The sequence below is a fragment of the Anoplopoma fimbria genome, chromosome 3 (genome assembly GCF_027596085.1).
Source record: "Anoplopoma fimbria isolate UVic2021 breed Golden Eagle Sablefish chromosome 3, Afim_UVic_2022, whole genome shotgun sequence".
NCBI classification, from domain to species: Eukaryota; Metazoa; Chordata; class Actinopteri; order Perciformes; family Anoplopomatidae; genus Anoplopoma; species Anoplopoma fimbria.
In genome coordinates this window covers 10,307,921-10,596,278 of record NC_072451.1, presented here as the reverse complement: position 1 = coordinate 10,596,278, position 288,358 = coordinate 10,307,921, and the positions used below count along the sequence as shown (strand labels likewise).

Here is a 288,358-nt window from a genome sequence, read left to right as displayed (position 1 = left end):
AAATCTGGTCGTGTGTGTGTGTGTGTGTGTGTGTGTGTGTGTGTGTGTGTGTGTGTGTGTGTGTGTGTGTGTGTGTGTGTGTGTGTGTGTGTGTGTGTGTGTGTGTGTGTGTGTGTGTGTGTGTGTGTGTGTGTGTGTGTGTTGGTCGTGTTCTGGCTGCCAGCATGTGTGGGATTTGTGGTGCAGAGAGTGTGCTTTGCAGTGTGTGTGTGTGTGTGTGTGTGTGTGTGTGGGGGGGGTTCTTTTAAGAGACATGCTTTTTTTGAAGGATATCAAAACTCAAAGGTCTCCTTCTTTCTCCCTCTCTCTCTCTCTCTCTCTCTCTCTCTCCCAAGCCCACAACATCACCATGGCAACCGGACCAATCAGCTTCACTGAATATGCCAGATAAGTCTGACTTGAAAGACTAAGAAAATCCCTCCTTACCTCTCCTCTCCTCCCTCCCTCCCTCCGACCCTCATCTATTCCTCGCCCTCTCATCCCCCTCCCTCCCTTTACTCTCTCCACGCAATTTCTTTTTCTTTATCTCTCCCTTTCTCGCCACTCCTTCGCTGCCGTACACATCTCGCTGTTCTCTCTTTGTCTCATCCTTCCCTGCATGACTTTCCCCACCTCCTATCTCATTCCCTCTCATCCTCTTTCTCCTCGTCTGCCTTACTTCCCCCTCCATGAATCTCTCTCCCCTCTTCTTTTATTGCATTAAACATCACTCCCTCTCTCCTTCTGCCCTCCCCATGCATTTTATCTTCCCTCTTCCACTCTCTTCCCCTCCTTCATTGGATTAAAAAGACACACCCAGACATTGTGCAAAAGCATCTCTCTCTCCATGGCAGAGGACCGTAGTGAGATATGAGGACTGGCATGCTGCTGACACTCACCATCTGTCCCTGAGACATAGGGACCCAGAGAGAGAGAGGAAGGGGGGAGGAGGAGGAACAGTGCAGGCTTATAGGAAGCCGCCAAGACAGCCTCTCAATTTGTGCTTCATGCTTCAAGGGCATAGCTGCTGCTCTAGTTACAGTATATGAGGCAAAGCTTTAAATTTGGCAGGGGAAAAAAAAGCCTTACCTTCCACAGATATGGGAATCGATATGAACAAATGGAAAAGCGCGGCAGTAGTGTGCCTGCCAGCAAGCTGTGAGAGCGTTGGCAAATACCGGAATGTGATCCCATCACTGGGCTCAGGTGATAAAACATTTGCTCGTGCGTCCAAAAGTGAGAATTTAATCATCAACCAGATACTAAATCAACTCGCATTATTACCCGTAAAGGACCGGTAGTTTTGTACAACCAGCCTGGTAAATCAAAAGGTGCTTACCACTTATATTACTGAAAACCATTTACCGATCTGTACAAGTGGAGCTCTAATTTCAAATATTTTTCACACATTCCAATGGCCCATTGGTTTCAGTTCACTTTATTATTCAGTTCAATTTGTGTTTTTATTCCTCCATGCCGGCGTCAACAGTGGACAGAGGCATTATGTGTTTGGTTTGTCTCCCCCCCTCCCCCGTCCAGTTCATTAGTGGACACCTGGAGGGAATGCCTTGAGAATTATTATTATTTTATTTGTTTTGGGCTAAAACGTCAAGGATGAACTGTTAAGAATTCAAGTCAAAGGTCACTGTGACCACAAAAAACTAATATTTTGGCCATAACTCAATTAATTTACTAATTACGACAATTTCCCACAAATGTCTGAGAGGAAAAAGTGATGAAGTCATTATATTTTGGACAGACATGCATGTAAACTGCTAAGTCACCTGTTTGTGGATGCCTTCAACTGCGAGGTGCTGATTCTTGTTACGTGGGCTTCATATTGCATACCCATGCAGAAGAGCTTCCCAGGAAACAATGCATGCACATGCTCAAATGTTCACGTTCATATCTTTATCTCATTGGCGCCTTTTTGAGCAAATAGTTCAAGGACTTATGGAGCCAGCACGAGAACTTTACTGAGGAGACTTTTTGCACATTCCTGTTTGCATTTCTACCATATCAGAAGGACATTTACATTTATTCATTTGACAAACGCTTTTATCCAAAATGAGCTATAAATAAGGTAAAATCCAAGCAACAGAGGATCCAGGTGAATAAGTGATGCAACACTCAGACACAAGGCTGCAGGTTCAAGAAGTAACATGCTTTTTGGGAAAGAGGCAGAAAATGTTATGATTAGGTAAATATGTCTATTGACAGAAGAAGAAAAAAACGACAGCAGCATTTGATGTGATGTTTTTAGTTTGACTGTGGCACACTTCCAACGTTTGAGTAAATGTAATGAAGTGAAGCAAAGCAGACGTGCAGAGTGTCTGTCTTCATGGTATACTTAATTAGTTATATTTCTGTTTTACATGTGATCTTTTTATTTTGAAAACAGCAAAATGACTAGCCCCTCCCCCTCTTGCTTGTCACGTCTTGCTCTCAGCTCCAACACAGTTTCTAGCCCACTCTCTCACTTTATGTCGCTCTCACGAACCAGATACACAATTCTATCACGACCCACACACTGATTTAGAGATGCACGTGTGAGCTGCATCTTATGCGTTATCTCTGTAGCAGTCTGTCAGATCACATTTGAATGTATTACTTATATCTTTAGTGCCTGATCAGAACCACCAGTTTCACTATGAGCTGTTCAGTTCCACTGTGGGCATATGAAGCTAACTCATTTAAGGTTACTAATAAATCAAGAAAAAGAGCTAAATCCTTCTCATGGAGAAGTTCTATTGCCTCTGAACAGCTCTCAACATGGCGATGGCTGAGCTGGCGGCTCGCAGCTAACAGTGCCAACAGAGCTAACAGCTGTTAAACAAAGGGCAACCTGAGGGTGGGCGCTACACTTCCTTGTCTACATCAGTGTTATCAGCTGTAACCTGCGTATGAGAGCAGTGCAGAGAGGTGGCGGTGATTCAGTGGGTCATGCACACATGCACAAACGTGCACACCGGCGTGGCTTTGGAAACAAAGCACAGAGAAGCTCAGATTTAAACAAACACAGAAGCAAGTGACTTTCTGCTCAGGTTGACATTACTACCCTATATCTCTACATAGCTAATAGTTGTTTGCTGCTATATTAATGCCCCTATTTATGTATTATGTACTATATTGTTATAAGCTGGGCACTACCACTGTCAGTGCCAACTAGTCGTGTCAACATGCTTTTTCAACACCGTGTAGAACAGCGATGTGGTACTAAAGTGCAACGCAAGATCATGAAGAACAGACCACACCTGGTTGTGGTCAGAGGATCAACAGACATCCCATAGAGGCCGGTGCAGCTGTGTTTGTCCTCTTGTCCACTTGAGGAGTGGAGTAACTCCTCAAGTATTCATGCATAGCAGCGTTAAGAGTCGACTTTGTGGAGACCCTGTTGGGACTGAGACATGACCTACACTTATTTTTGAAGGAAAATGTTAAGCTTACTTCCCTACAGGCCGCTCTCTCGTGGACCTACTACATAAACTAGAATGTATTTTACGTTGGGGCAGAGAGAATGTGCCACGTCTAGGCCATGCCTCCTGTTTTCCCCTATGTTTCCCAGTGTTTTCTTCTTTCCCTCTCTCTCTTGTTTTTCCCTTGTCTGTCTCTCTGTTTGTGTGTGGAGTGGGCGTGGCTCCTACCTGGTCTCCTCTCGGCTCCCTCCTGATTACGGCTCATTCACCTCACCTGTCCAGTCTGCTCAGCTGCCGCCTCAGAAACTGCCATTAAGTTAAATCAACATCCTCTGATACTATCAACATAAAATAGACCAAAATAGCCATAAATGTAGTATTACTGGCTTTGCATTGAACATGTGAATGTATTTACAGGTGTCAATTTTGTTCTGTCCACAATATGTACAGTATATGACTTAGTATTTCAGCATTACCGTCCTGCAGCATATCTTTGATATAAAGTATAAATAAAAATTGTAATCAATAATACTAGTCATACAAACGTGTTTGCAGTGCTCCTCTACGCTACAAAAGAAGAAATTTGGAACATTTAATATTTTATTGCACATGCTGAGAGAGCCCATAGACCTGACATCTCATATAAAGGTCATCAGACGTCGCTCCAACTCACCGTGCATCTCTAAAGAAAGATGTGGCTGGCATGGGTTTGGCAGCAGAGCAGATGGACCAATCAGAGGCGAGGGTGAAGCTGAGGGTGCACCAGTCCTTAAAGTGAACCTGCATGTGTTAAGTTACAGTCAGACAGCATTTTGTTCCCCATTTGTTTAAACAAAACAAAAAACAGGGCAAGACTTATCTGCGTTCTTAACTTTTTGCTGAGGTCAAGCTTATTGACCTTTGATCAGCCTTCGTGAGGGTCTCCAGTGTGACGGCAGTTTGAGAGAGGGGGTGGGATTGACCTCATTCAGAATATATTAATCGTTCATATTCTTGTTTTATAGCCGCATGGCGATATAATACAAACAGCAAAGAAGAAATGAGGCTGCTTTACTTTCCCGGGCACATACAAACTCTGACATTTCCAATCCAGCCACTCCCTCCTGCACCTTCCCCACCTTTCCATCACCTTATCAAACCTCATCAATGCATCTCCAGGTAAACATGCAAACAGACAAACCAACTATCTCGGCAACGTCTCAAGGTAAACCAGCCTGACAGAGACTTGTCCAGTTTAATTCCAATCGCTATCTACATCTGCCACAGCCTTCACCTAGCAACCATCCCTTAGTTAACTTAGGCCTATGTGGCTTGAGCTGTCCTACAAGTTCGGTGTTTCCTTATCAGTTTCTGTGGAAAAGTATGCACCCAAGCTGAGTTACTGTGAAACATTTTGTAAAATGTCAATAAAACACCAGGCAGCTGTTCACTTCCCATTTCCTACCAAGTAAACATTGGGTTTCAACCTCGACCAGCAGCTCTATTGCGCACTCTGTTGAAAAAAAAATCTCCTTTTTCATGAACTTTGTCATGGATGTGAAGTCTGTGGGTGTGAAGGTGTGTCAGTGAGAGTGGCCTGTAACAAAATGGCACAAAACATCTAAACAGATGAATGTAGCATGGCCAAAAAACTCGCCATAGATCATATATAAGAGATGGATGTAGTCACCATGACACCACCCATTGATTTGTGGAATACGGTTATGAAGCCTACAGTGAGGCATTTTGGTCGTAGCCATCTTGATGAAGCTCAGTACAACTGGAAGCTGAACCAAACCCTTATAATTAGCTGTCATTAAGTGAACACACTGTGAAAGAGTTGACAACACTGACAACTCCCAGACCGGACAATGCTTTAGTAGCAACCTGTCAATCACAAGTTAGACCCGCCCTAAAGCATACCCTGCTTTATGTTCTATTTGACTCTAAATGGACCATAATTTACTAAATGAACATCATGCTGTATTGAAGAAGACTTGAAACTAGAGATTGAGACCATAAACTCATATTTACAATGTTTACTGAGGGAATAAATCATTTTCTCATAGACTTTATACAACCAGAGGAGTCGCCCCCTGATGGTCAGTAGAGAGAATGCAGCTGTAAAGCCCCATTGTGTTGGCTTCACTTTTCAGACCCTGAGTTTGCAGCCTGCTCTCAGTCGAGAGTTATTTTTTTGCATATTTCGCTCTTGTTTTTAAGCATGACCAGGATTGTTCTAGAACCAAGTAGCTATTAATATAACAATTATAACCATGACGATGAAGGTTATCTAACATTGACAAAGTACTTATTTTAACCCTCACTATGATGTTTCCAAAAATAATATTAGTTATATTTGTTGTTAAGTAAACGTAACCAAACCTTAACCATAGCCTTCTTTATTAAACAGATTTTTTTTTTCCAACTGTTAGGTGGCCACTTTTGGAAGACAGAAGCGTCGGATCAGACTACGCTTCAATTGTTGTTCTAAATGGCAGTTGTGTTCTAAAAGTATGTTATTTAAGTTAAATTTGGAGGACTGGTTGATATGGACACAAGCCAGGTTGCCTCAAAGTGAGCTAATCATAGTACCCAAAGGATGAACCCTATTTATTTTTGGTGGCCTATAAATTTGTAAAATACATTTATATTCCCTAGAAGATGCAACCTTCCTATTGTAGACGCTCCATGAGCGCTATCAGTCAGACGTCAGCTTACCCAAAAGATGTCACATTATCTAAGAGGTTGATACATTTTCTAAATACATTCAGTCTTCTAATATAGACTGTGGATATTGTTTGCCTATTCTCTTATTATTGTGATATGTGACGCTCTCTGGGTGATGGCTGCTAAGGCTGGCAGCTCTTTTGACGTCAAAGAAACTCTTCCTTATTGTACTTGTATCAATATGAACGACATGAAACGCAGCAATAGTAAAGATGTTATCCTCAGTCTGGATTTTTGCAAATCTTTAAATATGGAAATCTTATTGATTTCTATGATCTAGACATGTTTGAGTTTGTGATGCCACTGCTCAGACTGCTCAGTAGAATAAGTCGCCTAGGTGCTCTCATTCTACCCACTCACAGTCCTCACTCACACACTATTTGTGTCTGCGTCTTTGTGTCTGCGGAGCGATTTGGCCTGTAACCTCTCCCGGCGCTGAGCTCTAATTACTGACATTTCTCCTGAGAGCTGCCACTGCATTGTGGGTGTTTCAGCACCTTTCATTCCATCAGTGGGAGCACTTGGAAAGGTCACACTCCACATAACACACTGTCTGGTGAATCAATGAGCCAACCTTCGCCTGATGTGTGTGCATGTGTAAATCTGTGTGTGTGTGAAAGACAGCAGATGTATTCCAGTGTGTTTTTCTCTTTTGGGGGCTTCAGAACTTACCAGCTATGAAACATCCGGACCTTACTTTGGAATGAAAATGAAAGTGTGATTCCTCATGCAGCAAACAGCATTAATATCTTACAGAACAACAAATTTGTTTTCCAATTAACTGAATCCATTTTGCCACGGGGGAGGTTTATGCCCTCCCCCACCTTTCTGTCTCTACATCCCTCTCGCTGCTGATCTGTTTTTATCCCCAGTGGGATTTAAAAATGATCCCACTCAGATTTATGCTCAGACTGAACCTTGGCCTAAAACTTTGGTTGAACTCAACCGAATGTGAACAAAACCACAAGAAAGCCAGGAGTGCAAACCCTATGTCATTCCCAGGGCGTCAAAAACCGATGCTATGTCGGCACACTTTAGAGTATGAATGGACGCACTGGATTCTCAAGTAACTACAATGTAAACAAATTTGCATCATTATTAGACACTCCAAACTCCACAATGCTCCAGGGTTGTGATGACATAGTATAATCAAATATTTTAGTATATATTTTGAAGTTACGTTTCCGTACCTGTAACGTTCTTCATGTTTCACTTAATTTACATACTTATTTTACGTCCAACCATGAAGTTAACATGAATTTAACAAAACCGAGCTACTCTTCCTCCCGGGGAAGGGTTGCCCGCACCGAGACCTGTCCATCACCATTGATGATGCCGTGGTGACGCCAACTCGGACTGTGAGGAATCTGGGTGTGACCCTGGACGACCAACTGTCGTTCTCAGCAAACATTGCATCGGTCACACGCTCCTGCAGATTCCTCCTCTACAACATCAGGATGATTCACCCCTTCCTCACTGAGGAGACGGCGCAGGTGCTCATCCAGGCTCTGGTCATCTCCCACCTGGACTACTGCAACTCACTACTTGCTGGAGCCCTGGCGTCGGCCATCAGACCCCTGGAGCTTGTCCAGAAAGCTGCAGCACGTCTGGTGTTCAATCGCCCCAAGTTCTCTCACACAACTTCCCTTCTCCGTTCTCTACACTGGCTCCCTGTAAGAGCTCGCATCCAGTTTAAGACTCTGGTGCTAGCCTACAGGGCAGTGAAAGGAACAGCTCCTTCCTATCTCCAGGCCTTGGTCAAGCCCTACACCCCTGCCCGACCACTTCGCTCTGCTGCCTCGGGCGATTGGTTTCCCCGTCGCTCAGAGGTCCCTGCGGCCGATCCACCCGGTCACAGCTTTTTCTGTCCTGGCCCCTCAGTGGTGGAATGAACTCCCCACCGACGTCAGGACAGCAGAGTCGCTGCCCATCTTTAGGCGCAGGCTGAAAACTCACCTCTTCAAGAAGTACTACCCTGAGCCTTCCTCGTAGCACTTATTGCACTCATATTAGTTGTTGCACTTACTGTATTCGCATCAGTTCGCTGCACTTATTGAATTTGTATTTGTTTACTGCACTTATCCTATTCGTAGTAGTTTGTAGCACTTACTATATTCGGATTAGTCTGTTGCAATTATTGTTTTCGTAGTAACTGCCTCTGCACTATACTTTTGCTCTGGCTTATGCTTTGAGATGCTTGTTTAAGAAAGGAGATGCACTTATGACTTCTGGTGACTAGTAGTTCTCTTGAATACCTATGTTGAATACACTTCCTGTAAGTCGCTTTGGATAAAAGCGTCTGCTAAATGACTGTAATGTAATGTAATGTAATTCACAACGTTAACCACGTGTTGACTGCGACCGTAGTGAAGAGTCATTGTTTGACCAGCTGGGCTACCAAGTGCATTAGAAAGTGATGCCAAGGGTCCTGACGAGTTGGCATGAAAACATGTTGGATACTGATACATTAAGAAATCTATTTGACTTTCAGTTTGAAAGTATAGTTTCAAAAGTTGAGGTCTCACGTTTTAAAACATTTAGAAATATATCAGCTGGGTATTTGTTCTGTTTATGCCCCAATTACACCATGCCAATAGGACTTCAAAGTCACAGATTAGTAGCAGCTTAAAACAATTCCTGTTTTCTCTTAGCAGCCCTGTGGATCTGCATATTTGGCAGATAAATGCTTACATCAAAGTAACAGAGCTGTCTTTGGGACTAGACTGATATAATTGATTGAGTTTCATTCCAGAATGAGATACACACCTCTTAAAGAACAGTATAACCACTCCCGTGTTGACAACTGGGATGAGATTGCTATTGAAACTTGGAGTCTAGATTTGTAAGGATGAACTGATCAGAATTAGATGTGTAGAATAGTTACATATGTGTACTAACTATTTTGTTGTAGTGACCCAGGGGCTCCCAAATCCAGACTCTGGGGGGGCCTACTGGGTCCTGATTCAAAATTAAGGAGTTTGGTTTAAAGGAACAGTGTAGCATTTGCGTTTTTGAGTGTATAATCGACTAAGAATCGTTGCATTTCCGTTACCTTGCAATAAGCCCTTCATATCTACTTACAGAGCAGGTGCTCTCCACAAAGCAGGCCACATGCTTCTACAGTAGCCTAGAACAGACAAACCAAACAATGGTTCTAGAGCAGGGGTCTCAAACCCGCGGCCCGCGGGCCAATTGCGGCCCGCTAGACGATATTTTGTGGCCCCCACCTTAATATGAAAGTTTAATGTTAGTGCGGCCCGCAAGTTTTATATGAATGGCACTTTACAGTGTTGTGTGCGGAGCTGAACGAACCTACCAATCACGGTGGGGTATATGGCTCTCGGGGGCGGGACATCGACCGGGCTTGATGCAAGCAGAGAAACATTTCTCAATGAGTGACAGTTACAGCAGCATTGCCATGGAGAGTTTTCTTCCGTGCCTGGCTGGCTGCCTCGTTTCTATGAGGCAAACGCGGACATTCGTCCAACACCTCCAAAAAAATGTTTTTTAAGTTGCTGCCCAGCGGGACATTATACGTATATATGTCTCTCTCTGACAAAATAAATCAAAGTGATGCGTACGCGGCGAGATAAAAGAAAAGTAAGAAAATAATGTAGCCTAATGTGGTCTGCAGTCACATACCGACACCTGTCCATCGGCAATAACAGTCCCCGATAAAGCAGAAGAGCTGCTGAGTTTGTGTCCAATGCACGGCCACACCACAGCCAAGGATATATTTCAGGAGCTGTGCGAACAGACTGGTGGGCATTACCACGGATGGAGCCCCGTCTATGACCGACTGGTAGCACTGGTTCAAAGAAAGTTAGAGGAAAATGCAGATCCAGCAGTCGTTCTGCACTGCATCGTACACCAACAGGCACTGTGCAGCATGTCATGTCTGTTGTCCTGAGATGTATCAGTTACATCAGGTCCAGGAGTTTACAGCACCGCCAGTTCAGGGCCTTTTTACAACATATGGTGATGTACTTTACTTTAGTAAAAGTACATCATTTAGTAGTGTCCTGAAGAGATTTTTTGACTTAAGAGCAGAAGTGAAGAAATTCATGGAAGATGACAGAATGGATGTTCCTGAACCTGATGATCCAGGGTGGGTTATGGACCTTGCATTCCTAGTGGACTTAACACAGGAGCTGAACATCCTTAACCTGAAGCTCCAGGGCCCTGGTCAGCTTATCACTGCAGCTTATGAAAATGTGAAAGCCTTCTCCGCTAAACTGAAACTGTGGAAAACTCAGCTTTCTGTAAAATATCTCAGCCATTTCACAACATGCAGGTCTCTTGTGGAGGAGGGCACAGCCTTCAGTGGTGGTGAATATGCCTGTGCTAGTGAAAACCTTCTGCAGGAGTTTGATCAGCGTTTTGCTGACTTCAAGGCACGCTGTGACACTTTCCAGCTGTTTGCTGACCCCTTCTCAGCTGATGTGGAGAGTGTCCCAAGTATGTTGCAAATGGAACTTATTGACTTGCAGTGCAACAGTGATCTAAAAGCTAAATTCAGAGAGGCACAGGGAAAAGCAGACATGACTGGACAAAATGTGTCAAAAATGTTCAGTCGGGTAATGTGCCTTTTTGGAAGCACGTATCTGTGTGAAAAACTTTTCTTGACTATGAACTTTAATAAATGCAAGTACTTAGTGATGCCCATGTTGAAGCTGTACTCAGTGTTTCTACTGTAACCTTGATCAGGGCAAATGTTGCTCAGCTGTGTGAGCAGAAGCGCTGCCAGGTCTCTGGCAAGAAATAGAATAAAGCACAAATGTATTCAGGGATTGTATGTGTTGGTTCAGTGCAATGTTTCAATAAGTTATTAAAAACATGGAAATAAAAAAGTAAATTTTCAAAAATATTGCGCTTTCTTGTAGTGCTTGAACGTTGAAGTGGCCCTCCTATGAGACGACAATACCAGCAGTGGCCCCAAGCCAAATTGAGTTTGAGACCCCTGTTCTAGAGAGTGCCATGCGCGTCTTAACGTTTTTGTGTCGGCCAATATAGTTCTCCTACACACTTGACTCACAGGAGTTTCAGTTGGTTGTAATCTGCAACCTCACAGCTATATGCCACAAAATCCTACACACAGCACACATAATGGAAAACTTCCAATAAAGCATCCCTATGTAAAATTATTGGGGGCGGCTGAATCAAAGGAAGCTTTTAATTGGTCAACACCAGAGACAGATAAATAGAACTCTATTTGGACAAATAGAAATAAACATTTGCATACCTTTTTCTGCTTTTAAGTGCAAACACGTAGTTCTGTTTAAACCCGACGAGTCTACTGGAATGTTAGCGGCTTTGTGAGGTTGTACTTAGTCACTGCGATGCTTTAAGCTAATTGCTCCCAAAGTCACGGTGATGTTCTGCAGATGTAATTTTTACCAAGCGTGATCTTAGTAAAGCTTGTTAGCATTATATAATTTAGAGTATGCTTTTATGCGTGTGCATGCATGTGTCCTGACCGACAGTGTTGTCGTGGAAGAGTAGCACCCACTCTCCAATTTCACTCCGGCTCAGCTGTTGCCATGTTGAGAGCTGTGTGGAGGCAATAGAAATACTCCCAATCTCCTTTAAAGCACTTTTAAAATGATGATCTGATGATGGTGCGTGGTTTAAGTCGGAGGATCGCCAAAGCCATTGGTCACGAGCTTAAGTAACAGGTTTAGATTTAATATTGAAAGTAACTAGGAGCTGGAAGACCATAAACAGGCAGGTAACGGATGACAATCCAAAAACGTAGAATGATAAACACTGTGGAAAACCAAACACAAGGAACAAGGTAGGAACATAGACACCAGCAACTAAAGCAGATTACCTGGGGCAGGTAAACACACAGATTATTAACAAAATCTTAATTAACAAAATAAAACACAGGTGGTAGGATTCAGGTGGGAAAAAGACAAAGGCAGGAAATAAAACCAAACATGACACATGATACAAACAGAAAGTTAAACTAAACAAAAAACCCTTGGACCATGATATTTAAAATTTTGAATCCCGAATTGGTGATAATCCATTTAATACTTCTTGAGATATATATATGGAAATGTTTTACCTGCTGGTGATGTAATTTAAGAGGATAACCAAAGTTAGACATATTCAGCCTCTGGGTAAAATGAATGTCTGCAGACAATGTCATAGTAATCAACCAACAAACAATGACATCCCTAGACCCATCCTGCTAGCATAGCTAAAACTCTAACACATATAAATGCACCTGAATAACAAGGTTATTAGGCTTGAGAACCAACTATTTACTCCTAGAGGAAGACCTTTGTTTGGCCATGAATCCGCTAATTATCTTTTAACATGTATGCAAATGCATGGAGACGCCCCATTGGTAAGGGCCCATCTTGTCAGAGGAAGTTGTCATGGGTGGATACAGAAGCAGCTGCAGCAATCACCACCTGTCTGATACTTTCCCACCTTGTCAGTCACCTGAGCCGTTTCTCAATATGTGAACTTCTCTGTACTTGTGTCCTCGTGAACTTGTGAAACGTCATCTAGCACACCCAAGTACTGTTCCAATACACAAGTTCGCATCAAGCCAAGTACGGTCCAGTCCGCCCATTATACCGAGGATGCATCGGAGTAGACTTGTGTGGACTTTGGACAGCCAAGTATCCCAGAATGCATTTCACCAGCCAAGTATCCCAGAATGCATTCACCCAAAGCAAAAGAGCCGACAGCAGCGGAGACGGCTCACATCTGTCAGTTATAACTGTCTAAATACTGCTGCTGTTGTGTAACGGAATTTAGTTTTAACATTTTTTTAAGCGAGAATGTAGTTGTTAAGACTTAAAATATGCGGTCGATTTATCAAGATAGAGCCTGTTTGAAAAAAGCGCGATTTTTTATTTTATTCTATTTTTATTTTATTGTATAATATGTGTATTTATTATCTGTTTCTATGTAGTTGAGCTGCTGCAACACCCGAATTTCCCCCATGGGGATCAATAAAGGAATATAATAATAATAATAATATATATGACTGAAGATAACCGGAGTAGGCGGGACCGACGAGCTGAGTTGGTGACGTCGTGACGTTGGTGACGTCATCAAGTTCGCTGCTGTTCCAATTGCAAAATGACCGTACTGCGTCCTCCCATCCTCGGGAGTTTGTACTCCCGAGTCGAACTATCCAAGTATGAACTTGCAAGTTTGCAAGTCCATACTTGACCGTACTTGGTATTGAGAAACGGCACTGATCTCACACCCACCTATGCATAAGCACAGGTGTAAAAACTTAAACTTAATTTCAATTGTCACATACATATCATTTAACCCATCCTAAGGAGCACTTGATTATTGTGAAGCACCAAGGGGGCTACTTTGGGTTCAGTGTCTTGCTCGAAGACACTTCTAAACTTCTGACAGGAGGAGACTGTGATTAACCACACTCTACCCCCTACCACGCTAACACTGGCTCTTCTAGTTGCACTGACCATGAACCGCAACATCCCTTGTTTGTGACTGGCTCAGCTCATCCTCCATCTCTTGTTCCACATTTACTGACAGCAGTTGACTCTGACGTCGACCTGGATACGACTTCAACCCAGCAACACTTTTCGTTGATGGACATGTGGACTCCTCATGGTTAGTTTTGTTGTGCAACTTTAGAGCTACCTCTCAATTTTGTCATTGAGAGTGGTAATCAAATGTAGCATGTGTGTGCGAGTCTGATTTTCTGCCCCCACAGTTAACCTTAAATTCATGTACGTGCTGCAATGGATCCACAAAGACCTCCAATAGTTAGTGCATTCTGGTCGCCCTGCTGTGTCACATGTGCCTACATACCATTCAACAGTGACATCTCAATTATTATCAAGGTAAACAGTCATTATTTTTCAACACTGTAAATAGTAGTTTGACAAAAAAAACTACTTTAGTAGATTTGCTCAGAAATTGATTTGACTCTATTGTATGCAAACCTCATATTCAAATTGCTTTACAATCAAGGACAATATAGAATCATCACACACTAGGAAAGTAATACCCAAATAGGTAAATTGGTACAAAACTTCTATCTACCAAAAATGGTTCAGTGGATTATCCAGAGTAACAAAGACACTGTTTTAGGAAAAGCACATGCATTTTTTTTTTTTTTTGCTCCAAGCCATCGTCAGCCTTATTATGTTTTCAGGGTTGTCCATTCTAGTGAACGCGGTATCTCATAAAACGCCTTGAGGGAATTTCTTCAAATTTGGAGAAAATGTCCATCTGGACCTTAAGGATGGACTGATTAGAATTTGGATCTCAAAGCTTAAGGTCACTTTGACCTCATGTTGGTCCCATTCACGCGATATCTCAGGAACGCCTTGAGCGGATTTTTTCAAATTTGGCAAAAAAACTTCCTCCTGGAGATTACTGATTAAAGTGAAGATCACTGTGATCTTACATTTTCCAATTCTTTTGAAAGCATTTTCTTTCAGGAACGCGTGGGGGGTATTGAATTACATCTGGCACAAACATCAACTTGGACTCAAGGATGAACTTATCAGAATTTTTGGGTCAAAGGTCACTGTGACATAAAATAATTTTTTTTGGCCATAACTCAAGAATTCCGATGATAATTATGATAATTTAACACAAAAAGTGATGCCAATTTGGAAAGATATGGATGTAAAGTGCAAAAACTGACTGGAAGTAAACTGATAGAGGTATCATCATCATCTTTTTTCCCGTGATGTCTTTAGTTGTGTTGCTTGTATGTGTACATAATGCATTTTTTTTGTCATTATGGGAATCAAAAACTGTATGAGTTCTCAATGCAGATAGCACATGTGAACTTTCTGAGCTCAGTGAGTAGAAACCCCATTCTCGTCTCCTCAGTATACGCTCCCTTTCTCCTGCAGATGATGCTTGACTGTTAAGTGTATGCTAATGATCTGCAAGTCTTGCGGTGATTTTGCAGGAGCACACCTCACTTTAATTGCACAAGGGAAATTAATTGGGTTACACAGTAATTACACTACGAAAGACATGCAAAGGAAGATTGTCCTCAAAAGTGAAACTGTCTCATTTGGTTTAGGTGTGCTTGCGGTGTTTAAGAGCATGTGGTGAGGGATTGGTGAGGCCCCAGGGGGTTCATGGGTTCACTCAGAATCCCAGGGTCCCATGGGACTCTGGGTAAAAGTCTGATGCTTATTACAGAGGGAGAGATGGCAGTTACTGTAAGAATTGTCTCTTCCTGTTGCTGTTTGCCTCTGTAGCCATCACTGCCACTCAGTCGCCACGGGAATAGAGAAGTAAATGTGAGAGGGAGACTGCTGTCCTCGTTTCTCAGGATTTGTAGTGGTGGGAGTTCTCAAATCCCAGAAGAAAAGAAACACTGATGCAGGCTCCTTTTTTCCTCCAGATTCCACAGTGCTGCTGGTAAAGTTTTTTATCTTTATACAGAAGCTTATGTTTGTCCGTGTATCTGTATTACACCACACAAACAGTGAGTAACAGGCTGAAGATGAACACTGACCAAAGAGAAGAAAGCCATGGCCCTAGTTTCCAAACTATGATGCTCCAGGTTCCCCGCTAGCATCAGTGTTGGACGTGTCAGTGTCCGCTCGTTACATGCATTGTGTCTTTCCAAATAGACTTCCAACATAGGTTTACTTGGTTTAAGGGTTCACTTGGGTAGGTTTTAGCAACAGAAGTACTTATGTTTAGGTAAAGATCATGGTTTGAGTTTAAATAAGTTTGTTAAATAGATCAGTCAGTTTGTGACCTAGCTGGTGTTGGGTAACAGAAGTTAGGTAAATAAGTCCACGTTGACTTAGTTTCACACGGGATACAAAGACCAACTTCATCAACCACCAACCACCCACCTACCCTACGAGGACTTTAATAATGACTTGGATGGTTTTTCATTAGAGTTAATTGAAAGCCTGGTGTGTCTCAATAAATCGGCAAAATGTTGCCTTTGTATATCACGAGTTGGGAATGAGCACGAGTTGGCCATTACCACTCGGCCACTGGGTTGCCTCATGAATCGATATTTTCATGTGAACAATAGATCAAATGACTACATGTTATGTGAAATGTGATGTTCATAGGGATGAACCCACGGAGAGTCAGTTCCTCTATTTTTAGGATCTTTTAGCCGGTGTTTTTGTTTTGCAGGCAGCGACTTTACTGTTCTCGTTCAGTCTCGCGGCTCTCATTGAACTGGTTTCCAGCAGCCGCAGGCAGCTGTTTTGAGCAAAAAATCTCTGATAAAGCCACTGTAGAGTACCTGCTCAGGAGCAAACAGCAGACATTCTGATGATGAACATAGCGGAGCATTAGGCAGCTTAGGAGACAGGTATTCAACTCAGGAGTAGGTGGAGACCAAAAACAGAGCAAAAAGGAGTGAATATTGTACTTCAGGTGAACACAAACACCATTCTAAATCAATCCTTATGTTGTTTCGTAACCGTTGGATTTAAATTATTGTGCTTCTTTCCCAGAGTGGCACAATAATGAATCATTGCACGTTTTAGAGAGTGAAGAAAGTAAGACCCACTGATGACAGTGAGGTAAGACTATTTGTTCTATTGATTAAGCATGACTAAGCATTCTTAATGCTTCCAGGCAACACACAACTGACCAGCAACTCAGACAAAGGGAGCAGGTGGACAGCGCTGTAGCTACTATTTAGGTCCCTGAGGTTTGAGGACACAAGCTACTTCTTTATGTTTGTCCTTGACCTTCGTACTGAAACACATATAAAGATAATACTGATCTTCTCACCTGACTCTGGGAAAAACAACATACAAGAATATCTCTAAACATTTTAGTCGTTCCTTAAATCATCATCATCAATCAGAGTGACTGTGCAACATCCCCAGAGACTTCACCAATACTCTGATTGATGATGATCACAGAACTCCCAGGGGATATAGAGGGACATATTTTTACTTGTAAAAATAGGAACCCAACACCATGGATTAAATCCAATGTCTCAATTAGTGAGAACCGGACAGATGCACTCTGTCTTTCAGCTTGGTAAGCAATTGAATTTAAACTCAACCTTTGACCAGGTCTTTCCATCATCTCCACTCTTTACTCCTCGCTCTCTGCAGCTCCTACCACGTCACACAATCGGATATTCTCACGGGGGAAGCATCCATATTTATTTATCTTTAAATAACCTGTTTATTCTCCCAGAATGCTCTTGTTTTTTCGAGGATGCAGGGAGGGTGTCAACGTGCAGGGGGCAACCCGCGGTCCCTTTCATCTCTGCCTTTCATTTATTATTCAATCCCACCAGCCAGGATGAGGCTCGCCTCATCCTTATCAGGCCTGCTTCCAATAATTACAGGCGTTGTTATTACTGCTACGCTTTCTTTACTCAACACACACCTACACACAAGTGATCCACACAACAGAGTTTTCAAAAATAAATCTGGGGGTTGTTTATAGAATGTTTGTTTGCTGATATTCTTTATTAAAAGTAAGATGTAGTTATGATAGACGTGCAGAGTCATTGATTGTATATTTATTTATCATTGGTGCATGGAAGAGGCAAAGGACCCTAATGCAGACAGGAGCAGTTCAATGATTTTGATGGTGATATGATGACCCAAAATCTTCAACTAAGGCAGCAAGTCCATCAGAAGTAGCAGAGAATCCACGGGTTAACAGGAACGGGGCAGGTCGGTTAAAGGTGCAGGCTCAGGTACCAGATGTGGTTTCAGGTAGAAGAGGTTTTAAACCAAATCAGAAAGCAACATCGATAATCTGGCAACTGCCTGGGGGGTCTGGTATACTGACTGATACCAGAAAATGAGAGACAGGTGAGAAACAAGCAGATGTGGGAGCCAGGTGCACATGATGGTCACTCAGGTGTCATCCACTTTTTGGTAATTTAATGAAACGCAACTTTATTTAGCAAACTGCACCATGGGTGGAACATTTAAACTAAAGTCAATCACAGGGCCGGATTAGATCATAATGCTGGGCCAAGTTGATAATAAACTGTAAATTCCCCAAAATACATTTGACACACAGTGAACCTGGGGCACATTTTGTGCGTGTATTCTTTACTACGCAAGAAAGCCACCTTGATGGTGTTTACCTTTTTATAGAAACAAAAACGGTCAAAGATTTACCTTTTCCTAATGGTAAAGCCAGATCTGGAAAAATTATTTTGCTGTTTAACACATGATGGCTCATGTTTTAGTACAACAGGAGGGTTGAGGCATAGCCCTGGTTTAATAACAGCTTGGCTTATCTTACTTTTTCTTGTAATAACATAGTACTAAACACAGTGAATATGGACATCCAGGAACACATTGACGTTAATATAATAAAGATGGGGAGGAGAAGAAACACTTCATTTGGAAGTCTAATTTAGAGTGAGCACACCTGGAATGTCTCAAACAGTCCTTCAGTGTACAGGAACTGATGTGCACCCAACCACAGTGAGCAGAGCAGGTCAAAGTCGAAGCAGGAAGTAGCTCTGTAAACTGTGACAGATGTCTATCACAGGCAGCTTGGGTCATCATTTTACCATTTGTATATAGATAGATAGATAGATATTATTTATTTTTTCGTGTCATGCACAAAACGTGCCCAGCCCTCATGGGTTTACAAGACACCAACAATACAGCTGCAGTGGATCCACATCTCATCAAGTCACATTTGATTACAAAACAACCGGTTGCTTCACCGCTCAATCTTAAACAAAACATTCTGCCTTCTCTCCCAGGCCTGGCAAATAAAATCTGCTACAAAGAAGGTTCCTTTCCTAAAACACAACTCAAGTTTTTCATAGTCATCCAGCCAAAACAAATCAACATAAATGGAAGTCATTTTACTGAAGAGGACATCCCTTATGTCCTCGTAGACAGGACAGTAAAACAAAAAGTGCACCTCATTTTCAATTTCACCGAGCTCACACAACAAACAGATTCTGTCCTCCTCTGGAGTGGAATGAAACCTACCGGTCTCTAAGGCTAATGGTAATGTTCCTGAGCGTAACTGTGCACATAGGGATCTTTGTCTTTTGTTTAAGTTGTACTTAACATAAAGTTCTGAATTATAGTTGTTCTTTATGAGACAATAAGTTCGTAACTTTGGTTTACACCATATGTCAACTGACCATTTTTCTTTATGCATAAGAAACAGTTTGTTCCTATTATCCTGAATATTACAAAGTAACCTGTTCTGAAAAATGAAAGACAGGTCGGTCATATTAAACAGAGATTTCAAACCCTTAGCCCATGGATGGCCATGCAAAATGTCCCAATGCAATATCTTTTTTGTAAGTCTCTGATCAGACATATTCACAAGTCTATTCCAAAGTCGAAGCATTTGACATTAATGTCGGATCTTTGGTGATTCCCAACCCATATCCCCAGTAATGGCCAAAACTGATGTTGATTTTTTAACTCCCAAGAATGATCTAATCGCTCTGTGGTGCAGTGTTGCAACTTGTGTGCTCACCAAAACCCCAAACACCAGAAACATAGTCAGACACAGGACATACACATGAGTTATATAGTTGTGTATATGTATGAAATCCTAAATTACCACAATGTTTAACTTTGTTCAGTTCAGATCCTAGTGTCCTTCCGGCTGACTGAGCTAGAACATTGACAGCTTCTTTAAATGTCATGTGCTCATCGAGAGTAATGACAAGGTATTTATACTGTTCAGAGTAAGATAGTACTGTTGAACCAAAGTTAAAAACAACTGAACTTCTCTGTAATGATTTGTGTCTAAAATGTACTATTCGTGTTTTGTCTTGGTTTACCACTAGCCTCCATTTCCAGCACCACTCCACGACAATGTTCAGCATAATCTGCAGATCTTTTTCCTTTCAGCAAGTAAAACTACTTTTGTACCTTTGTTTTCGCAAACAAATTTGTTTTTTCCAACAATGTTATAACAACCGAAAGATAGAATGTCTAACCCTACAAATTAAGATCCAGACGTAATAAACCAGAGTTATGCTTCCTTGTTTTAAATTGAATTAAATGAGTTGGCGTGGGAGTATAACGATGTGCTAAATCACTATGTGCAGGTTAATGAAGGAACAAAAAAGGAGTGAAGTAATGTTCAGACATAAACTATAAAGCTGAGAGTTCTCTGTTTGGTGCAGATACACATTGATACACACAGTTTTTTTTCTAAATGTAGAAACATAAATGTGGAGTTGATATACTTGCATGATTCTTGCAAAGTGTCAGCATAATGAATGTAATGTTACAGAGGTTAATCAATGTAATCAGAGTAACTGTTCATGTTTTTGCTATCCACTCACTGTGAGACAGCTCAAATATATTACCGGTCCAGTCAGTATGTTTTTGAAGTTGCATTAAGAGCTGAATGGATTAGCTCCATATTAGTACATCTTTATTGGTAAAATGTGCAGCTCATGATTTACCTCGCAAGCCCTATTTTGGAGCTTATGACTCTTTCACCCAAAAATGTTGAACTTTTCCATTTAACCATACCTTATACTTCATTTGTCATAACTGCACTCTTTCCATTAGTTTTCATGTGCAGATATTTTTTTTAAATAAATAAATAAAATCATTTTCAAACATTGCCTTTGACATAAATGGGTTTTGAAAGTAACTTGGAGTTCTGCAGACTCAAAACATCAACACTTTAAAACAGATCCACCTTAACGTGGTGGAGGGGCCTGTGTGCCCTCACAGGTATAGATATCGGGGTTGGGAGCAATGAGAGCCGGGCGGCAGGCAAAAGTATAGACCTAGGCGGCCGACCCCTGGCTTTGCAGACTGGCTTCTGGTCTAGAGAGGCCAAACTGAAACTTTTGAACCCCATACAGAAAAAAAGAAAGGGGAGCAGAGCGGAGTAATAAAGAGCCAAAACCAGAGAACCAGCTTTCTCTCAGTGCAGCTTTTAAATGAGATGAATTAACCATTGCTGATCAAAGGAAGGGGCCAGAGTGAAGAAATGTGCCTTAACCATCAGTGTGTGCATGTGTGTGTTTGTGAGAGGCAGAGAGAGACTGTGCACCTGACTACTACCAACAGTGCAGGAACCCCACAGAAATAGCAACACAGACAATTTACTCTCAGTGGGAGCTGCTGACGCAGCCTGCAGCAAGTGATTCTCGGCTGATTGCGAGTCACCGAGCTCTCTTTTCCCACATTGGCCTTTTGTTGTCGAGGAACTGTAGTGTACCTGTGTACCTGCCCTGTCTCCGTAGCGGCCATCGATTTTCCTCTTTTCCCGTCCGCCAGCCCTTTCCCTCAAATCAATGCTGCCCGAATTGCTTTTTTACCACCGAAAATGTCAAGTGGTAACCAGCGGAGCGCGAAGGGCAGAGAATGTTTCAGAGAATGTTTCCAGGTTGGGCTGTGCTTTCTGAGGAGAACTCTGAGGTGTCGGGGCGCTGACAGGATAGACGGCAGCGAAGCCAAACAGCTAGCTGTCAGGGCCTCTCAGACCGCACTGTCAGCGCATGCATAGGCAGGAATATGTAGACATGCATACAGTCACAAATTTTCTATACACTTACACAGACTGGTTATCACCAACACACCCCCACCCCAGAACAAACAAAATATTTGATTTACCTAATTTATGCGCACTGGTTTTTCTTTCAGCTCAGTCTTTACCCCGTTTTGCTGTCATTTACGGTCGCACTCGTTTCTCTCCTCCTTTGATCTCTGTGTTTCATTAAGAGCGAGGGGGCTTTGCACATACACATATCGTGCAGAGCACAGAGACAGGTGCAGTGACAACTTATTAACTCGTAAATTTGCAATAAAAGTGCATCTTCTTTATCCGCATTTTTTTAAAAGCAATTAACCTAATTTTCGCAACAGTGGCGAGCCAACATGTTACCACTCCCAGCTCTTCAAATACCACCACTTTGCATCAGAGATCGTGGTAAAAAGCCCCCTTTAGTGATTGTATATACTATATATTGGTGGACAGTAAGAGCACATGGCGTAGTATAAAGTACGTTAGAGTCTGATTAGAGTCTGAATAGAGTCTGATTAGAGCGGACCATAGGTGACGGTGGATGGGATGGAACATCGGCCACGATCGTTTCCTGAACCTAACTAAGTGGTTTTATTGCCTAAACCTAACTTCCTACGAAGACGGAAGTTTATTTTGAAAGGACACCACGCACCTAATGAGCGTATATTGACACGCACTGCTGCTTCCACTTTATGTTCTGTGTGCTGGTTTCCACTTCTGTCGATCTCCGATAGGAACTGCAAAATGGCCTCATAACTGTCAATAAATGGTACAGTAGCTAGGTCACCCGTCCAGCTTTGGTAGCCTTTTCAGACATGCATCTGTGTACACTGCAGCCACAGATGGCTTTTTCATGCATTAAAGGGTTTGCTTGACAGTACTAACCACTACACCATCATGCCGCCCAGTGTATTTCATCATAGAGAAAAACATTTCCATTTTCCCTCTCCTCTCTTGACTCCAAAGCTTCCAGTGTCCCCATGATTGCATATAAGTGATTCCTTGCCGGTTGTAAATGTCCTTGCTGATGTATGTCTGGCAAAACCTTTTGGTACTTTCTACTGCAGATTGCCAGTTAGAGAAGCGGGTTTCGGATTAGAGCGGACCATAGGTCGGCTTTGTCGGCGTTAGTGCCAGAACCAGTACCTAACTTCTGACATGGGAAACAAAAGGCAACATCAGCGACTACTGTATATTCCAGACACTCCCTTCCATTAAGCCAGCCTCTTCTCAATGACTGTTTTGGGGTATTGTTAAATATCTGACTAGGGTAGGATTGTGGGTGCCCCTGGGCTGGCTTCTCTGTCCCAAGATCGACAGGAGCTGTGGGCCCATTCTGAACTTGCTTGGTGATAGTGTAAAATCCTCTTCGGCTGGTGTAGCAGATTATGTTCAGGCTGCTGATGGGGCTACTGGCCTCTAGTGGCTACCCTACTGCATTAAGTTTTTTCTTATAAAGCCACATTCTGATATCCATCCTTATGTCTGAAAGTTAAACTAACTATTTAGCAAGCTAACTTTTTTATCACATTGAATTCAGTGTCCATTGCGATTCAAATCAGCTGATTGCAGCGTAGTGCAGAGGGGAGCAACGGTGTCTAACACTCATGAACTATGTAATCATTCCTGAATTTTTTATAAACTGACCATGACCATCTTCCTCTAGCTCTAACCAAGTGGTTTTAGATACCTAGACGTTAATTTACTTTTATTTAATTTATGCTAAGATGTAAAGCATGTTTTATGTGCCAGTCTCTTTTAGGTCTTTTTTTGAATCTATGGAATATTCATTAATCCATTCTTCTCCCCTTACCCAGGGCCAGGTCAGGTGAGCAGCAGGCTTAGCAGGGTAAATACATACACCCCTCTACCCAGCAACACTTTTCCAGCTCTCCCTTGGGGACCTCGAGGCATTCCTAGGGCCAGACAATATATTTAATACCTCCAGCATGTTCTTGGTCTTCCCCAGGGCCTCTGACCAGTTGGACATGGACCGGAAAACCTCTTAAGGGAGGCGTCCAGGAGAGGACCTGACCAGATGCCCCAACCCTCTCAACTGGCCCCGGTGACGTGAAGGACATGAAGCTCTCAGCTTCTCACCCTTTCTGACCTTTTCAACCGAAGCAAAACTGGTTCTCACTCTAAAAAAAAATGCATTTTGAAAAAAAGAGAACATAACAATAAATAAAGTTTAATGAATGTACAAAAAAAAATGTTAAAATGTGAGAAGAATATATAAAATCAAAACAAATGAAGTGACCGGGAAATATTTGGCCTGTGGTCTCATTGTGTGCACCTTTAAGAGAGGTTGAACATTGAAAACCGCTGAACTGCTTGTATATGTCACACTGATAATATTGAAAAAAATATATATTTTTTATTTTCATCAAAAGGATATTGGACTTATGAAAAGTGTATGTATTATATTTAATTTGTGGTTGTATTTTTTATGTAATAGCCAAACAAGGGTTGAAATAAATTTATTCAAGTTTCCCGAAATTGTTTTACAAATAACCCAAACTTGAGATAAACACACAACATTTTGCCTTCTCTGTAGCAGAAAAAAGAGTTTGTAGATAACTTCCATTGACTGGTTCACTTCTATCATTACAGCAGGTTTCTCTTGAGACAGTGGCAGAGTTTTTAGGATTCTCTGTGGTAGTGATAAACACAAAGTGTGAATAAATCTCTATAGAAGGTTCTGCAGTTATATTCACAAGGACCAGAGTACTCATGCTGGCAGTCTCTGGATCACAATGTATCATTCTAAAGTAAAAAAGCATGAAGTCACATTCAAATCAGTGATTAGTTACATTTGTATTGCCAGGATCTCTCTCAGGCCCTCTCAGTTTCTGTTTAGTTTCTCCAAATTGTCAGACCTGTGACACACTGGCAGCGCAATGGAATTAAAATTTGCATTTGGTCAGTTCAAGGTGTCCAGTCAACAGTTTTACAGATATCTCTATAGTAGGATAAGAGATGGCGGAAATATGCTTTTAAGACCACAGGGGATTTCTCTTGTTGCAGTTTTGCTGAAGGCAACTGACACAAATTGGCAGCTAACTCGCTTCACCATATAAGCTCTTATTACTTCTGTGGTCTACAACAGTATGATAAATAAAAATAAAAAAGTAGTGTCATTATTTAAAAACTGCAAAAGAAAAACACACCATCGTTTCCTGTCAGCACCAGTTGTGAAACTGGAAAAGGAAAGGCTTTGTAGCACACAAACACACAAAGAAAAGCATTTTCTACCCATATTTAGATAACTATACATCCCGACAAACACCCACACATGCCTGCAAACATACACATGCTGTATAGTGTATTTGATAATGCATCCACACAATCATGAACAAATATATACCCTCTAACAACCTCACTCAGTCTTCATCCACATAGAAAAACACAAAGACAGAAACAGCATTAATTCAATTCAATTCAATTCAGTTTTGTAAAGCCCAAAATCGCAAATTACAAATTTGCCTCAGAGGGCTTTACAATCTATACACATGCGACATCCTTTGTCCTGGAACCCTCACATTGGCACAGGAAAAACTCTAAAAAAAACCTTTAACAGGGAGAAAAAAGGAAGAAACCTATGGGAGAGCGACAGAGGAGGGATCCTTCTCCCAGGATGGACAGAAAGCAATAGATGTCATGTGTACAGAATGAACAACATAACAGAGATACAACACATTCAATGTATATGACATAAATTATTCATATAATCACAGTAGTAAGCAGAGTAGAGAAGGAAAAAATTAAGACTACTTATAAAAGCATAAATGACTATAGTAGAATTAAAATAATGATATAGGGAATAGTATTAGTAATGTGGGTGTCAGCCGGGTCACAGCAGGAGGCACGACCACGGTCCAGGGACCATAATGATTCGTGGAAACCTGCGAGACGAGAGAGCAAAAAGGGCTTCAGGGTGGGAGCAAAGCTAATATGCGTAATGGTACAGGAAATAGTAATAGTAATGTGACTAATAATAATAATGGTAGTAGCAGTTGGTGTCAACAAGGCCACAGCAGGTGGCACGATGACAGTCCAGATATAACCCCGATTCATGGGAACCTGCGAGGCGAGAAAGCACAAGAACTCCGGGGAAGAAGCAAAATCAGTAATGTGCATAAATAGGAGATTAATGCATAAGATGGAGGGAGAGAAGAGGAGAGAGGAGCTCAGTGTATCCTAGGTAGTCCCGGCTGTCTAGGCATATAGCAGCATATCTAGGGGCTGGACCAAGGCGAACCTGAACCAGCCCTAACTATAAGCTCTATCAAAAAGGAAGGTCTTAAGCCTACTCTTAAAAGTGGTGAGTATGTCTGCCTCCCGGACTGAAACTGGAACCTCGTTCCACAGAAGAGGAGCCTGATAACTGAAGGCTCTGGCTCCCATCCTACTTTTATATACTCTAGACACATAAACACATCAATAGAATCAGAATCACGTATGGCGATAACTTTAATTGAATTGCAAGACAGCACACACACACGCACAGAGTTGTGTTTTATCACTTTAGAGGGGCATTGTGTTAATTTATATTCATTCTCTAGGGAGTTATCTTCACCACTACTTGCCTAACCCTTACCCTAACCTTAACCTATAAAAAAATAACCTTTGCTTAAACTTAACCTAAAGCTAACCTTAAACTGAATCTTAAACTGAATTTTTTTATTATTTACTTTAGGAGAACAAATTTTGTCCACAAAAGGAAGGCAATTCACCACAATGTGCTTGTGTTAACAGATTTATATCTCTAGAACATGAGTAATACATGCCCACACGCACACACATACACACACACTGTCTTTCTGCTGCTGATGTGTTAATGGAGGTCACCATCCACATCGATCTGTTTGTCTCCTACACTTCGTCTTGTCAAGTTGTTGGGGATGGGACAGAGAAGGAGGTTGTATTTGTGGGCTTTGTTCCATACATGCTTTGTGTCAATGTGTTGTAGTGTATTTATTGGTTGATGCACATGTTAATAAAAAAACTGAGAAAACCTGCTAAACAGCTTGATCAGACTGAAAGTCTAAAGGCGTCGCCATGGCCCCAAGAGGCTGCAGCTTTCATTAAACCCAAAATGGATATGGGTCAGATGGTTGCATATTGTGTGTATGGTATTATGGTAATATGCTAATCATCTAGACCAGAAGTAAGATTAAAATGTTGAGTTTGACAATGAATAAAAGTGTAAGCAATTATAAAAAAAAAAACGTAAGGATTCATCTGCTGAGGAGCATGCATGTGCGCAGTCATTTTCTTAACACATTTTGTGATGATGGTAATTTATTTTTAAGATACCTTGCAATAGTGTTGGTGAAGGGGAGAGGTCCATTAAGAATAAATATCATAATGCAGTGCATTAACAAGACAGCATTTTGCTAGATAATTGAAGTAATTGCAGCCAGCAATAAATAATGCCTTTGTACTAAGTTGAAAATCATTTGAAGAGGTAAAGGTCTAAAGTTTAAGCTTGACCTGCATCTTGTTCCAGGACCAAGGACTGTAGTGGAAAAGCCTTGTTTTTCTAGCCGCTTAGCTGATAGAGGGCACTTTAAACTGAAGCCATTTGTACAAGATGAGATTTTGACTGCTTTACAAAAGTAAAATCTTACGCTTAAGAAAGTAGTACATTTGCCTAAGAAGATATACTTGACATGCACCAGTGGTGTAACCCTAAATTGAGGGATGTCCATTATTCCATGCTGAACAATGTACAGTGATGGGTCATCAAGCTAGCATTAGTGACATACTTCAGGGATGAGTGATACGGGGGTCAATTTTTGACAAGGTGGATAAATTTAGCCCATTCATAAAACCCAGTATGAATTATATTACTTATAGAGATGCCATAAAGAGTAGTTCTGGAAAAGGTTGGAATCTTTTAGTAGTTAGCGCAGGTTAGAAAATCAATGTCTTCATTTCGATAGAGTTTAAAAGCAATTTCAGACACAATAGGGGTTGGATTAGATACGCAGGGTGTAGATTAGAAAAGGCTATCTCTGCGGTGGGGTCAGAGGAATACATGACTGTGTCATCTGCATACAAATAGTACTTGCAGAATCTAAACTTATCATTACTTATCACATGCGAATTACGTCTGCGTATCGTATCTGGACAAGGAACAATATATGTTAACACAGGTGGAAATATGCGCAGAACATTTTGCATACATTAGGTAGCCCACATCTCGAGGTGGTTTGGATAGGGTTTAATTTGGTAACGATCTGGTACAAATGCTTTTCTTATGTAACTACAAGCCCTAGTGCTAACCACCGTGAAATAACAATCCCAAGGCCTCTCATTCTGCTGACATTGGGTGAATGCAGCAACAGACTGAACACAACCAGAGAGAGGCTCCCAAGACAGACTCCCTGCTTGTACTAGTGCCTCACTTTACATGAGCCAGTGCTGGCTGCCAAGGAAGGCCTCAAACTGAGACCCCCAAACTGGCCAGTACTGTCTTTAAGACGCAACCGACTTATTCCACAAAACTGAGACCCAAAACCAAACCCAAAAACCTGGTGCTGTATTTTGAATCTATCTATATGCAGCAGCAGCATGATCTCACAAAAATATGTGAAATGACCACAATCTCTTAACATTGCATTATGTGGTCTCAGAAACAATTTAACATTGGGTTTAAGGAATAAAACTACTTTGTTAGGTTATGAAGAACATCGTCGTCGGGCTTTAAAAAGTACGTAAACTTAAGTTTAGGCAACAAACCAGTTGAAAGACCCTTCTCTCCTGGTTGAAAGACTTGTTTTACCCATCCACCTCCCAACCCGCGCACCATAAGTAGTCTTTCTCACTGTTTATGATACGTTACTAGCTCTGAGTCTTGCATATTCACGTGAATGCGTTTAAGTTGTGGGTATTTTAAGTTTGTGGTCATTTAACATATTTCTGTGTGATCAGGCTGTGCAGCACATAACACAAGTGGACGCAATGATTTGCAGAGTCTGAGAGAGGAACAGAGGTTCCATTTGGATATACCTGAACCTGGCCGAAGTCGAGATTCTTTGCCAGGACCCGACGGGATTTGGTTGAGTGCAAAGGCTCCAAGAGACTTTTTCTTAGCTTGAAGCAGTAACTTCCTGGATTCTCCTTTGGTTGCCTAGCAACGACATAGAGCCATGAAATAGTAACATACACCCTCTTAAAACAGCATAGTTGGTTTTTCGCCTCTGTTTCAAACTGATTGAACAAACTGTGTGTGTTAATTAGAGAGCTTGACAGGTGTTGGTAGGTGATTTCTGGGCTGCAGCTAGCTCTAGCTCAGCAAGTAGAGGCAGGTCGTCCTTTTTTTCAGGGAGGGGCTTCGATGCCCAGCTGTTTCGTAATTTTGATGTTTCCTGCCTCTTGTGTCCCGTGTTTCTTTGACTTCCTGTCTTTTTGGTCTTCCCCCTCCTTTTTTTCTGTGCAGCACCTGTGTTTGTCATGTTCCCTAGTTAAGTTTCTTTATTTTTTATTTCAGTATTTCCTGTTTTATTTTGTGTTACTATCTCCTCCCATTTCAGATCACTTTACTTCCTGCCTTTGTGTGTTTTCCCGCCACTGTGATTGTCTGCCCCGCCCCTTATTGATCCCACTTGTGTCTATTAACCCACACTTCCCAGTGAATTTAAACCATGTGTTCCCCTGTCTCTGTGCAAGTTCGTCTGCTATGTTTTCTTAGTATACCTCCAGCTGTGTTCTGATCACCTGATCCTGTTTCACATGTCATTTTGCCTCTTTCTGGTTCTCGCTTTTGGACTATTCTTTATTAAAATCAATTTTAATATCGTTCTGCTTCCCGAGTCTGTCCATTCCCATTTGGGTCCATCCCCTGTTGTCTTCTTGCTAAACCATGACAAATGCACTTTAATTCATATTTATCCCACAAAATCTATTCTTATGTAATCCACGTAAGTGTGACCCAGGAAGTGTAAAGAGCAACAAATTCCATATAGGGAGGAGATCTAAGTGAATGGGTGGGTCCAAAAAACACCAGACTTTTACCAAGAAGTACGCTGTTCATGTCCCATCTGAAACCAGAAGTAATTGTCAACCAATCTGTCATGTCACTTCCATTGTTAAATAACACCTCTTCACTAGTTATTTTGACCCACGCAACAATCTTTTCCTAATCCTAACAAATTCGTTTTGCTGCCTAAACCTAACCAGGAGTTTTCATTTTTGCAACAAGCAGGAATTACAATGTGTTGCCGGACCTTTATAAGAGAACGGAACAAAAAATGAGAAATAACTATTTGCAAGATATCATTCCATTGTATGAGGATTCGTTGGACTGGGCTCTAAGGAGTGTTACATGGATGAAAAGACTGACCAACATCAAAGATCACACAATCTTGGGACCAGCTGCCCTCAGAGAGCTTATAACCTGAGCCATTCTTTATTACATCATGTTCTACTTTAATATCAAAGTGTACCATCTTGATTCCTGAATCCTATCCTCGGTCTCTTTTGGGAGATTGTCTTTTTGCCCGTCTCACAGCCTCTTGATCTACCTTCTGCCGATGAGTGTGTAAATTAATTATATATGACTTGATAGATTGAGCAGTACTCGCCCTCAAGGAAATAACGTAGGTGAAGCTCAGCCTCTTGCTGCTAACTTCTAAGCGGTTTAATTAAAACATTGGAAATATCAGCCCAGTTTCCCTCCGCAGAGTTGCCCGGCGGGGAATCAAAAGCTGCCAGCCAATCACACACATCCTGCTCAGACATTGGATCAATTACATTATGCTAAAGTACTAATTACCACCGGCATGGGAATAATCAGCCAATTAATTCAACACAGTGTCAGAACCCCATGATGCCTTCAAGCTGAGATGGAAACCATTCATCGATGGCCTCCGGAGCCGAGGCGTTTACCTATACACAGCGGGTCACATGATAAAGGCTGAGCAGCTGGTGCCCAAACTTCACAGAGACCCTGCCATACCGAGCTTAAGAAGGGAAATAAATTGTGCAAATGGATGCTATAAATATATAATGACTCAGTTGTAATAGAAAAATAAATAAATGGGGAAAAGTCTCACAAACAATATGGTGGAAATATACACCTCTGAAGAGTGGTGTCTGAATCCAGATCTGGAACAAATGTCTAGGGGGCAAGTAGAAATAAATATGTTTCAGCTTGTGATATTTTCACTTTTCCACTCTTCCACTATGTCTCTTCGTCTGATATGTAAGAGAATAAGATATCAGGAATGATGGGGGGTTTTTGCACACTTGCTAAAAAAATTCTCATTTTAGAAGCAACTTCCAAATCCACATTTCAAGACAGAATATGTCACAGGGGCCTCACATGGCTGTCCTTTGACTCCCAGTATACCACAGTCCATTTAGCACCTTTCAGTTTAGTCAGAGACAGTCATGTCGGGGCATTGACCATTCATAGCACATGGTTATATAAATAGATTTGAATAAAAGGAGTGAGGATTGGTCGCTGGAAAAGTGCCAGTCCGCCTCCTGGACACTGCTGAGGCTCCCTTGAGCAGGGCACCGAAACCCACTACTGCTCTGGCCCCATGGCCACGAGCAGCCCCATCGTTCTGACGTTCCTCCATAACTGCATGTGCACGTTCTGTATTTACTGCCTGTGTGAGTGTGAAGTGTAAAAACAACAACAGAGCTTTAAAAAGTAGAGTTTCCCCTGGTGGATCAATAAAGTATGTCTTCTTGACTGAGCAGCAACAACCATTCTGCTGGCAAAAACAATTCCCCTGATGAACACACCATAACACAGATTCAAAGAAAACAGACAAGTTGTATGAACATTAAGGTGTCAACCCATGCTGGATCACCAACTGAACAAGGGGTGCCAACGTCCTGGTAACAAAGGAGCCTGATAGAACCAAGACTCTCTGGGGTGATCGAGCCATGAATTGCGCATCACTTACTATCTGCCACATCTGAGGGTCTGCTTTACAAACAATATTGTGCAAATGATTTAAAACTGAAGCTCATAAGGTTTAAAATTAGATAAAATAGGATTATCCTTTATTAGTCCCCCAGCGGGAAAATGTGCAGTGGTACAGCAGCAAAGGGGATAGTGCATTTTGCAACTGAGTGCAATTTGCCCCTTTTTTTGCAGAGTGAAAAGGAAGAAATAATTTGTTAATTTTTTTTTTAAAAACCCTATATTTCATTCCTTATTTCTTTCAGTTATCTTCAGCTACCACCAACTCTCTGTAGATGCAAATAATCTCAATGTAATAGTGTGTGGCTCTCATGGCTAAACTTTGTGAGTTAGACTGTTTTTGCAATGAGGCTCATTTGCACCAAATGTCTGCATATTTCAGGAGCACTGAGACGCCAAATGTTTGCTTGGCGGCACAGTAAGAGGTGCATTTCAGCCTTTGTAGGTGCTCTTATAATTAAATGTAATTACAAGGATGCAGAAGTCACGCAATCTTTTTGTGCATTTGCCTGTGACTGTGGCTGTCATGTTGAGATGATTGCATTGATTGCATTTTTTTGATCTGAGTTGCACCTTGCTCAGCCCTCTTTTTTCATTCTCCTGTCACGCAGCAGAGAGCAGCACCATGAATGTCTGCAAGGAGACACTGGCTGAAAGTGTGCAACGTTACCCCCAATGTGTGCGATTCATCGTGTCTCACCTCTATGTATGAGTGCAGGCTTTACGGCGAGTGTGGCAATCGCACAAGCTACTTCATTTTTAGCAATTATTAGTTTCCTCAATCATCAAGAGCTAGACGATTAGACGTTTAAGCAGTGTCAGCATTAAATGACACATGTTCAAGGTGTACTATTCTGAAAAGATTGCCCCCCCAGGTGCTCCTGCATCTGTTATTTACAAGCTGGATATCAGGGTACGACTCTGGAGAGTCCAGTGTGGTGACATTAGTGAAGCATCACCGCTGCTGGCAGATGATGTTGTCTTCATCAGACTGTGAAGACTGATGTGCACTGAAGTGTGTCCCCTGAAGTGAAGATGTACATCACACAGAGTTGTTACCAGGAATGCACCAGTGCTTCTTGATTATTTCAACATTACTTACGTATCATCATTGTTGGGCGGTGATGCATTACTGAGCAACGTGTTAGAGTAACGTGATTTTGCTTTTCCTTAACGGATGGTGCTCCTCCGGGATGGGTTAAAAGAGACTTACTTAATTATTAATTAATTATTAATTATTATTATTATTATTATTAATTAATTATTAATTATTAATTATTATAATTATTATTATTAATTCTCTACCTGTTGTACAGTAAGTCTGACCTTGTCTTGCTGAGACTGGATATGATAGGACTAATAATAACTGTGATGGTGTGATGGTGAAAAATTTGAAAAAGCACTTGGAATGGAAAAGCAGAAAAGACTAGGCAGAGAAAGTTGCAATGTTTTAATGTTGCATTCAGGATATAGATTAAACATACGTATAATCAAATCTGTTTTACGAATGAGAATGGCTAATGTCACAACCACCCTTCAATCTGTTTCCACAGGTTTCCCCAGGCAGCAACCTCTGGGTCTGAAAGTGAAGCTAAAACAAGATGGCGACGGTGAAATAACTAAACTCGAGGCTTCAAAACGGCAGTCAATGGATGAGGTCACAATGACTGTGTCCACTTAGAGTCTATGGAACTCCAGTAGAAAACTTCTGCATAGGATACACCTCTGTTTTTTTGCTCAATGCTCCTCAGGAAGCCACCTCTCTCCTCTGATATGCATTCAGGTGATTGAAACATCCTAGATGATGGTCAACCTCTGCCAATTTCCAGGTCACAGGGCGAAGGACGGGGAAGGAAGAAGGGAGGAAGCATAATTATGTGAATGGATAGGAGCCAATGGATACAGGAACTAGAGGCAGGAACAAAATCTAGTCTGAAGAGAGGCATGTGTCTCCATTTAAACACAGCCACCTTTGATGAGTGTGTGCTGTGTAATGGAAAGTCATGATGCATTCCTTTGAATAATCAGTAAAGAAGGTTGCTTATATTTTAGATGAGTAATAAGTTAAGAGTGCAAATTTTTTTAAGTAAGATAAATTGTGTTTTTTACTATCCATCTATGTGGACTGGTCCAGATGAGGCTCAGCAGCTCTTAATATGAAAAAAAACGGTGAGTTGTTGTTTCCAGTTAAACTGTTTTTAGCTTCTCCAGGCATCTCAGTGGGAAGTGAACTGACTGAAGATGGGAGAATTGTGAGATTGAATGCCGTGAGGCCGACTGCAGTAATGAAGTCACTGGGTTAGACTGTGATAGTGAAGACATAGAGGTGAACTTCTGATCAAAGCTCTCAATTTACCGGTCAATCCTTATTTCAACCCTCATGAACAGTCACAGGCTTTAGACAGAGACCAAAAGACGAGTCGCTCCTCTGCATGCATCATCACTCAGAGTCAGCACACATGTTCATGCACAGAGGCAAACAAGCTTCAGTTCTGTGGCTTGGAAAATACGTATTGTATGCAGCGTGCATCAAAGGCTCGATTCCTTTGGGATTTTCCTCCAAGGCAATCAAAACCAGTCCTGCGTTCTGGGAATTGGTGGCTTCTCCCAGTCACATCATCACAGTGAGACATCAAGAGTGGGAGAGGAGTCTTATCCCCACAGGCCTGCAGCAGTCACTCCGCTCTCTTTAACTGAGGATCTCAGTAATAGAAGAGCCAGCACTGTGATTGAATTGACCAACAATCCATCTTGTGCTTACAATATAGTCATCTGGTGTAACCAGGAAACTTTCTTCAAGTGAATGAGGATTTAAAGGTTACTCATTCATTGTTTTTTACAAAACAGACATGAAAAAGTCTTCATATCCTCCACCAGAGGCCTGTGCCACAAAGCCAGATCAGTGACTTATGTAGCTATCCTGGGTTGCACGTTGAAAGTTACTGCAAGGAACTTTTATTTTGTGATGATTTTGGTGGACCCGTTGGACTTAAGCAGTGGTTTTTCCATGAGCACCACTGCGTCGTGTCTTTGAGATCTGCAGCTGCCAGAGTGCCTTTAGTAGAAACGCTTGTTTTACTGCAGCAGGGTCTGATTGTCTGTCCCGCTCAGTCCGGGTTTTGGTTCTGCTGTGCCTTCCTTCACTCCAGTGTGTCCATCAATACGGCCTGGGCCTCCAGCAGCACATTGTCTGTGTTGGTTTCCCAGGAAGTAGGCAGTCAGCTCCAGGTCCTGCAGCCTTCCCCGTCCATCAGCTGCTGACACATACGGTGGAACTTACGTCCTAGACCACGTGACAGATCCTCCTAACCACTACCTTGTCTTTAGCCGGTTCCATGGGGATTAGCAGGGAGTGCTGGAGCAGCGAGGCAAAGTTCTGTTCCAGGCCGGAGGAGGAGCCGCTGCTGCTGGGTGCAGGCTTCAAGACATAGGCAGAGAATGGGACCCTATGAAAGGCATTAAGAATAACAATATAGAAACAACCAGTCTTCTCCCCGATGATCTTGTTTGGTAATATAGCTTATATAGAGACATCATGGAAAATTCAACTCAGGTTGTTTTAAGGACCACAAAGCCGGTTCACTTTCAACCTTGGTACATCGCCATGGCAGCCAATGCTGTGGATCAGTTCACTGAAAAAACAACATCATTTCTACGGGATCCTGACATGGACAAAAACTCTGAGTTAACAATAAAGTGGCAAGTAAAGAGCAATCTTCTAACACATGAAATAAAATAAACTATAGTGTATGTGATGAGTAAAGATAACGCTCAAATGTACTGATCATGAATTAATGAACTGTTCCTAAGCAGATGTTTGTCATTGCCATGAATGCTTTGTACAGGGATGGCAGCTATGAATGAGATGTGAACTTTCCTTTTCTCCAGTGGTGGGCGTGGTTCTCCTCTGGAGCTCCGTGTGCAACGCTGCCTTCTTGATGTTATTCATCCATTCACTCCTCTTTTGCATATCACAGGAGTACATCACTGCCTTTGGTTTTGTGCAAAGAGCACGGTGACATTTCTATCAGAGGAACAACAAAGTGAGTGTACAAAGACAGCAGGAGAAGGTGAGAAGGTCACGCAGAATAAACGTATACTTGCATATACATCCACACAGAGTAACATGCACAAAATCACAGGCAGGGCCTGTGAGAACAGACGTCATTCACAAGAATACTTCTTTATCTCAGTATAGAGCCTTGGGGATGCATTTGTAATTCTCCAAATCCTTTTTTCCATCAGTCTTTCTGACCTCTTTATGATGACGACTGCGCTTGGAGAACTGAAATGCTGCAGTTTTTAGAAGATGGATGGCATTAAATGTTCATATGAAGGTCTACTTCAGCCCCAGGCCACAGCCTGCAGGGCTCACTAATTTCATAAACAGCTCCTTGATGAGTTGAGGGGAATATTACAGATTTGAGGTATGCTTAGGAATCATGAGAAAGTGCTCCAAAACAACACTGACTATTATCCATCAGCCATAGAAGGATGGATAGATAGCGGGCTGAATGTGAACATGTAGACTGTGGACGAAAAATGTTTGATACATACAACCTATATTTACCTCTTAGTTCTTGGTTTTGCTGACGATGTAAAGAGCAATTGTGGGTTGTTGTCTAAGAACCACTTAGCAAGATTGTCACAGACATGGAAAGTATGAATTGGCTCCAGCTTTCTCTCAGGGCTAATAAATAGCCACCAATAATATATATTTTGAAAATACATGCCAGGGCTCCAACTTTTTTTATGTGTAAATGCACTGGATGTAACAAAAATTGTCGATTGTCGAACCTCAGATTCAGGAGGAGCAATGCGGATTCCGTCCTGGCCGTGGAACAGCGGACCAGCTCTTTACCCTTGCAGGTCTGTTGGAGGGTGCATGGGAGTTTGCTCATCCAGTCTACATGTGTTTTGTGGACTTGGAGAAGGCCTTCGACCGTGTCCCTCGGGGAGTCCTGTGGGGGGTACTGCGGGAATATGGGGTACCTGGTTCGTTACTACGAGCCATTCGGTCCTTGTATGACCAAAGTGAGAGCTGTGACCGGATACTCGGCACAAAGTCAAGCTTGTTCCCAGTGCGTGTTGGCCTCCGCCAGGGCTGCCATTGTCACCAATCCTGTTTGTGATTTTCATGGACAGGATTTCAAGGTGCAGCCAGTTTCCGGTTTGGGGACCTCAGAATCACATCCCTGCTTTTTGCAGATGATGTGGTTCTGTTGGCTTCTTCAGAACGGGACCTTCAGCACGCACTGGGGCGGTTTACAGCCGAGTGTGAAGCGGTCGGGATGAGAGTCAGTACCTCCAAGTCTGAGGCCATGGTTCTCTTCCGGAAAAAACGGTGGATTGCACCCTCTGGGTTGGGAGTGAGTCACTGCCCCAAGCAGGGGAGTTCAAGTATCTCGGGATCTTATTCACGAGTGAGGGTAAAATGGAACGGGAGATGGACAGGCGGTTCGGTGCAGCGACCGCAGTGATGCGGGCGTTGTACCAGACCGTTTTGGTGAAGTAGGAGTTGAGCCGTAAGGCAAAGCTCTCGATTTACCAGTCCATCTACGTTCCAACCCTCACCTATGGTCATGAGCTTTGGGTAGTGACCGAAAGAATGAGATCGCGAATACAAGCGGCCGAAATAATCTTCCTTCGTAGGCTGGTAAGAGGCCCCGGGGTAGACCCAGAACACGCTGGCCTGGGAATGCCTCTGGGTTCCCCAGGAGGAGCTGGAACGTGTTGCTGGGGAGAAGGACGTCTGGAGGACCCTCCTTAGCTTGCTGACCCCACGACCCGGCCCCGGATAAGCGGAAGGAAATGGATGGAAGGATGGATGGATGGATGGATAATGTGGAGCTATGTTTGTATGTGTGTGTGTTGTATGTGTTTAAAATGTGACCATGAGGGTTAGTGTGGGGTTGATTTGAGGTTAATTTAAGGTACATTAAAAAAATTATTTGAGTCCAATCGCCAAAATAATATTATCAATAGAGAGAAAATACTTTTTTGTTTGTGGTGTTTGAAATGTGACCATGAGATCACTTGAGAATGAAGAGCTATCACTCCTCTCATGTCGTTTTTTGAGATTCATAGGTAACACGCACACACACACACACACACACACACTGCGTGCGTGCGCTCATGCTTCTGTGCGTGAACAAAACTAGCTGTCAAACTCCTACCTACAATCGTAAAACCATAATTCCAATGGACAATATATTGATATCTTCTGAAAGATAAGACTCTGACGAGCGCAGAGATGTACTTTTTATGTTTGTTGTTTTAATATATATAAAATATGAGCTTCAGAGCAGATTAGAAAACTGGTACTATCTGCTTTCTTTGAGAAATTGTCGTCAGAATTTTTCTAATGGAGCAGTTGGTTGGAGTTCATGTTGCTTTCAGGCACATGGAGTCAAATGTGTAAGACTGTTGGATTCCATAGTGTTATGGCTGCGACTAGGACAAGTGTATCTACAGTTTGACCAGAAACATTATGCCTGAAGAGTGAAAATTGGGGGAATTCTGGCAACTTAAAAAAAAAAAAATCACAAGATTCTGAAGCTCCTCTCACTCTAGCGATGACATCACATGCTCTAAGTCTGAACATTCGATCCAATACACACCCATTGTAAAATCAAAAAGAGGCTTAAATTTTCCTGAAACTTAAACTCTGATGTCATGAAATCTGTGCTAGCTATCAAAATGCCCATTTGGCCCAATATAGTCCAGAGTTTTGTTCACGTTTTAAATCTCGAATAAGATTTTTTACGTTAAAGTATGACGAGTCAGTCTGGGCCCAAAGTTGATTGTTTTTAAGCTCTCTCCACGCCAAAAACGCATTCATTTCTATGGGGAATTTTTTCACCGTTTTCCCGGTTCCCGTGGAAACCGCTGGCCGAATCTCGAAGAACAGTCATAGCACACGATTCCCGACCAGGCCACACGTTTTGATGCATTTTTGACGCATGTGCTTGCAACGCTGCGGCACGAGTTACAGCCTTGTTGCTACACAGCCACACAGAACAAGTCCCTCAGGTTTGACTGTTGACCAATACAATGACAGCAATTGAATATTTAGCTTTCAAAGTTAATAGTTTGTTTTACACAGCAGTGACCATGTCTTTCTATTGTAGAGGCCAAATAATTCAAACTACCCTCTAGATATTATAATCATATAATACAAATTGTTTTTTCCATTTTTCTGTTTTGAGGAGAACATAATTGCTGCATGGATTATGTTCTCTGTCTGGTCTAGAACCACAGACAGCAGAGGTGAACAGAAATAAACCTTTTAACCAAAGATTGCAGGGAAGCACTGATTTTCAGCCTGGTGTTAAGTTACTTTTTCAGTCTGACTCAAGTCTAAAGTCCACATCCTCATCGCTCCTCTGCGCATCAGTGCAATAATAGCAGAATGCCACATTCATCCATTCCAATAACACTGCTGTGTGGGTTTAGCAGGGAGTTGATGCAGAGCTCGTCCAGCAAAAAAAAAGTGAACTCTGCTCAACTTTTGATAGACAGCAAAGCAATAACATTTGGCAATATGATTGTCACAAGGCATCTCAGGAGACGGGTGGCAGCGAAGTGCAGCCTCGTTTGTGTTTCGCTGCTTGATCTTGACATTCTATGGAGACCCTATGTCAAACAGTTTTGTGAGTGCCTTGGTTTCAGTGTTTATTATTCTCAGTTTTTTGAGAGCCTTGTCTCTGTTTTCTTTCTACCTTTGAGTGTATTTTCATTTCTCAAGTAAGGCCTCAGTTTAAACACTTTTTGCCTTGTCGTCTCTTCAAGTGGGTCCAGCAATCACAGTGAAACGTTACAGCAAGATCAAGCCATTAATATGGACCCAGAAGAGACTGAGCGATTCCGAGCAGCTGTTTCTAATCAGGGAGCTATGAACGCTCGACACCAGCAGCTACTGGAACAGCTTTCACAGTCCATGGAACAGGTGCTTACTTCCCAACAGCTCCATACTCACCCGCAACCTGATTCAGCTCATTCGCCTGCTCCAGACCAGCCACCTCTTCCCCCAGCCCGAGAGCCTCACATGCCAGCGCCACTCAGGTATGACGGAGACCCAGGTCTCTGCAGAAGCTTTCTCACACAATGTTCTCAAATGTTCAAACTACAACCATCCTCCTTCAGCACTGACCATGCAAAGGTGGCTTATGTGATCTCCCTTCTATCAGGCAAAGCACTTTCATGGGCCACTGCTCGGTGGGAGTTAAAGACACCTGACTGCGCACAGTTTGCATTGTTCAGCCAAGAGATGAGACGAGTGTTTGACCATCCAGTCACCGGCCATTCAGCCGCCAGACAACTGTTTGATTTACGTCAGGGGGCTCGCCCTGTTTCTGAGTATGCCCTCGAATTCCAGACTTTGGCTATGGAGAGCCGGTGGAACTCAGAGGCTCTGATTGCTGCCTTCCACCATGGGCTATCTGAGAGGGTCAAAGATGAACTGGTTTGTAGGGAGTGGGGGAATGACCTAGAATCACTCATCTCTCTTACGATTCAAATTGACAACCTCATCAGGGACAGAAACAGGCCATTTCGAGAGAAAAAGCAGCTCCTGCTGCTGCCTCAAGCTTCACTCCTGAGCCTTTCTCAGTTCACGTCGAGGAGCCCATGCAGCTGGGACGCACAAGACTCTCGTGAGGAGAGAGACCGAAGAATGCAGGAAGGGAGGTGCCTCTACTGTGGGAAGTCTGGTCACTTCCGCTCACCTTGCCGGGAACTTTCGGGAAAAGAAAAAAGTCGCCAGGGGAAGGGAAGACCTTGACGACTGGAGCACTCTTCCCACCACACCAGCATTCTCGTCTTCTGTTACCAGTAACTCTGTCCTGGGGGATCAATTGCCACCACCTGGAGGGGCTTGTAGATTCTGGTGCAGCAGGTCATTTGGGGGATTTTTCCCTAGCTAAACGTTTATCCATACCCCTCCGGAACCAGTGAACATCCAGGGACAGGACATTGAGATTGTGCAATCTTATAAGTACCTGGGTGTTCACTTGAACAATAAACTGGACTGGACTAATCATTCAAATGCACTTTATAAAAAGGGTCAGAGCAGACTGTATCTGCTGAGGAGACTGAGGTCTTTTGGAGTGCAGGGAGCACTCCTGAAGACCTTTTTCGACTCTGTGGTGGCATCAGCCATCTCTTATGCAGTGGTCTGCTGGAGCAGCAGCATCTCAGCAGCAGACAAGAAGAGACTCAACAAGCTTGTCAGGAAGGCCAGCAGTGTGCTGGGGTGTCCACTGGATACGGTGGAGGTGGTGGGAGACAGGAGGGTGATGGCCAAGCTATCATCCCTGATGAACAACACCTCTCACCCCATGCAGGACGCCCTGGCAGCTCTGTGCAGCTCCTTCAGCCACTGGCTGCTTCACCCCGGTGTGTGAAGGAGAGGTACCGCAGGTCCTTCCTTCCTGCTGCTGTCAGGTTGCACAACCAACTCTGCTCCCAGCAGACCACATGACACATGACAATAATAACATGACAATAAAAACCTGTGCAATACATTACACATTACACTGTGCAATAATAGTTAAAAAAGTTAAAAATAGTTAAAATAGTTGTTGTTTTTTTCTCTGTCTGTAAATATAATATTTCAGTTATTGTTGTTTTTTCTACTGTTTTTTTTTATTGCTTATTTATAATACTTGTTTTATTTTATTTTTATTTTTCATTTTTAATTTTTTATTTTTAGCTTGTCTTCTTCTACTATGTCTCTTGTGTGCACTTTACTCTACGCTGTTGTAAGTCTGCAAATTTCCCCGCTGCGGGACCAATAAAGGATTATCTTATCTTATCTTATCTTATCTAGTCAGCTGCCAGTCCAAGTTTAGAGTCCAAGCTATTGATGGGAAACCAATTGGCTCTGGAGTAGTCAGGCTCCAAACTATTCCCTTGCTCTTAGCTGCAGAACAAAACCACAAGGAGTACATTACGTTTTATGTTCTCGACTCCTTCTCAACCCCCTCATCTTGGGTTACCCATGGTTAGATCGGCATAACCCCCAGTTCTCCTGGTCACCAGCCTCTCTCCTTGCATGGAGTCCCTCTTGTCTCGAGTTCTGTTGTGCTGAAGATCTGACCGTCTCCCTGGCCACCACTGCCACTCTTGGCACCCCAGTCAGCTTTCAAAGACCACCGGAATTGCTCTCCAAATTGCCCTCAGAGTATCACGGTCTGGCTGAGGTTTTCGATAAACAATGTGCCACAGTTCTACCCCGTCACCGTCCTTCGGACTGTGCTATTGATCTCCTCCCAGGGACCATGCCCCCAAGAGGAAGACTGTTCTCCCTTTCTGTTCCAGAGTCTGCAGCCATGGAAGAGTACATCCAGGACGCATTAAAGAACGGTTTCATCCGAGGGTGATGAATGGAAGACCGCTTTTAACACCCCTACTGGTCATTATGAGTACTTCGTCATGCCATTTGGCCTTGCAAATGCCCCAGCAGTGTTTCAGAGCTTTGTTAATGATGTGTTAAGGGACATGCTTAACTGCTTTGTCTTTGTGTATCTGGATGATATCCTTATCTTCTCTAAGAGCCCAGAAGAACATGTGCATCATGTCAGGAAAGTCCTCCAGAGACTCAATGAACACCACCTAGCGGTAAAGTTGGAGAAATGCGAATTCCACACCTCCAGCATTGCATTCCTGGGTTATGTCATCACCACATCAGGAATTGAGATGGACCAGAAGAAGGTCAAAGCAGTTCAGGAATGGCCCCAGCCCACCACTCTCAAGCAAGTACAACGTTTCTTGGGCTTTGCAAACTTCTATTGTAGGTTCATTAAAAACTTTAGCTCCATTGCAGCCCCTCTCACTGTTCTCACTCGAGGTTCCCCCAAGCACATAGAATGGACTGCCAAGGCACAGCAGGCCTTTGATGAACTCAGAGGACGGTTCTCTTCTGCTCCCATTCTAATCCACCCAGACACTGAACGCTCCTTTGTGGTGGAAGTGGATGCATCAGATGTGGGGGTGGGGGCCATCTTGTCTCAGGTCTCTCAGAAGGATGGGCGGCTGCATCCCTGTGCCTTTTTCTCTAGGAAACTCTCCCCTGCTGAAACAAATTATGATGTGGCCAATCGGGAGCTTCTCGCTATTAAGTTAGCACTAGAAGAATGGAGGCACTGGCTGGAAGGGGCAGTCAATCCATTTGTCATCTGGACTGATCACAAGAATCTGCTCTTCATCCGAGAGGCTAAGCGACTAAATGCTCGTCAAGCCAGGTGGGCCCTGTTTTTTTACTTGCTTCAATTTCACTCTGTCATATAGACCTGGTTCAAAGAATCAGAAGCCTGATGCTCTCTCTCGCCAGTGTGATTCCTCTCTGACAGACAGATCCCCTGAATTCTCCCCATTCTCCCCAGCTCATGCATTGTGGCCCCATGGCAGTGGAACATCGAGACCATCGTGCAGGAGGCACAGAGGCATGAGCCAGACCCAGGAGGAAGACCTTCAGGACGTCTGTACGCTCCCCGCTCCGCACGTTCCCAGGTACTGGAGTGGGGTCACTCCTCTAAACTCTCGGGGCATCCAGGTGTGAGTCGCACCCTAGAGTTTCTGAGAAGGAGGTTTTGGTGGCCGCACATGTACAAAGATGTGAAATCCTTCGTCCTCGCCTGCCAGACACGTGCCCGGAACAAATCCTCACGTCAGCGCCCCGCAGGCCTTCTTCACCCCCTACCTATTCCCTCTCGCCCATGGTCACACATCTCTGTTGATTTCATTACGGGCCTCCCAGCATCCCAAGGTAACACAGCTATACGTATTAGTTTGTTGCACTTATTGTATTCGTATTAGTTTGTTGCACTTATTGTATTCGTATTAGTTTGTTGCACTTATTGTATCCGTAGTAATTTGCTTCTGCACTATACTTTTGCTCTGGTTTATGCTTTTAGATGCCTGTTTAAGAAAGGATATGCACTTATGACTTCTGGTGACTAGTAGTTCTCTTGAATACCTATGTTGAATACACTTATTGTAAGTCGCTTTGGATAAAAGCGTCTGCTAAATGACTGTAATGTAATGTAATGTCTATACTAGTAGTGGTTGACAGGTTTTCTAAATCAGCACATTTTATTGCACTGCCGAAGTTACCATCTGCTAAACAGATGGCTGAGGTTATGTTAAGGGAGGTGTTTAGAATTCATGGATTCCCCTCAGATATTGTGTCAGACCGTGGGCCACAATTTATCTCTCAGTTTTGGAAAGCCTTTTGTCGGTTGCTTGGTGTCTCTGTCAGCCTCTCCTCAGGATTCTACCCTCAAACCAATGGCCAGACGGAGAGGGTCAATCAAGAGCTGGGAAAATTCCTCAGATGCTTTGTGTCCAGTCACTCGGGAGATTGGAGTAACTGGCTCACCTGGGCAGAACTGGCTCACAACACATTGCAAAATTCCTCTACTGGGATGTCGCCTTTCCAGTGCCAATTCGGGTTTGAGCCTCCACTCTTTCCCGATCAGGAACCAGAGGTGGGGGTCCCATCTGCACAGCACCTGGTGAGACGCTGCCGAAGAGTCTGGAAAACGGCACGGGCCACTCTAATACAGAGTTCCAGACGACAGCAGCGAGCTGCTAACAGGCGCCGCCGGCCTATCAGGTTGTACCACCCAGGCCAGAGTGTGTGGCTCTCCACTAAGGACCTTCCTCTACGTGTTGACTCACGGAAGCTGGCTCCCAGGTTCATCGGCCCTTTCAAGGTGGCCCGACGCATCAACCCGGTAACATACAGACTCACATTGCCTAAGTCAATGCGAGTCTTTCCTACCTTCCATGTCTTATTGTTGAAGCCATTTTACACTTGTCCGCTGTCTCACCCCTCTTGCCCCCCTCCCCCACCCAGGCTGATTGATGGGCAGCTTACCTACACTGTGCAACGACTCCTGGACTGTCGTAGAGTGAGAGGTGGCCTCAAATACCTTGCAGACTGGGAGGGTTATGGTCCAGAGGAGCGTTCCTGGATTAGGGCCCGTGACATCCTAGACCCAGAGCTCATCAAAGACTTTCACAGACAGTATCCAGATCGGCCAGCAGGGGCGTCTGGAGCCGACCGCAGAGAGGGGGGTAATGTTACAAGACATCCCAGGAGACGGGTGGAAGCAGAGTGCAGCTCATCCTAGGGAGTGCACCAGCAAAGAAGCCTGTGCCACACCTGTTTCTCGTTACCTTCATTCAGTAGAGTATTTAAACCCAGCCTTGTTTGTGTTTCGCTGCTTGATCTTGACATTCTATGGAGACCCTATGTCAAACAGTTTTGCGAGTGCCTTGGTTTCAGTGTTTATTATTCTCAGTTTTTTAAGAGCCTTGTCTCTGTTTTCTTTCTACCTTTGAGTGTATTTTCATTTCTCAAGTAAAGCCTCAGTTTAAACACTTTTTGCCTTGTCGTCTCTTCAAGTGGGTCCAGCAATCTCAGTGACACTAATTCCATTGGTCAATAAACATAGTTCACAAACCTAGCTGACTTATTGTTAACATGAACTCGTTCCAATGTTTACTTTGTGATAAGGAAGACAGGGGATTAAAGGATTGATGCCACAATAACTTTTGAAAGAAACCTTTTTCATAGTATGACAGTATGATAGTTTCAAATGAGCCTTCAATCTCATGGATAATATTACCTCCAGTGTTGTATGGTAACTTTGCAACCTTGGTTCTTTGAGTGAAGAGACTATCTTTCAGGTCTGTTACATAATGATCCCCCTGCTGTCAGGGGTGGACACTTCTATAAGAGACACAAGCTTGCCCGTCACCCTCAATGTTTTTATCTTTAAAGCAGCCGTGCTGGCGTGGAATCACCGATCACTGGTCCCTCAAAGAACCAACGTTACAATGTAACCATTCATTGTATCTCATATAACACTATTCCTCTACTCCGTTTTATTTTCCTTTAAGGACATCAGTGAGGGGATGGTGCTGCTCACAAACCCAATTTGCGAAAGCAAAGTTGTCCGAGTCCAAGGTGTCCTGTACAGTCTTCAGAGAGTCCTACAGCTAATACGGCACACAGCGGCAATCAGGTTGGTTGCTTAGAATCCTTAGCTGTAAAACACTGGCAACATCAATGTGTAAAGCAAATATATAGAGGAAGTAACAGCTCTTCTTACAATACAGTGAAAAGTGCAACAGTCAGCATGGAATATACTTTTCTTATATATACATACTTACTTATTGAAGGTATTGTCAGGAAGACCAGCAGTGTGCTGGGGTGTCCACTGGATACAGTGGAGGTGGTGGGAGACAGGAGGATGATGCCTGATGGACAACACCTCCCACACCATGCAGGACACCCTGGCAGCACTGTACAGCTCCTTCAGCCGTCGGAAAACAGCAACCTTAGCGTGAAACTTTCCTCCATTGATCGCTTATGAAGCTCATGGATCCTCCAGACACCTTCAGTAATCGTTCTTAAAAGTTTGTCAGCACCGATGAGCTGAGCATTAATGAGCTCAGCCTTATAAATTAGGACACAGCTCTGTCATGAAGTAAGTAAAAGTTGAACAAGAGTCCCACCGAAGCTGAAAACCAGAGGGCATAGAATGTGTTTCTTACTTTTAAAGTCTAGCCCTTGTCCCTGTCCAGGACTTTGAGTTCCCTGACATGTTAGAGGATTTGTGTGCACTACAGAACATTAAGTCATCTGGGAGGTTTTGTCTGAATCCAAACTGCACCCAATGTTACTTGACTGCGCCAGTAATTGAGGATCTGGGTCTTCTTATGTCTGCTGACAAGTAGATAAAGTAAATAGAAAGAAGATAAAGTGCAATGAGTACATGAATCTATTAAGAAACAATATGCTTTTTTGTGAAAAGCCACACCCACCACAAGCACAATTTCCAAATAAATGTTTTTCTGCAGATTCATTTATGGTAATTTATTAAATCGACATACAATGAGATAAATTGCTGTGAATGTCAGAGAAGACGATACAGTATGATTAGACATGTAGCATACTTTATAAGAAACGCAGTCAGAATCCCATATATAGAGATTATAAAGGGGTCTGTGCACTCCCGACTGAAGAGAAAGGGAAAAGGAAGTTCAGCACCATGGACAGCGTTAATCCCAGCAGGTCATATTCTAAACCACTTCTTCCGTGATTGGCCTTCTTATTTCTACTAACCGATTAAGCCAGCTGTAATGACGATTACCAACTTTTTCCCTGCTAGCTAGCTGAAAAATTCACTTTTACTTTTGGTATTGGTTGAAAACCCTCTAGCATCAGCTAAACCTGCAAAAGGACCCTTTAACATCTGTAGTTGGCTCACTTGGTCCAGAACAAAGATGGATAAAGATCTATTGTTCAATCCAAGAGGGGTGAAGATGAAGTCATGTGGACGAACAGGTGCCTCCCTGATTGGACAGTTTTGTTGACGTCATCCTGCATCATCAGCTCCACATGGACCCACATGACGGCCAGTCTGCAGTTTACTGAACCTGACAATAGGCTGTTGTTTATCACAAAAGCTGATTAGGATCATTATGAGGCTGAGACTCCAACTGGACCTCATTTCCAAGTTATCTTGCATAAGTATATAATCACAATATGCAAATCACTATTTTGACGGTGTGCCATTAGCAGATTGAATAAAAGTAGTTAAGATAAACAAACATCGGCTATGACAAACTCCAATCAAGCCTAGTGCTTATAATCTGTTATGTCTTGCCGATGTGAATGTTAACTTAGTGAAAACCACTGCATCTCTCCAACTCTCTGTTTCTTTGTTCCACTGGAACTCTTCTCTCCCTCTCTCCCCCTAGTTCATGCTCATGTCCTCTCTTTTCACTCTAGGCTTCACTGTTGTGGACCATAGGGCCGTCCTAGGACCTCTCTCTCTCTCTCTCTCTCCTGGCTCCTGGTGCCTCATTCCAGATGTTTGGATCTGGATCTTTGTCCTCCAGGACATTCAGCCTCTCCTTCTTGTCTCTCTAAATCTAAACATCCAGTGGCGAGGCCCTGCTGGGACCCAGACTCTTGTCAGACCTGACCTCCAGAGCTACAGCTCTTACTTTCTGTGATGTACATCTTCACACACAACATCTGTTTCCGGTCTGTCCGTCCAGGCAGAGGGTTTCTTCCTCCGTTGCTCTTCTTGAGGTTTCTTCCATTTTTCCCTGTTGAAGGGTCTTTGGGGAGTGTTTTCCTTTTCTGAGATTATCGAAGAACAAATCAAATTGTCACTCCAACAGCATGTGGCTTGTGTTTCTAAGGGAGAATTATGACAGTTATATCATGCTCTTACTTAATAAATCTGACTGACTGCTATCTGTGTCTCTATGTGTTCTCCCGCTAGCAACCAGAGACAGACACAGACAACAGCAGATAGGTCCATCATGCATCTGTTACCAGGACTGACTCAGCAGGTGGGATCTCACCTTAGACACACAGTTGATATTTCAGCTGTACTGTAATAAACAGATGGTGAGACGCACATTTATTTTTGTACAAGCTGTCTGGATTGTGTGCATTTGTTTGTATTTTCAATGGTGTATGAAACTTCCAATTCACACACCCATGTAAGGTAAACACACAGACACACACACGCATACACACACGCAGGCATACACGTATGCATTCACACCTAGTTTTACAAACACACACCCACATGTGAGTGCCACACAATGAAAAATACTCCAATTCCCAAGGAGACATTTGCACAGATTCATATTCAGGAGAGGAGGAAATGATCGGGCTGTGGAAATGTCAGAATCAATCAGCCAATCCTGGACAAGAACATAAACCCCCGTGTGAGGCTGACAGATGTGAGAGTGTGTGTGTGTGTGTGTGTGTGTGTGTGTGTGTGTGTGTGTGTGTGTGTGTGTGTGTGTGTGTGTGTGTGTGTGTGTGTGTGTGTGTGTGTGTGTGTGTGTTAAAGAGAGAGAGAGGGAGGGAAAGGAGAGGACACAGAAATAATTGCCTCAGCATTAGTTGAAAATATTTTTTTCAGAAAATCACAGATAAAAAAAGAGATTGTAATTACCTTCGCTGAGTTTGAAAGTAAGAGAGGGAGACAACCCCTGAGAGAGCGAGAGAATATAATAACCAAGGCCTCATATACTGTATCTCTGGGTCTCTGCTTTGTAGTACTCTACTGCCCTCCACTGGACTGAACCAGTCCAGACAGTCCATGAAACCCAAATCAAGCTGGAACAGAATAAAAAATAAAACATCACACAGTGTGTTGGTAAGTTATTGTTTCACCACAGATGAATTGATAGAGTCTTTATTTTATTTATCTCACCGTAAACTCCATGTATATATACACACATATATATATATATACACACACACACACACACACACACACACACACACACACACACACATACATATATATATATACACAGATATATATATATATATAGAATGATTTTATATTTTTACATGAAAAAGACTTTTATTAGCAATGTGTTAATATTAACTATTTCCATGTTTTTTAGTTGACTATATTGCTATAGGGGGGGGGGTGATGCAGGCTGAGGTCTCACAAGCGTAACAGGTATCCTGAAGCAAAGGAAACATATCAGAATTAGTTCAGGTACAGGTACACAAAGAAAACTTACTTATTAAGCTTGGCCTGAGAGTACCTGACACAGTAGGTGAGATAATTATCTCTGTTGACAAGCTGGCATGCTGATGAGAAGCAGGTGTTGATTGGCTGATTGCAGACAGGTGTGTATAATGAGCAAGGAGAGCCAGGAGGACCAGGTCAACTAACACACACACAGACAGGGAGAGACACACAGGGAAGAAACTCGAGGAAATAAGCTGGAGCACAGCCATGACCGTGACACTTTAGTCATCAGTGGAATCATCTCATTATTTTCTGATCCACCTAAACTATAGCTTACTTGTGCCGAGATCAGGAAAAAAAGGATTATTAATTAACCAGAGCTTGTCTGTGCTCTAATGGGACACTGCCATGCTTTGTTCCTGGACCAAATGCTCCTCTGACAAGCCTTTGGGGTTAACCCAAGGGCTTCTCTGATGTGAGTTTAGGGCAAAATTGAGCCTTTATCCAAAGAGTGCTCATGGAAGAGATACCACGTTTCCTTTTCACCGTTGTCTCTGTCAAAGTTTCTGCACGCTATCATTAAGCCGTTCCCATATCATGGGCACACACAGTACATTTCATGTCTCCATCAACCACTACGACACGCATGATCCAGATGTTGGGGGGGTAACGTGCAGCTTTACATTTTGGCCAGACAGTAGGAAGTAAAAGCAGGAAGTCTGGGCAACAAAAATGTTAATAAAGAAGAAAGCCCTGAGACTTTAAAAAAAAAAAAACTTGAAAGGTGCCCCTGCTCTCTGCAGACCTCCCCAGTTCATTTATCTTTCACTAAAGCAATACTTAAAGTGTTAATGGTTTTATTTAGGCACTGGCATAATTTTGTAAGGTTAAAGACCAAGTTAACCTGAAATCTAAGGAAACCTAGGTTGGAAGTTTATTTTGAAAGACATTGTATGCATTTAAAGGCCTTTACACACCCGTATTTTCAAAAGTTTGATTCATTTGCAGGTCAACATATTTTTTCAAACTGTTCTATTTGTCATGAGTTTTCTCACACAGAACGTGAATATTACGGAAACTCAATAAAATAGTTTACAGTAGTTTAGGCTATACAACAATTTAGCTCAGAAAGATTGCCAGGCACTGCTCTGGGTCAACAGGATCCTGGTAGTTGGTCCTCTGCCTGTACAAATCTATGCAGTCCTTTATTTTGAAAAATGTTGCAACTGTCCCCAACTCGCATCGCTGCAGATAAATAGATTTGATGCTAAATATTCGCAAATCTATTCATATTTTTTATACAAGGATTCAAGGATCATTATTTGAAACTATTCAGCACAAGCATGCACAAAAAACAACAAAAAAACAACAACATTAGAACATTCCTGTACTGCATTTTTGGGACTTTGCATCAGAATTAATGTAAACAGAAGCAAAAAACATCATTCTCTGGGCAAATAATTAACTTAACATTTAAATGTAACATCCAACCATAGTGCTGGGTTCGCCTGAGTTTTCCTGCGATTGGACATCAGCAATAGGTCCCAGCTAGGTTAGCTTAGCTTCCTTCTCATCTCTCCTCCCTCTCAACTACGCTTTCAGTGTCGTTTGGTCCTGTCTGGCTGGGCTGGCTGGGTGGTTGGCCGTGGGTCATGAACGTCTCAAGGACCACAGACGTACACCAATATTCCACCGAAGAAGAAAAGCATACTTTTGGCAACTGTAATTGCCCAAAAAAAAAACTGTGAAACGAATGAAGCAGCTTCATGATCTCTTGCTAGGAAGCACTGTTTCAGAAAACAGAAGTATATGAATCTTACTTGTTTTTGTTTTTTTACAGATATTCTCTGATTCTTCTAAGGATCCGGTCAATTCAAATGTTTTACTCAAATGTAACCCTTTTTAACCTGTACTACTTATTGTCACTGCTATATATATAATTTTATTCCTATATCTTATTTTATCTCTTAGATTCTCATTTTAACTCTCATTTTTCTTGTTATAAATACTTGTAGTATGGCATTAATGGAGGAAGCCTGAGAACAAGGAATGCAAAGTTATTGTGACATGACCAATAAAGAACATTGAACCTTGGTTCCAAACATATTTGTGTTTGCTGCTGTCAGGAGACACCATCCACTGCTGTTTACATTAAACAAGTCCTCGTGTTGTGAGGACACCTCACAAACAATTTGAAATGCAAATGAGGTGCAGTCTCGTTCCAAGTCACCCAAAGTCATTAATGGAACAAGTAGAAGTGTGCGCTTAGATCTGCTCCAGGTGTGTCTGCAACGCCCACTGTATTGTCTGATTGAATGAATACGACCCACAGTTGGCTGAAGCCCTCAGTCTATACTCCAATGTGCTGTAAGGGGTCCTAACACATGCCTTATTCTAACTCAGGAACAAGTGGCAATCGATGAGGCAATTGGCTCAAAGTTGTTGTGTAAGAGCTGTCTTCACTCCAACTTTAATTTAACTATCCCACTGCATCCTCTCCACTTGTCCAAAGCATTTCAAAGCTACCAGGAGTCCTTACAGGAATCTTTACAGGAGTCTTTACAGGAATCCTTACAGGAGTCCTTACAGGAGTCCTTACAGGAATTCTTACAGGAGACCTTACAGGAGTCCTTACAGGAGTCCTTACAGTAGACCTTACAGGAGTCTTTACAGAGTCCTTACAGTAGTCCTTACAGGAGTCCTTACAGGAAACCTTACAGGAAACCTTACAGGAGTCCTTACAGGAGTCCTTACAGGAATTCTTACAGTAGACCTTACAGGAGTCTTTACAGGAGTCCTTACAGTAGACCTTACAGAGTCCTTACAGTAGACCTTACAGTAGACCTTACAGTAGTCCTTACAGTAGACCTTACAGTAGTCCTTACAGGAGTCCTTACATGAGTCCTTACAGGAGTCCTTACAATGCCCTTCCACCACAAACAGCCACTGTGTTGCCACTGCTCATGGTCTGACCTGTATCTTATCAACACGCATGACTTCTCACATCATCTTTGCTGCAAATACAAACAGCAGAATTACCACAAGACACAAGCTATACAACAGGCCGTTGACCTTGCCTGCTCCTGCACCAGCCCAAGGGCTGGGATGGGTTGGCCCAAAATACAGATAGCCATCTCTGAGGAGTCGAAGGGGAAAATATGGGACGGTACTTGTTTTATCCGCCCTCAGTGCCCAGTGGTCCATTTTAATTCACAGCGATAAGGATGAATAAATAAAATATTCCATATTTTTACTGGAATTCTGATAATTCTGATAATGCAAAAAAGCCTCATAGTAAGGACTCATCATGTAAGGATTTATAGAGAGAACTTTTAATATATTAATGTACATGAAGCGTATTCCATTCTTGAAATAATAAATTAAACATGACAAAAATATCTAAATCTATTATTTTTAAGTTTAATAGTCTTTATTGGTCTTGAATAACCTGCATCCAACCAATGTTTTGGCCAAGAGAACTGCTTTCTCACTGGAAAAGAGCTGAGCTGCTGTTTTCTGATAGATATTAAAATATAATACAGCTTTGCGTGTCTCTGGACAGTTTACATAAGTCTCTGCTTAGGACAGTGATCCCATTGTCCAAAGTTCTTTTGATTTATTTATACGTTTTTGTTCTCATCAAACTAACTCACACATTTCTGATATTGTGTAATACTTATATAAGAGATGATGTGTGTGTGTTTGTGTGTGTGTGTGTGTTGTGGGCTGGCTGTATAATGTGACGGGGGGCTCTGTCAGCTTGCATGAGGAAGCATAAACACTGGCAGCCTTGTGTTTAAGCAGCGCGTCAGTATCTATTTATCCGGTAGGATTGGGAGTGATGTCGGGGCGAGTGTGTGTGTATGTGTGTGTGTTGGGGGGGGGGGGTCTTATCATAACTGCATAACCATGCTGTTCTGACTGGATGCTCTCTGCTGTTATAAGAGCGGCGCTGCGTTCACACTCCATAATGTGAACTCTCACTGGCTCCCTATGTAAGTAAGTGAGTAAGGATTAATTGCAATGGCACCTTTCAAAACAAAAGTTCACAGGATTTCCACAATAAAAGCATTAAATGTGAAACAAGCAAGATGGTACATTTTATCCAAATATATCGCCATGTATTTTTTTCATCCTAAATAAGGCTGTGAAGGACTGTTTGCTCTCACAACTTGTAGAAGTATGCCCTGAAGAACAGAAAAGAGCTGCTCCCTCTGACTGGAACAGGCTTCAGTCGTCATAGAGCTTCAGAAATCAGGATTCTGTCAATTTTTTTAAACAACATCTTTGGTTGGAATTTAAGAATACATTGTCTTTTTAACACATTTAACTGCAACAAGCATCCAAAACCACTTGAATTTATTCTAGTGCAATAACAAAATGTATTCTACTTCATCAAATATATTTAAACCAGTGCATTTATTACATTGTTATGATACAATAACTACATTTGTTCGAGTGCAAAAACTACATTTATTCTAGTGCAATAACTACATTAATTCTAGTACAATAACAAAATGTATTCTAGTGAAATAACAAAAAAAATTGTGCAATAACTACAATGACTGCATGTACTCTAGTGTAATAGTTACATTTATTGTAGTGTAATAACTATATCTATTCTACTATAATATCTGCCAAAAGACACAGAGGCCAGAGGCATTCTCTAAGTCACACAAAAACTGACATTAAAGGCAGGCATACACCTTTTACATTCACTCGTTTCTTTATTGAATGTTTATTTCTATAGAGAAAAGCTCCAGTGCCACACACCACAGCATTTATGACCTCAGCTGCTTTGCAACACATAAAATGAGAACATACACACACAGCTCACGAAACCCATTCAAAACAGCACAAAGGTCAAACAATGATACTGAAAACTGAGAAGGATTTTTTTTTATTTAATCGGGGGGAAAAAACACATTATTCTTCATAATTTTGTTCTTTGTGGTGCTGCAAATAATCATTTTATGAAAGTTCTCTATGGCCAAAGTAACACTGAAACGTATGGTGCCTAAAGCATTCTTGTTTTATTTAATGTCCAAAATGACTAGATATAAATTATTAATTTTTTTAAACACATCATATATTTGAATTATTGTTCAATATAGAACTACCACAGAATTTGGACTCCATCCCTTATTATATTTGTCCACGTTTTAAAATCGACAGATATGCAGTGACTTAACATTTCCTTGCACTGATCTGGGAGAAGATCAGGGCCTTAGACTCCCTCACCGCTTTTAAATCAAGTCTTAAAACTCACCTGTTCCTCTCTGCCTTCCCCTAGGGTCTTGATCATTTGGATTGCTTGTGTTTGGGTGGTTGTTCGGTTTTAATAGATATTCTTAGATTTCATTATGATTAAATTAATTAATTAATTTAAATTTTTATTTTATTTTTTTTGTTTGTTTTTAGTGTTTTATTATTATATTTGATTATTGTGATTGTTCTACCCTGTGCAGCACCTTGAGATTTCTTTGTATTTTAAAGTGTGCTATATAAATAAAATCCATTATTATTATTACTGCTAACTTTTTTTTGGAAAGCATTCAACAATTGTGATCGTATCACTATAATCCATGAACTGAACTTAATGGTCAATCAAGTTGCCTGATGGTTGTCTGTCCTCCGGTTCCATTCAGGTCTGACCGCCGGGGTGAACCCCCTACGGGCACAAAACCCGCGCTATAAAGCACAGAGTCCGGCAGCAGGCTGGCGGAGTCATGACGGAAAACGACGGGGCTCCGGAGCGCCTGAGGTGAGTACACGCGTAAAGACTCAATGGCGCTTGGAAAGTACGTTTGCAGCAAGACAGAACGAGAAGCTGTGGTTCGGATTGCATTTAGTTGTTTTGAACATTAATCTTATACAATTCAGAGGAAATTTCTTTGCTAAAAAAAAGAAACTTTCTTTCCTATTTAGGCTTAAACTTCTAAATTATCAACACAATTATATTGTGTTTATTTGTGTTGACACGTTTGTCTTCATGGTTTGGATTCGTGACTTTCTGGATGCAACGGTTGTATCGAGTCGATTGTTTCTATTGAATAGGAATGGTAGCAGTGCTGTGGCTCACATTCATTCATTCACTGTTTCCCTCTGGACAAAAAAAAGCAGCATCGGTGTTGGAGTTTACGCACAGCCAGGGAAATCCAACACATAGGCATACTGATCGTCTCCATTGAGTAATTGGTAAACTAGTCACTAGTCACTGCTACTATCACACCACTGCTGATGTTATCACAGCTACTAGTGATGAACAGCCTGCGACAACTCAGGAAGAAGGAGAATAAGGTTTAAAAAGAAAGAATAATCTCATCCGAACAAATAGATTTCTGCGGTTTGCAGATTAGAAACAGCAGCATAAAAGGAACAGACAGGTCTATTCTCATGTTGATGCCATTCATTTGTGGACGACTCAGATGTATTTATTTATAATATTTGACCATGAGTTGATGTAGATTAAAGCCCAAGCTGCCATGAGGAATACTTGATCAAATTGATACTTACTGTGTTTACTACTGCTGTTATTACTCTTGCTACCACTACTACCATTTCTGTTATTAGTACCTCTGCTGCTACAATTACAAGTGCTAGAAGTATCATAATAATCAGAAATATTTTGTGAGTCTTATTTATATAGAGAATAAAGTACATTGATTACTAAATGATTCTGGAAGATAAACTTGATACACATACAGCAACTGCAAAAAAAATGTTTTGTAATAAACTAAAAGTTTGAGCTGCTCTCATGCATACACTACAGAAGTGACAAAAGGGGCCCACACAGTTATTGTATTGACGTTCTTCGTCTTGTGATGGTATAACAATGTTCCCAGGACAAATAAACCTTTATAATCTACAGTAAAACCAGGCTGACGCTCTAAATGAAAGCCATTTCAAAATGGATGCAATCCTCATGCTCAAGTTTGCACTAAATATGGATAACTGTTGTGATATTACTGTGTGGCAAAACTGTCTTTTGAATAAATCAGAATGTAGGTTAACAACCAATCAGCTTCATGATAATTAATGGGGCATTTACCTTAAAGGCTGGCATTTTAAGATGTTTTTACCTGCTCGATTTTGAAATCTGGCCTCTGCTATCACATAATCATGCTCATGTAATTTTGGGGTCTAGCATTCCACCATTTTTTACTTTGTGTTTCTTTATGTATCTTATTATGGCTCTTTCTCAATTCAGGGGGTAAAACCCGTCTCATGCCTTCTTGTATCTTATATTGACTGTTGTCCCTCCTGTCATCTCTTCCAGGAGGTGTTGCTTCCCCTGCCGTATACCACACTGTCACTCCAGGCCTCCATCTTGCTGCTCTCCAGACAAAGCCATGTCTGCCTTCAAGGACATCTGGACTCAGGCGTTCTGGCGCTGCATCGGGGCCGAGTTCCTCGCCATGCTGCTCTTCGTCATGCTAAGCCTCGGCTCCACCATCAACTGGGGGGCCGCCGAGGAGGATCCCCGCCCCGCCGACCTGGTGCTCATCTCTCTATGCTTCGGCCTGACCACTGCCACCATGGTGCAGTGCTTCGGCCACATCAGCGGCGCTCACATCAACCCTGCGGTCACGGCAGCTATGGTGATGACCAGGAAGCTCAGTCTGGCTAAAGGCATCTTCTACCTGCTGGCCCAGTGTGTAGGAGCCATAGTAGGGGCCGGCATTCTGTACGGCATCACCCCGGCCTCTGTTAGGGGCGGAATGGGGGTCACCACGGTTCGTCTTCTTTTTATTTTCAAGCCTTTACTAGCGGTTAACTTTTATTTCACGGTAATATTGTCACTGCATTCATTCCTCTCTGAAGGCAGATATTTACTATCCTACTTATAATGATACTTTACTTTCTCTAAAGTTAAAGGGGACATATCAGCTCATATTCAGGTGCATACTTGTATGTAGTGTTTCTGCTAGAACATGTTTACATGCTTTCATTTTCAAAAAACTATTTTCATCATACCATCTGTCTGAATATGTAAACATTTAGCCTCTGTCTGACATGCTCCGTTTTAGCGTCTCTTTAATTCCCCCTCCCAAAAAAACCCCAGCCTGCTCAATTTATGTGGTTTTCCCAAATTAATTTATAAGTACTATTAATTAAATTCCAAGCAAACACCTGCTGTGCAAAACGCCAGGAAAGTCTAATAACTTGACCTCAATGTTAAATAAATACAATACAGGAATATAATACAATATAATAACGAGTTATATAAATAGATGAACTATAGACTCTAAAAAGTTACTGAACTAATAAAATGCATCAGGTAGATATAACTCTACAAATTACTATACAACACATTTTATGTTTATTACAACATCAACTTCAACCCTTTGCATCTATTGTATACAGATCTTTAAAGGGGGATGTTTATATCTGATGATGTATTGATCTGCATGTGATGTGTTTACAGATAAATAGCAGCATCTCCGTGGGAAAGGCGCTGGTTGTAGAATCTTTCATCACCTTTCAGCTGGTCTTCACTGTGTTCGCTACCTGTGACCACAACCGTAATGACCTGAAGGGTTCGTCCGCTCTGGCTATCGGCCTGTCCGTGTGTGTCGGCCACCTGTTTGCTGTAAGTACCCAACACTATGACAGATGAACAAAAAGAGATAATAACCTGAACGGACAAAGGGGCTCAGTGTCAGATCTATTGATCACTGACACAACTGGCTCAAAACGTTGCTCACACTCACAAATCAGATTTATGACAGCTCCTGCCTCGTGCATTAGGAATGTTCTGTATTCTTAATGCTATCATTTTGTGAATTATTTAAGAAATTTGCACTGAAATACCAGAAAAATAGAACAACCTAAAACACTGGACTAATTTGGTGGTAGAAAATGAAAATAATTCAATATTTTCTACAAAGCTTGTAAAACTGTGTTTTAACAGCGTTTTAATTAATACAGTCAGCCACAGTTTGTAATGATGATTTTAAATGTCTGTAAAGCGTCTTTGAGAACTTTGAAAAGCACTCTATAAATAAAATGTATTATTATTATTATTATTATTATTATTATTATTATTATTAATGTTTGTGTTTTATGAACATTACTTTTTTTTTCAAAATAACTAATTACTGAATTAAGTGACATTGAGATAAAGAACTCCAAATAAATGCATAAGCCCCAACCAAAAAATTACAGCACCAATGTTAGATTGTTACAATATTGTTTTTCTTTAGTCTCTGTGAATAATGTATGGTTAGAAAACATATGACACATTTGAAGGATATCTCTTTGACTTTTTAATTCAAGAAAAAAAAAATTCTCCAATCAAACTGGACCATATGATTAATCAGATGATGTATTATAATGTTGTGCTGAAAAGTTGATTACATTATTGTTTTTTTCTTCAGTTTATGTGAATAATTAATGGTGGGAAAACATATGACACATTTAATTCTCTTTGACTATTTAATTCAACAAATAAGGTTTTTTTATTTTGTGTGGAGAGCATGTTGCAACCATCTATATTTATTAAAAGTCTCAGTGTCCTGCTTCTTCCTGCTTCTTGTGATCTTGAAGACGGTATAATGTGGCTCGTGATTTCTCCCTCAGATTCCCTACACTGGAGCCAGCATGAACCCTGCACGGACGTTTGGCCCAGCCATGATCACATGGTGCTGGGAAAGCCACTGGGTAACTATACGCTTCTTCAGATCTCATTATCGATCAGTGGCTTTAAATATATATTCGCATCAATAGCTATGCAAAGATTGTTATAAATCTTTAAATGTTTTTTCAGTTTTTTAATAAAAAATAAATAAAAATAGCCTCAAGCTGTCCTTTAACAAATAACCAATAGTTATTTTTTGCAATAGACTCTTATTATGAAAAATATGGAACCAAATCTTGGAATGTGTGCAGTATCAGGATGCTCAATGATCTGTTTCTCTCTTGTGTGTATGTGTGTATGTGTGCGTGTGCATGTGCGTGTACGTGTGTGTGTGTGTGTGTGTGTTAGGTGTACTGGCTAGGTCCAACTCTAGGCGGGACTCTGGCCGCAGCCCTGTATCATTACCTGTTTTGTCCGGAACCAGACCTGAAGAGACGTTACTCTGAGGCCTTCATCAAGAACACTTTCTCTGCGACCAAATACCGGAATGACTCAGTCACGGCCCAGGAGCCCCTCTTCACCATCATGGAGCTGGAGAGGGCTGAGCGGAAGGAGAGGGAGAGGGCCATGGAGGTGCCGGATGATCCTCTGTGTGCCTAGAGAGGAGACACGGCACTGGTGTTCTGTTTAAGAGTGTTCCTATTTAGGGGATGGGATATTAACATATATAAATAGCTACTGCACCTACAGTTATTTGTCATCGACAATGGGACCATTCCTGCAGCAGAGATTGCACCTAAAATTAACCGTCTGGGGAAAGCATTGGGAGTGAGAGAGAAACGTCAGGGAAGAGATAACTTTGCATGGTCTGCAGTGAAAGTTCAGACAACAGAAAGACTTCAGAGGCAGCATTAAAGAAATAATGGACAAATTAAAAGATGCCTGTAATGCCCAGTTGTGCTTGGAATCCCTCGTGTTGTGTTGTGTTAGGTGCAACTTTCCTAAATCAAGAGGTTCCTTTAATATCCCAATCATAAGCTATGACAGCCCATGTTTTATCTGTGTTCTAATGAAGTGAATGAATCTAGATTCTAAGATGATCAGCTGTTCACTGCCGTAACAGAAGCTGAGGTATGGACCTCAAACAGCTACTGGTTTTTATCGCCCTCTAACAGTGACAACACAACATGCACTGCTGTATTTTGGTATAGTTTATCATACGTAGCCTATGAATTTGAGCTGGACATAAATGTGAACATAACTTAATAATCGCTAAATTAAGGTTATAATTCTGCATCACAAATTAGTATTATAAAAATTCTAACAGTACAATATGAACAGATGTTACCTATTAACCATTCATTTTGGAAACAGCTGTATATTAATGAAGCTGTATATTCTACGCATTTGATAAAGATATTTATGGAGTAACTGTAAATACCGACTATGTAGTTAATTGGACAGTTAAGCAAACTACGGCACTTTGGCTAGTGTAATGTGTTTGAGTACACCATGAAATATATACCCATATATACGTAATTTGGATGATAATACAGTATGAATTATTATAAACATGATAGGAACTGAGACGAGCAGACATCCTCTAAAGCTGGGGTAGGTAACTTTAGAGAAACTGTTTTTTTTTTGGTCATTTATAAAGAAAGCTATTTTAATTCACACAAATAAAAAACACAAAGTAATGCAATCAAAGCATAATTTATGTGAAGTTTGAAAACCAGTTTCAGAAATGAAAAAGTGATGTGGGAGTCAGTAAAAGCTCCAAAGCTTGTGGTAAGGAAATATGACACTGAATACATTAAATGTGGATTCATAATATAAGGCAGTTATGTGTGGGGGGGAAGCAGAATATTTAATGGTTGCTACAATTGTTACAGTGTCATACAGCGCAGCTAATTTTTTCTTTTTATGTGTTTTTGTTTCTAATTTATTTGAGAAGGTGGATTTAAACAATCAGATTTGAGCCTTAAGTTACAGAAGAGTGAGAACCCCTACATAACAATGCTATTCTTTTTTTTACCATTGGTTTGTGATTTTATTGTCTTTAACTTTATGTTTGTGAGTTTACAGTAACATATTGTATTGCTTACTGTACTGTAATTGTACTCTTCTTCTTTGTTTTTGTTTTTTGTTGTTGTAAAAACCTTGAATGGACAAATGTCGTTTCTATTTTCATGTTCATTGAAATGTGAGTAGATCTAGATGTACTGTACTGGAACAATGTCTCACAGAAGTCTGTATGAGAGAATACAAAGAATCAAAGACACAGTGCTTGGTATAAAGTACTTTAACTGGTGAATGGAACAGAGCCATCTTATGGTTGTATGTTTTTCTCTCAACCTGCAGATGTCACTAAGAGCCTGACTAAATAATCTATACCTAGCTAAAACAAGCATGTGTGTGTGTGTGTGTGTGTGTGTGTGTGTGTGTGTGTGTGTGTGTGTGTGTGTGTGTGTGTGTGTGTGTGTGTGTGTGTGTATTTATTTGTGTGCTGACTGTGCCTTCTCCACACTCCCTTGGCCATTCATTAAAATTTAAATCCTAATCGCTCCATTTAAATTAATTGGAAGAGATGAATAAAACCATCTCATTAAAACTGCACCACAATCAGTGTTGAGTCACTTTCACACATAAAGCAAAGAGCAGTGGAATCAACATCACGCGCTTCTTTGCCTTTTTTCTCATTTGTCTTTGTCACTGTAACAATGACTGAATAAAAGGACATAAAATAATTATTAACACCTTTGCTGGTGCAAACATTTCCCAGTCCCTCTGCAAAAAACGGCAGTTATTTATAATAACACACCCTCTCTCCCCTAAAAAATATGTAAATATACGAGTAACTTGCAACAGCAGAAATTATCTGAATGCTGACCAGATTACGTTTCTTCATGAGGAAAGGTTGTAAATGTATCTGACAATTTAAAAGTGTTGATACTGGACGTATCAATAAACTTCACTGACAATGAATTTAATTTGTTTTCCGCCAGCATCTGACAACAAAACATCTGCTAATGACTTGTTTGTGACTTGTTCACAGCAGTGACATGATGCACGAAACACACCGTGTGTTAACATCTAACTGAGACCACAATCCTTTTCTAAACTTAAAGGTGCCATGCAAAACAAACAAATTTCACCTCTACCAATTTAAATTTACAGTCATCAAATGTAGAAAAAAGGCAGCTTCTAACGAACAGCAGGGCAAGAAAATGCAAAATCAACCAAAACTGAGCCGGACAAAAAAAATCGAGAACGAAGCTAAAAAAACAGTTGTTTTCTTGTTTCTGCCATGAGGATTTAATCCAATAAAGAAACTATCAGAACATTCACAGACCCGGTACCTTCAGCGTGATCGACAAGCCCTCAGGGCGGCTCTACTTCTTTGTCCTCTCATGTTGGACTGACAGGACACTGCAGTGACTCACTATTGCCTCTCGAGGTACAAGTGGTATTAACGCTTTTTTGAAAAGTTCAGAGATTTTCAACTTGAAGCTCTCGGACGAGCCATACAAAAAAGGGGGAATACTCAGAAAAAAGACGCTGTGTGCAGCAACTTTTCTATAGGCGGCAACATAAACTCTGTCCTCATTGGGAAATGTTTAAATAAAGAAGCTGGCCCTCAGAAAAAGCCACTATGTGGACACAGGCCCTGACCTCTTCACATTCTGTACATAAATGTAACGCTTCTTCCCAAATTAACATAACCCCATGCGACAATTACATTTGTCATCACAACGCAATTGCGCAAACAAATTGTCAATATATAAATGTCATTTCTAGAAGACAGAGTTGTATATTACAGAATACTGAATGAGGTTTGAGAAGAGAATGTTTAATGACTTGCAGAACTTTCTTTCCTTACAGTTTTTTTGTTCAGCCAAATGTGATACGTTTCTCTTGTTGCTAGATGACATATTAAAGGGAAAAAACCTGGAGGAATCAGTATAGACACATAATTGAATGCATTAGCTTCTACACAGGCCACTGAATGGGTTTGACAAAAACTGTGTGAATCAAATGCTATCACAGGACCTTAACCTGAAATGAACCTTTGTGGGAGATTGTGGAGAAACTGTATTACTGGTTCATTTTTTGTTGTAGGCCGATATTTTATTTATCCATACATAACTGTTTATCCATTATAGGGTAGCAGGGGGGCTGCATCCAGGACAAAACAGGGCGAAGGCAGGGTTCACCCTGGACAGGTCTCTGATCAATCACAGGGCTGACATATAGAGACAGACAACCATTAACACCACATTCACACCTATGGGCAATTGAGAGTTACTAATCAAACTGATTAACAAAACCTGCATGTCTTTGGACTGTGGGAGGAAGCCAGAAAACCCAGGCTGACATGAGGAGAACGAGAGTTACGAATGTAACTACGGTTCTATGAATTCTGGATGGCCGCCAGATGGCGGTGCTTTAGCACTGGATATCTCGCATTTGAGAAGGTCGAGGAAATTATACCAACAAAGTCCCCTGTGACCATGCAATGACGTAGGGCGCACGCCGCAGTACAAAACCCTCACGTCATCATGCCATCTCTTCCTTCAGAATCTTCTCACCCAGATTCCGAGTGACAAACAAACTCTGGCGGTCATCCAGAATTCATAGAATATTTAATTATTTCTGACCGCCAGTAGGCGGTGCTTTAGCACTGGATGACTTATACCCTCAAGGTCACGAGGAATGCTTACCTCATTTAGGAAGGGAAGCTGTTGACAGGACTGCCGCTGTCATGGCATGAGGAGCAGCCACATTGACATGGTAATAGCGAGCAAAGGTACATGAAGACTCCCAGGTTGCAGATGCACAGATCAGAGACCCCATTCAAGGCTGCGCAGGATGTGGAAATACTCATAGTGGCACTTCACATTACTAGGAGCAGGTAGGCCCTGTGACCTATAAGCGTGGAGAATCACATCCACAATCCAATTGGAAAGCCTTTGTTTTGACAGGGGTTCACCCCGTTTACAACCCCCATAGCAAACAAAAAGGTTGTCAGTCTTACGTTAACTGGCAGTGACTTCCACATATGTCTTGAGTACCCGCACCGAGCACAGTAGCTCTGACGGGGCAGAAGAGCCATCAGAGCTACTGTGACCGATGAAGCCGGTGGACTGAATGCAGCTAAGTTGATGGCTTGGTTTACATGTGAGGGAGGCCCTCTCTTTGGCAGGAAGGATGGATTCGGTAGGAGAGTAACCCCTGAACCCTCCGGTTACCAACGCATGCACATCTGGCTCACTGATAGTGCGTGGAGTTCACCCACTCTCTTTGCTGATGTGACAGCCAGCAGAAATGCTGTCTTCACAGACAACCATCTTAATTCTGTCTGACCTAATGGTTCAACTCTTGATGGTCTAAGCCTCTGTGCACCCTTAAGAACTGACTAACCAGATAGTGTGACCCCACTGTCTGGTTATCTACTCTAATATGCCCTGCACATCTACCATCATCCAACAATGATGGAAGGAAACGCAGAATGATGGCCACCGAGCAGCTTGCTGGTACCTCACCATGCGTCATGCACCACTGGGAAAAAAGCTTCCACCAATTAGCGTATCTCTTAGAAATAAACTAAGAGAAAATTACATGAAGGTAAATATGAATGTATATGTGCTCTGAATATGGTGATTATAGTATGTTTTAAAGAATCCTGCTGTCTCTGGTTTGATATCGAAGAGCTAATTGTGAATTTAATCAATGTGAGATTTACAGTTATTTTACAATCGCTAAGGGGATTCGTTAGACGTTGAGCAGATCCTATGTTTGCCTGTGGCTAATTGCTTGTTTTTAAATACACCTGACAAGGTTTCGTTAATAAACGTTGTACGCAAAACAGGTCACACACATCACTACTGTTACTTCAAAATAGCTCTTTGGTACACCAACATCTGTCTAATACACCCGTCTCCTGGTTGAAAGTTGTGTTTGTTTGAGCCATCTGCCTCCTCTTATACCTTCTTATACCTCATCGCACTCCAGGAGCATTTTCTTCTGAGGGTCTAATATTAACAGATGGATATACATTGTAGGTATACTCAAAAGCCCAGTTTGTCTCATACAGACACTAAAGGGTGCATAGTGCGTCGGTATCAGACACAGAAAGGCCTAGCAAGGCCTCGGTATTTGACACCCTGGGAGTGAGAAAGGCTGATTGTAATGCGATCGCTGCTGTGTGTTCTCAGCCAATCATTATTCAGCATCGGAACTTATTGGCATCACCACAATCATGAGTTAATGAGGGACTAATGTATAACTGCTCTGTATCATTTTGCTTGAGGGGGAGAGTAACAAATTATCAGGGGATTCATACTGTAACGGACTGAGTAGATGTAATGTTGACCTGTTATGTTATGAGTGTTATTGTGTTCACCGAGTTGTTCAAGATAAGTGTAGTATTTGCATAGTTATTGCATTTACGGAGTTTGGGGGGTCAGTGAAGGTCTCATGACCTATCTGGCTGTAAATAGTCTGTCATACCGGGGGAGGCTGTCTGGTAATAAATTGGTTTAAGGAAGATAACGTTTCGTAGCTTTCCTTAAAACTTACCAGTTTTTTGCTGCTCAGTGGCTGATTCCGGAATGACTAATGAAGTGGTCAGTGGGTTCATTCACAGATATCTATATGACCTAATCTTCACCTAATGATTCATGAATATATTATCTCATAATGTGTTCTCTAGTATCTCGTCATTATCTACTTTATAGTCTTGTAAACAGATTGGTCAGTAAACAGGTCGATTTGTTCCTCACTCAGTCCATAGTAATGGTACTCACTACTGTGTGGACTGCATTCATACATCCATGGTTCAGTGTATTTTGGATATGATTCTGATTCAGCAGACTTGAATTGCTCCAGTGCTTTACCTTATCTAGTTTGTTGTCTCCAAATGGGAGATGAGTCGATAAAATGTTACAGTGTGAACACTTTTGTCTCCACACTGGGGAATAATATTCAATCCCAAACACACCTCCAACCCTCTTTGTGTGTTTTGTGTTTGGCTAAGCCCAGGTTTTGATGTGTTGCTTGAGGCCAACCAGGAGTTTGTCAGGTTATTAATAATATATCATAGATCCATATCAGACAAAGTGACAGCTTGCACTGTGCACAGATGGATGCTTATAGATGCATATTTGAGGGGCCATGGGGCAAACGACTGTTCTGACCTCAGCATGGAGAACATGGATGCATAATATAATATCTCTCCATCTTCTGACCTCTTTGCACATAAGTGTAACTTAAGTGGAGCTTTATTGTGCCATAGGACTCAGTTGATTCATTAATGTCTTTTATAGAAGAAATATGAGTCTAACAAAATAAAATAACTGTCGCACCAACGGGAGGAAACTAGCTGACTTTAATGGACCTTAAAATCCACAACAAAAACATGGAAGAACCTAGCCTGTTTTTGTTGTGAATTTTATTTTTGGCCTGGTATCTACAGATTGCGTCTCAGGGGGCGCCCTGGAGACTTTGGGTTAATGCTTTGTGTCATCTAGAATCTCTCCCTCCACTCGTTTCCTGTCATCTCTTAATAAATCTGCTAAAGAAATGAGTGTTATCCAAAAACGTGATATAACATCATACCTCATTACCCCTGGTCTCTTAGAAATTTTCTTTGCTAACAGTCGATACTGCGTTGTCAATTACGTTTCGAGAGAAACGTAATCCCAGATTAGGTTTGTTTTAGAAGCAAACCTAAGGAGGAAGTCGGGGTGGATAGGCCAAACGAACACAGAACTTTCTCCCAGGAGACGCTGTCCTGTGTGGGGAAAAAAATCATCCATCCATCCATCCATCCATCCATCCATCCATCCATCCATCTCCTTCCGCTTATCCGGGGCCGGGTCGCGGGGGCAGCAAGCTAAGGAGGGTCCTCCAGACGTCCTTCTCCCCAGCAACACTTTCCAGCTCCTCCTGGGGAACCCCGAGGCGTTCCCAGGCCAGACGAGATATATAATCTCTCCAGCGTGTTCTGGGTCTACCCCGGGGCCTCTTACCAGTTGGACGTGCCTGGAAAACCTCTAAAGGGAGGCGTCCAGGAGGCATCCTGATCAGATGCCCGAGCCACCTCAGCTGGCCCCTTTCGATGCGAAGGAGCAGCGGCTCTACTCCGAGCTCCCTCCGGATGTCTGAACTCCTCACCCTATCTCTAAGGCTGAGCCCAGCCACCCTACGAAGGAAGCTCATTTCGGCCGCTTGTATTCGCGATCTCATTCTTTCGGTCACTACCCAAAGCTCATGACCATAGGTGAGGGTTGGAACGTAGATGGACTGGTAAATCGAGAGCTTTGCCTTTCGGCTCAGCTCCTTCTTCACCAAAACGGTCCGGTACAACGCCCGCATCACTGCTGATGCTGCACCGAACCGCCTGTCCATCTCCCGCTCCATTTTACCCTCACTCGTGAATAAGATCCCGAGATACTTGAACTCCCTCGCTTGGGGCAGTGACTCACTCCCAACCCAGAGGGTGCAATCCACCGTTTTCTGGAAGAGAACCATGGCCTCAGACTTGGAGGTACTGACTCTCATCCCGACCGCTTCACACTCGGCTGTGAACCGCCCCAGTGCGTGCTGAAGGTCACGTTCTGAAGAAGCCAACAGAACCACATCATCTGCAAAAAGCAGGGATGCGATTCTGAGGTCCCCAAACCGGAAACTCTCCTCCCCCGGCTGCGCCTTGAAATCCTGTCCATGAAAATCACAAACAGGATTGGTGACAATCAGAGGCCAACACGCACTGGGAACAAGCTCGACTTTGGAATCCGGACACAGCTCTCACTTTGGTCATTGGTGAACCTCAGTAGGGGTTGCGAATGCAACCCCATCCAAGCTCCTCCCCTGCACCCAGGTGCAGATAAAAGGGCCAAGATGGCTGAATTCAGCCTCTGTTGGTTGCCTCCTAGGGTGGTGAGAGGGTCCGCTTTCTAATAGTTGTGAGTTCCCAGGATCCCCTGCTGCTGTTTTGTATGGTTTTAATTGTTCTGGTTAGCTGTTTTGTTTTGTTTTGGTTCCGTTTGCTATTTTGTTTTGGTTGCTGTGGTTCAGTTTGCTTTTGTGTTAGCCTGTTTCATTGTTTGACCTTTGGTCTGTTTTGCTGTTTGGTTTGCTTTGGTTTTGTTCCTTTTTTTCTTTTATACAAGGACCATTGACACTGAGGGTACAAGGACCGAACCATGCGTCTTTTATTTAGTTATTGTAATAAAATAAATGGTTAATATAGTTATTGTCTCTGCCTCTTTAGTTCTTGAACCTGTGTCCTTATTATTTCTGTAATATCATAGTTTAACTTTCTTTGTTCTATATTTCCTGGGGTGTAATTCCCCAGGTGGCGTTGTTGGTCCCTCTTTAGTTATTTCCCCCTCGTTAATATTGACTGTGACACTGAGCTCCGCCACACATACAAGGACCGAAGGACAGGTACCCCCCCGAGTACCCCCCACAGGACTCCCCGAGGGACAGAAGGCCTTCTCCAAGTCCACAAAACACATGTAGACTGGATGAGCAAACTCCCATGCACCCTCCAACAGACCTGCAAGGGTAAAGAGTTGGTCCGCTGTTTGAATCCGTGCTCCTCCTGAATCTGAGGTTCGACAATCGGACGGAGCCTCCTTTCCAGCACCCTGGAGTAAACTTTCCCGGGAGGCTGAGCAGTGTGATACCCCTATAATTGGAGCACACTCTCCGGTCCCCCTTTTTGAAAATGGGAACCACCACCCCGGTCTGCCACTCCACAGGCACTGTACCCGACTTCCACGCGACAGTGAAGAGACGTGTCAACCAAGACAGCCCAACAATGTCCAGAGCCTTTAGCATCTCCGGTCGAATCTCATCCACTCCTGGCGCTTTGCCGCTGAAGAGCTTTTTAACTACCTCAACGACCTCCGCCAGGCATATGGACGAGACTTCCCTGAGTCTTCAGACTCTGCCTCTTCCACAGAGGACGTGTTGGTCGGGTTCAGGAGTTCCTCAAAGTGTTCTTTCCACCGCTCGACAATATCCCCAGTCCGGGTCTGCAGTTCTCCCCCCCTGCTGAGCACAGCCTGAGAAAAGCCCTGTTTCCCCTTTCTGAGTCGTCTCACGGTTTGCCAGAACTTCCTTGAGGCCATTCGAAAGTCCTTCTCCATGGCCTCGCCAAACTCCTCCCACACCCGGGTTTTGCCTCAGCAACCGCCGCAGCTGCAGCCCTTCTGGCCATCGGTACCTGCCTGCTGATTCAGGAGACCCCTCGGCCAACCAAGCCCGAAAGGCCTCCTTCTTCAGCTTGACGGCCTCCTTCACCGCTGGTGTCCACCAGCGGGTTCTTGGATTGCCGCCACGACAGGCACCGATCGCCTTCCGACCACAACTCCTAGCAGCAGCTTCCACAATGGAGGATTTGAACATGGCCCACTCGGATTCCATGTCCCCAGCCTCCCCGGGATGCACGAGAAATTGTTCCGGAGGTGGGAGTTGAAGACCTTGCGGACAGGATCCTCAGCCAGACGTTCCCAGTTCACCCTCACTACACGTTTGGGTTTACCGGGTCTGTCCGGCAGCCTCCCCCGCCACCTGATCCAACTCACCACCAGGTGGTGATCAGTTGACAGCTCTGCTCCTCTCTTCACCCGAGTGTCCAAGACATACGGCCGCAGGTCTGATGACACAACTACAAAGTCGATCATAGACCTTTGGCCTAGGGTGTTCTGGTACCAAGTACACTTATGAACCTCCCTATGCTCAAACATGGTGTTTGTTATGGACAGTCCATGACTAGCACAGAAGTCCAACAACAAAGCACCACTCGGGTTCAGATCGGGCAGGCCGTTCCTCCCAATCACACCCCTCCAGGTTTCTCCGTCGTTACCCACGTGAGCGTTGAAGTCTCCCAGAAGAACTATGGAGTCCCCAGTCGGCGCCCTTTCCAGAACACCACCCAAGGACTCCAAGAAGGCCGCGTACTCCGAACTGCCGTTTGGTGCATAGGCACAAACAACAGTCAGAGACTTTCCTCCTGCGATTCCCAGTCGCAGAGAGGCGACCCTCTCGTTCTCCGGGGAGAACTCCAGAACAGCGGCGCTCAGCCGGGGGCTTGTGAGTATCCCCACACCCGCCCGGCGCCTCTCACCCTGGGCAACTCCGGAAAAGGAAAAAGTCCAGCCCCTCTCCAGGAGTTTGGTTCCAGAACCGGTGCTATGCGTGGAGGTGAGCCCAACTATATCTAGCTGGTAGCGTTCCACCTCCCGCACCAGCTCCGGTTCCTTCCCCGCCAGAGAGGTGACATTCCACGTCCCTAGAGCTAGTCTGTGATGCCGGGGGTCAGCACGCCCAGGTTTCCGCCCCAGCCTGCCGCCCAGCTCACATTGCACCCGACCCCAATGCCTATCCCTGCGGGTGGTGGGCCCACAGGGTGGCGGCACGATGTAGCTTTTTCGGGCTGGGCCCGGCCGGGCCCCATGTGCCAAGGCCCGGCCACCAGACGCTCGCCGGCGAGCTCCCCTACCAGGTCTGGCTCCAGGAGGGTGCCCCGGTTTCCCTATTCCGGGCGAGGTGCCACAACCTTGCATCGTCCGATTCATTGAGGTTTGGTGAATCGCTCTTAGTCTGACCCCTCCCCCGAGACCACTTTGCCTTGGGAGACCCTACCAGGAGCTATTGCCCCCGACAACACAGCTCTCAGGATCACTGGGGCACACAAACCCCTCCACCACGATAAGGTGGCGATTCATTGGAGGAGAAAAAAATCAACATTTACTTATTTCAATGTACGTCCTTACGTACTCCGACGACCAAACGCCAAGAAGTTACTTCACCTGGCCAAGATGTAGTCCCAGCGAACAAACCAAAACCACAGCTTGTAATCTTTGCACTTTGTTTTACGTGCAAATGGTCTGAAATTTACTCCATGTCATGTGACGAACCCATCTCAAATTGAATAATAAAATGACTTTGCACGGGCTACTTGTGCTTTGTAGGGAAAAATATAACAACATCTAGATATCACCACAAAGTTTAGATTGATGGAACCTATATATTCCCTTTGTTTCCCTACCATATAACTAAAGGATTATTGATGTCTTTATGGTTGTGTTAAGGCAGCTCAAAGCACTTATTAAAGATAAGAGACGGATCGGGGTCTCGGTTAAAAGCTATGTTAGTAGAACTAGATGACCTATTTGAAGGTTTGACCATCGCTATAAGGGGAGGTGAACTCTCTGAGAATATGTTTGCAGAACTTAAACACACATTGCGTGAGAAAATCTAAATTGCTGGTCGTTATAATTTGGCTGCTAATAACAGCAAGCACTTCAGTTTTTACCTCATCCAACCTCCACCTCCTCTCCTCATTGGATACACGCAAACACGCTTTCACATGTTTCTTATCGTATAATGGCTTGCTTTTCATGAACTCACAAGCAAACGTGAACAAACACCTCCTCTTCTCTACTCCGAGCTTCATGCAGATCGTCGTGTGTTCCAGCCATTACACATTGGTGTTCATTTCTTCAGGTTTTCTGACAAGCCTCCGAGCTAAAGCGTGTTCTTTGTGTAAGTGCTTTTTCTGAACTTATCCCTATCTCTGCAGATTAGTCAGGGAGCAAATTACCTACCTGCACACAAAAAAAGCTCAGTCCTACACATTTTTGCTGTGCTGGGTGTACAGATCTCCTTTTGAAGACAGGCCACGTTATTTCTTCTAGCCCTGCAGCAATCCTGGCATGCAAATCATCATTTTATTTTTTTTAAACTGCACATGCACTGCGGGTGCTCTTATCAGCGTCTGCACAAACTGCATACAAATCAGGCCAGGATCGCACAGCACAGCAAAGGTCTCCACGTAAAAAAAATAAAAAGGCTGGCTAATTGCTAATTGGGTCGCGAGGTCTGAAGCAGGCTTGCAAATGAGAATTAGAAAGCGGGGGCGTCCGTGCTTGTGAAGTGTCTCCGGCTTCCTGGTGACATGCCCCAGAGCGGAGAAACACTGACAAAAAGCCACTGCCTAAGTGGGACTTAGAGAGATGGCTGCCTGCTCAGCTCTGTCTGCACAGCTGCTTCATTACATCACATAACGGCTGGAACATGTCAAAGGATTTTTTGGCTTTTTCAGTGACACTGACCTGCAGTCATTAAGCCTAACAGTGATGTGTTTGGGGGAAAGCCTTCTGCCTCCATCTTCAGCTCCATTTACAAATTTTCATAGTTGGGTAGACATCTATTCTATACTTTCTGGGATATTTTGCAGGTTACCTTTAAGGTGGAACTGAAGGAAAAAAAATGTATTGCAGAGAAATTTTTATTTTATATATTCCTTGTGTGTGCTTAAAATTTTCTAGCCTACTTATTTGGTCAGAAATTGTAATTACGAAAACAAATACATTAGAGGTTTGATGTATTTTCATGGCGTGACAGGGCTCCGTGCATTAGTGTTCTCCTGGGGAGGTGATATTTCTGGCACCTGCTGAAAATATCGGTATTGAAATTTGGTTGGTGGATTATGTGTGCGGGTGGGCACTAAAAATAGTTTGCATTATCAACTCAATTCCAACAGCAACACAGGCAGTTAACCAGCTGGACACCAACACCGTTAGCAGTTGTCTACCGATGCTTCATACAATGTGCTGAGGTTAAGTTTATTTTTCAGACACTTTTGGATCAAACTATGTTACTGGCTCATATTTTGGGCTGGATCGACGGTGGAAATTTCACCTTACAGACTAGGTGATGCAGTTCTCTGCAGGTATTGACATTTACCTCCTGATAAATAACACCTCTGCACTGTAACACTCAGTCATTGTGTAATGAGGACTGACATTTTTTTTTAAAACTCATATTACACATTTTAGTGTACTGTCTGATGTGATTGAAAACACATCAACAAAGAACACCAAAGAGTTCTTGAGAGAGATTAATCAATGAAACCTGGCAAATTTCAAACCAATAAAATCAAAGAAATTATACTTCTTCTGAGTCAAATAAAACACTGATGACATTCATAAAATACAGACTCAGGATTACTCATCATCACTGGGGAACTCACCAAAGAAGATTGTACCATCTATAAACAGTGATTTGTAATAAAAAATATCATCTGTACATCCTTGTCTGTCCAAAATGTCTTCAATTCATCATTTTATCCTTTTAACATTCAGGTAAAATTCATAATTAGCATATGAACTCTTGAGTTATGGCCAAAAAAGGTGTTTTTGAGTTCACAATGACGTTGAAGATTGACACTTGACCACCAAAATCTTATCAGTTCATCCTTGAGTCAGAGTTGACATTTGAACCAAATATGAGGAGATTCCCTCCAAGCGTTCCTGAGATATTGCGGTCACGAGAATGGGAATGATGGACAACCCAAAAACATGATTCCATAACAACGTTGTCATAGAGTGCTGCAGGAATGACGGATTTTTCTTAACCAACCCCAGAAGTAAGAATAACACTGGTTCCCTCAACAAAAAGCTAATGGGATTTTTCCATTGGGTTTTTCTGGATATCACAAGCATTATTTCTCTCAAATTTTATTCATACATTTGTTTAAATTCGTGTTATTGGGTACCTTTCCTTATGCCTCTGGGGAATTTTGAAGCTTTAACGTGTCTTTAAAAGGTTGGTTGCGTCGACTAGTTTGGTTGCGTCGACTAGTTCGCCTTTAGCCTAGTGTTGGTAAAGTCATGTGAAAGTGTTAACACTTTAATTTCTGACGATTGCATTCAGTCTTCAAAAATTCTCCTATGCTCAGTCCCAGGTGCAGCTTTGGGACTCTCTAATCATTGTCTGGTTCATCTTCTCCCGACCTACAGGCAGAAATTAAATCCGCAAAGCCTGTGGTAAGGACTGTGAGGAGATGGACCAACGAGGCAAAGCTGGAGTTACAGTCCTGCTTTGTCTGCACTGATTGGAGTGTCTTTGAGGCTGCTGCTACAGACCTGGATGAGCTCACTGACACTGTGACACTGTGAAGACATGTCTAAGCAGACAAAAACCTTTTGCACGTACAAAAACAATAAACCCTGGTTTACTGCAAAACTCAGGCAGCTTTGTCAGATCAAGGAGGAGGCCTACAGAAGTGTGGACCGGATCCTGCACAATGATGCCAGAAACACACTGACAAAGGAGATCAGAGTAGCAAAGTGGTGCTACACTGAAAAGTTGGAAAACAGGTTTTCAGCCAACGACCCTGCTCTCACATCAAACACCCACCTACACACCTCTCCCAACCGACCCACCACCTGCACTGAGGCTCTGCCAAGAGGATGTAAGTCTGCTCCTTTACAGACAGAAGATCAGGGAAGCACCAGAACCAGACGGCGTGTCACCCTCCAGCCTGCTTCAAACGCTCCACCATCATCCTGGTCCCCAAGAAATCCTCCATCACAGGATTGAATGACTACAAGCCCGTCGCCCTGACGTCGATGGTCATGAAATTGTTTGAGAAACTGCTGTTGACCGAGTTAGGGACATCACAGGCCCCCTGCTGGACCCCCTGCAGTTTGCCTCCCGGCCAAACAGGTCGGTGGAGGATGCAGTCAACTTGGGACTGCACTGCATGCTGCAATACCTCAACTCCCCAGAGACATACGCAAGGATTCTGTTTGTGGACTTTAGCTCGGTGTTCAACACCAATTTCCCGGTAATACTTCCAAACCAAACTCTGCCAGCTCACTGTGCCAGCCTCCATCTGTCAGTAGATCATAAACTTCCTGACAGACAGGACGCAGAAGGTGAGGCGGAAAAAAGTGACATCACCCATCCGGACTATCAGCACCGGTGCCCCCCAGGGATGTGTGCTCTCCCCAATGCTCTTCTCCCTCTACACCAACGACTGCACCTCACCTCTGTTAAACTTGCAGAGGACACAACTGACATCTGGCTCATCAAAAATGGTGATGAGTTTGCGTACAGACGGGAGGTTAATCAGCTGGCCCTCTGGTGTGGTCAGAACAACCTGGAGCTGAACAAGCTTAAAACTGTGAAGATGACAGTGGACTTTAGGAGAAGCCCCCCAACACTGCCCCCCCTCAGCATACTCAACAGCACTGTGTCCGCTGTGGAGACCTTCAGGTTTCTGGGATCCACTATCTCCCAGGATCTTAAGTGGGCCTCCAACGTCAACACCATCAGGAAAAAGGCCCAGCAGAGGATGTACTTCCTGCGCCAGCTCAGGAAGTACATCCTGCCTCAGGAGCTGCTGACTCAGTTCTACTCGGCTATCATCCAGTCTGTTCTCTGCTGTTCATTGGTGCCAGCCTATCTTCCATCCAGGACTTGCACATCTCCAGAGTCAGGAAACGTGCAGGAAACATCTCTGCAGACCCATCACACCCTGGACACAACCAGTTCCAACTCTCCCCTCTGGTTGGCACTACAGCGCACTGTATGCCAGAACAACCAGACAAAGAACAGCTTCTTTCCACTGGCCGTCACTCTGATGAACAATTCATCATTCATCCTGTGTCAAAAACAATTCCATGTGCAATAACCCTTTACCTATAAATTCTAAATTATATACATATCCCACTTTCCTCATGCACATAAAGTTGCCTGTGACAACCTTTCCATATTTATTCAAGCATCCTTGCACACTGCATAATTGCACTTTTATCTCATTTTCATTGTTTTTGTGTTTTATGTTCATATATATATAAATAAATACTTTAAAATGTCTTTGTGTTTACGTAGTAGTTAAATGTTTATCCTCACCTTTATCCTTCTTTGATTTCCCTTTTTTAGGGGTTTATTTGTCTATTTTTGTGTATGTATGTTAGTCATCATTTACATATACCACATCTCTCAGGTGGAGGTTGAGAGATTATCGTGGCAAAGATGAAAAATTCTCCCTTACACAGATTTAAACAAATATGAGAACAACATTTTAGTAAAATTAGCCTTTTGTGTGCACAGAAACAGTGTTCGATCTTGTATTTCAACTCGTGAAAAATGGGAGCGACAACAAAAGTGTTGCGATGATATTTGTAGTTCTGCATCATTTAATTTTGTTTTTGAATATCTCCTGTTTATTCCTTTTTATTAACCACAATGTTATAAAGATGATGTGCTGATCATCACCACTGTGAATACCAGTAGCTGCAGACACGATACAAGATAATAAGTTGATGTAGTCCGTACGGCAATGAGAGCAGTACACGGGATGCAGACTGTATATCAAGGTCATGTTCGCCCAGGGGAGGTGCCAGTGCTCTTAGCTTTGAGCAGATACAGAGCATGATGGGATACTATATTAAGAAGCTGCTAAAATAACTGCCAACATAACTGCACATCATAAAAGGATGTCTTAGATACAAATTATCAATTTGACTTTGTTCCAGCACTAGAGCCTAGACAACAGTTCAAATGCATGCATGAACAACAATAGCACTGCATCAGTATACTGTAGTACTGTGAGGGGTATATTACCAACATGTCTTTCAACTTCTTAATAATGGTGCATGGATGTTGACTGTAAAAATAAGATCAAGTGGAGTGGAAGTGGAACAGAAGGAGTGTTAGAGGGCTACTTCAACAATTTAGTATCACACTTTCAATAACTAATGGAACTTGTGAGTGTCAAGCTCCCCTGGTGATATCGGCTGTCGTGGTTTGGAGTGTAGGAGAAAGACCCAAATACAGATATAAAACAGCAGACCGACTGGTGCAGTATAATGATTTAAAAAAAAAAATATATATATATATATATATTAAAAAAAAGCTTACAGGCTGGGATTCCAAAAAAGCAGGCAGGAACAGCAGTCAGGTAAACAGAACTAAATATAACAATGAAGACGACAAAGACGACTGACAAAATACAATGAGAGCACAGAGAGTAAATACACAAGGAAAGGGGAGTCCGGTGACAGCAGCTGACAAGGAACAGGTGAATCAAATCAGGCAGAAAGTAAAACAAGAATGAGAGGACTTTAAATTAAAAACAAGAAACAAACTCCTTGGACCATGACATTAGGAAAGAAACTAGCGTGAAACTAGCACAACATTAAATTACATCCAAACGCAATAAATGGGGTTACTGCTATTTGTTCTCCGTGTGAAACAAGAGGTCAACTTTGATCTATTGGTCAGGCATCTTGTGTAAATTCTGTACTTATTTCAACCCAAACAAGGACCTTCCCTAAACCTAACTAAGTAGTTTTGTTGCCTAAACCTAACTAAGTAGTTTTTTTTGCCTTAACCTAACTAGAAAGTTTTTTTCCCTAAACCTCACTTACAATGCCTATAAAAAGTATTCACCCCCCTTGGATGTTTTCCCCTTTTATACATGAAATCATGGTCAATATAATTTGGCTTTTTTGACAAGAATTTGCAAAAAATAACTCTTTAATATCAAAGTGAAAACAGATTTTTACAAACTAATGTCAATTAATTAAAAATATATAAGGTAAAGTAAATGATTGCATAAATATTCACCCCCTTCAGGTCAGTATTTAGTCGATGCACCTTTGGCTGCAATCACAGCACTGAGTCTGTGTGGATATGTCTCAATCAGGCTGGCACATCTGGACACTGCAATTTTTCTCCATTCTTCCTTGCAAAACAGCTCAAGCTCTGTCAGGTTGCTGGGGGATCGGGCGTGAACAGCTCTTTAAGTCCAGCCACAAATTCTCGATTAGATTGAGATCTTGGTTTTGACTTGGCCACTCCAGAACATTCACCTTGTTGTCTTTGAACCATTTCTGTGTAGCTTTTGCTGTATGCTTGGGGTCGTTGTCTTGCTGGAAAATAAATCTTCTCCCAAGTCGTAGTTCTCTTGCAGACTGAGTCAGATTATCCTCCAGGATTTGGCGATATTTTTCTGCATTCATGTTCCCCTCTACCTTTACAAGCCTTCCAGGGCCTGCTGCTGAGAAGCATCCCCAGAGCATGATGCTGCCACCACCATGCTTCACGGTGGAGATGGTGTGTTTGTGGTGATGTGCAGTGTTTGGTGTTCGCCAAACATAGCGTCTAGTCTGATGGCCAAAAAGCTACATTTTTGTCTCATCAGACCAAAGAACCTTCTTCCAATTGACCTTGGAGTCTCCCACATGCCGTTGGGCAAATTCCAGGCGAGATTTCATATGAGCTTTTTTCAACAGTGGCTTTCTCTTTGCCACTCTCCTATACAGCTTCGACTGGTGAAGAACCCAGGCAACAGTTGTTGTATGTACAGTCTCTCCCATCTGAGCCACTGAAGCTTTTAACTCCTTCAGAGTGGTCGTAGGTGTCTTGGTGGCCTCCCTCACCAGTCTTCTTCTTGCCCGGTCACTCAGTTTGTGAGGACGGCCAGCTCTAGGCAGATTTAAACAAGTGCCATACTCCTTCCATTTCTTAATGATGGATTTAACTGAACTCTGTGGGATGTCTAATGAGTTGGAAATCTTTTCCAATCTCCTGACTTGTACTTTTCAATGATCTTTTCTCTGAGTTGCTTGGAGTGTTCTTTTGTCTTCATGTTGCAATTGTAGCAGGAATACTGATGAACCAGAGACTGGACCTCCCAGACACAGGTGTTTTTATACTACAATCACTTGACACACATCAACTGCACTCAGGTGATCTCCATTTCAATAAATGTGACACTGCTGGCATCAACTACCTGGACCTCTGTTGAATTAGGTCAGTCACTTTAAAGGGGGTGAATATTTATGCAAACACTTATTTTACACCATATATTTTTAATTAATTGACATTAGTTTGTAAAAATCTGTTTTCACTTTGACATGAAAGAAGCTTTTTGGCAAATTCTAGTCAAAAAAGCCAAACTATATTGACCATGATTTCATGTATAAAAGCAACAAAAGGGGAAAACATCCAAGGGGGGGTGAATACTTTTTATAGGCATAAGATAAGATAAGATAAGATAAGATAATCCTTTATTAGTCCCGCAGCGGGGAAATTTGCAGGCTTACAACAGCGTAGAGTAAAGTGCACACAAGAGTACATTGTAGTTGTTTTGTTGCCTAAACCTTACAAGGTTGTTTCCTGTGAAGGTTATTTTGAAAAGACAGCATGCATGTAACCAGCGGAAATATTGCTGTCTTTTGTAGGAAAACGCACAAAAAACGAGGAGTAACTTTACGTAAGATATCACACCCACCATTGTATGAGGACACGTTGATCAAGTCTAAATGCCGTACATGTCACTTGAGTTATTTTCTCTCATTCCTCAGAACTGATTTCTCAACTGTTTTAACCAACTGGGTGGCTCTCCCCATGACTCAGACAGTGGAAACTTCTCCTTTGTGCCGAGCGTGTCGGAGAACTAGGCGGGCCAGACGACAACCCCATGTGATGTCCCAAATCTGACCTTGCATGTGATTGATATGTGTTGGTGACCTATCCTGTTGATTCCTTTATTTATTTATATCTAATTAAATCTTAATCAATCTTATTTGCTTGTTGTGATGTTTATAAAAAGTTATTTTATGTGTCTTAGTTCCATTTATATTTATTACAGCCGTTAGATTGCACCACAAGTCCCAAGCTGAATACATAAACTCCCACAGACAAACACAAGCCAGCATCATGCATATTTAACTTATGCAAAGCAGACAAATTAGTAAAACGTATGCAGCATAACTACTTAAAAGAAGAACATTTGTCTTATTGAAAGTAAAACAGTATGTGCATGTGTGATGAGGTTTGATTATATATTCTCAGTGCAACAATGACTGCATGTGCTATTCTGTCCTCTAAATCCTTGTGTCTTTTTTCAGAATACAGTAAGAGTTGAGGTACTATGACAAATCTTCCCCAAAGTCAGTTTCCTAGTTTATTTTCTGAATGTATTTATATTCTTTATTATAATCATCATATTGTGTATCAAACTGGTTTAAAAGCGTAACTAAAGGTGTCTCGTGATGATGCTGGAGGTCACACTCCTGCAGTCCTGTTATCCACCACATCACATCAACGTGCTCGTGCTGCTGGTCCAATATGCGGTCCAATACTGCAGCCTTTTCTGACGAGGAGCGCGCTTCCAAATTTACCCTCCCGCTGCGCTCGCTCCCAGTGCCTTAAAAAACCTCGTGCACAGCTGAAGGTCACTTAAACACAAAAGGCTTTCAGCGCTGCGGTCCAATATAGCGCATGCGCGCTGCCGGAGGACCGCTTCACAGACCGCAATATGGCGAGAATGCCTGCCAGCGGAGACACGGAGCAGGAACGGATGAGCTGCCCCGAGAGGCGCAGGGAGCAGGAGGATAACGAGGAGGAGGAGGAGGAGGAGGAGGAGGAGGATGAAGATGAGATCCAGGAGGTCCAGATCACCGGGGAGGAAGAGGACGAGGAGTCCGACAGGGATGGCGTGGAGCTGGAGTGGGAGTCAGGGGGCACGGTGCTGGGCTCCAGCTGTTCCGCCGCGGAGATGCGGGCGGTCGTTATGCAGAGTATGGACCGAGAAGAGGGGGGGGAGGCGGAGCCCTTCAGCGGCAGCGTCCCCGCTGAGCTGGAGTCTCACCTGGAGGGACACCTTCAGCGGTCCGAGCGGAACAGGCTGAGCGAGAACACCCGCCTGGCCACCCGGTACGCGGTGAGGATCTTCAGGGAGTACCTTAGCGAGAAAGCCCAAAGTCCGGACTTTGAAACTCTGGACAAGGAGGCGCTTTGCGCGGTGCTGCGCTCCTTTTACGCGGAGGCGCGCTCCAAAAGTGGACAGCTGTACAGCAAGTCGTCCCTCATCAGCATCCGGAGCTCCCTGAATCGGTATCTGAACGAGCCGCCCTACTGCCGCACCTTGGACCTCACCAAGGACCCGGAGCTGCGCAGCGCCAACCTGACCCTGGCTGCGGTCATACGGAGGCTGGAGGAGCAGGGCGCCGGTCCCGTGGTGCAGAAACAAGCCATCACGCGCTCGGACCTGCGGAAACTGTACGAGTCCTCCGTGTTCAACACCGACACGCCGTTCGGGCTGCTCAACAAAGTGTGGTTCGAGACCTGTATGTATTTCTGCACCAGGGGCCGGGAAAACCAGCGGGAGCTTGAGGAGGACTCGTTCGGTCTGGCGGTGGACGAGGACGGGAGAAAGTTTGTCTATTTTAAAGCGCTCGGACCGTACCACAAGTCCCGCTCCGCCGCCTGGACCAAGAAGCGTCCGGACGCGGACGAGGATACCTTGCCGCGGATGTACGAGACGGGCTCGGAGCAGTGTCCGTACGCCAGCTTCGTCCGCTACGTGTCGAAGCGGAACCCGCTCTGCAGGGCGTTCTTCCAGCGGCCGCGGGACCACTGCTGCGCGAGCGACGTGACGTGGTACGAGAACAAAGCTATCGGCAAGAACCTGTTGGGCACGAGGATGCAGATGTTGTCGCGCGCTGCCAAGCTCTCCAAGACCTACACCAACCACTGCATCGGCGCCGTCTCCATAGCGACGCTCAACAGCATCGTGGGCGCCGCGGGCTCCAGGACGACGACGACGACGACGACGCTTTACGTTGCCTCGGAAACGGTCAACGGCCACGCGCAGTCCCACCTCCAGCTCGTGATCCCGTACCTCCGCCGGGTAACCGACGCTGCGGATGTGAACCCGGCAGCAACGACAATAAACTCATCAACATCAACAACGACAACGACAAAAAAAAGAGTCAGCGCCGAGGAGGACCCGGGGGCTCCTCGCGCCAAGAGACTGTGCGCGGGCCCGGGGACACGCGCGGATTCGCCCGTAGAGCGGAAGGAGAACGAGCCGGTCCCCGCTAGAGCCGCGGAGTCCTGTATACACACCCAGCCCGAGGGGCGGTCCCCGGTCGCTGTGCCCGCAAAGGTAACAAAGGACATGTGGTCGTTTGTCATCTACAGGAAGCCGGTGTGTTAACAGCTCGTATGTAAAATCCGCAGCAGGCAAGGCAAAAGATAGTATAGTGTGTGTGTGTGTGTGTGTGTGTGTGTGTGTGTGTGTGTGTGTGTGTGTGTGTGTGTGTGTGTGTGTGTGTGTGTGTGTTACAAAAGTTATGGGAATGTCCACTTTATGCAGGCTTCACCCATCTTTTGAGGACATATTTGTGCATATTGATGCAGGTTGTCATGTAATACGTGACAGTGTAGGCCTATATTCAAAGAATTTATGAAAAAATGAAACAGATTTAAAAAAGGTTCTCCATAATTGATTGAATTTGTGAGTGAGTTTACCAATGTGAAGAAGTAAACTACAGTGGCATAGTCGATATGTCCTGACAGAGCTCCACAAACACAACTCCAAATGAATGATCATGTTCCTGGATGCGTAACCAACCCCCAAAATCTGTTTAAAGGGATATTATATATATATATATATATATATATATATATATATATATACACAGCGGGTATAATAAGTATTGAACACGTCACCATTTTTCTCAGTAAATATATTTCTAAAGGTGCTATTGACATTACATTTTCACCAGATGTCGGTAACAACCCAAGTAATCAATACATACAAAGAAAACAAAACAAATAAGTTCAGAAATGAAGTTATGTGTAATAAAATGGAATGACACTGGGAAAAAGTATTGAACACGCTGACTGAAATTTATTTAATACTTCGTACAAAAGCCTTTGTTTGTAATGACAGCTTCAAGACGCCTCCTGTATGGAGAAACTAGTCACATGCATTGCTCAGGTGTGATTTTGGCCCATTCCTCCACACAAACAGTCTTCAAATCTTGAAGGTTCCGTGGGCCTCTTCTATGAACTCTGATCTTCAGTTCTTTCTCTGAAACCAATTGAGAGTTTCCTTGGCTGTGTGTTTGGGATCATTGTCTTGCTGAAATGTCCACCCTCGTTTCATCTTCATCATCCTGGTAGTTGGGGCCATAATCCGAAAGTGGAAAGAACATCATTTCAGCATAAACCAGCCACGACCAGGTGCCCCTCGCAAGATTTCTGACAGAGGAGTGAAAAGAATTATCAGAAGAGTTGTCCAAGAGCCAAGGACCACTTGTGGAGAGCTTCAGAAAGACCTGGAATTAGCAGGTACAATTGTTTCAAAGAAAACAATAAGTAATGCACTCAACCGCCGTGGCCTCACCACGCAAGACTCCATTGCTGAAGAAAAAGCATGTTGAAGCTCGTTTAAAGTTTGCTGCACAACATTTAGACAAGCCTGTGAAATACTGGGAGAAAATAGTCTGGTCAGATGAGACCAAAATTGAACTCTTTGGATGCCATAATACACACCATGTTTGGAGGTCAAATGGCACTGCACATCACCCAAAAAACACCATACCAACAGTGAAGTTTGGAGGTGGGAACATCATGGTGTGGGGCTGTTTTTCAGCATACGGCACTGGCAAACTTCATATAACTGAAGGAAGGATGAATGGAAAAATGTACCGAGATATTCTTGGTAAAAATCTGCTGCCATCTACCAGGATGATGAAGATGAAACGAGGGTGGACATTTCAGCAAGACAATGATCCAAACACACAGCCAAGGAAACTCTCAATTGGTTTCAGAGAAAGAAAATAAAGCTGCTAGAATGGCCCAGCCAATCACCTGACTTGAATCCAATAGAAAATCTATGGAAAGAACTAAAGATCAGAGTTCATAGAAGAGGCCCACACAACCTTCAAGGTTTGAAGACTGTTTGTGCGGAAGAATGGGCCAAAATCACACCTGAGCAATGCATGCGACTAGTTTCTCCATACAGGAGGCGTCTTGAAGCTGTCATTACCAACAAAGGCTTTTGTACGAAGTATTAAATAAATTTCAGTAAGCGTGTTCAATACTTTCCCCCTGTGTCATTCCATTTTATTACACATAACTTCATTTCTGAACTTATTTGTTTTGTTTTCTTTGTATGTATTGATTACTTGGGTTGTTACCGACATCTGGTGAAAATGTAATGTCAATAGCACCTTTAGAAATATATTTACTGAGAAAAATGGTGACGTGTTCAATACTTATTATACCCGCTGTATATATATAGTCAGTTTTATACTTACAGTTTGTTCAAGTATGCGTAAAAGGGAAGGAAAATAAATAGTTAATGCAGAGTAAAGGATGTTATTCATATTTTAGATCTATTTTACAATGAAACAAAGAGTGAGAAATTTAAAGGGGTCTGAATACTTTCCGTACCCGCTGTATATATATAGTCAGTTTTATACTTACAGTTTGTTCAAGTATAAAGGATGTTATTCATATTTTAGATCTATTTTATTTGACATTAACACGTTTTCAAGAAACACACACACACACACACACACACACACACACACACACACACACACACACACACACACACACACACACACACACACACACACACACACACACACACACACACACACACACACACACACACACACACACACACACACACACAGAGAGAGAGAGAAGAGCAGTTAAGTCTCTGACCTTGCAACAGGTACAAGTGAAGGGGTTGGAAGAGGTTTGAAGAGAGCCGTTTGGAACAGAATGAGAGAAACCAGCACGGCAGCAGCAGACCTTTGTTCCCAGCCTGTCGGGCACCGGGACTCCTGCTGGCTGCCAATTGCTTCTCTCTGAGCTTAACGCTTTGCTTCTTGCCAGGCACCTGGCAATGTAAAAGTAGCCCACGGGGCTATCTGGAATAGCTGGTGCTCCGACAGAGCAAAGTCATATCTATGTGCCTGACAGACTGTCCTTGTGTTTCCTTTGCTTCCTGTCAGACCTCTGGCATTATCTTGCAGTGCTGAGGCTGACTGGGAGCTACGACTCTTAGCTCATCAGGACTTCTCTTAAACTCAGTGGGTCAGACCTGCCAGCCAGCCCACATGGATGTCACAGGGTACAGTGTGATTGGCTCATTGCCGGGGCAAAGGTAGCCATGGAGACACTTTCCTGGTGGACTGTATTGGTGGAAGTAATTCCACCAGTATAGTCCCATAGTTAAGTCCCATTGTAAATTTCCCCGCTGCGGGACTAATAAAGGATTATCTTATTTTATCTCATGTTATAGGCCTGGATAAATAAATAATCTAGAATATAATTCTATATCAACAGGGCATATTTAGCCCTCTGCAGTTTTTACTTATGTAGGGTTGCGTTGAATAATATTCTGCCACTAGGGGGCAGCAGAACAGGGAGGCTCACAGGGGTAGCGTGCTCGTCCCGCAACCAGAAGGTTGGTGGTTCGAACCCTGGCCTCTACAGTCAACATGTCAAGTGTCCTTGGGCGAGACATCTGACCCCAAATTGCTCCCCAGGCGCTTCTTAGCAGCCCAGATTAAATGCAGAAGAGACATTTTGTGTATATGTATCTATGTATGTACATGACCAATAAAGCTATAATTATCATCTTTTTTTAAAGATGTTCTTTTGCAAAGGCAGCTAATGTAGCTTCACATCCAGCAGATATGAAACTACATTAGCATTCATCTGGGGTAGTGTCTCTGGTCACCTGATGAATGTTAGCCAAATATTCACTTTTGTTTTTGCTCTGTTTTTGGTCACCACCAACTCCTGAGATAAATATCTGTCTCTTTAGATGCTAAATGCTCCACTATGTTCACCAGCTGGTATCTAACTGGGTCGCTGTCTCCTGTTTGCTTCTGAGCAGTGTAGTGAACACCGACTTTTTCAGAGATTTTTACTGAAAACAGCTATCTGTTGTTGCTAGAAATGAGTGATGTTGATGAGAGCTAAGAGACTGAACCAGGTTGCAACCTACCAACCAACCTTGTCTGTGGTTTTCTTTGTCATACAATTTGAACCTCTTAACAGTGTTCATTGTAAATCGTTGGTCACCTAATAAATGTCTTATTCAGTGTTCAGTCGTAGCTAGCTTCACCCTCTTGTGTCACCATCTTGATTGCTTAAAACAAAGATGGCGACAGCCAATATGCAAATCAAGGCTTCTAAACTCTAGTCCTTTAACCAATGGGGTGATGTGCACTTCCATACAGTCCATGGACTGAACCAAATCCGCAAAGTCGACGGGTATAAATCAAAGGAGGGGGCTTCTTTGAGTGGAAATTCTCTGTGTGTTTGTCGCTATACAAGTGACACAGTGACGTCAAAACCTGCGCCATAAGTCTGATGCTTTCTTCAAATTATTTTGTGTATCCTTCACGTTGCTTTAATAATAATAATACAGCCTATATTAAAACTTTGCACTTATACTAACCAATGTTGTCATGTTGGAGATCAAAAATAAGAATAGTTTACAACATGGTTTTTATTGGACATTTAAATGTCTGACTGGCCTCTGTTGACATCACACTAGTGCTATTGTTAGGGCGGCCACTGATACTACAGCACTATATTTGCTTTTATACTGGTAATACCAATACTATGTGTGTGTGTGTGTGTGTGTGTGTGTGTGTGTGTGTGTGTGTGTGTGTGTGTGTGTGTGTGTGTGTGTCTGTTTTGTGTCCCAGGACAGCTGTGGCAGCAGCAGCAGTATGTCCAGTCAGCAGCAGGTCTCTGGGTCTCCTGTGTCTCCCCTGAGCTCTGCCGGCATTCCCACGCCAGCCCAGCTCACTAAAACCAACGCACCCGTCCACATCGATGTCGGAGGACACATGTACACCAGCAGCCTGGCCACCCTTACAAAGTATCCTGAGTCACGGTGAGGGACACGCATCCACTATGAAAAAAAACTCCTTTACATACCTTAAACTCCTGAAACACATCTGATGCCTTACATTAAATCCAGGTGTTTGGTATGGTAGACGTCATCACAGTAGTCATCCCTTAATTGTCCATTAATTTGAAAAGAAAAAAACTAAATCCCTTAAACCCTGAAAACTAAACACCTTCATTTCACAATTCGAGATTTTGAGGGTTGTATGACTTTTCTCTTAATTAATATTTTATATAATAGTTACATATATTATTCATTTTAAATATTTTAAAGTTTATTAATTATCAAATCACATTTGTATTATGGTTTGTAATTGGCTTTACTGAATATTTTCAGACCTTTATTTTGTGAACTCATGACGTTTAATCTGAATCAGTATTCAGGCGTATAAAAGGTAAAATAACTGATAAACTTAATAATAAACTAATTTTCCACAATATATAAGGCTTTTAATGGGTTCTCTGGATAGGTTAAGGAGTTGGAAAGAGGTCAACACTACCCCTTAATTTTCACTGCAAAGGGAGATACATTTTTTCAGTAAAAATGCAAATTCAGTGTTTTTTTTAAAGGAGCAGTGTGCAGGACTTAGTGGCGTCTAATGGTGAGACCTGCACCTTCTCTCCACCTGCAGCTGTTGCCAACCGACAAGTACACTGCCACACTACTGTCACTGGATTTGGCTAGGAAAGCACTTTGATTGGCTAGGAAGTGGGGAGGAATGATTACAGTGGCCAATAACGCTTTCAACGGTATTAAGGTAGACATAGCATTTTGAACTGATTTGAAATGCTTGTTCTCGTCAGATATCGCCACTTGGTCAGTATCTCAAAGTACCCCATTAGCATCAGTTTTTGGACGTGTCACGGACCGCGTGTCAGTTTCCCCTTGTTAAATGCAATGTCTTTTAAATTAAACTTCAGTGTTCACAGGAAACATACAGTTTCTGTCTTTTCAAAGAAAACATACAACAAAGGTTTACTTATTTTTTAGGTTTACTTATTCAACACAAGTACTTGGTTAGGTTAATGCATCCAAAGTACTTGGTTAGGTTTAGGTAACAAAAGTACTTGGTTAGGTTTAGGCAACAAAAGTACTTGCTTAGCCGTTTAGTATGCTATGTAAGTTACTTAACAATAGTAAGGTAAAATAAGTCAAGGTCAACTTGATTGCATACTGGACATAAACAGGTTTGTTTGACCTATCCATCCTTCCCTCCATTCCACCCAATGGCAGTTGCTCTGACCATATAATAATGATGAGGATGAGTTTACATTGGAGTTGTCTAAAGCCTGGTGCGTCTAATCAAGACGCTAAAGGTGCCTCGATGCATTGGTATCAGATGCAGAGGGGTACTCACCAAGCGTCGGTATTTAAAGAGAACAGGATGAACGCAGCAGTTGATGATGGGAAGTAAAGCTGCTGCAGGTACGACAGCTTCCCCACCATTTGGTTAGTAATTGATCTGTTTTCATCTTCTTTGTTTTTGGCAGGATTGGTCGTCTGTTCGAGGGAACGGAGCCCATAGTGTTGGACAGTCTTAAGCAGCACTACTTCATTGATCGGGATGGCCCCATGTTCCGCTACATACTTAACTTCCTCCGGACCTCAAAACTCCTCATCCCCGATGACTTCAAAGTGAGTGTCTAGAGCTGTGATCAGGTACTACCACAGTTTATCTGAACAGTCCCAAATCACAAGGAGAACCAAGAATCAAATGAACTGTCCCGACGGTCAGAGGAGGGATTTTAACTGTTGTCGTACTTGAGCAGATAGACCACTTACAGAAACTATCCTGAGAACTGCTTTCTGACTTACGGTATTTGCAGTAATTGTGGCTATAATTGCAGCTAGAAAAATAGGTAGGCAAATATTCTGGTTTTGACCTCAGAACCAGCAAGCTAATCTATCTGGGCTGAATTATTCACAGTCAGAGAAACTTTAATTCTCCAACTTTCTTTTTCCTAATTAATTAACATTAGTATTGTACACACAGAGTAAACCACCTAAAGACAGTATATTTAGATTTTTTTAAATGTGCATATAGGATCCTTTAAAATAAATCTGAAGGCAGATGTTTTTGTTTCTAGAAAAATGAAAATCAGAGTATTCATATGACTTTGTTTTAGGCCCAAACAGAGTTATAATTCTCTGCCTTGAATCATAGTAAGTTCTTTGTGCACTCAATACAGTTGACGTGACAACAGTGCCGAAATCAAGTGATCTCAGACGTTCTCAGCACTTCACATTCCAATTAGAGGGATCACTGACTGGAGCAAATAATCACTACTATACAAGATATATATATATATATATATATATATATATATACTAATGTTAAACTAGAAAAGATCAGGTGGGTCTCCATCTCCCCTCACAAAAATAGAAGAGTTGAATGCCACACTACTCCGTCCCGGCACCCTTACAGTCAAGATGGCGGCAAAGATAACAAAAGACATTCATCTGGCATCGTGCAGAACTTTAGTGGATCCTAATATTTGGTGTATGGAATTAATCTGCAGATGTTGTAGTTCAAACTGAGGCTAAGCTTAGACTAAAACATTTAGTTTTTTGCCTCTGAAGCATTTGTTGATCACTTGCAGCCCTACCGACCAATTTAGATGAGTGAAGAAGTTTTTCAAAAATTGTGAATCACCGCCAACCACAAGAGGTCTTGATGCATATAGTCATAAATGAGCACCAACAAACAATGGTGATTATTTTAAGCAAAATATGATAGATGAGGACTTCTCACATTTATTATTTATTTATCTATGTTGATCAATGCCCTGCTCATGTGTGTGTGTTTCTGTGCTTGTGTTTGCATGTGTTTGTATTTTCATGAGCTTGTGTTTTTTTGTCTTTGTTTTCTTCTGTCTGTGTGTGTCTCTGGGCTTGTTTTAATGTATAGTGTGTGTGTGTGTGTGTGTGTGTGTGTGTGTGTGTGTGTGTGTGTGTGTGTGTGTGTGTGTGTGTGTGTGTGTGTGTGTGTGTGTGTGTGTGTGTGTGTGTGTGTGTTTGCAGGAATACTCCCTGCTCTACGAAGAGGCCAGTTTCTTTCAGCTGACGTCTCTGCAGGCTGAGCTGGAACTCTGGAGGACCGAGCAGGAATGCGTGGGATTGTCTCTGGAGTGCGAGTGTGTCGTCATTCATGTGGCTCCGGAGCTTGGTGAGAGGATCAGCGTGAGCGCCCACCGGGCCGTGATCCAGGAGGTTTTTCCTGAGGTCAGAGATGTCATATCCAATACCCTGAACACCAGCTTGGACCAGGAATCCACGCACATCATTCGCTTTCCACTCAACGGCTACTGCCACCTCAACTCTGTCCAGGTAGAAAACACACTCTGGGTCCAATTTTCAAACCCTTCAATACCAATGTTTGTCTGGGATCAGACAGTAGTGACTGAATTCTTTTCTCAGGATCAGGTTTTCTGTCTTCAGCATTTTTTGGCACTTTTTTAAATGTTCATCTTCTTTGAGCTATTCAATTACATACAAGAAACAAAACCTCAAGTCAGACAGTGTAGACAAATACTTAGCATAAAGGGGACTAAGGTTTGGACATGGTTAAAAGTGGGCGCATGTTGTTGGATGTGTCTATTGTAATACACAAAACACATCACACGGTGAATGACCTACATAGGGGAAAGAGTAAAGATGTGTAGAAACAGGCACATTAAACCCCATTGTCACTTCTGTATCGCGCTTAAAATGTAGCGTGATACAGAGCTACCTCCCTTGTCACTGAAAGTTGCAGATTGATTGATGGAAGGAAAGTCATGATGTCATTGGTTAAGCACACATCATTTTTTGTGTACGGAAAGAAAAGTATCATTTTGATTAGAAATTACAAAGAAATAGTTTTGCATTTGTCAAGCTGAAGAAGGAGGCCTGCTGTGCTTGGCTGTGGGTCTTTGGAAACAGCAGAGAGGTACCAGTTGGCTTGAAGAGCTGCGGCAGTTGCCAAAGCAAAAACCCAGATGTAGGAGGGATTTGGGGAGACAATGGAGAAGGACTTTCTGTTGGCCTAAAAAACTGTTAGACGGCTCAGGAAGGGAAAGCAGGGCCTGGTACAGGCAAAGTTTATCTGGAGAGGAGAACTGTGGACCGGGAGTGGAAAGACCACTTTGACTCGACTCCTATACCAAACCAACAAGTCCTCCGTGGTTAAATGGAGTGGGAGATGGACAGGTGGTTCGTTGCCCAACATCTGGGATGCGGGCAATGTATCACATTTGGGCTCTACAGGGAAGAACTGGAAAACGTTGCCGGGAGCAGGATGTGCCCTGCTGGGCCCCCGCGACCCAGCCCCGGATAAGCGGAGAAGATAATGGATGGATGGATGAATGGATGGATTGATATTAAATTATTTTTACCCTTAAAAATACTGTACATTCTTTCTCTCATACTAGCACGCCAGCCTCCACAGGTCCCATCTTAAAGCGGGCAAGATCAGTCCCCTGTCCAATTACCTGCAACACATAAGATCAAAACACAGCACCACACTCAGGCAGGGAGGTAAACAGCATACACATATATATTTACTCATACAATCATACATTACATCATACATACTGTCATATACAGTGCATTGAGAAAGTATTTAGTTCCCTTCACTTTTACATAATATTGCAGTGGTATGCTAAAATTATTAAAGCTAAAATATAAGTTTTCAGACCCTTAAAACAGTACTTAGTTGAAGCACCTTTGGCAGGGATTACAGCCTTGAGTCTTCTTGAGTATGACGGGAAAAGCTTTGAACACCTGGATTTTTTCACCCGGAAACACCTGGAGTCTATATATCTTTCTCTGCAGATCCTCTAAAGCTGTGTCTCTAAAGATCACATCCTGTATGTCACCATCCATCAAAGTATGATTCAGTCACTAAGCCCTTTATTATACTGAAAGTGTTGAGAATCAGCCAATAACTTCCTTGTGTGGAGATAAATTGATGGCTGACACATTTCATTACTGTATGTCTGTCTATCTTTGTCTCAGGGGAAATATCAATCAGACAGAGATGCAGTCAGAGGAACAGAGGACTCCTGAGGGCAAACTGAGATAATGTCACCATGTTTTTCACTTTGAAAGGAAGGGGAGGGAGAGAGAAACCAATGGACTATTTCTGAAGTAGTGGATGTTTCAGGCCAGAGTGTGAGATGGATTTTACCTAGAGAAAATGAAGAGTGATCCTAAGCCCTGGGGCCTCTTCCTCAGCTATTGTTAGCAACACATGTATACACTCGCAAAAGAACCGCAGACTACATGAGCTAAATTAGAGAGATACACAACTGATCAATGATCAATTCTTCTTTCACATTCACACTGATCACACGTAACTATGAGTTTTATTATTATGGGGCACACACTTTCGCACCTCTTCTTTTGGAGAAAAAATGAAGTGATTTAACTGTTCACCATAAGAAGACGAGATTTGCACAGCTTATAGTAAAAAAGTGATAAAACACAACAAAAACACAAGCCTTTTCCTGTGTTTCTGTATTTGACTGTTTTCTTTAGTTGCCTTTATTTTCTGTATTTGGTTGTGTTTCCTATATTGGCTTATGTTTTCTGTATTCGGTTGTTGTCTCTTTATTTGTTTGTATTTTCTGTATTTTGGGCATATTGTTGCATCAGACATGAATTTATCTCTTCTTAGACCATATTTTTTCTCCTTTATGGGAGAAGAAGATCGGCAAATGTTTTTTGTGTAGCCTTAGGAATGGTGACATGCTGACATTATTTATCCTAATGTACTCAGATCCTTTGCACATTTTAAATAAAAATATAGAGAAGAAGTTGAATTTGCAAAACATTGCCCCTAGCTTGACTGAATACAAACTGAATTGTAGTGCTTTAATGTAAAAAAAAAAAAAAACTATTTGAGAGCAGAAGCACTTCATTAGCTACTTTATCCATCTGTGCCATTCTGATGCTTGGAAATGCAGCAAACCAAGAAACAAGCTTTGGCCACAGAGCTGACATCAGAGACCAAACCACTACTTTTGGCTCCTCTGTTTTGGTTTGTGTTTTATAGCTAAGTTTGGGAACAAAGACCAAGCACAAAACACATCTAATTTCCTCCGCACAAAGTATTTAAGCACGACTGATCAGTTAACCTCTCCTTTCACCACACATGACCTGTGACAGACGAGCAAAAAATATAAACCTTTTACCTCATACAGTCGTCCAGGAGTTTTTTCTCAACCCTTCTGATAACGACTTGTTTGAAAAACACCAGCTAGCTCCTGAAGTCCCACAGCTCCCTCCCTCTCCCACCATCTGACGCTCTCAGGATTTATCCTCCGATAACCCAGAGGTCGTCGGTCACTTGCCTCCAGCAGCTCCAGGGGAAGAACACGACTTCAGAGTCCATGGGGTATCGTCCCTTCTCGATGCCTCTCTCCCACCTGCTCAAGATCTAAGTGCTGAAATGACGGGCGAAACCACTGCCACCCTAATTCATCCACAGCATTGCTTCCACAGTCCCTACATATCCGAGGGGACAGTCTCTCGCCTCAAGCACAAACTCATCCAGTGCAATTTCCCTTTCCTTCAGTCTGATAAAAAAGCAACATTTTTTGAACTGTTAACAGACTCACAGCAACACACCAGTTTCACTCTAAAAGCCTCAACAGCACTACCGGTTTCCCAGCGTCAAGTCAGCCACAACGCTGTTGACCATCCCATCCAGCCACCACATGCACCCTTGCAAAGGCTCACTCTGGTTTCGGCTCAGCCCCAGTTCAACATCCAAGCCTCCCACATCCTGGGTGCCAAAAACTTGATCGCTGACTCACTTTCACGTTTTTCGTTCGAGAAATTCAGAAGACTGGCACCAGAATCCGACCCTCTGCTGACTCTGTCCCCACCATTTTATGCCACCATTTTCATCTGACTCCACAACTGGAACACTAAGTCCATATGAACCCATCAGCAACTGAATAATCTTAAGAATAGCCAGCCAATTCCTTTGCAAGACCCCCTGTTAATCACAGAGACTGGCAAGGGGCCACACGTTCTGGTTTCACCACCGCTTTCGCCATATCTTATCTGAATCCGGAATATCCCCCCAGTTTTACTCGGGCAATTCATTCCACAATAGAGCAGCCTCTACCGCTTCAAGTCAATTAATTCGCTACCCAAGAACGGGGACATAATTAATATCTGTGAATACTTTGGTTAATGTCTTGCTTTTGTTTGTGTTTGATTGCAGGTGTTGGAGCGGTTACAGCAGAAGGGTTTCTGGATCACAGGTTCATGTGGTGGTGGAATTGATTCTTCCCAATTTAGTGAATACATTCTACGAAGGGAAAGCCGAGGCAGCCGACACCCCCCGACCCTCATCCGAATAAAACAGGAATTCAAGGACTGAGCAAACAGAAGTCCCCCTTTTTGCACACATATCAGTGACTGTTTCTCCCACTGACAGCAGATTCACTTCAGCAAAGACTACATACTGAGCAGACATGAATACACAGAATCTCTTACGCCAGTAAATATACTCTAAAGGTAAATGAGATGCTTCTTTGATACAGTGCCACATAGATTTCACACAGTAGTATCATTACAGTAAAAACATGGATCTATTGGTGCAGGGATTTACAGGGGATCATATGAATTGGATCCTAAATTTGAGGTACACTAGCATTAACATTCTATTGATTCGAAATGGAGGCTGGTACTTTGGGATGTGCAATATTGATCGTCTTTTATCACAGTACTTGTCATTTTATATTCTGATATAGTCCTTGGAATTCAATTGAGAAACCATTGATAGATACATAAATAGATGCTAATGTCTGTTTTTGGCTAATCCATTGAATTGAATACCTGAAAAATCAAGGTACTGCATCACATTGATGCAAAAATTCTGTAAATAGATACTGTCATAGAACAGTCCTGCTCTGTAATTTCCAACATTGACCACATTGTCATAATATCAAAAGGGAGAGCTATCAAATATTTCTTCATCATCAAAGTGCCCAACCCAACCATTATTCATTTCTACCATGGTCTCAGACCAACTTTCACATCATGCGGATATTTACCGAATGGTTCAAAAGCACAGATGGACTCCTGAAGCCAATATTTGGATCTGGCTGGTGGCTACAGCTCATAATCTCACTGCATGATTCATATAAAAAAAAAAAAGTTATTAAGGTACAGTATTTTAAAATTACAACTGGAAATTCATTCATTTTGATATACATGTGCAAGAATGTCTCAAGATACCACTATGTGATTTAAACTCTAGTGGCCATGTGAATCATGAATCATCTGATGGGACTAAAGAAGGAAGCAGCATAACGTAATTGTCCCACTCATAGGGACACTTAGTTTTGAAAGACAATGAATCAGCTTGCAGGACTTGTTGACTTTTCAACTGCAAATGTACATTTTACGTGAGATGGTTCCACAGTAGTGTTCCCAGAGAGCAAATGCTCAAATCTCCTTAAACTTGCATCAGCAGAATTGAATCAGAGGTATACCATATTCAAAATAATCTTTTTTCTCCCGTCAAGGCAACTGGTTAGTATGTACTGTATATGTTGTATAAGCACTGTGTATGTTGAATAAATAAACATTGTTTCCTTATATATTGTGTTTTCTCTGTTTTGCATAATCACTGAGATAATTTAAGGATAAATAAACAAGAACTCTTGGGTAAAGATTTTCAAAAACGAGGCAAATCTGCAAAGCTGTGATGGCACTGGGCGGTCTAGACAGATGAAACCTTTAAGGATTAGTTCATTGTTTTCGGAAATATGAAGATTTTTTAAAAGAGTATGGAACAAGTTAATTAATACAATCTAGAAGAGCTGGTGGGAAACCATTTCAATGTTTAGAATTATAGTGTTTACAAGACTGTCTCCCTCACCTGCTGTAGTACTCCTACACTCCTAATCAAGGCTTACCTTTGATTAATGTGATCTTTGTGGTATGCCAAATTATTGGTGTGAATTTTGGAATCATTCATCGGTGTGAAATGTTAAAGCATTCACAACCTATGTTCTTCTACATATTTAATATTCCGCTTGATATATTTCAAGTCATTCAACTCCTTCCAAATTTCGGCTTAGCAGCTTCATTCAAAAAATATGTTCAGTTTCATGTTCAGTTCATCGCTTATCTCATTCATAACTTTTATACCTTTCAAATTTTCATACACACAAGTGAAGGACACTTGTGTCTTACACTCCTGCGCTTCCTGTCTCCATCGAATTGTGCAGCCCATTCACATTCCCAGTGCGTAAAAAAACAACACTTTGTCACTCCCCTTGGCATCTGGTACTAACGCACAAGGCATCCTTTATCGTCTATATGAGAAAGACCGTACCCTACACCCCTGAATCGACAACCTAACAGTTACAAAGAAATATCCCCTTCCTCAAATCAACTCAGCTTTTGAACCATTACAGAGAGCCACCATCTTCTCTGAACTCGATCTCTGTAATGCTTACCACCTGGTTCGAATCAAGGAAGGGGATAAGTACCTTGTCATGCCTTTTGGACTGACCACTGCTTCTGTCTTCCAGGCTCTTGTCAACGATGTCCGTCGTTTTTTCCTACGACATACTCATCTTCTCTCCTAACATGGAGGAACACTATCAGCATGTGAGGGAAGTTCTCCAAAGACTTTTCGAGAACAACCTCTCTGTGGATTTCCTTGGTTATATCATCGAGAGCGGCCAGGGGAGGTCGGACCCCGGAAAGTGGCAGAGTGGCCCATGCCCACTTCCCTCAAACAACTCCAGCAGGGTGTTTAACAGCATAGAATCCCTCCTCCTGGTGTGATCATCTTCCCTGGATTGAAAATGCCCATTACTCCTTGTCCTTGCTTCCACAGGAATGTCGCCCTTTGATAGCTCCTTGGGTTATCAGCTGCCTATGTTCCCAGTCCAGGAGGACTGCTAGACCCTCAGTCCTGTCGCTAGGTGCTAGGTGTGCTAGGAGGATTTCTCCAACATGCTGCTCAATTAATTGTTATTATTAACTGTGAAGGCAACATGACAATTGATCAATCATTGTGACCTGAATCAGATCCTGACACATCCCATCTATGTCCAATATGTTCTTTGTTTTATGTGATGCATCAATCCTGCACTCTTCTCTGAAGGTTTATATGCTACATCCAAAGGTTGTGTGACCACTTTTGTGTTTATATTCATTAAATTAGCATCTAATAGACATCTTTCCAACATTCTTCAGGGTATAAAATCTTCTGACTAAATATGGTTAGTAAGAACATTTTCTTTTTTCATATTAATTTTGAAGAGAAATGGTAAGTGGAAGCAGCACCCATTCGTGGGGCACTTGCAACCTGAGTTGTCTCGAGGGAAACATCCAGCCATTAGCAAGTTGGAAGACATACCAAGAGTTTTGTGTCTTTACTGATGCTGTATTTTTTCAGGTTAGTACTTGGTGAAAATGTTTCTCAAACCTTAGATTTATTTGTGCCTGTGTTATTACAGTATTTCAACATTATTTTGAGTATTGAACTTAAAAAGTTTGAAAATTCATCACAGCTTTAGATTGACACTGCAGCCACCTAGGAGTAGGTTCCTTTTAGTGTAAACATACAGGCAGGTCACTAAGTTTACTTAATGCACAATGGCATTATAGATGCCTTAAATGACTAACAAGTTTAAAGGGGTTACAGAGCTGCATTTGTTAATTATGTAATGTATTATAGTTTAAATGTGTATTTGTTACATTTTCAAGAGGTGTGTTATACTGTAGATTTTGATCTGCTCCCAACCAGCAAGGTCAAGCCCCTACTTTCTTGTAATACCACTTGTTCCTCAGGAAGTGATAGTGAGTACCTAGAGCGTACAGTCTTCCCTCAGTCAGGAAGTGGAGCTGAACCATAGACTGTAAAAATATGGGAGTATCCTGCCTGACACCACCCATAGGTTTCTGAAGAACTGTTGTGAAGCTCAAATTGACAATTCAGTATAATTTATGTATTGATGGGAGATCCTACTTTGACTTACTATTCCTAATGACTCTTTGTTACTCCATCAACTGCAACGCTTCTGTCCAAAGCTGGGACTCAGACGCAGAAGGAAGCAATGGAGACAAAATATAATTCAAAATAAAACTTTACTAGTCAGAGAATGCGACAAAGTCCATTCAGGGAAAAAGCACAAAATCCAAAATCCGTAATCCAGGCAGAGTCAAAAACCAGGAAGCAAACACAAGGAAATTACGACAGGAAAGCATGTGCACGCTAAGGAGAAGAAGACAATCTGGCAGAGGGTGAGTGGAAACACAGGGTCTAAATAGGGCAAGTTTAATTACAAACAAGGTACAGGTGTGTGGGGAAACTTACAGGAAGTGAACACAAAAGAAACAGACCGAACAGATCATCACATCCACAGCCAGATGGTTCAGTATGGTATGGTACTGTATGGTAGTAAACTGCTTTTGTCAATCACAAGACAAGTATCAGTCATTGTGCCACAACATCACAAATACATGATCAATGTGTCAAGTTTTCATGAACGAATGAGGGAGAAGGAAGATGATAGAATTACATTTATTTATTAGACATATATATATATATATATATATATATATATATATATATATAAAAAAATATATATATATAAAATGGTAAATGGACTGTACTTGTATAGCACTTTTCTCGTCCTACGACCACTCAAAGTGCTTTTACACTGCATGTCATCATTCACCCATTCACACCCATTCGTATACTGATGACAGGGGCTACCATGCAAGGTCCCACCTGCCAATCAGGACACTAATTAACATTCATACATTCACATTCATACAGCCTGCGGGAGCAATTTGGGGTTAGGGTCTTGCCCAAGGACACATCGACATGGACTGCCGGAGCTGGGCCACTGAGCCACAGGTGCATCCTGGGTCCATCTGTGGGGTCCATCCGTGGTCCTGAGGGGTCCATCGGGGTCCTGAGAGGTGCATCCGTGGTTCTGAGAGGTCCTGGGGGGTCCATCTGTTGTCCTGGGGGGTCCATCCGTGGTCCTGGGGGGGCCATCTGGGGGGTCCATCTGTTGTCCTTGGGGTCCATCCATGGTCCTGGGCTGTCTGTCCGTGGTCCTGGTTGGTCCATCCATGGTCCTGGGGGCACCCTCTATGTTCCAGTCCTGGGGGCACCCTCTATGGCACCCTCTATGGTCCAGTCACATCAGCCAGGGGTGGTGCTTCAGTTTCATCAGGGTGGGTCTGGCCTCTGGTTTCTTTACCAGACAGCTCAATAGAAAATTTTGGCAGTCTGGACAAACAAACAAGAATCACGTTTTAATACAAATACTAAACTCTACGTGTGTGCTTGAGTCTACTGACTGTGTGTGTGTCTATGACTTACCTAAGGAAAGACTGGCAGTGACGTTAGGGTCTAAAGAGGTCATCTCATAACTGCTATTGAAGGGGAGACGTCCATGCAGCATCCCAAACAGAACTACACCAATCTGCCACACAGTAGTGGGTTCCGCCGTGTACCACCCACGCAGGAACCACTCAGGGGAGGTGAAGTCATAGGTTCCTACAGTAGAAATAGTCACAGAGACAAAAAGGTTAACGTTGAGGGACAGGGCCAGCACAGATGATGAGCTGTTTCAGAGAACAGGACCAGAACAAAGACTACCTACCTTGGTTGTCAGTGTATCTCCTATTCGACAGAAATTTGCCACAGCCAAAGTCAATGAGCCGGACACGTGGGACATTAGAGCAGGTCTCAATGAGAATGTTGTCCGGCTTGATGTCCCTGTGGAAGACACCTCTGGAGTGGACCTCAATGATAACATCCACCAGCTGTTTAGTTATGGTCTAAGGGAGACAGAAAGAGACGTGAAGACTGTGAGATATGCTGGACGTGGACACACAAACAAAGACACGTAAAAAACCCCAAAAACATGTCATCAGCTTCTTACTTTAGCATCATGCTCAGGCAAGGAGTTCGCTTTAGAGCTGATGAATTCTACCAGGTCCATGCAGGGGACTGGTCTCTCTAGGACAAGAATCAGCTCATCGTCCAGATTGTACCAGTCCAGCAGGGTCACCACTGCACTGGTCCTTCCTGCTGCTGGTTTGAGTTTCAGCAGCAGAGCAACCTCCAAAGGGACCTTCCTCATTTTCCCTCCCAGACACTTCAGACAAAGAGATATAGAGAAGGCAAATAATTATATAATAATAAACCTTCATGTCAACATATACACAAAGTAAACAGTATTATAACTGTTAGATTGTATGAAGAACAATATATGATGTGATTATGTCCCCTGTACTCAGCATACAAAGAGAAATGTCGAAAAAAAAATCTCAAATGATTTAAATAATGTAGATACCTGTGGCATTAGGACAAAGAACAAATCACTTACCATATATTTGTACTCAATACCCAACTTGGGGATGCGTTTTACAGCCACCTACGAGACAGAAACACAGACATTTGGTTAGTTTATACAAAATAAGACCCTATTGGACTGCAGGACAAGGGTCTTAACTAAGGTCTGGGGACATTTTACCCTCCAAAAAAGTCTCTGGTTGGAGGTAATACTTTCTGAAAGCACAGGAACTTACCGGGCGGTGTTTGCAGGTATGACCATTGCTGAATGGTCAAACATACACAGCACAGCTGCTTGAACTTGTGTACCGCTTTATTCATAAAACAAGTAAGTACTCTGGTATCGATATTGGTCCGTTTTAGGACGAGAGGAGAGCATTTATATATTTTTGATAACATTAAAGTAAAGTAAGCTTCCTGACTCATTTTAAAAAAGATGAGAGAAAATGAGAGTGAGAGAGAGAGCGAGCTGAGAGCGCCAGCGGTAGAATAGATTCTTTAGACCGTAATGGAAACGCAGACAACAATTGGCTGAAAGAATACCCAGGGGCGGCTGTGGCACATGAGCGCTTGACCTGCAACCACAAGGTCGGTGGTTCGAACCCCTCCACAGGCAACATGCCGAGGTGTCCTTGAGCGAGACACCTAACCCCAAAATTGCTCCCCGGGCGCTTCATTGCAGCCCACTGCTCCTCCGGGATGGGTCAAATGCAGAGAACTGAATTTCCCCATTGTGGGACTAATAAAGGATTGATTATTATTATAGTTCCTTGTAGAGGACTAAAATTACCAGAAATTCTTGTTGGAAACACAGATACACAGAGTCGCTACATGGATTCTGTGTGTGTGTGTGTGTGTGTGTGTGTGTGTGTGTGTGTGTGTGTGTGTGTGTGTGTCTTACAGGCAGATTGTCGTCTCTGCGGTAGCCAGTAAAGACTGACCCGTAGCCTCCTTCAGCCAGCAGTGCCACCTCCTCATACTTGCTCTCAAAGGCAGCTGCAGAAACAAAACACTTTGATTATTCTTGTTCAGAACTTTCATTACACTTATAAACTTATCCCTAATACCACAGTTACTTGTATTGATTTGAAATGTAATCCTATTCCTAATAAACCCATATACAAAGGCTGAACCTTGGAGGAATAGTTTGACCTTTGAGCCAGCAGATGATTAGCTTAGCATAAAGACTGTAAACAGTCTGATTCTGTCCAAAGGCAAAAAAATCCACGTGATGAGTAAACTCAACTATATGTACTGAAGGAACACAGACTTAATCAACGTTTCATGTATTTTTATCTCCTCTAACCTCTGCTGTTAGTGGGGCCGATGTTTACTGACGAGGAGGAGCCAGGATTGTCACTGGAGGAGGCCTCAGTGGTGTCCTGGTGGCTGGGGCCCTCAGAGGGACTGGGGGTCTTTCTGCTCCTCTTCCTGGGTCCTTCTGTCTCATCAGACTCTCTCTTTCCGCTCTTCCTCTCTTCAGCACCGGTGCTGATGCTGGTGGCAGCGAGTGTATATGTCCCAGAATCCACGGTGCTGTTGCTGATGCTGCCGAGTGTGGTTGTCCATGAATCATCAGTGCTGATGCTGATGCTGCCAAGTGTGGTTGTCCATGAATCCTGGCTGCTGATGCTGGCAGGTGCCCCAGCATCCTCAGTGGAGGAAGAGGATCCCCTTAAGGTCTGGGTGCGGTCCTCAGCAGGACTGGGGGTCCCTCTGCTTCTCTTCCTCGGCCCCTCGTTGCTTTCAGCAGAAGTGGACTTCCTCTTACTGGGTCCAGAGAGGCTCTGGGTTTCTCCTGAGTCAGTGTGACAATCAACAAAAGTAGAAAAAGACCAGAAACCTGAGCCTGTTAGCTTCACTTGTAGCTGGATTCAGAGTTGAGCAGTTAATAACAGACTGTGCACACTGGTGTTCAGACACATTTATCTTTGGACCACTAAGACCTCGGAAACTTTTCAATAATCTGAATACTTCATCCATACATTAAGTCCATCACAAGATGATTTCAGATAACTGCTACAGATGTTCTGACTAAACTGACTAAGCTCGTCTTACCTGTGCTGTCAGGTGGGCCAGTGAACGCTGAGGCAGAACTGGCAGCGATGACACTTGATGAAGGCCCACTAAAGGTTTGGCTGCAGCCCTCAGAGGGACTTTGACTGGTCCTGCTCCTCTTGCTGGTTCTTTCAAGACTCTCCTTAGAGTTTCTCTTGGAGGTCCTCCTTCTTCCATCTGATCTGCAGTCCTCCACTACAGAGATGATGGGGTCAGTGTGACGCCCTGCAAGTACAGAAAAAGATCATTTTGTGCGCTGATTGTGCTGATATAATCTACTATAGTATCTACTGTCTGTGTGATTTAAGGGAGAACCAGCATCAGTGATAATTAGCCTACCAGCTAAATCATATGGATCGTCAGCCCGTTTCACATCATTTCAAATGATGTAATGACAGGATTTTTAATTCATTTTAGCCCATGTAGTCTGTAGTGAATGCAACTTAAACTCATATGTGTGTGAGTGTCATATTATAAAAAGTATGAAAGACTATTTATGGAGAGTGGATATAAAATACACAGGACTTTCAACCAGGAGACCGGTGTTCGTGTGCCAAGGTGTAGTTGAATTATTTTAAGTAACATTAGTGATGTTTGCGTGTTTTCCTTACTTATGTCACATTGTTTACAGTTTACTTCATTTATGTACTTATTTTAAATCTAACCAAGTTATTCAGTTCCACAGTAACAACGGGACGTAAAATGACACGTGAAAAGTCTAAAATTCGTTATCATTACTTACAGAATGTCCTTAAAATGTCCCCACTGCGGGACTAATAAAGGATTATCTTATCTTATCTTATCTTAAATATCGTACTATCTAAACACGTTCCCACAAGGTCAGGTTGGGATTTTCAGGTTACAGATTGCAGTTTTTAAACAGGATTCTTTCCTCACTACTCACCCAGTTGTCTACTGGAGGACGGACACTGAACAGTGCTTGTAGTTGTCCACGATTTAGAAGTCATGACTCTCATACTGTCCTGGTTCACCGTTGAAACAATAATGGTCTGGATGAGTCCTGCTGTCTTGTATTGTGTCTTCTATAGAACTGATGCCTGCTGTGTTGTGACATCATGGATGCTCTCTCAACATTCTAAAGTTCTACATTCTATTCCTTAGAATGCAGAATGTCAAGTCAAATCTAAACTAATGAACACATTTAAATAATGATAAAGATATTATATGGTGTTGTAATACTGAAACATCTCCTGCCAGCGAGCTGCCACAACATTTTATAGCCCCACTGACGTGTGTTGTCACCGTAACAACTAACAGCCAGCACCATTTTGTTTTGTATCAGTCCAATGGCCACGGACACACAGTTCAATGTCTTTTTTAGTCCTATTTCATTTCCTTGGACAGAAACGCCTTTTTTGGGAGTCAACTGATTGATGATTTATGATTAATGATAACTGATTTTTGCCATTGTAACTTCTAACTATACTGCCTGTAGAATACCTCCTCTCATTAAATCCATGCTACTTTATAACCGCGGTTGGTTATGCCAAGGCACATGCCTATTTGGAAATGAACCTCAGCTAAGTGTATTTCACCTATGATGCAGCCAGTATTTAGTACTGTATGTTTAGTATGTTGTTCCTCTGTGAGTAAATTTCCCAGCTGTAAGGCTTGATACTAACTTATAATACTAATAACTTTACCATTAGCAAGATACCTCTGTTAATTAAATCCATGCAACTTATATGCCTATTTGGAAATCACCTACATTTTTTCAACAATGTGTTTGACCACGACTAACCCAGACATGGGTGTGATTTCCAGGACCAGATTTTGATAATGGGGAGCCCCTGGCAAAAGCTGTGTAGGTTGTCTAGAGTGAAAGAGAGGCATTATCAGCACAATGTACTTAATGTCTGTTCACGGTGGAGCTTTCAGTTCTAACCAGTAACATTTCTATTGGTAGGTAAATGTAGTGCACATTATATACATTATATATTGGATATTCTTTTTAAATCTAAACATCATATTAAATCTATAGTTGTTTGGGGCCATTTTAGTTGGGGACCACAGGCAGTTGCCTGCCAGCCCAATGGTAATATCTCTCCCCAGGACCAGAGTGTGTTTCACTGGTGATTCTGACTGTGAGTAGCCACTACTCGGGTGTGTGACGCAACTATGTCATGGAAGGTGTATTGCTGAGGATTCAAGGAAGCAGTTTTGTTTCTTTGAGCTGTTCTCCAGAAAGATGCAAGCCACACCACCACAGGCCAAACGTTCGGCACGTTCTGAGGTATTTAGTCTTTAGTGGGCACTATAGTATAATGAACTATGATAAGTTCATTTTTCATTTCAACTTTTCTTGTAACAGTTAAGAAATTTGCTCTGGTATTGCTTAATGGTTCTTCAGCTTCTTTTCATGTCAAATTGATGTTTCTTTGGTGAATACTGATGACACCCCTTAGACCCATAGACCCCCGGGTATACAGAAATGAGTCCAAGGTGAGACTTTGAATACCATTTCAATCATTTGTTATGCAAGATGAACTCTGAACTAAAAAAGGTGAAGGCTTGGGTGGAGGAGGCAAAGCTTTGCCAGCAGCAAAGCATTTCTCAAAGAAGTTAAGGAAGATTTTGATAAAAAACTTCTTCACAGCTGAACATGAAACTGTGCCACATATTATCTGGCATTGTACGTTACTTATATATTATCGACGTCTAGTCGACGTCCAGTAAATTAGATTCTTCTTTCCGACCTGTTCAAATGCCAAGTGCTGGACGTGAAACGCTGCATTTACGTAAACTGCTTGCTATGTTTCACTTTACAAGTCAAAGCCTACTACAAGTGGCGTAACATCAAACTATATTGTACATTATAATATATAATTACATATATACACTTCACTTTCATTCTGCCACCAAACTCCAACTCATCATTAATCTTTTAATTAGCCGTAGCACATCTTGGTGCGCCAATCTTTCCCGTGTGTCCACAAATGCAGCACTGCTTTAGGCTGAGGTCGGGCACAATGCTGCATGAAAACAGCCAAAACAGGTGAGCTAGTGACTTGTTTCTCAGAAAACTCGATGAATAAGATTTATGATAGAGGTGTAACTTTATCCATTTTGACGAACGCAGCCCTCCGGACTATTTCGCGAGGAACGTTTGTTCCTTTGGATGAAATAACGACAAACTCCAGCAAAAAATACGTTAATGCTCCGTTAAACTAAGCTAGTTTATGTAAAAACTTGACCTTGTCTAAAGCTGAAACAATAAGCTGTTCACGTTAGTTACCAAGTCTGTAAACATAACGTGAATGTACTAAACAAACAGAATTCAAATGATAAAAATACTATGTTAAATCAGTAGGTTTCTTACCTTGGCTAACGTTAGCTGTAACGCTAATGTGTTTTACGTTAACCTATAGCTAATAATGTTAACTAAATATTAACTAGCGTTATTTAGTCTTCTTCAACACATTAAGGTGAAGATGGCAGTGATTTTGAAAGTTTAAAGTACGCTCTTAAAGTTAAATGTCTGATTTAACACTTTCCGTATTTAACGAAAGTGGGACAGCAGAACTGAGGTCTGCATCAATAACAAAGCATGTTTGTGTTTACTGTTAATAGGGTTTTAATAGGGCAATGTTTTTTTCACTGGGGTAACTTTGCAGCTTGGTTCAATATAGCATTACATAACGTCATAGCACTTGAAAAACAAATTTACTCTTGCTCTCATTTTGTTCATGTTTTTGGATTATGTATCAAATCACATTGTTTTTTTCTCCATTCAGAAATAATTATGGCCACAAATAAAGTGGTTATTGAAGCCCAAAAACTGGAGTCCTGCGGGGCAGCAGGGAAGGGAGACAACTCTATTCAAGTGAAGATATTACAGGTCCCAGCCAAATCTGGACCCATCACTGCTGTGCAGGCTCCCCCTGCTGCTGCAGGTGTCTCAAAGTGTGTCTCTGTCTCTGCCCCACCTAAAGTCATCCCAGTTGGCCATGTCCACCAACATACCTCCTCAACAGTAACAGCCCCAGGGCGTCACACTTCTTCTCCTTCTGTCATGGTGGTAGCAAAGGTGGCCACTCCAGGAGGAGTGGGCGCTAACGGCCAACCACAGGTAACAAATCCAGCCTTGAGCCAGGCGGCCTCCGTAAACCCGGCCACAACCCCAGGAAGGACAGTGGTGATAACTGTACCAAGGGCAGCGGGTCCACAGCCGGTCACTGTGGCCCCTCGGCTGCCACAGACTGTCTCCCCACAGCTCCCAGCCAACATCCAGATACCACCAGGTGAGCCGCCACTGTTGTGATCTAGATTCTAGTCTTCATTGATGATGTTCTCATTTGTGTTTACAGATTTGGCCTCTGTTACATCTTGAATTCAGTTTTTTATCTTCAGTAGATTGTATGTTTTGTCTGTAAATGGTGTTTAAATGTCCACCTCCAGCTGTGTCTGTATTGTATCTGGTGCACGATCTGGTCAGCGCTATCTCTTTTTAAGACAGATCATGAATGAGTTACAGTAGGTGATTTTGGACTATTCATTCTGACAGGTATGATGTTGATCTGCAGTGACGGTGGTCAGCTGATGCTCGTATCCCAGCAGGCTTTGGCACAGGCTCAGCAGGCACCAAGAGGTGTTACTGGTCAAACACCTAGAATACTGGTCCCACAGGTATGTGTGTGCTGCTGCTTTGAATTCTTGTGAAATATGCAAATTAAGTGGCATCCTCACTCCCGTGTACTTAACTAGCTGATATGTCTGGGATTCAGGTATCTGGAGCAGCTGGAAATAAAAGTAATGAGAAGGTGACCGTGATCAGGATGGCAGCCACTCCCAGTTTCCACCCAGCACCAGTCCAGAAGACAGCTGTGGTAAAGGTACACAAACTGGTTTTATCTTAAACTTAGTGTATACTTGCCATTGTGAATTTGAGTAAATATTTTGCAGCCAAATCAAATTGTTTACAGGATATTCCTTCGTATGTTTAGGATGCATGTAATACTTGACTCGTTTCTTTTCAGGGCTTGTACAAAGGAAATACAGTAGTTGTAGTACAGTGTTTGGATATGATGAGCCTTTGTTTTACTGCAAAGCAACGCCATTAATAATAATTATAATAATATTTGACCTGTTGTAAATTATAATTCTTTATTTGTCATAAATAATGATAATATTTTACCGGTCATTAATAATTCTACTTTACCTCATGAAGGATGTTAATACTTTACACCTTGAGGTTTTTCTCATTTTTAATGAGCTATCCAGTTCTTCACTGCACATGTTCATCTTGCCAGACCTCTTGAACAGTTGAGCATTCTTTGTGTAGACTGCAAATTAATTTTCGGTCGTCATAAATTATGAGAATTTGAATCTACATATCCTTCTCACCATAAATGACCGGTACCAGAGTTCACTTGGAACTGGACTTGCACTGTCCTATTTAGGGGATCAGGGCGCAGTTTTTAAACCCGTACCAGAATGGACATTGCTTGATTCACCGGTGGCTGTCACCAGTATGTGCATGCTTGTTACTTTACCGTTAGTCAGTTATATCTGTTGCCATTTTTAGTTTTGGAGTTATATATTTTATTGTGTTGTTCAGGTGATTGGTGTGACTCCCAAACCAGCTGTAGTCCAGACCCTTAGCGCTGTGTCTGAACGGGGGAGCCAGCCTCGCATTCAGACGGTCGTCACAGAAACAAAAAAGGAGACACCAGCCCCCGTTAGTCAGGTGAGTTGGACCAGTCCCAGCTCTGACCTGCATCCTCGGTCTGGAAAAAACTATTTCAGTCTGAAACTGCATTGTGCTATCATTACGGCATAAACAACACAAAAAAACCATAAAGATAGCAAGTCTTTCTTTGTAATTACTGGTACTGTTTCCCTTGCCTCTAAAATATTCATCAAAACATGAGTCTATTGTATGATTTCATGATTTATTTTATATTAGAGATACAGATTGTGAATGGGCTAAAATAATATAACAAACTCCCTAAGCAGTTCATCAATGTTGAGGAAGGAGATGGCATTACCATGCTTCCAGTTTGATAGTATTTGTAGTCCAACATACCCATCATGCCTAGTTGTTGTGCATGTCTCACAGTGAGGTCCAATAGTTTTCTTGGGTCGAGGTACACTTGTTTTTCTTTGATGTACATTTTACCACTCAATATGTAAATTATTTGAGGATCTACTTGTGATTCTACCTTTTTTACTGTGGAGAAAAGTTTTATTTCAGTTAATTTTCTATGTTTGATATGTAGTCATGATTTGTGTTTCTTCATGGCACCATTACATACTTTTGCTACGGAGGAACAAGACGAGAGTGTCACAAATTGACCCAAGTTGACCTTCATTATGATTGGTTGTTGCCTGACATTTCATCAACAGGCCACCCTGGAAAGTGTGAAGAAGTGCAAGAACTTCCTGGTGACTCTGATCAAGCTGGCCTCCAGTGACTCCAGGTCTGCCAACATGGCTAACAATGTCAGAGGACTGGTCAGGAGTCTGCTGGTACGCTTCTACTCTTCATCATCACAGCAGCTGGTTTCACCTAGTGGGGTAGTAGATTAATGAAATCTTCTAAGGCTTGAAAACAGAGAGTAGTTTTATAATTTAAATGGTTTATACGAAGTGAATGTAGTCACCATGGCGTCAACCATTGGTTTGTTGACTACTGTTTTAAAGCCATAAACTCATGTTTACAATGTTTACTGAGGTAGTAAATCAAGTGAGAAGTAGAGTCATTTTCTCATAGACTTCTATACAACCAGACTTATTTTTACAACCAGAGGAGTTGCCCCCTGCTGGTCAGTAGAGAGAATGCACGTTTTAAGACACTTCGCCATTGGCTTCACTCCTTAAAAGTACTAGTGTCTTAAATATTTTAGTAGTCTCATTGTTTTTAATCTGCATTACAAAGTTATGTACTGCTTGTCTATCTTTTGATTAGAGAACTGCTACATGTATCAGATCAACTTTTTTTAATAGAATTTGTTCAGACTTAAAGGAACTACTTACTCTAAAGCTAGTATGTAGACCTTGAGTTAAGATTATTATGTCTAATCCCTGTTCTTCTTCTCACACTGCCTATTAATAGTTGCATAAAAGTTATCGAGTATTAGCAGTATTCACTTAACAGCTTATTTTCTTCTGTTATGAAGTTAATATTCAAGGTACCATGAAATGTATCAAAAGTGAGGTCTTTGTCCTTTTTCCTATCCTGCAGGAAGGGAAGCTAGAAGCAGAGGAGTTTACAGAACAGCTTTACCATGAGCTGAAGTCCACTCCACAGCCCTGCTTGGTGCCTTTCCTCAAGGTGACCAGAGATTCAACAACACATTATCATTCTTTCCTTGGGTGTCTGAAGGTCCTGTACAATTTCAATTCTATGATTCAACCTCCAGACTGTAGACTTTTAACTAACGGTGATCCAGTTATTTTGATGGGTCAGTATTGGCTAAAATGTAGCAGTTTAAAATCTGATCCTTTTTAACTGAATTGTCCTTTGTTGAGTCATCCTCAGCCTGCTTGTGTTGCAGCGCTCTGCCCAATCTCCATGATTTTGTTCCTAAAACTGGAAAACCATTGTAGAGTAGAGAAAAAAATGATAAGATAGTTCCAACAGATCGGTGACCTCTCTAGCTTCAAGTCAGTTTCAGTCAACTTCCAGTTCCATTCATATGTTAATGATAATTTGAGCTGATCATCTTAGTTTTGGATCAAGACCTTCAGTATTTGGATCAAGTAGTTTGTGCAGAATAAGTTGGGCTGGATTTAGAAGGCCACACCTGGTATAGGTCAGATATTAAATCATTGTTCAGGTAAATGTAGATACCACGTATTAAAGGACTCTGATCAGATATTTAGCTACTGCATTTATGTGGTGTATTATTTTACCAAAGCAAACTCATCACACACTGACCAGAGTTGCTTCTAGTTGGACTGTGCTCAGCTTTCTTTTTTTGTCATTGCTACCAGAAAAGTCTTCCTGCAGTGCGTCGCCTCACTGCAGACCCCCAGTTATTTATCCAACAGGCTTCTACTTCAACTGGCAACCTCGTGAAGCAGCCCAGCACTGTCACAGGACAAGTACTCAGTACCAGCCAGCAGGTAAAGAAATGTGAAGGACATAAAAGTAATAAGCATATGCATGTAGAGGACAAAGACTTAAGACAGGGAAAGTAGCTGTGGAGCAGCCGATGAAAGGAAAGATTGCAGTATATCCATGGTTAGGAGTGTGTATCATATCACGAGATAAACAAAACATGGACCCCCTCTTAGCTAAAGAGCTCTGTAGTGCCACTAGAGGTCAAAACTCCACAGGGAACCTTTGAGTGCATGTAAATGCACTAAGTGATGCAATGTGGAGTAAGACCTTAAAAACACTGTGAAGCATCTTAATTAGCTCTGCAAAATATAATAGTCATTATATTCATTTTCATGTCCTTGTGGCAAACCATAGATATTTGTCATTTCAACATTATTACTTAATGTCTTTTCTTCAATACCCCTTAGCTACAAATGTATATTTCGCTCCTCTGCCCAGTTCGTTACAGTTCAGCTGCCTAACACTAAACTCCTACACCAACCTACATCAGTCTCATGTTTTACCTCTGAGACTCACCTTTCAATACCTTTCTTCATCATCTGTGATGTGAAAACATCATTCCCACACAGAGAAAGTAAAAGTGTGCATCCTGGTCTTGTTTCAGTTCTAAAATCCTATCACGAAATGGAGCTGAAAGCTACGACAGCGAATTAGGGCCAGGAGGCGGGGAATATTCCAAAACAGAATTTCCAAGATTAAAGCCGTAAATTTACAAGAAAAAAATGAACAAATTTACGAGAATATAATTTATACAATTATACCACTATGCAAGGTTTAATTAAACGGTCCCTTAAAAGCGTTGTTATGTTACTATGGTAACGCAGTGTGTTTGGAGGAACGTCTATTCAGTGGTTGTTTTATTTGTAAACTGTGCTGAAATAAAAGACACGCCTTTGTGTAGTCAAAGATAAAGTTGTTGGTCCCGTATTTCCTGTAACTTCTACAATACTAGTTCATGTTTATAAAAGAACATCATAGAAAACGTTGATGTATCTTTCAGGATCTTTTCCTCACTCAGAGGCCACCTTACACAACTTTAGGAGCAACAAAATTCAGAAGGCTGGTGCCACTATCTTGAAAACAAGATAGTGTCAAACACACCCCACATCGGATTTAGCAGGAGTTATGTCTTTTCTGACAAACTGTCTCATTGCCACTGTTTTGAGTTTGGGTGGATGAAATTATACATGTGTACTGTCCGTATAGATGATATGTGTACATCTTTATGTTTCTGTGTTGTACTGGCTGTGAAAACCAATCTGCCCTGGGTCAGTAAATCTAAATGTAATCCTAATGATTGCCCTTGAACTGCAGGTTATCCAGCAGCCTCGGGCAGTGACTCTGAGACCGGGTATGACGACAGTAGTCCAGTCTAAAAATTACATATCGAAGAGCAGCAGACCCATCCCCAAACACACAGTGGTCCAGTCAGGAAAACCCTTTGCAGGTAACAGTAAGGGCAGGGCAACGTTGGGATTTCACCAATTCATTGTAATTCTTGGTGTCAATTTTTGCCATTTGTGTATCTAATCCGTCTCATGGAACATAAAAGTCTAATGGGATCTTGTGTAACTGTTTTTTTTCCCCAGCCCAAATGAAAATCACTGTCTAGGTCCTATGATAAAATTATATATAGAATGTGAACATTTTTGAAAAAGATGGATCCATGTCCCAAATGGAAAATGTAAGCCTATTAAAGATAAATAGGATCAATAAGGATTTGGACTATTAATATACTTAATTAAATTACAAAACGTACAACTAACAGGTAACACACACACACACACACACACACACACACACACACACACACACACACACACACACACACACACACACACACACACACACACACACATTCATACCCACATACCGGGGCCTCAAAAAGTTACATTTTTGTCAAACTCCTCCAACCCGTGACAAAAGGCACAGAGGTTGAACCCTGGCAGACACTGTCTTTGGCCGGAGCTCCACCACCTAAGCCCTGCAGCTTCGGTGTTAAACTCCTCCAGTTGGAGGCCCTCTACTGAGAGAAACTTTAGCCTCTGCAGCTGAAGGGAGGAGAGACTTGACCTCCAGTCAGTTCTCACTCTCTTCATTGTTGAAAGTCCTTGCTCACACACTGCTGTGCTGACTGAAAGGATTAGATACTCCTCCATTTAAACCACCATGTTCTCAAATGATTCTCTCCTTTCCTCTGAAAAAATAGACATTAAAATTAAATATTAATTTAAAAATGGAAATAACTTTTGAACAACTCAGCAGATTTTTCTAACACCAAGTAAGAATCAAGTCTTTATCTTAAACCAACAACTTAATTATGTAAACATGTGGATTGCACTTAAATCACTGAATCATTGCAGGAGTTTCACATAATTTCTGCTAGAACGTGTTTACAAGCTTTAATATTTAAAAAAGTCACCAAACTCCTAGAGTCTGATCCACATGACCTCCTCTCCACCCTGTTACCTGGAAAGAGGACAGGCTGCACGAACACAAGACTGTAGAAGGATTGTGACGGTCCACAGAAGTCAGTGTAGTTTATACTCTGGTTTAGGAGTCACTGTTCAGTGCATGTTTGGTACATCGGGTAAAAAAACTCCAAATGCACAAGGATCTGTTTGATTGTTTTTTTTTTTACAAAAACAGTAGTGCAAATGTCAAAGACATACAACATCCTCCTGCCTGGGACTGTGGTAATATTTTGCCCACTGGTAAATTTGGTATTTTGGTACAACTATTTCCACTTTAAAACTAATGAACATTTCTGTATTAAACTTTACAAACACTTTTCCAGTGGAAAACAGGTCAGAATAGGCTATAGAAATGAAAAGCATCTCTTATGCCATGAAATTGAAAATACCAAAATAAAACTTGTGCATTCTGGGGGAGTATTTCAATTAGTTCCATTTCCACCTTGGCTATATTTAAACATTCAAAGCACCCAAACATTTCTCCTCCCGATCATCAACCAATCTTGGTAATACTCTTGAATGTGCGTCAGCATGTTGGATGTGTTTCCATTCACAACCCCTACAACGTTGGAGCAACGCCATCACACCGTCCTCGTCTTGTACACAAATTTGTCTCTGTTGCTGTTGAAGCTGACCAGGGACCTGCAGGTGGGTCTTCCAGCTCCAACGTTTCTTTTGCTTTTGCCAAAGTGTGACTGACTCACACGCCAATCCACTCGTTGCTAACGGCTAAACGTTTTCAGCCAGAACTTGTGCATGGGAACTTTGAGTCCAGTTTACATATGTGGTACATGTATTCTCCGTGCAACGGGCTATGACCCCTCGACGGGACGGTTCTGTACAAAGCCGGTAGCAGCCCTAGCATCTAGAAATCTTATCTAGCACGTATCAGTACTGGTGTAACAGCACAAAGATCACATTGCAATTGAAATGTAATCCAAAAGACCACACTCCATCAAGTCCACCAGCTCTGCCTATCTCATTTGCATATTGAGATTAGATTACAATGCAGGCAGAATTGCAATGACAAGATTATGTATTAAGATCAGGTGGAGATGCAAATAAGTCTAAAATAGCTCTTCACTGTGGCCTTGTAGTCACACAATTTCAGCAAACTTCAATTTTGCCAACCCAATTTCATCCACAGGCTAAATTCAACTCTACTTTCCAAATAACTTTGTATGTTTTTCTGTTTTCTAGGAGTGTTTTCATTTAAACAGCCTTTCACTCAGGAGCCACCTCGATCTACCACATTTGCATTCAAGGACAGTTCAGGATCATACAAGTAATACATCCAGTTGATATCTTTAGACCCAGACTTAAATGTGAGGGGTTTCAAGTTGAACAATTCAATTGTTTCTGTCAAATGGCAAAGCTGGCTGGCCTGAACAAAGCAAAGTTCTCTGTGTGTGTGTGTGTGTGTGTGTGTGTGCGTGTGCGTGCGTGCTTCCCAGAGAGGATGATGACATTAATGATGTAGCCTCCATGGCTGGAGTCAACCTGAGAGAGGAGAATGCACAGATCTTGACCACGGTGGTGGGCTCTGTGGTGCAGTCGTGCCAGGATCAGCCCTTCCTCTCACCAAACCCAGTGCTCAGCCGAATCCTTCGTACAGGTACAGAAGCCAGACTGAGGCTTCCTAATGGCATTCATTACACCAGTATTACTGCAGACTATTCTCTAGTTTAACAGCCAATACCGATATAATGACAACACCAAATTGTCTCTTAAAATAGGCCTAATATATTAACAGAATATGTCATATAAGGGATTAAGTTCATGGAAACAGTGCCAGGCTACAATTAAAATAGTAACAGAACTATGTCTGTGGCCACTGCATTAAATGTATTCATTGAAGTCACAACAAAACAATTGAATGTGAATAAAGACATTTATTTTACTGTACAAACTTAGCTGTAATGTTTCTATGACTCTTCTCGTGATACTTCTACCAGATGTGTTGTGTTTCCTGTGTTAGGACAGGCATTGGGAGTAACAGATGTTGGTCCAGAGGTGGTGGCTCTGGTGTCTCATGCCACTCAGGAGTGTCTCCGTGGGCTGGTGGAAAAACTCACTGTGATGGCAGAACACCGCAAGGCAGCCCTGAAGGTACAGCAGTGTGACCCCAACCCAAAGCAGCCGCATTGAGAAACTTGCATGTTATTGGCATTCAAAATTTGTGCATAAGAAGTTGTGGAAAACATATTTTTACAGGTTACAGAAAAGTCATGCAATGTCATGCCCTCAGCGCATATGTCTGCTCATTAATCACATCTGTTGTTTTGGTTCATGAATGTGCAACAGTGAAAAGTACAAAAGGGCTGAGTGAAGTGGAATACAGATCAGAGGGTGTGGTGATTAATGAATACACTGTCAACCAATCACATCACTCTGAAATAGCTAAGCCAATCACAGTGAAGCATGTCAACAACATCTCAACAAATAGGTGTGTGTGTGTGTGTGTGTGTGTGTGTGTGTGTGTGTGTGTGTGTGTGTGTGTGTGTGTGTGTGTGTGTGTGTGTGTGTGTGTGTGTGTGTGTGTGTGTGTGTGTGTGAGAATAGGAGGACTCGTGGCATGGCAAAGTGAGTGATGTACGCTCCCAGCTTCGCTTCCTGGAGGAAGTGGAGAGTTTGAAGAAGAAGAGGAGAGATGAAGAGGAAAGAGAGACACTGTTGCGTTTGGCCAGAGTAAGCTAAAGTTTGACTGAAACCATTTCTCAATTATTATTTTTAGGTCGCACCAGCATTTGATCTGAAACCACTGTGACTATTTCTACCTATATTGAGATAAATTCTGCTCACTAACTTAACATCTGTCTGTCTGTGATCAGAGTCGCTCACACGCTGAGGATCCACAGCATCAGCAGCTCAAGCAAAGAGCCAAAGAGGTGTGTATGTGTTTTATCAAGGAGAATGCCAGGAGACTCAACCATACAGTCAAAAACGGTCTAGAGAGAGACCTGTGATATTATGTGTATTAAGCACAAACTGCAGGTAGGATTTATTAACCGTTTAATTAAATTGCTTTAGTTACTGCAAGGTGTACCTACTCAACCGTTTGGTAAATTGTGGGCTTTCATGTTCAAACTACTAAGTCTAACTTTTAAGCTTGGACTATTTGATTTAGTTTTTGTTTCCAAAATGAAAACATCATGGTAAGAACCTACAAAATAACAGTAAATGGATATGTGCTCCGGAGAAGGAAGCCTAGTGGTATCACACTGACAGCATGCTGCTGACAAAGTTAACTACACTTCCTGTTGCTGCTTTGAATAGAACTATAACGTCTATTGTTTGTATTATTATTATTATTATTATTATTATTATTATTATTATTATTATTATAACAAAATGTATTAAAATAACAGTGTTTGAGATTTAGTGGCATCTAGTGGTGACCCTCTGCTCACCCCTCCCTTTCCAAGAGTGTTTATTACTTCTAGGAGCTGCCCTTATCAATACTCAGTTCTTCTTCATGACTAAATGATTGCTTTTTAAATATAAAGAATTTTAAAAACAAATAAATTCAACAGGATTAAGAGTAAAATATAATTTAGATATAACTAAATATCGTTTCTAGTGCAGCAACAGTTATATTTATATCAAGTCATTAATATCTCTGGAAACAAATCTAAAATGTGAATTGAATAAATAACACTCCTGAGTGAAGTTTATAAATGATAATAATTAATATTTGAGATAACAGTTATCAGAAAGTATCAGTCATTCCTTCTGTCTGCTCTGTCTCAGCCAGCAAAGACAAAGCAGAGAACAAGAACAATCTAAGCTAAGCAGTAAGACTACAGACAGACAGCCTTTCATTCAGCCTTGTAAAAAAATGCTTTTGGTCAATCTTTTGGGCTGTGCTTGTGTAAACACAGCGACAGTGAATGAGACACTGAGGACAGAGGCAACTGAATTAGGTTTTACTTTCGTTTACATGTTCATGCTTGTTCAATTCAATTCAATTCAGTTTATTTTGTATAGCCCAGAATCACAAATTACAAATTTGCCTCAGAGGGCTTTACAATCTGTGCACATGCGACATCCTCTGTCCTTCCCTCACATCGGCACAGGAAAACTCCCCTAAAAAACCCCTTTAACAGGGAGAAAAAAGGAAGAAACCTATGGGAGAACGACAGAGGAGGGATCCTTCTCCCAGGATGGACAGAATGCAATAGATGTCATGTGTACAGAATGAACAGCATAACAGAGATACAACACATTCAATGTATATGACATAAATGATTCATATAATAAGACTACTTATAATAACAGCAGCAATTATTACAGTAGAATTATAGCCATGAAAATAGGGATAGTAATGTGATTAATAATAATAATCGAAGTAGCAGTGGGTGTCAGTCGGCTCACAGCAGGAGGCACGACTACGGTCCAGGTACCACAACGATTCATGGAAACCTGCAGAGCGAGAAAGCAAAAGGGCTTCAGGGTGGAAGTAAAGCTAAAATGCTTAATGGTACAGGTAATAGTAATAGTAATGTGACTAGATAGTAATCAGATGTATTGATAAAGCTTTGGCCTTCTACTTGTGAATGTTTTTTTTTGCACAGGAACAAGCATAGTTGTTGTCCACTTGAGATATCTTCACTTCACCTGGGTGTGTGTGTGTGTAGGTGGAGGAGCTCAGCCCGACAGAGAGAGCAGTGGAAACGCTCACTTCAGCTTGATATAAAAATACACCAAAACATAAGAAAACTACAAAAAATGCACAAGTAACATCAAAGCTTATCAACACTCGATCTTAAATAATTTAGCACCGTGGCCCGTTTAGTATGGAAATTTGGTAGCCATCCGTACCTTAAGGTAATGTAAAAACACAAAGAGATCTCTCTAGAGCTGTTCTTGGCTGCTGTAGAAACACGATGGAGCGACATGTTAGGCAGCTCCCTTAGTATTAAATAAAACGTATGGATTCTTAGTTTCAGGTTATTTTACACAAATGAAAACACAGTTTTGCATATTATATTCCATTTCTGCCAATTAATCCCTCCTCCATTTTACACACATCTACATTTGGACATGTTTGGCATTTTTTTGTCTGCATGGGTCTTGCCACAGACACTCATAATCTTTATTTTCTATGGTAGTAAAAGGCTGTTGTCTGGGAATGATTGAAATCCCTGCTATTTTTCTTGCTAATCGTTCATCTAGTAAGGCAGTTATGTGTGTTGGGAGATGAAAGGCACCGGTAGCAGTGTGGCTATTTAAGTTAGCAGGAAAACCTTCTCAGGCTGCTGTGTAGCTCCCAGACATCACACTCCCAGAGGTCTCTGTGTTCATTTACATGATGCCACCCCCACACACACTCAACCACTGCACCATACACGCACTACACTTTGCCAATTCTCTCTACACACACACACACACACACACACACACACACACACACACACACACACACACACACACACACACACACACACACACACACACACACAGTCTCAAAGCTTGAAAGGTGTGCTAAGTAAAGTCATCTATCACTGCAGCAAGGTTATTTATTGGATTTTTAAAAAAAAATCTAATTTCAGGAAACCTGTCATAGTATAATGAACAAGCCTCCAACTTTGCCTGCTGGCCATTTGTGTCTTTATTCACCACATTTTCTCTGATCCTTTGTCTTTCTTCTCTTTTCAGTTACAACAAATAGAAGAAGCTCAGTTGCAGCAAAGAGAGGCCAACCTCACCGCTCTGGCTGCCATCGGGCCTCGCAAGAAGAGACCTCTGGAGCAGACTGAAAGCCAGGTTGGTCTGCGTTGAAAGCCAGAGGCATCTGTTACAACGTGTAATACCTAGTCACCTGTTCCAAGAAACAGGGGGCGGCATTTCACAAACTAAAAATCATTAGTTATAGAAAACAGCTGATTACTAACTAACAGCAGAGCAAAATAAGTAAAAAATATTCCACCAAACTGCTGAAACTCTGAGATACGCTCATAATAACACTGCTATCTAATATTCTTCAGATGTGTTGTCGGCCTAAAGTTTATGTTTGTCATCTGTGTGTTTACAGCCACATTAACAAGGGCTGTACGTTGTGTGTAGCTTTCATAGTGTGCTGATCGTCTTGGGTCCGGGGTGACAGAGACGAGGGAATGACTCGGGTTTCTGTTTCGTCCACCCCCCTGACGGGGAGTGTATGAATGGATGGTAAACAACACAAAAAGTGCTGATCAGGCAGGGAGTCGGGGAAGCAGGCCCCCAGGATCATACCCCGTTTCTTGGGTGCGAGATGATCACTGGTTTCTGCCAATTTGGATTTAAGCCAGTAAACAAACCATCCTAACATACATTCAATACTTCTTAAAGGACTGCCATGAAACTCACACTTCCAGCAGATATCTCCCATTACAAGCATGACAAGTTGTATTACTAAACTGATCAAGACAACAGATGAACATGGAAGAAGTGTTCAGTTTACATCATCGGCAAATTAAAAGGGAGCAGAAAAAAGGGAGGCTTCTAACTAATGTAAGAGAAGATGTACTTAAGACAGGGGGAAGATGTGAATACAGGCCTGTCTCTAACAGAAGCCTGTTCCAAATGAATGCCATAGAAGTACCTGTTTTGAGTAACTGACCAATGTTTTAATATAACAATATTCCTATCTACTCATACTAGAACCAGACCTCTTGAATGAAAGACAAAAGCAATGAAGTTGCTCTATTTGCTTTGAACATTTAACATCCCAAAGTAAGACTAAACTATAACATCCCCTCCGTAAAACTCCTCTGATGTTATGTGCCACCAATACTCATGTAGCTTGTTAGTTAAGATGTTGAGGATTTCTTATAAATGAAGAGCCACAGAAGAAAACACGCAAACATTCATGAGCATTTTGAATCTTGAATAAAGACAAAAAGATAGAGAAGGTGCACAGTAAAAAACATTAAGCACCAAACAGGGAAACAAAGTGTGGAGAAGCATGGTGTTGGTTATAGCAGCTAGCCTCCTTGGCTAACGCAGACACCCAGGCAGCCCACAGCTTACCACAGTTAGCATGTGTGAGACTGTTGGTTTAGCTCATTGAGTCTTTAACTCTGTGTGTTTTGAGTCGCAGCCCTGCAGGCTGTAGGTTTAAAGACGAGGACGCTCCGTTAACTGCACATTCTCCCCACTGCCTTTGAACTCCATTACCCAGCGGAGCCGGCTGCCTGCCGCCTACCGCCTGTCTCACTCTTTCCTCTCCACCGCCACAGGGCTTCCTTTACCTCTACACAGGCTTTACCTCAGCTGGCTCTGCACACACTGATGACAGCTTCTATGGAGGGGTGATGGGCAAAATGTGTTGAAGATGAGGCTCTTTAGCATGTGTTAATAAACATACTCAGACAGGAAGTAGTGAAACAGCTCATTTTTGTTTAGGCATAATCTCTATATTAATTCAAGAACATGGTTGGCTTTGGATTTTAGCGTGAAAGCACTAGGGCTGTACTGATGTTTCAGTCACTGTCTGTTGTCATATTTTACGACGTTATCCTAAAAAAACAAAAACAAATTCTTGAACAAATCGATTAGATTCATTTTAAATGTTTTTATTAAATCAGCTTTTTTTTTAATGAATAGAACTCGTCAGTTTGTCACTATATAAATAGCGGACTGACCTCAGTATGATACTAATAATATTAGTGTAGCATGATCTTTATCTTCAACTTTGCAGAAATACTTCCCATGCATTGCATCTGGATTCTCATAATGTCACAAGATCACGCCAGGAACAAATATTAATTTTGTCAGGCTTCAAGTCATGTTTTTTATTTTTTGTCCGGTAAGTCAGAGCCCTGCCAATCAGAATCTTGTGAGGAGCTACTGGCAACTAGGGGCGGGGCTTAGGTGTGTGGGAGACACGGGGAGAGGCTCCTGAAGAGGTTACTGTAGGTGCTGCAACAGCATCAGTTTTATCAGAACTGGAGAGTATTTGTTAATTGAAAGAAAAGTAATCAATGACACTGAAGGCTTTTTAAGATGTAAAACATGTTTTTGCTGTGTTCCTGACTGAGCAACAGCTTGATATATAGATGGTTCATCCAAACTCCTGCCATATTTTTTTTTTGAAAGTGCAGTGAAAACTGAACTGACTAAGCAAACTCCATTCACTGATGAAGACCATGAGATACAGTTGAAAGCCCAGGTAAAAGATAATAAATGGAGATTACAAAATATTAAGTTGACTTATATTTTGTGTGTGTGTGTATTGTGTGTGTCAGGTGACCCTGCTGCCCAGACAGGGTGTTCAGAGAGTGACGCGGGTCATGCTGAGGGATCTGCTGGTGTGTATGGAGCAGGACCACTTCCTGTGCCACTCTCTCACTCTGTACAAAGCCATGGTCTGACAGCCTTAACTGTTAATGACTGGATCGGCCTAATAATAATCTGCAGCAGATCTTTGTTTTTTGTTCTTAGTTTCAGTTGTATCAAATATCTTTCTGTTTATTTAATATTCATTTTGAGTGTGATGATCGTTGGTGGTTATCAGCTGCTCTCTAGAGCACTCCTTGTTTTGGTTTTGATTGAAAAGATGAGAGTAGAAGATGAAACAGCGCTGTTTACTGAAAAGTGTTGAAAAAGTTCTAAGTTGAATGTTTTGTGAATGCTTTATTATTATTTTGCTTGTTTATTATTTGTCCATTAAAAGAAGTGGACTGTGTCACATCCTGACTGTTACTGTCTTTGGTTGTTTAATCTACAGCAGGACCTCATCTTTGTTAGAGGATGATAGAACAAGAACTCCTACTTACAGTATAAAGCTTATCATAAACTGGTCTTTATGAAATCAAACCCACTTCAAACATTCCACACATCACTCCTTTAAACAGACTTCAGAGCCATCAGCCAGTCCTTATGAATAAGGTTACCGCTGGGAAGACAAGAAAGAATTTTGCCTAATTATTAAACTATATGAAAAGCATGAGATGTTTACATTTACATGTACAACTGTCACAATATGCAAATGTGCTTTTCTTCAATGACATGATGTAGAACATGGCATGTGTCCAAATAAAAATAGGCCAAACAAAACAAACTCAGGACTATAGGAAATAAAATAATGAGGTTAGTGAGTATGACACCATGAAACATTTCCTTTTGTCAGTACTTTAGACTCATTATTCAGTTTGCATAACTGCTGTAGATGGAGGAACTTTTGAGCATGGAAGTATCAGACTGAGGAGGAGGAGGAGGAGGAGGAGGAAAGCCAACCGGGCCTATGTAGTCCCTCTACTACCACCTGCAGGGAACACTATGTCATACACATTTACATCTCTGAAAGGTATATTACTAGTTTTCTAACTGAACCAGTGTTTTAAACCTGGGGAACAGAATAGATCATCAAATCACACATCAAAACTTCAAGAGAACCATTCATGAAGACAGAAATAATTAAGAGATGGGAGTACAAAGACCTCATTTCATTTCCTTTCTACATATTTTATCCCAAATATACTTATAAATACTCATTATCATTAGTTGTGCTGGTTTGTGTGTCTTTATCTGTTGCTCAGTTGTTTATTATCTGCTCTGCTGTCAAATAGCTTTATGTACAGTTTATATTGGATGTGTTAAATATGGTCAGAAATATCAGTGTTTATTTTTAGTGAGGAGCAAAGGATGATGGGTGCTGTTTTTGTTTTGGAACTCCAAAGGCTGCACATCAATAATTTAAAACATGTATGAATGAAAGGGTAGTATGACAGTTTATGTGAACTGATAAAGAAATGTTTATTCATGTTAAATAATGTAAACTACTTCCTTTGGGTTTGCCTGATCAGCGTTTGTTTTATGGTAACCGTGTCCGATTCCACATTTCTGACAGCAGATTCAATTTTCATTTACCATTTTATTTAATTTTTGGCTTTCATGTACATTTTAATCTTTAGTATGATTGCTAGTTTGTGTTTGATTTCAGTTTTTCAGAAAGGTTCACTGTTTCTATATTTAATTTGTTTTTGTCAGGGCCAGGTATAATGTAACTACATAAACAGTTATTACCTTGCTGGAGAACTGTGGAGGAATGGCCATAATGTTTAAATCTCTTACTTTGGTAATCTACTTGAGGCCTTTCATGACCGAGCCCAGCTAAACATCACACCTGAGCTCAAAGCCTGGTGAAATGGCATTTCATCCAAAACAACATTGAAATCTTGTCCTCGTTATTTCATCTTACAATACTAGAATACATGAGAAAAACAAAAGGGATTAATGGTGAGGCTTTTGCAGCATAGCGCCATTTCCTGGAACGTCAAGTCTGGTCAGTTTCTTTGGTTCAATGTGAGGAGAGTTGACAGAAACTCATGCGGTCTCCTCTTTTTCAGTAGTGATTTTGCTGAAAGGTTCATTTTGACATTATTCATTTTTAACCAATATTATTATTTATTTCGTTTCAACCATATTTACACAGCTTTTTTGGTTTTGTTTTACGTTAACCACCCTGACAACCAGGCCGCTTTCAGCAGTGATTGGTCAGGTGAGTGGGGGTGTGAAAGGAGGCGGGGTTTGAACCTCATTGACTGAACCCTTTACTCATGACATAAGTTAACTAGATAACTTCTTATCCTACAAATCTCAAAACACATGACTGCAGCTCTCATGAATGTGCTCAAATTCTATAACAAACCATTAAACTGAACACGTAAGTGAGCAATACAAATTCTTTAATAGTATAACTCAATATCCATATTGATCCCAAAATGGTGATGGCGTTCTCTGCGATACTTTTACATAAGACAAGATAAAACATGTTTAATATTCAATATATGCTATCGATTACATTGTGTGGGAAAATAATTTATTTAAGCTTGGTTTTTGACAATATAACAAAATTGATGGGTTGTTTGGTTGTCAATTAAATCTGTTCAAACCTGTGCGACACAGTCCTGATGAAGCAGATTTGCAGAGTGAAACTCAATAATAGTTACAGGTCCTTAATATATGAGATCAGGAGCATTTCTGTTGCCTCTAAACAGCTTTCAACATGACCAGGTGGCTAGCAGCTAACAATGCTAACACTGCTAACAGTAATGTTGTTATTTAGTCAACTATATTTGATTTTACAGCCAAGTTTGCAAGGGGCTTTAATGAAAATATGGTATTTGTTGCATTGTGGGAGTTGTAGGATCTTGACCCATGCTATGGACTAAAGTCAGCCTTGATGCTTCACTTTACCACTTTCCTTAATGTCTCTTAAGGAGTCCTCCAACGTTATGGATGTGCATCACTAAAACACTGGAGTACCTTCAACTTTGTCACTCTTCTCATGTGAACACAATTCAAAGACTTCTGTTCTTCTCTGTTTTCTCATTTGAATTTGTTAGAACTTTATTAAACTGACCAGTTTGTACTGTTTTTAAATCCCAGACTCCTCTCTGTCTCCTCTAGCTCTGTCCTCCTAGCAGATGCAGAACCAACTGCTCGTCCTCGGCCAGAGAGAGACCGGTGTCCAGGGCTTTGTGCTCTTCGTTCTGTCGCCTGGCTTTCTTCCTCTTTCCCGCTGTAAGCTCCTCCTCTTCCTCGTCGCTGCTTTCGCCACTGTGCTGTCGTTTGGCTGCCGTCATCTCATCCTCCTCTTCAGGGCGTAGTTTGTCAGGGTCCGGCAGGGTGCTGGGGTCGAACTCGTCTTCGCTGTGGTTGGCCAGGTACGCCACCACCTCGTCCTCCTCGTCTTCGTCGTCAGATTTGCGTCCGTGCTGCTTGCTGGCCTCCCTCCTGGCCGCCTTGGCCTTCAGCCTCTGCTCCCTGTGTTTGGCTTTCACCTTGCGGCTGTACTCGTGCTTGTCGAACGCCTGGTCCTCACGCTTCAGCCTCTCCCTGGCCTTCTCCACGTTGATACCCGATACCTCTTCCTCCTCCTCCTCTTCGGTCACTGCCCGTTGGACCGGAGGCCACACCTGCACGGCCTCTCCCTCCTCGCTGAACGCCACTTTGGTGTTGACCTGGAAGTTTCTCTTGAGGGCTTTTTTGGCTTCTGTGAACTTTGTCTCTTTTTCCGTTTTCTTTATGGAGAAATCCTCGGGTTCCTCTGAACTCTCCTCGTCCCCCATCAGGTTGAAGACATCCTTTCGTTTGACTGTCAGCAGGTCCACATCTCTAAGATCGTCGTCACTTTCGTCGTCATCATCTGCACCCAGATGCAGTACCTCTCCTTCATTACCACTTTCCTCCTCATCATCACCTGAATCTTCTGACTCTGAGCTCTGACCTTCCTCCTGAGGAACGTCTCCTTTCAGCTGGGCCTTGAAGCTCCTCAGCTCTTCCTCTCCCTCAGACTGCTCCTCCTCTCTCCGCCCCTCTCTCTCGGTTTTCTGTGCCTGAGCTTTGCTCAGAAAGCGCACCCTCGGAGCCACGGCGAGGCCCAGAGACGCAGCGTACTCCTGGAGCTGGAGCTTGAAGACATCAAACACCCCCTTGTTCTTCATCAGGTAGACTGAGCGCAGGTAGGAGACGAAGCACCTCTGGGCCCTCTCCTTCTGCTCCTTCTCCTGGGCCAGGAAGGCCTCCAGCTTCTGTTGGACATTCTGCAGCTTGTCTGGGTTTACCTGGCACCAAATCAGAGAACAAAATTAGGAAATACAGATGTTGTTTACTGCCCTCTTGTTGTTGTGTCACACTAAATTGTATATAATTATTAGGGAATTAAAGGCATCCTGAGATTCTTGATCCACTATGTGTCCTATGGATCAATATTCTGATGAGCAGAAACCTATTTTGTGAGTATCTCATGCTGCTTTTTCCTCTAACACAAAAACTCACAGGGTACCTTTAGGTCAACATTCTTTTCTCTTTGGTACCCAACTTCATTCAGTTATCTAACAGCTAAAATGTGCTATATTATCTATCAATGCTGTAAACAGACAATCAGCGTCACCCATTAAACAGCCCTTACGTCAGTGTAGTAGTGTATACTCAATCACCTACAAAAGAGATTTAGTTGAAATAATTTGCTCTATGAAGTACATGCATGATGATTTACTACTTTTCACCAGTTTTATTACAAAAGATTATAACAAAAAATTGTAGATGGCCGATATGATTTTAGGACCTGTACTTCAAGTTCATTTTCAACACCAATAGTTAGATAGCCTTCACCATCCCTAGAATAAAGGATACATAGGCTTATTATGAATGTGTTTGTTATAATGGGTTTGTTTTTTTTTATATGTAGACTACTAATGTCAGAATTGATTGCCTTATGACAAACATGTATCTGCTACAAAAAACACTAGAAAACCTTAAGATACTGAACTAATGCATTGTTGCATGTAACTATCGGCTGAAAGTCCATCATTGGGACAACAGCAGTAATTCAATTCTCAATTCGCAAATATAGCATGATGCAACCCTTAAAACCCAAGACTAACCTATCATTTTTAAATATGATTGTTCATTGAAAAAGACTCAACAGCAACAATCTCTTTATTATCTATATGTCTATTTTCTATGCATGGTGTGATTTATTTGTCTGTCATGTTGTTTATTGTATTTGGCATTAAACTGAGAGAGTTGAGCTGTACATACTGTCAAGATGATGTCATTCACATACAACACGACAGGAAAGAGACTGGGACACATTTGGAATAAGTATAACAGTGAATGAAGCCATACAATGAATACAACACAATACCCAACCTGATAATGGCTTTCTATTTTTCTGCTCACTGTGTGTGTGTGTGTGTGTGTGTGTGTGTGTGTGTGTGTGTGTGTGTGTGTGTGTGTGTGTGTGTGCAGGGGCGCCGAAAAGGGGGGGGGTAAAGGAGACGGATTCTAGGGGCCCATGATGGAGGGGGCCCAGAGAGGCCCCTAATGATGATGAAATTATAATACAGAAAAAATAATGACACTAAGTTATTAACTAACATATAATCACACATGTTTTATTTTCCATGTCCTGGTAACAATTCCTTTATTTGTTTTGGAAGCATCAACCCCTGCAGGGCCCCCCTTCCCCCCTCTATTTACGTAAAATGACATAATTGTATGTAAAATAGCATCAAAATTTTTTGCCGCTGTGTTGGGGGCCCTGTAAAGATTCTTTTCATGGGGCCCAAAATCCCTAGCGGCGCCCCCCTGTGTGTGTGTGTGTGTGTGTGTGTGTGTGTGTGTGTGTGTGTGTGTTGTGATGCATTAAGTCTCACCTGGATCTTAGTGATGGGGACCCTCTTCTCTCCCAGCTGGCCCACCATGCCCTTCTCCTCTGAGGGGAGCAGCAGCAGCAGCGCCTCCCCGCCCTCCTTGTACCGGGCGGTGCGGCCCACCCGGTGGATGTAGGTGTCCGCGTCCTCCGGACAGTCGAACTGCAGCACCCAGTTGACCGCGGGGAAGTCCAGGCCTCTGGCGGCTATGTCGGTGGCGAAGAGCACGGCGCTCTGCTTCCGGAGGAAGTCGTTGTAGACCTCCACCCTCTTCATCTGCTGCTGCTTGCCGTGCAGAGCCAGGATTGGCATGCCGGGTCTGAGGCGGCAGAGCACCCGGAACAGGTACTGCACCTCCTTGCAGCAGGCGAAGAAGACGATGATCTTCTTCCTCAGGTGGCTCTTGATGAAGGAGTAGAGCATGTTGACCTTCTGGTGGAGCTCGCACACCACGTAGCTCTGCTCCAGGGTGGCCGGCGTGCTGAACTTGGCCTTCTCGTGGACCCACACGTACTCCGGATCTTTGAGGCTGAGCCGCGCCAGGTCTTTGACCGACTTGGTCTGCGTGGCGGAGAACAGCAGCGTCTGCCGGGACCTGGGCAGGTTCTCCACGATGGCGTTGAGCGTGTCCGCGAAACCCATGTCCAGGATGCGGTCCGCCTCGTCCAGGACCAGCATGTGGAGGTCGGAGGCATGGAAGGTGGCCGTCTCGTCCATGTGCTGGAGCAGCCGGCCCGGCGTGCAGATGACGATGTTGGTGCGGTGGATCTGCTCCGACTCGCTCCTCAGGTCCTTCCCGCCGATGATGAGCCCCGCGGAGAACTCGTGGTTCTTGCCCACCTTGCGGAGCACCTCGAAGGTCTGGTAGGCGAGCTCTCTGGTGGGGGATATGATGAGAGCACCGAGGCCGTCCGTGGAGGTCCACTGGTGGCGGTACAGACACTCCAGCACCGGTATGAGGAAGGCTAAAGTCTTGCCGGAGCCGGTCTTGGCAGCGCCGAGGACGTCTTTACCGAGCAGAGCGAAGCCGATGGTCTGTCTCTGGATCTCCGTGGGCTGTCGGTACTGAACCCCCTGTAAGCCTAGCAATGTCTTCTTAGAGATGGGGAAGTCTGAAAACTTGACCGCCTCCTTGGCGTTTATCTCGCCGTACCGGCTGACGAGCCGGTCGATGTACTCCCGTTCGACCTGCCACTCGGGCTTCTTCTGCTGCGCTCGGTCTCGCTTCACCCGATCTTTCGTCTTGTTGTATTTTTTCTTCCATTTCTCGAAGTTTCTGACGGGGTCGGTGCCGTCTTTCATCTTCGCGGGTTTAGGTTTCTTCCCGACGGACTTCCCACCCTTTTTCTCCATGTTTTAAGATAAACGGAGCAAAAAGAAGAGCGTTAAAAACACCGAGGTTGAAAACCTTCTGCTTAACAGCGTGGAGAAGACAGGTCCGCGTCGCATGTAGCACAACGTCATCAACGCGCGCAATTCATGGACTTTTGCCCTCAGTTTTACCTGTCAGGCAGGACTTGGGGCTTCCTGAACCAGAACTACTACAACATTGAGCACATGGAGCAATTATCTTACCATCTGTCTGTCTTATTTTTATATTATCGGTTATCATATTTGTTTTGTTTTTTATTCGGGACCCTACTCCGCATTCCTCTGACTGGACTTTTAAACTGGACAAGAGCTGCAGCAATTTTATTTATAGTTTTAAGTTTGTTTTCTGAAAAAAATGTCAATTCTGATCTTGCTTCTCAAATGAAAATATTTTCTGGTTTCATAAGGAAATATGTCCCCTTGGGCTCTGGATTGATTATAAATGGGCATTATTCGTTATTTTCTGACATTTTATTGACCAAATGACTCATCGCTTAACCCATCAGAATAATTGACAGCCGATTTGACATTAAAATATCACCTTTTAATTGGAGCCCTATGCTGGACATTTGTTAAAGTTATGTCAAAGACTGACTGGTGTAATGACCAACTATTTGCATATGTACTATTTATACAGGCAATAGGTTGATTTTCTTTTGTCAAGGATTTAATTTACTTTTTGTTTAAAATTCTGATAACAAATATTACTACCTGTTACAATAATTAGTGCATTAAAAAAATGCAAAATGGACATTATTAGACTTCATTGAATATCTATTGCTACTTGTACCCAGAATTTATGCAATGCCTAAAGTGTATTCCCCTCCTTATGGGTCCTCTACAAGAAGTGAATCATTTAGAGAGGATCTGACGCTACCTGTGAAGCCTAACTCAGGGCAAAGACATCCCTAGTCCACCAAGAGTGGCTAACCACGTTAAAAGAAAAAATAGCCAGTAAAAAGTAAAATTGCTAATGAGGGGTAGAATCTCGAGTGTTCAAGGCCAATGGCCAACTGTAAAGAATAAGTAAACAACTTGGGCAACATTCAGCTTGTTTATTTGTTTATTGTTATCATCAGTCTGGCTGTTGTATAAATCGGTTCTTCTAACAGTTTTCAACTTTAAGAAGTATTTCCATAGACTATTTTTGATGTTTCACTAGTTAGTTGGTTAGTTGTCTAGTCAGCCGTTCTGCTCCTGGAGAAAAAAAAGAGAAGCGGCGACGCTTCCGGATCACATGCCGCTTAAAAACAAGATCCACGGAAGTTTAATGAATACCATTTCAAAACAAAAGCTTATAGTCTGACGAATGGTTAGATACAAAGATACCCTCAAGACGAAACATGATTAATAAGCAGTAATAACATTCTTAACAATATTATTAGAAAGTTCAAAAGGCATGATACAAAAACCCTCTTTTAAAGAAAAAGATATAAAATAAATTTGACTTTGCAGGAGCCAGTATGTGATAAAAATCTACTTCTACTATGACAACATTTTTGTTGGTAGCTCAATTAAGTCATTTTGGTTGCTTTAAAGAATGTTTAAACCTATGAAATATATGAGTATATAACTAGATTCTTGACAGAAAGTGAAGGTTAGACATTCTTTTTTAATCTAAAGGCCCCTTTCCCAGCAGACATTTCAAATAGTAGAAAAAGCACAGGTGTTACTGGTAACATGAACAGTGTTTCTACTCGTATGTCCTAGTAAACCACCATGACAGTGTGACTGAGCCAGTCTACATAATGCCAGGACCCTGAAACTGAAGCAACTATGGAATTCGGCCTTTGTCAATTTCATTACTCGCAACTGTCAGTTTTCTGTTGATGACATGACAAAATCTCCTCTGTACAAACAGCCTGTACAAACGGCCTAAGAAGAGGTATAACGTGTACATGCTCATAAAGTATAGCATCTTGGATTATATTAGTGATTGCTTGGAACTAAATGATTGGAATCATTTCTTGCATTTACCAGGTAGTAAAGTATGTATGTATGTGTGAATATATGTGTGTATGTAATACATACAAATGTAGGAGTGCATTACCTGAACACACTCTATCTTTTGTCTCCATGCTAGTGTAGCACGTTTTATTTTGAAAGATTTGACCGGAAAATGTATGCCCTGTCACCCTATCCAATCTGACACTACTCCACGAACACCCTTGCGAACATCTGACGAGACAGATGATAAACAAGTATTGGGACGGATTGTTTTTCACTGACCAAAGTGAATATTCGTCAGCGGGGGCTCGCTAACGTCCCCGCTGTCCCTATGCTACACCCGGCATGGCAGAGAGACAGGACAACGAGGTACCATCACCTTTATTCTGGTCTAGAAAGCTCAGGGGTTGCATTTGGTTAAGAAAAGAAGATCACATTGGTCATTTAATTGTTCTTCCTAACAGTCAGTCAGATCTCGACAAAGTCCTGTTTTAAGTGAAGCACCAAGATAACAATAGTCTCCAGCAATTAAAGCTTCGCTAACCCCTCCGGACGGACAGAGACCTGTGTTAGCTGTAAGTTAGCTATGAAGCTAGCAATAATAACAGCCCAGGCTCAAGTTAACACGAGCCACGTTCGGTCTCTCGTTCCATTAAAGTTGAGCTGTTTCCCCTGTGCTTCTTTAGCACAGTGCTTAGCACACGCAGTGCTTTGGTAAATACGGTTTTCACCCAGCACCAAATTAGCTGAAGCAGTTAGGGTGTTTAGTGTGGCTATGTGCATAGGTAAAAATGTATTAGAATTATTACATTCAATTTAAGGTTTTTCCGATTTAGCTGGATCTGTTGGTTAACTCTGCTTACAATGAACCTGTTAAAAAGCATCATATTTGAGTAAAAGCTTTACTTTAAATGCTACACACTTCATGCTAGTGTCCTAATTTGACCTTTTTATAGGGTTAACGTCTATAACAGGAAGACTGTAAGAAAAGTAGACATTTGATTTAAGAAGATGCTAGACGTGGGTTGGGGGGGGGAACTATACAGTGAACACCAACATCATTTAAATGACTTAAATCAGAATTTTGCAAGCGTGATGGACTTTAAACTGACAGCTTTTTAAATTGAATTTGGTGTTAAAAACATGTGGAGTCTTATGCAACCACAATCAAGACACTTGCCAATTCAGATCAGTGAGCAAAAAAAGTACAGTAGTGGTCAAGACTCTGAACATGTGCTGTATGTCTCTGATGGGAAGGTGGAGGACGCTGACCGGATCTACCTGCTGATGAAGGAGGAGTATCGCATCTCTAGGAATGTGCGTCTGGCTTGGTTCCTGGGTAAACTTAACCAAGTCATCTGTCCAGCTTCAAAGCCTGAACTGGTGAGTTAACCCTGTCCCTTACTACCTCTCCCTGTCCTCATGAAGGCCCAGAGGCATTAAGATTGAAAAGGTTGGTTGATGGTTGGCCACTCTTGTTGGAAGCGGTAAATGGAACCATTAGCATGCTGCTGCTTTTATATTGCACCGCTGATGAGAGAATAGAATGTGGTTTGATTAACCAAACGCACCATTCAGGAGACAGGAGGCCTCATGTTGACCCACGTTTGATGCCCACCACTCCTAAAGACACATACATCTTCTCCAAAAAGAAACGCAACAGTATCGTTCTCTGATCATCAGAAGGCTGACAAACAAGGTTATCCCCAATTTCGATACTTTTGGTCCAAAAAACATAAATAAGTAAATTAGGTAATTTTTTGGAGGCATAAGCCTGATTCGATTTCGGAGGTCAAGGGTTAAGGTACGTCCTTTTCTCACGTTCTTGTGATATCTCGTGAACTACTCGAGCAAATTTCTTCAAACTTGGCACAAACGTCCACTCGGACTCAAGGGGTCCTTCTTATTTCTCGATTTTGTGCCTCCTCGTCTTATCGGTCCTATGGCTTGTGACCCGAAAAGTGCAATCTCAGAGCGCCATCTTTAATTGACGTCCTAAGTTCTAAAATGTTCAAAAATTCTAAAATGGTGAGCAAGGAGGCTTGGGGAATGAGATACAAGCGCAGACGCACCAGTGTCTCCTTTGACGACGTTTTTTCGTCACCTGTAAGAGATCAAAATGTTGTGACACACCACTGGAATTAGCTCAAACCATGGTGGGACTCTACAAATGTAACGGTTCCTTTAGAATTCATGAGTTGTTGTTATTTAAGATGATCAAACATTCTTTCCTTCACAGTTTATCTTATAATCATGACATTATGTTTCCAAGAGTAAACAGCTGCTTTAGTCAAATTACTAAATCAACGACAGCATTTTCTTGCATTCAGCACTAATTTGCTGTACATTAATTTGTCATATATGTATGACAAGATCACAAAAAATGTCCTAATATGATCAAATGAGACATGAATGCAAACTGAAACGTGATGGGTAGTTGTAGTTGGTCCTTAAATCTGAATTTGTAAGAAACATCTCCTTAAGTTTTCATGTTGTGCTCGCTATTCGTTGAGAACAGCAGACTTCTGGGTATTATGGTGGGTAAATCAGTCTAACACATGACTATATTATTTTTCTTTCACCTCAAATATTAACTGACTTATCCCATTTGTTTGTCATCACATGACTGAAAAACAGGAAATTTAAATGAAAGGACGTAATAAGGAAACCCTAGTCAGCAAAAATGTGTAGTGTACACAGAAGTTTTTAACACTTTTCTTTTTCATTATTTTGTTACGTTTCTTATTTTGATTTGTTTGCTGAAGATTCTTTGCTCATCATATCTGTCATATCTGCTGCTGTGTATGGCTCCACTGGTGTGAGCACATCGCCCAAATTTGCAGGACTGCAACATACAAATGCAGAGCCAATATTATATAGAACTGAAAAGCCTCCCAGAACTGATGCCTTCACTTGGAAGACTTTGGTGTAGACGGCAAGTGAAACTTCATGTTTATTGCGTTAGGGGGAAAATAAACGTCCGTCAAAGTGAGCTAGTTTACAACGGCCCACTTCAGGACCAAACATAGACTCAATATCCCCGCTGTCATAGTGCAATACTTCACAATCCAATATCCCAATGGCTTTCTGATATCAAATTTCTGAAATTGCGTTTCAGTCAGGCAAGAACTCAACTAGGCGCTCAGCATCTTCATTAATCTTAATGAATCCAAAACAAGGGTCATGACCCTATGCAACTACTTTAACAATCTCTGTAAACAGATTCATAAAAGTCGTGATGTCATGTTTGACTCTCACTTCATTTACAGCTGAACTCGGAGAACGAATTGGACTTGCTGAGCATCCTACCTAAAGGATGGCAGACGGATTTCTCCCCCACCATGTACCCCTACATGCTGGTGCCATCCACCCGAGCCACCTTCCTGGCCCGGAGGTACCGCTTCATCATCGAGCTGGACCTCAGCCCCTCCACAGGGATTGTGGTAAGACTTCCACACAGTTTAATGACAGTGATGTTAGTCTTAATGCTTATGTATACAAAGTGCAGTAAAATCTAAGAGGACACCAGATGCTGATCAGTAAGTGGCATCCTGTGCCTGAGTTATAATGGTACAGTTCTAGTTTGTATAGTATGGTAAAGATCATTTAAGGCTTTGGTCTTCAATTTGCAGCGTTTTGATTCAGACTATCTCAAGAACAATTGGATGGATTGCCATCAAATATTGTGCAGACTTTCGTGGTCCCAACAGTATAGGATGTAAGGCCATGGTGATCCCCAGAGATTGACCCTAAATCCCGCCCCTTTTCCCTCTGTGCTCCAATAACATTTGAGCAAGCCCGGAATGCAGCAGAACTTCGACCAATTTTCCCCTTTCCTGTTACGTCTGTTCAGAGGTAACATTACTATGTGAGTCGAATGACATTGGTGTCACAGTCGTCATTGACACATTTTCATTAAGTGTGGATTTGGCACCCTTTGTGGACAAAAGTGGTAGTGTTTCCGAGTCCCCTGCAGTTCACTGCTGCAGGGTCTGACGATCTGCCTCGCTCAGTCCTGGATCTGGTAGTCCTGTTTATTTTTGTAAAGATTGTCCAATTTAGCAAAAGTAACTAAGGGGAATGGGACTTTGGATTAGTCGATTGTATCTAGTTCCATCATCAGGACAGAAGTCAAGCGTTGACTCTGCAGTGTTCGTTATTGTGCTGATGAGGATGAGTCATGATATGCATAGTTGAATACAGGAGGCGCGTTTTAATCAAAGAGCTGCTGTCACTGCACTTCAGAGTGACTCAGGATGGTGTGTCACCCTCAAAACTCCCCAGCATTGAATATACAAGGCCACATGGTGTTGAGGACAGAAGTGGTGTATTTAAGCCTCTGGTGTCATCTGGTGGTCTGTACAGACAGATGTCTGGAAGGAAATGTCTTCAAATTTGGCACAAGCGTCATGAGCTGGGTCTGCTGAATGTGCATTATGTTTGACCCATTTATATGAAACTACAGTGCTGATATAGATCAATCTCTGGTTGTCGGCACCCGTCAACTCTAGTTCCAAATTCATCACTGTTAAACCACAGAATGATGAAGAATCACATAACGCAAGTACCAGAAAAAGTGAAGCTTCACTCTCACTTCTCTCTGCACTTTTCCATTCCCATGAAGCTGTTCACAGAGAGAGACTGAGAGAGCAGTGGTATAAATAGGAGGAAGAAGACACTAAAACTTATTTTAAAATTGAAGCTTTAATTATTGACCATCATGAGAATGAGTGATGCTCACTGATACAATTCTACATCAGTTTAACTAGAGAGCTATTTCTGCTGCCTGTTTCATTTTATCTGACAGTGCACAAACATGGAAAGACAAGCCATATTGGGTCTCTCACATTGGAATGTAAATGGTTTTGCTGGATATTCATGTATTCATCGAATGAGAGTCTTGGTCAGATTATTACCGTATTTGTACACAGATTTTTTTTAACCTTTTCTGCTCCGGTCGCGACGCATATTTTAACAGTTTAATTTTCTTTTCGTACAAGAGATGTTGGTTTAGAGAATACATCTCATGCTGCTGCAGCTGCTCTTTAGGTTAATCTGACAGCATTCAGGTCAGACTTTTGTCCCGTTGAGAGTGATACAGAAATGTTACCGGGTCAGATCTAGAGACACTGTTGCCATGACTTTCCCGTTATTATGGTGCTAATTCAGACAGTTGGAGCCCATGCAGACATCAGCTTCATCGCATATGTCGACTGGGAAGTAGTATAAAGTCTACCAGCAATAATATTTCAAACATGGCCGTGATGTCCAGCCCTCAAGGGATAAAAAAAAAAAAAGTGAGGCACTAAAGGCAGCTGACAAAAAACAGAACTAACGAACCATTTTCAAAAATGTTATGTTATGTGTCTTTGTAGAAAGCATTATAGACTGATATCATTTTATACTGCCTCAGTAATGCAGGATTGGTCAGGGTACAATGTAGACAGTGTGACATTGGTAAATGGAGCCTTTAACTGTGTGTCAGCCTATAGTTTGCATCCTGTAAACATCATGAGTGTCAGCTCTAAAGTCGTGTGGGGTTCTCTGTTAATGCTCTAGCTTCACAGCTGTTTGTGTATTTCAGTCTGTTTAATGCAAATAAAGTTACTGATTGCAGAAATGAGTTGTGTACTTGAGGTGTGTTTTGTGTTCTGTAGGATGACAGCACAGGAGAAATGATCTTCGACGAGGTGTTCCATGCCCTGTCCAGATGTCTGGCTGGTCTTGCTCAACCGTTCAAAGTCCCAGGAACTGATCAGCCGTTCAAGCCCAAGATCTTCGTCACCATCTTGGCGTATTCTTCAATCATTGGCCTCACCTCCCATCAGGTCATTACAGGAGCTCACATGTCCTCCCGTTTTTGTTTACTGATGTTTTATGTACACATTTTTGTATCCAGACGTTCATGAGCCTTGGAATGAGTGATCTAAGATGGAGCAACTTAACAACAAGTTGGTTCTCTGTCCTCGCTGGTTGAAGGTTTTAGGTGTGAATCACCTCTGACCTCAGCCAGCATCACTGTAGGGTGTGGTCAGAGGTGTGCTCTGTTGAACCTGTACAGGTACTGGAAGAGGTACTCAAATCCTTAACTTGAGTAAAAGTAGAAATACCATAGTCCAAAAATACTCCATTACAAGTAAAAGTCATGAATTCAAAATGTTACTTAAGTAAAAGTACTATTAGCAACATGTACTAAAAGTAGCAAAAGTAAAAGTCTTCATTATGCAGAATGGCACCTTTTAAAGGTTTTGTGTTAATATTTTTCTGTTTTCATCATTAACAAATCTATGTAATAATATTTTAAAAGGATATCTTAGATTATTTGAAGTGGCGTTGTATGAGGTACTTATCCATAGTCAGTGTATTACCTACTGGTTCCTGTACCTCATGCAACCTCACGTCAAAACACCCAAACTATCCCTTTAATGTTGTAGTTCATAAATGTGAAGTCAATTTGACATACTTTGTACACCTCTGATAATTCAGTAGCCCAGTATTGCATCATATAGTATAAGTAGCCTAACTAGTGTCAACGTTAGGCTACTTTTTCATTCAGTTTCATTCAAAGTGGAATGCTGAACCTAAATGGGTTCAGTAAGGGATGTAAAGCAATAGTAAGCAGCCTCTATGCTGTTTGAAAAGGGATGCATTAATGAAGCACAATGTGCTGCTGACCCAGATGTTGTTGCAGTCCTTTTAACAGCCTTGTTCCCCCTGCAGGTTCTGGTCCAGGGCTGTCAGCTTGATAGAACGGACCTGGTTGAGTTCCTGCATCACATCTACCAGCAGCTCAGGGCAGTGGAGAGCAACATCGCAGAAGTCCTCCATCAGCAGCACGAGCAGGCAAGTGCTCACAAACAGTATTTACATGGTTTAAAATGTTGAAGAGGAAACAACAGATCTCTTTTAAACAAAGCTGATCACTTTCCTCATTAGCAATGCAAACACCGTCATATTCATCCTTTCTTCTTATCAATATTAATATTGTGATGCCAGCATCACTAAACTCATATTGCACAGGGCTGGCGGTATTTATATGTTTCTCATTGTGTAGTTTATTGTGACTCAATCTTTCAAACACGTCCTGCTGCTACAAATACTCACTAGAGAAATGTGGAGTAATGCGCCGCTGAAAATAGTCCCCAACAAATGCACTATATCCTTCCGTTTGAGTCATTTTTGATAACAAAAACTACAGTAAGCAGGAGTTTTAGGATACATTATGCCTTTTTGGTGTTTGTGATGTGTTTTTAAAGATTTGCGTCCTTAGTAGGAACCAGTGGGAGCCGAGAGCACAGACAGAGTAAGGAAGTCAGAAAGCATTAAGATACTGACTCTTACTGAGCACATTGTTGTTTTCTGTTTGGAGATTTGTTAACATAAAAAAAAACAAAAGAAAAACTGAATCATGCCATCTTATTGTTTAATGTTTTGTCCTTTTTATAGAGATTTTAGAAATAACTAGGTACCTTTTACGTAGAAGGAATGCGTCTAAGGGATAAAACTACTGGATCTTTTGGTCTTTAGGTTTGAGTCTTCTAGAGGTGTTGTGGGTCTAATTCATACTGACATACTGTTCTGTACACTGTGATAGGAGGAGACCCCAGAGGCAAACCTATAGTTATTCAATAAACTCTGATTATCTGGCTGGCGAATGGTGCTGCCTTCCAATATCCCGATGTATTAACACATCGAAGCTCGAGAAACACTTGAAACAACTTTGTTATGAAATCTAGAGCCATACCATCATCTAGAGCCATACCATCGCGTGTGCGTGCGCGCGTTCGTGTGTGGGTAGAGAATTGGCAAAGTGTAGTGCGTGTATGGTGCAGTGGTTGAGTGTGTGTGGGGGTGGCATCATGTAAATGAACACAGAGACCTCTGGGAGTGTGATGTCTGGGAGCTACACAGCAGCCTAACTTAAATAGCCACACTGCTACCGGTGCCTTTCATCTCCCAACACACATAACTGCCTTACTAGATGAACGATTAGCAAGAAAAATAGGTGTGTGTGTGTGTGTGTGTGTGTGTGTGTGTGTGTGTGTGTGTGTGTGTGTGTGTGTGTGTGTGTGTGTGTGTGTGTGTGGAATGATGGAGGCCACAGCTCTGGGGGAAGAAGCTGTTCCTCTGTTTGTGTGAGTTTTTATTGTTCTGTACCTCGGGGGACAAACAGACTGTGACCTGGGTGGGTTGGGTCCTTGCTGATGTTGCTAGCCTTCTTGTGTAGACGACTAGCATAAACTGTGTCCAGAGTCGGGAGCTTGGTTCCTATGATCCTCTGCACTGTTTTGACTACCCGGGCCAAGTCTCTCCGGTTCTCTGCTGTGCAGCTGTTGTACCACACAGTGGCAAAAGATTGTCTCTATGGTGCTCCTGTAGAAGTTGACTAGGAGCTTAAAGATGCCGGGATACTTTTCCTTTCAAGACTCAACAATTATTTTGTTCGTCTTCATCTGGTTCTTTGTCAGTTGAATCAATTTGCACCTTTGTTTGTGATGTTGACGAGCTAGTGGAACTTTTCAACCCAGAGTCAAACAACTTAAATTGCTTCACCACTTCCTCAAAAAAAGATGCCTGTGTGCTCGCGAGTAAACACACTTATGCACTTTCAGCTGTGTCTGGTTCTTGTATGTTAAAATATGGATGCCACTGATGGCAACCAAAAGCCAAGAATTGGTTGGTTTCTCAAAATGGTTTCAGTGGTAACCTGTCTACCCTTACTGTCGAGCCCTGATTTATGTGACTTTGTGTCTTTGTTTTTGTTTTTATTGGTACCTTTGGCATAGGGACATAGAAAAGAGGGACCCCCACAACTACAGTCTTGATTTTTTTCCACAGCTGTCTCAGACCAAACTTCCTGTCCACCACTGCATCACTTTTTTTTGGCAAAGGACTGTGGAGCCAGTCTGAGTTTTGCTCTCATTTGCAGAGAGTTCCCTCACTGGGTTTGCATCGCTAATCAATCCCACAATCCCTTGCGAAGTGATTCGCCTGCATTCCATATAAAATGAATATGGGCAAACTTAATGTTGCGCCACTTTCAGTGGAACTCTAAGACTAGGCTTTAGTGGGAGGGTAAGTTTCCCCAACTGGCTCCCTTCTTCATGTGCATGTAAGTAGTTTTACTTGTTGGTGTAAGGATTGTAACATTAAATCTTGTGTATTTGTTGGTTTTCAGTGTTGATTAAGATATACATCAATGTATTTATTTTTTCCTGTGCCTTTTTAGTCTGTGGAGCCATCCCAGAGCTCCAGTCTCCATAGCAACATCCTGGATGACCAGCCCCACAGGAAGCAAGGCATTTCCATGGTGTCAGCTGATATGGGTCTGGTCAGCATGGTGCGCCAGGGCATCCTGGCCCTCCAGCTGCTGCCCCCAAACTCCAGCGCAGGTATGTTCGTCTCCAGTACCCAAAGTTATAATTTTGTTTCTCAATCAAGGGATGGTCTTCAGAGTTTAGAGATCCTCCCAGGCTGAATTGCTGAAATGTTTCCTAGAAGCTCTTTGAAGGAGTCTAAACCCTGGGATGAAAAACATGCCGTCATTTTCTCAGTCCATCTGCAACCCAAGAATTGCGCCTTTTGCGTGTTCTTGTAGTATTGACCTGATGAACGGCGCTGTTGCGCTTGGCCGTTCACAGAAGATATGACAGAAGTAGTTGTATGAGGAATGATGCTAGAGAGCTGAGAGAAGTTAACACCCCCACACACCTGACCAATCACTGTGTATAGTGTGAAAACATTATATCATACTTGAAGCAATTGATCTTTTACACATTTGGAGCACCTCCTGTGACTTCATCAATCTTCACAATAAGAAGGTTATGAGAATTAGTATTTGTGTGTGTTCCAGGTATCATTATAATCACAGATGGAGTGACGAGTGTTCCTGATGTGGCCGTGTGTGAAACCTTGCTGAACCAGCTCAGGAGTGGAACCATTGCCTGCTCCTTTGTGCAGGTAAAGACCATAACATCTCCATGTTTGTCATCTCATAACATCTCCATGTCTGACTTTGTTGTTTGTAACTTGTCTAGCTTCTTTTATCAAATGGAATTCACAAAATACTGGTGATCTTTTTATCAATACTCTGAGAAAATTTTGGAATTGTTTAAAAGGATTACTGGCAAACCAATATTCCAGGTTTGATTGTGGCAGTGGGTTTATCGTCACCTACTTTTGTATCTTGGATGGTACAGAAATGACAGAGTGGCTGAGATTTTTAGAGGATGAATAACCAGGTGGCTCTATGTTCTGTGTTACATGAATGTCATATCTAGAAAACGATAAACCGGAATACTTGTGTTCATGTTGACATAGTCAATAACTCCAGCTCAAAGAACTGTTACGCAAAAGGGATCCTATGGCTAAAATGACTCCACAGTCTTGATCCAGGAGGGAGGAGACCTTGTTCTGAAGCCTCTGACTGCTCTCCTTTGAAATGTGTTTGTCCCTCTCCAGGTTGGCGGTGCGTACTCCTACGACTGCAGCTTTGGTTACATCCCCAACGTAGAGCTGATGAAGTTCATATCGTTAGCCACCTTTGGCTCATACCTGCCCAGTTGTCCTGATGTGGACCTGAATAGCCAGGATATGAACACCTACCACAAGGCCTTCCTAACCTACTCCTTCCTCAACACCCCTGAGTCCATGAACTCCGAGTACTTCTGTGGTGAGACAGCTATGCATACTATGAAGTGTGTGTGTATGTGTTACTCCCTTGTTGAGTTGTAGCAGGGCGCAACATAAGAGATGTTGAGTCCCTTCCCCGGTCCCCAAACCATAATCTGTATCTAAGAAGTGGATGTAGTCACCGTGATGTTCTGTTTTGAAGCCTTGAGTTTAGGCAATTTCGCCATCTCATATTGGTGTTAGACTGTCTCCATTTTGTCTTATACTAATGTCTATACGCTGTATAGGACAACCAAAAATGTTAAAATTAACTTCATGAACTAAAAACACACTTTGAAAGAGTAAAAGTTTGAAGACGAAAAACACGGACCATTTCCAAGGTACACATTAATTATAATATTCATTAACGGTAAGTGAGTCAAGAATTCATGCCTATTATGACAATTTCACACAAATGTCTACTAGGATAAAATTATTAAGTGGTGAGATTTTGGACAGACATAGATGTAAACTGCAACTTGACTGGTTGATGTGATTCTAGTGTGTTTTTTTTTTATTTCAGATGCGACCTTTCTAGATTAATTGAACTGAAGGAAGAGTGTAGAACTTTACGGCCACTATCCCACCCATGGAGTCTATTTAAATGAACTGTCTTGTGTGCTCCGCTGACATTATTTTCTAGATAAAATGTAACACAACATAGTTGTTTTGTTATTGATTATGATTATGCTGGCTATGATGATGAAAATATACAGGCCTACATACCAACTACTTCACTGTTTTGTAGTCTCCCAGCACAAACTGTTCAATGAGCACCTGGTGTCAGCCAGCGGTAACCCAGCCCTGGTCATGAGGAGGAAGAAGCACACAGAGAAGGAAGTCCATGCTCATTTAATCAGCGTGGTGTCTGTGCGACTGAGAGAGGGCTACACCATCAGAGAGATCAGCCTCACCAAAGGTAAAACCTCTCTCCACAATAGTCTCCTATCTAAAAAGTCAGAGAGCATGCAGCTTATCGAGATAGATCCGTGTTAGACCCTTGTCCTGGTTTCTTTAGGGGGGACTCAGCTGGAGGTGAAGCTGGTGCTGTTGTGGAAACACAACATGCACATTGAGTACCTGGCAGCCGCATCCTGGCCGCTTGACCCCGCCAAGAGAACCACCAGGGTGGAGGTGACGATGGAGGGGAGCTACGACATCCTGCATGACATCAGCTGCACCCAGAGGAAACCCATCACCAGCCCGTACCGCACATCCGTCATCCGGCGCTTCTGGAACACCCTGCAGAGGTACACCTGTCTGAAGGAGGACCGTGATGTCCTGCAAATAATAACCCTGTGCAGCTCCTCCATCATGTCAAACATAATGTAAGATTGGTGGCAATTATTTTATTTATATAGATAATGTGCTCTTGTGTTTTTCCAGCATCAACCAGACTGATCAGATGTTGGTGCACCTTCAATCATTCAATTCAATACCTGAGAACTACATGATTCCTGAGAGCACCAAAAACGGAGTTCCTCTGTTCTACATCCCCCCAGGCTCTACTACTCCGGTACTGTTCAGAACTTCTCTAATTATACTTAACAAGTATGTTGAGAACACTTAGACAGTCTGGTCTAAGAAAACTCCCACAGCCGGATTAACTAAATCGATAGCTAGCTTTTGTGAGCTTTTTCATGAATACATTTCTTTTGTATTGCAGTAGTCAAAGGTATTTAATGGCTCAAACTGTGATCGGTAGTGATGGAAATGTTAAACCGTGGTGGATATGTACATTTTCGCCCCTTTTCCAGTGCAGTGCTATGTGTCTCATTGAAGTTAATATATAATAAATACTAGAAAGGTGCACTCAATAGATTGCAGATCTCCGCCAGGTGTTACAGCAGCGACCACTGTTGTTTGGTGATTGAATGAATACAACCCACAAATGGCTTATCCCCCGTCTAAACACCAATGCTCTGTAAGGGATCATTCATCGTTTAAGACATTTCATACCGTCTTTTTCCAAAGCTCACCAAGCTGTCTGCCAGAGTAACAGCAGCTGAGTAGCGGTGATGTACTCAGCAGTGTATTTGGACTGGTAGTTTCGTTAGCGTTTAGCCAAACACACCGCCCAAAACAATCAAAGCGTGCAAATGGTTCTCCCATGCATGCAGCCATAACTGGCCACCCAAAATATTATGCAGTTTGCTGCAGCAGAATGCGAGATTTGATGTGGAAAGACACAGGTGGGTACACTCACGGGGATTTGGACAGTTATTATAATTAATTGACATACAAAACATAAAATTACTATGCTCTCCTCAAAGGGCACAAGACTCCAGTCAGACAACAGTCATTTTACCACGCTGATCATTGAAACACACTCGACAGAAACCAAATAAAACTATTTCAAACTGTTTTTGTTGGTCTTTCCACTGTTCCATCAATCCTCAACTCTTCTGGTTTGACAGTTTGAAGAGAGACTGAAAACCTAACAGATACGTTGAATGTGACACACCTGGAAAAATAACAGAAAGGCATACTTGTCTAATGCAATGGGAAAAGAACCGATCGGCCCAAAACGTGCATATATGCGCTGATTTTGGTGGAAAAAGGCAATTGGTATTGAATAATAGCAATGTAAAATGCTTTTCCTTTTTTTGGTAATGCCACCACGGTGTGCCCAAGAGTGGAATACTACACACTGTAGCTTTAAGCTGCAGTGGAAAACAGTTCAGAATTGACCTCTGACTTCTGTTTGCGTGCCTCTTTTGACTCCATGATCTCTTTGTCCAGGTCCTGTCCCTGCAGCACAGTGGATCCAAAGACTCCTCTCAGTCCCAGTTTGCTTCCTATTGGAAGCCCATCCTCTCCATGGATGCCAATTTCTGGCAGAGATGGCTACACATGCATCGCATCGCCATCCTCCTTGAACATGACATGTGAGAAAACTTTGTGTTTAACCTTAATATCTGCCATATTGTTTGGCTCTCTTCATCCTTTTCAGTCCCTCATTACGTTCTTCATTTTGTCCCTCCAGGCCTGTCCCCAAACACCTGCACACAGCTGGAAACAATGGACGTTACAGCACCATTCAGTGTCGTATCTCCCACTCTGCCCTCACATCCCTGCTAAGGGACTGGAGCAGCTTCGTGCTGGTGGAGGGATACTCCTATGTTAAACTCATATACAGGTGAGACAGCAGTTGGAAATACCACACAATGTCAAGAGCTGAAGGAAACCTTCTTTGTTTTAAAGGCTAGATACTGACAATAAACTTGTTTGGATTGGAGCTGGTAGTAGCCATTATTTAAGCCAGTTTAGCATCTTCAGTTTTCTGCCCTAACTGGAAAGGCATATGGGTAAATGAGACTTGGGTTATACTGCAACAGCTTTGTGAGATTCTGTAAACAGATGTTTTCATGTACTTTTCTGTTTCTGTTCTGTTAAACGTGACTCCCATTTACTTCAGTTAATCAGGAATTTTTTGATTTCTGTGTTGAGTCATAAGAGAAAAACAAGTTTCCTTCAAATTTTCAAGGTAACACTGGGTGAATACTTGATATATAAATGGTTATTTTGTGGGTGAAGTATTCCTGTGGTTCACAGCCTAGATGTCAGAACCCCTCAAGGGATCCAAAGACAAATCTGAAGGCGCCAACAAAATGATTAAATAAGTAAGACAGAAAAAGACATATTTTTTTTTTTGTTATATTTTTTCAAACCATACTTTAAAATGTTTTCTTTTTCTGTGAAATACAAGGTACTTCCATGTCTTTAAGCTTTAATAAAAAGTCCTTTTAAATCCACTTCAAGTCCCAAGTACAGCTATGGCCAAGATGTTACAAAAAGGTTTGTTAATTCTGCTTAAGGTCAAATTACTTTTTGCTCTTTCAAAAAAAGTAAATGTTACTCTAACTCAGTTTGAAATAATTCAGTTGAAATGACTTGTCTTTCCACAGTTCGTCGGACCAGCCCCCCACCTCCTTCTACCTGGTCCGCCTCATCTCCAAGACGCCCTGCATGGTTCTGCGTCTTGGCTTCCCTATCGGAACACCAGCTCATGTCAGAAACAAGGTGCATACAGAGGGTTAAAACAGTACCTGGGACACACCCGAACCAATGACTCTGCCTTTGTGAAGATGATATTATCATGGAGGTGGAGGTTCCAGCCTGTTGTTGTGTGGTTATGTTGTATCTGTGTTGGATTGCATGTTGATTTTTTGTTTGTATTTAGCAGAATATTGTCATATTTAGTGGATCTTATTTAGAAATAGAGCTTTAAACATCATAGCAGAAAACAATACATCTGTAGGCATCCATATATTGATAATTAAAGTAACAACAGTGAGATTTACCAGCTTTATCATGGTCTTCAGCAGATGAGGACCGTTGGTTAGAGGAGATGCAGTTGACATCTCTGGTAACAGTTAATCAATGCAACTTGAGTTCTGATTATTTTGTCTAATGTTTCTAAGAGTGAACCCTGATTCTGCATCCGGTACAATTGCCTGTATATAAATCTGTATAAAAATTTGAGAAAATAATAGAATTATTACTGAAGTTGAATGCACAATATGTCATTTCTGTCTCTTAATCTAACCAATAACAAAATATTGAGCTTGGTGACGTTGTGAAGTAAGCGTGGGATCATGGGAGTTACTTAATTAGGCAGCCAATCAATGAAAACACGGTGAGGTGGCGCTGGCCACATCTGTACAGGGTGGAAAAAACATATTGCTATACGTTTTCTGCGCTGACCCGTCCTGACATTTGTGCTCTCCGTCAGATTGTAGACGAGCTGCGAGATCAGATCCTCAAACTTCGCTTCCCTCATCGCGTTCAGAACAAAGAGGCCACCCCCAAGACCAAGAGGAAGGTTGTGGGTCATCCGTCGCCGTCCAAGTCTCCCTCCATCCCTGCTCCCAAACCGGCGCTGTCAGACAGGCCGTGTGTGGTGGTCCTCAACAAGCCTCTGGAGAAGCTGCTCATAAGGTCAGTGAACGTGACAGCAGGGCATTCTCTTGCAGTGTCAGAATTCCTAAATTAAAAGTGCAGGTTCGGCTGCCTGTCAGACACATTTTAACCAAATGAAACATGGATGCTTTGCAGGTATGAGAAGCTGCCGCTGGACTTCAGGACTCCTTTCATTTTCAACATGGAGAACTTCCCTCAGCCCTCCAACAGCTCCGTCCCCCTCAGCATGGCAGCCAACCGGACTGCCTCCTCCACCCTGGCCTCTCTGTCCCGGTACTTCCTGCACCAGCGCTGGGTGTGGGCCGTGCAGAGCAGCCAAGGACCGACCGTGGCCATGCAGGCCGTCGCTCACATCCTGTCCATGCTGTCCGAGTGAGTTTACTTCTTTTGTGTTTTTTCTTTGTAGTATTTGTTCGATAAAACGTACAAATTTGCTAATCGCTATCGGAGCATTTTACTTTTTGTGTAATTTCCTTAAATCTTTTTAAATAATTATTTGATTTATTTGCTTAAACAGATGACAAACATTCTAATATAAGATTAGAGATATAAGGTGTTGTATATTTCGGGTGCACCTAAATGATGTGCTTGTGCTTGTGCACCTTCATGTAAAAGTTATTCTGGATCCCTGCATTCAATGACGCATTGCTACAGACTTTGATAACAGTCATACAGTAAGTTCTGAGCAAAACAATTCAAGGAAGCAAGGTTTGTTTGGTGGCAAACGTGACCTGAGGTTTCTGATTTCATCACTGCAGCTAATCATAATGAGTCGTTTGGCTTCTAAATGCTTAGAGACATAGCAGCTGGGCTGGTTTAGTGTGAGATAAGTAGCTTTGTGGAGCGCGTCGCCTGAGAATGTCTCTTTGTATCTTTGAAGGATCCGCACATCAGAAGGCTTTCACTTTGCCGCCAGCGGAGAGGGCATCGTTAACATGGTGATCGAGCTGCCAATGAAGGTGAGGTGGCACCAAAAGCACCTTCTTCTTCAGTGCAGTAGTGTTTATCTACATTTACTTTTGATATTTCTATTATTCCTGATTTGTTTCTTTTTTCAGGGCGTGTCAGGGGAGACGGACAGAGAGAATCACTCTTGTATCATTCAGTACATCCTGTTTCCACCTCACTCTACATCTACTAAGGACAGGTAACACAGGCAGCAATTGGTCTTGATTTGGTCTCAACCCCTCAAAGTCTTGGTCTTGTCTTGATACACTCTGGTCCTGGTCATGACTTTGGGTTAGGTGGTCTTGGCTACAACACTGCTACACATTGTGGTTTTAACTCGGACACGGTCTGAATACTTGACCCTCTTTCATGAATGCTAGCACCAAGTACATTTGTCAGCCTGCTGTCTGTTGTCTTTCATGGGCCTCTAGCTTCTCCACTGATGACGACAACGACACCGAGGTGGAGGCCGTGGACGTGGACACGGAGCTCAACCTTGTGACGGAGTGCTGGGTGGAGCCTCAGAGCGGCATCGTGAATAACTGCATGGACCAGCATCGCCACTTCCAGGGCCTCAAGTACCAGGAGATCCCTCAAGCAGTGCGTATTCATCCAAACAGTCATTCACTGCGAAGAAATGCTGAGGGGGTGGAAATGGAGGGGGGGTATTCTAAATCAAAGCTCACTGACCGCTATTTGTATGTATGATTATTTAAAAACCCATTTGGTTGTGTTTGATTGCGAACCTGCTGTTTTGTTATAGATCTTCCCAAGGGACCTGGCCTGTATGTCCACCATGATGACCTTCGAGCATTTAAGCCAACTGTGTCAGAACAAGGACCAGGTCTGCTCCCTGCCAGCTGGACTCAAGGATGTGAGAGGTAATGAAACGCCAGTAAAACATTTGGTACATTTGTTACTTGACACTGGAGTTTCTAAAACAGTGTCGAGCAGTGGTGTCCAACAGTGGTGCAGAATTTATTCAGGTCCTTTGGTTCAGTAAAAGTGACTGTACCACACCGTGGAACACGCAATCCTGTGTTGAAAATATAATTATATAAGTAACATTAGCTTAATGTATCTGAGGTATGAAAGTAAACTGGTTATACTATTCTATGTTAGAATTTTGATTATCATTATTGATTCATTAATGAGTAAGGAACATTTAACTGTTGGGGTTAATTGCTGCTGGGTAATATAATAAACAAGAAAACATGATTTATAAGCTCATCATATGTTGTGTCTGTCAAAAATCTTATTTTAGGGTGGATTATGGCCTTTAAGGCTTTTAATGTAAAGGATCTGTGCAGGAATGTCCATTAAAGGCAGCATAGCCGTAGTTAAAGGGGCTCAATGGAAATTTAGAGCATATCAACATGGCTCTCAGCAAAGAGATATCTGAGCCGCTGGCTAGAAGCTAACGGTACAAACAACGGCAACAGCGCTGACGGAGCTAATAGTGTATAACATTTAAAGAAAACTCAAAATGAAAGTTACGTTTCTGCCAATGTACCAATATATTTGTGTTGTAGTTATACCTCTCCCCTGCAGCTACTGGCTCCTTCTAATTGTCTATTCCGTGTCAGGTTAAGTCGGTGTATTGCTCTAGTCTGTAGACTGAAGGATGTGTTTCTTGTGTGTGTGTGCAGGAGAAGCTCTGGCCTCAGAGGACAGCATCCACATGGTTCCCTTCCAGTTTGACCTCGTCCAGCTGCTCCCAAAGTGCCAGCAGGTTGAGATCTTCTTCCTCACATTCAGCACAGGTACTCATACTGTCCAGTTAGCAAGTTAACGATGAAATAAAGAAACAAAGTCAAGGAATACTTTACCATTTCATCTTTTTAGAAACAGTGAGTTGTCATGTGTGTCTCCACCTTTTCCCTGTAGCAGTGGAGAACGAGGAGCAGATGCACAGCTCCCCCTGTCTGCCCAACGAGCTCCTGCTGAGTCTCTTCCACAGCAGCCTGGAGCACGAGCTCAGTGACAGAGAGGTCCCGTTAGCTGACGCCGACCACGTCGCCTTCATGCACCACATCTTAGAGCGGGAACGAGACGGCCACATTGCTCCTTTCTCCTTACCCGTTATCAAAGGTCAGCACGTCATCTCTTCTCAGCTGGAGTTCTAAGCGTGTGTGTGCGTGTGTGTGTGCGTGTGTGTGCGTGTGTGTGTGTGTGTGTGTGTGTGTGTGTCTTCTGTTTTGTCCATTCGAATCAGATACAGGAGGGGTTTCCTCTTCTGACATACAACCTTTGCCTCTTGTGTTTTGTCAGAGGAGTGTGTGAAGGCCCCAGACAGACAGGACACCATGACGTCATTCCACACCACCGGCAGCAGCAAAGAGGTGATGGGATCTACCAGCACTTTACAGGTAATCCCATCCATCGAAGAAACAAAACAAGTGTTAACCCAGGATAGTAGTAAGATAGTAATGGACATTACAGTGTTTCCCTTTAGGAAGATGGGCCACCTGCCACCAGACCAAATTCCATTCTCAAATTCAGCACTTAAAAAGTTTATTTTAATGTTTTATTACAACACCTACTTTTCAAAATCCACGTGAACCGGCATATCGGCAAGAATTCGATCAACCGCACTATTCATTAGTCATTCTTTTTATTTAAAAAGAAAATCTGTCACTTTTTAAGCTGGCTTGCCTGTTACTCCCGTTATTTCCTTCTATCTTAACGTTGGTGAAGAAGTTTTCATTAAAACAAAGTTATGACTGGTTGTTTTAACCGTGTTAAAATGAATCGGAGCATAAGGCCAAATATCAATCAATCTATATAGCTTGTAAGAGTTATTTTTTTCAAACGAAGTGTGTGGTGTAGTGCTCACTACTAATTTATCAAAACAACAGGTGAACATGGAACGCGTGTTGAGTCTGCATCAACAGTAAATTAAAATAAGAGCACATCAGATAACAGGGAGTTTTTCAAACTAAAATATGATCAAATGTTTCCAATGGGAATCTGCATTGGGAGACGCCACAGGAGCTACATGTAAGCTGGCTGTGGAGTAATGGAATATATGGAACGGCGTTAAGAAAAAGGACACTGTAATCTGTTACAGAAAAAAGACATTCCATTTAAATGAGCAGAGACACAGGCGCTTTTTACGTAGTTTCATTTGAAGCGGTAAAACTGAATCGTCAGAGGAAGAATACTTCTTCCTCTCCAACTCCCAAATCTATGCAGCGCATTCCTAAACACCGATGTTTAATAAAAACATATTGACATAAGTCCTTAAGTTGAAATGAAAGTCAACTCTTTTCTCTTGTCCTTATTTGCATATTTGATATTAGGTTTTCCAAAAATAACAGAAGTTACCAAGTCATGTTACTTTAATATTGTGATACTTGGATTGGTGTTTCTGACTTCATTTTTATTTGTATTGGATAACATAATAAAAGTAACTTTACTTTACTCTGTGTGTTAATTTAGTACTAATAAAGGGCCAGTGTGTAGCATTTCAGGGCATCTAAATGGAATATAATATTCCAAATCCTACACCTTATTACACCTCCAAGTGCTGTAATGTTGTGAACATGTTCTTCCTCAGAGCTTCAGTAATGCAGACCTTGTGGATGAGGACCCCATGCTGGGGGAGAGGAGCTGCTCCACGCCACAGTGGAGGTGCTACGCCAAGTACATCAGCTCCCAGCAGATCATCCTCACCTTCCTCCCTGCTTCCTTCACAGGTACACCTTCACTTGTCCTCTTAGGATTTGAACACATGCTGAGCAGTGCAATGTTTAAATATGGGTATTCTGCGCAGACGTTCTGATGCTGATGGCGTTGGGGCTGGAGGTGGAGCCTCGGAGCAATGTCACCATGCAGGAGGACGACACTCTGACCCCCAGCAACAAATCCCAGGCTGACTCCCTGTCTGGCTCAAAAGGTGGCCTGGAAAGGTCCGAGTCCGGCTTCAGTCTGGCCGGCAAGCTGAGGAGCAGCTCCAGCAGCGGACACTTCACCGCCAGGTCCCCCGTGCTCTCACCGCAGTCCGAGGGCCAGACTGGGCCTACAGACTCCCTGATCCCAGACCAGGACAGCTGGGACAGCAGAGTGTCAGAGACTGAGACCCCAGGCTCAGGTCGGTCTAAAACCAAATTGGTGTAGTCCAGTTAAAAAATGATTTAATGGCTAAAGTCAAGCATGGCCACACACTTAACTGTAAGCACATTTCAACTCTGCTAACTTTCCAGATCTGGGAGGAGTCCAGTTCTCTGAGCCACAGAAGGCCGATTTCCACATCAGCTTCAGCAGGCAGGGGTCCCAGCAGAGCACCAGTGACGGCAGCCAATTAAAGTGTCCCGTCTACGTCTACAACTGCTCCCTGGAGCACCTGAAGGAGCAGCTGGTTCACCCCAACTCCAGCCGGCAGCCCAAGGACGTCTTCTTCAGGTACCGTGCTCTCCTATATGAAGGGAGACAGACGCAGAAATAAGTCTAACTGGCGCCCATGTGAAAAGGTTATCAAGGAAGGACAGCTGTGATCTGGGTATTATATTTAGATCAATCTGATCATATGTGAGGTTATTTGCTTTGCCGACATCACGTGCCTGTTCTGGAGCAGAACCAGACTCTATGATCAGCTCCACTGTTTAGATATTTTCTTGTCAATCAGCCAAATCCTAAATCATAAGAAAGATAGTGAACGGAAATGATCTTTGCAGTGAGAAATTCTTATTATTACAAACTTACTGTGTCATCATTTAAAAGGTAGGTAGGTAGTTTAGGCACCACTTTCATCAGTAATGATGATATTGTACTCACCAAGGTCGGTCTTGTGATCTGGGACCACAGTGACATCACTGAAAATAAGTCAGCCAGCACACGTGGAGAAGTGGATATGTTAATGTACATACAGTGGAGTGACTTAAACTTCTCATTGTATTGTTGTGTTTCCACAAAGTGCAAGTTGAAGCCTACGCTCAAAATTAACCACAACTTGAAAACAAATGCACCTTGAGAGTAGAAGTTTACGTATCTACCTACAGTTTTGATGTCTAGTTGTTACAGTGGTGGTGTCTTTCTGAGCATCCAAACATTTAAGAAAAGCTGAATATGTTAGCTGGAGTACTCCGGTAGATACTACAGCACGTAAACACCTAATCAAAGTTTCTGATCCTTCTCTGTCAGGAGTACAGGTGTGTCAACAACTAAAGTTAAGCTGTAGATTAGTGCATTCTATTGTCACTGTTTTCCATTACCAGGGGAATCACTGTGTTTAATGCTGGAGAGTTTAGTCATTGGGAGGTCATTCTCACTGAAGTAACTGAGTCGGTACAGAAAAGAGTGGCTGAGCTGAGAAACCCCTTTAGGAAGACAATCGGACACCTAAATACTGTTATGACGTACAGATTTTCTTTTCTTGTTCCATGTAACTATCATGTCCCAAATATGTTCAAAACAAAACTAGAATCCTTGTGCATGTTAACTGCCTGGATAAACCATTGGTTTGTCTACAACCTTTAGCATCACTTTGGTGAGTACAATATTATCATAACCGCTAAAAGTGACAGCAGAGCTACATCATTTGTAATAACCATGGATGATCCCATCACTCCCCCACCATTGAATGACATAAGTGACCCATGAATGTTGCCGGGCGTGCGTTGCGGTCCCGTTGTTAACATGTGTGTCTCTGTGAGAATAGAGCTCAAGATGCTGAGTCCTGGGAGATGTGTCAGCAGATGAAGTTCAGGTAGCTTGACACCACGGCTCCGCTCTGCTTCCCTCTCTGTGTGCGCTGAGGCGCTGCTCAGCCCGTTTCCTGTAGAGCGGGGAAGTGTTGCTTCTCTTACCGCTGTAGGCTCTCTGCCCAGGCCTGTCTGTGCTTCCTCCTCAGGCTGTCGCTACACACACACACACACACACACACACACACACACACACACACACACACACACACACACACACACACACACACACACACACACACACACACACACACACACACACACACACACAGCAGGTGCAGGGCTTCCACACACTGAACACAGCACACATTTAAAGGGACAGTGTGTGGGATTTGGTGGCAGCTAGTGGTGTGGTTGCAAAAAATTGCAACCGACAGAATACCCCTCTGCTCACTAGCATGTAGAGAACTGCGGTGGCCTTCAGGTAAAAAGTCTCTCCCCAGAACCAGTGTTTTGTTTGTCCATTCTGGGCTCCTGTAAAATTATGGCGGTGCAACATGGAGGACTCTGTGAAGAGGAACAGCTCCCTATGTAGATAGGAATGACTTACTCTAAGCTAACGAAAACACAACCATTCTTAGTTTCAGGTGATTATACACTCATGAAAACATAGTTCCCTCTTCAAATTTGTCAGTGATAGATAGTGCTGGATAATATGGCCAAAATCTTTCACAATATAGGTCACTTGATTTCTCGATATATCACCATATAGCATGTTTGCTGGTAATTCAATCAATAAATCGTCGATATGAAACAACCACACGGTAAAGCCTATTGTTGAAAACTCCTGACAATTGAAAAGTACAGAATTATTTCTCATTTTATTAAGGACTTCTGTGCAAAACGAACAAAACCGTTTGAAGTAGAGAAAGAAATGAAGACATATTGAAATTTTCTAAAAAAAAGCCCAATTTAAAGGACATAATTCTGTATCACAATATCTCGATAAATAATTTCATCATGATTTTTTCCAATGAAAGACAACAAATTATCATATTGAAGTATTGCCCAAATAACTGCATACTTTGACATTGTTTGATTTAATCAGATTAATAAAACAATCAAGAGGCCTTTTAAATTTAACTTTTTGTTTTTCATTTTTCTTTAATTAAAGTTACGTGGTAGGTGAAAAGAAGACAAATTCTGTCTTCTTCTTAAATTGTGTGTAGAACTTTAATAGGCTGACATGCACATAGTAAATAGAGTAGCAAAAATTCAAATCGTTCAAATTTTTATTGTGGCATAGATGTCACCATACATAAAACACAGTCAAACATCAAGTCAATCACAGTGAAAAACCAGCTAAATTCCCGACTAGTCCAACAGCATGAAGGCCAGCTCACCATCGGTCCTGCAGCCTTTTATTTTGCCTTAGCGACTAGAAGCCAGTCTGATATTTACTCTGGTCGTTGTTTAGGGGCGTGGAGCGCCATTCTCTCCGTAATTTGAAGCTGTTATTTTAATGAAAGAAAAAGTTGTTCTAATTTATGTCAATTCATCTTTTAACAGAACAAATAAGCAGAGTTTTATTTGGCAAAATGAATGATTCTTATAGTGTGTGTGTATATATATATATATTTTTTTTTTCTATTTTTCTTTTAACGAAGCAAATCCAATACATTTAAACTATGAAAAGTGTGTGTGTGTAGTATTATTAGTTAACTGCTATCACTGTGTATTACACTACAGTTGGTATAACTGCAGCTTTGCAGGTGAGTGTGTCTGTTGCAGCATTACAGTCATTTAGCAGACGCTTTTATCCAAAGCGACTTACAATCAGTAGTATATTACATACAGTGGGTACGGAAAGTATTCAGACCCCTTTACATTTTTCACCCTTTGTTTCATTGCAGCCATTTGCTAAAATCGAAAAAGTTCATTTTTTTTCGCATTAATGTACACTCAGCAACCCATCTTGACAGAAAAAACCAGAAATGTAGAATTTTTTGCAAATTTATTAAAAAAGAAAAACTGAAATATCACATGGTCATAAGTATTCAGACCCTTTGCTCAGTATTGAGTAGAAGCACCCTTTTGAGCTAGTACAGCCATGAGTCTTCTTGGGAATGATGCAACAAGTTTCTCACACCTGGATTTGGGGATCCTCTGCCATTCTTCCTTGCAGATCCTCTCCAGTTCTGTCAGGTTGGATGGTGAACGTTGGTGGACAGCCATTTTCAGGTCTCTCCAGAGATGCTCAATTGGGTTTAGGTCAGGGCTCTGGCTGGGCCAGTCAAGAATGGTCACAGACTTGTTCCAAAGCCACTCCTTTGTTATTTTAGCTGTGTGCTTCGGGTCATTGTCTTGTTGGAAGGTGAACCTTCGGCCCAGTCTGAGGTCCTGAGCACTCTGGAGGAGGTTTTCTTCCAGGATATCTCTGTACTTGGCCGCATTCATCTTTCCTTCAATTGCAACCAGTCGTCCTGTCCCTGCAGCTGAAAAACACCCCCATAGCATGATGCTGCCACCACCATGTTTCACTGTTGGGATTGTATTGGGCAGGTGATGAGCAGTGCCTGGTTTTCTCCACACATACCGCTTAGAATTAACGCCAAAAAGTTCAATCTTGGTCTCATCAGACCAGAGAATCTTATTTCTCATAGTTTGGGAGTCCTCCATGTGTTTTTTGGCAAACTCTATGCGGGCTTTCATATGTCTTGCACTGAGGAGAGGCTTCCGTCGGGCCACTCTGCCATAAAGCCCCGACTGGTGGAGGGCTGCAGTGATAGTTGACTTTGTGGAACTTTCTCCCATCTCCCTACTGCATCTCTGGAGCTCAGCCACAGTGATCTTTGGGTTCTTCTTTACCTCTCTCACCAAGGCTCTTCTCCCACGATTGCTCAGTTTGGCTGGACGGCCAGGTCTAGGAAGAGTTCTGGTCATCCCATACTTCTTCCATTTAAGGATTATGGAGGCCACTGTGCTCTTAGGAACCTTGAGTGCTGCAGAAATTCTTTTGTAACCTTGGCCAGATCTGTGCCTTGCCACAATTCTGTCTCTGAGCTCCTTGGGCAGTTCCTTCGACCTCATGATTCTCATTTGTTCTGACATGCACTGTGAGCTGTAAGGTCTTATATAGACAGGTGTGTGCCTTTCCTAATCAAGTCCAATCAGTTTAATTAAACACAGCTGGACTCCAATGAAGGAGTAGAACCATCTCAAGGAGGATCAGAAGAAATGGACAGCATGTGAGTTAAATATGAGTGTCACAGCAAAGGGTCTGAATACTTATGACCATGTGATATTTCAGTTTTTCTTTTTTAATAAATTTGCAAAAAGTTCTACATTTCTGTTTTTTTCTGTCAAGATGGGTTGCTGAGTGTACATTAATGCAAAAAAAAAAAAAAATGAACTTTTTCGATTTTAGCAAATGGCTGCAATGAAACAAAGAGTGAAAAATTTAAAGGGGTCTGAATACTTTCCGTACCCACTGTATCATTCACCCATTCACACACTGATGACAGGCTACCATGCAAGGTGCCACCATCAGACTCTAACTAACATTCATCATCCAGTCCACACCGATGGCAAGCCTTCGGGAGCAACTTGGGGTTAAGTGCCCAAGGACACATCGACTGCCGAAGCCGGGTATCGAACCACCGACCCTCTGATTGGAGAACTACCTTGCTCTCCACTACGCCACAGCCGCCCCTGTCTTCATACCTTGCTGTTCCCGGGATGAAAACACTTTGATTATGGAGATCTTTTTTCACATGTTTCATGTTTTTTCCTCCCTTTGTCCTGATCTTTTGTTTATCAAACGCATGCTGTGAAGATTCAGCTGTCCCTCACCGGCTTATGGCTCCTCGGACTTTGCTTCCTGTAGTTGGAGATCTGGGCTAAAGCTATCCAAAATGCTTATGCAACAATCACATGAAACTATCTGACATTGTCTCTTTACACACACGTTTTATGCACATAAATCTATTGGAAAACTATCAGTCTTTCTTACTGAGGATGTGTACGTCCCGTCTCCACATGTCTCTGGCAGGTCTCTGTCCCAGGACCGCAGCAGTCCGTCCCCTTGGACCGACCTCCTGGCTCAGCCTCACAAACACAAGGAGCTAGCCAACTACTGCAGCCTGCTGCAGGAGCATTACCACCAGAGCTACGTCAGAGGTGAGGAGGTTATGGAACTATTAGTGACACATAATATTTTCTTCTGGTACAGTGTGGTATTTACACTGTGACTCCTTCATTAAACCCTGTAAGTACAACTAGCTCTATGAGGCATTACAGGGAAAGTGAATCGCTGGAACAGGGAGGTAAATGGACAAATTCTAATATTTAAAATTTATACCGCTGAATTGTTCACTAGAGGGAACTCATATTCACTCAGAGAATTTTTCTAAAAGAAACTGAATACAATAGTTTACATTAGTTTAGGTTATACAACAGTTTATCTCAGACGCTGCTCTGGGTCAATAGGATCCTGGTAGTTGGTCCTCTCCCTGTGCTAATGTATTTAGACCTTTTATTGAAAATTAGTTGCAACCGTCACAAATTGACATTGGTATGAATAGTTTTGAATTGAAATATTTGCAGGCGAGTTTTGAATAGTTTGTACATTAATCATTGAAATGAAATACAAATGAAATGTTAACCCAGGAGAACTAAAAGAAAACAACTTGATTGCAGTTTATTACAAGTTTTATTTTAACTTCCTATGATCTTAATTATTACGTAACCCACTTCTTACCCTCGCTTAATATCTATATGGATTGTCTTCACATGTCTGAATAAAGGCATTTCTGCAGATATTTTCACCAGAAAACCATTGCAAACCATAGTCAAAGAGACACTGGTTTGCTTCAGGCTGATCGCTAAGTTGCAGCGCTGCAAACATCGGACAGTTCTACTTTAAGGCAAAGCTGTGAGCAAAGTCTGCTCTGTTCAAATGTAAATGAAATGTTTCGGAGGATATCAGGGCTTCACGATGCGATTATTTAGGCTGAGAGAAGTCACAGTGTTATTGCAATATCTATAGAACATTTGAAAAGAAAAAAATGATTATTTTATGTTTTGTCTAAAATAAATTACTCAAGCTATGAGTGTAGGGAGAGGAAGAGGATCTGTAACCATAACTGTATATATAAAATTGATTATTTACACAATAACATGATATCAATATTTCACTTTTAAACATCATGGTTAGTCATTGGGTCAGTCACTCGTCTCCTCGCTGTGTCTCAGGTGTGTACCGCAGCCTGCAGCAGTCCTACAGCATCAGCTCCCAGGACGTCCTGATGGCCATGGACTACTGCGAGGAATCCCTGCAGGAGATCGACGTCACCTCCTTCCTGCAGACCCTCTGTGGACACATCAGGGTTTTCAGGGAGCACGCCGGGACGCCAGGATGGGGAGGCAATCCAAAACCTTCGAGGAGCCCTGCCACCTTCAACATCGGAGAGACGGAGGAGGAGCAACCAGATGACAGGGCCGCCATGGCCTCCTCGTCCAGGTAATGTGAACTGAACATTGCTCATTACGTGGACCCAGAAGACTATAAAGTGAGAGAAGTTAACGGTACATAATACACAGGGTTTGAGAGTATAACCTTCCAACGTTCAGGTTGGCATTTCATTTCATTCTCATTATTATTTGCCAGAGGAAGACCTCTTTTTGCTCTGGTCATGTGCATATGATCACTCTAATTTATTCAGATCTGCATATGCTCATCAAGATACAAGCAGAGCACACAATTAACTAGTGCTTTATTGGTTGATCATCATTCACTGTCACATCGTTTAAGTTTTCAGATAAGATTACGTGTAAAGTTCTGCGTGAAGTGAATCTCATCACGTGCACACGTTTCAGACGTCGTTCTGAAATGCATCTGCCTCAGTGTAAAGATTATTTTCCTGTTCAGCCTGAAGCTTTAAAGCTGCAGTTACCAATAAATGAAGGTTGTACAATGAATCAAACGACTGTGTGTAATGGGAAAGGGTTCACATGATTATATGAATAATTTATGTCATATATATTGAATGTGTTGTAACTCTGTTATGTTGTTCATTCTGGTCACATGACATCTATTGCATTCTGTCCATCCTGGGAGAAGGATCCCTCCTCTGTCGTTCTCCCATAGGTTTCTTCATTTTTTCTCCCTGTTAAATGTTTTTTAGGGGAGTTTTTCCTGTGCCGATGTGAGGGTTCCGGGACAGAGGATGTTGCAAAAAAAGCCCTCTGAGTCAAAATGTAATTTAGGATTTTAGGCCATACAAAATAAACTGAATGTGGAGAGGGGGGAAAGGGAGAGAGAATGATCTCTAAACAACTGTTTTCTACCCGCCTCCCTCTGCTGATTTATACGAAGAATCTTTCATAAATTCTAAATATATTTACCGTTCTGATAGTGCTCCGTTCTTATGTCAGTGCTCTGATTAATATATGTATTGTTTGGTTTTGAAACAGCAGCCTTTTGTTATTGTCATTTAGTCTTTGTGAAACTCTGATAGACCGCAAGTTTGGATAGTGCAACTTTGTCTACACAATGATTTATTATAGCCGACTAAGGAGAATGATTGAAAGCAAAGTTATGAGTTATTTTCACATTTTTATTAAAAGTTTTATAATAAGGCTGATATTTATAGCAAAATATATCATGATTTATTTGGTTCCATGTAAAATCTGACGTTCATAAACCTCCATATAGCCAGAATGGAAGGATCCTTTGTTCCATAACCACATTTTTCTGCCGCCGTCTGGCTTCTTCGAGCCAACAGTCCAATAGTGGAATGTTCAGGATCACCCTAACTCTACACTACCTGACCAGTGACAGCTCGAACTGATAATGTCTGCTGAGAATGTCATTAGGCAACTGTTTGCTAACACGTTCCCTCTGGTTTAACAGCCCCCACGTGGTCCAAAAAAGATCAGTTAACGCTCTTTAAAATAGTGACATTGAATGGATGACAGCTTCGGTTAGATGGCAACATTTCTTTGCATACAACAATTAAAATCACAATCAATGCTCTTAAATCAGGTCTTGTTTTTTACATTTCTGCCAGCTTCCTATGAGCTAACACAGTTGTTAATGTTTAATGTTAATGCTCGTGGCTATAGCATCGACATGGAGGATGCCGGTGAGGCTGAATCCAGAAGGAAGTCCTCGGCTCCCACATCTCCACTGATCAAGGATGAGTCCCAGACGGACAAGGTCCAAGAGTTCCCCCTGCTGCTGCTTCAAACACAGCCCAAGTGTGAAGTGTATCCAGATCTGCACGGCATCATACAGGTACTGTCTGAGGCCTTCATTCCATGTTTTGAAAGTAGACCTGTAGTTAATCATACGTCTGACCTAATTTAATAAGCTAACAAGGGGAAACTGAATTTGAAACCAATCATTCCACAGGATAAATTCATGGGGATCGTGTCCCAGTGTTTCAAAACAGTGCCCTCCAACCCACACTACTTCTTCTACTGCCCGCCTTCATGCAAGAGAGAGGTGAGTGGACAGAGTTGTGTTTTTGACATTCTATGTCATGAAATGATTCTGGATTTACATAAACTAGGAATGTGTATTTATCATGTGTATTTGTTGGACCAAAGAAAAATGAAATCCAAGAGGTACTGTAAAATGATTGAAGTTCTGGCTTAGAAAGAGAAAGGCTCCCACACGTTTAGACTGGATGAACCTGTGCACTGTGGCTTGTCTCCTCAGGAGGACTCAGAGGACGGGGACAGAGAGAGGAGGCCCAGTGAGGAGCTGGTGTCAGAGGCTGAGCCCGCTACTGAGGACGGTCAGGACCATTCACAATGTTTAACTTTTAATGAAGTATTTGGAATGTTAATGCATATGCAGATTATTCAGCAAAGCAACAACAAACCTAAAACAGACGCAAGCGTAATATTAAGCTTACATCCGTTGCAGAATTACTTCTAAACAGGATTTTAAACTGATTATAAATAATAATAATAATAATTGATTGTACTTGTATAGCGCTTTTCTAGTCTTCCGACCACTCAAAGCGCTTTGACATTACCAATCAATCACCCATTCACACCCATTCATACACTGATGACAGGAGCCACCATGCAAGGTGCCACCTGCCCATCAGAACCCTAACTAACATTCATACACATACATACACACACCACAGGAACAGCCTGCGGGAGCAATTTGGGGTTAAGTGTCTTGCCCAAGGACACACCGGCATGGACTGCCGGAGCCAGGGATCGAACCGCCGATCCTCTGATTTCCACTCGAAATCTGAATTCTGAAATTATGTATTTCAGAAGTCCGCATCAGAGATTTCTGCATTGCTTTTGCTTGAGGTCTCAGAGACTCCATCTGTAGAACATGTTTACATTTTCATATGCTCTATAACTGTAATATGCACAGCAGCACTACACCTCCCAAAACCCAGGTCAGTCTCTTAGGATAAAAACATGAACAACTGGCCTAATGGTCACTTTCATTTTCGATCCGGTAACATATGATAACGACAAGTCGATCGTTCTGCGTGTAGAAAACTTGTCCGGCTGCTGCATCATGACTGAGAGCGACACCGACCTGGTGGTGGAGTACGAGGAGAATGCGGGCGGCGGTTATCCCGGTGAGGGCGACGACCGGTCCCTGTCGGACTCCAACACGGTCAACCAGGACCAGGACTCCTTCAGCATCCTGGAGGGGGACTCCCTGCTGGAGCCCGAGGGCCCGCAGCTGGACATGCCGCCGCTGTTTGTTCACGTCACCTGCTCCGTCAACATGAAGAGCTGCCACGGCTCCATGCCCATACAAACGCTGCCTACCTGCCTCGGTGAGTACAGAATCCGTGGTCTGGTCCCAGGATGGACACATTAAGGTCTTTTTTCGATATTTAGAAGTTCAAATTTTTAAAACAAGCTGTTTTCTCAGCTCTTGTCCTTCCATCCTCCCTCTGTAAAATATTTAGTTGAAGAGTTGAGACTGTTTTGTCTCGGCGCTTATTTCAGCTCTGTGATTGCAGGTGAGATCATTTCCTGCCTGGAGAATGCCGAGGCCTTGCAGTCTGTGGATCTGAATGAGCTCTTGGTCACCTTAGATATTTTTGTCCTGACTCTACCTCTGGAGATCGAAGTCATGGCTGATTTCCATCATAATCGGTGAGTCAAAGTGGGAGAAACGAGTCACAGCTCGGCAGCTTTGCAAGAAAAGAGAACTATTCAAGGTTTTTTTGGACATGAGATGTTTGTTTTCAGTTATTATGTTCCATCCGGTCTATTCTCGTCAATGCGATATCTGACGAGCAGTATTATAGATCCTCTTTGGAGTTTTCTTGTAAACAAACAAAATGTCTTTACATGCACCAAAATACATTCTGTAGAACACTGAGGCCTAACACACATGTTGAATGCATTTGCTGTCTCATAAAATCGTTGCAATTATGATTTTTTTTAATATATATTTTGGAAACTATTGTTTACATCCATGTTTAAGGGTAATTTTTTTTTTTTTAACATTAAAGCATACCCCAAAACACAAGTATGAACCTAAAAATGAGCATAATGTGTACCCTTAAAATTGGCTTCTGTTTGTTAGCACATTGCTTCATTCCTTAGTGTATTACAGCCGCCAACTGTAAACCAATATAACAGATATAATGAAAATGATTAGAATGAAAATAAATAGAATGAAAATGTTAAAATGATTAATGGAATTGTTATCCCAGAAAATGTATTGGAAACTATTTTGTAACTTTATAAAAGTTGTTTTAAAGCAGTCATGAATTTGTTCACTCATTGGACCGTTATGTGGCTCACCACTGTAAACGTTAACCTGAGAACATGTGTGACTGATTAAACCTCCCCTTTGTGTACAGGTACACCTCAGAGAGCAGTGTGTCCCTGAATCGTTCACCTGGACAGCCCTCCTCCTATCGCTCTGATGAGGAGCTGATGGCGGTGTACGACAGTCTGAGGGGAGCCGGTGCTGACGGGTGAGTTTGTTCATCACATGTGCTTGTTGTCCAGGATGATAATGAGCTGGACTTTCTCCTATTCTCTCTGTTCTTTTATGATACGTGTGTCTGGTCTTCCATCAGGGTCTCCAGTGATCCATTATCCAAACTTCCACTTCCTCACAAGTTAGCCATTCTGGCCACAATGGACGAGGTGAGTCTTATACTTCTGAATTTAAGCTATCACAGCGGACACACAGCAATAAAAAACAACAAATGATAAAGGCAGGTTTATTTATATGGCACATTTTAGCAACAAAGCAATTCAAAGCGCTTTACATGAAAAAACATCAAAAGACCAAGTGCAAAAGAAATTCATTATAAGAGGACAATTACATTAAATTAACATCAGTCATTAAAGAGTCAGGAGAAAACAAAAAAGTCTTCAGCCTTGATGTCAAAGAATGAGTTTTCTGTCAGTTTGTACCGATATGTAGTGCATAAAAACTGAATGCTCATCCATGTAAGCTTTGACTCTGGGCACACAAAACAATCCTGTCCCAGGCGACCATGTAATGAATCCAAAGCTCAGAAGAGAGAAGCTACACTTATTAGCTTAACCCAAATATGCAGTACGCTTTTAGGAAGTTTACAAGTAACCTATCAGATAAAAATACTTCATATTGAATTCAAGTTTTAATTCTTTGAACAGGATTAGCGGTTTAGAAAATTAAGTTACAAGGCAGTAAGATTTTTCATCTTTTAATCAAATCACAAAGGTGAAATTTGGAAGCTTTAGGTAAATACCAGACCTGTGCTCTAGATGTCCACCGTTACTAAAGAGATAACTAACTGTGAGGTTATCATGGCATTTACAGAGCACATGCATGCTCCCCACAGGGCACACCCTTTTACATTTCATATTTCTGAAGCTCTCCTTTAGCTATATGCTCAGGCAAACGCAAGACATATCATAATATACTGTAACACATGGAGTTTATTGATTACGTTCATGGGCACAAGTGGAACTCTTTGGTTTGTTTACTGACCGTAGCACAAACGTTGCATGTTTAGTCTCACTGTTGGCAACATACTAAGGATATCAAAGTAGGGTGGCACATTTTATTGAATTTATTAAAGGAACATGATTGACTGTGATATTGACGTTTTAAATTGAGTGCTCCGCTCATGCAAAACTCGGCTGCACATCAAATCAAGCGCTTGCTTCACTAACAGCAGGCCACCAGAGGGCCAACCAGATGTTTTGGCATCATGCTGCTGTGCACGCACCTTGTAACAGCAGCCTGTAGGAACATTTTGTGCATGTTGCGGCTGCAGTCCAGAGTAGAAGAGTAATAAACTGAAAACTACTGGTTTGGCAATTGGAAAATGCACAAGTCTTAAGTCTTATTTTGATGCAAAGATTTGTTAATCAGCAAGAATGTTGCAGTGTGTCAAATTCAAATATACATATGCGTCATCTGACATGTAGAGCTAATAATCAATCTAAATGGTCGATCTACATGAAAGTGCTCACAACCAGTTACCGGGTCTGGTAAGAGACATTGCTGCTGAGTTTTAGATTTTTTTTTTTTAGAGATTGCCACACACTTCAATTATATTGAAGAAAAGGCAGATATTTCCAGCACCACACAATCTGGATTGATAAATAGCACTACAGGCAAGAGGACAAATATGTATTTGTGATTATGGGGGGAACAGTCCCTTTTTAATGTGCTACAAAATATTATGTCCCTAAAATTCTGATAAATAATCATGGTCTCAATATTGCTCAAAATTCTCTTGATTATCTTAATAGCCATAATGGTGCAGCCCTTACTCTACATCATCAGTCCTCATGGTTTTGGTTCATTCTAATACTTTGTAGAACATGGTCAATTTAAATGCATCTATGTAGTGAGCTTTACAGCTTAGAAGACTGCTAGCAAGCTTTAGTCTTATTGATATCAGAATGGGTGTGTTTATTCTTCTTCTTCACTGAAAACAATAAGGTCCACATTAGACTAAGAAGAAGGTGAATTCGGTAGCTTGGAATCCAAAACAATTAAGGTCCAGAACTACATTCAAGGCGGTAGATAAAAAATTCAGAGAACTCAGTTAAAAAAATGGGATTAAACCTGGGTGGTCTATAAATGAGTCTGTTTTTACTGCTGTTTTTACTGTACAGGGAAATTGATTAGAGAAGATAAGATAGAGATTGCACACACACACACACACACACACACACACACACACACACACACACACACACACACACACACACACACACACCCCAGTGATGAGCCCGTCTGGGTTCTGCTCTCTTTATGCTTCAGATCCGCTGGCTGCTGGAGGACGAGATCGTCTCCGCTCTGCGTCACTCTCGGGTCATCAGCTCCGCCACGCTGCAGAAAGTGGCCGAGCACGTTTGTCGCTCCAGCGGTCGACCGCACTGTCACTGTGAGGACGTCCCACTTCAGTTTGTCTTCGGGCCAGAGCAGTCTCTCGAGAGATTCAGAGAGGCAAGGACGCACACACACACACACACACACACACACACACACACACACACACACACACACACACACACACACACACACACACACGCTCACACACACACACACACACGCTCACACACACACACACACACACACACACAAACACACACACACACACACACACACACACACACGGCTCAAGGAATATTGACACACAGGGTTTACCACTGTTTTGGTTTGCTTATCATGCTGAGGTTCTTTAAATATATTCAATACCAATATAGTCATTTTCAGTGTTTTTTTCATTTGTTTTTATTAATATCCTGCTGTGAATAATCAAAAATGAACCAGTTTAATACGTATATTTGATCATATTTTATGGTTAAAGATATACTATTTTTACTCATAAATAAATACCAGAAGGTTCTACTTTGCCTTTTTAGGCTTATTTCAGTACTTATTGCACAGATGTTTCACAACAAAAGCCTTCCAGCACCTTTAAGGAAATATTTCCTCCCTCTGTAGGGTTGTAACACTACACAAAATCTACAGTTGGGTAGGAACTGTGGTTTCGGGGTCATGGTTTGGAAGGTTTTTGGTACAGGAGGTAGTTAAAATTGCACATATAAATATTTTAGTCATTTATTTTGAAATTATTAAATGCTGGCTCATTAGCCGCAATTCTTACTGCAAAATGTATGATGTTCAAAAATAAATGATATATTTTCTCATGGGACAGTAAGTGATCAGTGTTTGGACTCAAACTTAGGATCTCTGATGTGTTAACGTGTGATCCCACAGGAGTTCCGCAGAATGTCTTTCTCTGGCTACGTGCTGAACGGAGAACAGGGCAGCTTTTACTTCATGTCCCAGAGCAGACTGCACCCCCACAGGATCCACGCTGCCAAGAGGCTGTCCGAGAGCACCGCTGTGACCCCGCAGCACGACCCCCCCGGCAGCTCCACTGCACAGGTGGAGGACGCGGTGCTGGAGAGTGAAGCAGAGGCTCAGGGGGACAGCGAGGTCAGACACGTCGTTCCACACCGATGTGCAACAATGACTGGACACTCGATGTCTGCATTTATATTATCATTCTTAGTGTTGAGTTTTATTCTCACTGAGATGTCTAGTGATGCTCCATGGTAGTTAGACAACAACTAAGCTTTCTTTTTTCCTGCTTAACTAATGTGTTTTTCTGATCTTCCACTGTGCTGTGGAGAAAAGGAGCCTGATAACCTTAATGCCATTTAAACTTCAGCAAGATCCAGCAGGTTCTCTGTTAACTAACTACAAATACCTGCTGTAAATCATAACTAAACTGTATGATCTGTCCATCAAATGCTACTATGAAATTATGAACGACGGGCTTTATGCACCAAACAGTAGGATGTAAGTGTCATGTCTATTTTTCTGGGTAACTTATTAAGGAAACTTGTGTAATAACAGGCCTATTAATAACTATAGGCTAGCATTACAGAATAAAAATAAATAACAAAAAACAGAAGAAAACAACAATAATAAAACTAGTAGTGGTAATCATTTATTTCAGTCTTTATTAACTATGTTCTAAAAGGAATGCAGATAATAAAGAAAATGTAATAATGAGGCATTCCATTTCATTGAGAAAAACAAGAACAAGATGTCCTTTGTTGAATTCTTTGTTGATGTTTGAGTTCCAGTAGATGAAACATTAAAATTACACTTGATTCTTCCGTCCAACTGCAGAGTGAAGACAAGCAGTCTCTCAGTGCTGCTACTGACACTCCCAGGGACCCTGCTGCAGAAGGCATGAAGCCCGAGTCGGAGGACGCGGTTTCTCAGAGCTCGGCGAGCATGTCTGGGGACCGAGGTCAGCCCTGTGCCCCCCAGCCCCACACCGAACGCTGCACAGAGACCACCTCGCCCTCGAAGACGCCGTCCAGTGTCAGCCTGGCTGAGTCCATGCAGTTGGCCTCTCACAGTGAGTCCAGCAGACACACTGCAACACCTCCTCACCTCAGACCTATGCACACATACCTATTAAAGCATGGCCCTGGTTATACCTGTCTTGTCGATGAGTCTTTCCTCATCTGATCAAGACCACATGCTGAGGTGTCCTTGCTCTAGTTGAGGACGGCATGTGAGTACAATCTGGACATATTATTCAAACGTAGGTCTCCATCATCTACCCACTAGTTCTTCCCCCACAAGAGAGGAAAGGAAAGAGTCCCATTAAGTTAGTGCTGATGAAAATGTCAGCGGCGTTTGACACGGTGAACCACCAGATCCTCCTCTCCACCCTCGAGGGGATGGGCGTCTCAGGCTCTGCACTCTCCCTGTTTGCATCCTACCTGACAGGCCGATCCTACCAGGTGACATGGAGGGGGGCCGTGTCGGAACCACGCATGCTGACTACGGGGGTTCCACAAGGTTCAGTTCTGGGCCCCCTTCTCTTCTCGCTCTACACAACATCTCTGGGTTCTGTTATTCGCTCGCATGACTTCTCTTACCATTGTTATGCCGATGACACCCAGCTGGTCTTGTCATTTCCTCCCGGTGACACCCAAGTGGAGGCACGCATTGCTGCGTGCTTGGCTGACATCTCGAAGTGGATGTATTCGTATCAGTTCGCTGCACTTATTGAATTCGTATTCGTTTACTGCACTTATCCTATTCGTAGTAGTTTGTAGCACTTATTATATTCGTATTAGTCTGTTGCAATTATTGTTTTCGTAGTAATTTGCCTCTGCACTATACTTTTGCTCTGGTTTATGCTTTAAGATGCTTGTTTAAGAAAGGAGATGCACTTATGACTTCTGGTGACTAGTAGTTCTCTTGAATACCTATGTTGAATACACTTCCTGTAAGTCGCTTTGGATAAAAGCGTCTGCTAAATGACTGTAATGTAATGTAATGTAATGAAAAGCCAGCTTTTCTTTATTTGGATGCTTTAAAATAGAAGCTATTCAATTTCAAAATAACATGGGACTTTTATTGTCAAGAATTAATAGTAAATTAAATGTGTTTATCAAACGTAGTTTTCCATCATCTTTCCCCTACAGTTCTTCTCCTGAGGAGAGCAACCTGAGTTAGTTAGTGCTGATGAAAAGCAAGCTTTTCCAGATTTGGATGCTTCAAAATAAAAGCTTTTAGATTACACAATAACGGGGGACATATTGTGAAGAATATATAGAAAATTAAATGTGTTTATCACCGAATAAGCTTTCTTAGCGGCGATTGTTCAATAAAACAACTCTACTTATACTGCAGGGATGAATAGTAAGCAGACAAAATAGCAAAGAATGTAAGTGAAATGATATGTGTTTATCCAGCGTTCTACAGCTGCTCCTTTGATCACGAAATATATCAGATCACCATCCGTTCAGGCAGGTCACATTGAAGTGTAAACACACTTATGTGGACACAGCTGAGTTCTGATCTGGTGCATTCAATCACAAAAGTGACATTAACAATTGTTACCACGGCCAAAGTTGCTTTAAGCCCTCCAATGAATTATATCTGTCTAACAGACAATCTGTCATTATTAGGCATTACCTGTATGAACACTTTACGAACGTCTGGTATCTGTGTAGCCATGTCTTGCTGTAATTACTCATACAAGGTTTAAAGTGTCTGCCTCCACTCTGTATAATATGAGGATCTGTTCTACGTTTCATATCACTGTGAACTGAATCATTGTTTGTCTGACAGAGTGAGGAACTCCTGGCGTGTACTAGTTACCAACCATTCTCCTATATGCTGACAAACATGTATGTGTCAGGGTGCTGGCAGCCCGTCTACATAGTGAATGCCATCAGACACTGACTTTATTGATTCTGTCTGGAGCTTTTTAGTATTTCTCTGCTGTGTTTTCAGTCATTGTTACCAAAGCTTTGGAGCGCATGGGGTGGAGATGTTAGTGGTCAGTAAGAGAGGATCTGTCTGTGTTTCTTATTGACTGGGAACAGACTGCTGGCTGATAATCTGTTCCCAGTTTTATTTAATAAGACATCATCCATTCATCATTACAGAGGCTAATGTGACATTTGATTGTATCGCTCAGTTCTATCATGTTACTCTTCACAAAAAACAGGAAGGAGACAGGGCCCTGTGATGCGGTGTGATCTAACAGAGCTCCTCTCTGTGCTGTGATTTGTGACTATCTGCTCTCTCCTCAGGCTGTGGCAAACTCAGGCCGAGCCGAGTCCAGAGTGTGGTCTCCAGTCAGGGCAGCCTGGACTCAGACATGCAGGGTAAGTGCTGCACCAAGACAGATGATGTCTGTCGGCACCATTAGTGTAGAGAGGACTGAAGAATGAGGAGGTCATTTCTCACCGGCTTGTTAGATTAACATTACCAAAAAATTACAAAATACAGAGCCACAGTATAAAAAAACTACCTATACCTTCCACATTCAAAGATGAAAATGAATTCCCCAGCAAAAGAGCATGTAACCAGAAGGCTGCCATGTAGTCAAGCTTTACTGATGTAATTTCTATTTCTACTATTTCAATAATTTCAGCTGGTCCAGCTTTAAATCTAAAAAGTTTGTTTTAAGAATACATTTTACTGAATTGCATCACTTTTCTGCATCTTGAACTCATCAGCTCGACTGGAACACGGTCCCTTTTATATTGTAAATTTCACCTGGATGAACAGCTCCATCTTGAGGACAATTTGCATCATTACATTTTCTGCATTGGAGGCTGATATGGAGCCTTGTAAAGTGACTTCAGCCGTAATAGATCCAAAAGTGGACCTTGTGAAGCACTACTGATTTTACTGCTTGATACTCAAACAAAAAAAACATTTTGAAAGAGTTAACCTTCATTCATAAAACATGCTGTTTTACACTTGTGCTGCTACCAAGGCTTCCAGACCCGGCATGACTTAACTGATGAATAAATGATGACACCATAAAATTGCCTTTCATCACTCTGCCTCTGCCTCTGTGTGTTTGAAGGGTATGATGGCGGCAGCAGTGACTCTGAGTGTGAGAGCCCCATCCTGGATGAACAGGAGTGTCAGCCGCCTCTGATGCCCGACTTCTGGCTGATTGTTAAGATCCACCAGGACAGAGTGAAGGTCTACTCCCATTCCAGGTCAGTCCATCCTCGGTCTAGAATGAATAATGAAAACTGATTACATTTTAATATGAAAGGCCACTCAGAGCTTTGGTGGGTCCCGTATAAATTAGTTGACCCTTCACTGGTTGTGATTCATACCTTTTATGACGAGAATGTATCATGTTATTGGGTAAAAAAATACATCTACTTTTTTGGGAGTATTTGATAACTACTAGAATGCAGCAGTTATGAATGCTCTAGCTGATTCCTGCTGTATTTCTTCAACATCCAAACTAGCCTGTAATGAGCCCATATTTACAAAGAATTTCAGAGATTTTCTATCTGGTCCAAAATCTCAAAATAATACACTTTTGCTTTTGCTTTTAATCTTCAAAGTAGACGTTAAAAAAACAGCACAGTTCAATGGGCAGATTGTGTTCTAACACGGCTGGTCTCTGGATCCCATTCATGTCTGTTGCAGGTGCTTCACAGAAGGCAAAGAGGTCAGTGCTGATGAGCTGGAGAAGAAGGAGGAGGAGGAGCAGGAACTGCCTGAATACTTACACCTGCATCAGATGGTGGTCAGGAGGATCGGCGAAATCTGCAGAATAGTCAACCAGGTAGCTACTGCAGCACTCGACACACTACAACACCAACTGTTTGGCATGCAAATGAAGTATTTTGTGACAGTCATTGTCAGGAGCATATGGATTAAAGCGACACAATGTGCATGTGATGCAATTTTTTTTTTACATGATGTGTGTTTTGTTTGTGTAGCGCATGCTGCTGCAGGATTTACACGACAGCCATGTGTGTAACTCTCTGCTGGTGGCCGAGAGTGAGGAAGACATCTGGAAGAACGAGTCTCTCTACAGGCAGAAGCTCAACACCTCTGATGGTGAGTCAGAACATACAGGTACTTTAAGTAATTTGGGCGAACAGACCCTTTTATTGAATATATTTCTTAATAACTTACCCTGACCACACAGACTACAACACAGAGGAGAGCTACCCGGCCAGAGACTACCTGGCAGCCACCATGCATTTCATCCCTGGACATTTTGCCTGTGACGTGATGTGGAGCACAATCATCCACATTCACCCGCGCCTCAAGATGGGACCCAACATGGGGGTGGCCAGGGGTGAGTGACAGATCTGAACATGTAAAAAAAAAACAAAAAAAACAACATGTTCCCATATATGGTCTGAGTCCCGCATTTACTCAGCAAATCTGTTTTAGTATTGGAAAACCCCAGTCCTTGGTATTAGTGATATAGCTGAAGATTACCAATTATAATTCACAAGTTGAATTACAAATACTTATTTCTTGCCCTGCTCTGGTAATTATATATAATCATGGGAAATGAACAAACAAGTTAATACATTTAGAAAGAAAAAGGGAGAAAACAAGACTAGGTGGAAACCTAGCAGCATTTATTCAGAGATGTTTATAGTGCTGACCCATTCATTTGAAGAACAGGATCCTGGATCCCAAGATTAGTCAAAAAGAGAATAGCTCACCTGGAACCATAAAACCCCCAAAAGTTCTCTGGGTTTTCTTCCAGGGTATACTATGTCAGCAGATATAAAAACCATCATGGATCAAAAATCCATAATAGGAAGAATCATGATTGATTACATTTACAGTTTGAGATGTCCTGTCAACAGTTTTACAGACGTTCCTTTTACGATGGTGATCAAGGGGGACAATGCTTTTTGGGCCAGAATGGTATTTGTATGCTGCAATACCACAGATGGCCACAAAATGATATGTTGCCATGTCCAGTTCTTGTCATACATCCATGGGGTCACTTTGCCAAATAAAAAACTATACTGTCACATGGAATCCATCCAAAGTCATTAGCACTGTGGCACTTGTTCAATATTGGCCTACCCTGTCAAATGAAGATTAAAAAAACAACTGAAAGAGATTCATTTAAACCATTTATTTTTATCCTCCTTGTTAGCCTGCTCTGTTGACGTTTTTTGAGTGTTCAGCTGGACTTATATGTGAGAAACAAATAGTCATTTAGTAACTAAAAAGTGCTCCAATTGAACACTGTCTCTGGTTTCTCCCATGATTAGAACCAAATGACATAGTCCTTCACGCGGTCATTTCTTAGTTATTTAGGAAGCTGCACTACCTGTAGAATAGAGTGTATAGGAAATGTGAAGTAAGAGGCCTTTGAGTAGGACAGTTGCCACAACTGCCATGCCTTTGTGCAAGGCACTTGACTCGTACGTGTGCAGTGTGGCTGGTTAGTGGACAGCAGATAGTGGTGTGGTTGCACTGAGCAGGTTAGTGTGTAATAGTGTTTATCTTACAAAGTCTTTTAATGTGATCGTGTGCCGTAAGTTATTTCCAAGCAGCTTTCAGCCACAAAGCTCTTGTTCTCACATTATTAAACCACTCCTCAGTGTTTTGTTTTAATATAGTGATGATCCTCTTCTCAAACTGAATAGATCTAATTAACAAACATTCTAAATCTGTCCATCTGTGTTGTTGATGTCTCCCTGCTGCAGCGATCCAGGCCCTGCGCTCTGTGCTCAACTCTTTCTGCGTGGTCAACAGGAAGAACATGTTTGTCTACCAGGAGCGTACAACCAAATCAGTCTACTACCTCAGGTTAGACCTTCTCATCACTATTTACTATTCACTTTATCACTTCATCACTGCATTTCAGTCTTTCTCTACTCTGGCTCACATTTGCTGCAACGGAGTTCTTGCGGGAACATTTCCCATCAGTCTGCTAGAAGGAAAAAATAACCTCCACAGATGTTCCTAAAGCAGCAATATGGTAGAGAGGAAATTGAACCGCTGTCAAACACGGCCCTGCGAGTAAATATAATTTCTGGAAGCCCAAGAGCCAGACGAAGAAGCTTCCACATCACATTGTTAGCCATGAGGTTGGAGGGAACGCTCTGCTCACACAGTTCACAAATCATTTCACAACTCCAACAAGACCGGAATGAAAAGTGATTTATCACGGCAGTGAGCAGAGGAGAGGGTGAAGATAGGAGCTGTACTAAGAACATGCAGCTGTGAAGATGTAACACAACTGATCATGTGGCCTTGGTGACCACTTTGTGTATGTATAACTTATATATGATGGGCTGCAATTATTGGTTCTAATAGTAGGACTTAGACTTTTGTCATTTATTCTATAGTATTTTAGTACACACTTCTGCTTCCAAATGCTTCCATTTTTCTTTTTCTTTAGGGTACTTTGTCAACTTTAATTAAATTAGATATAAAATAAGATTAGAGATCAAATAGAACTTTATTAATCCCGAAGGGAATTCTTCTGCCATTACAGGAGAAGAATAAGAAAAATCAATACAATAAAAATATAAACATATGTGAACAACAGAGTAATAATTACTAAGTATAAAATAAGTAATACAGACACTGGTGCTAAATAGAATAGCAATAAGAGTGAGGTTAATAAAGTTAAAAAAAAAAGTTAAAAAAAAGTAAATCACAAAGAGAAGATTAAAAACAAAACTAAAGTGTTTAAGAAGTAACTAACACCAGAAACTGAAATAAAAAAGTCATGGTATTGAGAGTTATATTGTCAATGATATTGAAGAGTGATACACAGAATTTGATGATATGGATATTGTTCTCAGTGTACGTGAGTTCTTAAGGTGAAAATACTGTTTATGTGACCTTCAGATTGGCTGTCTGCCTCTCTGTGGCCTTGAGGTCAAACATTGAAGCTGTTAGTTGTTAGTTAATCCATTAGAGCCAGGATTTCACAATTAACCCTGCTTCCTTATAAAAAACCATGCCGTATATTACAGCTCTAGGTGTATTTGTTGAGCTGGCCAAGCTTGTAAACAGCAGCAATGAAAGCCCATATGAACCTGGTCTTTGTCACAATTTGACCATTTCACTTCAGCAAGCATGACGCATTCTTTTAATTGTGCCATGCTGTCTTTGGCTTGTCAGATATCATTAGTCTTTAGTCTGCTGTAATAGACATTTCTTTGGCGTACCGACTCCCCAACACTTTCTGGGAACATTAGTTTGTTATTTGAGAGTGGCTTGCTGATAGATAATGATGATGGAGGCCACAGCTCTGGGGGAAGAAGCTGTTCCTCAGTCTGTTTGTGTGAGTTTTTATTGTTCTGTACCGCCTCCCCAATGGCAGGGGGACAAACAGACTGTGACCTGGGTGGGTTGGATCCTTGCTGATGTTGCTAGCCTTCCTGATCCTCTGCGCTGTTTTGACTACCAAGTCTTTCCGGTTCTCTGCTGTGCAGCTGGTGTACCAGAGGATTGACTCTATGGTGCTCCTGTAGAAGTTGACCAGGAGCTGAGAGGGGAGTTTGGCTTTTTTTTGTTTCCTCAAGAAGAAGAGCCTCTGTTGGGCTTTCTTCACCAGGTGGGAGGTGTTAAGGGCCCATGTTTGATCCTTTGTGATGTGGATTCCCAGGAATTTGATGTCACTTACACTCTCCACCTCCTCACCGTTTATTTGGAGAGGGGGAGGTGTGGTCTTCCTGGTTCTCCTGAAATCCATGATGATCTCTTTGGTTTTTATAGTGTTAAGGACCAGGTTATTGTCAGTACACCACTGACACCACCAGATGTTGTACCTCTTCTCTGTAGTGCGCCTCCTCGTTGTCTGATATCAGTCCTACTATAGTGGTGTCATCAGCAAACTTCATTATAGTATTTGAGGAGTGGATGGGTGTGCAGTCATGGATGTAAAGGGTGAAAAGGGCAGGACTGAGCACACAGCCCTGCGGTGCTCCTGTGTTCAGGATGAGGGTGGAGGGTGTGCGGTTGCCCATTCTGACGGTTTGTGGTCTGTTTGTGAGGAAGTCCATAATCCATGAGCAGAGTGTAGTGGGTAATCCAAGGTTATTGAGTTTGTTTACCAGTTTTGGGGGGACTATTGTGTTGAAAGCGGAGCTGAAATCCACAAATAGCATCCTGGCGTAAGTGTTTGAATGCTCCAGATGGGACAGGGATGTATGAAGTGCTATTGAGACAGCATCCTCAGTAGATCTGTTTCCCCGGTAGGCAAACTGGTGGCTGTCCAGATCAGTGGGGATGTTGGCCTTGATGTGTGATAGCACAAGTTTCTCAAAGCACTTCATCGCAATTGGTGTCAGGGCTATTGGGCGATAGTCATTGAGACCTCTGACTGTTTGTTTTTTGGGCACGGGGGTAATGGTAGTGGATTTGAGGCATGTGGGGACCACAGACTGTTGCAGTGAGAGGTTGAAGATGTTGGTAAACATCCCTGCTAGTTGGTCGGCACATGACTTCAGTGTGCGGCCTGATACCCTTTCTGGTCCTGCTGCTTTGGTGATGTCAATCTTCATCAGAGTGGATCTCACTTGGTGGCGCTGTAGGATGAGTACAGGCTCCTCCCTTGGTGGTGTTGTTTTGGTTCTCACTCTGCTGGTGTGGTTGTCAAAGCGAGCAAAGAACTGGTTCAGGACATCAGGAAGTGTGGCGTCATGGCTGGTCTGTGAGGTGCTGTTTTTGTAGTCTGTTAAGACTTTAATGCCTCTCCACATGCTGCGGGGGTCGTTGTTTTCAAAATGCCCCTCGATACGCTGCTGGTATCTTCTATTCGTTTTTCTAATGCCCTTCTTTAGTTCTCTGCGGGCATTACTGTAAGCCAGGCTGTCTCCTGATCTGTAGGCAGTATCTCGTGCTCTGAGCATGTCTATTACCAGCGTATTGTCACAGATATATTTATACAGACATACCTGTGGCTTGTGTTTATTTTCCAGGCTTTGTGAAACGTCGCTAACAGGGAAATACTCCGACGTGGATGGGAACCTCCACCTGACTCGCTCCATTGGGCTCGCTAGGAGTCAAGAGCCCTTGTTGTCAGAGGAACCAGGGGTAAGTGAACAGATGCAATTCACACAGTGACAGTCCTGACCTGACTTTGACTTGTCCTCGTAAGACTCGAGACCTGACTTTGACTTGTCCTCGTAAGACTCGAGACCTGACTTTGACTTGTCCTCGTAAGACTCAAGACCTGACTTTGACTTGTCCTTGTAGGGCTTAAGACTTGACTTTTACTTGTCCACTTGAGACTTGACTTTTACTTGTTTTTGAAAGACTCGAGACTTGACTTTGACTTGTCCTAGTAAGACTTGAGAATTGATTTTGACTTGTCCTTGAAATTCTTGTGTCTTGACTTTGACTTGTCTTCAGAGACTTGAGACTTGACTTTGAATTGTCCTTGAAAGACTCAAGACTTGAATTTGACTTGTCCTCAAAAGTCTAGAGACTGAACTTTCACTTGACCTTGAAAGACTTGAGACTTGACTTTGACCGGTCTTTAATGACTTGAGACTTGACTTGGACTTGTCCTCAAAAGACTTGACTTTGACTGTTTTTTATTTTATGACCTGAGACTTGACTTGGACAACAACACTTTGTGTTGTGGGTAGCTATAGCAACACACAAACATCCACAGCCTAAAGCCATCAGAGGAATCACAGCCATAGAATGTACAGTACATTAGACTGGGATGTCCCCCCAACAACCAGAAGAGAAAACACTACAGTACAATTCATTAGTACAATGTATTAGTTAATAACAAAGAGTAGGGCTGGATTGGTTAAAATGTATGAACACATTTGGGGGTGACATTAGGATGCCAAGTCCCTGCACAGAGATTAAGCTACACTGAGAGGTACTATCTGAAAGCTGTTTGTCAAAGGTCAGTCCCTGTAATCATTCTCTATCCGGATTAGTGCTGTTGTCATCGGTGTCTCTTTCCCCAGGGCTCCAGGTCTTCTCTGGACGGCTCGCGGCCAGTTGGACAAGTAGACAAGCACATCCTGCTGCTGGTGCATGGAGTGGGAAACGCAGGTAAGAGCTGGGAAATATCAACAGCTGATAATGATTTATATTTCTAATATTAGCAAAAGTCATTCATGATGCAGTGGTGCAGTGGAGAAAAATATTAGTTCGGCATCAGAAGAAAATAGATGATTATGGTGAAGTATTTCATGTAGCAAGAGGTCTCTGCAACTTTTTGCTCTGCATCGTGGTTTTTATACACATTTGTCTGTGCTTACAAAAAGGTGGGAAGATTAACATCAGCTAATACACATCTGGTTCACAAGGCCAATGGGCGAACTGAGTCTAGCGGGTCCGTGGATAAAACAGCTTACACATAAGTGTTACTTAAAATGCTGTAATGACAAAATATCAAAGGGGGGAGTGGCTGACATTTTGGAACCAACTGAGTGCCTGTGTTACTCAATGACAAGTTTAAAAAAAAAAAAAAAAAAAAAAAGCAAGATCAAAGGACATGTTTTATGTAATGCAGCAGAGCAGGCACAGAATACACAAAGAAAATATCATGGTAAAATGAAACAAAAACTATTTAATATTACATTTACGTCTGCAGGGGAAAGCCATGAATAGATTTATGGGCATGTACAGGGATCTTCAAATATATCCCAAGACTAACTGGAGGCCAGTGAGTTGACTTAAGAACAGTAGTAATATAATTATTTTCTTTGCCCCACTTAAAACTCTGGCAGAAGCATTCTGCACGAAACGTAATTGGTTTGCGGACTTTTTGGGGAGACCTAACAGCAGTACATTGCAGTTGTTAAGCTAAGCATTAATACAAGTGTACAGAAGCTTCTCTGTATCAGGAGAAGGAAAAAGACTGTTTGTTAGAGCAGACTCATATTGTAGTGCAGTTAATGACCAATAAATAAGGCCTCAGGGTTCTATACATTGATGCATTGTTCAAGGCTTTTAAAGGTTGGTTCAGATAATCAAGACCATTATATATATAGAGTTAAGTGTCATCGACATAACAGCCAAACTCCTGCTTTGGGATGATAACTCTTTGTCCAAACCATGGCAGGAACTTATACCCCGGTATTGATGCTGCTCTGAAAATCTTGATGCCCCACCCCACTGTCCCATCTGATTTTGTGGTTTTCTCCTCTGCCTCTTTCTTGTCAATATGGTGTTTGGACACCAGTGTCTTTTGTTAAGATTTGTAATTCTTATTGAGCAACATCAAGTGAAATTGTGCGCCCTTAACATGTCGTGGGTTTGCTTTTTCAGCTTGGTACAACCCCAAGAAAACCAGACTATTTATGACTGTAGTTTGACACAAATGTTACCCCAGAATTCAGCAGCCGGAGCTGATCGCAGCCACTGTAGATAATGATTGGTATTCCACCAGAGGAGCCGCAAAGCATCCCAAAAGCTGATCTCAGCTCTGCTCCACTAAAAATATGCACCTAGTCCCCTTTGACAGAGCCACATCTAGAGTTTGAAAAATGTATTATGTAGATATGAAACAATGATGTGGACGAATGTGTGAACCGTATTCATTTTATCTGTAAACTACAGCACAACAAAGACCCATGACTTAGTCATTGTTTCATTTGATGGACTTGCTGCCCTGACATTTGGCATTTGTGCCCTAAAAAATTGACCTCGCCCCTGAAATGATGAAACCCTCAGTCTGGTGATAACGGAGACTGGAAAAAAAATGTAGTGGACCCACAATTGAGCCATGTGGCGCTCAAGGTCCAACCTATCAGTTTTTGTTTGTATAACTGCAATTTTGGATGTGTGTGGTACACACTCAGTCTGCAAGGAATTATTTAAACGCACTTAGATAATCAGCCAACAGGCAGAGAAAAACCTCTTTAAGATATTGAGATATCCACATAACATGATGACAAGTGCACTCAATACTTTGCTTAACTGGGTATTGTCAGTCTGAAATACAAAATAATTGTAATAATATATTTGACAAATACATTATGAGTTGCTTTACCAAAGTTCAGTTTAGAGAATATTGTACTTATTTCTAAAAGAAGTGGTGAACATGGTTAAACATCACCATAAACATTAGCGAGTAACAATGTCATTTCTATTGCCCCTATTAATTCCAAATCCCCTGATCTGATCTACATCCTTATTGTTCCCACTTGTATCTTAGTTTGTCTCATTAACGTGCAAGGAGGACCATGATGATCCATCATACAGTTTGGTTTTCTTTGCGATAAGCATTACAGTCTCACAGTCTCATGGCTGAAAATCACAATGTGTTTATAAATCACTGAGGCAGAAATTGGGGTGTTGGCAGTAGCTAACTGTAGATAAAATACAGCTTTATGAAGATGGAATACTTCCCTACTTAGCGTAGCTCCGCATGTGATTAATTCACAAATTTACATTTCACAGTGGTATTTATACGGTCACCGTCCATCTGTGGATAATTTGTGAACAAACATTGCTCTCTAAGGCCGTGGAGGAGGGAGAAAGAAGAGCGAGGGCGGATCAAGCATGAATGGCAAAGCAGTTCTCAATAACTCTCTAAGTGCCTTGGGCTAATCGTGGTGCTATGGGACGAGGCATTTTGGAGCTGGATGGCAGTCAAACGCAAATGAATGCCCGAAGCAGCGCTCAGTGCTCCTCAGTGGATCGAGAGGGGGACTGATGCTGCTCCACTTCACCGACGGCATGATGACAGGGGGGAGGCAGAGTTGGAGACAGTTTTGCTAACATTCTCTGCTGCTCTTGGTTTCTCAGTGAGTGTAGCATTTGTCACTGCTACTCTAGACATCTTTTTGTGGAAAAAAGTAGAGGTGTACAGAATTAGATGCAAGTACACAGTTTGTCCTAGTCATTATATAATTAATTATACACCATGGCTGGAATTCTTAATATTGCCAGCAAGTTGTCAGGCCATTAAGCCAACAACACAATGAAGGCCGCACAACAAACAGGTTTCAAAGGTAAATAGGATCAGCTTTAGCTTTTATTAATCAAAAGATATCTTCTTAAGGCCAACCAAGAGGAGACAACATGACTTAGCTTCAGAGGTGTAGGTTTATTTTGTAACTCCGTACAGAGTCCGCCTAGCTAACTAGTTGATCAAGTACTGTTGATTATTTTCCTCTATCAATTGATAAATTGTTTGGTCTATAAAATGGTGAACGTTTTTCCAAAAGCCTGAGATGTTGGCCTGAAATGTGAAGTTTTATCAACAACTTAAAGATATTCAAATATTCAATTTACTGTCTCAGAAGAGAAAATACATTGGAAAATATTCACATCTGAGAAGCTGGAATCACAGATCGGCATGTAATCCGTGGTATTTCCATTTTTGCGATTGTCAACCTGCATCATTAGGAGCCACATGATGAAATGAAATTCCATTCAAATGTGTAGCAAAGCTCAGAAATCAAAATAACTGATTATAATAATTATGAGTATTATTAGACTTCAAATCAGCCGCATGTTACAAATATCAAAGGTAAAGACATGACTGTTCAAAAGCCACTTCAAGGAGCGCATGGACTTGGCGGGAGCTGATTACTGATCGCTATCTCACACTTTTAATGGCGTTATTGAACTGACAAATTACATGGACTGCCTGTTTCTGACTCTGTCAGTTTTAACAGCTTTTTACCTATAAATCGGGGAAGAAAATACTCGTCCTATGTGTTGATTCATATGATAGATCAATTCGAATACTTCCTGAACAGATTTCATGATCATAAGATTCAATTTTCTATTAAATTTATTTTATATAGCCCCAAATCACAAATTTGCTTCACAGGGCTTTACAATCAGTAGAACATACAACCCAGGACAAAACTCCCCCCCCAAAAAAACCTTTTAACAGGGAGAAAAACAGGAAGTAACCTCAGGGAGAGCGACAAAGGAGGGATCCTTCTCCAGGATGGACAGAAATGCAATAGATGTCATGTGTACAGAATGAACAACATAACAGAGTTACAACACTTTCAATGCATATGACATAAATTATTCATATAATGAGAGTAGTAAGCAGAGTAATTATGTAAATGGATTTATCAAACAGACTGGAGTATGTTTAAACCGAACTAAACAGGTTAGAAATGAAAGCACCCTGAGTCCAGCCCCTCTGATGCCTTATGAATATGTGTAGTTTTAGTTAAGTGATATGATTGGACAATATATTGCCTTATGTTGCTAGGCTCCTTATGTAAAATACAAACAAAGTTGAGTTTTCCTTTTGTACAGAGTAGCTGGAGCAGGCTGCTGTTCCTCCCGCTGATGCCTTGATGGCACTGTTGTACTAAGAACATCTCCCTGTTTCAGATAGTCTGGGATTACATCAGCAGTTTCTCAAAATCACAACTCATTAAAATCCCCGTCTGCTTCCTCCACTCATTGTACTTTGAACTCTTCATTTTGCAACATCACTGCATAGCTGTATTGACTCCCTCCTTGACGCGTGAATGTCTGTGTGTTTTTGTAAAATACACCATCAGGATCTCTTCTGTCAGCAGAAGAAAATATTGAAGTTGAATACGGAGCACTTGATATTTCACCCCTCTGAAGAATTGATCAATCAAATACTTATTAACATCGAGTTTTTCATAATTGAGCATGAACGTTCATTCTTGTCCTTGAGTGTTAAATGAAGGTCTGGGCTTTTTCCAGAGCTTTCTCAGCGGATGGAGTTTGCTCTGTTAAAAAAAACAATCAATGAATCAAATGCTCTGTGGCTGTCAGGACTGAATTAACCCCGACCAATCATTTGATTCGGCCTGAAGGTAATACAGGTAGGTAGCTAGCTAACCCATTGCTTGACACATGAGTCTTCCACAAGCTGTTAGTTCAACTGCTGTGAGTACTACCAATAGTCATGATTGCTGTTTATGTTCATAATGATCATTTTGTTGGAGTGGCTTTGGAGGGAAGCCTGAAGGGACGGACTGTCAATGTTGCAGACTTGTCGACTTTTGCTAGATCTAACAACTTTTAGATCTACAGTTGCTAGCTACTTTCATCTGAAAAGAGTTGGCAACACTGGGCTGGGTTTTTAGGTTGGATAATATTTTTAAATGTAGCGTACTGTTGCTGATGTCTCAACATTACCAACCCTAGCTTTAAGTCAACTGAGCTATTCTCCATTACAACTGGGCAATCTCTGCTGAGTAAGACTCCAAACGATAATAGGGAATGGACGCTGGGATAGGGTTTTTCATGAATTAGTTATTTTTGACCAATCTTTATGTATGAACGTATCTTTGTCCCGATGGAATAACACCTTTTGGTGCGCACTTCTTCTTTCTACATCTGTTGTGATGCAGCAAAGGGAAGCTTTTTTTCCTTAGCTTTTCAAACCACACCATCCTTGAATAAAGACCACTTGTTATATTGTGATCAGATTCCATATCATCTACCTTTTCACTCCTTTGCACACCTGGCCAGTCGCTTTAAGTTAAGTTATTCTGATTGTGCCCCTGGGGAAAGGTGCGTTAGATGCTCTTAGATGATCAAACAACTTGGTTTGAAACATGTCAATCGCTGCAATGCAATCCCATTTGTAACGCACTGGCCGTAATGTTTGTATATTTAAGTGTGACAGTGTTATAGAGATGTTTGTCCTCTTTTTGTTCAGGTCCAGAGATCACAGACGAGCTGGTCAAGGTGCTGCGTAAGCGCCTGGATGAGACCACCTTGGACATCATCACCGTCATGCTCGTCAGGAACTGCAAGCTGACGCCGGCCGACGTGGAGGTAAATTGCTCATTGACTCGTTTTACGGAAGAAATAAAAAACAACTTAAGAGTTTTTATTCCCACTGGGGCATCCAGAGAGCTCGATGAAAGCCTTCACACCGTGTTGTCTGCCCCAGTTCATCCAGCCATCAGGATCTCCAGCCACTGAGGTGATGACCTTCAGCCTCCCCCGGTTCTGCATCCCCTGGTTGGCCGCTGTGGCCCACTACCTCAAGCAGAACCTCCTCATCTTCCTGCACATACCCAAGTACACGGACAGCAACACGGCACACCACTTCAAGGTACGATCCAGGCTGACTTGAAAATAACAACAATGCTGGATACCAAACCTTTCTTTGAGTCAGAGACAAAGGTCAGAATCTGATGGTCGACCTTAGAGGAAAGTTCTGCTTCATTACAACTCTGGTAATATGTTGTAGTTTTTGACATCATTTCTATCGGCTCTGAGAGGCTTTCTAATGCAAAAGCAAGGTAATTGCTGAGATCCGGGAACATTTTCAGCAACATCGCTACAACAAAGTCTGACGGGGCGAGAAATGCAAGCAGTCAGATAATTGGAAGGAAAAAAACAGAACAACAATAACAGCCAAATTGTCTTAATTACTTTGTTTTAAGGTCAAATAGAGAGCAGACTTACGCAATTTGATGCAATTAAGCCCTCACTGTACAGGAGAGCTGTGCATGCATAACTACAGCATGTACAGCAGGTCAAAAGCGAAGCAGGAAGTGTCTCTGTAAACTGTGATAGATGTAAATGGTGTGGGTAATAACATTTCTATGTACCCTTTTCCACTGATCAGTATTATCCCTTAAAGACTTTTTCTTACCAGAAATAATGAAAAAGGAAATGTGTGAAGTAGGTCATAAATTGTTGTTTAATCTGTGTAGAGACCTGTTCACAGCAGGAAGTCACAGTGAGGGAAGATTATTCATACAGTGTCTCAAGATACCTGACGCTAAAAACTTGGTGACTTAGTCACTGCTAGTAGGGCTAGTTATTGAACTACCGAGGGTGAAGAGCTCATTATTAACACATTAGCCAGCCAACGGGCTAACGCTAGTAGAGCTGCAACAAAAATTGGCAACTATTTTGTGTTATTTTTAAGAAAAAGAAAAGTCAGAATTATCTGATTCCAGCTTCTTAAATGTGAATATTTTCCAATGTATTTTCTCTTCTGAGACAGTAAATTGAATATCTTTAAGTTGTTGACAAAACTTCACATTTCAGGCCAACATCTCGGGCTTTTGGAAAACGTTCACCATTTTATAGACCAAACAATTTATCAATTAATAGAGGAAAATAATCAACAGTAGTTGATCAACTAGTTAGCTAGGCGGACTCTGTACGGAGTTACAAAATAAACCTACACCTCTGAAGCTAATTATTATGAAATACATGTTTGTTTAATCCATACACAAACAAAAATGTTGTGGGTTTACTATGCTAAGCTATAACCTAATGCTTTCACTGTCTGTAACAAACCACCCAAGGTTAACGACCCTACCTAGACATTAGCCATACACCATTTTGTAACTTGTAACTTCCCAGATTTTGGTTAAGGAAAAGAAAGACCACTGTTCAGCAGCTATCTGATCTGCTCAAGAGGATTTGTGATATAGAAAAGGATGCTGCTCTCTAAATGTCTTGGCAGCAGTGGAGAGGTCTGTGTAATAAAAAACCAAAGTAAACAACCCGACTTTTTTAAAGTCCCCCAACTCCTTTTGAATGATTTGTTGACTTGTAAAAATAAGTAATTGCTGCTTGCAAATCAAAACTGCCTCCCTGCACTGATAGATGACGGTTTGACATATGCAAGGGCACAACAAACAGCTCTGTTCCAAGTGATCTGGATTAAGAATGAATAAATCCTAGATATGGGAGGCTCCGGGCTCTGCAAAACTGTGGCAGATACTAAAATCATTTTTGACAAGTCTCATTGTGATGTATGAAATAAATGCTGACTTGTGTGGTTTGAGCTTCCAGGGGCTGATTGCTCTCCTGTTCTGTCTGCAGCACTACTTTCATTTGAGCAGTGATTTGACTGACGGTGATATCTACCTCTACAATAAACCTGGAGGCCAGGGGACGGGAGGCAAAGGTAATCACATTCCCCAACTCAATGTGAGTGTGTCTGTGTGTTTGTGTGTGTGTGTGTGTGTCTGTGTGTGCATTTGATAAGACCAGGCAGCGTCCTTCCGGTTCTGAAAAGTGAAACTTGCATTCTCTCTACTGTCCATCAGGGGGCGACTTCTCTGGTTGTATAGAAGTCTATGAGAAAGTTTCTCTACTTCTCTCTTGATTTATTCCCTCAGTAAACATTGTAAACATGAGTTAAATCTCTAGTTTCAAGTCTTCTTCAATACAGCATGATGTTCATTTAGTAAACTATCGTCCATTTAGAGCCAAATAGACCATACCGCGGTGCATGTTTTAGGGCAAGCTTACTGTGATTGACAGGTATCTGCCGCTACCAGAGCTATATACGTTGCTACGTCACTCCTCCGCATTTCAAATATGATAACTTCCGTTAATCTGTAGCAAAAAAAAAAGCATGGCAACGTCCATATTACAAGATAGCTTCATAGGGTTCATAATTGCAATCCACAAACCAATGGGTGACGTAACCATGACTACATCCACTTATATATAGTGTATGATTGCATGTTATCTGTGAAATTGCTAACTGTAGCCTCAAGTACTAGCCTCAACAATGTGGGCAGCACCAAAGGACATACTATGTGGGAAAAAAGGACCGACACAACCTGTGCAAAGCCACACTTTGTAATTTTATTTTGGGTTTGGTACACCTCAATGTTTCTATATTTGTTTCTCACCTGTTTTATTTTTTCCTGCACTGTTTTGTGACGCTATTTTTTTCTACTGCCTCTGAATGGCCCCTTCTTTCCAAGCAAGTGTGCTCCACTGTTTTGACTTTGTTTAAGTATTGGTTGTCCTTGTTAATGAACACAAGCTGTATGTATTAATACTGAAACCATGTTCTTCTTATCTTACCTGGCACATTCTCTTTCTTTTCTTTTGTCTTTTAACCACAACATTTCTCTAGACTGAATAATTTTCCACATCTACCGCAAAACATTTCAGACCAAACAGTTCTGTATAGGGTTGTGAACTGCCCATTGAGGAGCTCCCCCATTAAGATCAACATGCCTTTGAGGGCTGAAGTGAAGTAAGCAGGCTAGTGTCACTCGCACAATTTTTTTTGCTACATTCTACAAGCTTTTTTAGCTTTTTCGTTATTTAAAAATAAACAAACAACTCTGTTACATGCCAAAATCATGTTAACACAAGCAAAACAGCACATGGTACAAAAGGTACATGTTGCAGTATTATTTCAAATTGGCTCAGTGGGTGTGTTCTGTGCTATTATTTTAGCCGTTTTGTCACAGGTTAGCTTTTGTGCTAATGTTGCTGGGTTAGGCTTTTTGAGCCACAGAGTTAGCTTTTGTGATAAAATTGCTGGGTTACCCTTTGTGCTTTGAGCTTAGCCTTTATCCTACTTGCTAGCCTTTGTGCTAGTGGTAAGCCTTTGTCCTATGGGTTAGCCTTTGTGCCACAGGGTTAGCTATTGTAATAACTATGCTGGGTTACCTTTTGTGCTTCAGGTTTAGCCTTTCAACTACGGGTTATCCTTTGTGCCATAGGGTTGGCTTTTTTGCTAAAGTTGCTGTGTTGGCCTTTGTGTCACAGGGTTAGCATTTGGGATAACGTTGCTTGGTTAGCTTTTGTGATAACGTTGCTGGGTTAGCTTTTGTGATAACGTTGCTGGGTTAGTTTTTGTGCTATGGACTTAGACTTTAACCTACCTGGCTAGGCTTTGAGCTATATATGTAGCGTCTGTGCTACTGTGTTAGCCTTTGTGCCACATGTTTAGCCGTTGTGTCCTTACGCTATTGGGTTAGCTTGCTAAGCAGCGTCTCTCACTCATTCTTTGTCTCAATGGATGTGTGCTCATGAACGATATAACTTCCGGACTTCACTGACAGTCCATTTGCCCATGTTTTTCTTCCATTTTTTGTGTTTCATTCTGTTTGCTGTTTACAAGGCTATCAGGTTTTTTAAACAATGGCAGTTGCTAGTGCTGCATTGGCTCATGTGTTCAACCAATCGCCGCTCACTTACATCACTCACAGTTCCTCTGGGGCTGGGAGAGTACCTAATCTGAAATAGGAGCTTAAAAAGTCCCTCAAAATGGCGTTCCAAGAACTACAATCGTTCCTAGTTCTTGCGGTTCAGACACAAAAAAAGGTGTTTCTTAGAACAAATAAAAAGTTCCTCTGGTCCCAAATGCCTATAGCTATTAGAAAAGTTCTCCTTGTTTACTGTGTCTTCTCTCTCCTATAGTTAGGCTGCCGGTTTGGAGGCAGTATGATATCATACGATATGCTGACTGTCTGCTTTCTTATGTGTAACACTGTTACCCCATATTTATTTCGGCGCAAATTCTCCTCTGCTTGTCTGGCTTAAGAGAAACTACTTCTTCTTCTCAGTGCTAGTTTATTTGATAAGTATCATTTTATTTCCTGAAAGTGTATTTCTCTTTCTCTGCTTACTGAACCTCATGCGTAGGCTTTAACCAGACACTTAACGCGTCTCTCTATAGGTGTTATTGGCCAGTGCAGTATATATTCATCCTTGTGTGGATTACTTCCTGTCAACAGCACCACATCTAATGGTTTGCTTTTATGCAAATCAAGAGGAAGAGTTTAGCTGGGCTCTCTGTTTTGTCACATTCCCTCACCATATATTTCCATCACTAAAAAGGAGGGTGCTGCTGCTGGAACTGGTTTCCCTGTTCAGTATGAAAACGTGGCTGTCGAGAGTGAATACACTGCTCTGCCATCCTTCAACAGCTCTCACCAAAGGGCAACTAATTAATGATGTAAATGACGAGTTTACCGAATTAAAACCCTCGTTTATAATTACTAATCTGCCACTGCTCATTGCCATTTCAACTTAACATTTGGCTCATAATCACAGCGCTTAATTTTTCATTTGCGGAACACACCATCCTCGGTGGGCCGGCTGAAGTAGCTCTGTTCCATTAGGCACAGACAAAGAAGCTGTATACAATCACACTGTTGTTTACTCTCAGTGCAGTTAATACACATTAGGCAGAGGTGTGGAGTCATCTAGTCCAGTCATGAGTCTGACTTTGTCCCAGCTCTGCTTACAAGTTCCTAATGGAAATAATACTGTTACGGAACCATCTATTTCCTCAGTAAACGTTTCCTGGATGAAAAAAAAAAAGACTGATTAAAGCAACATCTTGATTTTCTATCATACACTCTTCTCCAAATGGAAACAAATAAAACACACATTCAAACGCATATTTAAATGTTATACAGGATTTCTGTGTATAACTTGCTTTCAATTAAATTCACAGCTAAACATCTTAGCTGACAACCTAACCCTCTGAACCTCAAAACCAACCGGGCGGGATTGAAAAGCTGTAAACAACGCCATCATCGTCAAATGAACACCTTGTCGACGGCCCTTGAACACACCATGAGCGATTAACACTTTGTGCTACATCATCAAAAACATTTTATTCTACATGTCTCATTTAAAATCTTGCCCGCAAAAAACTGTTTAAAGTAACCAGATCCTGTAAAAAAATATTAAATTCTGAGCTTTCCAGGGCAACTGGGAAGCCATGATTGACCCGCTGAGAAAATCTGTGAAAATTTGACTGAACTGCAGGCTCTGACAGAGCAGAGAGGATAGGGCATTATAGTTTGTAAAAATATAAATAGTTCAATATATATATGTCAAGCCTCACATTTTTTTCCAACATTGGTAACACTAAGATTCCAGTGTTTACAATTTCTGTAAAATAAATTACCCAAGAAATTCATGGTAACTGTGTTACACAGCACAAAATACTTTTTGAGTTCTCTTTACTTCGAGCCATGATTATGCTGTTTCCATAGAGGTGATGGACTTCTATATTGCAGTGAAAATCAAGGCCACAGAAGGTCAAATATAACAGGAGCAAAAAATGCCCTAAAACTGCTTAGTGTTCAGAGGTTTAAAATACAGTTTTGTTTCTGACTGCATAGTACTGGGAGCTCGCTGGGGATCTTCACCTTTAGTGTCTCTTTAAAATGACCCCTCTGTGCCTGTCAACTCCTAAACACAGAGGGCTCCTGCACTCATCCCACTTAGCTGTCTAACTACTTTTTAATTGCTGTGCGGAGGAGTTCCGACTCCGTCTCGTTTGTTTTAGCAGATGCAGAACAAAGTGCTCAAGTCATATGATGTTACCTGATCCCTGTCCAGTGTGTGTGAAATAACTATTACATCTTCCTGTCAGCTAATTACCAGCCGTGACGGCTAGCTGGTGTTGTTTTCACCTTGTGAGTCTTTGTGTGAGTCATTGTGATAAAATGTGGTGCTGGAGACACCAAACTGTAACAGGAAGGTTTAAAGAGGGCCTATTATGCTTTTCCAATTTTTCCCTCTTCTTTAGTGTGTTATATATATTTTTGTACATGTAAAAGATCCGTAAAGTGTAAAAGCAGAAGTCCACGCCTAAAAGGAGTTACCCTCCCCCTCAGAAGCTCCTGAGCTGCCTGAAAAGGCTCGATTTAATTATCTCCTTCACTTCCGTAACTTTATGAGGTCACAATGTTACAGAAGTCACGTAAAACTCCTTCCGGCTAGTTTGGCCCTCAAACAACAAAAGAGAGAGACGGAGCTGAAGCTCCGAGGATAAGAGTTTTTTGAAATGTGAAACGTTGACCTATCACAACAGAGCGGGCTAGCTGACCAATCAGGGCAGACTTTGCTTTCTGGAGGGAGGAGCAAGCGATACAACGGAGCATTTCAGAGAGAGGGTGAGAAGAGGTGCTGCAGGACAGCCAGGATGAGAAACACAAGGCGGATTATGAGCATTAACGCATGTAAACATGTTGTAACTGTAACTTGAGATAAAAATAGCATAATAGGGCCTGTTTAAGTACTTTGAAGGGTGTTTATAAATCCGGCTGTCCTCCTGATAGTGTCACAACCGCCCAAGAAGCAGTCACCAAACTTTACAGCTGAGGAGTAGATTGGTTTGAAGATGGGTTTGGTCCCGAGCAAAGGGGCTTCAAGTAGAGGGGGTAGGAAGTGGGTAAGGGGCCATAGGCTCTAGTTAATAAAGGGTTTTCTGATGACTCTCAGCTGCACTGTACAGATAAATATGCATTCTGAATTCCAATGGAATGTTATTGCAGACCTTGAAAGTAACAGGACAGGAGACATTTATTATATAATGACCATGTGTTTGTGTGTGATAACATTGTGTTTTCATCCGCCTCCCACATGATACGGGTGCAATAAGATCAAATAAATGAATTAATTTCTGCTCTGAGAAGCAGAACGTGGTTGTAACCTACAGTGTAGTGGTGGTAAGGTTAATGAACATAAGACCTACTTTTCTCAGTTATTGCACCATATGCAAGCTTCAACTGCAGCTTACACTAGAGACCCTCCTTCTTCCAGACCCCTGTCTCGGGCGGAACATATCTACAATCTTAGCCTTCATTTCAAACTCAACTTTAACACTGCACCCTGCACGGTTGTGATGTTATCCTGAGAACAGACAAACAGACTTCCTGCTACAGTGGGTGTCTCCAGGATCACATTCACAAACAATACAAGTGTCTCTGTTGTGGCTGTTGATCACTGTCTTCAGTTAAAAATCATGTCAGCATGTTTTTTTTTTAACATTAGTGCACATTTTTTGTTTGTTAATATTGATAGGAAGAGTGTCTTTGGGAACTAATCAGAAATGTTCTCACAATCTCTGAACCTCTGAGTGGGCGTGTTTGATTGACAATGTGCTCACACATGCACTGCTAACCAGTGTTGTAGTCAAGACCGTCAAACCGAGACAGCATGATGTTTACATATGAATCACACAATGCAGAGGGAACTTAGTGAGATCCCTGCACTGCAGGTTTGGTATGGAAATTAAAATCCTCAGATCTATTTTTTTCTTAGATAATGACCAGGACAAAATGTGGTCGATTCCTAGACGAGACCAAATCCTTTGACTGTTCTTGGTTCTCCAGACCACTTTTTAGAGTACAACAACACTGTTGCTAACTGTAGTCTACAAACTCTAAACGGACAGGGTTATGTTAGTCGTAACGTACCTCTGTCCTTCTTTAGTTTAGTGCACTTCAAAGACCACACGTACAGTGATTGGTGTATATTTCTTTGGCTTTTAGATAATACATTTGAAAAGCTTCACCAGACAGCTTGATAATTACATTGTTTCTGCAGCCTGTATTCATGTTCATGTGTTTAATAGGTCAACATGTCACAGGGCTCTGCGTACTGATTGGCTGAGGGTACTTTCTGGGGGCACTTAACTGCTAAAAGGGATCGGACATCTTCCCTCTCATTGTATATGGATATATGATGCAGTGATTTTGCTGTTATAGTAACCCTCATTTTGGTGAAAAAATATGATAATGGTAAAACTATTGTCTCCTTTGTGGCACGTTTAGTTGGTAATAACAAAAACTTCTGTCATGCATCTGTGTCAGACAAGTAACGGCTCCATGCCTGGTGCTTCTGACTCATTGTATGCTATAATACCAAGCACCATGTCAACACATCCAGCAATACTGACTTACAGGAGCAGAGTTACAGGGCAACGTCACCTTAAGTGATGAGGAAATGAAGCATCAAAAGAAAATGGTTATAAAGATTCCAATTCCACTGTTACGTGCTAATTTTTAATATATGCTGCTGTGACAAAACAAAAGGATAAGGTGACCGACACCATGGCAATTAAAACCAAATATTATATTTTCCATTTATACAGATGACCCAGAGGCTAAATGAAAATTGCTTCCCTGTCGAGGCTCTTTGGATAACCGTGAACAAAAGCAAATCATTTTTGACTCTGCAGGTGGTAGGAGCTGACTAGGTGTCAGTCTTTAAGGCTTTATTTATTTTTCTTTTTTTTATTTCAGGAATCGCCTGCATCGCCCTCTCATTTGTGGACGTCCAGGGTCGTCCCCTTCAGGTTCCGGCTCAGGACTGTGCTTCCCTGCAGAGGTCAGAGAACTGCACCATCCCCCTTCATCCAGACCATTTTGATGAGCTTACCACTGTGGGTAAAGTGGACTCCATCGACATCGGCTCAGGTACAGGTTCTGAGCAGTTCTGGCAACTTTGATATTTTTTAACCTGGACCCTATTTTGTCATGTTTTTTTGTCGAACTGACTAATGGTGACAATTTTTAGTATTGAAGGAGAGCGCTGTAACTGGTAGATGCAAAGCAAGCTCTGAGGGAAACTGAGCGGCGTCAATGTAACATAATGTCCACTAAAAGTGCTCGTATTTTCCTCTGACAGGCTCAGATTGTTATTATCAGTGGCTAACATTATGCAGAGGGGACCCTACAGAGTAATAAAAAAAAATGATTTAATCTTTTGCTCGATCCAGGGAGAAGTCTCGTTCTGAAATGTGAATACCAGGTAGCTACAGGTCCAGCTCCTTACAGCATTCTTCCTCTGTGGACCTCAACAGGATAAAAACTCTGCCTCACCCTTCTACCTCGTCCCTCCGGCAACACATCATCTCGCGAGACTTCAGAATGAGACTTCTCCTTGAACAAGACACTTTCCATATTGTGTCAGAAACTTATGATAACAATCAGAGTCTGTCAGTAGCAAAAAACAAGCACTTCCACATGGCTGAGGTTCTCTCTGTTAAAGTCCCAGAGAACAACAAGCAGGAAGTCTGGATTTTGGCGCTTTATGTTTGTGATCTGGTCAGCCATGTGCTATAGCTCCTTGCTAACACAGGACTGAGTAGGGATGATAACACCCACCAGAGTAAGGGAGGAAAAGTCCGGCAGTGAACAGTTTAGTAGTTCAGCTAATGGTCTCTAACTCAGGGCTGCATGTTTTCCTTAACAGTGTGACATTGGCACATTGGCCTTTTGAATATGAAGAAGCAAATGCCACTTCCCCTCCTTTTCCCAGATAGTGCAGTCACACAGGGTCAGGTAGTCTCTGTGATGGGCAAAGCACAGGGCAGCAGATCTGCTGAAGTCTGTGTTTGATCTGTTGAGAGTCAGTTTGTCAATCCTGTTGTCCAGAAAGGAGACGTTGGCCCAGATGTATTGACAGGAGAGCAGTTTAAAACCCCCGCTGTCGCACTTCAACCAGCGCTCCCACGGAGAGACGTTCTGTGAAAAGCAGTGACACAGTTTAACGTGGTAATTGTTGAATGTTGGGTCGTTCCTCCCTGGTGAATGTGATCAGAGAGGGAGAACGGTCATAATGAAAAGTGCAACATAACTGTTTGGTGGAGGCGTAAAAGTGCGAGGCGGTAATTCTAGTTGTGTCGTTTTTTGTTTTGTTTTATTTTATTTGGCCATTTTGCCTTTATTTGAGAGCTGGCAATTTAGAGAGACAGGAAGCAGTTCAAAGCAATCCTAGCACATAGGTCCGAATGAACTGGTTCCCGAAATGTGCATGAAACTCCAAATGAACCATGGGGGGGAGGAAATATTGTTGTTTGGCCCGTGCAGTTTTGGAAAAACACAACTTGCATTGATCTAGTCCTGGGCAGGAACATGGTCTTTCAACAGTTTTTTGTGTGTGTGGTCAGACTTTACCAATATCATTTATACCTGGCTGCCGTTGTATCCATCTTTGCTCTCGCTAAAGCCACCAGACTCCACTGAAAATTGGTTTTAATCGCCAAAACCCGGTTCAGAGCAATTTCTTTAAATGTGGCACAAACAGCTACTTGCACTTAGGGGTGAACTGATTATAATTTGGTGGTCAAAGGTCACTTCGACCTCACAAAAACACCCTTTACCCCATAACTCAAGCATTTCAGTGTTTCTTATGACACAAAATTGTCGAGCATCTCCTGCAGGAAATTACATAAGTACCTCATACAACCCCACTTCAAAACATTCAAACTATCCCTTAAGACCAGGTGGCATCTTAAAATGTAGAAACTTGAACTGGTTATTCACATCCTCAGGCTTATATTCTCAGACTTGGCTGAACTCTCACAAATCCACGCCACTGTTTTCATACATTGAGCAGTGCTAGCCATGACTACTGAGATGAATGTGATGTGTGTAATCAGTGCAGTTTCCCCTTTAGAATTACAGTTTGATTATCTTACAAGGTTACGGCGAGTCCCAGGAGTCAATTTATTGTATAAACTGCACTAATTTGAAAATGGATTAATTGCAGTCATAAACGTCAAGCTACGTTATGGGTAACAGTCCGGCTATTAAATTTAAAGTCTGAATATTAAATGCCTCCTAAAATTGAACGAGTAAATCTTCCTGGTAAATGAATATCGCTCTGTGATATGAAGAGATTTTTGTTCCCGGAGGCTAGATTTGTCACTGTGACAACGCATCGCAGGGCCATGAATAAGATTTTAAATCATGGTTTGGGGGCTTATTAATATGATTGTGTTTCTAAAGTGTTAGCCCTTCTCTGTTGTTGGTGTTGCAACAAGAGAGAAGTGACAAATAAGACTCCAGTCGTTTTGGTTTTGGCCATTACAAATAGAGACACACTTAAAAGGTTGGTTTGATTAATTAAAACTTCCTGCCGCAGCGAGTGACAATCATAGTTCATGTCCCCATTTGTGCTTTTGTATACTTCAATTAAAGGTTATTAAAAGGTTATTAAATGTTTGCATGATGTGGAATTTTGCTGAAAGAAGGAAGGAAGCAACAGAGGACAGAAAGCAGGAAGACAGCGTTTTTCATTGGTGCCAGATCGCAAAACGGGCGTTCACTCATAATGTCCAGGGTCTCAGATATGTCCTTATGATGAAACCCCCCCACCCTCTGGAGAAAGGGTAGAGACGGGTAAAAACAGGGGCTGGAGGCCAGGTGAGACCTGTTGTCTGAGTCCCGTTCAGTGCGGATGAAAACACATCTCAACTTTTCCTGATTCGGATGCATCAAATTTTTTCTTAACTTCTATTGTGAAGAATTTATCACAGTTTATCACTAAATTAGTGAAGCTTCATTAGTGGCTACTCTTCATTAAAATAAATGCTAATACTACAGGGAGGAGGGAAAAAACAGCAAAATCACAGGGGACTTTTATTGTGACAAATTTATAGAAAAACGTATTCATCAGCAAATTAGCGGAGCACCGTTAGCGGCTACTCTTCATCAAAATCGTCTGCTAATACTGCAGGGAGGATGAGTAAGAAGCAAAATAACAGGGGACTTTTATTGTGAAGGATTTATAGGAACTGAAATCTGTTTGTCTGCTGTTTGACAGCCGCTCCTTTGTCCACGAAAAATATACGATCACTATCTGACCAGACATGTCGTAATCTTAAGTATCAGCTTTCCGATATGGCAAATCCAATCACAAATGTCATAATACACGAGTTTGACCAAGGATTCAATACCATGGTTGAGATGATTAATTGCCTCAGTGCTGCTGAGCCAATATTAAGACGTCTTACCCATAAAACCTGCTGCTTCCTTATTCAAATTGAAAGTTGCTTCTTGCCTCATCCCCCCCAGAATGCTAACCATAACCCCTAAGCCTTCTACATGTTCTCCTCTGTCTTTACGAGTATATAAAGACTCCTCTGTATTAATAATGTCCTGGTAAAGCAATTTGGTCAATGTTTGATATTTTTAAATATGCTCCGTGATAAACACGACTTGAATTTATCTATTTTAAAACGACCCTTTCCAGATGCTGTCGATCCCCCTTTATGAATGTGCTGAGTCAACAGGATTATGTTTGCTTGTATTCTCACAGAGCCACAGCTGTATGTGCGGTTTGACATCTGGGAGCAGGGCAACGTCAGCCCCTTGCAGCTGAGCGACAAATTGCAGGGGGCGCTGCGCAACGCTCTCTGTGACGTCGTCATGGAGCTGAGAGTCCTGCCCAACCCTCTCTGCCAAGCAAGCAAAGCTCAGAGAGAAGAGGCTAAAGGTGAGGACATATGTTTGTGTGCTCTACTGGAATCAAACTACAGGGGGTGGACACTATTACTCTGCAATGTAATGGGAATCAGTACACAACTATTTGATTTCTTCAAATGTTCCAGGAGGAATCAGGTGTGAACAGATTAGAATATGGTTGTGTCACTGTGACTTCACCAAACACGCTATCAGTCAGGAATTCGTACGCTAATTAAGATAATTTCACACAAATTTCTATTGATGAAGACAGACATAGATGTTAACAGCAACTTCACTGGTTGGAGGAGGCATACAACCGTTAGGCGGTATTCTAGTTTGAAGTGTTATCTGAGTATTTTTGCCGTATGTCAGTTGTCAATATCATGGAAAATATATACTTCTATTGCTACAAATGCATCAGTCCAAACAAAGAGTTCTATGCAGGTTCTGAAACTAAGACCCGAATCTGGCCATACTTACGTCCTTAAGACGTTCTTCAACTGACTGGTGCTGAGACCTAAACCGGTGCTACAGTATGTTTCCTCTTTTCTGTTTTGTGTGGCACAGTTCGAGAAAGAAAGAGAGTAATGTATTTGAAATAATACAAACCAAAAGTTTACTCATCAAAGTGACCCAAGCCTGAACTGAAACTCTTAAACTTTGCGGGTGAACTCTCAGGTTTAGTTGTGGAACACTTCTTTCTTAAAATTGTGTTTGTTCTTGTTTTTTGTCAAGTGTAATTTTTGCAGGCAAATCACACATATCTCCGTCTGTTTTTACTGTTTTAAAACGGTAAAGGCCCTTGGTTTCACAGTGAGAAATAAAAAGGAAGATTATTATATAGAGCTATTTGCCAAACACAGTCTTTAGCTGCTTGATTATGATATTTGTTCTACGTTGGTAAAAAGCATGCAATATCTCTTAGATATAGATGTTTCTTGTTTGTGTCTAAATATTGTGTCTTCAGGACTGGCTACTCCTCTGGTCGAGGTTAAAGAAGTGAAGGACAGCCCCAGACAGCGCAGTGGCTCGCGGGTCTTTAAGACCAGCCCCTCTCCCATCACCTTAACCCAAGCTGTGGGGAGCGCCCCTGTGACGGGGACCAGCACACCCGAGTCCACCACGCCCACCAGCAAGAGCACCCGCCGCAGCTTCTGGGACATACTGGTCAGTTCCCCCAGTGGTTGGAGGCTTTCATCTGTGTGTAGCCTAATTACTGGCTACATGATCGTTTATCACAATACTCATGGACTTATTATCGCTAGTGGGATGTATAAATATTATATAATTGTGAGTGAGTGAGCACCTCTGTGTCTGTCCACGCTAAATATCCCATTCTGCTGCATGCAAACCGCATAATATTTTTGATGGCCAGTTATGGTTGCATATTCAAGGACCTCTTGTTGTGAGTTGACTCGCACTTTCTCAAAACACTTTTTGTAGCCTTTTTTATACCGCCACTGACTGTCTGCTGACTCCTGACTCACTACTCTTAAAGTACATCTCCGCCCCCCCTCCCTTGATGCTGCTCTGCGCCCAGACACACAGTGGGGTGAAAAGAGTTAGCTAACTTTTATTGTTTTAGAAGATGTGTTTGGCTAAAAGCTAATGGAACTAATTAAAAGACGTGGAAACAGAGGGACACCTGATAATTACATGGTGTCCAAACTTCAGAGCAGCAATCAATTAGTGTATTAATTTGCTTGAATTAAAAAAACAGGGACGTCTGTGCAACACAGCAGATATAGCTCAGAGGCTTCTCATGGGTCATAGAAATCCAGATTTTTTTAAATAGGCCACCTGAATCATCAGCCTTTAATTTTTATTACTCCATACAAGCCAGCACACCATCGGAGGTCCTCAGACGGAGCTTTTTAGGTTTGCTATATTGGCTTATTTGTACCTTGAATGTGTTCCTTTGATCCTCTCAGAGTAAGCCAGATTCCTCTGAGCTTGGGAGCCCAAAGACAACCGACGACATAGTGCAGGAAAAGGGAGAGGAGGGCCGAGCAGCACGGCGGAGACACAAGACCGAGAACGTGAAGCAGCAGTGGAGCCAGGAGAAAGCCATGGCTGTAGATCTGGAGCAGGCCCAGAGGTGGGGTTAACATGGCTGCATTTATTATTACCAATGAGTGCTAAAACTGCAAAGATTCTACCACAAAAAGATCACCTCTTCACGCAGTTAAAAGTCATGAATACATTTTTATTTTATTTTAGGTATTGCAAAAATTTCACATGAAGCAAAGGGCAGATTGGTCTTTCGTCCTTTAACCTCCAAGTCTAAGAGTGGGCGTGGCAGTGTACATGTTTAATGATTAGTAAAAAAGCCCTTAAAAAGTCACTGTACACTACGTCGCCAGCAACCAGAGAGCAGACAGACACATTTAGAGACTAGTTGGTGAATATGTTGGAGCATTTAGCAGCTAAAAAGACAGATATTTCCCCCAGGAGGTGGTGGAGACCAAAAACAGAGCTAAAGGAGAGTAAATATTGAGATTCCACTCATTACTTGGACACAATATAGATGTGTATGGTTAAAAAAAGTGCCACAGCTAATTAGCTAATTGCTATATTGGTTTTGTTCTATACATAAAGTTTATAAGAGCTTTATTGTACGTCTTTTAAACATCTGGTCAGGGACAACAGGCATAAGTAAGCCAATCCAGGATAATTCCGGCTCAAACTGTAATTTTTTTTTCTATTGATCATTCAGCATTGCCCCTTTAGAAAAAACTGAAAATTAAAAAAAGAAAACAAAAGCTAGAAAGCTAATGTGGTAGTTAAAAGTCCAAGGCTCTGTTTGTATTGCATCACAGATTATGTGCAGACAGGGGGCGCAGTCATGAAACAGAATGAAATTCTTTTCAAAAGGTAGAGCAGGAGATGTCATTTATAAAACAGACCTGAAAGCTGTAGCACAACACATGGGTAAGTGAGTTTCAGCATGATTTCCTCTGGAGCACTATCCTTAAAATTGATTTGTGGAAACCAAAAATCTCAGCACCTGTCATTGCGAGCGATCAACAAGCCTTTAAACCCATGTATCTGTGTTTGTGGCTGTGTAGGAGGCAGGTGTCTCAGCTTGAGGAGGGAGACGCAGGCACTCTGCACCCCGTCTACCAGCACACCTGCCAGCCGTGGATCACTTTCATGGCTAAACTTGGTAAGTGTTATTTAAGTTTAGTCGGGGGTAAAAAAAATATTTGAGCAAGAACAGCATCTTCTGACGAGGAGAGGTTTCATAGTCAGCGGGCTGAAGTGTCTCTCTCTGCCTGTTTCTCTCTTAACAGGCTGCCCCTCCATTCAGCAGTGCACGGCTGAAATGGCATCACACTTCCTGCTTCCGTCCATCTTGGCAGAGATTGTCAGTTTGGTCAGTTCTCTGGCCAGCGACACAACAGTAAAGGCCTTTGAAAAGACGTGGTGAGTCGTTTTTGCTGGTTATGTAATGAGTTGTAAGTGCCTTGCAAAATGCTTGCTAATAACATTTCATTTAATAATTAACACTTGAAATGATGAAGGCACTTGCAAATGAAAATGTAGTGCAAAATGGAACAAAAGACTGACAATGAGAAAGATCTTGAGTAGATTATAATGAGAATAAATGTAATTCATACCCTTTAAACTAAAAATAAATGTGATTTAAATTTAAATCAAACACTATAACTAGGATTGTTTAAAGATATTGACTCAATGGTCATCTAAATAGGACAACATAAAGTGTGTCTTTGGATGGATGGGAAAAACGACACTGAATCGTAATGCTAAGGAATCTTCCAGTCCATAAAAAAAAATCATAAACAGCTACTGATTAGTTTAGACAAATTGCTCCTATATTTGAACTGTTGTCTAAAACATATAGAACACAAAGCAAAATAAAATGACACAAACTTGTGTTGTGTTGGGTATCGCTGTGCTCAATTGATCTTCACCGTTACACTTCAACTGAACGTCCAGCTGCTTTCCATGCTTACTTGTCAAATGGCATTACAACTGCTTTGTCGCCATCTTGGAATACGGCCTTCGCCATGTTGTTTTCTTTTGCAACCTATAAACGGAAGTTTCCATTTTAGGAATGTGAAGGAGCGACGTAGATTTCCCGTTTCTCTAGTAGTGACAGCGACCTGTCAATCACCGTAAGCCTGCCCTAAAGCATACGCCACTTTTTGGTCTATTTGACGCTAAATGGACCATAATTTACTAAATGAACATCATGCTGTATTGAAGAAGACTTGAAACTAGAGATTGAGACCATAAACTCATGTTTACAATGTTTACTGAGGGAATAAATCAAGAGAGACTTCTATACAACCAGAGGAGTTGCCCCCTGATGGTCAGTAGAGAGAATGCAAGTTTTAAGACACTTCCGGATCGGCTTAAGCTGGCAGAACTGGAGGTTGCCACCTGGTTTGAATGCAAACAATTCAGCTATCTTCAGGGCTTAAACTGTAAAATAACATTTCAAAAACTTTCAGCCAGTTAAGGAATTTTTTTTTGTCAAAAAATTTGTGGTGTCTTGTTGCATAAAATGCCATAAGGAAATATTTGTGTTTGTCTTCCAATAAATAAGCTGAGCAAATTGTCACCTAAAGTCATATCTGTAGAAGATATCCATAAAATACAGAGCCTTAATTGCATTTCAAGACTTAAAGGTTACTTTCTGTAAACGTAGAGTAGTACTGTACCTTCACAGGTGACTCATCTCAAATAATCACATGGTCACTGTTTCGCATCATTACCACAGACTGGATGATAACTTCCGATCACATATTTACTATGACATTGACAATACGAGTTCAATGTGTCTCCATTTCGCTGACAGAAACACAAAGACAACAAAAAGTTTGGATTGCATCAAGATTTGTTGATGAGCACACACCCCCTACTGGTTTACTGTCCTCCACAGTGCAAAGCAGAGGGGGGGACAAAAAGGATACCAAGTGTAGTCACCTGACGTCTCTTCTTTCTTACACGTACAGTGTCCTTTATATCTCAGACCCTGTATTATGTTGCAGATTTCTCATATATATCTTAATAACTGTTGTCTCTGTTTCTTTTAGCTGCCCCTCATCTGGAGACATATTTGTCCCATTCCCTCTCGCCCACAACCTCAGCAAGCCTCCAGATGCCACGAGGAGCTTCATTCTCATTGGCCGCAACTTCCATCAGTGGCACTGCAGCACAGAGCAAGGTAACTGAATTTCTGAACAGGTTTTACGTGAAACTTCATGGACTAAACTGAAACCAACCAAACAGAGAGTAGTGTTGCTACCGACCATGCAGGTCCCGGGCACTTGAACGGTAACAACAGGATTGGTTATCTCAACACAGAAACAGTCGGACGATGTCATAGTAGCAGAAGATTCTGTTCTGGCTGGGGATAATAACATTTAAATATGTTTAAACTCCTCAGAGTTTGTTGAGGGATGTTTGTGACCGCTCCGCTCCAAATCAAACTAAAATCATATTCTGGGTATTTGACAGGCTGGCACCTACTCCTCTCTGCTTAAAGGGATAGTTTGGAGTTTTTGAAGTGGTGTTGAATAAAGGTACTTATCCATACTGAGTGTGTTACCTACAGTTGATGGCGGTCGGCACAGCCCCCAGTTTGGAGAAACAGACAGGAGAACCACCATGGAAGCTAAAGCAATCTACTGCTGTGGACGGGGGCAGCAGCAAAACCTATTTTAGACTCCTTAAAAAACAATATATACCAGTCTATATTTTAAAAAAGAAGCCATTATCTATGCCCTTACAAAGTGGCAAGACGCCAGTGACACAACCAGTAATTTTTACCTGGCAGAACAGATGAGTTTCTGGTTTACCACTACCTCAGTCGGGTAGCTTGTTCGTCTTATTGTGTGAATTTGTCGTTTCAAACGGTCAGTTTGGGGAGACCAACCAACCAACCAAGGGAGTGGTAGAACGGCATCTCATCTGTTCTGTGAGGTAAAATGACTGTTTTTGTAAATGGAGTATGTTTTTGGTGAAGAGCGCAAAGATGGATATAATGGCTTCAGATGTAAAATTCAATGGAATTACTCTGATAGTAAAGAAAAGAAAAGAAAAATAATGTGCTATTGACCATCCAGAGGAGCTGGTTTTGATGAATGTTTATGAAGGCCTATATCGGTGTGTGAAGACTTGAATAAACTACCAGCAGCATGTCGCTAACACCCGTTCTAACCTCATCTGTAGCGTAGAGGAATGAGTGTTCCGTGTCCAAGCTTTCCACATGCTCTCCACGCTGCTGCTCTTTGTTTTCTCTGTCTCCACGTCCATGCCAGGAGCTGTCTAACACCACTGTGTTATTTTTACAAGTGTCCGCTTCCACCGCTTTGTGTTGATCTCTGTGTTTCACTGTCCATGCCGCCTTGCTGTTTGTGCCATCTCTGTTTGCCTACAGAAGACAGTTCAGAGGAGGAAAACCCCCCAGGGCTTAATAGGTTCACACGTAAGTTTGCCCTCCCAGCTTGACACATTGATGCTGATGGGATGTTTTAAAATTGCTGTTCTTTTGATTGAAATGTAGTGTTTAATGTATGTAGTTTTTGATTATCTTTGTTAAATATATGTGTTCTTTATCAAACAATACAGCTTTGAAAGTGGACCAAAGGGCTTAAGTAGCTCAAGTTATGTAAAGGCACTTCTATTTGCTTTACATCTTTAGATAAACCAAGACTATGGAGGCTGTGAATCAAGGCACAGTCAAGTGAATAAAGGGAGCTAGATTTTGGAGAGGTTTATGTGGGTACAACTATCCCAGGTAAAGACCGGCTTGTCGCCACAATTCAATTGAATTTGTACAGCCCAAAATCACAGATCACAAATTTGCGTCAGAGGGCTTTACAATTAGTACAACATACGACAACCTCTGTTCCTTGACCCTCGCATCAGAACAGGAAAAATAACCTTTTATGGGGGAATAAAAATAATGACATAATAATACAAATAACAGCATCAGTAGATATATAGTAGAATAATAATATAAATTATTATTATATTATATTATATATTATAAAAGCATTAATGGTTTCAGTAATAATAATAGATAAAGTAATAGACTCATTACATCAACTGTTGCCAATTAACATTCATTTCATAAGTAACTTGATGACCGGCCAAAATAATCTTTGGTTGTTGGTGGACATCCAAATTTGGACCAAAAAACACGATCTGGCAAAGTCAGTGAGCTGCAGATGTTATTTCAGTGTGTCAGATACATTTAATTACCATTTCACATCTTATGGTAATGTGTATAAATGTTTTTACATGTTCTGTACCGTAAAATTATATCTTACCTCATTCAGAGGTTGTAGTAACAGCTCAAGTACTAAGATTTTAACTACATTTTTATTAAAGAAAAGAATAATAAAAAAGTCACTTATAAAAGTGAAATAGTAAACCCTCTAAAATATACCCTGAGCAGGCTGACGTCAGTGTGCTTTGTGCTGCCCTGCTGCGCGGCAATAGAGAGTTTCTTTAAACCACAACAAAAGTAAATGAGAATCACATTACCTCATCGGTTTCCTTCCAACTAAGATATAATAATACCAAAACCCTAAAAAATATCCATAACATGTAATTGTGTAATTTAAAGAATAAACACTGATCTAATTTAACTTCAGTTGAGCTCATTTGTTTTCTCTTACAAATGGCTTTTTGTTCCAATATGTAAAGCTTTCATTCATTTGTCAGCCTAACCTTGTCGACTGTAGTGCGTTTGGCTTCCTGGCTGATAAAGACCTGCTGAGCAGTTCTGCATCAAATGTGCAAATGAAAACGAATTACGTGTAAAAAAAGAAAAGTAAATCTCAAAGTCACGCTACGATACCGTTTAAGATCAGATGAAAGAATTTCCCAACAGTCAGCAGGGATTCTGCGTTAAAGGACCTGCCACGGCATCGTACTCTGATTCCTACTGCTTTCACTCAGTATCTCTCTCTCTCTCCTCTGCCCAGCTCATAAGGGCTTCCAGCGCTTCGAGGCCCTGGAGCAGAGCGACTGGTTCAGTCCGAGCCAGGCCGTGGCGGGACTGGCTCCACGCCAGAGGTTCCTCCTCATCAGCATCCTGGACAAAAAGGTGACTTGGCACATGTGAATGTCCCTCAGGCCAACAGAACAAGACAGAGTTGTTATAAATACAAAAGGTCCTGTTAGTTTAAGCTGTGAATACTTTCTCTGACCGCTGAATTACACTTGAATTAAATGTCCCTCCCCTGCTCCCCTTGTTCATTCAACAGCTGCTCCGTCAAAATAAAAGCTATAATAGTACACCGTATAAGATACGGACAGATTTCAGTTTAAACATAAAAAAAAAAAAGATCTTTATCAACAGAATGTGTTGTGTTATAATCGTGATGGTGAGTCACTGTCGAGATAAACTATGTCCTCAGTCCAACATGAGAGTACGAAGACGTAGAGCTGCCCCAAGGGTACAGGGTCCATGTTCGTTTTGGTAGTTTCTTTATTGGAATAAAAAAAATGGTATTAACGATTCGTCCTGACAACCGGCCTCCCCCACCTTCCCAACGACTCTTAGAATTCATTTAGCAGCTAGCTATAACAACTAGCCAGAGCATAGCCCCAGCGCCAGGGTTCACAGCGGACCATTGGAGCGCTGGGTCTAACCAGTGCAACGGCAGAAAGATACATTTTCAGCAGGGAGTCAGGGGAGCCCCGCAGGATCAGACCCCCTACCCTGTGAAGCCAATACTTAAGTGTCTTAAACTTGGTTTCTCTCTACTGTCCATCAGGGGGCGACTCCTCTGACTGTATAGAAGTCTATGAGAAAATGACTCTACTTCTCTCTTGATTTATTGCCTCAGTAAACATTGTAAACATGAGTTTATGGTCTCAATCTCTAGTTTCAAGTCTTCTTCAATACAGCATGATGTTCATTAAGTAAATGATGGTCCATTTAGAGTCAAATAGACCATAAAGCAGAGTATGCTTTAGGGCGGGGCTAACTTGTCATTGACAGTTGCTACCAGAGCCGCATATGATGTCTCTATGTCACTCCTCCTTCACTGGTTGCAAAAAAACGATTTGGCGATGGCCAAATCACCAAACTCAAGGCTGCATAACGGCAGTCCACAAACCAATGGGAGACGTCACAACAACTACGTCCACTTCTTATATACAGTCTATGGTTACACGGTGCACCTTTGAGAGCTAGAGAGGTGCAGTTGTAAGGTAAGGGAAATACATGTGTGTGATGCCTATAGTGCACTGGTATTTACATGCAACAGCTTGTGTAAGCACAAGTGTTTTTTGGTGGTGTGTTTGACCTGACATACTATAACCATCATTGCTCTAGGTGACTCTGTACAGCTACAACTGGTCTGTGGACCTGGGCGCCTCTCTGAATCGCGAGCTGGACCGCCTCGTGAAGTGGCAGAACGCGAGGGCTCACGTCGTCCACTGCCTGCTCAACCAGAAGATGGGGCTCTTCCATCACTACTGCTTCTCTGACGCGCCCATCCAGGAAATGGACTCCAAGCAGGTAAAGACACCATACACGGTTCCTTAATGTGGAGCACTGCCAGCAGCAGAAAGTTGGCCAAGCTGTCGTAACATCAGCTACAATTTACAAAAGCTCTCTCTAAACCAATCCAGTGGTCGACCGTTGATTTGAAATGATGTATACTGGAATTTGCTCCAGTGTTTTTTTGTTTTTTGTTTTTAAATGGAAGAATTTAAAAAAATAATGATGAGAAGTAAAGCTTAAAGTTCCAGTCCCTGGCAGCCAATCACTTATTCAGAAATTAGTACGACTTTAGGAGGACTTTTAGGATGTAATAAAGATTTCCTCCATCAGAAGTGGCTGCCTCACAGACTTCTACATACATGCTGAGACTCTTTAGATGTGTCATTAAAAAGCAGCTGTAACGCATCCTGTTTCAAACTGCCAGTCAGCACACCTGCATAGGATGGGGGCTGGGAGCTGCTGAGGAGAGTCTGCTGCTAGTTCAGGTGGAATCGGCCTGCCAGGGCGGCATCTGGATTCACACTGTTGCAGAAGGTAGCGGGTCCTGTGGCGCATTTCACACAGCTGTTGTATCCTGGGGACGAATCCCTGTGACAAGTGGTGATGTCACTACCTGTTCATTAGCAGCCTGTTTGATGTGTGCTTCTCATGGTATTCATGACCTAGTTATATCTACTTGTACCTTGAGACAGCGTTTCTCAGATCGTGATCAGATATATTTGGTGGTCAAAGGACTTATTAAGACTTGTTTTATTGAAGAATAGCCGCTAACAAAGCTCTGCTAATTGGGAGGTAAACTAAGTTTTAGATACATTTTTACAATACAAGTCCTCTGTCATTTTGATTGTATAGTGACATCCAGCACACAGAGTACATTATTCATTAGCAGGCTATGTGTTCACCTGATAAATGTGAGTCTAATATTCGCTCTCTTTTATCTCTGTTTTTGGTCTCCACCAGCTCCTGAGAAACACATCTGTCTGTTAAGCTGCTGGTCTCTAAGTGTGTCTATCTACCTGTATTCAGATAGTGTAAAGTGGGTTCAGCTGATGGATGTTAAGATGCTCTTTAGAGCTGCGGGGAACTACAGAGTCGAATGATAGCTCCATTGGTGACCTATTTCACAACTTCTGGTTTCACCTGGCTTCCAATGGTGCATCAGTTTATCTACAAAATGGGATTAGTCTGTGGCCACACAAGATGAAAAGACAAGCAGCCTTGTTATTTAGATTGAAGTATATTTTGGCTAGAACTGAAACTATAAACTTACAGAGTTTTTAGTAAATTTAAGTAAATTATTTTAGTTGAAACCAGTGTCCCAGGTGATATTCAGTATAATAAATGCTAGACTCCCTCCCATGTTCCTGTCACTTGCAGTTTGTTGCTGTGTGTTTTCTGTTATAAGCATCTCAGCAAAACTGCCTGGAACCTCCTGTATTAAACATGGAGCCTCAGATCAATGTGCAACTGATGGACTCAAGATTTCCCAACCACACGACTAAGCATTTTATTGTTCTCTTTCCTCACCCCCTCCGCATTTCCTGTTGATCACATCCTGGAAATACAACCCCTGTCGCGTCGACGGCCTTGTTTTTTTCCAAATGAAACACTTAACTACCTCAATGCAATTTAGTCCCCGTCAGTTTCCATTTATCCTCTTGCATTATTTACGACCGGCTCTGGCGCAGAGAGGTCTGAGCGGGGAGTTTTCACAGTCTCTAGTTTTTTAAAAAGTGTTCTTCCAGTGGCAGAACTTGTTCGCTAAGCATATTTAACAACCAAGCTCCCTTCACACTCCTCCTACCTGCTCTCCTCTCCGCCCTCGCATCAGGAGTCAGCTGTATTCAGCCTCACTGTTCCCACTGGTGAGTAAGAGGATGGTGGTGCAGAGAGACTCTGGTCAGAAGCTGGAGAGCCTGACGCAGTAAAAAAAAAAACAGCGGAGCACTGGAGATTTTTGCAATAAGGGCAGTTTCCCTCTGCATAGAGACAATTGGAATCTGACAGTTGGTGAGAAATGTACTGAGAATCCAGTGACTAAAGGGAACCGGCTGGGAAAATGTGGGTAGTGAAAGCACATGAGTAACAGTCTTCCCTCACTCAACTGTTGTTGAGGTAAAATAACAATGTCTTTTTTTCACTAATAACTTCCATGAAGTACAAGGCCATCGGGCTGCAGGTTTTCCTGCAGTAAGTAAAAGGCTTTCATTGTTTTCTAAAAAAATCCATTCAAACCAAGCAGAGAAACATAGCTGCCTTACCAGGATATTATATTTATAACACATTGATATATATATATATTTGTACTGTCACTTTCATTGCTAAAGTTGTTTTGTTCTGCCTAAATTGGATGAGGAGATTTATTTCCGCACATTTTTACGTTTATAGGCCTCCGCGCCGCCAACAGCAGTGGAGGCATTATGTGTTCTGTTCTGTCCGTCCGCCCATCTGGTCTGTTCTGATGAACGCAATGTCTCATGAACGCCTGGAGGGAAATCCTTCAAATTTGGTGGTCAAAGGTCACTGTGACCTCTCAAAATACATTCTTTTGGCCATAACTCGTGTTCATATGCTTATTATGACAATTTCACACTAATGTCTGATAGGCTTAATGATGAATTTGTCAGCGTATCAAAGTAAACTGTTACCAGACTGAATGCAGGATGCATCCAACGAGGAGACAGTTGTTCTAGTTTGACTTTTTGAGCTGTGATGGAAAAACTGCACTTTGTCCCATTAAATGTAACAATTAAATGTAATAACCACCTCATTAGGAAAAGCAAGGCTTAAGCCCCAAACTGCTGCAAGAAGGCTGCAATGATTGTGGTTCCAGTGCAACAACAGCCCACGTATCATGATGAATGTGGGCAAGTTATGAGGGTTATACAAGGCTGAATGAACAACCAGGTAATAATTGGATTTAGTGATGTGCACCTCTAATAAGCACAATATCAACTGATGTGATAATGACCAAGTGGTAGGTGTAGGAGCTCAGACTGTCTCTGCATTTCCAAGGGCTCCAGCTGTTGTGGTTCATGGGTGTGCAGCAAAGTACATTAATTTGTGTTTAATCAAATCACCGCTCAGAAAACCGTTGGCCAGCGAGTTTCCACTTATAGGAATGACAGAATGTGGGAGGAAGGGAGCAGGCCGGATGGGTTAATACGGCCCCGCAGCTCATTTTGGCCCCCCCCCCTCAATCTGGCCATCGTCACATTGACACAAAACATGCAAGGCAGTTGAGTTTAAATAAAGAAAAGGTTAAAGAATACAGAAAAATGTCACGTTCCGTGTCGCCCCTGCGTTGTTGTGTGGAGCGGGCTGCAGCAGAGATTTATTAGAGCAGTGTTTCACAGCAAAGAAGACACCAAATGCCCTTTTAGCCTCTCCCCCTACGGCCAATTACAAAACAAGCTGAAAGAATGGAAAGAACCAAACTTTTTCTCCTTTTCCCTCCGACGGCCTCGCTCTCTTCATCGCTGCGTCACTAATGAGTGCAGACAGAAGGCAGAGTCAGAGCGGCAGAAAATTTGCCTGAACAGATCTTCATCTGTCATGGTCCTGATGAGAAGCAGAGGGAGCACCAGCGCACACTTAGAGCCCTCCAGCCCGTGAGGCCCACTGCAGCCAGCTCTGCCACACTGGGGCATCTGGGCCCTGAGCTGCTCCGCTGAGCAAACTTGCCCAAAAGTTTCCTTTTCAACAGCAACCAAGGCACGCGAAGAACGCTCTGGACATGTATGTAGCTACTATTCATAACAACCAGTGCAAGGAATATGTTCTATATGATGCCACAGCGACAACATTCGTACATTCACTCACACTGCTACACCAAAGGGAGAGGCTGACGGAAGATTTTTTTATTGGGGGGGGGGTCAGTTTCGTGCCCAAGACACTTTAACATGCGTATTGGAGGAGGCAGGGGGATCAAAGATGCCCCAAACTTTAGCAATACTCAGACATTAATTTGTCATGTCAAAGTCTACCGTACTGCTTCTGAGAGCTGAGTCTCCTCCTAACCTACTATTGATTTCGTACAGTCCAGTGTGGGGCAAAGCTGTGGGGTGCCACTTGTGTTTGTAATTGAATCCAGATTGTGTGTAAGGGGGTGGGGGTTTGGGGAGAGGAAAGCAGGTTCCTCCAGGTAGGCTAAGGACTTCCTGAGTGTTTGCAGTCTCAGCTTCTTTCCAGTTTTCTGAAGTTTTAAAATGGTTTATTTCCCCCTCTAGAAGGAAAACACATATCTGTGATGTAGAAAGGGGTAGATATCTTGATCATCATTTATTACATCTTTGTTGATTCTTTTGCAAAAATCTGGGATTCCACTCAATCGGCTGGGTTAGTTCCAATCTACTCCATAAAATCATGTCCCCTGGGTCCCCACCTTGGTTTGGAGTTTAATTGATGGGTAAATAAAACTAGTGTAGCCACGAGGAAAACCGGGGGAGCTGTCTCCTCTGTGCCTTGTCTGTTGTAAGACGGCGTTATCAGAGTCTCTTATCTCTCAAATGGGATCAGTATTTCGGCTTTTTAACCCAAATGCACATGAGAAGTTATTGGAAAAAGATTTCATCTTTAAATGTGTTCTGTTATAAAAATAACATGAATAGCAATTACAAGAAATAAGAGACTAAGTTAGATTAAATATTTAAAGAAGTGAGGCATTCCTGAATGTATGAGGGGGTTTTGGCTATCCATCCATCCATCCATCTTCCTTAACCGCTTATCCAGTTAAGGGTCGCGGGGGTGCTGGAGCCGATCCCAGCTGTCAATGGGCGAAGGCAGGGTACACCCTGGACAGGTCGCCAGCCTATCACAGGGCTGACATATAGAGACAAACAACCACTCACGCTCACATCCACACCTACGGGCAATTTAGAGTCTTCAATGAACCTAAGCTGCATGTCTTTGGACTGTGGGAGGAAGCCGGAGAACCCGGAGAGAACCCACGCTGACACTGGGAGAACATGCAAACTCCACACAGAAGGTTGTCTGGCCCGGGAATTGAACCCGGGCCCCTCTTGCTGTGAGGCGACAGTGCTAACCACTACACCACCGTGCAGCCCGGTTTTGGCTATCATAGGGGATTTTTTATTAGCATTTTATTTTTATTTTAGAAATTCTTACGCTCTCCTGCTGTACAGCTATGAGGTCAGATCAGAGCTGGTGTAAGATGCGTTGCATCTCTCTGAAGAAACTAGTGGGGTTGTTAAGGGGGTGCTGCTCCTCTCACTACCTCAGCATAGCTCCACAAGGAATTTAAGCTCATCCCTAAAGTCTTCAGGGAAAAGAAGAAGATGATGGTCATTGCTAGAATTTAACTAGAATATTCCTAAAACTGTTTGGATGATGTTTTCACTCTAACAGGAAGCGTTATTATTTAAAATACCAACCCTCGCTGCTTCCATTGCTTCTCTTGTCTGTCTTTGCAGTTAAGCATTTATTGTGCAACCACCCAAATGTTGTCTCTGCCCTTCTTTTTCTCTCTCTTCAGGACCCCAACCCGTTCCTGAGCCCCTCCATGGAGCCTGATGCGTTGCTGCGTAGCGCTGTGCCTCCTCTGCCCAGTAAAGAGCAGGGCAGGCTGGGTAGCTCAGGCCGAAGTCTGGCTCCTCTCCACTTCCCCTCTGAGCTGCTGCCCTTTGACGAGGCTCTGAGGGATGTGTGCACCATCCGGCCCTTGACGGAGGGGGACGTGGTGGCCCGACATGGCGGCCAGCTCTTGGAGATCAAAGTTGCTGAGCGGAGAGGTTAATAATACTACTACATCTAATAATAATAATGTTGATAATGATGTGATTTTTATCCAATGAGCCCATTAGACCCCACACTGAATGAAAGGTAATCCTTTTGTCTTTGTGCTGACAGAACTGGAGAAACAGATGAAGATAGAGAACCTGTTTGTGACGTGGCAGCAGAGGTCAGCACAGTCCAACATGCCCATTTCAGTAAGTAGCCCGAGTCATGAAGCACAAGACACGGCACCTACACGGCTCCTAGCATGGCTAACAGCGCTAATTGTACGAGTCCACGCGGTATTTCCACGTGTCCCCTTCCTTGTCTACGTTAGCAGCCGTGCAACGCATTCTGTTAGCACAGCTATGAGTTTCGAGAGATGGACCGTCTCCTTGGCCGCTCTGCAGTTGCATAAAATTGAGGTATTGGCTACTTTACGCAAATCAGGGGCCTCCAAGGGGACTCGCGACCACTGGAAACTCCAGCAAAACTATCCATTGTCAATTTAAAATGAAGACCGATTCAACAACTGCAGGGATTTTATCTCACCTCAGATGTTTTCAGAAACACATTTCGATGAACTTACTTCGGAATATGAGAAGACAAGTTTCCAAACGAGCCGCCATGTTGGGAGACTGAAAGCATTAGTCCAATCAGGTGCAATCAGGTGCCTTCACGTCCAAAAACGCACCTGTGGACATGCGCCATTACTGTGCCAACAACGATAACAGCACTGACAGAGCTAGCAGTGTTTACCTTGAGAGGGACCGTAGGATGGGTGTGACACCTCCACGATGACACTGTGTCAGCTGTATCTGCCATTATGAACGCAGTGCAGAGCCCATGGAAACAAAGCAAGCAGACACTGGGATTACTAAACGCACTCCTCCATGTCTTTACATTAATAAGATAATTGTTTGCTGCTACAATAATGCTCTGAATGTCGTACGAACAACCTTTAAATACAGTTCTATAACACATGAAGGATATGTTCACTGCAGAGGAAAGTGGATATCTGCTATTTAGTGCCCTCCTATACGCAGTAAATGTTACTTTTTTTTTATAGCAGATCAAACAGACAGATCAACTCATATCTGATATCTTTCTGATTTTTCAACAAAGATACAAGTTTCATTTGAGGTTGTTTGGTGAACACAGCAGTTCTGAAAGTATTCAGCAGAGGGACAGTTCTAAATAAATAATTTTTAATGGTTCCCCATTGCGAGAAAACCATAAAGTTTTGTAGTTGTTTGCATATTTGAATACACACAAAAACATACCAGATAAAAGACCCAGAAGAACGTGGCTGTAATACCAACACAGCTCAGCTTGTACTCATCCTGTTCTTGCTCTTTTTTTGATTAAAGACATGACACTTAACTCTTTGGAGCTCACTATCAATACTTCAGATTCTGTGTACTAGTTAACATAGAATCCCAAGGCTTTGTGTATGCTATCAAACAACGCATGGTTTGTAAAGGTTGAGAGAGGATATAACCAGTTGCCATCCCAAATTAGGACCAACCCCCTCTGTCCCAGTCTGCCTTCAGACCACTTTAAAGGGTCTATTTGAAAGCCAAACACTAAAATAACAACACTCTTTACTTACTGCACATGATGGCACCATACCTTCAGGCTCAGTTAAAAAAAAGTTAAAATGGTTAAAAGAAATCTGGTGTGATATTGTACTTTTGCTGGTGGGTTGGTTCAGAAAGGTCAAATTGGTGTTAGATATTGGACACAATAAAAAAGCATAATGTGAGCAATCTCAAAGTAAATTGGATCTAACCAGTAAGTCAGAATAGAGTATTAAATTCCTGTATGGTGAAAAGTTGCTTAATATCAAATAAAGCTAATTGGACTAGACAAAACCTGGGGGGAGCAGTGCCTCTCACCACAGTTCCGGTTCATTCCTCGGGGGAAATCATTTAGTACCGCCTCGTCTCAAAGTGGGGAATATCGGGGGTAAATTAAAAAGGTTTCTGTCTTCCACAAGGACATCTCAAGAGAGGTTACATGGTGGCATTAAATTCACGAATTTGGTATTTCAACAGAGCACTTGAACTCAAGCACGTCCAAGAGGAGATCAGCAGCCTGACCCGGTCCGACAGGGCCCACAGCCATTTCCACTGGCAATTGGTTTTAGGTTAGGATTCTCATGCCACTGGATGAACTCAACAAACTATTAGATGTGATGTGACTATCAAGCCCCATGTACTTAAAAACATTTAGTATCCATCTTCTAAAATCTATGATGTCACCATCTTATCCTTACATGGTTGTCTCAACAGGGGACAGATTTGGAGACCCTGAAGCAGTCGTCCAGGCTGGTCCACTACTGTGCAACCCCTCTCCTCTTCGACCCCATCTTCCGCAAGCAGATCCAAGAGGAGCAGATCGTTCAGCCACCGGTGAAGGTATTTCTGCCGTCTGACCCAAAGGGAAGGGACAGGAAGAGCAACTAGGTCTTGTGTTTAGATTTGATATTTCATTCCCTGCATGAACACGACTAATCACTAGGGTCACAAAGTATATTAGGCATTTAGACTGTTCTGAGTTGCAGCAGCCCTTTTAAGATTTTTGTTATAAATGAAACAGTGCAAACAGAAACAACGACAGAGAGCTGAAAGAGTTGCAGGCGACAGGCTCTTACTGTGGTTTGAGACCGGTACACCTCCACACCATCACTTTGAGCCCAACGTATATCAGCGCCATGGGGCGCATGCTGCAGATGGACCTGTGCCAGAGAGAATGGTTGGTCCTCCTACTCGTCCTCCAGCTCTGCCTCCTCCATGGAGGACATGTTGTTCAGGTTCAGGACTTCCTCAGTTTTGTTTCCACTGCCTGTGGATGTAGAAAATGATAAAGTAATGACATTTTGGACAGACTTGGATGCAAACTGCAGTCATCCAGGCCTCCCTCTTTAGCTTGAATGTGTCATCCAGCAAGACTACGCACCAGTGACCTCAGTAATGAAGACTTTGAACACAGTGCATGTGTATTCCAGGATGTTACCCAGAGACTCTAAGAAACCCGGGTACTCCAAGACAACCGGCGACCATATCACTCTGTGGGGAATACTCAGCGCGGTCAATTTAGGCCAACTTAGGCCAATTTATTTTGAGAGGACTTTGGCGTCATGAGGACATACAATGGATTCATGAATACTAGGGAAGACTAATGTATTTTAAGTCAAACAAGCTATTGTAACATAGTGGCTGTAAATTATAAATTAAGACTATTTATAGATTAAGAATTTTGTTTGCTTGAAGCTTCTACCAGGAATTTTCAGTTTTGTATTGATTTTGGCGGCCCCTGTGGACAAAAACGGTGGTGTTTAAGAACCCCTGAGTCCCTTTACAAAACCTCTCATTTTACTGCAGCAGGGTCTAACTGCTCAGCGCAGTTCGGGGTTCTGGTTCTCCCCACGCCGCCCTGCCCTTCGGCAAGCCCACAGAAGTTCTGCTCCTGGCTGGAGGAGTAGCTGCTGCTGCCTGGCGTGGAGCTCTCCTCCTCCCGTTGCAGCTCAGATGAAGGAGTTTCTGGTGAACCTGAGAGAACTGGACCCATTGGCACCAACGACAACTATGAAGAATAACTATATGGAAATAGCCAATCTTCTTGTCGATGGTGTTGTTTACTTTTGAAGGTCATTTAGCAGCGTCCGTATTACATTGAGACTGGTTCATGACCAGGTAAAAGCTCCTGGTAATAACTTGAATCTACGCAATGGCACAGAAATGAATGAGTCTTGTATGTTTAAGCGAGGATTTTGTTCTGTGTGCCAGAAACGCCATCGCTCCAGTGACTCCACGGCGTCTGGTCGGGACCGGAGCTACAGCACCGACTCAGCCGACATGCTGCCCAGCCGCCTGAAAGAAGAACCCTGGCTGTTGGAGATTTCCAGCAACTTCCTCCAGCAGTACGTCCAGTACCTGCAGAGTATGGGCTTCATTCTCGTCCAGGTCCGGCCTCAGTCTCCAGCTCGCAGGTCTGTCTCTGCAGAAAAAGGTTTTTTTTTCTGTGTTTGGCCTGATATTTGAGGCTCCTCCCTTGATCAAAGTAGGCTCAAATGTATGTGAAACTCTCCTGCAATAGAACGTAACGCACTGCACATCAAATTAGTAGAGAGAATTTAATACATTTCTAGGAGTACGCTGGTTTTAAACAGGTTGCAAGCTTTTTGTTTGCAGTTCAACATATATGAACTGCCGACCGTTCCATTAGTGATTGGGTGCTAAGTGTTACGCACCATCACAAAGCGTTTGTCCTCATGGATCTGCTCATTCTTTTCATGCAAAAACGTTAAAAAAATGCATGGCTCCATTTCTGCCTCTCTTAGTCTACTCTCTTCCGCCATTGCGAGCAGCAATCCTCCGTTAGTCATCGCATTGTGTTTTGATCCTCGTCTGACCTCTGACCTTGCGGCGCTGCTGCCCCGTGGCTGATGTAACCAGAGCAGATGCGGGGCAGATGCCTGTCACTTTCGAGGCTCAGACCGTGGGACTCTCTCTGAATTATGTCTCACGGCTCGGCTGCCCGCTGCCGGCCGTCCCTTAGGTCCAGACCTCTCTGGTTTAACCCGAGCCTAACTGCCCCCTGTCCTCCACCCCACCACCCTCAACCCCATCTCTTACAGCACTGCCCGGGCTCGTGCTGCCATGCTGAGCTCCATGTCATCGGAAGGGAGGATGTCTTTTTCTTATGTAAAGCAGAAGAGCGAGGACAGCCCTAAGGTCAGCATTCACCTCAGAGATGCACAAATCTTATTTTCCAAACACACACACACACACACACACACACACACACACACACACACACACACACACACACACACACACACACACACACACACTTGAAAACGAAACACACGAGCCAGGCTGCTATTGTAACAGTGGCCCCTCTACATTAAGAATGTCTAATTAAAAATGAGTCCATGAATCCCAAAACAGTTCTTGTTGCTATATCTCATTTCAGTTTCTGAATATATATGTTTTAGAAGCTAGAATTAGTAGTAGTAGTAGTAGTAGCAGCACTTAAGTTAAACACTGTAACTTACTACATACACCATCTAAAGCAGAGATCAAGACAGTTAAGGCTCTTATAGGTATAGCATTAGAAACATTGGTTGTTTTTCCGTATTTTTCCCAGTAAACTGCATTCATGATAGCGTTAGAATATGTCTGGGTTGGCAGTAATGAAAAAAGAATGTGCAGTGCAGCGCTCAACTAGCTGCTGGGTGTTCAGGAAGCGTGGTGCATTGTTCTGTCAGGTAGCGCTAACCTTTTCATTGCTGCTAACATCAGTAAGAGGTGGCTCGGATTAGAGTTTCCTTGTACTTGGTGGCACACTACTTCAACAACTCACAAATAGGGAATGGCCCCCCACGAAAACTTAGTTCTGAATGGGAACTGATTTGTAAAGAGCTGGAGATATTTTATGGTTTAGATCTTTTAAAAGGTACTTGACGAAGAGCAGAAAATATGGTTTTGCTCTAATTTGCGGTCGCATGAATAAATCTTCTCAGCTCTGTGTTGGTGTTTGGGCAAGACACACACACATATACACTGTCACACACACACACACACACACACACACACACACACACACACACACACACACACACACACACACACACACACACACACACAGTGCAGACAGCTGAGCAGAGAGGCCACATAGTTGTATATACTATACAACGATGCTGAGTACTATAAGTGCAATAAAATCTTAGATGCAATAAATTAGCATAAGTGATATTTTCCACTGCTTTGCCCAGTATCCCATCCACTGCCGGTGTTGTGATAAGTTTGTTTGGCCCTTCAAATAGTGTTTCCTTTCCTGATGCCCTCCAGGGATTGTGTTTGGTCGATAGAGGGTCGGACATCCTCCAAAGGATGTATGGGCACAAGTAAAATAGAATCTTAAAACTCCCCCTTATGACATCTATAATATAACAATTAATAAACACTAGAGAGATTTTGGCATTGCTGTTGTAAACATTGCAACTAGAAGCAATATTTAGTTTCTGCTCTAACCTTTCTATATGTATTCTTTTAACAGTACCAGTCCCTTTTCATAAAATTGGTTGAGGGTTTTATTTCCCTTCAAAGAAAGTAAATAATGGAACAAAATATGAGCCACATGTCTTAGGAACAAGCTGTATCTACCTTCAATCACCTTTATTAGACAAACTGTGATTGTATGACTGTTTTGTAAATTAACTTTGCAGATTGCAGCATCGGCCACCACCGCGTATCACCTCCAGAGGGCGCTGCCAGGGGGCATTGTGTTAATGGAACTGGCTTTTCAGGTAAGATAAGGATCATGAAGGGCACTCAGGATCATCAGTTCACTGACATGTTTGCTAACATCACAAAGGTATACATCTCTTATTGCATTTTGAGCACATTTGGGACAATTCATGTATGTTTTTTTATGATAATGCCAACAGTTTTCTGGAGCATACCACAGATTTTTGTCTTCTCCCAGACGATTGTTGGTATCGGTTTACGACAATGTGGTATCAAATTGACTTTCACACACTTAATAAATATTTTTAAAATAGTCAGGAGTTTTAAAAAATATATATTGCAGCATGTTACAGTAACATATATAAAAAGAAGTCTCCCTTGGTTGATTTTCATACACTACAGTTAATGTAAACCAGTGGTTTAGTCTAAGAATGTTTAACAGGATTAATGCTATCTCCACAAACCTTACTCTTGTGTATGCTAAAGGAAGATTTAGTTGGTCCCAAATCATAGTATGTCAAATGCAGTATGCGAAAAATAAAATGATGTCCTTTTACATCCGGTCGCATTTTGCCGTATGCAACCCAGCTGGCTTTTTTGCCTGTTCTGACCCACAATCCTTTTTTCACAGCAAGATATATAAGTTGCATTGACTGAGCTGCAGAGAAAGAACAGACAGATTATAGCTCATTGACAGATATCACATATATAGGATATATGAGTGAGGGGGTCAAAGTTCAAATTTGAATGTTATGACAAAGTAGTATCCCCACCTGTATGCATACTGCATGCAACAGAGAGTACTTTTTTAAGGGAGCTGCAGTACGTACCAAAAGGTATAATTATGGGATGTAAACGCAGTCTAATATTAATACAAGCGGGCTAGCAACTACCCGAGTCAGTACTTAGGCACAGTGGTGCTTTGAGCTAAATGCTAACGTCAGCGTGCCAAAAATGCTCACAATGACAATGAAAACATGTCAATGATTGGCAGTTATAACGTCCACCTTGTTCACTATCCTAGCTCAGCATGTTAGCATTCTAACAATACTGACCTGATAATGGCGCTAGATGGAAAGTCAGAATCCCCAAATTTATTAGTATTCATCATCTGGGGACCACAACTGTCCATAACATTTCATGGCGTTCCATCCAACGTTTTATTTTTCACTCTGGACTAAAGCGGTGAAGTGCCTGACTGACGTTGTCGTTCTTAGAGCTGCACTGCTTGTAAAGATTAGAGATGAAACATCAGAGGCAGCAGAGGTCAGGATGTCCTCACTTTAAGCATTGGTCAAGCTCTAAAAACACTATATCCTACACTTCCCACACTGCAACTTGGTACCATCTTTTATTAGACCTCCCTGCCTGGTAAACACACGCACCTTTCAAGCTCCTCACCCCCAGTTTATTGGGCAGACTTTCTGCTAACAATTTGTATTTTCCCAGTCCGAGCCAAAATAATCACTAATTCAATTTTCCCAACTTGATTAAGCTCCTGCAGAGCATAGAAGACATAATACAACTGTTTTTTTCTCCAGCTGTGAGGAGACAAATGAAACAAAGCAAAAAGTTGACTTTGACCCAAAGATAGTAACGGCACTAGGACTCGTGTCATTACATTTCCCTGTCGTCTCAGTACAGTGAGTTTGACCCGCGTGTGCATTGTCTGCTTTTCCAGACATATTATTTCCAAGCAAACATCACAATTAGTTTTCTGGTGTCTGGGTTTTTGTTTTGTTCTTAGTTACAGCTTTAAATAGCTACTGTAGGTTCAGAAGGAGATAAACCCACAGGGACTTAATGTTGTGCTTGTGTGGATGGACTTGTGTGGCTCAATTACTCTGAGTTTCCATGGAAGGCCATTTGAAAGGTCTTAAATTATCATTCTGTCTGTAAAGTAGAGTTAACAGTAAAGTTAACTTCAGTGTGCCATTCTCCCCATGGATGTTTTTTGTTTTTTATGAAATAATCCTGTGTTCTCTATATGCCTTCTCCTTCCTCCAGGGGTGTTACTTCTGTGTGAAGCAGTATGCACTGGAGTGTTCCCGCATTCCCATGGGCCAGACCGTCAACTCCCAGGTAAATGATTGTCAGAAAACCTGCACACTGAGCTGTGACTTTCTTCTGTGGTCTTGTAGGATTGAAAGTATGAAAGGGATGATGCAGGTGTACTGATCTCCTTGTATGTCAGTGGTATTACAGGAGAATCCACAGCCTTCTGGGGGAAGTTTCCGGGCCCTGAATTGGGTTCCAGGGGCTCTTAAGAAGGTTCCAGTGCTACTGGCCCGGGGTCTTGGAGGTCCCAGGATTCAGACAAATTGAATGTTTGGATGTTTGAGATGTGTTTTTAGGGATTTGCATTTCTTATGGCCACTGGGTGGCGACTCCTCTGTTTACAAAAAGAAGTCAGATTGTATAGAAGTCTATGAGAAAATGACTCTACTTCTCACTTGATTTATTCCCTCAGTAAACATGAGTTTATGGTCTCAATTGTTGCGTTCAGGTCTTCTTCAATACAGAATGATGTTCCTTTAGTAAATTTTGATCCCATTATGAGTAAAATAGACCAGTATTCTTTATGATTGACACGTTGCAAAAAAAAGCCAAGACACGTAACTCAAGGGTTTAAAATGGTGGTCCACAAACAATGGGTGACGCCAGACAACTACATCTGTTTCTTTTATGCTCTTTATGTTAATTTCTCTGTATTTATTTGATAGAAGTTATTGCAATTAAAACTGACTGCTCTTATTACATTCTCCCCTTATGTATCTCACTATGATTATATCATTTAAAGTGTAGATATTCCTACAGCCTGGCTCTAAAAGACACTTAAACTCTTCCCATAGAGAGATAACTGAATAAACAGTTCAGAAAAATTGCTTTCCAGCAATTTTCAGTCATCGAAAAACTCATTGGAAGTAAGAGAATAAGTATGATGTTCTGGAAAATCTTATGTTGTCCTGAAAAATTATTTCAACATTCTCCTGTTTACTTTATCTCAAAATGAACTACTAGGCTATCTATCAGAGCTCGCCAAAACTGATCACATTGCCATCTCAAAGGGAATGATTAGCCTTGTTAAAGACTCCACTTGAATTTTGAGTAAAGGGACTTAACTATTGTGTGAGTCAGTCGGAAAACTCAACTCTTACTTTCAATCCTGCATTCAGGTATTTATCAATTCTGTCTAGATTTGTCACTCTGCAAAGTTTTGGGCTACTATTTGTGTAATAGCGTGGTGCAGTAATAAGTCCTCAAACGGAGGAAATGAGTCAGCATTTTTTAACTTATAGTGCTCCTTTGTTTCTCAAAGTCACTCAGTTAAATAATTGTGATTTCTGTTAGATGCTTGAATTAAGGTCTGTTTTGACACAAGCTTGTGGGAGTTTCACATTTTGTTCTACGATATAAAATACGTTAGTAATTACCCAGCTTGTGAATTTTGAATCTTTTACTTGTCTTAATAATGAAGCGGTTGATGTCTATATGTGTCTAAATAAGACTACTAAACGTCATCACGCCCTTTACAGCATTGTTTTGAATACTCACGCCACCATGTTGAAGTTCCTTTATAGCCTAACGTTAACTTTTTACGCTCCAAAAATCATAAAAGTGTGTTAATTTGTGAAGATTATCTTGCTGAACTAAGTATCATAAAAGTTTGTTTGCCACACAGCCTCCTGCAATGATCCAATATCCAATGGAAAAATCCCACTGTCTTTTTGTGGAGGGAACCAGTGTGATGCTACTTTCTGGGTTGGCATATAACAATACGTCATCACTGCAGACCTAATTGCTGTTTCATCCTTTTCCTGGGAAACTGAAAAACTAATAATGGTCAGTCTTGGGCGTAATGTCTTTTACTCGGGGGACCGTGATGCAAGGATGTTTGAGAAGACTTTTGCTGCTGTGTGGTCTTTGCTGTAGTTCTATTTTATTTTGCTGCTGTGGGTTTTTCTTTCTGGCTACATCTTCGGTGCCAGATGGTCTTCGCTGAGATTACAGGTCAGGGAAAAAGTTTGGTTAATAGTCTGTGTGATGTCCCATTTCTGGGGGTTATGTGTTGATGAAGTTTGTGCAGCTGGTGCTTTTTGATTTATCTGGTCATCTATACTGGAGGTTTTTGCTTATAGAACCTACAGTTATCAAGGGATTAGGCTGAATATATTTTTGTTATTGTCAATAATGTATTTGTTAGGGACCATTTGCACCACATTTAGGACCCTATTTTAAATGCCGAAGATATGACCAAAATCGTATAAATTAAAAGATTTTAGTTAGAGAGCAAACAAACCAGACAACAGCCAAGCCTAATTTTGGCCTGCCACCTAGTTATTCACTGAATTCATGTCAATTAGCGACAGCTGACCTACAGCCAGTGACGTTTGTCATTTGAACTGGTGACAGCGACGGTTAGCGACCACTAAAAGAGAACATAAACATATGTACTTTATGGGTATTTGAAAAGACTGATGGAGTCTATAAATGGCAGCCGAGTTGTTAGAATCCTGGCAGCACCCACTGGCCTTTGCATTGCATTTAATTCGGTGTTACACCATATTCAGTTTGGCAGTTGCTCTTTAAACTCACAGCACCGGAGCATTTGTTTATGCCATAGAGATGTTACTAATGTTACCATTATTTTGATTATGATAGATTTTTTTTTTTTAAGTAGAATGACAATAAATCCAGGTCAAGGAATTGTGAGTTGACAACAACATGCGTTCATTTGGGAGTGCATCTTTATATATTTTTGTATTTCCTTGACCTCCAAACATTTATTTTTGGACTTTGGTTTCTATCCATTGTTGACACTGGATATATATTTTTTTCGGTTCAGACCCTTTTTAAAGGTAAACCGCCTGTGAAGACGAAATCCTGATGCTCTCCGAGAGCAATTCTTCATCTGGAAAGAAAATAGCTTTGCTTCAGTACCTTCACTTACAGGGTGTTACTCACACTATGTCACCTTCTCCAATCCATGAGTTTCATGCCGTGCAGTATTACTGCAAGAAAGAAAAGTTTTTTGTCCAACAGGCAAACATGCAAAGCTGCCTTAGAAGCTAAAGTATGTTTTAGGATATTGAAAGCTCAGCATTGTGTATTTGTGACTGAATAGGTGTTAAATACGGGTTAATTATATTTGTGTTCTTTCCATTAGCTCTTACACATGACATGAATTGATATTAATTTGCTTGTACGTTCTTTCTTTCCTTAAATTATATTATCTTTACTTCCTCTCTTTGGATGCTGGGTCTTAAAGCAGTTTCGTCACAGGGAGGAATACTGCTCTCATCTGGGCGTCTCTTCTTAGCGACAGACATTAGGCTATTTTTAACTTTTACAGGAGAAACATGTATATTTGGTCACATCAGCTTTTTAAACTACAATATCTGTAGCTAAATCAATTAATTTCTATGGAATTCCCATGTAGTTGTAAAGTAAAATCGGCATATCCTTCACTTGGAGTTCAACATTGGGGAACTTTTCCACGACAGTTGTCGAACGCCACTAGAACATTGCCTAACCTTTGAGGGAATCGAGAGCTGGAAAGTTGTTGTAGCTCACTAGCTGAATTGCACCGTCCAGTTTTGCTAAACTCTCCTCTGCTGGAGTCTAACTGCTCCACAGTAGAGACATGGTTTTAAGACAGTTATGAGACGGCACTTGATTCGACAAATATGTTTCTTTGCAAAAGTTTGTTAAAGGTGCTATATACAAGATTGGAAGCATTTCTGTTGCCTCTCAGCGACTCTAAACATGGTGAATGGCTGAGCAGCGGCTCATCGCTAACAATGCTAACAGTGTACAAAAGTACTCTGGGATTACAACACCCACAGAGGGAGAGTGTCTTCATTCTCTGCTCGGGTAGACATTAGTCCTCTATATCTTTACACAATAAATAGTTGTTGAATATTGAATTTAGCGACTTTAACATATTGTCCCGTTAGCAACTGATCTGACCAGCTAGCTTGGATTGTAAAGTTCTTGACTGGCTAACGTTTTAACAGTTAGCTCACCAGCGACAGTAGTGCTTTATTTTACAGAACATACATACACTATGACAATATAACAGCCAGTATTTACAGACAAAAGTTATTACTTTATAAATGTCTTCAGTAGTTCACCAATTAGCTGTGCCTGAGGTCACAGCATCACCAGGCTTATTTTTCAGAATAACTTTGCTGTGCCACTTTCTGGTGTGACTGGACCGGGAAACTTTTAAGGAGCTCGTTCCGAGTGAGGAATTTAGTGAGCAACTTGAGTTTGAGCCACAAGTGAATACAAAACAAGCTGGGTTTGTTAGTTCCACCATCTTCCCCATTTGATCTGCATCTATTAGAGATATTTGTACCATCCTGGGCTCTGGACTTCCATGAGAAAATACAAAATAGGTTTGTACCTTCAAATCCTTTGCCTGTATATAGAATTGGAAGAAATGTGATTCTAAATCTAGTAACTGAGTTTGAAGATGGCTCAGGAAATGCAGCTCAGCTGTGTGGTCTACACATGATCAAAGGTGCGATTTGTCATATCTGCCATTTAAGATTTTTTTTTAAAGATTTCAGGCTTTTCAGATGTAACTCTTATCCCATCTGCCAACAACCCACGGCTTAATTTCCTGCTTAAGCTCTGGTTCTGTGTTAGGGGAACATCACATGCCGTTTCCATTCTCTCCCGCTTGTGACTGATCCGTTTTCAGATTTTTGACTTGGTTCACTTTGATGTGACAAAGTCAGAGACGCAGTTGTTTTTACAGTACACATGTTGCTGTAGAAAATGAACAGGCATGCATGGCAAAATGATTGATGGTTGAATTCTATTCAGCTGCTTTAGTTTCAGGGTCTTGGTGTCACATTGTCATGTCTTACTGGGAAATGAATAGAACAGACATCTCAAGAGACAACACAACATCTGTGCCTTTTGCTACTTTGACAAGCCAGAATGTCTGCAGAAAAAAGGGTTATTCTGGGATAACGTATGCTAATTACATAGTAGGACAATTATAGAGGAGTCATAAAGTTAGTACACACTTACGCAGCATTATTTTACTAACATTAGCTAATATTAACCAAAATAAGCTACCGGTTGTACAATGCCAAGAAAGGCTGTCGTTTTTTGTTTTTTTTTATTGCCCATGGATCTATGTTTTCATTAATAAGAGGGAGATCATGTTTTACAAAAGTCACACATTGTAGTGACGTAAAATCTGAGGAACACCTTTAGGGATTTGTTTCAGATTTGGCACAAATGTCCACCTAGATTCAAGGAGGAACTTATTTTTTGTCGGTCAAGGTCACTGTGATCTCACAAAACACATTTTTGGCCATAACTCAATCATTGGTATGTTAATTATTACAATTTCATACACATTTCTATCAGGATCTAAAAATGATAAAGTGATGTTGTTTTTGACAGGAATGGATGTAAATTGCATCTTGGCTGGCTAGGGGAGGCATACAACTGCTATGGTGGGAACTATAATCACAATAAAAGCCTACTGTACGACTGCTTTCACATTAAAAGCATTTATAATAAAACACACACAGGAAGTGTTGTTTGTGTCAACAGTAGATGTGTCTTCAGTTTACTGCAGCACAGAAGAAAACAGTTGGGCTCTTGCTGTGACAATGCACCAGTAAATAATGATAAATAAGGAGATATTGTGCATAGGGGATTGCGATGCCGCTATAACTTAATGAATGTAGCAGAATGTATGTAAGTACTGCATATACAGGCATTGGTGTTTTACACATTAACTTGCGCTCACAAGTGGTATAGTAGTCGACTTCTTGTCGGATAACGTGGTAAAATGGTCCACTCTACAACAGACCTGATTTTCTTATATTGACCTCTGGGCACCAGTCTTATCAAATAGAGGTCCACAGGTAAGGTTTGACAAACCATGTTCTTATTGTAGTATCTCCTCAGTCTTCCTTTCCATCCATCTGTCTGTGTGTCTGCCTAGTCCCACCTCATGTCATCTCTCCATCAGGGCAGCCTCCTCACCAAACCGCGTTGCAAGCCGTTTCCAGATGCCACCCCAGTATCTGACTGTGCGGTATGTCCCAGCCATTCTCAAGGGAGGGGTGTCTCACTACAATCAGGCTTCACCCCTCCCCGCCGCTCTGCTTGCTGCCATCAGTCCTGGTCTCTTCCTTTCCAAACTACATGTCTGTGTTTTTTATCTCTTCGGGAATGAATGGGTTTCAGTGTTCAAAAGTGTTTTCTTCATACTTGTGGGAGCTACAACATACAGCTTGACTATAAAGCAAGTAGTAGGTTTAGCTGGATGAACATGGGTTTTATTTAGGCAAAGGTCTGGTATTTGAAATATCTTCTTCTTTTTGAGGTTCAGGCCTCAAAAGTCAAGCTCTCCTGTGATTTCCTTTTCCGTCTTGACTTTCAACAGGCTGACTGCCTCTATGCTTGCTGGTTTGGGTGTCGTGGGTTTCTCAGCTTGTATTATTCTAACTGTCTGTTCAATCGCTATTGTACCCTCTGCCCCTCCTCTGATAATCTTACTTTATTTCCTTTTGCATCTTGGTTGCCAGGGGCTTGACTGGAGCTAAGACTTCCCTGCAGGGCCTACTTCCACTTTCAGGGATAGCATCTCTTTAGTTTAAAGGGTCAATTATTGAATAACATGGGGCTGGAAACTGCTGCTGCTCTGCTCGCTATAGATGATCATTTTGTCAAACTGACATTTGGTTGGATTTTTTTTTTTTATTGGTTCAAATCCTAGTAAAATTAGGGATTAATTTGTGTCAATGACTACATATTTGAGCCAACATCAATGATGTGGAGTTCCGCAGGGTTCAATTCTAGGGCCACCTCTGTTCAAATTCTACATGTTCCCACTAGGGTAAAGAAGGCAAAACTACTGAGTGCAAACAAGTGATTGGATGTGCTTTAAATAATTAATTTGAGGCCTGTAGCAATGTAAGGGGAGTTTATATAAGTTGTTTTGTTTATAGGCTGATTAGTTTATAGGCTGGTTCTATTATTTTTAGAGTTTACTTCCACATTTGATGAATTCACATATAAGACAAAATATTTGCTTTATTATTATTCTTATCATTATTATCAATTATAACATTCTCATATGTTTATAGAAAACTAAAGTGGTTGATGATTGATGTCCACCATTTGGTTTTTAAAATGGCAACATACATCTGATATCTGACCTCATATTTGAAATTAGGTACTTAAAAAAAATACAAATATATATATATATATTTTTATTTATTTAAAAGCAGGGGAGGTTTTAGATATTTCACATGAAATTTTATATTTCACATAATTTGTTAATGTCTGTAATATTTCACAACTGGGACTCGATCTTTGCTACGATCCTCGCTAAATGATGACAGTAAATCTACTATTACCATATTAAAGACATAGAGAAAAAATTAAGAATTTATATCTAATAAAGTTTGTCAGATCACTGTTCTAGCTACCTTTGTGTAAAATACTTAGATTCCACCCAAATGACGTAGTGTTTGTATAATATACATGTTTAATTATCTCTGTTTTCCAGGACAGAAAATGCAGGAGTACAACCCTGATAATGGACGTCACCATTTTTAAGATCTCCTATCATGGCTGCTCTTTTTTTTTTTTTTTTTTTTCTTTCAATCAACATGCTTTTGTGTATACTCCTTTTCTTGTATGACCCCGAATGATAACAGCTTCTCCCCGTCAATGTAGCCTCTGTCATTAATTTCACTTCCGCTGAGAGAGAGAGGCTGACAGGAGACGAGCTGCAGCCCCGACGACTCAACCTGACAATTTGTTACATTTGGTGTTTAATTAGCTAGAACATGAACCGTTTGGGATTACAGGTTAGGAAATAATAAATGTTAGCTTGACAGTCGAGAGGACGCACGTAGGAAATGTACTACCTCTGAGCTGAAGAGTTTTTTTTTTTTTGTCCCAGTGGCCTCCTGGCTACATCGATAGCAGGCTAAGAGGTCACACTTAATGTGTCTGCCAGACTGCAGGGAACACCGCCGGAGAGAGAAATGTTAATGTTTATCTTTTTCATTCCACTGTGCCAAAAAATATTCTTTCTTATCTCTGCGGATGAGGGGTGCAATAATGCTGAATGTCTCCTGCACTCGTGCTAGTTTCTAAACAAGCATTGAGACATGGAAAAGGTGCTAAAAGGTTCCAGAGTTGAAGGTTTTTCTCTCGCTAAAGTGAGCCGTGCAGTTTTTCCTTGCCTCTTTGATTTGATAAAGCCTATTTGTAAAGGTTCCAAGCATATGGTCCAGATGAAAGTAAACGCAGCAGGAGCATTCAGCCCTCCCCATAAACTCCCTTTGTGCTGTAATTAACTGCACACCGCGGCCTCTCTCTGCAGACATTTACATTTGCAATTAATGCTTTTGTCAGACCCCTTTTGATGTCGGATTTAATTAAATAAGATGCTATTGTGAATCCGATTGATATCGAAGTTGCTTTCAAAAGGCTCTCACCAAGGAGCAATGGGAGCAGCAGGGCTTTAAGGTGCACAGCACGAAGCATTCGAGGCCAGCAGCAGCTGAATTGGCAGGGTTATTCCCCTTCAAATGCAAAGCAGATTCACTAGTGGATAATTACACAGATAACCATTCAGAGATGCTATTCATCCCCAGCAATCTGTGTAATGAAAACGGCCAGTCTTATCATAAGACACTTGTTTCACTGTGACTTCTTTAGCACCGTGACGGTCCACTAGTGGCTCTGAGCCTGTAACGACTTTGTCCACCCCTTCTGTCTTCAGCTCTCCATGCTCTTCACCGAGGAGTGCGATAAGGTGCGGGACCTGATGCACGTTCACTCCTTCAGCTACGACTTCCACCTGCGGGTGGTTCATCAGTACCTGGTCGGCTGCCATATGACGTTGCGACAGGGCTACCAGCTCACCGACTTCCTGGACGACTTCATCTCCCATCACCCCGACATTCCCAAGTTCGGCCGCAACCATGTCTTCCAAGGTGACTTTGGTGTAAAGTCATATTTAAATTCACCCTGCAACCCCCACGGGTCATCTAGAATCCCCAGTCGTAGGTAGATTCACTAAAGAATTTACGCTGGAAAGAGCAAATGTGTGACTCCATCAGAATACCTTGTTATTAACTCACAGTGGATCAAGAGTAGAGACTCTGCTGTCTTGGATTAGGCTTAAGTGGTGCTTCAAATATTCAAATTGCCTTCACAATGCATTAGAATCTACTGTAACCCTCAGGCTTTTATTCCATCTGTGGGTATCCAAGTCTTGTTATAATAATTATATTCTACCTGTGACTACTGTATCTTGCTGATGCTTAGAAGGACAATTAGTTTGGGACTGGTTTCTTAAAAACAAAATGCCAAAGAGGACAGAAGGTCAAAAAAATACGTTGAAGTTGTCAGCATTCATTAAAGAAGTAAAAAAAGTTTCCAGATTAATATTAAGAATTATCTGATTAAGCATACAGGGATCAAGGTCGAATGGGCATATTATGGCAAGTACCCACAAAGTATTTAGGTTGGATATCCAGCAGTAGAGGTTAGTAATGGGACTTAAAGAGGGCTATTCTACTCGATCATAGGTGTGGTTCAACAGACCTGTCAACCTATAGAGGTCAGTACAGCAGTGCCTTTACTGCTTGCATGGTTTTGTGCAAAGTTTCTCTTTAATTGTTTAAGAACAAATCCAAATTCACCACGGGGTACACCCCAAACAACACTATTACTTTAAATCCTAAATGATGGCTCTTGCTGGACTAATTCCATTTCTTTATTTTACTTTTATTAGCGTTAGGAAAGGGGAGGCTGAAATTCTCATGAGCTGGAACAAGTTGGAAACATAAAACTTGGCCTGTTAACTGGAAATGATGTTCAAGTGCTTCCTAAGAAATATGACTTGGTTGGCCCCACATTGGGGCTTTGATTAACGCCCCAAAAACAATGTGCGAGGCCCCGCCCTTCAAACAATACGTCTGGCTGCCTTGAACTTGGACAGACATGTCCACCTCAACGTGCTCTACAAAAAGCCTCTTGGACCATAAAATCTTCCAGAATTTCTTTTCCACTATTTAGCATTTTCTGAAAAATACATTTTTGACTTTGGGTCAGAAATTCTGTGTATAATTATTGGACCAATCATGTCAAAAGTTATAAAAAGCTACTTGGTGTCTCATATACTTTTCAAGCGATTGATCAATAATCTTCATAAAGGCATGGCTCAGCACATAACTAAACCAAATTCAATAACAGTTGGGCTAATCATCACAAAACTTGCAGGATATATCCACAAGAGTACCTGAAACACCCTGAAAGTTCATGCAAAAGACTATAAATCAGAAATAGTTTGTCCAATCATTACAAAACTTGCAGGATATGTTTGCTGGCAATGTTGAAACACATGTGATCAATTATTTTGAAATCACTCAATAGGGGGGCGCCACCAGTTTAAACTTGTGAATTGGGCCTTTATTAAACCAATCGCAGTTTGTCCCAACATCACCGAACTTGCTGGATATTTTTAATTAAGTTGTTGAAAGATGTCAATAAATGCCAAGAAATATGACTTAGGGGACTTTGAGTGTTCAATAAGTGACAGGCTGCTTACATTGTGATGGTGACACAAGTGTTTGCCTGCTCTCAGTCCTTCTTTGGACAGAATTAAACCAGCTGAGGTGACTTAGCTCGGCTTTGTGAAGCCCGGAACTCCCTCGCATCCGCCTGCGGCTTGGATCTTGGCAGTTGAGCTGCTTCTTTCTGTTAAATGGCCGTTGGCAGCTTTATTGTACCTTTGTATTTGCCTTAAGGTGTGAGTCTGAGTATAGGTATTAATCTGCACTGCATGTCCAGCATCTCCTCCAGCTCGCCCTACAGCTCACTGCTGGCCAGAAAGAGAATCTTTCAAATTGTTTCACTGCCACAGAAAAAAGAAATGAGTTAAATCCAAACTGCTTTCATTTGTTTTCCTTTCCATGACGTATTTATGTTTCACTGCTTCTTCAGACTTAGCAGTAGGTCTTCATGAGTCATTGAAGGAAATCTTGATTGTCTTCATGACCGTCTCTGATCCTTGTGTACATCAGGGAGCTTCTCCATCTCCACGGGGATGATAACGGCTCATCAGCTCTACAACTACATCACTGACCACGCCAGCACCTACGGCATGAAGCCGCTCCGCATGTCCAAGGCTGCCGTCGCCACTGACAACAAGAAAGGGACGCCAGACCTGCACGAGTATGCACTAGTGGCTCTGTGGAACAGGTAGAAATACATCCAAATCGCATCATACATACATTCTCATTAAATAAACAGCTTCATTTAAACCTTCTCTGTCTTCTCTTCCTCCTTGCTTTAGTTCGGGTTCCTACAAGGACCTGGAGGGCCTGCACCACCATGATGACTTTGACGTGTCCCTAGTGGTGTGCCATAATGCCGCTCCATTTGAGGAACAGTCAGATGGGGAGAGGCATTTGTTGAGGTAAAGAGATCTGAAAGAACAGATTAAAGAAGATGTAAAGAGTGAGCCCGAAACAGCGAAAATATTTCACCTTAGTTTGTTTTTCAATTGTCCATATCTAAAATCTGAAGTAGAGTCTGAATGATACTGGATTTTGAAGTCAATATGGATTTTATTTTCTTTGACATCGGAAAGTAATGTCCTAAATATTAAATAAAAAAAGATTTGAAATTTTACAGTTGAAAAAACACAGACAGTAGATTTGAAACTAAAGATATACAGTATATGTCAAGTTTATTATAACACTGTACAATTTAATACATCATAGTGTTAATTCTTTAAAAAGTCTAGGTGATCCTTATCAAAATTGGTTTCTTATGTTACGTTTAAATATGTAAAATTCTGACTCAAATAATCTCTAATCTCAAGGAGCATGTTGAACTGAAATGAGTGTCTTTCTAAATTCTGCTATTCCTTTATGTGTAGGTTGCGGTTCTATGTGATCATGACCAGTCAGAGGGAGCTCTTCCCCCGCCTCACTGCCGACATGCGCCGTTTCAAGAAGCTCCCTCAGATCCACCGGGATCCTGGCGAGTCGGGTGGCCGGCTCCCTCCCGATCGGGCAGAGGCCTGCGGGCCGCGCGGCGCCGAGCAGGACCTCTGGGAGGAAACGCCGTCTGATGCCACAGCCAATTTGGCTCCGAGCGACGGCAACGAGTTCTACCCTTTGGCGGGGGGCCCGGAGGCCCAGAGGCTGCTTTACCCCTCCCCTCTGTTCCCCCTGCTCAACAACGAGGTGGTGTCGGCCCGCAGACAGATCCAGGCCAGCGTGGAGCAGGCCATGGGTCACTGCCGCAGGGACAACCTGTGGAGGAGGCTGTTCCACGGGGAGCACCTGGCCCTGGACAAGCTGAAGCTGACCAAGCTGTCGTTCAGCGAGCTGGAGGAGCTGCTGGAGGCTGTGCAGAGCCGCTCGGTGGGGGAGATCGACCCACAACTGGTGAGGCTCCTGTTTTATGTTCATCCACCAACCTTTGATCAGCACTCAAACCTAACCATGTCAAGGCCTGGTAACTTCTAAGAGAATAATATAAGGGTCATTCTGGTTTATTATAACCTGGATCTTATTGACCGTTAGGCTGTCATTCTTATTGGTTATGAAAATAATTGTGTACTCTCCAGGTTTATTGCTAAGATCTGGGAACACGGTGACGGCACTTGGTCATGCACCTCTGAATTTTTGTAACTTGGTGCGTGAAGCGCAATCACATGACTTTCACAAGTAGTTTACTGATAAAAACACTATTTACATGTCTAGGAATTATTCAGAGAAGGCCAATAAGTTTTTAAGATGCTTTAAAAACAGGAGGTCTTAAAAATCTTCATTTGAATATAAAATCTGTAGCCAAATCAAATAGTTTACAGGATAGTAAACCTTCATATCTTTATAATACATTAAATCCTCCTCTGCATTGTGGAGATTGGTTTATGGCTTTTTGACGGTAACACCTACAGTCTATGATCATATCTATGAGATACACTCTTTATCCTTTTGATTCCTCCCAGTTCATTTTGTTTGTACGTCTTCTGGCTATTTCGGAGAATAAAGCAGCCGTAGCACATACAGTATAAATGCCTCCTTCATGCTCGGAGTTCTCGCGCCGTCTGCCGAGGATCGTGCTATAGCGCCAAGCCCAAGTATAAACAATGTTTTAATTTGGGTGAACTAACCCTTTAAAAGTAGTTTGCTATCTGCTGTCATGGTTGCATGAGATCAGGACCAGAGTCAGACAAGTATGTGAACACATACGAGAAGGTTGACTCCAGACACAGATAAAAACAGGGGCAACAAAGCTGAACAAAGACAAACATAAACATGAAAGCGCTATGTACACACATATAAACATGAATAACCGCTTCACGCAGTTTAAATCCACGTCTGTCCTCACAGTCACCATATCATAATTTTACACTTTTAGACATTGGTGTGAAATTGTCATAATTAGCTTATGCATTCTGGAGCAATGGCGAAACTGTTTTTGTTAGGTCACAGGGACCTTTGACCACCAAATATTGATCAGTTCATCGTTGAGTCCAAGGGAACGTCTAACACTCCTATGATAATGTCCACTAATCAATTAGTTGATTTAATCAACACATCTTGAAAACTTATTTCTCCACAAAGAATCACACAAAAGCCTATTAGACAGAGATGATATGTACATGTTAATAACATTGTGTATTTGAACAATGAAAATAAAGAATGTACAGGTCCTCACACTATGTCACGATCTTGCCTCAGACTTTATACACTAAACAGAGAGCTCAGCCATTATGTCTCTGCAGGACTGCTTCCTGACCATGAGTCCAGCCTGGTACCAGAGCCTGATCAAAGTCCTGCTGAACCGTTTCCCTCAGAGCTGCAGACACTTTGACGACAACGGCATCCAGTATCTGGTGAGAAGACGCTCCTGTTCTGCCTCAGTGGTTATCATTTTATAAAAGGTCTGCACGATGTCCAGCTTGGGAACAAATGTTTTAATTGAGAGTGTAGGGTCACTGACAGAGCTCAGTGTTTAAATGTAAAATAGGACTCTATTAGGATTATTTTTATCTAGAGGGGGATAATTACGGGATCCTTCAGAGTTTGTGAGAATGAGAGAGCTGCGGTTCAGCACAGCCTGACCTCTCACTCCTTTTCTTTCCCTCTCATCCTTTTTCTTAGCTGATGTCAGATGTAACTTTTTAGACGTTTTTGTAACTAGTTTGTGTGCAAAGAGTCGGCTATGATGCAACGTTTGTTCCTGAAGACAAAGCTGTCTCTGCACTACAGCTCTGTTTAAATAACTCTGGCTGTTGTCTCTATAAAAAAAAATGCCACTGAGACTCATGAGTAGTGTAGTATTTTGTGCCAATGCATCACTTATACTTTACATCACTCCCACGCCCGCTTTAGAAATGTGAATGTACTCTCTCTGCTCCTTAAGACAGCCTTTGCTTTCCAAACAGTCTGAACATGCATTAGCACAGTGTTGCGTTCATGGTCCAGAGGAAGAAGATATATCAGGCTTTTATACACACACTAACTACTTGTAGATACGTTCATTGTTGGTCTGGCTCTGCACATGGTATTTAATAGTAACAGGAAAACTGTAACCAGACTTTACACACTCGGGGCGGTTCATTTTTTCTGTGCAATTAATTTGCCTTTTTTATTTTGACTGATGTTTTTGGTAAATGTGATTATTTCCTTGAAAATATTTATTATTTTTACAAGACGGCAATGTCAATTAATCCTTTTAGCGCAGACCAGATCTACACAGATACAGATACGTTGTTACCTTTCAATATAAAAGACCTAGACATATAGTATTTACAGATGTGTATTTTGCATTTTCACATGTAAAGGCCCTTACTATATAAATATTATTTTATTATTATTTTAGTCATGTCATAAGTGTTTCTGTGTTGAGGATCATTGTATTATTGAGTAAAAGACCATTTTCAAATGGGAATGTTGGGATAGAAACATTGTTGTGTCAGAGGCTGTGTACACACTCCTGTTTGGTCCAGAATTTCTGTCAGCATTTTCACATTGAACTTTTTCATTGTCACCAAAAAAAGTTCCCTATGTGTTTATTATCATGAAGACGATCAAATTGACGAATCCTTGTCAGTAAAAGGCTTTACTTTTAAATCCATCTAATCCATGCCCACATCTGTCATCTCCGTTTCAGGCTGTTCTGAACCAGAAGTTCACTGACTGCTTTGTTTTGGTCTTTCTGGACGCCCAGGCTGGAAAAACCGTGGGTTATCACACTGACGTGATTAATATTATCATCATACTATAGTAGTGCAAACACCTCAGCACTGTTTCTTGTCCGGTTTCTTCCTCCCACAGAGCCTAAAGGTGGTGTTTCGGGAGCCGCTGCCGTCACAGCAGCCGGCCGGCAGCAGCCCTCCTCCCCAGCTGGTGTCCATGTACCACCACCTGGAGTCCGTCATCAACACCGCCTGCTACAACCTCTGGACGGGACTGTTGTAGAGCTGATCAGTGCTGGATTTACCTCAACTCAAATCCACGTGATCTTCGACCGGCGTACGAAAAAGTAAAGCAGCAGTCTGTAGAGTTTTTTGTTTTTTTTCAAGCGCGTCCATGTAGGGAAAATCCTCTGTGCCAGTATGTTCTCCAAGCAGCTACGTGGAGCTCAGTTCTACCTTGATACCATGCAGCAACATTAAGAAAAGCATCAGACAGGACCGGGTTGTTACTGTGTTTGTGTCAGTGCCAACGACAGGAACCTAAACCAAGACCCAAACCAGTCGGGGAGAAATCAAATTCAAACTAAATGGCTCCTAACTGGTGCGTATAATCCTCCATTAGCTAGTTCAGTGTCAGCCTAAATCCTCTGATATACTTGCTTTTAACTACGCATTCAAGTGTGTGTGATGACCATTACATGTATCCTGTGTTCCTGCAGTGAACTTAACACTACAGGTCCACAAGATGGAATTAAACCCATGAAGGATGGTGGCAGTGTATGTGTGCAGCATGTTAAAGGGACAGTGTGTATAATTTGATGGCATCTAGCCATGTCGTTTTAGATCGCAACCAATTCAATATGCCTCCGCTTACTTCTCTGTCACTGTGGTAACGTGAGCAGAAGAGTGCAAAACCACGGTAATGCAATAGGACTCGCTCAGAGTCCATCCATACCATAATAACGCTACTTCAGGAGCAGCGGAAGTCAGACGGCGGCTGGTAGTAACATGGTTTTAAACTCTGCGGCTCACATTAACGCATTTTCACTTACGTTTTGGAGAACTACTGTGGCCTTAAGGTAACGTAAAAACATGGAAGTCTCTCTCTAGAGCCAGTGTATGGTTTGTCCGTTCTGGGCTACTGAAGAAACTTGGCGGTGCAGCATGGAGGACTCCATGAAGAGGACCAGCTTCCTATTTTCGATATGAAGGACTCATTGTAAGCACGAAAAATCTCAGTTTCTTGTGATTATACACTTATAATATGTTCCATTTCTGCTAACAGATGCCACAAAATGCTACACACTGGCCCTTTAAGTTATATTTATGACCAGATGGAATGTGTGAAGATATTCCAGTGTCAGCCAACGATGATCCCACTCTGATCTGCCTCACAGTGGATAAACCTTTAAACCCTCCAGGTACACAGTATGCAGTTGCAGCATAAACAATGCTTCTCACAGTGCAGTGAAATGTATTGAGCCAAGAGAAAAAAAGACTAAAGAACACCCTCCTCTACCATTAAAAGAAATGGATTCAAATTTATAATATAGACAAAATATAAAATCTTGAGGAATATCAGCAGGGCTGCTACATAGAGTTAGGTAGACAAGTTGTGTAAACTCACATTACACGTTGTAATAAGCTTCTGTGCAAATAGAACCTGAGGGTTTTAGGTTCACACGGTACAGATCAGCTGGACGGGCCGCGGCGTGGAGCTCACACTGAACGTTAGCACGCAATCCACATTTGATTTTGTCCATTGACAGTTCCAATAAAGTCTGTTCAAAGTAGACCCCCCCCCAGTGGAGGTGTAGCTCCGCCCACCACCTCCACTAACCAATAAATAAGTAACAGGCTCAATGTACCATGATGAGGACTCCTCCTGTTCAGTCATTTGCCATGTTTGTTTGTCTGACTAAAGATGCAGGGGTGTTATAAAACCCAAATCAAGATTTACCACCTGTAGCAGTTTGATTGGGACCTGCGACTGAGGGTCTCCAGCGTCTAGACCGGACACCCTGTTAGGTCGGGTCCTCAGGGTTTACGGGGACGAGGTCTGTCTGGAAACTCAAGCACAGAACCTTTTACTGGTTAAGTGGAAAAGTAGATGTCTCTGATGTCATGAGCAGAATTCTTCTAGGCTGGTGGACCAGATCCTGGACTTTGTTAAGAAACCTGTGGGGGTTTTTTTGCCAGTAGAGAAGACACTGCTGTCTTTACTTGTCCTCATCTTTGACAGAGAACTACCCTAAATGTATATCAGCAGGTCAGATTTACCGATTCAAATGCTTCATGTCGAAATGTAACTCAAGTCAAGTTGTTTGCAACTAACAATGAACTCATCTGCACAAGTTTCAAACTCCACAGCTTCGTTCTTTATCTTGGATGGTGTGCCTTCTGATAGCGTCTTGCTAGCTCTTCATACCGCAGCAGTGTTTTCATGGGAGTGAGACAGCTGGGATGTCCGAGTGGGACGGCTATAACATTCCGTTTTCAAAAGTGTCAAACCTCTTAACCCACTTGAACGCCACTGCCATATCTGGTCTCCTGAAGTGCCTTTTTTTTTTTTTTTTTTTTTTTTAAACCTATGAAGCGAAGCTATTGTTGTTACATCAGCTCAATTAAGAAGATCTCTGGAAACAAACTCCTGATGTTCTGTGGTGAAAGTGCCTGAGACGTGTGCTGTGTTGATTTGCATAATAGCATGCCACATGTCATCTGAGCCGAGTGTTTCCAAAGCATGTTCAGGGTGATGAGTTTTTAGGCCCCGAATGGTGCTGGCTGGTAATCACACCTCAATTTACACGAGGGCACGAAGCCTGATGGAGGAGTGTGAACACGGAGGCTTGGTTTCCACAACACCCTCACTAACCACGTCAGCAGCCTTGTATTTCTGCTCATTTTCACCAGAAGGAGAGCAAATGTTTGAGATCAGCTGTGGACGTGAAATGAAGAAATGTTGAGCGAAGCGGCGAGACTTCAGTGTGAATGTTAAACACTGGATATTCATCATGCTAAATGTGAACTGTAAGGAATGAGCATTTTGACTCTGTAATATAAACACCTCTCTGTCTGACTGTATAATGTATATTATGTAAATACAGAACACTTTATACATTATGTGAAATGCTAAATAAAGCAGTAGGATGAATCGTTTGGAATCGTTTTTACGTGAACACAAAGTAAGATCTGACTTTGAACTGATGTCTGTCTGTGTGTTCTGCTCACATCTCCAGAACCGCTCACCTGATCTACTTTACACTTGGCGGTTGTTTTCCTGGGGACCCCTCAGAGTGCTTTATGGAATTTGGCGCGATTCGGACGTGCAACACTTTCACTATTAATAAACAAGCAAACCCGAGGGCTCTGTGGACTTGAGCGAGTTGTCCACAGTGGTCTTAACAGGCCGTGGCTCATTGACTGCAGTACACTTTAGATACCGGGTATACAAATGTTACAACTGTACTCTTCTTCACTTCCCTATAGGAAGGGGCACATGCTCTGAACCTCCAAACCTCATTACAGAAACGTTCTGAGTCTGAAACCCTATCTTATCTTCAGTTTATGGGGACTTAGCTGGTATTACGGAAACATGTTTGCTAACTGCATTTAGAAAAAAAATCTTAACAATATAGCTCTTACAGAATCTACATCCTAGGCTATGATGGCATAGACCCTGTCCTAAATTCAAGATAACACAGTAGCACAAACGCCACTGTTAGGTCTGTATTGCCATGACAATAAGGATGGGAACATGAAGACTGAAATAGAATGACAAAGGCTTTCAATTATATGACATGACAAATGCTGATGAATACCCAACTAAACAGTTATATTTAGGACTTCCTAAGATAAGATAGGAGGTCTGTGATAGGATAGGACACAGCCATGAGGTTAGGAATTGCTTCAGTAATATGAAGATTCTTTTAACTCAAGTAAAAACAGGACGAGCAGTTAGGCTATTTTTCAGTAATGAGGCCTCTTTCATACCTGGATGAATTAGCTAGCATCATTAAATGGATAATTGATTCCTTGATCTTAAAAGATTTTTTTGTCTGCTACAACATTCATATATGCTGTGTAAATCACTTCTTCTTTTTTTTTTGTCCCCCCCTAGTTCTGTATTATTTTGACAGAATACAGTTGGGTGTCCATCCACACCAACAACAACAACAACCCCATTAGCCTTCCTGCTAAAGTTTCCTTCTTATCTATCTTACCAACACAAACACACGTCTTGATGATCACACGTTCACAGACAGAGAATTCATCAACATCTTTTAGTAGAATCACAATTTATTTTTCAAAGTGAAACGCCCAGCTATACATGGTACAATTGTTCGTTACAATAAAAATTAAATCAGGACACTTACAAACAGATTTGATGTTAGTTGGGGAAACTATAAGAGAAAGAAATCAAAAAAGTGTCTGATATTAACAATCAATAGAACTTCTGATCATTTAATCACAACATTTAGATGGGAAATTGTCATTTAAACAGTAAAATATACAGGATACTACTTCATAGTATAGTAAATACTTAGATGAAAATACTACTGTATGTGTATGGCCATAGCAAACTGTTCAAAGGAAAAAGATAAAAAGATTAACTCCTGGTAGAAGACGTAAACACATAAGACGGCCGTCATTTAGCAGACCTCTTTAAACAAACAGCTTTGTGATGGGTCACCTGCTCATCACTCGCCGTGTTTGCAGTAATCTTTGATCCAACCCAAACCCTCCTCTGTGGAGCCTAAAGTGGACGGAGATCATTATTAACGTGTATATTTTTTTAATTGGGTTCCATAGTATATTGAATAAAAAGAGCTCTCACCCAGGGGCTTGTATTCACAGCCGATGTATCCCTGGTAGTGGAGGTTCTCCAGCGTGTTGAACAGGTAGCTGTAGTTGAGCTCTCCAGCACTGTCGGGCTCATTCCTGCCTGGAACCTGAGCAATCTGAACATGACCTGAGGAAGATTCCATCTTTATTAGCTCCAGAGTCTTTACTGAGCCGGCTCTCTGGTCAACGACACCCTGCTACGCATCATTATAGCTGCACATGTTTATGAAGAGTTGTGTTGTTTCTTCCACATCTTTATTGTAAGAAATCAAAGCTTCAACAAGTTAACAGCACAAGTCCGCCACCTCTTTAATCCAAACTCCCCTACATCTGATTTAGTGAATTATATGAGTCACGGCAGCAAAGAAAACCGGGTCACGTGTAGACTCGCTGCACGACGACCTATCCCAACCTCAACCATTCAAAGTCTTTGTGTAATATAAAAGGTGTCACCCAAACAGACTCCATCTGTTCAAGCCTAGTTCAATACGTTAATAATATCATTAAAATCATATGAGACCACGGACTGTAATGAATGGTAAAGAGCAATACCAAGATATCTAAAGGTCACTAGGATACGAGAGGATTAATGGAGGAATTTAGATATGATAGATAAGAAGCCTGGAAGAAAGGAGGTCACTGGTCACTGAGGCTGAAGGGTTCCAGTACAGTAAGTTACCTAACATGTTACTCACCAATTATGGGGAAATACTTGTGTATGTTCTGTGTCAGGTTTCCATCCATTATCTGCCAGTGAAAGACGTCCTGAAACAGTTAGCACATCTGTTAAGTTGAGTTTCATCATATATATATATTTTTAATTCCTTTCTATTTTAAAGAGCACCCACCATTTGTAGCTTGATGTTTGGCTTTCCAACCTTCTCCAGTATTGCGGCTGCTACAGACACAAAAATGAGGATGAGCTGATACCAGACATTGTATCTGCCAGACAGGAGGGGTGTAGAAATAAGACACCGACAGTAAGATCAAACACTGCAGCACCAAATCTGCAGAGCTCACTATTACACGCCTTGTTCTGTCAGATCCATTACAATCCAAGTCATGAGGGTTTAATTTGAGATTAATTTGCAAAATGTGACATGCACTTGCATCAAAATATGTTAATGTTGGCAACATGACTTATTACTGGCTAGCTTTTCAAGTCGTATCAGAAATATGACATGAAAAGGAAATATAAATGTTCCTCATTCACACACTCATCCAATATAGCGACCAAAAGTTCAAGAGTTGATTCAATGCTGTGACTAGAAATGACACGACTGGCGAGTGCAAAGGTTAAACTTGTTATTTTACAGAAAACCCCCTCATGATAGAAATGCTGCCTCACAGTCGTTTAGATTTTCTTTGCATATTCACAATTGTAATGGTTATGTCCACTGCACAAGTTTTTGTTGGGCGTCAGAAAAATAAGCCGGTTGGCCCCATCTGGCCCTGCACCTTAATCTGGAATGCATCAAAAACTTGGAGATATTGAAAAATAACTAATTTGGACGCCCCCAAAAAATCTATTTACCATCTAATAACCGAGAGGGGAGCGATAACTGATCATCAGTCTCCTGTGACACTCCTGGTGCTCAGTTTAACATTCTTACTGCTCTGAAATGAATAACAAATAATTGCAATTCATTTAATTAACCATCCTGTGTTTTCCACAGTGAGATTTCATTTCCCAACACTTTTGTTGCCTGACTTTGACAACAGCAACACGTCAGTTAGTTGTTCAGCAGTGGGGAGTCTTGAGTCGTCTCAGCGGGACACCCGTCTTACCCTGATGAGGAGAGTCCAGGAAGTATCTGGGATCTGTTACCCTCGTGTTGATTGGTTCAATCAAACCAGTGATTCCTTCCTGTGAGGAGCAGGGACATTTCACAGCATCAACACTGAGAGCATCATCATCATCATCATCATCATCAACTATATAAAGGAACTAATCATTAAGGTTGGTGTGATGTTAACTGATACAATTGAACTAATATGACACATTATTATGCATACAGTGCAGCAGCTATATGAATACCACAATGTTCTCCTGTAACACCACAACTACAGAGATATACAACCCAAAAACATTAGGGTATGACATTAACACATTTGGGTTTTTTAATCATAACAGAAAAGGAAAAACTACTGTTATGGCAACGCCCCCATTTGACCGGGACCTGAGTCATTTCCTCTCTACACTCTACTGGTTTTCAAAGTGGGGGGTTCAGACTGTTTCAAGGCCGGCTCAGTGAACAGAAGGGGAAAAAATGTGACATTAGTCATAACATTAGTTATCAAAAGAAGATGACAGAATAGCATTAATGTCTGTGAAAGAAAGGGTTAAAGAGGGTCATTTTACTGTTTTTTTACTATCACTTTCCCAGTGTCAGAACCTAATAAAAGCCTTAAAAGACAGACCTTTTCTATGTATTTGGTGGTGTCTGAAGTTATGTCACACAGCAATATCACTATCTTGGCTCAATGATGATTGTCTATGGGATCAAATAACAATCGGGATCCCATGGGCTTACAAAACAAACACTGAGGGTTAGGGTGAGTAAGTGTCTGTTACAAAAACAGTCAGGTGTGTGCAGCTTCCTGAGGTCTTGTCATCACACTGAGGTTGCCAGGTTTGGTACCCAAAGTGCCTTCACAGGGACCAAAACCTGTATTCTCTGACCATATCAGGCAACCCACGCTGTAGCCGGACACATCGCACAGAAGTGCTGAGTTTAATAATACTGACTCCAGCTCTGTATACACACAGTGTTTTTTTGCTAAAACAAAATATCACTTTACATATAAATGCATTATTAATAATGAATACATTTTATTCAAATATATATGATAAGGTGATGAGTTGTAGTGTTGACTGTCAGAAGTCTTTCTCATGTTGTAATTCAAAGCTTTGTTTTGATTGGATTTTGGACAGAGTTGTGTTTAAATGCTTTGAATTGTATTTGAATTTCTTCCATTTGTTTTAATCTTACATACATACATATATATTCTACTTTCTCTTTGCGGTATCCCACTATCTTTCTGCAGAAATCCAGTTTCACTTGGTTCATACTGCTGTGAGTTGTTGATATGTTGGACAAATAAAGGTCACGACCTTTGAGAGGATATCAGCAGCATAGTTTAGGTTCTGCACAAAGATGGCCTCCATCTCCTTGGCAACCGCCATTCTGTGTGAGCCCTCGGGAACCCTCCCTGCCATCAGGTGGATCCTGAGAAATTGATAGGAAATACTTTATAGACACATTTGAAAAGGTTAAACCCTACTTTTGTTACTACATGGTCTTCTGCATTGAGGCTGTTTCCTCATCACAAAACACCATTTTTTTGTTATTTAAGGAGCATTATTATATTCAGACTAATTTGCTTTTTCACACGTCTACCCCCGGCACTACATGCCTCCCATTTCTCCGGACCGTCTTTGAGACGTTTCTACACGGTTCAATTGATTGAATAGGATCTTAGACAGACTCACACCTGTCTATCTAAGATCTCACAGCTGAAAGTGCACATCACAGCCAAAAGCAAGCCATGAGGTAAAGTATCTGCCTGCAGAGCTTAGAGACAGGATTGTGTAGAGGTACAGATTAGGGGAGGGCTACAAAAACATAACCGCTGCATTGAGGGTTCCCAAGAGCAAAGCGGTCCTTAAGAAGTTTGGAACAACCAGAGCTGGTAGCCCGGTCCAAACTGAGTGATCGGGGGAGAAGTGACCAAGAACCCCATGGTCAGTCTAATAGCACCTAAAGAACCCTCAGACTGACAGAAACTACACTCTCTTGTCTCGTGGAACCAAGATTGAACTGTTTGGCCTCAATTCTAGGAGTCATATCTGGAGGAAAGCAGGCACAGAGAAAGCACATTGCATGGTTTGTTGTTAAAATCTGCTGTACAAATACACATATCTGGCCTTTCCTATGCTCAGGAACATTTGTGACACTTCACACTTACTTTCAGGGTGGAGGTTTAAATTGGAAAACAACAACAAAAGTTATATTTACTCTGGCAATGCCTTACCTTTTGCAGTCCAAAGCTCGTGCATACTTCAAAGCCAGATCCAGACCCTGTCTGAACTCTGCCTCTCTTCCAGGAACTGCTCCCAGACCAAGATCTCCTCCCTTTATATTTCCTGGAACACATCATCCTTTATTCCCATCATCATCATCCTCTAATAATGGAGGTATTACTGCTATCTGGTTGAATATATACAGCTTCTGACTGAACAATGGTGGTGGTGTTGGTGTTGTAGGGCTGTAGTTACCGGGCGGGGTGTTGATCAGGATCACCTCCACCCCTGTAGCCTCTCTGGCTCTCTGGAGCTCCTCCAGGTCGGAGTCGTAGAGCCAGGCTGCCTCCACCGCCCGGAAGCCCGCCGAGGCAGCCGCGTACATCCGCTGGCTGAAGTCCGGCAGCTCCGTGAACAGCCAGGAGATGTTAGCGCAGAACTTAAGCGGAGCCATCCCGGTGCAGACTGACCAGGGCAACGACCCTCCGTTCAGTCTGTGAGCTGACCTTTGACCCCGACAGCAGCCAGGGGGAGACCGACGTTAAGTGAGCCGAAGTTAGAGCGCAAAGCGGAGGGGATAACCTCCTAAAAAGATTAATGTGCAACATCTATGTTGCCATGTTTTAGCATAAAGCACACATTAGGTACAGACTAAATAGTTTGGATTTCGCTAGTTTAGCAATGCTGGGGAAAGGTCTTTATTTCCACTAACTCACCTTCTTCTTGTGACGTCAGCTTAATTAATATTCATTTATTAAGCTTGCAAATAGTTACCGGAAAAAGTAGCAACCGATGTTGCACGGTTTACAGCGTCTGACCGACCATACTAAGAGTTTTGTTATTGTCACATGACTGGAAGCCGCGTGCGTCCTGGTCTGTGAAATGCGCATGCGCAGGAAGTAATCGCTGAAGGCTGACAAGCGAATGCATGATGAGTTAAAATGGTTAAAATGAAGGAGGGTTGGTATGAGGAGAGGCAAACTCGCTCGTGCCAGTTCGCCGACATGAACAATCCTGACGTCACAGGGACAGTGTCGCGCACGCAGTGCACCGTAAGCAGAAATATATTTTATGTAATGTAGTGTCTGTGTGGCGAAACGTGCTGCAACAACGTCGTAGCTGCCACTTCTATTCAGCTGATCCCAGCTCTCCTCACAGAATGACGTCATTTCATACAGAGAGCTCTCTAGGTTGGGCTTTATAACAGGCGGCCAAAAGAATGCTTCCAATCAGTAATACAACTCTATTATTTACAAAGAAAAATCCCACAGTATCTAGAAAGATTATTTTTAAAATCCTATGATGAATAAAGATTATTTTTTGGTAAAAAAAAAAAAACCAAATGTATTATATACAAATTTTGTAAAATAAATAAATAATAATAATTTGTTATAATTTCCTGCAGCAACATTCTTCTGGTGTAGACTTCTACATGCATAATTGGTGATGTAGTATTAAAGTTACTATAAGAAACTTGATTTGTTGATTTTGTCCGTTTTAGTGTTTCACCAGAGTGTTTCACTCATTTTACTGCAGCAGGGGTCTGCTCCGCTCAGTCCTGGTTCTCCCGTGCCTCCCTTCATTTCAAGAGGGCCCAGCAATACAGCCAGGGCCTCCAGCAGCATGGTGTTGGTGTTGGCTTCCAGCGGGGACCGTCTCAGCGGCGAGGCGGAGCTGGATCTGGGTCTGTCTGGGTTCCTCAAAGTAAGCACCTGCTAGTGGTCACATGTGTGTGTGCTCAGTCACCCACCTGTTGTTAATGAGGCCCCCAGCAGGCCAGACAGCAGGGTTTCTCTGTGAGGGCAGGGAATTGCATATCAGACCACCCGCCCCTCATATGTACACTAACGAGCCCACAATGGGCCTGCAGACCCAGACAGGACGTTACATTGATTTCTCTTTTTCAGGCTCATGTTTGAACTGACAGCTTCCAGATGCTGATGGATGTCTCAGCCACCGCAGGAGGAAATGAGGACAGAGGTCACATGAGAGGAAGCGCTGTTCTGTGATTCAGGTGACCTTTTTTTCTTCTCTGTGGTATTGCTGTACAGTCCCTGACAAAAGTCTTGTCGCTTGGGTACAAGTTGACCTTAAGTGCCCCTCAAATATATTTGTAATCAATTTCTTTTTTACAAGAAATAGCTAATTTCAATCCCAACAGCTTTTGAAATAATGTTTTGGTGCCAAACGAAACTGCTGAAAAGCATTCTAACGTTCACAGCTTGGTAAAGCCCACTGAGTCAGTTTTTGCAAAGACAAAAGTCTTGTCGCCTTGTCATATGATGCACCCAATCCTAGATTACAGCCTCACCTGTGATCAATAATTGATCAATCAATTAGTGGGTGTGTATAAAAAGAACCCCAGCACACCAGACCTTCACATCAACTGCAACTTGACCTCTGACAACATGCCTAAGATTCACCCTGAGACCAAAGTGTTGATTATCAAGAGGCTGAAGACCAGATCCACTGCTGAGGTGGCTGACACCTTCAATGTGTCTCAGCGTCAAGTACAAACAATAAGAAAAAGATTTGAAGAGACTGGAGATGTTTTTGACAAGCCCAGGTCCGGCAGACCCCGCAAGACAACTGCTCGGGAGGACCGTTTGTTGGCTCGAAAATCCAAGGCCAGCCCCATTTCCACTGCAGCAGAGCTCCACCAGGCCTGGTCACCTCAAGTCCCCGTGTCAACCAGGACAGTTTGTAGAATTCTGTCTCGAAATGGCCTCCATGGTCGAATCAGTGCCCAGAAACCAGCACTAAACAAAAGGCAATTAAAAAAACGTGTGGCATTTGCCAAGGCCCATAGCCTGCTAAAAGGATGGACGCTGGAAAAGTGGCAGAAGGTGGATTTCTCAGATGAATCTTCGGTTGAATTACATCACAGCCGCCGCAAATATTGCAGGAGACCTACTGGAGCCCGCATGGATCCGAGATTCACCCAGAAAACAGTTAAGTTTGGTGGCGGAAAAATCATGGTCTGGGGTTACATCCAGTATGGGGGTGTGCGAGAGATTTGCAGGGTGGAAGGCAATATCAATAGCCTAAAATATCAAGAAGTATTAGCTACCTCTTACATTCCCAACCATACAAGGGGTCAAATTTTGCAGCAGGATGGTGCTCCATCGCATACTTCCATCTCTACATCAAAGTTCCTCAAGGCGAAGAAGATCAAGGTGCTCCAGGACTGGCCAGCCCAGTCACCAGACATGAACATCATTGAGCATGTCTGGGGTAGAATGAAAGAGGAAGCATGGAAGACGAAACCAAAGAATCTTGATGAACTCTGGGAGGCATGTAAGACTGCTTTCTTTGCTATTCCTGATGACTTCATCAATAAATTGTATGAATCATTGTCGAACCGCATGGATGCAGTCCTTCAAGCTCATGGAAGTCATACAAGATATTAAATATGGATCTCACAGCACCACTACTTAATTCACTGATGTTATGCAACATATTTTTGTATTTGAAGTAAATTATTTGTTCAATTTTCACATTACTCTCTGTAGGCGACAAAACTTTTGTCTTGCCAAAATCTGACCTTTCTGTGTTCATTAAATGATCAATCTTTCTTCAGTGAAGCAAATTTATTTTAGTATATTAAACATAATTTGGGAGGGTTTTAGCTTTCATATGAGCCATTTCTAAAACCAATGGATAAATTAAAAGTCAGGTTATAAGCTGTTGTTTCTACAAAATGGATAAGTGACAAGACTTTTGTCAGGGACTGTATTCTACTATATCTTTTTTGTACTTAAAGTCACTATGTCCTCAAAATCCTTCAATGTGCTCGACATTTACATATCAAATATCAAAACATGCATTATATACAAAAAAGAAAATAACAAAAGGTGAGATAACATTTGCAAATATTAGATAATAAATATGGTGCAAATATTCATATTTAGATGTGTAAATTCATATATATCGACGCACATAATTGTAACAATGATGACAGAGGTTTCCTAACCATTATAAAGTAGTTATTGTAACCCAAACCATGATACCTAATAAAACCTATAAATCATAGTGTTGTCACATCATAGAACTGATTTATTTTTCCATCATGATGCGTAACAGTTTTGAAGGCACAGTCAAGACGATGTCATCCTGCTGATAGATCAGATCAGAACGCGCTGCCATATGTCGTTATAGAGCTCGTGGACAAACGACGCGTTTCGTTGATCCATTTGGAGCTTGTTGTATCCACGGCACACACGCGGGGATTTTAACATTTACAGCTAATAATTCTTGTAACCCTACAGCTGAGCGTGTCATCGGAGGCAGATTTCCATTTGAAAAGTGGTGCTGAACCGTCAGATAGGTGAACTGGTTTCCAGGCTGCCACTCGCCTTTACAGGTGTCCAGAGTCACTGCAGGCTTCATTATCTCTGAGCAAACAGCCCTGCTGACTTAGTCTAATATATGCAAATGCTAACAGGGTGGCACCTCTGACAACAGCTGATAATGGCAGTTTAGCTGCCGTTGTGTCATTTACACAGGCACCCTCTGGCTGTGGGGGAGCCCCGTAAATTCACTGCACTCCGTGTCAGAAATGCTACTGTACAGAAAACTAAAAGCCGTCGTCGCACACTGAGAGGCTTAATTTATTCACAAAGGAACCGTGCCAACAACTCGTTTCGCCATAGGCTTCATCAGGCTCCTTTTAAAATAAGCTTACATGCAAAGAGCAATTAGTAGTTTAGGCATCAAACCCAAATCCATCAATCGCAGGCTCATACAGTGAGGGGGTGGTGCTGCAACTATTTCTCCTTCGTAGATTTCGGCGGTTGGTGGATCTGGGTCTGTCCACGGTGGACTGGTCTCTGGTGGATCTGGGTCTGTCCACGGTGGACTGGTCTCTGCTAGAGGCCCCGCTGGAGTCTGAGCTGAAGGGGTTTCTGGTGAACTTGCATGATTTTCATAAAAATCTGACCCGGTGGCACAGATTGTTTTAAAAATAACTCTAATGAAACAGCCAGTCTTCTCTCTGATGGTCTGGTTACTGATGTAGGTCATATAGATGATCAGGATTAAACTGAGACAGTTTCATAACCAGTTCAAAGTTCTTCACTGTAACTTTAAATACAATTCAATTCAGTTTATTTTGTATAGCCCAGAATCACAAATTACAAATTTGCCTCAGAGGGCTTTACAATCTGTGCACATGCGACATCCTCTGTCCTTCCCTCACATCGGCACAGGAAAAACTCCCCTAAAAAACCCCAAAATACAGGCAAATATACTTCATGTTGTCTTTTGGAACCATTTGTAATGTGCACTTTGAGATGGTTTTAGATAGATCGAACTCCCACTGTTTTCTATCTCTGTAGGAGGTTGGAAATCTTTAATTGCTTGGAATTCGGCATTTAAACAAGATATCCATACTAACATAACAGCCAACATATATATTTAACATCTCAATTATAGATGATTTTTCTTTCACAAGGGTGCCTGGACAGTGGACAGAACCAGGACTGTTCAGGATAGCAGACTGTCAGTCTTTGCATGGGGTGTTAGCAAGACGTGCCTATTTGATTATGCTTTGATCATAATGACAATGAAGAGTGTAGTGTAACATAAAGGAAGGCTTTGTGTCTCAGTCCAAAGGAGGGTAAAAGCTTTTTCTTGTGCTCACACAGCAGTATTTGGCGTCAACAAAGAAAAACATGGCCTTGAAATATAATTTGGTGAGTTTCCTTAATCTGCACCCATCCCTTCTTCTACTATCAAATCCCTGGAAAACACCGGTGGAGGAAGTTAATATCAAATAAAGCCATACCAAAATCTAAATATCCTGACTGAAGCAGTCAGTGTCTCTGGAGTCTCAGCGCCGCATAACCCAGGAGGATTAGCATTCTGCCAACACACCACAAACTGTCACACACTGAGTTCAGCAAGAGGGGAAGACTGGCGTTTGATTTCCCCAGGCTGCACAGAAAACGTCTGTATGAGGAACGGCTCCACTCTGACCCTCCACAAATCTGATCTGACTCTGACAAGAACGGGATTGTCTGAGAGCTGACATCTTGTTTGGATGTGAACATCTTTGTTCGCTCTTAGAAAAAAGGTTTATTCCACGGATAATAGAAAAATCAAAATCACGCATCTGGAAATCTGAGTGCAGCTGAACCCTCTGGTGACAATCTGCCTTTTTGTTGTAAGAAATTACACAAAATGCACTTTGGTTTGCACAGGAGAGAGGCTGGATGGACCCAGGAGCTTTCTTTTGGTTGTTTTACATGAGTTTCACAAAAGTACAACAGGAAAGAGACATGAGGATAGTTGTGCTTCTTCCAGTGATGTAGATTGTTTCTTTTTTTTATCAGTTTGAATTGTGTTTATTGTTGTTTTGTGTCTGTAATGACATGATTCGATCAGGGGTCTGCAGAGGGAGTTTATTTTGAAAATTGACCGGATGAACCTGACGCTCTGCTTCCTGCTGGTTTGGATCTGCTCTGTGCAACACACTGCTCTCCATCATAATTGGACCGAGCGCGTATTTTTTAACTCCCTGGCTATGTGAAACAGAACCAATGGCTCATTAACAAAAGTAAAAACAATGACAAAGCAGCTGTGTCTTTAACGGCTTTTAGACACCGTTAAAAGCAGCATTGTAATGATACTTAGTAGAGCGGTGTAAAAAGCAGCATTTTGATATAAAATGGATGAAAATTTAGGGCGTTTATGGACAATTTCAGCTTTCCATAGAGCAGAGGGAGAGACACTTATGGGTCGCTTCTGAAAGGCCCTACATGGTGCCTGGTAGAATCCCAAGCATTTAGCATGAAGCACAGTCTGTTGTGGCCGTGTCCGCTCCGGGGCAGACACACCCAATGGAATCCAGGCGGCATGCGTATAATGGAGGGAAATATCTTTTTCATGATATGTAAGTAGAGCCTGATAGGTAAAATTGACATAACAATTCAAAAAATGTCTGCAATTCGTACCGTTTGCTTGTCTACTTACAACAAGTGTTTATGTGAAGTTGTTGTTTAATCTTTTTGATGGAATTGTTTGGTTGCATAGGTCAGCATTTATGCCACATAAATGTACCAAATTGAGCCAACAAACAGAAAATAAAACGGTTCAGTTTGTATGGTGCTTGGTTTTGGCTTGACTGTTTTCAACATGGTGGCCTGGTGACAAATTGTCTTATTTCACACCTAAACAGTACAATAAAATATGTTTTTACGAACATTTGAGTCTGGAAACAGGCAGTGCTGTAACACAGTATTGATTTGTTTTGACCAGCGCTGCCTAGTTGGACTGTTTTTATCAGATTTTGGTGAGCATGCTGCCTTGCAATGGACTAACCTCATTTGCATATAGCTGAGGTCAAGTCATGATCTTTCGTCAACGGATTTGGTGGATCTCTAGCCTCTAGGCTCTGTGCTTGTGTGACAGATGGATCCTTTAAACCATTTCCACATGGTGGTCACTACAGTAGACAGCTAGCCCAAAGCAGATCTTCTTGTTCATGTATGAGCTTTGAAGGCATCGTTGCACATCAGCTACCACAGTGACACAGGTTACTCATTCCTTGAATTTTTCTTTATTTTTAAGTCTAAAGAGGAACAAAGAGGTTGTCATAATTCGTGCATGAAAGGGTAACTTTCAGAATACAATAGAAAAAAGCTAAGTCTATCCTGTGCAGTTTAGCCAGCCTCTTTTAGGACTTTCTTTTAAAGATTGCAGGGTGGCAGGAGGAGTCATTTAAAAACATTGGGCCCAACTTTACTATAATGATAGTCTTTCTCCGCAGCACAAAGAGAAGCCTGTTGAGATCATAAGGCTTCATTTGTGCCCGTAAAAGGAGGAGCTCTGCGGGGCCGCCACAGTGAGAGCTCTCTGTGTTCATGTCAGTGGGGGTTTTATTTTCACCATATCTCTTTAACTGAGTTATTTCCTCTGGAAATCATCTGCTCTCAGGAGGCTTCTTTCTCATGCAGCTTTTGCAAGCATGTAAACATACACTTTCCAGCTTTCTCTTAGCAGCACCCTGTTATATAGTTATAAACAGTCCTGACAGCCGCCCAGTACGACCACCTGCCTCTCAGTGACTGTTCTAACCACAGAAGTCTGCTGCTGGAGACTGAGCAGCAGCACAGCCAGGAGGATTCATTCCACATCCATATGAAGATAACCTTTTTTGCCCCTAGAGGCATTCACTTTGCACAAAAGATAAAAGGAACACAAACAACATAGCAACACATGATATAACATAAAACATACGCACCTTAAAAGAAGCACGACTTGGGAAATTGATAGAGAATTTCAGCTGCAAGGTCAAGAAGTTGCCTAACTCAGACCATGTGGTCAGAGTTTGTTAAAGGGACAATTCATCCCCGGAATCAAAAATACAAATTCTTCAACACTGTAGAGATGTTCAGGTAGAGATACAGTGAATCATCACGGTAGGCCTACCTCTGGAGACCAGCGGTCTTTATACTGGACCTGACCCCAGAGGATATAGACACTAAAAACCAGGCAGAGCTGCTTGGGGTGTTTCTGAAGATGATTACAGTGTTAAGGAGAAATGTAAAGGTTAAGAAGCTTATATTTGATGGAAAGTAAAGACTGATGCTTCCAATACTAAGTGGACAGCAGTAATACTACAGATACCGATCTGCTAGCTAGGGTTGGTTACCTTGAAAAACTAGCAAGAGTACACACTTACATGGATTGGATGAAACAATACATTGAAACAACATGCTGCTCTCTCTCTCTCTATCGCTCTCTCTCTCTCTCTCTCTCTCTCTCTCTCTCTCTCTCTCTCTCTCTCAAGAACCAAAAAGCAAAGACACAAAGCAGAGTTGTACTCCGTCTTAAGGGTGCCGTCCTCAGGAACAACCTTTTAGTTTGTCCTGTGGTGTCATGAATGTTTTGGGCCTCTAGGGGCCGCCAGGAGGGCTCTATGATTGAAGCCCTACTCTCGATTACGATGTATTAAATATAATTTGACATACATTATGCTCATGCATTATCATGTTCTCATACAGTAGGAATGAGGTGTTGCCTGCTCATCAGTAAAAGTGATCATGCTTGATGATATGATGATAGAATGTTTGCTATATTTCAAGCTAAAGAGATGAGACTATCATTTTTACAGTTTGAATCTGTAACACCTTATGATTCAAATAACGCAACACTGGGTTCCTCTTTGGTTCTAAGTTTCTTTTAAGAATCAAGGTCACAGAGACTACGGCTTTAAAACAGGAAAAATGAAGGAAGAGAAGAAAATAATATTTCCTTCGGGTATAATGATATAGAATCCAAAATATCTAGGAGGGACATTTGAGCACAGCATGTTTTAACAAGGAAACATTGGTCTGTAAAATATTCAATTCAATTCATAGAAGTCATCTCAAGTAACATTTTTATACAGAGACTAGACTGACTATAATTTACAAAGACCCAACATTCCCCCATTAACAAGAACTGGGGCGACAGTGGGGAGAAAAAAATCCCCTTTAACGGGAAGAAACTTTGACAGAACCTGGTTCTGGTTGGGCAGAAAAAGAGTTTGATCATACAACAGCTATAATAATAACAGAAAAGGACTTTATAATAATTGTAACGTGGATATAAGAGACATAATGATAATAGTAGTAATGTCAGCAATAGTAATAGAAATATGACCGATAATAATAGTAGCAGTTGGTGTCAAGCAGGGCCTCGGCAGCGGGCGGAACCACGATCCAGGTGTAACCCCGATCCATGGATACCACTAAATATCCACTTAACTGGATGACATGTTTTAAAGGAAGTGGTGTTTTCATCATCTGCATAACAAAACACAAAAGTCTGCATATTAAAACCTACACTGTAATGAATTGCTCTACATTTATGGTTGATTTACAACGATATCTTATAGTATTTCATAATAACTCTAAAATATAGTTAAATATTCATCATTCGCATGTAAATTAACAGTTAATGCCGTCGATTAGTCACAGCAGCAGATAACTATAATTTATCAGTATGATACAGTATTTTCTGCGAAGTGGTGGAAATACGCTTCGCTAAATTCAGTGACCAACTATCTATCTACATTATACTGTAATTAAACGTTAACATGCTGGTATGTACTGATCAATTACTGTAAAACCAAGTTATTCTACTATCACATACTATAATCCAATATACAATAAGATACTGTTAAAATAAATTACCATAACATTTAAAATAACAGTAAATTACTGGCATCTCTGCTGCCAGTATTTTACCGTTATTTTACAGTGAAATTCGTACACATTAAAGCCTATCTCTCACACAGCAGCATGCTAAGGTTCTATTCATTCAGTCAATTCTGTCAGTCCAAAGGAGAACGGTCATCCTGCTGAGGAACCTTGTAGTATAGCACAAAGTTTAACTCTCTTTTCATAATAGTTTCAAAAAATACATATAAAATATCATGTCACTCTGAAACCTTGTCACTATTGTTTTCCATTCAGCAGGTTTTTGTTGCTGAGGAATGTGGATAAAAAGCAGTTCAGAATCAATTGTCTTAATGAAAAAGCTGTTGAACTCTCAGCTACATAGAGAGAGACACCATACGATTGTACTATCTGCTACAGGAATTCAAGGTCAAGTCCATTGAGGCGAAGACGCGTTTGTGTGGGAGGAAAATGTTTCTACTGGGATGAAGGTTTGCATTTATACAGCATGTTCCTCGTGGATAAAATATCCAAATATAAATCCTGCTGGGCCGCCACATCAATGGACAATCAAAAGAATTCCGAAAAAAGACTTTACCAGCCGTCCCTCCCTGTTTGTCTCCTTACCGGCCCCCGGTGTGCCCGCCATTCGAGTCGTGCATGGGTGTTCCTGTGCTAACTTCATGGGCACCACTGTACTCCGTCGCAACTGTTAAATGGTGGATAAATAGTTTTGAGCAAACACAATACCCGCAATATGATTCGCTTTACTATCAATTTGGTCCAATGACCTGCAAGATTAAATTATTTTATCCCCATTCAAGTTAGCATCGGGCTGAAATGAAAGTTAGCCGGCTGGGCGTTTAAAATAAATATTTTGTCAAATTTAGCACAAATATTTATTATTATTTACTTACCTAGACTTTAAACCTTTAAACACATACATGTTTTATTCCACCTGGACTTCCTGGATCCTGCTGCTACCAGAGCCGTATACGGCGTCTTTACATCACTCCTCTGCAGTCAAAATATTCTAACTTTCGTTCACCGGTTGCAAAAAGTAAGATGGCAAATGCCATAATCCAAGATGGCAACAGCAAAATCGCCAAACTGAAGGTTTAATAATGCAATCCTCAAACCAATGGGTGAAATGATGACTACCTCCACTCCTTATGAACAGTCTATAGTGCCAACGCAGAGAGTAGTGTGTCATTTTATGAAGAAACATTTGAAATAAGTGTGTGGAGGTTGGGGTAGTGGATAGGTTGATGTAGCGTTTTTCTGACTGATAGGGTTGTGACCTGCAGGACCACTGATTTATGCCATGGCAGCTAAATTGCATGTATGATTTACATATTTACAGTAAAAAATAAGTCTATAGGACTCTGCCAAATTGAAATTTGTGATGAACCGTGACATTTCTGTCCTGCATTTCTCCCTTCAACACCACTAAATCATTATGAGTGAGTGGATGACTGCAATCAAAGTGAATCTTGAGCTCAAGTCCCAGAATGTGGTGAACCAACAGCGTACTCACAGCAGATTTTCTACTCTGCAGCTCACACTGTTGTGTCTATCTGCTAGCAGATTATGGGTGAAAGGGTCACTGATAGCAGGAATACAGCGTGCTGCCGGAGCCACAGAAGTGTAATAGTTTGTAATGCTTGTCCGGCAGCGGACTCCATTCTGTCCTGATAAGATGTGAGGGAACCTGGTCGTTTCTGGTAATTGCTTCTTCACTTCAAACCCGGCCTTTTACAGCAGGAAGCTATTGTTTACCGTGGACGTGTTCTTTAAGGTGCTCCACTGTTTATGTTCTGAAAAAGACCATGAAGTCTAAAGTGCAGTGCTGTGCTGCTTTTTGGAATGGTGGGACGCAGCTGTGTGTTGTATAAAATTGCATAGTGAAGTTTGCCCACCAAACATGGACAAAATAACAGAGACAGTTACCACATGGCTATGTTTTAAAGTACATTATGTATTTACTGATCAGCAAAACAGAAACCCTTCTAAACTGCCAGTCTATGAATTAATGAATAACTGCAAAATTTATGTGATAATTAATTTATATAGAGCCAGTACATTTAGACACAAAACTTAGTTTTTATTTGTAGGGTTCATTTCTTGTTTCTCTTGAAATGTTTTAAAAAGGAAAATTAAAAGTACTCCATGCAAAAGTAATAGCTTTCAAAACTATGTGAAAACTTAACCAAAAAAATTACAAAAAGATAGCAGAAAGCAAGTTTTTATTAAAATACAGAAACATACAGTGGAAATAGAATAAAAGTAAGAATTAAAGGGGAATTAACTCCGGACAAGCAGAACTGAGTTTGTGTTTGAGATTTTTGGTTCCCTTTTCCTTCCGATTTAGTTAATTTTCATTTTTTTAGGATCCAATTGTGGAGCGGTCAGATAATCAAGCAGGTTCTGTTTCACATGAGTTGGCTTGTGGTTTTTAATTTCCATCATATTTTAACTCAATGGATGTTGTTCTTTCATTTATTGCTGCTAATATCTTTTTGTTTTCAGAGGAAATATTGTACAGGAAAGATCTGGGTGACTTGTGGAAATACTGGCTTGATACCTTTCATCTTTTATTCTCCCTTATTCGTTGTTATAGGGTTTTTTTTGCATCTCTTGGATGAAACATGACCTATCCATAATAAAAAACAGTAATAGTGAATAATTCTCGAATAATAATCATTACCCGAACTGTCACCTGGCAGGTGCTTGTGCACACAGTTATTCTGTGCAATGAGGGATTATCAGAAACATTTAAGTGAGTCATTTTCAGTTTTAGATGATCTGCATACATTTTTTTCCACCTGTCTGATCATCTGACTGCTTGTGTTTCTTGCCCTATCACACTTGGTTAAAATTTGGCACAAATGTTTGCCAAACCTTCAGAAATAAGACCCAAGTTATGATAAATCTGAATTATCCATTAAGGCAAAAAGAATGTCAGAGAAAATGTGACACTAGATTTGTTCTACCTATTCCTAGTGCTATTCATTGCCACATCAAACTTTTACCAGTTCAGAAAGTAATCATCTGTGTCAGATCCCGAGAAACTTTCTCTATCTTCTCCTCTCATCTAAGACACCTGCCTATATACGCCACCTCATCCTTCTGCAGGGGATTTTGTCACCTGTTCGTGTGGAGAAAGCTAACGTCGTCCAGGATTCTTCTCTGAGCTTCCCTCCAATCCCCTGAATGTTTTCATGTTTTCCAAAAGCGCAGGTTAACGTCTGCAGAAGTCATCTATAGTCCCTGCGACCGTCCAAACCGTAAATATATTCTGTTTACTACAAAAGTAAGACAAGGAAAAGCAAAACATTCTCACATTGGAGAAGCTGAAATCAGTGAATATTAAGCATTCACTTATTGGTTTGTGGACTGCTGTTTTGGACCCTTGGGGCTTACACATTTTGGCGATTGCCATTGTGGTAACTACGGTGAAGTTAAAACGCACTGTGAAAGAGTTAAAGTTGTAAGACGAACACACGGACAACTCCCAGACCAGACAACGCTGTGGCAGCGACCTGGCAATCACAAAGTCATTTTCTCATAGACTTCTATAGTACCAGACTTCTTTTTGCAACCGGAGGAGTTGCCCCATGATGGCCGTTAGAGAGAGTGCAAGTCTAAGGCACCTAATCATTGGCTGCCCTTTACATACCCGGAGTTTGCTTCCTATATAGAGTTAAGGTGGGCTAAACGGAAAAAACATGGTATTTCTGTATAATTTTTTAGATTAAACAATAAAACAAACTATCAAAACGTACACGGACTGTTTGCAGTGGACATGGCGTTGTTAAGTGTGCTTTAGTGAAAGGGAGAAGATTACTGAGTCGTTCACTTCCAGCTGTAGAGTGGTAGGCAGCCCGCAGCAGCAGCTCTATTGCTACTAATCCTTGTTTTCATAATTTTTGTCCACTTTACACTTGTGATTGTCAAGCGCTTTATGTAAGCTGCTATATTGCAACATATTCATTGTGGTGGGACTGGTGGAGGGTATTCCAGTTTTTGGGAGGGATCAATAAAGGCTTATATCTTATCTTAATCTTTTGTCATTTGGTGTTGGCAGGATTTATGAGAAAAAAAACTACAAACTACTAAACCTATAAAAAGAAAAATCTTCTTGGCTGAACTTAGCTGGAGCTACATGAGGTCTCATTCCAGCAGCTGTGCAAACAAAATGTGATCTGGTGATTAGAGGAGAGAGAGGGGATGACAGGCAGCAAAGAGCCCTGGGCATAATTGTTGTGTTCCTCCTATTTATTATTATTGACTGCTCTCTGTAAGCCAGATTGTCCCTCGGGGAGGTTAAAGCTTTACTCTATCTGCTCCGAACCTCAATAACAAGAGTCTCAACTGGTACTGGAGAAACACAAGCACCCTAAGGTGACCAGTTCTTGTTGTCTGTAGCCGTGAAGTGTAGATACGTTGGATAAGTGCGTCCTCGGCCAGGTGTTGTTAGATTCCTAAGACCATCCATGACAATAAGTGTTTAAACAGCAGCAGGCTTCTGTTCCAGTCAACCTTGAACCTTGTGTGTTTGGCGACACCTGAAGCTGCTGTTCGTGCTCCTGGATCCATTCTCTCATCATTTCTTCAACAAACTCATTCTTCAACCATTTAATTCGTAGCAAAACCTATAAAAAAAGTAATATGCCGTAATACGTAGATATCCCACAATATTTTTTGAGACGTTATCCACGTAATCCAGAATGATGACGTATAAAGACCGGTTAAACACAAACTCAATCTTTTCCTAAACCTCACCAAGTAGTTTTGTTGCCTAAACCTAATTAACTATTTCACAATCTATTCCTAAACCCAACTAAGTGGTTTTGTTGCCTAATTCTATATAAGTTTTGTGTGAAGCTGGAAGTTTAATTTGAAAAGGCCATATGCATGTACCGAGCAAAAATTGACACGTGTTGCTGGTTTTCGTAGGAAAAAGCACAAAAAATGAGAAGTAACTTTTTGTAAGAAATCATACATATGAGGATACGTTGATCATAGTTGTCATGCACAGATATTGTAGAAACAAGTGAGGTCAAAAATGTTAGTTATTAGGCCTTAAGAGACGTGATTGTATGTAATCCCTGGTTTAGGAATGTCAACATTCTGTCTAACGATAGGATTGGTTTGAACGTGGCTAATCTGACACCAACAATATGGTTTTAGATCAATAGCGTGGCTGTATTTGTGTGCGTTTTAGGGTTGTTAGAAAAGTGGACTATCTCTTCTGTTGTTTCATTTTGCTTTAACTTTTCAAACAGAGCTGATAAATGAGCGGGGATTGTGTCGTGGTTGTTTGTGAGGAAGAACAGAAGTAGCATTTCCGCTGTGACCCCCGAGGCCGCTCGAGGGCCAAGTTGACGGAATGATCTCGAGCCAGTGAAGTGTGTCAGGCATGTCATCTATTGGCACTGCCACATCGCTTCTCAAGATGAAGTAAACAAGTGCATTCGGACGCCAGAGAGCTGCTCAGCACAGACATTTGACGGTCCACACATCACTGGGAGGCTGCCGTGTTCGGGCCATTCATTAAACATTCGGCTGATTACTCTTGCAACAGGCCTGCTTATGGGCAAGTGGAGGATATTCTCTTTTTAAACAGGCTGTCTCTCTTCTTCCTCTTTGCATGTGAAATGAGATTGAGCATCCAGCTGATGGCTTGACAGGCTGTTGGCTCTGTGCAGCACTTGCCCGGGGGACGGCAGGGGCCAGGCCTGCTCAGGCACTGAAGCAAAAGTGAACACAGCCGTGGTTCGTCCGCTGCCGTGCACAGCTGTAAATTACATGTGTCACCGAGTCCTCCAACGGACCAAGGTGTCGCTGTCCGTGGCTTCATGGTTCAGCTGCAGCTGCCAGCAGGTGGACCGACTCCCACCATCAGCTGACTACCACACGGAAAGTGAACTGAATTTGGCTTATTTCAATTCTGGTCTTGTCTCGACGATGACCCTAGACTTTTTCAAATCTTGCGAAAACTCTTGCTAGACCCATTGCCCGACAAGCTATCATAGCAGTGACCATTCGAGGTCAGTGCCTAGCCTCAACTGTCTTGCCAGAGTTTCGCTAATCGAGGGTTACCATCTAGACACAACCATCAAATATACAGTACAATAACGGCACAAAGCCGGGCAAGACAAAAAACTACTAGGACCCTTCATAATATAAATTTGGCTACAAATGACTTTTCAAGGCCACTTTGAAGAAGTCAAGTCTTGAGTTTTCCTTAAAGCCTAAAACTGATCACATCTGGTGTACTTCCTCTTGCAGAATAGAGTATCTTTGAGCTTTTTAAATGATTTGATAAGAAATCCATCCATCTGTTATCTTCGTCTTACTACCTGTTGTTTTTGTTACCAGCACCAGGTTGCCAGATACTAATTTGGCCATTCTTGCCCCATTTCAGTCACCTCACTTTAGGATTCAAGGATTCAACTCAACATTTAAGGATCATTTATTGTCATCATGCAACACAGGGATGCACAACTAAATTCAGTTGTAGCCCATTTGTTAGACAACAAACACATGACAAACAAAAATATTACTACATTCCTGTAGTGCATTTTTTGAATTTGCATCATAAGGAATGTAAACAGCAGCGACAAAAACAATTATCTGGTCAGATAATATGGCCGACATCTGAACATTAAAATTCAACATGAGGAAAACGTCCATCAATTTTGACTGTTTGAGCACCGAGCATCATGATGTAAACACAGAGTCCACCTCCTCTCCTCCAACCAGACTCCTGCTCTCTGTCCTGCTATTCGCCCATCAAGTGCAGCTTGATCCGGGATGACTGATTGAACACGGTCTCTGTGAAGATGTGGGCTCAACTGTCTCCAACCTCTTGTTGCTTTCATGCATTTTATAATCCTGCAACAAAACATCAGATAGCCAGGAGCATGCTGGGTAGTGGAGTAGCCTCAGGTTCTAGCTGGGTTAGCCTAGCTTCCATCTCCTCCCTCTCCTCCCTGGAGCAGTTGGTCGGCTGTTGGCGTCGATCGTCTCACACCGCTGCTCTAAATCACCACGCTTCCTTTTCAGATGTTGATGAATGTATTCTGTTGTAGGCCATTAGTGATGAACACGAAAAAAGAAAAAGATGAAGTAAAAAATGTAGCAATATTTATGGAGACTACCGGCGGGTGGTCGTGGCCGGTTTATGGTGAAATTATGTTCTTTCCACTTCCGGATTATGGCCCCAACAGTGCTCACCGGAACATTCAGAAGTTTAGAAATCCTTCTGTAACCAATGCCATCAGTATGTTTTGCAACAATAAGGTTGCGAAGGTCTTGAGAGAGCTCTTTGCTTTTACCCATCATGAGATGTTTCTTGTGTGACAGCTTGGTAATGAGACACCTTTTTATAGGCCATCAGTTGGGACTGAACCAGCTGATATTAATTTGCACTGACAAGGGGCAGGATTGCTTTCTAATTACTGATAGATTTCAGCTGGTGTCTTGGCTTTCCATGCCTTTTTGCACCTCCCTTTCTTCATGTGTTCAATACTTTTTCCCTGTGTCATTCCATTTTATTACACATAACTTAATTTCTGAACTTAATTGTTTGGTCTTTGTATGTATGGATTACTTGGGTTGTTATCGACATCTGGTGAAAACTTCATGTCAATAGCACCTTTAGAAATATATTTACTGAGAAAAATGGTGACTTGTTCAATACTTATTTTACCCGCTGTATACTTATGGTTTGCGACAGCAAATACATTTTCAATGGAGACAAACAAAGAACAAAGAAACAAAGAAAAACATTTAATGCATATGGATCACACTTTGTTATCAACATAATAAGACACTTTCAATCTGCAGACAAAGTAAATAATTTGTTTCCTACGATATCAGCTCTTGGCAACTTAAACATAATTAACATTTGTATGGTTATGTTTAGCATTTGAAATATATTGAAAAAGTCAACACAGACAGTACATTATTCAACTTAATTAACAACTAGCATTCATCTCTAGTTTCAAGTCCTATTCAATACAGCATGATGTTCATTTAGTAAATTATGCTCCATTTAGAGTCAAAAAGACCATAATGTAGGGTATGCTTTAGGGCGGGGCTACCTTGTGATTGACAGGTCGCTACCACGGCGTTGGCCGGTCTGGATATGTCCGTGTTTTTGTTTTTGAACTTAATCCCTTTCTCAGTGTTTTTTCACTAATGAAAGTAAATTTTCACATTTTTGTTACCTCAAAATGTCTTATTCAGTGTTTTGTTGTTCTTAGCTCCACCCTCTAGGGTCACTTCTGGTTGCAAAAAAACAAGATGGCAATGGCCAAAATGCCGAACTCGGAGCTTCAAAACAGCAGTCCACAAACCAATGGGTGACGACATGGTGAGTAGGTCCACTTCTTACAGTCCATGCTTTATCATGAGCCACCTTCCTCTTTGTAGTGCTGCCACAATCCAAGAGTGAGAGAACATTTTATTCCCAAAAACCTACCCAGAATAGTGGTGCACCTCCTGGACACTGTGCTGCTTTAATAGTAATGAAACCTAGTGATTCAAAAGAAAAATAACTTTTCGCTTTCCTTTCTGTATACTGTATATGTGCTAACCCCATTCATTCTTAATGAACACATTAGTAAATCCGAGTTTTGTTCATCCTTATGTTACGTTTTCTAATCCAACGTGGATTTGTACTAAAAGAACAAATTCTTCTTTCTGTGTGCCTCCTCGCCTGAGGAACAGAGGGGTTAAATACCGTTGTGATTTGAGCTTTTATCTTTGGAGCAGACACTCAGCTGCTCCCAACACTGTCATGCATTCTTCAGTGTATCGCTGTCACCTTATTGTCCCTTTTCTCCTGTCTTCCTGTGACAGCACTCCTCCTGCACACATACTCATCTCCTCTCTCTGGTTTCCCTCAGATGACTCAGAGCAGCAGTAGACCATCACAGCCTGGGAAACAGACGCTGAAGTCAAAAGGGTAGTGACTGGTTGTTTGAACCAACACAAATACCACCTCACTGACAATCCTTTAATCTATGAACTATAGTATGACATACTATACTGGGACATATTTTACAAAATACTATACTTTGACATTTTTTATGTTTTTATTAATGCCATACTTACACTTTTTATAACCAACTATACCATGACATTGTTTGATAACATTTTTATGATGCTACTATGATACTTTATAGGGCATAATATACTGCTATTTTTTAGGACTTCTTTATGGCGCACTCTACAATGACATATTTTCCAACCTTTTTATGGCATACTATACTAGGAGACTTTTTTATTAAATAATATACAATTTCTTATGAAATTCTCATGACATACTATACTTTTTAAAGCATACTGTTCTATGACATATAATGACCTATTTTATAGCATACTATACTAGAACACATTTTATAGAATAATATACTATGACATTTTAAACTCTTCTACTTAATTTTTATGCTGTCTTTTATGGTATACTATACTATGACACTTTTTAAAACATACTTTACTATGATATTATTTAAGACTCTTTTATGGCAAACAATACTATGTCATATGTAATGACATTTCTTATGGCATACTTTACAATTACATATTTTATTAAAAAAGTGTACTATGATATTTTAATGCTGTTTTCTATGCCATTCAATACTATGACCTGTTTTATGACATTTTCTATGGCATACTACACTATGACGTTTTCTCAGTTGATCAAAGGTTATGCAATAACAGTTAAGTGCAAATTAACCTTTTAACATTGATATGTTGACAGTTCTTTATAAACTTTCTTAATGTGCAGCTTGTTTGAGGCAGCATTAGATGACTATTGAGGAAATACTTCCTCATTGTAATAGCCAATCAGCTTTCTTTTTTTTGCCTCAAGCAAATTCCAAAACATTAAAAACCAGTTTCTTATACAACACGCCCTGCAAACTACCTGACAACAGCTACCGCAGTCCTCGCGCTAACTTAAGGAGTCGGCTATGGATCATCAGGAGCAGGTAAGAACTAATAACAAAAAACAGCCCAGAATCAACAGTATTCTTTATGAAAATGACTTTGTTATTCTGTAGGCAATGTCAGTGTACTGACAATGTGACTAAGCTAATGGCACTGAGATTGTCTTCTGAAAGGAAAAGAAACACCTGTGAAACACATTCTGCATTTTCAAATTATATTGAATTGCATTTTTTAAGAAGAATACGTAGTCAACCTCCGTTGGTAAAATGCTAGGTTTCATCAAAAGTTACATATGATGACAATGACCAGTATTTACTATCAGTTAGAAATCTGTGTCAGCAACTCTAACTGAACTCCAAGCAATCTGGTCAAACCTGCTTCCAGGCTGGATAGGGAGTGGAGCAGGGTGGAGATGTGTCTGAAACGGATTCTTGCAGTAGCTGGCCGTGCATTTCACACCTAGGCCTTCAGTGATGTCCTACACAGTCATCCCTGAATGAATCCACCTCTTAATACCATCATTATGACGCATTATAACTGGGCGTTGCATCACCTCAACATAGCGTAACGAGTACAACAGAGTTATATTAATATTTCCGTCGTCTCGTCCACCATAACAGCGACAAAGGGTGCTTTTTTTTTATCTCCATTTTGATCTCTTCTCCCATCACTTCAGCAATAGCATAAATCAAGTCGTTTTGTATTTTGCCTGACATCCCAGTAAACACTTTGTTGGTGGACAGGTGGTAATGTAGATATGTGTTGTTTTCAGCAAGAAAAGAAAGAAGCTCCACGTGGTTTCCTCTGTTTGTGGACTCGGCGCTTTCATCGTGTCCCCTAAATGAAAGTTCCTGTTTCCCCAAAAACATGACACAATCAATCAGTCTTTTCAATATTTCCCTATTTTTATTCACTCTTTCGTTGTGGAGCTCCGTTTCCCTGCGCACTTGTTCGTTGAGCTGTAGACCCACTCGGGTGTCCCCAAAGGTTCACAGGTTTTCAAAAGCACCGTTGCAGCCGTGCTTTGGTGTCTCATTGCTGACTTGGTTAGACAATTCAAGTTTGCAAACCCAGTGTGGCTCCAAACACCTAATCGATCAGTTGCAAATAACAGGCATTCCCAGCAGTACAATTTGCAGTGCCTCTCGGAGGCTGTGAGCCAGGGGTACCGCTCGTAGTTACCGGTTTGAAAATGGCGGACAAACCCTTTTCCCGGCCATGTCAGGCTCGCTAGCTTCGGGGTTGGCCGACCTCTTCTCACGATGTCTATCTTTTGTTGAAAAGTCCGTCTTGAAAATGGCGTTGTTTGTATTTCTGCGACCAAATCTATCTCTTCTCCTCCATCAGCCATTGTGGGTTGAAAAAATAACAAAAAAACAATGCTTCTATATCTATCTACACGAATTAACGCTAGCTCGTTCAGGTCGCCACAGGGTCATCAGGCTCAGGTTCAGGTTGCTAGCTCTGCGTAGCTCCGCCTCTCACCAGTGCGCATCCAATCAAAAGACGTGCCCTTGCTGACGTCATTGTACGCCTGCATGCTGGCCCCGGTGTCGCCAACTCGAAATCTGATTGGTTAACACCACAGTTTAGATTCCGTTCACTTTAAGCTACAGACGCCAGCACTGTTGATTCTGAAGGCCTAAGGGCAGATTTATTGGACCCTAGCAACACATGACGGCTGAAATATGATTGGATAAAAGCTCTAACGTAAAGGCCAGCCCTCTGCTCTCGACCTGAGGCTGGAAGCAGCGCAACCAAGAGAAAAGCTATGAAATGAAGAGAATAGACTATGGGGAATAATTTAATACATATTTGTGGAAAAAATATATCAAAATTAAATTTATATTCTGATGATGTTTAGGCCAGCAGAGAAGGCCTTGCTGGCCCTGACGGCCCGCCACTGGATTCTTGTATTATCATTTACTGTTGTTTTTTTCAATGGTTGCAGGTTGAAGCAATTCTATCCACTGGCAAATTTGGAGACTTAATAGAATTTGCCTATCCCATTGGATATTCACACTGGGGAGTTTATGATGGAGATGGATATGTATTCCATTTTGCTGTTGCAGGTGAGGACAACATCATAGATTACATGTTGTTTTTGTTTGTTTGTTTGTTTGTTTGTTTGTTTGTTTGTTTGTTTGTTTGTTTGTTTGTTTGTTTTTTGTTAAAAATGAAGAAGAAAATGCAATACAATACAATATCACCTTCTTTAAACTACTTTTTGACTCAGTAACTCCTCTAGAGGATGTTGCCTTAGGATCAGGTTAATTTGCTGGACAAAAGTCCCTTAGGAATATGTTTCATTTGTGAAGTAGTCCTGTGGGCGTTCTGCAGATATTATTATGTGAGGAGCATTTCAGTTCATATCGTGTATATTTGGAAATTTGGAGAAGAAAGTTAGAATCGCTACAAACCAAATGAAACAGTGATGGCAGTGTGAGGGCCCGGGGGGTCCAGGGCCCTGGGGCAGTTTCCAGCTTTGCCTGGTCGGTTGATACATCTTTTGAAATTGACTGGAGGGGCAGGACTACCCTTTGATTTATAAGGTACCATTCTTTAAAAAGAAGCCCTTCAGAAAAGCTCAATTAGTTTTAATCAATGGCTGTGTTTCTATTTTATATATGATATGATAATGCACAAGTTTGACATCTGGAATATAAGTGTTGATAGATTAATATTAAACATAATTATAAACTTACACAAATAGTAATTGTTAATGAGTTGTTATAACTGTATTTTGGCCCCGACGTTCCGCTGACTTTTTGCCAGAATTGAAGTGTTCTTCCATTGGAGGGATTTTACTGATTTTTTAAAGAGCTAAATGATAAAGTTGAGCAAAAGGCATTTTTCACAACCTGGCAACCCAAAAAGTTCATCTTATAACTGATTTGTAAACATTAGTAAGTGATTTACTAAAGGAAACGTCTTTAAATATCTACCAATAAGTGTTGTGTGTGTATCCTCTTCCTGTGTGCCATAGAGCTTGACTCACTGATAATCGAACTGGATTAGACTACTGCAGTGTGTGAACAGGCCTCCTGCCCCGACATGTGGAATACACTGCACTCTGCCTGTTATGGTTTTAAATTTCATATGATCAATTGTTTGATATTTTTTTGTTTTTTTTTATTGTGTTTGAGTTATATGTTTACAGTTTCTCACTTTTTACTGTACAGCTTGGGAGAAGAGGCAGACTATAACACCAACATGTGTTAATTTAAGGAGACCTAAAATGCCAACTATCCACTTTGGAACAAAGTTTACATCATCATCTTCACAAACCTGTTATCATCAATGTTTGGCCCTCAATCATTACCCCTTTACAAAGTACATAATACACCAGTTTTACACTTGTTTGTTGAAAACTAAAAGTAGAACTTCTTTCACTATAGATAATGGCAGCTTCTAAATTAATAAAGTTCCAGCAACTCTGGAACACTATTTTCAGGGCTTGACTGGTTTTGTTATGGTGCTATGAAGGCAAAAGGATACATATTTCAACATTGAGTTTTGAGACTGTCTGCCAAATGAATGCACATCCTGTAAATGAACTGTCTCTTTCTTTAGATGAGAAGCAACTGATGAGCAACATACGCACCTACCTACAAAAAATCTTCCCGGTTTGTGGCGACCTTCTTCTCGGAGAGACCAGGATCCGCAGAGTGCCCCTTGGTGAGGTGAACGTCCCGAACGGAGCCCACATCTCCATCAGTAACAACCGTCACGCCTTCACACCGTCAGAACCCGAGCATATGAGACTACGGTGTGACGCCCTTCTGGATCGGGACTTCCAATATAAACTTTTCAGCCTCAACTGCGAGCACTTCGCCACTTTTGTACGCTATGGAAAAGCAGTGTGCAACCAGGTATGATATTAGCAGTGTAAAAAGTCAACTACTTGCAGTGTTACTGATTTTATTGAGATTGAGTCATTGATTATGCGCCAAAGAAATTATGTTGTGATGTAACATTATCTTTGGCAAAATCAGACCAATGAAGCCATCAATTTTGCGTCATGTTTTTGTCTAAGTAAAGAATATTCAGAAAAACACGCACATTTAGAGATAAATACTAGGTGCTGGACAGAAAAGCATTTCAAAGACGTGAAAAAAAAAATTGGCACACTACATAATGTTCCCATAATCAATTTAATGTTCATGGGAGCATAATCTCTTGTGCGGAAAATCTTTTTGTCTAAGCCCAGTGACATAGTAGTGAAAAAAAAACCCTCAATGAAATCAATTTACACAACTCTTACCCAGAGTTTAACACAATTCAATATATCTTATTGGTGTGAGTTATATGAGAGGGAGATTTCAGCAAATTTCTAATTAGCAAGTCTGATAATTCTGGGCTCCTGTAGAAACATGGGCGGGGCTCCATGGTGGACTCTGAGGAAGAGGTCCTGCTCCCAATGTAGATATGAAGGGCTCATTCTAAGCTAACGGAAACAACGCTTCTAAGTTCCAGATGATTATACACTAATGAAAACATGGATATTATATTCCATTGCTAATAACAGATCTCCCTTAATCCTACACACTGCTTCTTTATGTGGTCTGAAATACGTTTTTAGCACCTTGCTGACCATTAATGAACACAAAGAGACTGTTATTCTGTTGTTCCTCTTATAGATTCCTGCAAAACCGAAGAATAAAGAGTGTGAGGAGGCAACTGCAACCTTCAACACCATTGTCGGCACTAAAGAAAAAGAAACTCCTCAAGACCAGTCGTATGAGTCCTCTGACTTCTTTAATTTAAATCGGTGGTAGGAAAATTGCATTGTAGGCAAATTAAGTGAACAATAAATAAATGTTCTGTTGGACTATATTCATCCTCATTTATAAATACAATACATAAATCATTGTGATTAATCAATCATAAAGTCTGGAACTTACTGAAGGGCTATGGGTCTGTTCTCATGCGACCTCAGCCCAACGTGTCAAATGTGCTGTCATACAACCTGATCAATTGTAACCAAAGCTCAAGTATGTATGTGTGCATGTTAACGAGGGGAGGTACAGTGATAGCTATGAGGTGTAAGTGTAACCCAACAGTGTAGCGCAACAGGAGAAAACTTACTTTATTTTATTGAGCATATCTTCAGACGACGGCAGCTCTGGGGTCACACATTAATTAGCTTTATGTAACGCATTAATAACCCTTAACTAACAGTTAATTAACATTACCTTGTGGCTAGTAATCATTAACTAATGGTGTTCATGTTGACTAGGGTATCATTTCATACATTATTCAGTGTTTGAAAACATGCTATACACATTAATGATTGCAGTTATAAGCATTACCTAACTACTATAACCTACTATACTATGAACATTTTTATGATATTGGTATGGCATACGATACCAATATTATATAATATACAGTTATGTTTTTTTATGTATACTATACTATGACTTTTTTTTGTCATACTACATTGACATATTCTCAGTCATTTTAATGGCATATAACACTTTGACACTTTTTTGACGTACTATACCGTTTTATTTTATGAAATTCATATGACATGTTATACTATCATTCTATTAAGGTAATAATATACTACAATATTTTCAAGACTCCTTTATAGCATACAATGATATGACATATTACATGACCTTTCAATGGAATGCTTTACTATGAAATATTCTAAGACATTTTAAGGGCATACTAAATTATTAAACTGTTTATAAAGTACTATACAATAATATTGTTTAGGGCATAATATACTTTGATATTTTTAGACTTCTTTCTGACATACTGTGACCTATTTTATGAAATAATATATTATGACATTTCTATGGCAAAAATACTATGTCGTATTTTATTAAATACTGTACTTGAGATTTTCATGGGATACTATGCTATGAAATATTTTATGATTTTTATGGCAAACTTCGACATATTTCATTACATACTATACTACGAAATTGTTTATGCTACAGATACAGTACTATAGTACAGATTAAAAATATATGATTTTGTCATGAAAGATTTTCCTGTCATGACTTTGCTTAATTTGTTGACAACTTTTGTTCAACATTATTTTATTTTAGCTTTTCACCTTTATTGGAGACCGGAAAGGGAAAGAGAAAAGTGACGAAATAAAGAATGGTCCACAGGTCAGATTCGACACTGGAGCACACTTAGCTACTATTTACATCACATAAAGCTCATATCAGTCATTACTACTACTACTACTGAACACATTGTCAGTGGTATGAGCTGTGATGCTGCAAGATGGACTGCAGCACAGAGCAGAGGCAACATAGGTTTACATCACTGAAATGCTCCAAATAGCAGAGAAGAAAATATAAAACACAAGCCTTGCAAAGACAGTGAACAGTAGTAGTGAATTTATTTATGTTCTTTAGTTTCTTTAGCTCACAACACAAGTCACTGTTCTCTATCAAAGTAAACAAACAACTGAGTACCAGATGAAGCTTTGGATGCATTATGATTTTTTGTCCATTACTGATCATGTACAGTAGGTTACACAGAGGACAGCCGTCATCTCGATGGCTGTGCATTAACAAGAAATCATCATGCAAGGTCAAAGTTGAAACTGAATGGAGCGGGTGAGCTGTGAAGTCAATGCACCGTGCAAAGTCCCAGGGTAGTTCTGCTTCTGCATCTTCGGAGCACGAAACAACGGCCAACAGCAACACAAAGGCATTCTGATGCTGGTCATGTGGACAGGCACTGAGGCTATTAGTAGGTTCTTGGCTACATTCAAAACATTTATATTGTAAGATATCAAGGGGCTCCTACTGGGGCTTCAGACTTAGTCTTAAGTTGTAAAACAAAGATTCAAATAACTCAGTAGATGCTAAAAGACTGGATGAAAGACAAGCCAACAGTTACACACGGAAAAGCAGTGAAACTGCAAATCACAGCAGTAAATGCAACTGGAGAGTCCCCAACTGCAATAAAAACTGAACACAAGCATGCACAACAATGAACAGTGTTCCAGTTGTGCTTTTATGTGCCCATCAGCCAGCACAGCTAAGACTGCAGTACAAGGACGGTGCAATGGAGGGACATTTTTAAAGATGAGATATTTAATCTTTATAATTTATTTAACTAACTGATTGCACTGATATCACTCTGTAAAAGGAGGAGAAGTGAATGCGTCCTTGTAGTTGGCTTATACTCTACACCTCTGAAGATTCAGACAACACAGCTCCCAGTTTTCTGTTCAAGCACCAACAGTCACTACAAGACAGTAACCTCAAAATGATCAAACCATTCCACTTGTTCTGAGACAATGCCATATCATTTGTGCCTGAATTTCTTACTTAAGCTTTTTATTTATTATTATAAATTATCAGATTGTCAAGACAAAAGGGTGATTTTTCAAGGTTTACTCTATGGATGAATTGACTTGCCTGCCCTCAGAGCACTGAGTTGCGTCTAACTGTGTGAACCCGGAGAAGCATTGGTTAATGTGATGCCCTCTCCTGGGACCTGCAGTCTGCTGCTGTACTGACTTTCATGCTGAAAAACTGTGTAACCTCTCCAGACCTCGAGTGGGCTGCAGGCAGCATCTGCCGTTCTCTTGTTTCACCCAACCCCGAGGCCACATGAAATGTGTCCAAGTTTCATCATCACTGCAGTATATCTTCAGCAGTGAGGAAATCAGCGTCTTGGTTTCATATTATTTTCACTCTCTTCCACTCTTTTGTTTTTTGCAGAATTGAATTGTAAGTGTTGAAAATCTGGCCTGTGACATGAAGGGAGGGGTTCTACAATTAAAACATACATTTCAAAAAGAATAGAAAATCCATTATGAAGATTGTTTATTGTTCCAGTAATGATGGTCAAACTAAATAAATAGAAATGTAACTAAATTACTGTATTCTTAATGCACTGACCTCAATGAAATTACATTTAATTGGGAATCTGACAGATAATGTTCTATTTGCATCTTAACAGCACTGTCCTTTAATGCCTTGAGTGCGTTTTTTCTACTCTTCACACGGCATGTGTGTGTGTGTGTGTGTGTGTGTGTGTGTGTGTGTGTGTGTGTGTGTGTGTGTGTGTGTGTGTGTGTGTGTGTGTGTGTGTGTGTGTGTGTGTGTGTGTGTGTGTTTGCAAGCAATTCAAATTAACATGATTATACTTTTTTTTCCTGGCTATTTCTTTTGTGTTTCTTTTCTCATACTTTTTTTCATACTTTGATACAATGCTTTGGGGCATGTGTATTGTTGTTTTCCATGCTCGGGGCCTACTTATCATGTGAGAGTGGGGCTATCCCCACATTGCAGCTTCTGGAGCCAAGCGGAATTAAAACAGCATTTTAAAGAAATTCTATCAGTCGTTGACCTTCAAAGTAGAATAATGATAAATAACAGCAGCAACCAGGGATTTTTGATGTCAGGCATTAATCTAGAATTATATTGATTTCCAAATGACTCAGTACCACTAAAACCAGACTTTTTTTTTCTGTTGCCAGCAAGCGGGGTTTTGTCCCACTTGCCCTTATCTGACTCATCCCCTCTACTCCTACCTGACGTCTCTGTGATGAGTAAAGTACTGCAGCATTGTTTGAGCTATCAAGTAAATTGATTGCAGATGACATCGAGGAGGGAGATCTTTCTCTGTTGAAATGCCCTCCTGCCATCTGTTTCCTCCCTTTAATTACTCTGGAGACCCTCACACACACCCAGTGTCATCTCCATGCATCTACGTTGTTTGGAGGGGAACTTTCTCCTCACAACTTTACTCACTGCAATGACTCGCTTAACAATTATCTGGTTCATTAATAATTCATTGTTTATTATTGTAATTAGTGTATCAGTTTAGCTCAGTGGTTGGGGATTTAGTTCCCGTACATCCCGTGCACACACTGTGTATATCAGCATTTTTTTTAAAATAGAGAGCGCTCTGGATGAAAGCATCCACCAACAGTCCTCGTGCCTGTGGCAGTCTGCTGCTCTCACTGCTTATCTGCAATTTCTCTTCCTCCCTCCACCACCTCAGCATCCACTGACCCCCCCACCCCTTACTCACCTCTCCTAATCCACTTCATCTGCAGCGGGCTGTAATTGTCACTAAAAGACCCTGTGTGACCGAGGCTGTTTCCCTGCCTTCACCAAAGGCCCCTGACCTCCTGTGATTGTGAGTACCACCTTGTTTGTACAGGACATAAGACGGATCTGTAATAGGATTGTCATGCATGTCACACCTTGACCATTTCTGTGTGTTGAACAGCAAATCCCCGGACAATCATGTGGAAAATACTCTGAGTGAGTCTGTCCTCACTTTGTTTTCCTGCAGCAACGACAGACTTATCATTATGAAGAAATCATTTTGAAAGGTCACCATACTTTCCCATGTGGAGGATTACAATTTTATTAGACTAACAAATCTGTCTCTAAAGGCTTCTCTCAACGATAGACAAAAAAACCCTGCTTAGCAGAACCAATCCAAAGTTTTTAGGATGGCCCTTCATATTGGGGCAGTGACATGCAGAAGCAGTGTGCTTGTCAACAAAGTCATAGCAGAAACACATGCATGGAACAGAATGATTGCAGTCCTGCAAAAGCCAGTTTTTTATTTTTATTGTCAGAGCATTTTATTAATTGGTGTTCATCGGTATATAAATAGAATTTCAATAAATATAACAAATAATTCTTCTAAAATCAATTGCCTACTCAAACTTAAAGGGTAACTTCGTTATTTTCCAACCTAGACACTTTTTTCTGTTGTTTTTGTGTCTAAGTAACTAATGGGGACAACAGTTTTTTGTAAATGGTCCAGTATTTAGAGAGAACACTGCAGACAGCAGCTGCTAAACATGCTGCAATGTAATAGCTCAGGGCAACTCCTCACCGTCATCGTACGTCCACTGGAAGTGATTGTTTTTGCCTCGACAGACTCATATTGTTATTAGAAGTGACTGTATGTTCATGATCAATATAGCTGATATTCTTCATATTCAAATAAAAGGTGTTTCTTTACTTTTCACTTGATCCGGTCTGTTTGGTATTGTGTCTTGTGACTTGATGACTGTGAAAGCCCGGGTCAGAGTTTGTTGTGTTGGAGTACTGAAAGTGTAGCTGAGTGTTATCTAAAATATTTATCAATGTCACGGCTGAATACACAAGGTTTTCAGAATGAGACATACAATAACAAACAGACCGGATCAAGTCAAAGGTAAAGAAAGATGTTATATTTCTCTGTAGTGTCCTTTTCAGTCAGGCCCTGAGGTAATATACGATCATAAATATTTATTTGTTAGCTATTAATGGCTATTGAACATAAATTATAAAGATGTCAACCAAACAGAAGAACAACTTGATGAAGTAGATCAGCTGCACATTATAGACTTCCACATTATTGCCTAAGCATCAGAAGGTTTGATTCATTCTCAAGCTGGATTTCCATGAAGGTGTGGCTTAATCCAGCGGTATTTGATGAGTGAAAGTAAGGTCAGTAACAATCCTGTTGGCCCTATTGTGTAACATCTGCTCAGACAACACTGACAAATCCAGGTCTATATGATGAATCTGCATTCATTGTTAATGAGCAATTTACGGCTGTCTTTTAATTTTCCACATGCCTTTAACCATCGGCAGGTTGTGACGAGCCTGTAGTCATAAGGAAAAATGATGGATGACAAGAACGGCAAAGTATGTGCGGGGGGGGAGTAATTACAACGGCTTTGACCAGTGTTGATTGAGCTATTGTTTGGCTTTTTAAGGGTGTGGAGCGAGGAGATAAGCATTCGTGCCTGAAGGACGGCAACACTCAGATTAAACTTTGTCCCTGAACGTAACAGCACTAAGAATCAAAGAGTCAACCACAGGGAATCCACTCAAAGTCACGTTGGACAAAGTCATTGGTGGTTTTGGGAATTAACATGTTTTGCCTTTTGGAAAATATGATAATTGATTCGTTCATTTGGGACTTTTTTTTCTTTGGCACCAGTGCAGCTAAATCAGGGTCACCATTCAATGTTGTGATATATATGCTGCTATTTAGTTTTCAATGTTAATTTAGCAAAGTTGGCAGACAAGACCGACTACTGCATGTGTAGAACTCAGAGTTATCATATTAATTATCGAGGATTATCTTGAGGGACCTCTGATGGACAGTAGGGGCTCTCAAAATTCTTAACTGTGTATTAAGATTAAATGTTGTAGCCAAGCATGAAAAAAAAATTGGTGTGCTGTGATGAACCCACAGGGACTGTGGAGCCCTAACACAAGTTCAGTGTGTGTGTTTTTTATGGTGTGCAAAGGCAGTGACACACTGCTGCAAACCGCTCAAGGACATTTTCAAAGTAAAGTGATTAAAATTAGCCACTAAAATGCTGGGATGCACTGGGGGGAGGCGTCAAAATGCCGTCTCTGAATCACGCTGACAACAGCGTTGGCGGCAGCTTCTGGGTAAATGAAAACAAAGGTGCCGAGCAGATTCTAGAAAACTCCCTTGAGAGGCAGAAGAAAAAGAGGAAGAAGACGAAAGGACTTTTTGCTACAAAGACACCTCACTTCATATAGAGACAGGCTGATTTTTCTTATCACTTCACAGTCTCTATCCAGAGAGAAAACTAAAGAAGAACCCTTATGAAAAATGTTAAAGCGTAATTAATTCTGAAAACAGCTTGGGTACATTAGCAGACAGAAACTGGCATTGTTAGAAATTTCTAAATAGGGACGTAAGTTATGGACTAGAGTAATGGTGTTTGGTAGAAAGATCATATTTGCAGGGATTCGTTCTTCTTCTTCTTCTTCTTCTTCTTCTTCTTCTTCTTCTTCTTGTTATTATTATAGTTATAGGAAGGTAAATTCATGGTGTGGATGGTTCATGGTTTGTGATTCTGAGTTTTTAGTTTTAGTACTGATGCACTGTGTGTGAGCAGGAATTCAATTAATTTTATTTTTATAGCCCCAAAATCACAAATTTACCTCAGAGGGCTTTACAATCTATGCAGCATATGACAGCATATGACAAAAATGATGACCACTAATAATGACAGCAGCAGTGGATATAATAGCATAATAAAAATGATAATAATAAAGGCAGTAATGGAAATTTTGACTAATAATAATATAAATAATAGCAGTATTAATGGGTGTCAGGCAAGGCAAAAGGTCCAGTTATAACCACGATCCATTGACACATGCGAGGCGAGAAAGCACAAAGACTCCGGGGAGGAAGCAAAGTTATTAATGTGCTAATGGGACATGAATATATATAGAGATGTAGAGAGAGAGGAGGAGAGAAAGGAGCTCAGTGTATCCTAGGTAGTCCTATGGCAGTCTAGGTCTGTAGCAGTATAACTAGGGGCTGGTTCAAGGCAAACCTGAGCCAGTCCTAACTATAAACCTGAGCCAGTCCTAACTATAAACCTGAGCCAGCCCTAACTATAAACCTGAGCCAGCCCTAACTATAAACCTGAGCCTACCATAACTATAAACCTGAACCAGCCCTAACTATAAACCTGAGCCTACCATAACTATAAACCTGAGCCAGCCCTAACTATAAACCTGAGCCTACCATAACTATAAACCTGAGCGAGTCCTAACTATAAACCCGAGCCAGCCCTAACTATAAACCTGAGCCTACCATAACTATAAACCTGAGCCAGCCCTAACTATAAACCTGAGCCAGCCCTAACTATAAACCTGAGCCTACCATAACTATAAACCTGAGCCAGCCCTAACTATGAACATGAGCTATCCCTAACTATAAACCTATAAGCCAGCCCATAACTATAAACCTGAGCCTACCATAACTATAAACCTGAACCAGCCCTAACTATGAACATGAGCCAGCCCTAACTATAAACCTGAGCCAGCCCTAACTATGAACATGAGCCAGCCCTAACTATAAACCTGAACCAGCCCTAACTATGAACATGAGCCAGCCCTAACTATTAGCGATATCCAAGAGGAAAGTCTTAAGCCTACTCTTGTTTGTGGTGAGCATCTGCCCCCCAGATTGAAACTTGAAGCTGGTTCCACAGGAGAGGAGCTTGGTAGCTGAACACTCTGGTTCCCGTTCTACTTTTCGAGACTCTAGGAACCACAAGTAACCATGTATTCAGGGAGTGCAGCTCTCTAGCGGGGTAATAGTGTACTATCAGCTCTTTAATATGGGATGGTGCCTGGCTAAGTGGGGCTTTGTAGTTGAGGGATTTTAAATTATATTGGGATTCAAAAAGAGCTAGGGCAGAGAAGCTAAAACAGGAGTAATATGATCAGAATTTCTTAGTTTTGGTTAGTACTGCTGCTGTATTCTAAGATATAACTAAGTCTAGAAGTAACACATGCATGAACTAATTTAAGACTTTGTGTTTTTCAGGGCTCTAGGGATAGCAATGTTTAATATGTCAACAACTATCAGATGGATTATAAAGAAATATTAAACTAACATTGATGTTTACTAGATGATTTCAGGGGTCCTATAGTGATCAACTTCCCTTCCACACCTAACGCCTCATAAGTGGGCTCACACATACAGGGCTGGTTCCAAATGTGATTTAATTGTGTTCGTTTTACTCAAATGTTGCTCTTTTGATGACTATAATATGATTTTACTTCAAGCGCTAGCTTAATTAGTTTCCCTACGTCCTCTGATAGATGAAGCCCTTTCATTTACTGGGAGGAAGTTCACTGTATGTATATCCATTCCTTCTTCTTTTGTGAGCATTAAGGCCTACTCATTTTTTGGCCCACTGAATTCAGTTATTCTATTCTTCCTTATTTTAGAAGGGATAATATTCCCGCCCTTTCTGTAATGGCTCTGATTCTGAGTAATGGGTTTGTCATGGCGGCCGAATGGATGAGTTACGGTCCCCGGACCATTAGCACTAATAATATACTATTCATATGCCACCAATGTGAACTCTTCTGGGAAAACATTGGCAATAATGACTCATGAGTTTCTCTAATTGTGGTTGGGGAAAAAGAGCATTCAATGCACTGAAGTACTGAAGTACTGTGGGTTATGGATATTTTTATTTAACTAGTACACCAGGGATTACTCCTCTCATGGATTTAAAACCACTACAACTATATTTGAACTCTAGCAGATGGAACTAGACGATTGACTGTTTTAGTTGCAATATTCAGATGTTTTATATTATTTTATTGTCTAATTCCTGATGATGTCATGATATAACATACCTACAAGATAGTAGATTTTTATTTATTTACTGTTAAAAAAGAATACACACTCATCACCCAATTCTCAAAAGTAAAGTACAACATTTCTTGATTTTACGTTTTCAGCTTTATGTAGCCTATTCTTTTGAACGTATAATGATATTAAATATTTTATTTTCCAGTAAATTACTTTGCAGTTCTAAAGTAAATCTTGCTGTGTACTGACTTTAGAAAATGAGATAGGAGTAGAATGGTATATTCAAAACAACATAGCAGAATGGCCGGGATTGCGGCCAATTTTATGTGTACCATTGCAAAGAATGTACGAGTCTTTGATTTAACAACTTTATGCTTCATCCAAACACTGTTATCACAGCGGAGGAGGGCACATTGCTATCAACAGATGATTGACAACTTTGTTCGGCTCATTTAAAATTTTCACTATGTAAGTATGGCCCCTGGGTCTTAGCATCCTCAGATGATGGGAGTACATGAAGACTATTCTTTTTCTTTCTTGCTGCCAACAACAGAACAAATTTACACACTTTGGTCATACCTGACGGGTTGGCAACAAACGAAAATGACTATAAAATGAAGCACAAAAAAGCAATAATGGCATTGTTATAGCACACTACATGTCTTACAAAACCTTGTGTCATTCATTCGTCGTTTGGTGAGACTGGAACGGACATAAATCAAAGGTCTCAACCCCGGGACACTGCAGTTATATGACATGATCTGTCACCAATCAGCTACCACGTGCTCCAGTTTGCATCAGTCATTTGTTTGTATGAATATTTTGCATATAACTGTATTACATGGATTTTGCAACGCACATATTCAACCTTGATACAACATACGCTGAGGAGATCCAGATTTGTTTTTGAGATAAAGAATGGGTCAGAATGTGTACAACATGAAGGGCAAACGGTGAAAGAGAGACATCAAAAAGATGATTATCAGAGCCCCCTGTTTCCAGTTGAGTATCCTTTCCTCTTCAGTGCAGGAGGCAGAGAACATAAGCATCAGATGGGGGGGAGGAGTGAGGCTAATGTGTAATTCAAATCTGGGCTTTGACAGATTTATATTTTAGAGCCATGAAAACCAGTATTCCTAGAGGACCTGACCAGCACAGATACTGGGTTAGAACTGCAATAGCAGAGACACTCAGTCCCAGTGCACTCCTGCACACACACTGTTACAACCCAGCTCTTAGGGAGAAGGGAAGCAACATAAAACCAGATGGATTCATAAAGTTATCTATTGCATGGATCAGATGTAGGCAAAGGAGGGGAACTGCAAAGGAAAAGAGCCTGAGGGCGTTTCTCAAATAGAATATATGCAACCAGAAGCAGACTCTTAACTCAGAGTTTTAACAAGGTCTTTAAGGTCTGCCTGAAGATGCATGAAATCACAGCCATGCCGACTCATATCTCAGCCGAGAATAAGACTTTAAAGAGACATAACATGCTCATTTTCAGTTTCTGGTTTCTCTCTCTCTGAAAACGCTCCGTTTAGCATCTGTCTCTTTAAGCCCTCCTCCTGTAAGAACAGCCTTAGTCTGCCCTGATTGGTCATTGTTTCCAGTCTTCCCAGTCTTCGGTTTTTTAACCAAAATAAAGCCTTGTATAAATGTGTGCAATATCCCAACCACATTAATAAATCTAGCCAATACAACAAAGAATAACAAACATTCCACATCTAAAATGTAGAAAAGCTGTTCAAAATACCAATATAAGTTAGATAGTTATTATATGCATATATAATAATATTTGAAGAAAGGGATGTAGATTAGGCCCTAATATAGAGGCAGATAAAGTAATGTGTGTTATTATGTCAACCTGTTTGCCCATCAAGCATTATTTATACTTATCCATCACCACATATCCATAACCTTGGTGTCATTTTTCATTAAACCTTCACCTTCGAACATCACATCAACCACATCACAAATACCGCCTTCTACGCCACTCTTTTCTTGTTGTTGTTTTGTTTATTTCTGTTATAATGTCATCTCTCTGCCCTGTTTACATTGTTATTTCTTTAATTGTTTCTGTCTTTACCATGTAAAGTGCCATACAATATAAAATACAAATATAATGTATTAATATTATTGTTATTATAATTCACATATGAATTGTTTTACTAACTATTTGTGTCTTTCATTACTTTTATCTTAAAACACCTGAGCTGCTGTTGTTCACTTCGGACAAAAAGGACGTGTATGAACAAAGGACGTGTATGAACTCACTAAATGTGAAGTGACTTAGAATACGCTGTGATCTAAACACAGATTCATGTACGGCATGTTGTAAAGAAATGTCCAAAAGCATTTACAGTAATAATACTTATTTTTTATTTCAAAGATTATTTGTGTGTTTTTTGAACCATTATTTACTCCCTCTCTACTCCTATTTTACTCCATCACCTGAGCTGCTGCTGTTCACTTGACGGGCTCTTTAAATAAATTAGAAAAGCTATATTTGTTATTGCTAACAGCTGTTTAAATTATTGAGTAATATTAAATGAAGAAAGATTATTTGACTTAACTTTTTTTTTTACCTCGCTTTAGTATCTCGACCACCTGACTTACTGGTGTTCACTGTAGACAAAAAAAGTGGGTGAGTGAATATCACTTATTTAGAAATTGAGAGATTATTTTTCTGTCCCACTAACCATTATTTATACGTCTCTACTCTTATCTAACTCCACCACCTGAGCTGAAGGTGATTATGAGCTTCTGAAGAGAGTGACCAAGAAACCAGAGAAAGTTACTGTGTACACCTGATGGTCCAGGTCTGTTTGGTCCGTAATCTAAGATTACTCAATTTAATGTTTTTGCTTATCTTCCTGTAACACCTGAGCAGCTGCAATTCACATTAAGGGGGAAATAAGTTGATTATGAGCTTCTGGCATAGAAAAAAGTGATTGTGAACGCGCTACATTCAGAATGCTACACCTTTATATATATACAATTACTTATTTATGCATTCAAGGATTGTTTGTCTTTGTAACTTGATTATTATATTGTTTATTTATTCATTAATTTATTTATTCTTTAATTATTCTAGTTTCGGCAAACTCTGATTGTGTTATGTCACATACTTAACCCACACTGATATTTACCCATGGGGTATTGGGTTAACATGAATCTTATTAAAGAGTAAATCTGATGTCGGTTTTTGTTGGATGTTTAGGGGCTGAACTGCTTCCAAAACCACTTTGTCCCCAGGAGCCTGATTCAACAAGCAGGTATATCCAAGTATACATATTTGTAACAACAAACAAAGGTAATTCCTCCTCCAGCACACACACACACACAATAAAACCGGAATTTCTTTTGGGGTGGATGGATGGAAAATTGAGAAAAAATCATGGCTATTCTAAAATACAAAAAACTTTTTGTGTTTGTCCAGAGGGTGGCGCCAGACAGAAGGTTGTCACCCAGCTCAACTGTACGGGAATAAAATGACCCCAACTTCTACTACTCTGTGCCAGATTGTCAAATTTTCAGGAATTCAAAAATACATCGAGCACCATTAAAATTGTTTGCTCAATAATTGTACGTTTTTGTGCCTGGGAATTGTTTCCCCACTGACTGTTAGGAGGGCCTTGAACTCGGGTCTCCCCGATCTTGAGGAAAGGAGGTGTTGGTAAAGTCCAGGACAGTCGAACCACCATGCTAATTGTATCTGACTCCTCTCCTCAGGTCCATTGCCTTAGAGAACGGAGCAAGAACTGGGACTTATGAGCACTAAACATAAAATGCTCATATATTCTCATAATGTAGCTGCTCATTTCATTCAGGGCTTTTGTGGTCCAGAGCTGTAAGGGCCGGTACTAGTTTGAAAGTGTTGGAAATAGTCTTCTCAGTGTCAAACAGAGCATCAAACTTGTCTATGAATCGTGAGCTGCTTTGTAACAGAGTCGTGATGTTTTTGCTGTGTGGTGACGGCCCTATCTTCCTTCAAGCTGTCATTTTCAACTACCCGCAGAGAGCGATCCGAGCAGCTCAGACCCTCACCTGATGTCCACGGTCATTCTGTGTCACTGAATACATGTCCTCCCACAAGGGCTGCTGTCGCCGTGTCTGTTCCTCAGAAACTGTTTCTCCTAGAGATTGGGGTGCACTCATTATGACAAGTGACAGAGGCAGACAAAATCCAATCAGATCTTTAAAAATGGCTTCACTGATGGCCTGTTGCCGTTGCAGATATAAGGCTGTAGAGCTGCTCTCTCTGGGTAAAAAATGTCAGCTGTGTGACGCCTGTCTGTCAGTTGTACTCCAAAAACCTAAAAAAATCAGGGAGGAGGAATCGGTAAGATAGGACATCAATCCATGCTATTATAACTTGATAAATATATATATATAAATAGCTGTTTGTACTTCAAGCTCAAACTTTGGACAAGCTAAACTTAAATCCATCAACATGTTTTTCACAAAGAAAGCTATGCATTTTTACTTTTCAAAGCACCACCTCATTTGACTCACATTTCTTTATATAACACATTGGTTACATCCAGAATCTGCTCCAACGTTCCTCTTTAATTCTGGTATAATCCTTCCTTTTCCTGTTCTAATAGCTCCAGGGTCAGCACTCTCCCTGCTCGGGACATGTACAGTATAATTAACTCCCACCCTGAACCTCTGTTCTGCAGAAACACACATTACTATGCAAAGCGAGCATGCCACGGTTTAAGGGAATTAAGCTTGATTTCCCGCTGCCGGTGACCCCACAGAGATTACTGTGACACTGCAGCGGTGAGATATGTGCAGTACGCTGCTAACTGCTGCATTTCCACAGAGATTAGTTCCCCGTGCTCCAGTGAACAGGCGTGAACAGACACAGATACCGTTTCATCCGGGTGGTCTGCACAACACAACAGTAAAGAACGAGTCACACTTTATTTCTCCCTCTACATACAGTACAATCGAACTACTAACTAATCTGTCTACGGGTTCTTCTCACATCTCGAGTACTGCTCATCTGATCTACTTCACACTTGGTGTGTGTGTAGGTAGGGAACCCGTGGAGTGCTTTGTCGAATTTAGTGCAACTTGGTCTGCGACACGTTCAGGCAGCAGCTCATTGACAGCATTTCACTTTATGCTGCTGGATCCTGGATGTAGCCTGCTAACGCTACATAAATGCTGGATAACAATAACAAACTTTTCTTCTCTTCCCTGAAGTCAATGAGCATGAGTGGATAGGAAACAGGAAACAAGCGCCAATCTGCCATTGCAACTCAAATTGTGTTTTGCGCCATATTGACGTTTAACCCTACCTCCAGCAAATACGTCCATTCATTTAATCCATGCTCTACTTTGAAACAAACAAAGGACTTTTGCACTATTTTGGTGAATTTCTATTGGGATATTTTCCTAATCGAAGTTACTCAAACATATGCAAAAGCTTATTTCTCTAAACTTAGTGTTGTGGTGTATCCTTCAGGGATCATTGATACATATAGTAATTTAGGACACACTGCCCAGCATGACAGTAAAGTTTCTGAATATTTTTACTTTTTAGACGGTTCCTGCTCACTCATCTCTCAGTCGGCTGCACACAGAGTACAATGTTATCTGTCCAGCTCGGAGGACGGCTTGTTTTGATCAAATTTAGGATGTAGCTCGTTTTCTATCTTACTACTGTTGCAAAGAGTCATATTTTGTGTTGAACAACATTTCACTTACGAGTTATTGATCCGGGAAGTCAGAATCTGTGAATATATTTCTAACTTTACCAAACTAGGCTAGCCCACCTTTTCTCATAACTATGAGGTCTTTTCTCATAACAATAATTCCTTTTCTTGACGTTACGAGATAGTAACTCATAACTATGAGATAAGGTGTATGTTCTTTTCTTCTTTCGTGAACGCGATGCGCTCCCGTACATTTAGGTTGCTTAGTAAGAGATTTATTTCAGCCAACGAAAATCCAAAATACCTACTGTATTCAATTACCTTCATATTATCAAAACAAACTGTCCAAAATTATTATTTTAGGGGCCATTCCTAGGGCAAAGATATGTCATGTTTACTTCTGGATGCATCATTGTGTATTTATTGAAAACTGGCATACACTGATACAGAATGCACCTCAGGCCAGACTGATAGCATTTGCATCTTTCATGGCAGTTGGTCTTACACGCACGTCGCTGCACCCACTAGAAAGTTTCATCCATAGTGTGTGGTAGTGATTTAAATATGTCAGACTTTCACATGGATCTTTGACCACATTTGCGCTTATCACACACTGAAAATTGTAGATCTCAAAACATTTTAAACTTGTTTTCACATTTCTATTACCACTATTTAGCACGATGAATCCACTACCTCTATGTGCTACTCTAGAACTGTTCTTTCGACCGTGCTAGAAGGAAACGCTTCAACTGAACCCAAGAGGGTATTTTCAGAAGATTTGCCACCCTGTTTGAGGCGCCAAACATTCACTTTTTCTTCAGTTTATGAGCAAGTAAAATGATAACTGTTCAAAACTGATTTGTTTGGGTTAATTCAATAGCTACATGAATGTGTTCTTCTTAGGGTCGCAATGAAAACCGTATATAAAAAAAACGCTGAACCTGATTTATCATTACTGACTGATCGCTGCGGCAGAGGAATTGGGTCAGAATTTAATATTTTGGTTAAGTTTTGAAAAAAAAATGTTTTATTTGTCACACAAAAGGGAAACAGAGAAGGAGAGGGAGACAGTGAGTGATGAGTCAACATTGTCCTGGGTTCAGTAGTTGTCAAGCTAATTGACAAATCTAATTTTACTGCAGATTAAATGTCAGCATAACTTCAAGTCTAGTGCGTTCTGAATGAACCAGCCAATAAAATACTTACTGAGCTAGTATGTTTTTAAGCAAGAAGCCAGTGAAAGAACGGCCCCACTCATTTATCAGTCATCTTCTGAAGTGAGGAGGCGCCATCACAGCCAGCTAAGTGTGAACCAGGGAGGATCCTCTGTGTGTCTCAAATACATCAAAAGCCCAGCTGAACTTTAATGTGTGCAGCTAATGAGAGCTGTGAAGTAGCTGCTCTGTAGCATTTACATGGTGAAGCCCATACCGTGTTCTGCAGATACAGACAGATAATGCATTAAACAAGTTAAACATGTCAACGGACTGACTCGTGATCAGACGTCTGATGTCTCCTCTTACTGCCTCTGATCCTACAGAGTTGTGCTCCAGAGAAGGCTCTCATCACTGCAAGGACTTTTTCACAGAGGCTGCGTTGTGTTCCAAACATCAAACTGGTGCTTCTCTGAAGGCCATTCACATGTTTACACTTTGTATTATCCCGTCATTTGAGACCATGTTTGACTTTTCTTTAACGACGTGGCGCATAAATACTCTGCTGAATATGTTTCACAATAATCACAACTACATTCACACTGCAGGGCTAAATAATCAATTCAGATGTTTTCCTCCCCAGGTTTGATCTTTTTTGCCTCGAATATTCACATCCATGTTTGAAGTGACCCATATCTGACATCAGAGTGAGCGGATCTCTGCCTTGAAACGCCTCACATTCAATCAATAACTTCACACACACAAGCAAATTGACTAACTAGACTTAACGCCTTGCAGTTGTATGCTTCCGCCAACCAGTCATGTTGCAGTTTAAGTCCATGTCTGTCCAAAATTGTCACCACTTTATCATTTTTTATCCTTTTTGACATTTCAATCAGGAGAGACAAGTTCGATTTAGAAAGGATAACTGTTTATTATGAACAGACGATGTGTGATAAAGTCTGTGAGAGTCTGGGCGGTGATGGGGAGATGAAGGGGAGAGCGTAGCAGCAACATGAGCATGCTAAAATGAACACCTGGGTATTCACTTGAACAATAAACTGGACTGGACTGATCACACAAATGCACTTTACAAAAAGGGTCAGAGCAGACTCTATCTGCTGAGGAGACTGAGGTCTTTTGGAGTGCAGGGAGCACTCCTGAGGACCTTGTTCGACTCTGTGGTGGCATCAGCCATCTTTTCTTTTTAGCAGGGGCACCGCTGGTCCTTCCTTCCGGCTGCTGTCAGGTTGCACAACCAGCTCTGCTCCAAGTAGACCACATGACACATGACACTAAAAACCTGTGCAATACAAATACACTGTGCAATAATAGTTATAATAGTTATTCTGTCTGTATATATAATATTTCAGTTATTGTGGATTCTTTACTGTTTTTATTGCTTATTTGCTTATTTCTAATACTTGTTTTTTGATCTTGTTTTTTTACTATGTCTCTTGTTTGCATTATACCCTATGGCTGCTGTAAATCCTGTAAATTTCCCCGCTGCGGAACTATTAAAGGATTATATTATCTTATCTTATCTTAAAGGCAGAGAGACGATCTGTAGCAGAAAGGGAGAAGAGAAAGAAATGCACAGAATAGCCATTTTCCCCCTGACAGGAAAAGGTGGCGGGGAAAGTGAGGTGATAAACGAGACACACCTGCGAGCTGGGGGGAGAATCAACTAACAGGAGCAGCATGGGGGAGAACAGAGAGAGGAGTGAGAGAGAAGGAGTTTGTTTAAAGTATTATTCAGTTTCTGGACATATTTGCTCAAAAGAAAATAGTTAATGTATTCAAAAGTAAACAGCAGCAAGCTATCCAGAAACCAGCTGGGTTTTGTTAACTTTCTTGGAGGACAGCATTGGTGGAGGTGTGCTGATCTGGGAGCAGGTGGTTTGCATAGAATCTTGTTCAGCTACTGTTTGGACCTGCCTGGATACATCATTAAGATAAGCTCCCTTTTACTGCAACCCTCCATGCTTTTCCTTAAGACTGCCTGTACACATTATTTCATCTATTGTTTGTTTTTTTCAAAAATGGATAATTCAACTTCAATGTTATCAATATTTAGACATGTCTCTGTGATACAAAACTCATCACGACCACTTTAAATGAAAATTACGTTTTAACTGCGAATCAGGAGTAAATTGGCTGTATGCACTAATATCACAGACTGCTCTTTAATCATATAAAACATTTTGAAGTTCCATTTTAAAGATTGATCACAAGAGTTAATTTACTGTAACTTTCTCTGTGGGGAATTTATTTTCGGCTGTGGAATTGTTGGTCATTTTTATGACCTGTATGGAATGGTGAATTATGCATTTTAAAGGGGTTCCCTTCATCCTGTGGATCATTTCTTATTTTGTATTTGCTCTTCATAACTTAATTGGAGTCAGTAGAAAAACATATCCCAATCGTAGGCAGGATTTGAGTCATGAGTCGACTACACTTTGTAGTGGCTTTTATGGCGTCTTCAGATCATTCATTTTAAATGAATTCATGAATATAGCAAGGTCAGATTAAACGTACCGATTTTCTCTTTTTTTAATATGGATCATTTGCTGTGCTATTTTGCTCCTTATTCATCCATAATTGCATATTGAAGGCAATATGCACACTTCTTTCACCAAAAAGATGACATTTATCTGGAATCCTCATTTAATTTAATTACTTAAGGGACATTTGATTTTCATATCTGGACTCAGTAATTGGGTTTCTCTTGATTTAAATGGACATTTTATGTGATTGTATTTGAGTAGGAACCATACACTTTCGGTTTGATTGTTAATATTTGGGTTAAATACAGCAAGACTTAATTGATAATAAATGTAATAAATTGTTAGTATTTTGCTTATCTTGTGCTACAGATCATATTTACAAAAATGGCAGCATCAAGATGATGTGTGTCACTTTGCCATTGGATGGAAAAGACCAGTTTATGAGAACAGCTGATATCATGATTGACAGCTCCAAACAATGACCATTATGGTTGAGCATGGGTGAGAGGACTGGATGGCATATGTATGAAAAAGAAACGTTAGACATAAGCATGCAAAAGAAAAGTCTTCCTGACTGAACTTCATTTGTAAGAAATTATCATAACTAGCATACGCAAACTTGTTTTATGCGGTCCCAGTGACCTTTGACCACCAAATTGTACTGAGTCAATCTTTCAGTTCAGCATGAAATTCAGGCCAAGTTTAAAAAAATTCCCTCCACATGTTACTGAGATATTAACTTCAATAAAATAGATTTATTTTTTTTGTGGCTGGAAGAAATTTGCTGCTCGCACAAAGTTTACAATGGACAGCTACGCTCCTCGCATCTTTGACTGAAAAAAAGAATAAATTTGAATGCAGACGAAATACATTCAGTTAATTAGCATATTAGAATGTCTGATGAAAGAAGAGTAGAGCTAAATAACCTTATCCTGTTCACCTGATTAAATTATCCCTGTTGTCCTCTGCATACTACATCAGATGTAAAAACTTTGGCATTTTGGTGTTTTTACTGGACTCTTAGGGGCTTGTGTTCCTGAACCCACTCTGTTTTGATACCTAGTGTGAAAAGTAGACTATTTGAAGTGGAGTTGGTGCTGGAGGAAAGCTCATGGAGTACACCGTGCATTAGGGGAAAGGAGTCATTCTCTGAAAAGCAGGAATGTGTTCCGTGTCCGGCAGTTTATCCGGCCAAAAATGATTCGTATGTTGTTTGCCTACACAATAAAAAAACCTATAATCATGTTAAATGCAGATAGATGCTACAGTTTGCCCTGTGAGGTTCCATTCCATCCACATTGTGCTGCAAGTCAAAGGTACTTCCATGCCATCTGTCAGTGGAAGTACCTTGAGAAACGCTCTCAAACGTCTAATATTAGCAGCTTTTCCCAGCGTACATCCCCTCAATGGTTATATCCTGGGGGAGACCATCTGGTGGCTTGTTTTAGGATTTGTATGACAAGGAGGAGGGAGAGAGACACTTTGCTTCTATAGCATGCATACTGTGCAAATATGAAATACTGCCACACATATATATATATATATATACATTCTCTCCCAACGATCTAAATAATGTCCCGTAACCAGATGGAATGCCATGCATGCACAAAAGTTGTTTTTTAATCATATTTTCTATTTTTTTCTGACAACCAATTTATTAAAATTAAGTACAATAAAGCCCCTATTCATAGGGTTTGAACATTTTTTAGTTTCATCAGTTAACTGATACCCTACAGTGATAGTTTATATAGTGTTAAATTGCCCTGATATGTTTATTAATGTTTGATCAAAAGCATAAGCCAAATGTATGTGATGTCACTCATATGCTGCTTGCATGGGTGTAGTGACCATTGAGTATGAGTGAGTTGTAACAAATAGTTCACATTCAAACAGTGGTACAAGAATGTGTAAATGTAGTAATTGTCCTGGTAAGAGTTCGGGTCAGACGGGTTCTGCTCCTTATTGATGCGGTAAGAGAGAAAGTGTTTCTGTGGCGTGAGGTTTTGGTCCCGGAGGACCGCAGCCTCCTACCAGAGGGAAGGGACTCAAACTGATTTCATCCAAGGGTAGAGGGGTCAGACACAATATTTCTAGCTTTCTTCATATTTATTTCAAGGCACAAAATGGAATGTAAAGTGTCACACAAACACCACAAAGTGCAGCATTTGATTTACAACAGCAGCTGGACCTGTATCGGCTGTCTTGCTATTCAATTGTTATAGGTTTAAGTCTTGTGTTGAATTTATTTAAAGTACAGAGCTGGGATTCATTTATGTTGTTATTCCAGATCAAAACCAATTGTGTTAATCTGCCTCTCAGTACTTTGTGACTCTCAGGCCCCAAACGCATTGATTAGCAGCGAAGATGGAAATCTTTAAAAACTGCTCATCAAATGTTACACAAACAGTAGGAAATGGTGCATTTGTTGGGGACTTGTTATCTGCAAATGGGATTTGTTGCTAGCATTATGAATATAGAACATTGCCAGAATGAAATTCATCTTTCTTTGTC

General features: G+C 41.6%; 7 protein-coding genes and 1 long non-coding RNA gene across 12 annotated transcripts; 6 read left to right on the top strand and 2 right to left on the bottom strand.

The window, feature by feature from the left end:
• The first annotated feature begins 54,763 nt into the window (after positions 1–54,763).
• Positions 54,764–59,274, top strand: LOC129088791 (aquaporin-4-like). Its single transcript, XM_054596023.1, has 5 exons — positions 54,764–54,798; positions 56,314–56,770; positions 57,463–57,627; positions 58,617–58,697; positions 59,023–59,274. The coding sequence occupies exons 1-5, from the start codon at positions 54,764–54,766 to the stop codon at positions 59,272–59,274; spliced, it is 990 nt and encodes a 329-aa protein (XP_054451998.1).
• A 20,476-nt stretch (positions 59,275–79,750) lies between these two features.
• LOC129088788 (uncharacterized) lies at positions 79,751–93,623 on the top strand. Its single transcript, XM_054596019.1, has 6 exons — positions 79,751–81,402; positions 83,155–83,172; positions 85,982–86,152; positions 87,658–87,802; positions 89,189–89,494; positions 93,381–93,623. Exons 1-6 carry the CDS (start codon positions 79,751–79,753, stop codon positions 93,537–93,539), a joined length of 2,451 nt encoding a protein of 816 aa, XP_054451994.1. The 3' UTR covers positions 93,540–93,623.
• A 10,835-nt stretch (positions 93,624–104,458) lies between these two features.
• On the top strand, positions 104,459–120,697 carry LOC129089016 (transcription initiation factor TFIID subunit 4-like). Of its 2 annotated transcripts, none has more exons than XM_054596331.1 (16): positions 104,459–104,571; positions 105,311–105,817; positions 106,081–106,202; positions 106,301–106,408; positions 107,134–107,262; positions 107,922–108,044; positions 108,760–108,849; positions 109,569–109,643; positions 110,956–111,088; positions 113,316–113,400; positions 113,570–113,730; positions 114,094–114,224; positions 114,678–114,803; positions 114,947–115,003; positions 117,774–117,881; positions 120,344–120,697. In XM_054596331.1, exons 1-16 carry the CDS (start codon positions 104,553–104,555, stop codon positions 120,467–120,469), a joined length of 2,100 nt encoding a protein of 699 aa, XP_054452306.1. In that variant the 5' UTR covers positions 104,459–104,552; the 3' UTR covers positions 120,470–120,697. The 2 variants fall into 2 exon arrangements, with proteins under 2 accessions (XP_054452306.1, XP_054452305.1); XM_054596330.1 differs by having other exon boundaries at positions 104,461–104,571; positions 109,512–109,643.
• A 1,561-nt stretch (positions 120,698–122,258) lies between these two features.
• ddx10 (DEAD (Asp-Glu-Ala-Asp) box polypeptide 10) lies at positions 122,259–128,220 on the bottom strand. Its single transcript, XM_054627179.1, has 2 exons — positions 126,263–128,220; positions 122,259–124,666 (listed from the first exon to the last, which is right to left on the bottom strand). Exons 1-2 carry the CDS (start codon positions 127,610–127,612, stop codon positions 123,506–123,508), a joined length of 2,511 nt encoding a protein of 836 aa, XP_054483154.1. The 5' UTR covers positions 127,613–128,220; the 3' UTR covers positions 122,259–123,505.
• A 1,555-nt stretch (positions 128,221–129,775) lies between these two features.
• Positions 129,776–235,593, top strand: szt2 (SZT2 subunit of KICSTOR complex). The gene is made up of 75 exons (XM_054623525.1): positions 129,776–129,946; positions 130,835–130,960; positions 132,847–133,020; positions 135,235–135,405; positions 136,298–136,420; positions 138,807–138,969; positions 139,431–139,537; positions 140,039–140,249; positions 140,997–141,167; positions 141,267–141,498; positions 141,635–141,764; positions 142,991–143,136; positions 143,235–143,387; positions 144,157–144,271; positions 144,984–145,189; positions 145,307–145,543; positions 146,052–146,130; positions 146,230–146,318; positions 146,551–146,719; positions 146,883–147,000; positions 147,769–147,882; positions 148,007–148,210; positions 148,391–148,488; positions 149,679–149,817; positions 149,895–150,212; positions 150,325–150,523; positions 151,779–151,826; positions 155,813–155,940; positions 157,015–157,282; positions 158,887–159,058; positions 159,176–159,268; positions 159,485–159,563; positions 160,293–160,583; positions 160,773–160,908; positions 161,625–161,741; positions 161,847–161,916; positions 164,039–164,224; positions 165,002–165,223; positions 165,926–166,160; positions 168,358–168,432; positions 169,143–169,281; positions 169,727–169,865; positions 170,023–170,143; positions 170,235–170,387; positions 171,769–171,871; positions 175,000–175,114; positions 176,008–176,095; positions 181,665–181,783; positions 181,902–182,066; positions 183,800–183,884; positions 190,777–190,950; positions 194,579–194,755; positions 195,692–195,891; positions 196,656–196,822; positions 197,793–197,890; positions 198,018–198,150; positions 199,788–199,918; positions 201,134–201,181; positions 202,689–202,810; positions 204,047–204,232; positions 209,712–209,967; positions 210,086–210,165; positions 212,245–212,370; positions 213,742–213,944; positions 214,593–214,689; positions 216,186–216,266; positions 218,215–218,289; positions 224,210–224,275; positions 226,982–227,195; positions 229,290–229,467; positions 229,562–229,684; positions 230,150–230,663; positions 232,010–232,120; positions 233,401–233,469; positions 233,565–235,593. Exons 1-75 carry the CDS (start codon positions 129,923–129,925, stop codon positions 233,706–233,708), a joined length of 11,136 nt encoding a protein of 3,711 aa, XP_054479500.1. The 5' UTR covers positions 129,776–129,922; the 3' UTR covers positions 233,709–235,593.
• A 2,119-nt stretch (positions 235,594–237,712) lies between these two features.
• On the bottom strand, positions 237,713–243,375 carry hyi (hydroxypyruvate isomerase). Of its 4 annotated transcripts, none has more exons than XM_054626757.1 (9): positions 243,069–243,375; positions 242,550–242,800; positions 242,306–242,417; positions 241,386–241,500; positions 240,059–240,137; positions 239,119–239,165; positions 238,966–239,035; positions 238,263–238,397; positions 237,713–238,181 (listed from the first exon to the last, which is right to left on the bottom strand). In XM_054626757.1, the coding sequence occupies exons 1-9, from the start codon at positions 243,182–243,184 to the stop codon at positions 238,126–238,128; spliced, it is 981 nt and encodes a 326-aa protein (XP_054482732.1). In that variant the 5' UTR covers positions 243,185–243,375; the 3' UTR covers positions 237,713–238,125. The 4 variants fall into 4 exon arrangements, with proteins under 4 accessions (XP_054482732.1, XP_054482738.1, XP_054482726.1 ...); XM_054626763.1 differs by having other exon boundaries at positions 239,119–239,168; positions 243,011–243,373; XM_054626751.1 differs by having other exon boundaries at positions 239,119–239,168; positions 243,069–243,373.
• An 832-nt stretch (positions 243,376–244,207) lies between these two features.
• Positions 244,208–261,604, top strand: LOC129114901 (uncharacterized). Its single transcript, XR_008532730.1, has 3 exons — positions 244,208–244,308; positions 260,731–260,840; positions 261,376–261,604. It is a non-coding gene; the product is annotated as an uncharacterized LOC129114901 (long non-coding RNA).
• A 682-nt stretch (positions 261,605–262,286) lies between these two features.
• Positions 262,287–267,301, top strand: LOC129114891 (phospholipase A and acyltransferase 4-like). The gene is made up of 4 exons (XM_054626779.1): positions 262,287–262,461; positions 264,372–264,492; positions 265,994–266,292; positions 267,061–267,301. Exons 1-4 carry the CDS (start codon positions 262,444–262,446, stop codon positions 267,196–267,198), a joined length of 576 nt encoding a protein of 191 aa, XP_054482754.1. The 5' UTR covers positions 262,287–262,443; the 3' UTR covers positions 267,199–267,301.
• The last annotated feature ends 21,057 nt before the right edge of the window (positions 267,302–288,358 follow it).

Excerpts from the sequence above, each read along its gene's own strand:
- LOC129088791 (XM_054596023.1), top strand. The coding sequence starts at position 54,764 with ATGACGGAAAACGACGGGGCTCCGGAGCGCCTGAG. Across the intron at positions 56,771-57,462 it reads GCGGAATGGGGGTCACCACG|ATAAATAGCAGCATCTCCGT; the intron begins GTTCGTCTTCTT and ends ATGTGTTTACAG. Across the intron at positions 57,628-58,616 it reads GTGTCGGCCACCTGTTTGCT|ATTCCCTACACTGGAGCCAG; the intron begins GTAAGTACCCAA and ends TTTCTCCCTCAG.
- LOC129114891 (XM_054626779.1), top strand. Across the intron at positions 264,493-265,993 it reads ATTCCATTTTGCTGTTGCAG|ATGAGAAGCAACTGATGAGC; the intron begins GTGAGGACAACA and ends CTCTTTCTTTAG. Across the intron at positions 266,293-267,060 it reads GAAAAGCAGTGTGCAACCAG|ATTCCTGCAAAACCGAAGAA; the intron begins GTATGATATTAG and ends TTCCTCTTATAG.
- ddx10 (XM_054627179.1), bottom strand. The coding sequence starts at position 127,612 with ATGGAGAAAAAGGGTGGGAAGTCCGTCGGGAAGAAACCTAAACCCGCG. Across the intron at positions 124,667-126,262 it reads TCCCCATCACTAAGATCCAG|GTAAACCCAGACAAGCTGCA; the intron begins GTGAGACTTAAT and ends ATTTGGTGCCAG.
- LOC129089016 (XM_054596330.1), top strand. Across the intron at positions 108,045-108,759 it reads GACTGGTCAGGAGTCTGCTG|GAAGGGAAGCTAGAAGCAGA; the intron begins GTACGCTTCTAC and ends CCTATCCTGCAG. Across the intron at positions 114,225-114,677 it reads ACCGCAAGGCAGCCCTGAAG|GAGGACTCGTGGCATGGCAA; the intron begins GTACAGCAGTGT and ends GTGTGAGAATAG.
- szt2 (XM_054623525.1), top strand. The coding sequence starts at position 129,923 with ATGGCAGAGAGACAGGACAACGAG. Across the intron at positions 135,406-136,297 it reads TTGGCCTCACCTCCCATCAG|GTTCTGGTCCAGGGCTGTCA; the intron begins GTCATTACAGGA and ends TTCCCCCTGCAG. Across the intron at positions 145,544-146,051 it reads ATCCTGTCCATGCTGTCCGA|GATCCGCACATCAGAAGGCT; the intron begins GTGAGTTTACTT and ends GTATCTTTGAAG.
- hyi (XM_054626751.1), bottom strand. The coding sequence starts at position 243,184 with ATGCGCATTTCACAGACCAGGACGCACGCGGCTTCCAGTCATGTGACA. Across the intron at positions 242,418-242,549 it reads CCTGATCAACACCCCGCCCG|GAAATATAAAGGGAGGAGAT; the intron begins GTAACTACAGCC and ends GATGTGTTCCAG. Across the intron at positions 239,036-239,118 it reads CAAACATCAAGCTACAAATG|GACGTCTTTCACTGGCAGAT; the intron begins GTGGGTGCTCTT and ends TAACTGTTTCAG.
- LOC129088788 (XM_054596019.1), top strand. The coding sequence starts at position 79,751 with ATGGCGAGAATGCCTGCCAGCGGAGACACGGAGCAGGAACGGATGAGC. Across the intron at positions 87,803-89,188 it reads TCATCCCCGATGACTTCAAA|GAATACTCCCTGCTCTACGA; the intron begins GTGAGTGTCTAG and ends GTGTGTTTGCAG. Across the intron at positions 89,495-93,380 it reads GCCACCTCAACTCTGTCCAG|GTGTTGGAGCGGTTACAGCA; the intron begins GTAGAAAACACA and ends GTTTGATTGCAG.